Genomic DNA, 288,358 nt, shown 5'->3' on the forward strand with positions numbered 1-288,358 from the left:
CATCTTATGTGAGCATTTACTCATTTTTGGATACCCAAAATATCTCATATTTTTAATATTGCTCATAGTTTTTTTACTAATAAATCTTGTACATTTTCAACTCTTCATCTTATGTGAGCATTTACTCATTTTTGGGTATCTTCTTTTACAAATTGGATTTATCTCCTCCCTACACATGGATTGATGCTATTGGCCCATAGGAACCTTAATTGGACCATAATCTAAAAATTTCTGAAAATCTAGACCCTTAGACTAAGGTTCTTTATACTTATTTCCAATTAATTCCAATTGCACATTGGAAAATTCTTTTTGAATTTCTATTTCAAGGGAACTTATTTTAATAAGATGAGTTAATTTTCTATCCAAAAATATTCATAATCTGAATATTCTCTCTCTAGCATATTTTTCTCTCTCTAGGCTAAAACAGTTAGAACAAGGCCTTTATATTTCTGAAGAGGGATTGATTACAGGGGAAGATACTAGACATCAAAAAGGGGGTTGGGGGAGGAATCTTACATATGTGAATAATTTGGCGGGATATTGCAGCACCTACCTCAGTGGTATGAGGTGATCTAACAAAAGGACCTCTAAGAGGCAAGCCGAAAACGGGATAAAGACATATCTTCTGGTGAGGAAGAAAGCACGCTAGTAAGAAGACCCGCTCAGAAAATCCACCATGCCTTGATCTCATCACGCAGTAGTATCGGGGACCCAAACCCAAGGTTTCAATAACCATAGCCAAGCGGACATTGTTACGGAAGTGCTGTCTCGACAGGTCCGCCATTTGGTCTAAGCTACAGAAGTTCCCAAGTGAGGGAAAAGTGAGCGCTCATACAGTTCTATAAAATCCTTCTTCACAAACTCGCTTGCATCTTGAAGGTGAGAAATCATCATGGATAAAACCAATTCCTGCTGCCAAGCCATGAAGGAGATTAAGAAAGAAAGGGGATCGATGGAAGTAAGATTACTGTGAGCGACAAGTAAAAGTTATGACTTATATAAAGGAAGGAGCTAGCGTAACCTAGAAGCCAACGGTATCTTGCCACTGAAGTTTTACCGTCTTTTCATGATTTGGGTTTGGCACATATTTCTATAGAAGGCTTACATGAAATACATTATGAACTTTGAGATGAGGAGGTAAAAGAAGCTCGTAAGCTAAGTCACTTACTTTCTTTGAATTCAGATAAGGCTCACAATATCCGGGGGAAAACTTCTTATACTCCCCAAGAGATAAAGAACTTCTTTTGGGCCGTACTCGAATGAAAACCAAAACCTTAGTATCCAAAACACCGATTTTCACTTCTGAACTCATTGTTCTGAATCCTTAAAACAGCCATGACTCCTGAGAAGTATTCTAGGGAAAGCGTCTTTCTTTTTTAAACAAAATCTTTCTTTTATTTTAGAGAGGGAATAATTATAAGATCAAAAAGGGAGATTCTTACTCCTGTATACCTCGAAGGCTTGGGAGGAATCTTACATTCTACCCCACTTAAAAAAGTGCGAGATGTCCTCATCTCGCAAGGTAGAGGACAACTCTTTTTCTTAAGACCCAATTTTATTCTGGGGCTCCTTATATTCTGGTCAACCCAACAGAATACTAGGATAAATATCCCTTATATAGAACTCATCATTAAATAACAATTCATTCAGATCATATCATTCATATCTTTAACATGATAATGGTCCGTTAGACCGAAAAATTTCCTTCTGAACATTCCTCCACGGGAATTTCAGTCAAGTAAGTTCTCAATTTGTAATCCCTTAACTTGATCTACCGGTCAAGTGTTAACAGTAACAATTTGACAGCACAACCCACTAATCTCATAGTGATTTGCTGAAATCATTATCATCATTCTAGTTATGAATTCATCACAAGGACTCGTCCCATTCATCCTGATTGTGGTTTCGCTCAGGTTATTATATTTCAACTAAATTTCAGAAATCATCATTTTTCAATCAGAATCCAAATCAATTCATCAATTCTCAAACATAATTAAAAATCATATCAACCACATTCAAAATCATCATCTGGATAGCATTAACACTTATAATTTCAAGTCTTAGATTTACTCGTATATACTGTCAGTAAAGAGCTGCAGTTATATTCTCGATATATACGGGTAGTCACGGCCCTTGGAATTATAAGGTACATACCATCATGTCTAGGCCTCAAGCAAGTCAGGGATTCTATATAATTGCAGTACTTCCATCTGAAGACCCAATTACCAAATTACGAATTTCAGTTTGAATATCAAATTGTATGAATTATATCACGCAATTACAACCTTTTTGTGCTTCTTGATAAATTTTTGACCTATTTGGCTTCTCAGCTGATCTTTATTAGCCAACTTACTCTGATACCAACTGTGAGATCCCTGTTCCCACCGAGCAACAGATTCGGGGTACTAGCAGCGGAAGTAGCACTTCTCGCGTGGGACAGGGTCCCACATTCGGGGCCTCGTCCACGGATATCCGGACAAGAGACTAATCCGTCAATTTTTCCAAAACCGAACTCGGAAAAACTTCCCTTACTCGAAAAGTACGGGCGATTCCACCAGGATAACTTTTTACTCTAACGTAGTCAAGACCATTACTGATCAAGCTGATCCGATTGCACCTATAAAGATACTCGGTTAGATCAAGGAAGAAACTTGCACTTGGATCATTGGGATCAACGCTTTTTTTCCCATCAAGGAGGCACAGCCGTTGATTCCTATCCATAGAACAATTACTATTCGGGATTTACTTTATCTATTGTAATAACAAAAATTGAGTCTCGATTTATGGTGGATCCATCAGTCCAGCGATCCCATGGGTTAGCCAACCGCCCAACCACTGTAATGATGGGATCCAATTTAGAATTTGATTTTTTTGTCCCGGGTACCAGGGAAAAGAGTTCCTAGGCCCCCTAGCTAGATGTTCATGCAAAAATAAAACTAGTCACACCACTTACACACCCAATATGAAATTACCTTTTTCATAGATTCAAACAATTTTAAAACAATCCTTTAATGAAACCATAGTATCACTGATCACAATCTTCCAAATTATCCGGTTGATTCTTAATTTCCCATCATTCCTTCATCAGAGTATCTATGGCATCATTGGCAACTAGAACGCTCACCACCTATCCACTTAGGGGTCTTTTCAATAGTTCCTAGCCCATAATACTCAGCAATATAATCACTTATAAAAATCAAGATGGACTCTCGTTGAAGATCAGCAAGATCAACCAACAGATCCATATAAAGAGCCATGGACTCATCCATTGAAGACCAGCAAGGTCAATCAACCAGATCCATGCCCGATTTCAGAAAACAACTCTTACTCCTTGTTCCAATATCTTTCTGGACGCACGTGTGGGTATCCTAGGCGACCCAGAGCCCGAGCACCGTATGGTCAGCACCCTCTAGGATCCTTCGCAGGTGACCTAACGCTTCACTCATAGGCCGCTTCCTTGGTCCCTCATCCACCGTACCGGAAGCTCACCATTTTAATCGAACCGAGGCTGGTCAAGACCTCGGCCGACTTTGCTACGCGAGACGTCCTCCATTGACTCTTCTCAGCAGTTGCAACTTTATTAGTTAGGTCTTTACGACCTTAATCACAAGACGGTCAAAATGCTTCCCCAACATTCTTGACATAAAACAGCCATTTAGAAACAGCATTTACAAACAGTTTACAAATATAGTTTCTATATTAACTCTCATTTTTCCACATTAACCCAATCTACATGTACATTCACATCCATACATCCACATTTATATGCATACATTCACATCGACATGTACACATCAACATCCACATTCATACATCCACATCTACATGCTCATTCATGCATCCTCATCCATACATCCACATCTACATGCACATTCACATCCATACATCCACATCTATATGCATACATCCACATCTACATGCATACATCCATACATACACATCCACATTCACATCCATACGTCCACATTCATGCATACATCCATACATACACATCCACATTCACATCCATACGTCCACATCACGCATCCACATCTACATGCATACATCCATACATACACATCAACATTCACATCCATACATCCTCATCCACATCCACATTCACATCTATACATCCACATCCACATTTATACATCCACATCTATACATCCACATCTATACATCTACATCTACATTCCCATTCACATCCATACATCTACATCTACATGCATACATCCACCTCCACATTCACGTCCACATCTATACATCTACATCTACATGCATACATCCACATCTCCATGCATACATCCACATCCACATTCACATTCACATCCATACATCTTCATCTACATCCATACATCCACCTCCACATTCACATCCACATCTATACATCTACATCTACATCTACATTCCCATTCACATCCATACATCTACATCTACATGCATACATCCACCTCCACATTCACATCCACATCTATACATCTACATCTACATGCATACATCCACATCTCCATGCATACATCCACATCCACATTCACATTCACATCCATACATCTACATCTACAAGCATACATCCACATTCACATTCACATCCACATCTATACATCTACATCTACATGCATACATCCACATCTCCATGCATACATCCACATCCACATTCACATTCACATCCATACATCTTCATCTACATGCATACATCCACCTCCACATTCACATCCACATCTATACATCTACATCTACATTCCCATTCACATCCATACATCTACATCTACATGCATACATCCACCTCCACAATCACATCCACATCTATACATCTACATCTACATGCATACATCCACATCTCCATGCATACATCCACATCCACATTCACATTCACATCCATACATCTAAATTTACAAGCATACATCCACATTCACATTCACATCCACATCTATACATCTATATCTACATGCATACATCCACATCTCCATGCATACATCCACATCCACATTCACATTCACATCCATACATCTTCTTCTACATGCATACATCCACCTCCACATTCACATCCATACATCTTCTTCTACATGCATACATCCACCTCCACATTCACATCCACATCTATACATCTACATCTACATTCCCATTCACATCCATACATCTACATCTACATGCATACATCCACCTCCATATTCACATCCACATCTATACATCTACATCTACATGCATACATCCACATCTCCATGCATACATCCACATCCACATTCACATTCACATCCATACATCTACATCTACATGCATACATCCACCTCTACATTCACATCCACATCTATACATCTACATCTACATGCATACATCCACATCTCCATGCATACATCCACATCCACATTCACATTCACATCCATACATCTACATCTACATGCATACATCCACCTCCACATTCACATTTACATCTATACATCTACATCTACATGCATACATCCACATCTCCAAGCATACATCCACATTCACAGTCACATTCACATCCATACATCTACATCTACATGCATACATCCACATCCACATTCACATCCACATCTATACATCTACATCTACGTTCCCATTCACATCCATACATCTACATCTACATGCATACATCCACCTCCACATTCACATCCACATCTATACATCTACATCTACATGCGTACATCCACATCTCCATGATTATAATAAAATTCTTTTAATTAATCTAGGATGATAATTCCTAGAATATGGCAAGAAGTCCTCTTTTCATGCTTTGAATGAAATTAATTTATGTGTAATTTTTATAAAAAATTTACCATAGCTCTGCTGCTATGACTGATAAATCTTAATTATCTTAAAAGATAAAGCTTATCATTAAGGGAATGATTAGAATGATCCCTAATTGGATCATTAACCCATAATGGATTGAATCATCAACATTCATGAAATACATAAACTAAAAGCATAGAGAAAGCCATTAATTTGGTCTTAAGCATAGATTAATCTTGGATTAAGGAAAAGCTTTATGAAAAGCATCATTTGGATTGAGAATAGGTCATGAGTATGACCATTTCTTGAGTGAGAGAGAGATATTACATAAAAACCATTAGAATTAAGCATAAATGGAAATTTATATAATTCTTTACTAACATTCATTAATTACTTCTATAGCATTATCATTCATCAATTAACTTCAATAGCATTCATCAATTTATGTAATTCTTTACTACCATTCATCAATTAACTTCAATAGCATTCAAAAACCATTCCAATTAAGCTTCTCAAGCTTGAGAGGGGTTGAGAAGAGAGAAACATTGAGAAATTATGGAAAAGATCAAATTCACCACTTACTTTACAAATTGCTTGATTCTTTGTTCACGGTAGAGGCCCCCAACCAATCAATTGGTTTAGTATGTTGATGGAGCCACCAATGGGGATTGAAGAAAGAGGGAAGCTCCAATTTCTTACAAATCGGAGAGAATTTTTGAGAATAGTAAATATTAGCATCATTTCAGCATAGTTCTAGAATAGTAAAATTCTCCTCCTTTTTTTCAAAGGACTCATGTTCTATTTATAGGAGAGGGAGGTTCTAACCAAGGCTAACTGATTTCTAGAATTTTCCAAATTCAGTTTGGTTGAATTTGGACTAGATTTGGACCTAGTTTGGTTACTTTTTGATTCGGTTTGGTTCCCTTTTGATTTGGTTTGGTTCAAGAGAGAGGAGAGATAAAAATATCACATTATTTTTTAGTTTAAAACTCATTCAAGCATGTGAAGTATGCACCTCCTTTAAGGGACTCCCCTTCCTTACATATGTGTTAAAATGGAATCATTATACCCAAAATATCTCATTTTTTTAGTAATACTCATAGTTTCTTACTAATAAACCTTGTACATATTCAACTCTTCATCTTATGTGAGCATTTACTCATTTTTGGATACCCAATTTATCTCATTTTTTTGATATTACTCATAGTTTTTTTACTAATAAACCTTGTACATATTCAACTCTTCATCTTATGTGAGCATTTACTCATTTTTGGATACTCAATTTATCTCATTTTTTTGATATTACTCATAGTTTTTTACTAATAAACCTTGTACATATTCAACTCTTCATCTTATGTGAGCATTTACTCATTTTTGGGTATCTTCTTTTACAAATTGGATTTATCTCCTCCCTACACATGGATTGATGCTAATGGCCCATAGGAACCTTAATTGGACCATAATCCAAAAATTTCTGAAAATCTAGATCCTTAGGCTAAGGTCCTTTATACCCATTTTCAATTAATTCCAATTGCACATTGAAAAGTTCTTTTTGAATTTCTGTTTCAGGGGAACTTATTTTAATAAGATGAGATAATTTTCTATCCAAAAATATTAAAAATCTGAATATTCTCTCTCTAGAATATTTTCTCTCTATGTCAAAACAGGCAGAGACGAGATCTCTTATAATTCTGAAGAGGGAATTGATTACAGGGAAAGATGCTGGATATCTTGAGAGGATGGGGAGGAATCTTACATTCTCTCCCACTTGAAAAACGCGAGATGTCCTCATCTCGCTAACTACGGGTAATTTCACAAGATGCACGTATATGAGACTGAGAGAAAATTTAATTAAGATTAACCACCAAGAAAAGTCTCAAAGAGAGCAAGACTCAAGACAAGAACAAAGATTTCAACTTTATTCATTCTTGGAACATATACAGCAAGATAGAAGAACTTTTTACAATTCCATAAGCCCGTCCATCATATGGTCACAAAAGCAACACTCACAAGCTGCACACGTATAAGGTAACTCATCTATGGAATAATTCGGCTAGATATTGCAGCACCTACCTCAGTGGTATGAGGTGATCTAACAAAAGGACCTCTAAGAGGCAAGCCGAAAACGGGATAAAGGCATATCTGCTGGTGAGGAAGAAAGCACGCTAGTAAGAAGACCCGCTCAGAAAATCCACCATGCCTTGATCTCATCACGCAGTAGTATCGGGGACCCAAACCCAAGGCTTCAATAACCATAGCCAAGCGGACATTGTTACGGAAGTGCTGTCGCCCCCATGGTGTTACCCTAGTTATATCTCGACAGGTCCGCCATTTGGTCTGAGCTACAGAAGTTCCCAAGTGAGGGAAAAGTGAGCGCTCATACAGTTCTATAAAATCCTTCTTCACAGACTCGCTTGCATCTTGAAGGTGAGAAATCATCATGGATAAAACCAATTCCTGCTGCCAAGCCATGAAGGAGATTAAGAAAGAAAGGGGATCGATGGAAGTAAGATTACTGTAAGCGACAAGTAAAAGTTATGACTTATATAAAGGAAGGAGCTAGCGTAACCTAGAAGCCAACGGTATCTTGCCACTGAAGTTTTACCGTCTTTCCATGATTTGGGTTTGGCACATATTTCTATAGAAGGCTTACATGAAATACTTTATGAACTTTGAGATGAGGAGGTAAAAGAAGCTCGTAAGCTAAGTCACTTACTTTCTTTGAATTCAGATAAGGCTCACAATATCCGGGGGATAACTTCTTATACTCCCCAAGAGATAAAGAACTTCTTTTGGGCCGTACTCGAATGAAAACCAAAACCTTAGTATCCAAAACACCGATTTTCACTTCTGAACTCATTGTTCTGAATCCTTAAAACAGGCATGACTCCTGAGAAGTATTCTAGGGAAAGCGCCTTCCTTTTTTAAACAGAATCGTTCTTTTATTTTAGAGAGGGAATAATTATAAGATCAAAAAGGGAGATTCTTACTCCTGTATACCTCGAAGGCTGGGGAGGAATCTTACATTCTACCCCACTTAAAAAAGTGCGAGATGTCCTCATCTCGCAAGGTAGAGGACAACTCTTTTTCTTAAGATCCAGTTTTATTCTGGGGCTCCTTATATTCTGGTCAACCCAACAGAATACTAGGATAAATATCCCTTATATAGAACTCATCATTAAATAACAATTCATTCAGATCATATCATTCATATCTTTAACATGATAATGGTCCATTAGACCGAAAAATTTCCTTCTGAACATTCCTCCATGGGAATTTCAGTCAAGTAAGTTCGCAATTTGTTATCCCTTAACTTGATCTACCGGTCAAGTGTTAACAGTAACAATTTGACAGCACAACCCACTAATCTCATAGTGATTTGCTGAAATCATTATCATCATTCTAGTTATGAATATCATCACAAGGACTCGTCCCATTCATCCTGATTGTGGTTTCGCTCAGGTTATTATATTTCAACTAAATTTCAGAAATCATCATTTTTCAATCAGAATCCAAATCAATTCATCAATTCTCAAACAGAATTAAAAAACATATCAACCACATTCAAAATCATCATCTGGATAGCATTAACACTTATAATTTCAAGTCTTAGATTTACTCGTATATACTGTCAGTAAAGAGCTACAGTTATACTCTCGATATATACGGGTAGTCACGGCCCTTGGAATTATAAGGTAAATACCATCATGTCTAGGCCTCAAGCAAGTCAGGGATTCTATATTATTGCGGTACTTCCATCTGAAGACCCAATTACCAAATTACGAATTTCAGTTTGAATATCAAATTGTATGAATTATATCACGCAATTACAACCTTTTTGTGCTTCTTGATAAATTTTTGACATATTTGGCTTCTCAGCTGATGTTTATTAGCCAACTTGCTCTGATACCAACTGTGAGATCCCTATTCCCACCGAGCAACAGATTCGGGGTACTAGCAGCGGAAGTAGCACTTCTCGCGTGGGACAGGGTCCCACATTCGGGGCCTCGTCCACGGATATCCGGACAAGAGACTAATCCGTCGATTTTTCCAAAACCGAACTCGGAAAAACTTCCCTTAACCGGAAAGTACGGGCGATTCCACCAGGATAACTTTTTACTCTAACGTAGTCAAGACCATTACTGATCAAGCTGATCCGATTGCACCTATAAAGATACTCGGTCAGATCAAGGAAGAAACTTGCACTTGGATCATTGGGATCAACGCTTTTTTTCCCATCAAGGAGGCACAGCCGTTGATTCCTATCCATAGAACAATTACTATTCGGGATTTACTTTATCTATCGTAATAACAAAAATTGAGTCTCGATTTATGGTGGATCCATCAGTCCAGCGATCCCATGGGTTAGCCAACCGCCCAACCACTGTAATGATGGGATCCAATTTAGAATTTGATTTTTTTGTCCCTGGTACCAGGGAAAAGAGTTCCTAGGCCCCCTAGCCGGATGTTCATGCAAAAATAAAACTAGTCACACCACTTACACACCCAATATGAAATTATCTTTTTCATAGATTCAAACAATTTTAAAACAATCCTTTAATGAAACCATAGTATCACTGATCACAATCTTCCAAATTATCCGGTTGATTCTTAATTTCCCATCATTCCTTCATCAGAGTATCTATGGCATCATTGGCAACTAGAACGCTCACCAGCTATCCACTTAGGGGTCTTTTCAATAGTTCCTAGCCCATAATACTTAGCAATATAATCACTTACATTAGGAACTCAATGGAGTCTTCTTGGGCCCTTTAATTTACCATGAGGTTATGGAAACGTTTAACTTTTTGACAAATAGGAGCCCGCCATGTAAGCAAAAACCATTAGTTTGTAAGAGAGGTGTAAGAGTGGTCAAAGGGTGCACTTTTTTCCCCAAAAGGGAGGGGGGGCAATTTTACAATTTTCGGACCTCCATAACTTCTACATACAAGCTCCGATCTGAGCGGAGATTACAGATCCGTGATCTCCGCACCAAGAGCTTTCCATAGATATGTTACATGATATGGTTTTATCCGCTAGATTTTAAATTCCATTTTCCTTCCCAAATTCAAATTCGAATAAAGTAGCCGTTTTGAAGCTTCAAATTAGAAAACGTTTCTTCTTAAGAGAAAAGGTTTGACTTCCTTAAACTGCCAAATAAAAGGGCCCAAGAAGACTCCATTGAGTTCCTAATGATAAAAAATCAAGATGGACTCTCGTTGAAGATCAGCAAGATCAACCAACAGATCCATATAAAGAGCCATGGACTCATCCATTGAAGACCAGCAAGGTCAATCAACCAGATCCATGCCCGGTTTCAGAAAACAACTCTTACTCCTTGTTCCAATATCTTCCTCGACGCACGTGTGGGTATCCTAGGCGACCCAGAGCCCGAGCACCATATGGTCAGCACCCTCTAGGATCCTTCGTAGGTGACCTAACGCTTCACTCATAGGCCGCTTCCTTGGTCCCTCATCCACCGTACCGGAAGCTCACCATTTTAATTGAACCGAGGCTGGTCAAGACCTCGGCCGACTTTGCTACGCGAGACGTCCTCCATTGACTCTTCTCAGCAGTTGCAACTTTATCAGTTAGGTCTCCACGACCTTAATCACAAGACGGTCAAAATGCTTCCCCAGCATTCTTGACATAAAACAACCATTTACAAACAGCATTTACAAACAGTTTACAAATACAGTTTCTATATTAACTCTCATTTTTCCACATTAACCCAATCTACATGTACATTCACATCCATCCATCCACATTTGTATGCATACATTCACATCTACATGCACACATCCACATCCACATTCATACATCCACATCTACATGCTCATTCATGCATCCTCATCCATACATCCACATCTACATGCACATTCACATCCATACATCCACATCTATATGCATACATCCACATCTACATGCATACATCCATACATACACATCCACATTCACATCCATACGTCCACATTCATGCATCCACATCTACATGCATACATCCATACATACACATCCACATTCACATCCATACGTCCACATTCATGCATCCACATCTACATGCATACATCCATACATACACATCCACATTCACATCCATACATCCTCATCCACATCCACATTCACATTTATACATCCACATCCACATTTATACATCCACATCTATACATCTACATCTACATTCCCATTCACATCCATACATCTACATCTACATGCATACATCCACCTCCACATTCACATCCACATCTATACATCTACATCTACATGCATACATCCACATCTCCATGCATACATCCACATCCACATTCACATTCACATCCATACATCTTCATCTACATGCATACATCCACCTCCACATTCACATCCACATCTATACATCTACATCTACATTCCCATTCACATCCATACATCTACATCTACATGCATACATCCACCTCCACATTCACATCCACATCTATACATCTACATCTACATGCATACATCCACATCTCCACGCATACATCCACATCCACATTCACATTCACATCCATACATCTACATCTACAAGCATACATCCATATTCACATTCACATCCACATCTATACATCTACATCTACATGCATACATCCACATCTCCTTGTATACATCCACATCCACATTCACATTCACATCCATACATCTTCTTCTACATGCATACATCCACCTCCACATTCACATCCACATCTATACATCTACATCTACATTCCCATTCACATCCATACATCTACATCTACATGCATACATCCACCTCCACATTCACATCCACATCTATACATCTACATCTACATGCGTACATCCACATCTCTATGATTATAATAAAATTCTTTTAATTAATCTAGGATGATAATTCCTAGAATATGGTAGGAAGTCCTCTTTTCATGCTTTGAATGAAATTAATTTATGTGTAATTTTTATAAAAATTTTACCATAGCTCCGCTGCTATGTGACTGATAAATCTCAATTATCTTAAAAGATAAAGCTTATCATTAACCCATAATGGATTGAATCATCAACATTCATGAAATACATAAACTAAAAGCATAGAGAAAGCCATTAATTTGGTCTTAAGCATAGATTAATCTTGGATTAAAGAAAAGCTTTATGAAAAGCATCATTTGGATTGAGAATAGGTCATGAGTATGACCATTTCTTGAGTGAGAGAGAGATATTACATAAAAACCATTAGAATTAAGCATAAATGGAAATTTATATAATTCTTTACTAACATTCATTAATTACTTCTATAGCATTATCATTCATCAATTTATGTAATTCTTTACTACCATTCATCAATTAACTTCAATAGCATTCAAAAACCATTCCAATTAAGCTTTTCAAGCTCGAGAGGGGTTGAGAAGAGAGAAACATTGAGAAATTATGGAAAAGATCAAATTCACCACTTACTTTACAAATTGCTTGATTCTTTGTTCACGGTAGAGGCCCCCAACCAATCAATTGGTTTAGTATGTTGATGGAGCCACCAATGGGGATTGAAGAAAGAGGGAAGCTCCAATTTCTTACAAATTGGAGAGAATTTTTGAGAATAGTAAATATTAGCATTATTTCAGCATAGTTCTAGAATAGTAAAATTCTTCTCCTTTTTTTCAAAGGACTCATGTTCTATTTATAAGAGAGGGAGGTTCTAACCAAGGCTAACTGATTTCTAGAATTTTCCGAATTCAGTTTGGTTGAATTTGGACTAGATTTGGACCTAGTTTGGTTACTTTTTGATTTGGTTTGGTTCCCTTTTGATTTGGTTTGGTTCAAGAGAGAGGAGAGATAAAAATATCACATTATTTTTTAGTCATTATACCCAAAATATCTCATTTTTTTAGTAATACTCATAGTTTCTTACTAATAAACCTTGTACATATTCAACTCTTCATCTTATGTGAGCATTTACTCATTTTTGGATACCCAATTTATCTCATTTTTTTGATATTACTCATAGTTTTTTTACTAATAAACCTTGTACATATTCAACTCTTCATCTTATGTGAGCATTTACTCATTTTTGGATACTCAATTTATCTCATTTTTTTGATATTACTCATAGTTTTTTACTAATAAACCTTGTACATATTCAACTCTTCATCTTATGTGAGCATTTACTCATTTTTGGGTATCTTCTTTTACAAATTGGATTTATCTCCTCCCTACACATGGATTGATGCTAATGGCCCATAGGAACCTTAATTGGACCATAATCCAAAAATTTCTGAAAATCTAGATCCTTAGGCTAAGGTCCTTTATACCCATTTCCAATTAATTCCAATTGCACATTGGAAAGTTTTTTTTGAATTTCTGTTTCAGGGGAACTTATTTTAATAAGATGAGATAATTTTCTATCCAAAAATATTAAAAATTTGAATATTCTCTCTCTAGAATATTTTCTCTCTCTCTCTATGTCAAAACAGGCAGAGACGAGATCTCTTATAATTCTGAAGAGGGAATTGATTACAGGGAAAGATGTTGGATATCTTGAGAGGCTGGGGAGGAATCTTATAAACGCATCCGTTGAAGACCAGCAAGGCCAATTAACCATATCCATGCCCGTGTTCAGAAAAAAACCTCCAACTCATTTTTCTTCCTCGACACATGCGTGGTAATCCTATGAGACCCAAAGCCTGAGCACCGTATGGTCAACACCCTCTAGGTTCCTTCGTAGGTCACCTAGCGCTTCACTCATAGGCTGCTTCCTTGGTCCCTCATCTACCGTACCGGAAGCTCATCATTTTAATCAAACCAGGGTTGGTCAAGACCTCGGCCGACCTTGCCACGCGAGACGTCCTTCATTGACTCTCCTTCAACTGCTGCAACTATTTCACTTAGGTCTCCCCCACGACCTCATTCCACAAGATAGTCAAAATGCTTCCTCAGCATTGTTGACATAATCTTTAAAAAATAGTTTTCACATACAACATACAGTTCCAAACATAATTCCCATCTTTCCTCATCATTACACATTCTCTCACATCATTCCTCATTATTTCTCATCGTCCCATATCATTTCTCATCATTCCATATCATTTCTCATTATCCCACATCAATTTACATCCAATCACATCACTCCCACATCAACTCACATCCAATCACATCATTCCCACATAAACTCACATCCAATCACATCATCTCACATCAATTCACATCCAATCACATTATTCCGACATCAACTCACATCCAATCACATAATCTCACATCAATTCACATCCAATCACATCATTCCCACATCAATCCACATCTATTCACATCCATTCACATCCATCCACATCCATTCACATACATTTTTATCTAAGTGAATTATATTTATAATCATTTCCATAATTCATCTAGAAAATTTATGCATAACCTTCTTTATTTTTCAAGCAAATGAGTACTGCTCAAAACTCCACTTTTAGCATAAAATTAATTATGCATAAAATTCATTTTTAATAAAAAAAAATTTGCCATAGTTTTCCCGCATTTTCTACGAAATGAGAATGCCCAAAAGTTCACTTTAATATAAAAATTGGTTTATGCAAATCCTTCATTTTCTAATAATTAAATTTTGCTATAGTTTCCCCGCATTTACTATGAAATGAGAATGGTTAAAATTACACTAACATAAAAATTAGTTTATGCATAAGCCTAAGCTTAAACATAAACATAAGCACTTTACTTATTTAAGAAAAGTACCCAATATGACTTTCATATTATAAGAATGTTAGCCCAAGCTATTTCACTTTAGAATGAATAAATATGAATTTTCCTAACATAAAACAAGCATAAATGAACTAACCTTCATTTTAATTAGCTTAAAAAATCATAAAAAATCTTTATCTTTATCTCTAGCTTGTTAGGCCTAGGGATTTGGTTAAGAAAATAAGATTAGGACTAAGATCTATCCTTCCAAGAAGGATTAATCCAATAAAGGTGAGTATTCTTACCAAAAGAGAGATTTACAAATCAAAATATTTCTTTTAAGCTTAAAAGACTAGCATTAATCCATTTTAATAACATAATCAATACAAACATGGTTTTAAAAGAAAAACCCATAGATTAAAATGCTCCCCAAGCATTAGAGGGGTTGGGAAGAAGATTACCATTTAGAAAAAACACCATTATTTAGGCTTACCCTTGGTTTTTGGCTTGATTCTTTAGGGAAATGTGAAGCCGTCAAAGAAGAAGCTTGGCCACCAAGTAAAAGAGGGTAATCTCCAAGAGAAGAAGAGGATTCATGAAGCTCCAAAGCTTCACAATAATAGAAATATAATAAACTAAAAATTACACTAGCATATAGTTACTCCAATATGAAAATACAAAGGAATGGGGGTCTATTTATAGGTGAGGGAGGCCACCAACCAAGTCCAACTAGAATCTAGAGGCTTCCTACTACTCTAGTTTGATCCATTTTGGACACGTTTAGACTAGTTTGGCTCACTTTTTTGATTTGGTTTGAAGGAGGAGAGAGGAGAGATGAAATATCTCACTTTTTTGAATTAAAAAATGCCCTCTTTATGTGATTTCTAGGCGCCTCCTTCATGAGCCCTTCTCCCCATTCTAAAGTGCCAAAAATTTTATTTTTTTAACTAAAAAATCTTATTTTTTTTAAGTAATAAACCCTGTACTAGTCAACTCTTCATCTTATGTGAGAATTTACTCATTTTTGGGAGATTTTCTTATATTCGTTGCCTTTTTCTCATCCCAACACTTGGATTAACCTTATTGGTCCTTCTTGACACTCTTTGGACCTTAATAAGAATTTTTTTGAAATTTTACACCCCTATGTCTAAGATGTCCAATTCACATATTCAATTAATTTCTAATGCACATTGGAAAACTCTTTTTAAGATTTTGTTTTAGGGGATCTCTTCCTATTGTTTGGGAGAAAATTCTTATCCAAAAATATTTTAAAACTGTATTATCTCTCTCTAGACCAAAATAAGGTAAAACAATGTTTTCTTGCATTGTGAATTAGGGGTTGATGATAGAGACTAAAAGGGATGTTCTTACACCTTTACATCTGAAAAGCTGGAGGGAGGAATCTTACAGGGGAGTTACAAGGGAAAAACCCACATGCCCGATATATGCCTACCATTTTATTATTATATTTGAAGTATTACAATAGAAATATTGCAAGTACAATGGTCACAAAGATCCTTCATAGCCGATAGAGCAATAGAATGGTCCAAATAGATGTCCAATGAGATAATATAGCAGCATCAACATCCAATAGTTGTCCAAATAGATATCCAATAGAATGGTCCAAATAGATGTACAATGAGATAATATAGTAGCATCAGCATCCAACAGTTATCCAAATAGATGTCCAATAGAATAGTCCAAATAGATGTCCAATAGATAATATAACAGCATCAGCATCCAATAGTGGTCCAAATAAATGTCAAATAGAATAACATAGCAACATAGTTGTCCAAATAGATGTCAAATATAATGGTCCAAATAGATGTCCAGTGAGATAATATAGCAGCATCGACATCCAATAGTTGTCCAAATAGATGTCCAATAGAATAACATAGTAGTGTCCAATGGTTATCTCATCCAATAGTTGTCAAAATATATGTCCAATAGAATGGTCCAAATAGATGTCCAATGAGATAATATAGTAGCATCAACATCCAATAGTTGTCCAAATATACAACATAGTAGCCTCCCAATGGTTATCTCGTCCAATAGTTGTCCAAATAGATGTCCAATAGAATGGTCCAATTAGATGTCCAATGAGATAATATAGCAGTATCAACATCCAATAGTTGTCCAAATAGATGTCCAATAGAATAACATAGTAGCATCTAATAGAATATATATATATATGAGTTTGTCGATGATGCTTGCCAAGAGCACAATACTCACAGATGCCCATATGAGGACGAGCTTTAAGATCCATACCTCTGACGAGATCAGGACGATGAATATCAAGAAGCTTTACAAAATCCGAATGGACAAATTGATGATGCCATAACTTGCAATCAAGATCTCATGGAGCAGTAACAACATTTGCAACATCATCATTCAAAGAGAGCTCAAATAGTATGCCCATCCTTCTCAATTCGACACTTTGTATGATCAAAACCAACAAATAGACCAAGATCAAAAAGCCAAGAAACAGCAAGAAGATTCCTTTGAAGATCTAAAACATGCAAAACTCCTCGCAATATTCTGGTAGAGGAAAGGGTGCCAAGATATAGATCACCAAAACCCATGACTTGACAAGTAGTGTCATCAGCAAGATACACCAATTTCTTAATTGGAAGAGCATGATGATTATGAAGCCATTGAGATTGGTAAGTCATATTACGAGTAGCACCAGAATCAACAATAAAAAGAGAACCATTCTGAACAAGGAGTACTCTTCCAAGAGAAATATCATGATGAACACAGTTTACCTCCTGATGATTATGTTCATCACTACTTGTATGTTGAGCAGCATATGTGTGATTGCGATCTTGATCATTTTGACTTTTGAAACAATGATGAGATGGATGATCTCATCATAATAATAAAAAGAGAACCATTCTGAACAAGGAGTACTCTTCCATGAGAAATATCATGATGAACACAGTTTACCTCCTGATGATTATGTTCATCACTACTTGTATGTTGAGCAGCATATGTGCGATTGCGATCTTGATCATTTCGACTTTTGAAACAATGATGAGATGGATGATCTGTACGACCACAATATTCAGAAGGAGTACGATTTTTGGAGGAATTCAAACTTAGGTTGCTTGGTGGTAATGCCATGTTCCTCATCATATTGACGTGCCCAACAATTAGAGACAGTATGACCATTCTTATCATATGTTTATTGGGATAGGAAAGTCAAGAAGAATTGCCACCTTGATAAGAGTGACCACCATGAGAAAAACGGGAAAAGGGATGCTAGCAATACAAGCCATTTCGTCATCTGGAGCTTCTTGTGTATTCAAAATAGTGTCAAAATTCACTGTACAACGTTCATGTCGTTGCGAATATTCAACGAGAGAAATACAAGTAGTGTCAAAATCAATGCCATCCTTGTTAGACAAAATAGTGATAATATTTTCATATGAAGGATCCTTGACCGTATGAATAAGATGTGTAACCAATTGATTTCATGCAATAGGAGCACTAGCAGCCAATTGATCGACGATGTCTTTGAAGATTCGAAGATAAAGAATTTTTGTAACAGATTTTTTCTCAAAAGTAGTAAGAAGATACTGCCATATATCATGAGAAGTAGGAAGATTGAATACATCCAACATAACGGACAGACAAGATTGCCCAAAACAATGTTAGAAAGATCATCACCTTCAAGTATCAACATCATCTTGGCCTTCCATCTATGAACTCCTTAGGCTTGAAACATGGGAACAGATCATTGACCATATGGAAAACCATTAATGAGAATAGAAGATGGCATCTCGGATTGTGAGAATATGTATAGAACGAGATCACAGAATTTGCAAACCATGAAATGAGAACATAAACAAGGAGAACCCTAAAAGTTATATGAGATACGTGCACCAAAAGCAAGGTGGAAATGAACTCGTTAAATATAGAATGTGATTTACAAGTTACGCAAAGCAAGTAGCAACAATGAAAAGTAGTATCCTAAAATAGACAAAACGTGATATGCAATAAGAGAGTAACTCCAAAACAGTTGGAGTACTGTTATTTTGAGACGTGCATGAGCCCAAAAATTGACTATTTTTGGATTAAAACATGAAAAGCATGTAGCACACGAAAGATGAGCAAAAGTCTGTTGCATGAAAAATACCATAACTTTTAACTCCGAATTTCGATGAAGCTGAGCAAATACTCATAATTTACCGCACGAGTTGCACGTTACTTGTTTTCCTATTTTGAGTGTTGTTTACCTAAAATGACATAACTTTTGATAAGAATATCAGATTGACAAACCAATTGAATCTATAGAAAGCTTGCAACGTCATTTTGGTACCAATTATGTTTCTATAATACAATTCCAATTTGGATAAGATAGGGTAGTCCAAATCGACCATCCAAGGACCTGCATAAACATGTTAACCGTGATTCATTAAAATTTTACATTATATGGCCAAACGACTAATTAAAATATTAAGCATAAGGCCAAACGACATAAATTATAAGGCCAAACAGCTCATCAAAGTCTTAAGGCCAAACGATACAAAAGTGAACTTATCTTAAAGTCTACGTAAGGTTGTAAAATCTTTACATCAATCACAAATTCCTGCACCATCCATGCAAAAAAGGAAAATCTATTACCCATTATAAGATAATGTATACATACCAAAATTATCTGTTATCAGCAAAAGGCTCAAGAGATTAGTATTTCGCATTAAAATCCATAGCCTATAAACATTTTAAGGTAATGTATACATGCCAAAACTAATTCTAGAAGTGTAAAGCATGATGTGATGATCAAAAACCATAGCATGTGAACAAGCTTCAATTGTACAAAAAATGGATCAAAACCATAGCATGTGAAAAGCTGCATAGCAAGCCTATATCTAATCATAGTGCTTAAGTGTCCACATGATACACAATTGTTATCACATACAAAAACACACAATTGTTAGCTTTAAATCTTAAGAAAGTGGTAAAATGTCAAAAAGATTAAAGCTTCTTTACCCGCATGCAACATCTTCCTTACCCACATGCAGCTTAGATCAAAGTTTCTTTTTCTACATGCAACTTAGATCAAAGCTTCTTTTCCTCTCATGTAACTAAAGTCAAAACTTCTTTTCCTCTCATGTAACTAAAGTCAAAACTTCTTTACATTCTTGCAACTTATATCAAAGCTTCTTTACCTGCATGCAACTTTTTCCTCTTTCTCATAATCTTGGACATGCACTTGCACTCATGAAAAGATTAACTTTCAAATTATTTCATGCACAAAGTGACTTGATATCTTACATTTTGCATGCACTCACAATCAGACCTTATTAGAAAATAAAAACATAGAGGAAGCCATGAAAACTCAAGACATGTCATATCTCTAGCGAGTAGCAATAATATCACATAGAAGTAATAATCTCCATAAAATAGATATACTATGTCAATAAAGAATTGAATAATCTAAGATTCAATAAATGTAAGATTCCTCCCCAGCCTCTCAGGATGTCCAGTATCTTTCCCTGTAGTCAAATCCCTCTTCAGAAATATAAAAGATCTTGTTTATACTTGTTTTGGCCTAGAGAGAGAAAATCTTCTAAAGAGAGGTGATTCAGTTATTAAATATTTTTGGATGGAAAAATATCTCATCTTATTAAAATAATTTCCCCCGAAACAAAAGTTCAAAAAGATTTTTAGAAGGTGCATTCGAAATAAACTATAATCTCTTCAAAAGACCTTATCCTAGGGGTCCAGATTTTTTGAAAATTTTAAATTAAGGTTTTGAGGGGCCAATCAGATTCATCCAAATGTGTGGAGGAGATAAATGGAAGAAATAAAGAAAATCCACCCAAAAATGAGTAAATACTCACATAAGATGAAGAGTTGGCTAAGGACAAGGATATTAGTTAAAAAAAGAAGAGATATTTAGTGAAATGATGAATTTTTGACACCTCAAGATGGGGATTCCCCCTCATGAAGGAGGCGCCTATTTCACATGTGTGGTAGAGTTTTAAACTCCCAAATAATGAGATATTTTTATCTCTCCTCTCTCCTGTTTCAACTAGATCCAAAAAGTGAGCTAAACTGACCTAAAAATGGTCAAAATTGACCAAACTGATCTGGAAAATTCTAGAATCAGTTTGCTTGGTTAGAGGCTCACTTTTTCCTATAAATAGAAGCCTTCCCCCTTTGTTGAAGCTTAATAGTATTTTTGCACTGTTACTCTACTTCTCCCACGAGCCAAAAACTATGAATTTACTCATAATTCATTAGTTTTTGACCTTTCCTCTTGTAAAGATTGGTGGCCACTCTTGTTTCAAACAAGAGTAGATCCCTCAAACCATCAAGACAAAGGAAAGATCTCAAATTCTCCTTGTAAGTTGGAGATTCTTCTCTTTTCTATTTCATTTTATGGTTTTTATGATTTTTGTCTTCTCTAAAATGAATATGATGTTATGCCTCATTGAAAAAAGGTATTCCCCTCTCTTCTTTAGTAAATCCAACCATTCTTTATCCTAGATTAATGATTAATTCTCTCCCTTCCCCTCTCTCATTTTGTCTCTTCTCCTCTCTTTCCTCTCCCTTTTCCTAACCCTAGCCTAATGCATAGAGCTTTAATAGAGAGCTTTGATGGAGAGCTCTCCATCAAAGTTTTCTATTAAGCATTCTATGAATTATGCATAGGTTTAGGCTTAACATAAACTAGCTAATCCATTCACTTATGCATTAAGAGTAGGGCTTAGGAAACTCGCCTCTTTTTTTTCTTGTTCTTCTTGCTTACTAATGTGTTAATGAGGACTAATTTGTTTTATGTAATATGGTTCTTTTTTGTAAGCATATTCACGTGAGCAAGGACATAGCCTCTCATACGGTAAGCCCTCTTTCTTTATGCTTTGTGCTTCTTGTCTTTGTGTTTTTGCATCCTTGGGTGCCGGGGATTAGGGTTAGGTCAATAGGCTAGGGCTATGCATAGCCCTCTTTATGCATAGGGCTATGCATAGCCCTCTTTATGCATAGGGCTATGCATAATGGCTAGGTTATGCATAGCTCTCTTTATGCCATAAGGGCTTATGCATAGCCCTCTTTATGCATAAGAGATTATGCATATCCCTATGCATAGGGCTTATGCATAGCCCTCTTTATGCATAGGGCTTATGCATAGCCTATGCATAGTCCTCTTATGCTAGCCCGCTTATGCAATAGGACTTATGCACAGCCTTATTATGCATAAGCCCTATTATGCAATGAACTAATGTTTTGATTTTATATGATAATCTTGTAGGTCTATTTAAGTGAACGACCTCCACCAAGGGCATAGGCCACACATCCCTTTCATACGGATTCGGCTACTAGTAGAGGTAATCCCTCATTGTTTATGCTTAAATTTTTCTATTTGTGTTCTTGCACCCTTGGGTGTCAGGGATTAGGTCTAGGGTTTAGGTATGCATAGGTTGTACGCATAATACGGCCCTATGCATACGGCATACAGCCTATGCATAAGCCGTATGCATAGGCCGTATGCATAAGGCCATATGCATAGGCCATATGCTGTATGCCTACGGCCTATGCATAGGCCTTATGCATACGGCATACAGCTTATCTATACAGCTTATACAGCTGTATGTATAGGCCATAGTGTTGGAGCTATATATAGCTTGTCCAACTTAACCGTAGGTCTCACCTATATATACCTAACCTTGATGTGCTTTTCACATACTTTTGGGAGCGATCTTTGGTGTATCGTGTCTCTCCTTCTCCTTCCTTCAACATGGTATCAGAGTGCAGTCGTGCCCGTTACACGCGCGCAAAAAAAATCTACGTGCACATAAAATTTTGCACTCTTCAAAAACTTAAAATGATCATAACTTCTTCATACGATATCAAAATTCGATGATCTAAGAGTCGTTTTAGGGGTTTTAGGGCATTCTGAGACTGAATATCAAATCAGATTCGTCAAATTCTATACAATTTTTTTTGTAGCAATACAACAACTTTAATCACATAGAAGAACGCTTTATCGATGTGACCAATTGATGCATCGATTATCTCTTGTGTGTACGCTTCATGGCTTCATGTATACAAATTAGATCTTCTCTTTGAGTTCTACATGGATCTTCTCTTCAAGTTCTCGACTTTGGTTCTTCATCACATATCTCCAAGAATGTTTCTCTTTCCCTAATTATTTCTAATCATATTCAAGTTAAATTTGTTTTATATCACAGATTTGGATGCATGTTTTTCTTTCCCTTATATCCATTATCTACTCTGAGCCTATTCAATTCTTTATTGTAAGATCCCCGTCCCCACCGCGCAACGGATTCGGGGTGCTAGAAGCAAAAGTAGCACATCTTGTGTGGGGCAGGGTCCCACACTCGGGGCCTTGCCCACGGATATCCGGACAGGTGACTAATTCCTCGGTTCTTCCAAAACCGAACTCGGAAAAACTTCCCTTGCTCGGAAAGCACAGGCGATTCCTCCAAGATAAAATTTTACTCTAACGTAGTCAAGGTCATTACTGACCAAACTGATCCGACCGAACCTAAAGTCACTTGGTCAGATCAGGGAAGAAACTTGCACTTGGATCATAGAGATCAACGCTTTTTTTCTTATTGAGAGGCACTGGTCAGATCAGGGAAGAAACTTGCACTTGGATCATAGAGATCAACGCTTTTTTTCTCATTGAGAGGCACAACCGTTGATTCTTTTCCATAGAACAATTTTTGATTGGTATTTACTTTATCTAACGTACCAGAACAGAATTGAGTCTCAGGTTTAGGGATCCATCAGTGCAACCTAACCCCATCTAGTCCCATGGGTTAGCCAAGTGCCCAACCACTGTAGTGATGGGATCCAATTTAGAATTTAGTTAGGTTTTGTCCCGGGTACCAGGGAAAAGAGTTCCCAGGCCCCCTAGCTGGATATTCCAAATTTAACATTAGTCATGCCACTTACACACCCAATATGAAATTGTCTTTTTCACAGATTCAGCCATCTTTAAAATAGTCATTTAATGAAACCATAGTATCACTGATCACAATCCTCCAAAATATCCGGTTGAATCTTAATTTCCAATCATTCCTTCATCGGAGTATCTATGGCATCATTGCCAAGCAGAACGCTCACCACCTGTCCACTCAGGGGCCTTTTCAATAGTTCCTAGCTCATAGTACCCGGCAATATAATCACTTATAAAAATCAAGATGGAATCTCCGTTGAAAATCAGCAAGATCAACCAATAGATCCATATAAAAGAGCCATGGACTCATCCGTTGAAAGGTCAATCTACCAGATCCATGCCCGGTTTCAGAAAACAACTCTTATTCCTTGTTCTAATATCTTCCATGATGCACGTGTGGGTATCTTCGGCGACCCAGAGCCCGAGCACCGTATGGTCATCACCCTCTAGGATCCTTCGCAGGTCACCTAGCGCTTCACTCATAGGCCACTTCCTTGGTCCCTCATCCACCGTACCAGAAGCTCACCATTTAAATCAAACCGAGGCTGGTCAAGACCTCGGCCGACCATGCTATGCGAGACGTCTTTCGTTGACTCTCCGTTAGCTATTGCAACTTTATCAGTTAGGTCTCCACGATCGAAATGCTTCCCCAGCATTCTTGACATAAAACAGTCATTTACAAACAAGTCACAAATACAGTTTCTATAATGAACTCTCGTCTTTCCAGTTTATCCCTCATCAGTCCACATTACTTATTCCACATTCCATTCATATGTGTACTCATTCTCATCACATCATTTTCCATCTCATCACATCAGATTCATTCAGATCACATATCATTTATTCACATCCCAATTCACATGTCATCACATCTCATCCATTCACTCATATCGACGTCACATCATTTCACATACACATGCGCACTCATTATTCCACATACACATCCACATTTGTACATCCACATCCATACATCCACTTCCACATCCGCATTCATACATACATATCCATATCCACATCCATACATCCACTTCCACATTCATACATCCACATCCATACATCCATTTCCATATCCATATCCATACATCCATTTCCATATCCACATCCATACATCCACTTCCACATTCATACATCCACATCCACATCCACATCCATACATCCATTTCCATATCCATATCCATACATCCATTTTCAAATCCACATTCATACATCCATATCCACATCCACATCCCTATTCACATCCATACATCCATTTTCACATCCATATCCACATCCACATTCATACATCCACATCCCCATTCACATTCATACATCCACATCCACATCCTCATCCACATTCATACATCCACATCTCCATTCACATTCATACATCCACATCCACATCCACATCCACATTCATACATTCACATCCACATCCACATCATCCATTCATCCATCTACATCAACCCACATCATTCACACATCAAACCACATCATCCATATATCCATCCACATTAATCTACGTTATTCACACATCAAACCACATCATCCATTCACATCCGATTCACATGCCGTCATTCATTCACATCCCTTATCATTCATTCATATCACGATTCACATGCCATCACATTCCTTCACATCCTATACCATTCATTCACATCCTAATTCACAGGACATCACATCCATTCATCCATTTTCATTTATCTGATTCATATCACTTCCATCCATCCATTTACATCTATCTGATTCCTATCACATCTATTTATAGAATGTAAGAGAATTCTAATTTTTGGATATAAAGATTCTTTACGCATCTAATTAGGCATAAAGATAACTTTAGTAGGAATAACACTTTTATAAAAATCCTTTTATGCATCTATTTATGCATAAATTCAATTTTAAGGAAAATAACACTTTCCAATTAAAAATAAACCTTTTATGCATTTTACTATGCATAAATTCCATTTTAATGAGAATAACACTTTCAAAATAAAAATAAATCTTTTATGCATCTATCTATGTATAAATTTAATTTCAATGAAAATAATACTTTCAAAATAAAAATAAATCTTATATGCATCTTTCTATGCATAAAATCAAAATTGATAAGAATAACTCTTTTGGATTAAAAGTAAAATTCTTTATGCATCTATTTATGCATAAATTCAAAATTGATGAAAATAACTCTTTTGAATTAAAAATAAATTTCTTTATGCATCTTTCTATGCATAAAATCAAAATTTATAAGAATAACTCTTTTGGAATAAAAATTCAACCGGATATTATGGAGGGTTGTGATCAGTGATACTATGGCTTCATTAAATGATTGTTTTAAAGATAGCTGAATCTGTGAAGAAAGCAATTTCATATTGGGTGTGTAAGTGGTGTGACTAGCTTTAAGTTTGCATGAACATCCGACTAGGGGGCCTGGGGACTCTTTTCCCTCGTACACCCGGGACAAAACCTAACCAAATTTTTAATTGGATCCCATCACTACAGTGGTGGTTGGCGGGGCGGTTGGCTAACCCATGGGACTGATTGGACTGATTAATCCATAAAATGAGACTCAATTTCTGTTGTAGTACACTAGATGAAGTAAACCCCAGATAGTAATTGATTTATGGAAAAAGGAATCAATGGCTGTGCCTCTCGATGGGAAAAAAGCGTTGATCTCTATGATCCAAGTGCAAGTTTCTTTCTTGATCTGACCAAGTGACTTTAGGTTCGGTCGGATCAATTTGGTCAGTAATGACCTTGACCACGTTAGAGTAAAAATCTCTTGGAGGAATCTCCCGTGCTTTCCGGGCAAGAGAAGTTTTTCCAGGTTCCGTTTTTGGAAGAACTGAGGGATTAGTCTCCTGTCCGGATAGTGAGAGGACCCTGCATCGCGCAAGGAGTGCTACTTCTGCTACTAGCAATCCCGAATCCGTTGCGCGGAGGGGGTAGGGATCTTTCAGCTGGTATCAGAGCAAATTGGCTAATGAGGATCAACTGAGAAGCCAAAAATGTCAAAATTTTATGAAGTAACAGTAAAAGATTGGAATTGTGTGATGAAATTCATACAAATTGGTATTCAAACTGAAATTCATAAGTTGGTAATTGGGCTTTCAGATGGAAGTACCGCAATTGTATGGAATCTCTGACTTGCTTGAGGCCTAGACATGATGGTATTTACCTTATAATTCCAAGGACCGTGATTACCCGTATATACCGACGGTATAACTGCAGCTCTTTACTCTGGCAGTATATACGAGTAAATCTAAGACCTTGAAATTATAAGCAAAAATGCTATCCAAATGATGAATTTGAATGTGGTTGATATGATTTTAAAATTTTGGTTGAGAATTGATGAGTTGATTTGGATTTTGATTGGAAAAAGATGATTCCAGAATTTTGGTTAAAAAGCGTTAAGCTGAGCAAAAACCACAATGAGGATGAATTGGACAAATCCATGTGATAATGTTCGTAGCTGGAATGATGATAATGACTTCAGCAAATCACTATGAGATTAGTGGATTGTGCTGTCAGATTGCTACTGTTAACACTTGACCCGGTGGATCAAGTTAAGGGATGACAAATTGAGAACTTGCTTGACTGAAATTCCCGTGGAGGAATGTTCAGAAAGAAATTCTAATTCGGTCTAATGGACCATTATTGTGTTAAAGATATGAATGATATGATCTGAATGAATTCTTATTTAATGATGAGTCCTATATAAGGGATATTTATCCCAGGATTCTGTTGGGTTGACCAGAATATAAGGAACCCTAGAATAAGTTGGATCTTAAGGGAAAGTGTTGTCCTCTACTTTGCGAGATGAGGACATCTCGCGTTTTTTTAAGTGGGATAGGATGTAAGATTCCTCCCCCCCTCCCTTTTGAGTATACATGAGTAAGAATCTCTCTTTTTGATCTTATAATTATTCCCCTCTCTGAAATAAAAGAAAGATTCTGTTTTACCTTGTTTTGACCTAGAGAGAGAAAATATCTAGAGAGAGGTAGTCCAAAATTGAGATATTTTTGGATATAAAAATCCTCCTAGTGTCTAAAATGGGTTCCCTTGAAACAGAAATTCAAAAAGAACTTTCCAATGTGCAATTGGAATTAATTGGAAATAGGTATAAAGGACCTTAGCCTAAGGCTCTAGATTTTTAGAAATTTTTGGATTATGGTCCAATTAAGGTTCCTATGGGCCAATAGGATCAATCCATGTGTGGGGAGGAGATAAATCCAATTTGTAAAAGAAAGATACCCAAAAATGAGTAATGCCCACATAAGATGAAGAGTTGACTATGTACAAGGTTTATTAGTAAAAAACTATGAGTATTACTAAAAAAATGAGATATTTTGGGTATAATGATTCATTTTTGACAATGTGTAAGGAAAAGGGGTCCTTTCAAGGAGGCGCCTATTTCACATGTGAGGTGGAGTTTTAAACTCAAAAATATTGTGATATTTTTATCTCTCCTCTCTCTTGGATCAAACCAAATCACAAGGGAACCAAACTAGGTCCAAATCTTGTCCAAATTCAACCAAACTGAACCTATAAAATTCTAGAAATTAGTTGGACTTTGTTAGAGGCCTCCCTCACCTATAAATAGATCCTTAGTCTTTGTAAAAAAATATGAGAAATATACTATGCCATTATTATGCTGAAATAATGATAATTTTTACTATCCTCTAAAAATCCTCTCCAAATTGAAGAAATTGGAGCTTCCCTCTCTCCTTGGTGACTCCATCAACATACCAAACCAATTGATTGGTTGGGGGCCTCTACCGTGATCAAAGAATCAAGCAATTTGGAAGGTAAAGAGTGGATTATGATCTTTTTTCAATAATTTTTAAATGTTTCTCTCTTCTCAACCCCTCTCAAGCTTGAGAAGCTTAATTTGAATGGCTTTTGAATACTATTGAAGTTCTTTGATGTATTGTAATAAAGAAACACATAATTTTTTGTTTATACCTAATTTTAATGGTTTTTAAGCATTTCTCTCTCTTCCCCAAAGAAAGGTCATTCCTATGACCTATTATCAATCCAAATGAAGCTTCTCATGAAGCGTTTCTCTAATTCAAAAGTAATTTCTATGCTTGTCTAATTGGAGGCCAAAATAATAGCTTTTTAATGCTTTTATGCTATTTATTTCATAGAGAAATTATGAATCAATCCATAATTGGATAATGATCCAATTGGTGGTCATTCTAATCTTATTAATAAAATTAAACTTCATTCTTTCAATTAAATTGAGAATTATCAGTAATAGCAACGGAGCTATGGTAAAATTTTTGTAAAATAAACACATAAAATATTTTCATTCATAATATGAAAAGAGGACTTCCTACCATATTCTAGGAATTATCATCCTAGATTGATTGAATGATTCTCACTGAAATCATGGAGAAATTGATTTTTATGTTTATGCTTAATTAATAAACTAGAAAAAAGAGAATTTTTATAATTTATTTTTATGTTAAAAGAGTAATCCCCATGATAATGGAAATCCATGTATTCCAAAGAATTAAGAGAAAAAATTGGAATACTAATAGAATGTATATTTTATGTAAAAATTAAAGAAAGGTTTTAGTTAAATTTATCTTTTTGTATAGATAAATTTTTATGATGAAAGAGGAATTCCCGCCATATTGAAATTAAAATATTTAAATAAGAAAAGTATAATTCCTAGTGCAAAGGAATTAATGAAGATTTTTATTTAATTTTCTAGAGAAAATTTAGTTAAATTTATCTTTTTGCATAGATAAGTTTAAATGATAAAAGAGGAATTCCTATTACATTTGGAATTCCATCAATTGGATGGGAAAAGAGAAATTTCTAGTATATTGGAATTAATTCATTTAAATTTAAAGATGAATCTTTTAGATAAATTTATTTATCTATGAGAAATAATTAAATGTTAAAAGAGGAATTCCTATTACATTTGAAATTCCATCAATTTGATGGGAAAAGAGAAATTCCTAGTATATTGAAAATATGGGATAATTTATTTAAATTCAAAGATGAATTTTTAGATAAATTTATTTATCTATGAGAAATATTTAAATGTCAAAAGAGGAATTCTTATGACATTTGGAATTCCATCATTTAGATGGGCAAAGAGAAATTTCTAGCATATCGAAGTAATGTATATTTTAATTTAGATAAATTTATTTTATGAGAATTAATTGATGGAAAAAGAGGAAATCCCATGATATTGGAATGTAAATAATTAAATGCAAAAAGAGGAATTCTCATGGTGATTGGGATCCAAGAAATTTAAATGAGAAGAAGAGGAATTTCTAGTATAAATCGATTTATGATTATTTACTAAAAGTAGAAATATGTATAGAATTGATTTCTACAAATCCCATGAATTCTTTTATTTAAAAGAAGAATATTGAATATAATTCAATTGAGGAATTGAGAAGGAATACAGAAATATTTGTTAGAAAAATAATCTTTAATTAGGCCAAGCAATTGGTAAAAATTTAGAAAAAGTCCTATTGTTGTCGGTATCAATCTAGAAAAAAAAAGCTATTAAATGGTAATAGTATGTGTATGGATGTGGATGTGGATGTGGATGTGGATGTTTGAATGTGAATGTGGATATGGATATGGATGTATGGATGTAGTTGTGGATGTGGATGTATGAATGTGGATATGGATATAGATGTATGGATGTAGATGTGGATGTGGATGTATGAATGTGGATGTGGAAATGGATGTATGGATGTAGATGTGGATGTGGAGGAATGAATGGGGATATGGATATGGATGTATGGATGTAGATGTGGATGTGGATGTATGAATGAGGATATGGATATGGATGTATGGATGTAGATGTGGATGTGGATGTATGAATGTGGATGTGAAAATGGATGTATGAATGTGGATGTGGATGTGGATGTGGATGTATGGATGTGGATATGAATGTGGATGTATGGATGTGGATGTATGAATGTGAATGTGGATGTGGATGTATGAATGTGGATGTGGAAATGGATGTGTGGATGTGGATGTATGAATGTGGATGTGGATGTATGGATGTGGATGTGGATGTATGAATGTAGATGTGGATGTGGATGTATGGATGTAGATATGGAATGTGGATGTGGATATGTAAGTATGGATGTAGATGTGGATGTGGATGTGGAAATGGATGTATGGATGTGGATGTGGATGTGGATGTATGAATGTCGATGTGGATATGGATGTATGGATGTAGATGTATGAATGTGGATGTGGAAGTGAATGTATGGATGTGGATGTGGATGTGGATGTGGATATGGATGTATGGATGTAGATGTGGATGTGGATGTGGAAATGGATGTATGGATGTGGATGTGGATGTGGATGTATGAATGTGGATATGGATATGGATGTATGGATGTAGATGTGGATGTGGATGTATGAATGTAGATGTGAAAATGGATGTATGGATGTGGATGTGGATGTATGAATGTGGATGTGGATGTGGATGTTGATGTATGGATGTGGATATGGATGTGGATGTATGGATGTGGATATGGATGTGGATGTATGAATGCGGATGTGGATGTGGATGTATGGATGTGGTATGGATGTGGATGTGGATATGGATGTGGATGTACGAATGTGGATGTGTATGTGGAATAATGAATGCGAATGTGTATGTGAAAGGATGTGACATCGATATGAGTGAATGGATGAGATGTGATGACATGCGAATCAGGACGAATATGAATGATATGGGATGTGAATGAATGATATGTGATGTGAAGGAATCTGATGTGATGAGATAGAAAATGATGTGATTGGATGAGAATGGGTACAAATATGGATGTATGGATGTGGATATGGATGTGGATGTACGAATGTGGATGTGTATGTGGAATAATGAATGTGAATGTGCATGTGAAAGGATGTGACGTCGATATGAGTGAATGGATGAGATGTGATGACATGCGAATCAGGACGTGAATGAATGATATGGGATGTGAATGAATGATATGTGAGGTGAATGAATTTGATGTGATGAGATGGAAAATGATGTGATTGGATGAGAATGGGTACACATATGAATTGAATGTGGAATAAGTAATGTGGACTGATGAGGGATAATGTGAAGCTTGCATTGACTCCTCAAGGAAATATTAATTCTAATGAAGAGGTAAAAGGACTAAACTTGATATTTTCTTTTCCTATGTAAGCAGCTTTTTTACATGGGTATGTTTATATTATATATTTATGTGGTTCTAGTTTTAACTTTATGTTATTGTACATGTCATGGTCTTAAAGCCAACACTCAATCTTCAAGCATATAATCATTCTTATGAAGAGGTAAGAGCTAGAAAGATGTATCATAAGGAGAATGTATAATGGTTTTTTCTTTGAATCATGCATCAACTTTATGACCTTGCTGAATATGATTGATCCACTCGTTGAAAAAATCTTATCTTTTGTAAGAAAGACATGGATAATCGCATCTCGGAATCAATGTTGTGATCAAGGGCAAGTAGCTTTGCATCATCATCACTTAACCCAGCATAGACCCATGCTAGGACTGTCTTATAGCTCTCTACATGAGGATACTCAGCACATAACTCTTTTTTAGCAATGAGAGAGTGAGTTCCCCCCAAGACAAAGTATTTGTATTGATTGATTTTTTATCTCTCAAAACTCTCTTTGTTAACACAAGAAGACTTATCCACAAGAACAAGAAGGGGTAAAACATTTGTTGTTGGTTTCTCCTTCATCATTACTTTAAGATTACTCACATGTCCAGGCACCTATACATAGTAGGATCCTCCAAAATCTCTCCTGAATCTGCACTCAACTTGCCATTCTGATCCAATGGCACTAAGATAGGCTTACAGCCTGTCATACCATACTTGGACAACATGTCCAAGCCATACTATCTCTACAGTAATCCAATACCATGTAGTGACCTAATCACCTCAATGCCCAAGAAATATCTCATATCCCCCAGATCCTTCATCTCAAACTTCTGTCTAAGCAAGATCTTTACATCAAAGATCTCTGCATCATGGTCCCCCGTAATGATCAAGTCGTCTACATATTCATACATCCACATCCACATTCCATATCATATCCACTTCCACATCCATACATCCACATCCACATCCATACATCCACATCCACATCCACATTCATACATCCATTTCCACATCCACATTCATACATCCACATCCACATCTACATCCATACATCCATACATCCATATCCATATCCACATTCATACATCCACATCCACATCTACATCCATACATCCATATCCATATCCACATTCATTCATCCACATCCACATCTACATCCATACATCCATTTCCAGATCCACATTCATACATCCACATCCACATTTGCATCCATACATCCATATCTATATTCACATTCATACATCCACATCCACATCTATATCCATACATCCATATCCATATCCACATTCACATTCATACATCCACATCCATACACATACTATTACCATTTAATAGCTTTTTTTTTCTAGATTGATACCGACAATAGGACTTTTTCTAAATTTTTGCCAATTGCTTGGCCTAATTAAAGATTCTTTTTCTAACAAATTTTTATGTATTCCTTCTTAATTCCTCAATTGAATTATATTTAGTATTCTTCTTTTAAATAAAAGAATTCACGGGATTTGTAGAAATCAATTCTACCCATATTTCTACTTTTAGTAAATAATCATAAATCGATTTATACTAGAAATTCCTCTTCTTCTCATTTAAATTTCTTGGATCCCAATTACCATGGGAATTCCTTTTTTTGCATTTAATTATTTACATTCCAATATCATGGGATTTCCTCTTTTTCCATCAATTAATTCTCATAAAATAAATTTATCTAGATTAATATATCCATTACTTTGATATGCTAGAAATTTCTCTTTGCCCATCTAAATGATGGAATTCCAAATGTCATAAGAATTCGTCTTTTGATATTTAAATATTTCTCATAGATAAATAAATTTATCTGAAAATTTATCTTTAAATTTAAATAAATTATCCCATAATTTCAATATACTAGGAATTTCTCTTTTCCCATCCAATTGATGGAATTCCAAATGTAATAGGAATTCCTCTTTCAACATTTAATTATTTCTCATAGATAAATACATTTATCTAAAACATTCATCTTTAAATTTAAATGAATTATTCAATAATTCCAATATACTAGGAATTTCTCTTTTCCCATCCAATTGATGGAATTCCAAATGTAATAGGAATTCCTCTTTTATCATTTAAACTTATCTATGCAAAAGGATAAATTTAACTAGATTTTCTATTGAAAATTCAATAAAATCTTCATTAATTCCTTTGCACTAGGAATTATACTTTCCTTATTTTAATATTTGAATTTCAATATGACGAGAATTCCTCTTTCATCATAAAAATTTATCTATACAAAAAGATAAATTTAACTAAAATCTTTCTTTAATTTTTACATAAAATATACATTATATTAGTATTCCAATTTTTTCTCTTAATTCTTTGGAATACATGGATTTCCATTCTCATGGAGATTACTCTTTCAACATAAAAATAAATTACTATAATTCTCTTTTTCCTAATTTATTAATTAAGCATAAGCATAAAAATCAATTTCTCCATGATTTCAGTGAGAATCATTCAATTAATCTAGGATGATAATTCATAGAATATGGTAGGAAGTCCTCTTTTCATATTATGAATGAAAATGTTTTATGTGTTTATTTTACAAAAATTTTGCCATAGCTCCGCTTCTGCTATTACTGGTAATTCTCAATTTAATTGAAAGAATGAAGTTTAATTTTATTAATAAGATTAGAATGACCACTAATTGGATCATTATCCAATTATGGATTGATTCATAATTTCTCTATGAAATAAATAGCATAAAAGCATTAAAAATTTGGATTGATAATAGGTCATAGGAATGACCTTTCTTTGGGGGAGAGAGAGAAATGCTTAAAAACCATTAAAATTAAGCATAAATGAAAATTTATGTGTTTCTTTATTACAATACATCAAAGAACTTCAATAGTATTCAAAAGCCATTCAAATTAATCTTCTCAAGCTTGAGAGGGGTTGAGAAGAGAGAAACATTTAGAAATTATGGAAAAAAGATCATAATCCACTCTTTACCTTCCAAATTGCTTGATTCTTTGATCACGGTAGAGGCCCCCAACCAATCAATTGGTTTGGTATGTTGATGGAGTCACCAAGGAAGATTGAAGAGAGAGGGAAGCTCCAATTTCTGCAATTTGGAGAGGATTAGAGGATAGTAAAAATTATCATTATTTCAGCATAATACTGGCATAGTATATTTCTCATATTTTTTTACAAAGGCTAAGGATCTATTTATAGGTGAGTGAGGCCTCTAACCAAGTCCATCTAATTTCTAGAATTTTCCAGGTTCAGTTTGGTTGAATTTGGACAAGATTTGGACCTAGTTTGGTTCCCTTTTGATTTGGTTTGATCCAAGAGAGAGGAGAGATAAAAATATCACAATATTTTTGAGTTTAAAACTCCACCACACATGTGAAATAGGCGCCTCCTTGAAGGGACCCCTTTTCCTTACACGTGTCAAAAATGAATCATTATACCCAAAATATATCATTTTTTTAGTAATACTTCATAGTTTTTTTACTAATAAACCTTGTACATAGTCAACTCTTCATCTTATGTGGGCATTACTCATTTTTGGGTATCTTTCTTTTACAAATTGGATTTATCTCATCCCCACACATAGATTGATCCTATTGTCCCATAGGAACCTTAATTGGACCATAATCCAAAAATTTCTAAAAATCTAGAGCCTTAGGCTAAGGTCCTTTATACCTATTTCCAATTAAATCCAATTGCACATTGGAAAGTTATTTTTGAATTTCTGTTTCAGGGGAACCCATTTTAGACACTAGGAGGATTTTCATATCCAAAAATATCTCAATTTTGGACTACTTCTCTCTAGACATTTTCTCTCTCTAGGTCAAAACAGGGTAAAACAGAATCTTTCTTTTATTTCAGAGAGGGGAATAATTATAAGATAAAAAAGGGAGATTCTTACTCATGTATACTCAAAAGCCGGTGGGGAGGAATCTTACATCCTATCCCACTTAAAAAAATGCGAGATGTCCTCATCTCGCAAAGTAGAGGACAACTCTTTCCCTTAAGATCCAACTTATTCTGGGGTTCCTTATATTCTGGTCAATCCAACAGAATCTTGGGATAAATATCCCTTGTATAGGAATCATCATTAAATAACATTTCATTCAGATCATATCATTCATATCTTTAACATAATAATGGTCCATTAGACCAAAGAATTTCTTTTCTGAACATTCCTCCACGGGAATTTCAGTCAAGCAAGTTCTCAATTTGTCATCCCTTAGCTTGATCCACTAGGTCAAGTGTTAATAGTAGCAATCTGACAGCACAATCCACTAATCTCATAGTGATTTGCTAAAGTCATTATCATCATTCTAGTTATGAACATTATCATAGGGATTTATCCTATTCATCCTCATTGTGGTTTTTGCTCAGCTTAATGCTTTTTAACCAAAATTTAAGAATCATCTTTTTCCAATCAGAATCCAAATCAACTCATCAATTCTCAACCAGAATTTTAAAATCATATCAACCACATTCAAATTCATCATTTGGATAGCATTTTTGCTTATAATTTCAAGGTCTTAGATTTACTCGTATATATTGTTAGAGTAAAGAGATGCAGTTATACCGTCGATATATACGGGTAGTCACGGTCCTTGGAATTATAAGGTAAATACCATCATGTCTAGGTCTCAAGCAAGTCAGAGATTCCATACAATTGCGGTACTTCCATCTGAAAGCCCAATTACCAACTTATGAATTTCAGTCTGAATACCAATTTGTATGAATTTCATCACACAATTCCAATCTTTTACTGTTACTTCATAAAATTTTGACATTTTTGGCTTCTCAGTCGATCCTCATTAGCCAATTTGCTCTGATACCAGCTGAAAGATCCCTACCCCCTCCGTGCAACGGATTTGGGATTGCTAGTAGCGGAAGTAGCACTCCTTGCACGATGCAGGGTCTTCTCACTCGGGGCCTCGCCCATGGATATCCGGACAGGAGACTAATCCCTCAGTTCTTCCAAAAACCGAACCCGGAAAAACTTCTCTTGCCCGGAAAGCACGGGAGATTCCTACAGGATATTTTTACTCTAACGTGGTCAAGGTCATTACTGACCAAACTGATCCGACCGAACCTAAAGTCACTTGGTCAGATCAAGAAAGAAACTTGTACTTGGATCATAGAGATCAACGCTTTTTTCCCATCGAGAGGCACAGCCGTTGATTCTTTTTTCCATAAAACAATTACTATTTGGGGTTTACTTTATCTAGTGTACTACAACAGAAGTTGAGTCTCATTTTATGGATTAATCAGTCTAATCAATCCCATGGGTTAGCCAACCGCCCCGCCAACCACTGTAGTGATGGGATCCAATTAAGAATTTGGTTAGATTTTGTCCCGGGTGTACGAGGGAAAAGAGTCCCCAGGCCCCCTAGCCGGATGTTTATGCAAACTTAAAGCTAGTCACACCACTTACACACCCAATATGAAATTGCTTTCTTCACAGATTCAGCTATCTTTAAAACAATCATTTAATGAAGCCATAGTATCACTGATCACAATCCTCCATAATATCCGTTTGAATCTTAATTTCTAATCATTCCTTCATCGGAGTATCTATGGCATCATTGGCAACCAGAACGCTCACCACATGTCCACTCAGGGGCCTTTTCGATAGTTCCTAGCTCATAGCACCCGGCAATATATTCACTTATAAAAAAAATTCAAGATGGAATCTCCGTTGAAGATCAGCAAGATCAACCAACAGATCCATATAAAAGAGCCATGGACTCATGCGTTGAGGACCAGCAAGTCAATCAACTAGATCCATGCTCGGTTTCAGAAAACAACTCTTACTCCTTGTTCCAATATCTTCCACGACGCACGTGTGGGTATCTTCGGTGACCTAGAGCTCGAGCACCGTAGGTAAGCACCCTCTAGGATCCTTCACAGGTCACCTAGCGCTGCACTCATAGGCTGCTTCCTTGGTCCCTCATCCACTGTACTAGAAGCTCACCATTTAAATCGAACTGAGGCTGGTCAAGACCTCGGCCGACCTTGCTACGCGAGACGTCCTCCGTTTGACTCTCTGTCAGCTGTTGCAACTTTTCCCTTGGATTAATGGATCCCATCACTACAGCGGTTGGGTGGTTAGCTAACCCACGGGACTAGATGGGGCTAGGCTGGCCTGATGGATCCCTAAAATGAGACTCAATTCTGTTATGGTATGATAGATGAAGTAAATCCCGGATAGAAATTGTTCTATGGAAAAGAATCAATGGCTGTGCCTCTCAATGAGGAAAAAAGTGTTGGTCTCTATGATCCAAGTACAAGTCTTTTCCTTGATCTAAATATGGGACTTACGAGTTCGGTCAGATCAGTTCAGTTAGTTAAGGCTCTTGACTACGTTAGAGTAAAAATATCCTGGAGGAATTGCCCGTGCTTTCCGAGCGAGGGAAGTTTTTCCAGGTTTGGTTTTGGAAAAACCAAGGGATTAGTCTCTTGTTCGAATATACATGGGTGAGGCCCCGAGTGAAGGACCCTACCCTATGCAAGAAGTGCTACTTCCGCTGCTAGCACCCCAGGATTCGTTGCACGGTGGGGACAGGGATCTCTCAAAATAGATAAACCTATGTTTGAGTGACCAGATGAATTTATTGGAACTTACAAGTAGGGTACAATATTGTTGTACCTGCAGAAAAGGATAATGAAGAGGGTGTGGACTTTTACATGCTGAGGTGTTACCATGAGATGCAAGAAGCTACACACAAAATGAGAGATGCATGGGGAAATGAGTGTTCTCGGGGCTTCCACTATGTTATTTGGCATTATTTCAAGGCTAAAGATGCACAACACTACACTTTGTTGGATCAAGAGCCTGAAGCTATCATCTAATCCCATCTTGTTAGGTGCACCAAAAAAGGTGCTTAAAAGCATCATGGTCAATATATAAAGACATCAATATTAAAAAAAGATTTTGCACATATAAATCTAGATATCCTTTGCATTTTCAAAAATTTTGCACATCCTCGCCCATGAGCGTCACAATATCGATGATTTTTACATAATACTATTTTTACAAAAAATTTGGACAAAAGGGGACTCTCAAAAATTTTGGACAAAAGGGGATTCATTGACAACTAAGATCTATCGATTTTACTATAGTCAATTACAAGTTGACTGATGTGATCTCGACGGTTTTGTATCGGGTTGAAAAAGAGCCACATCTTTGGGAACGACGATTGCGCCCATCTACTTAACCAAGGCAACAAGGTTTTGGTCAAGTACTTTGGATCTTGTGCATCATCTTCGGGAGCAAACTCCTATGGACAAATGTAGGTGTTGTCTGGATTCCACGGACTCTTGTATCTACTATCATCCACCAACAGGGTGTTGTTGCTGTCGTATTGCGGCAGCTTATGCCAAAGAGACGATAAGTTCTTCAAGAACACTGGCTTCTGCCAAAAGTTTTGAGGAGCACCAGCAGGCACACACTTGAAGTGCAGCAATAACATCTCACTATCCTCCTGCGATAGCACCACTGTTGCAACACAATATGAAATTAGCCATTGACATTGCAAGACATAATTAAGAGGCTAGATTAAGTATAATCTACTAAAAAATTAGAGTCCATACCTTAAAAAAAACCATTTTCATTCCATAAAGTTGATAAGCAGTAGGTCATAATAGATGTAATATTGTGGTATGTGCAAGCTCTCCACAAAACAATATCCCCCAACTCTTTTAAGTCTTTTAGAAAACTCCCTGAATCCACTCTTGATATACACCATAACTTGTTGTCCACCCTATCTACTCTGAGTTCATTCAAATTTCGAATCTTTGAATGACATGGCTGTGTTCCCTGCACCCTTTTCATCACTAGCCCATTCGTGTCCACCACAAACAGTCTCCTCTTCTTTGGAATCCCATCAACTATATCTTTCATAACATGACCGCCCACTTCAGGACCAATTGAGAACTCTTCCATAGCACCAATTACTTCAGCACCAATTGATGAACTACACATATTGGTAGCACTAACATGCTCCTCAGGCTCTCTTGAACCTGTGCAATCCTGGTTGAACCTATATATGAACATCGACACACTACTACATAATTCACAAAATTAGGTCATTATCAAATACAAAAAAAGAGAGACATGTTTCAAATACACAATAGAGACACAAAGACACATGATTTTGAAAAAGATTAATACATTGAAGATAAATTGTCAGTACATGAGGTGGCAATGATTCCATGGTAGAGGATGCATGATTCCTAGAGGTTACAACTAGAGATGATAAGAGGTGTTAACGATTCCAGCCCACACGCCCTCACACATAGGCATGGACAATCACACACTAGGATACCTAGATGACTTGCACTCCCGGCTGCTGCAACCATAGATGACAAGTACACATCTTGTTCATCCTCATTACCACACTAAGGGGGATCCTAAATCCTTTCACTTGGGAGTTACAATATTCCCCTCTCCTAGATCTGTGACCTCGTTGACTGCATACAACAATATTCATATCTAATATAAGCTCACAAACATGATAGGGAAAGCAACAAATCAGAAGATTTCCAATGTACATAGCATGTCACCTGGTTCAGGGGTCTTCACATCTATAAATCTGCACTTTGGAAGTTACCTCATAGGTGGTTGCAACAGTATATCCAATTCTGTCCACTCCGGATTGCTACGTGTACCCCTTCATTTGGGTGTACCTGCAGAGGTATGTTCTTCTCAGCTTCAATCGGTGTCCCACTAGAAGCACTTCCATCATCCTGAAAATCCAGATTAGACTTTGCTGGATGAAACTCTCACACCATTCAAATGCATGTGAACTAATATGTTTTGCTATGTTGTTGTTTTGAAGGTTTTGAAGATTAATCTATTGTCTTGACTTTTTTCAGTCACATATTCTCATGGAAGTGTAGTGGGAGATGGCAAGACGATGGAGACGACTGGCACGAGGTAGTCTATCAACAAGCCTATGCATGTGAAGACCCTTGAACTAGGTGACATGCTCTATACATTGGTAGTCTTCTCATTTGTTGCTTTCCCTACTATCATGTTTGTTAGCTTATATTAGATATGAATATTGTTGTATGCAGTCAAGGAGGTCACAGATCTAGGAGAGGGGGATATTGTCCTTGAGGAGGTTTCTCCTAAACCAGCAAAGAAGCCATTTATCACCAGAGTTGTCCTTGAAGTCCTTAGGCATATATGTTTTGCATATAATGTGTAAGAGAAGAATAAACACATAAGCAAACATAAAAATTCAAGAATTTTGAATGTGCATCCGTACAAACAGGCATAAAAGAAATTATTCAATACCTAAAGCATTGTCGCACTCTTTACCCATAGCATCAAGACCTAACATCCTTAAAGTCCTGTCAGGAGGAACAATCTAGTCGCACTCTAGAGCTACACATTTCTTTACCTCCACACACATGTGCACAAAGCACATGAAATGATAAACGTGTTGGAAAGGAAAGGAAAACACCTTGAGTGCACATGCGTTGAAGACATGACCACACCCACAGCACTCACTAAAGCCAGAAATGCTTATACCCTCCCACCATTCCACATGCGGAGCTAACAAAAGAGGCCGAGCCAAGATACGAGAACTTCCATGAGCCTTATTCTATAGCTCCGATGCAAAGCTGAAATTCAATCTTTCTTTTTCCAGAGTTCTCTCTTTGGCTTCCAAAGTAGCTTGCCATAGAGTTCTCCATAATCAGAGAAACATGAAATTTGTATGCACATCAGTATTAGCACCATGTGATTGAATCAAGCATTTGTGCAAAGCTTTAACCACCATGCAGAAGTAGTGAAGCACAACATTGAGCTAATGTGCTATGCATTAAAGCACCATTCCCATTGAAATAAGCATTTTTGCAGTGCTTTAAAGCACCATCCAATATATCATCTTACATGTGCAGTGCTTAAAATCACCATGCAGATTAAATGAAGCATATGTGTAGTGCTTCAAAGAACCATGCAGTAGGGAAGCATATGTGCAACAGAGCTCCAAAGCACCCTAAAAATTTGTAAGATTCCTCCCTCCAGCTTTTGAGGTGGAAAGGTGTAAGAACCTCCCCAGTTCGGTCGGATCAGTTTGGTTAGTTAAGGCTCTTGACTACGTTAGAATAAAAATATCCTGGAGGAATCCCCCGTGCTTTCTGGGCGAGGGAAGTTTTTTTGGGTTCGGTTTTGGAAGAACCAAGAGATTAGTCTCTTTTCCGGATATCCGTGGGGGTGAGGCCCCGAGTGAGAGGCTCTGCCCTGTGCAAGAAGTGCTACTTCCGCTACTAGCATCCCTGAATTCGTTGCGCGGAAGGGGGCAGGGATCTTTCAAAATTGAGTCAAGCATATCATTGAGCTCATGTGATGTGCTTTGAAGCAACATGCTCATTAAAACAAGCATGTGTGCAGTGCTTCAAAGCACTATCCACCACCACCAGCACATTATCTTTCATGTGCAGTGCTTCAAAGTACCATGCACATTGTCAAGCATATGTGCAGTAGTTCTTCAAAGCACAATGCATATTGAGTCAAGCACATCATCTTGCATGTACAGTGCTTCAAAGAACCATGCAGAAATAAGCAAGCATATGTGTAGTTTTGCAAAGCATCATACAGATTGATCAAGCACATCATTTGAGCTCATGTGTTGTGCTTCAAAGCACCATGCACATAGACTCAAGCATTTATGCAAGGCTTCAAAGCACCATCCAGCAGATTGACTCAGGCATCATGCAGTGCTTCAAAGCACCATGAAGATTGAGTAAAGCACATCACTGAGATCATGTGTTGTGCTTTAAAGCACCATGCTCTATCCAGCATTGCTTCAAAGCACTATCCAGCACATCATATTGCATGTGTAGTGCTTCAAAGCACCAAATCAAACATATGTGCAATAGTGCTTCAAATCTCAATGCATATTGATCATCTTGCAAGTGCAGTCTAAAATGACATTTATATATAACTAAGGAAAGATAGCTACACAAAAAAGAAGAGATAGATATGGTACCTTAGCAGCTGCAACCTTCATTTCAAGCTCACGTATCTCATCCTCATTTGGAAACAAATGCTGGACCCTTGAGATTATATGAGAGACACCTTGCATTCCAGCAAGCAATGACTAGATCTCCTTGAAATTGCTCTTTTGGTTGAGTGAACCTTTCGCCAAGTGTAAGGCATTGTTTGCCTTACACCTCTTGTACAGTGATCCTCTCGCTTCTTCGATCTCTGACACCAAATCCGATATCTATTGGCCCATGGAGACCACCATTTCAATAAGGGGATCTTTTTCTTCCTTGGTAAGGCACACTTTTGTAGAGCAATCACCATAACTTGCACTTGGTTGTTGTAGGTAGTCGGAGCGAGGAATTGACCCCATGGTAGAGGTACCCTGCAATCTCTTCAGAACCTTGTTCTCCTTGAACTGCCACACTTGTCCATCTTGCCTTTCAACTGATTGTGCTTGTGTAACTAATTCATTGCTTCCTCTACAAAGAGAGCCCAATTGATTTGTTCTGGTGCAACCTTCGATCGCTCAAGTGCAAACCCCTTTGCAAAGTAGACACACAACTCACCATTCTTAGGAAGCTCCTGGTAGACATTCCAATGGAGGAGCATTAAATCCTCGTGGTACTCTTCCCTGACTTCATCATGCTTGATTTTCTATCCAAGGTTGGGCATTGGACATGCAAACACATTGGTCCATTCAGCTTGTGAAATCTCCCAAATCCATCATGGGTCCTTACCGACAATTGACAGACCATGGATTGCTGCAAAATCTATAGTTGTCCTACAAAATGTTCTCTGCAATGGCTCAGCAACAACGGGAAGCCTCTTCTTGTGACCAGCCTGAGATGACTTAGTAGGCCTAGGCATCTTCTAGAAGAGGTATCCCCCGCTAAGTAACCCTTGCGGTGCCTCTCTCTCTCTCGCTTAAAAAACATTGTGCATGTAGGAGAAATGGCCTGAAATGTTTAGAGGGAGCTTGGAAGGAAGCATTTAGGGCAAGAAAAGCTTACCTCTACCTGTGAAGAACAACAAAGCATGTAGAACTGAGTGTGGCACCCTACTCCAGCCATGACAGTTTTACAAAGGTTCAGAGAGGTGCCCACGTCTTCAAATGAATGCCCCATCACTTTTTCCTAAACCTGAAAGGTCTTTTTAAAATGTATCCTTTAGTCTAGAAAAATGGCCTTTGTAAAAAAAATAAATTTTATCAACCTTTTAAAAGGAAAAATAAAACCTTCAAAAGGTGCTGGATTTCCATGCTTGAAAGCCAAAATAGCAGTGCGAGGACACCTAAGGAGGATGCTGTCTTACCAGCAGATGCATGGGCTCGCGGTGCCTATGACACCCATGGGTATGTCATGGAAGATATGTATGATGGACGAAATGATTATTGTAATCTGTTATACTAGATCTCGTTGTGCTGACTAGTTGAACGAAGAGTCCAGAGTAATATTGTTTTTTGAGAAACAAGGGACTAGATGGAGTTTTTGAGTTATGACATCTGTAACCAATAACTCTGTCAATGGATTATTTTATATGTTAAAGTTTTAAAGAGGAGTGTGTGCGTATCTGTACTCGAAAGCAAAAGTTAAGAAAGGCATTCAATTATGGGTGGGTGAGTAATTGTCTGGTTCTACCGATTCCAGTGGTTGGGACAGTGTGTTGGCACCTGCTATTTTTTCGCATATCGCCCAAGGGGGTCTCCTATGCAAAAAATAGCGGATTTGGGTGGGGCATCGTTGTCATACGGTGTCGATGGTGGTGAAACTTTATGAACATTTTGATGGGGATACTAACCCTCCTCTTGCAAAGTTTCACCACCATCGGATGTCGGATGGGTGGGACGGTGTGTTGTCACACACGGCTATTTTTTTGCATAGTGCCCGAGGGGGTCTCCTATGCAAAAAATAGCAGATTTGGGTGGGGCATCACTGTCATACGGTGCGGATGGTAGTGAAACTTTGTGAGCAGGTCCATGGGGCTTCTATCCCTCCATTCACAAAGTTTTACTACCATCAAACACCAGATGGGCGAGATGGTGTGTTGCTATTCGCTATTTTTTTGCATAGTGCCCAATGAGTCCCCCCTATGCAAGAAATCACGAGTTTGGGTGGGGCATCATTGTCATACGGTGTCTGATAGTGGTGAAACTTTGCGAGAGGGTCCATGGGGATCCTACCCCTCCACTTGAAAAGTTTCACCACCATCGGGTGTCGATTGGGCGGAACGGTGTGTTGTCACCCGCTATTTTCCACAGCACCCTAGGGGTTCCCTATGCAAAAAAATAGTAGGTTTGGGTGAGGCATCATTATCATACAGTGTCCTATGGTGATGAAACTTTGGGAGAGTGTTTATGGGGCTCCTAGCCCTCTACTCGCAAAGTTTCATCATGATCAGACATCGGATGGGTGGGACAATGTGTTGCCGTCCGCTATTTTCCACATAGCACCCAAGGGGTTCCCTGTGCAAAAAATAGCGGGTTTGGGTAGGGCATCACTAACATACAGTGTCTGATGGTGGTGAGACTTTGCGAGTGGGTCCATGGGCTTTTTAACCCCCTCCACTGGTAAAGTTTCATCCACCATCGGACATGGATAGGCGGGACGGTGTTTTGCCATGGGGCTCCTACCCCTCCACTTGCAAAGTTTTACCACCACCATCAGACACCAAATGGGCGGGACGGTGTGTTGCCACCCGCTATCTTTTTTGCATAGTGCCCAAGGGCTCCCCTATGGAAGAAATAGTGAGTTTGGGTGGGGAATCATTATCATATAGTGTCCGATGGCAAAGAAACTTTGGAAGAGCATCCATGGGGCTCCTACCCCTCCACTCGCAAAGTTTCACGCGATCAAACGCCGGATAGGAAGGACGGTGTGTTGCCTCCCGCTATCTTTTGCATAGCGCCCAAGGGGTTTCAGAGGGGCATCAGTATTATACAATGTCCAATGGTGGTGAAACTTTGCGAGAGGTCCATGGAGCTACTACCCCTCCACTTACAAAGTTTCACCACCATCAGAAGCCAAATGGGCGCGATGCTGTGTTGCCACCCGCTATCTTTCACATAGTGCCCAAGGGGTCCCCTATCTTTCACATAGTGCCCAAGGGGTCCCCTATCTTTCACATAGTGCCCAAGGGGTCCCCTATGTAAAAAATAATGGGATTGGCTCGGGCATTATTATCATACGGTGTGCGAAGGTGGTGAAACTTTGCGAGCCTGTCCATGGGCTACCTATCCTTCTACCCACAAAGTCTCACCACCATCAGACGCCTGATGGGCAGAGGCCGGTGTGTTGCCACCGCTCTATGTTTTCACATAGTGCCCAAGGGGTCCCCTATGCAAAGAATAGCAAGTTGGGGTGGGGCATCATTATCATTCGATGTCTGATGGTTGTGAAACTTTGCGATGAGCAGGTCCATGTAACTTCCACTCTTCTGTTCATAGTGTTTCACCACCATCAGATGCCAGATGGGTAGGACGGTGTGTTGCCACCGCTATTTTTTGCATAGTGCCCAAGGGTTCCCTTATGCAAAAAATAGCAGGTTTCCCTTATGCATAGTGCCCAAGGGTTCCCTTATGCCAAAAATAGCAGGTTTGGGTGGGGTATGACTATTAATACAACGTTCGATGGTGGTGAAATTTTGCGAGCGGGTCCATGGGGGTTCGACCTCTTCACTCCCAAAGTTTCACTACCATCGGACGTCGGATGGTGGGCGGGATGGTGTGTTGCCACCTTCGCTAATTTTTGCATAGTGCACAAGGGCTGTCTTAAGCAAAGAATAGCAGGTTGGGGCGGGGCATCATTATTATACCGTGTTTGATGGTTGTGAAAATTCACGAGCAGGTCCATTAAACTTTCACTCTTCTACTCACAAAGTTTCACCACCATCGGACGCCGGATGGGTGGGACGGTGTGTTGCAACCTACTATTTTTCGCATAGTGCCCAAGGGGTCCCGTATACAAAAAATGGCAGGTTCGAGTGGGACATCATTATCATACGATGTCCAATGGTCTTGAAACCTTACGAGCAGGTCCATGGAGCTCCTAACCCTTTGTTTGCAAAGTTTCACCACCATCCGATGCTAGATGGGCGGGACGGTGTGTTGCCAAAAAATAGCAGGTATGGGTGGGGTATCGGTATCATGCTGTGTCTGATGATTGTGAAACTTTGCAATTGGGTCCATGGGAATTTTACCCCTTTTCTTGTAAAGTTTCACCACCATCAGATGCTCGATGGAGGAACAGTTTGTTGCCACCCGCTATTTTTTACATAGCACCCAAGGGGTCCTTTATGCAAAAAATAGCGGGTTTGGGTGGGGCATCATCATCATACGGTGTTCCATGGTGGTGAAACTTTGAGAGAGAGTCCATGGGGCCCTAACCCTTCGCTCACAATGTTTCAGAACCATTGAAAACTAGATGGGTGGGATGGTGTGTTGCCACCTGCTATTTTCTTGCATATAGTACAGGTTTCCTATGCAAAAAATAGCAGGTTTTAGTGGGGCATCATTATCATATGATGTACTCTGGTGGTAAAACCCTATGAGCGGTTAATGGGTCTACTACCATTCAACTTTCAAAAGTGCCCATGAGACGTTGGATGGGTGGGACAGTGTGTTCCCACCCGCTATTTTTTCGCATAGTACCATGGGGTTCCCTATGCAAAAATAGGAGGTTTGGGTGGGGCATCATTATCATATGGTGTCCGATGGTGGTGAAACTTTGCGAGCCATTCCATGGATCTCCTAGCTCCCCACCCATAAAGTTTGACCTCAATCAGAAACCGGATGGGTGGGACGGTGTGTTGCCACCGCTATTTATTCGCATATCGCCCAAGGGGTCCCCTAGGTAAAAGAAATAGCCGGTTTGGGTGGGGCATCGTTTTCATACGGTGTCCATGGTGGTCAAAATTTGCAAGTGGGTCCATGGGTCTGCTACCCTTGCACACACTCAAAAAGTTATACCACCATCGAACACCAGATGGATGGTACAGTGTGCTGCCATCCCGCTATTTTTTTGCATAGTGCCCTATGTAAGCAATAGCGAGTTTGGGTGGGGCATCATTGTCATACGGTTTTTGATTGTGGTGAAAATTTGGGAGTGAACTCATAGGACGCCTACCCCTCCACTCGTAAAGTTTCACCACATCGGAGGCTGGATGTGCGGGACAGTGCGTTGCCACCCACTATTTTCTCCATAGCGCCCAAGGAGTTTCCTTTGCAAAAAAAGCAGGTTTGGGTGGGGCATCATTATCATACAACGTTTTATGGTGGTGAAACTTTGTGAGAAAATCCAAGGGGCTCCTACTCCACCACTTGCAAAGTTTCACCACCATCGAACACCGGATAGGCAAGACGATGTGTTGCCACCCGTTGTCTTTCACATAATGCCCAAGGGCTCCCCTATGCAAAAAATAGGGGAATGGGGTGGGACATCATTATCATAGAGTGCCCAAAGGTGGTGAAACTTTGTGAGAATTCCATGGGACTACTACCCCTCCACTGCGCAAACTTTCACCACCATCAAAAACCGGATGGGCGGGACGGTGTGTTGCCACCCGCTATCTTTCGCATAGCGCCAAAGGGGTTCCCTATGCAAAAAATAGTGGGATTGGGTGGGGCATCATTATCATAAAGTCTCCAAAGGTGGTGAAACTTTGTGAGCCAGTCCACAAGGCTCCTACCCTTACGCTCGCAAAGTTCCACTACCATCAGATGCTGGATGGGCAGGACAGTGTGTGGCCACCCGCGCTATTTTTTTGCATAGTGCCCAAGGGGTCCCCTATGCAAAGAATAGCAAGCTGGGGTGGGACATCATAGGCCTCCTACCCCTCCGATTGCAAAGTTTCAGGACCATCGCACACCGGATGGGCAGGATAGTGTGATGCAACCCGCTATTTTTTCCATAGTGCCCAAGGGGTCCCCTATGCAAAAAATAGCGGGTTTGGGTGGGGTATCACTATCATATAGCATCCAATGGTGGTAAAAATTTGCAAGTGGGTCCATGGGGCTTCTACGCCTTTGCTCCCAAACTTTCACCACCATCGGACGCCGGATGGACGAAACAGTTTGTTGCCACCCGCTATTTTTTGCACAGTGCTGCCTGAAAGATCCCTGCCCCCTCCGCGCAACGGATTCGGGGTGCTAGCAATGGAAGTAGCACTTCTTACGCATGGTAGGGTCCCTCACTCGAGGCCTTGCCCCCACGGATATCCGTACTACAGAGGGACTAATCCCTTGGTTCTTCAAAAACCAAACCCTAAAAAACTCCCCCCTACCGGAAAGTATGGGCGATTCCTCCAGGATATTTGTACTCTAACGTAGTCAAGGTCATTACTGACCAAACTGATCCAACCAAACCTGTGAATCACTCGGTGAATTACTAGAAATTCCTCTTTTGCTAATTACTATTTATGCATAAACATAAAAAACAAATTTTCCATGATTATAATGAGAATCATTCAATTAATCTAGGATGATTAATCCTAGGATATGGTAGGCAGTCCTCTTTTCATATTATGAATGAAAATGATTTATGTGTTAATTTTTTAAAAATTTCACCATAGCTCCACTGCTATTACTGATAATTCTCAATAATTTGAAAGCATAAAGTTTAGTAATATCCCTATGATTAGAATAACCATTAATTGGATCAATATCCAATTATGGGCTTGATTCTTAATTTTTCCATAAATTAAATAGCATAAAAGCATTAAAAAGCCACTTAATTGACCTCAATTTGACAAGCATAGAAATTACTTTTAGACTAGAGAATTGCTTCATGAGAATCTTCATTTGAATATAGAATAGGTCATAGGAATGACCATTCTTTGGGGGAGAGAGAGACATGCTTTAAAAAAACATTTAATTTAAGCATAAATGAAAATTTATGTATTTTATCACGACAATTCATTAAAGAACTTCAATTGTATTATAAAGCCATTCAATTGAATGCTTCTCAAGCTTGAGACCTGGGGTTGAGAAGAGAAGAAACATTTGGAGATTAAAGAAAAAAGACCATAAACCACATTTTACCTCCTCCATTGCTTGATTCTTTGATCAAAGTAGAGGCCCCCAACCAATCAATTGGTTTGGTATGTTGATGAAGTCTCCAAGGAAGATTGAAGAGAGAGAGAGAAGCTCCAATCTCTTCAATTTGTAGAGGATACTAGAAAATATCATTATTTCAGTATAATACTGGCATGGTATAGTTTCCATATTTTTTTACAAAGGGCTAAGGATCTATTTATAGGTGAGGGAGGCCTCTAACCAAGTCCAACTTGTTTCTAGAATTTTCCAGGTTCAGTTTGGTTGAAGTTGGACAAGATTTGGACCTAGTTTGGCTCCCTTTTGATTTGGTTTGATCCAGGAGAGAGGAGAGATAAAAATATCACAATATTTTTGAGTTTAAATCTCCACCACACATGTGAAATAGGCACCTCCTTGAAAAGCCCCCTTCTCCTTACCAAGGTATCAAAATTGAATCATTATACCCAAAATATCTCATTTTTTTAGTAATATTCATAGTTTTTTACTAATAAACCTTGTCCTTAGGTGGTCAACTCTTCATCCTATGTGAGTATTTACTCATTTTTTGGGGTTTTTCTTTTAATTCTTCAATTTATCTCCTCCCTACATTTGGATTAATCCTATTGGTCCATAAGAATCTTAATTGGACCATAAAGTTTTTTTTGAATTTTTCTTTCACGGGAAACCATTTTAGACAGTAGGAGGATTTTAATATCAAAAATATCTCAATTTTGGATTACCTCTCTCTAAACATTTTCTCTCTCCAGGTCAAAACACGGTAAAAGAGAATCTTTCTTCTATTTCAAAGAGGGGAATAATTACAAGATCAGAAGGGGAGGTTCTTACACCTGCACACCTCAAAAGCTGGAGGGAGGAATCTTACATCCTACCCCACTTAAAAAATGCGAGATGTCCTCATCTCGTAGGTGGAGTATGATCTCTTTCATCTTCGGGTTGTTGCAAGATCAGGGTGTCCAGTTTTATCCAGTTTATGCTGGACTGGGACAATGCTTGGAGAGCAAATTTTTGGGGGCAAGGTACTTAAAATGAGATCAAGCAAATAATAGAAAATACGCTTGCCCTTAAACTAATCCAATATAACTTAAATTAATATAAATTAGTCTAATTAATCAAAATTAATAAAAAATATGATGAAATGATAAACAAATGATCTTTCCATACTTATAGTGATCCAATTTATTTTTCCATAGATGCACCATTACAAGTACACTAGTCCCTATAGGTTTTAGATGATTCACATCAAAAATGTAATTTTACTAATTAGATTATTAATATTTGCAGGCCTTCTGATAGTCTGGAAGAATTTTGAAAAAGTGATCATTAAAAATCCAACCATTGGATTTGTAATTTTTACTAACCAACCACATTATTCTAATGTCTCAGTATCTACCCACTCTTTTGATCTACAAGATTGAGGATTTTAAGTGATAGCTATTGTGGGTACAAAAAGTGGTGTATATTATAACACTTTAAAGACCTTGAAATATTTAAAGAAAATAGACAAATATCTTAAAATTTTCTCAAAAAATCAAGTTAAGCTCCATATTATGTGAAGATCTAAGGTACAAAGTGGGAATCTCATATGAGTTTATATGTAAAAGATATTAGGATTTTATGGAATCAGTTCAAATTTGGGACAGGGTGTATACATTAACTTTGTACCTAAGAAAATGAGGACTTTTGACTATCTAATGCTTAATCAAATTATGCAAATATATTTCCAACTTTGAATATGATGTTCCAACAAAAGAACTTGAAATGAAATTCCTTCATTTACTAGGAGAGATTAGCCACTAAAGGTAAACAAATGCCTGTTTTTTTACTATTTACAGGATGCCTGAGTGGACAAAACTGGGCACCCTGATCTTGCAACCACCCCTTCTTCTTCTTCAATCACTTCCAACGTTACTGCCTTGGAAGTGGACGGCTGATTTGGGAGCATATCTCTTTGACTTCCCCTATTCTAAGAAGGCGAAGGTCTTGCATTACTTTGGATTAAAACTATTGGCTGGTTAGAGGAGGGTCTACCTCTGGGATTTCTGTGATTTTGGCGGAAAGAAACCTGATTACTCTGGAAGGAAGGAGCTGGAGTCTGGAATCTTAATCCCTGATTTTTTCGCCCTGAAAACCTTGTTCCAAAAGGAGTTGGGCAATCCATACTGCGATGTCCAAATCCTTGTTATAGCATTTCACTCCCTTGTTCAAGGGTGGAACTTCTGAAGTTGAATTCCAAGGGATTGAGTTCCGAGAAAAGGACATTTCGTCCATTCTGGAACTTTCCATATCCTGGGCTTGACCCTTATATCTCTTAGACGGTGGAAGGTTGGAATCACCTTCTAGAGCTAAGAACCGTTTGAAAGGTGATGGTGTGCGAAACCTTGACATCAAAGGCCTTGGCAAAATCCTTCGCCATCCGCACTACTTTGGCCATGGAAACTGGCTTGGCATTCTTCACTAGGATATTCAAAGGTTCGTTTAGTCCCCGAATGAACCTGGGCATCAGCTGTTCATCCAGCGGTGGCGAGTATTTGAGGAGGAGAGCGAACACTTGGTGATATACTTAAATAGTTCTGCTCCCCTGGGTTAACGCTAAGAATTCGTTCATCTTTGTTTCCAAAAAGTCCGGAGGAAAGAATCTCTTCCTTAGGTAAATTTTGAGATCACTCCATGTCTAAGTGTTTTGATCCACACGGTTTGTCTCGCACTGGTTTCTCCATGCTAATCTGGTTATTTCTACTATCTTCAGCCTTGCAAGAGCCATTTTGCTCTTCTCATTGTACCTGGTGACATCAAAGTACTCTTCCATTGCTTTGATCCACTTCTCCATAGTCTCGCCCAAGTTTTCCCCTTCAACCTTGAAAAGGTCTAGGCTGCGATCTATGAAGAGTTTTACAAACATCCAAGTCGAGCTCTTTCTCATCGAGTTGGGGGTTATCATTCCTACCACGACGACCTCGATCCATGATCCTATCAATACGAAAATTCTTGTTAAGTTCTTTTATTTACCATTCAAATCCGACTTTAGATCCAACTGATTCTGGGGTTCTTTAGATTGGTCAGCTCTCCACAGAATCATGGGATGAAGATCCCTTATATAGAACTCATCATCAGATAATAATTCACTCAAATCATAACATTCAAATCCTTATCACAATAATGGTCCATTAGACCAAACTTTGTATCTGAACAATCCTCTACGGGAATTTTCAATTGTACAGATTTTAAATTTGACATCCCTTAACTTGATCCAATGGGTCAAGTGTTAACAGCAGTAATCTGTCATTAGCACAATTCACCAATCTCATAGTGATTTTCTGAAGTCATTAACGTCATTCCAGTTACAAACATCATCATAGAGACTCGCCCCATTCATCCTCATTGTGGTTTTGCTTAGCTTATTACATTTCAACTAAAATTCAAGAATCATCATTTTTCAATCAGAATCCAAATCAACTCATCAGTTCTCAACTAGAATTTTAAATCATATCAACCACATTCGAATTCATCATCTGGATAGCATTTTTGCTTATAATTTCAATTCTTATATTTACTCGTATATAGTGCCAGTAAAGAGCTACAGTTATATCCTCGGTATATACGGGTAGTCACGGTCCTTGGAATTATAAGGTAAATACCATCATGACTAGTCCTCAAGCAAGTCAGGGATTTCAATACAATTGCAGAACTTCATTTGAAGACCCACTTCCAATTTTATGAATCTTCATTCTGAATATCAATTTGTATGAATTTTATCATACAATTATAACTTTTTATTGTTACTTCACAAATTTTTTACATTTTTGGCTTTTCAGTTGATCCACTTTAGCTAGTTCTCTCTGATACCAGCTGAAAGATCCCTGCCCCCCTCCGCGCAATGGATTCGGGGTACTAGTAGCCGAAGTAGCACTTCTTGGGCGGGGCAGGGTGCCTCACTCGAGGCCTCCCCCCCACGGATATCCAGACAAGAGACTGATCCCTTGGTTCTTCAAAAATAGAACCCAGAAAAACATCCCCCTATCGGAAAGTATGGGCGATTCCTCTAGGATATTTGTACTCTAATGTAGTCAGGGTCATTATACTGACCAAACTGATCCGACTGAACCTGTGAGTCACTTGGTTAGATCAAGGAAGAAACTTGCACTTGGATCATAGAAACCAATGCTTTTTTCCCCATCGAGAGGCACAGCCGTTGATTCTTTTTCCATAGAACAATTACTATCTGGGATTTACTTCATCCATCATACTATAATAGAATTGAGTTTCATTTTACGGATCCATCAGTCTAGCCTAACCCCATCCAGCCCCATGGGTTAGCAAACCGCCCACCAACCACTGTAGTGATGGGATCCAATTAGGAATTTGGTTAGTTTTTTTCCTAGGTACCACGGAAAAGAGATCCCAGGCCCCCTACCCGGATATTCATGTAAATTTAATGCCACTTACACCAGTTTCACACCCAATATGAAATTGCCTTTTTCACTGATTCAGCTATCTTTAAAACAATCATTTAATGAAACCATAGTGTCACTGATCATAATCGTCCAAAATATCCGGTTGAATCCTTATTTCCAATCATTCCTTCATCAGTGTAACTATGGCATCATTGGCAACCAGAACGCTCACCACCTATCCACTGAGGGGCCTTTTCGATAGTTCCTAGCTCATAGTAACTGGCAATATATTCACATATCAAAAATGGAATCTCCGTTGAAGATCACCGAGATCAACCAATAGATCCATAGAAAAGAGCCATGGACTCATCCGTTGAGGACCAGCAAGGTCAATCAACCAGATCCATACCCGAATTCAGAAAACAACTCTTACTCCTTGTTCCAATATCTGGTGAAACTTTGCGAGCAAGTCCATGGGGCTCCTAACTCTCTGTTGCAAAGTTGCACCACCAATGACCGTTAGATGGGCAGGACGATGTGTTGCCACCCGCTATTTTTTTTGCATAGTGCTCAATGGGTTCCCTATACAAAAAATAGCGGGTTTCGGTGGGGCATAATTTTCATACGGTATACGATGGTGGTAAAACTTTGTGAGCAGTCCATGGGGCTACTACCCCTCCACTCGTAAAGTGCCCATGGGATGTCGGATCGGTGGGACAATGTGTTGCCACCCTCTATTCTTTCGCATAGTGCCATGGATGAAAAGATGCAGGGGGGAAGAGAGCTTGAGCTCTTGCAAGCACACACACACACACTCACAAAACCCTAATAGAGAACACACAAGGTGAGAGGCTGAAATCTTCTTCTTCTCTACTCAACACTCAACACACCATATACAAGAATAAGAGTATACACAATATGAAAGGTACTCAACCAATACATACACGGGTTCTCTATAGTGTGAACCCGACTAAATGAGCTGGCGCTATAACTATGCCAGTCTCTAGAATGGCTGTCACACAGCCTGTCATCCCACTGGTCGCATATCACCCAAGATCTCACCAACCATGCCAGTGGTGTAAGTATGGGGGATAGAAGATGCAGGGGGGAAGAGAGCTTGAGCTCTTGCAAGCACACACACACACTCACAAAACCCTAATAGAGAACACACAAGGTGAGAGGCTGAAATCTTCTTCTTCTCTACTCAACACTCAACACACCATATACAAGAATAAGAGTACACACAATATGAAAGGTACTCAACCAATACATACACGGGTTCTCTATAGTGTGAACCCGACTAAATGAGCTGGTGCTATAACTATGCCAGTCTCTAGAATGGCTGTCACACAGCCTGTCATCCCACTGGCCTCATATCACCCAAGATCTCACCAACCATGCCAGTGGTGTAAGTGTGGGGCCTATCCCCCAGGCGGGTCATCAGTGGCCACCGCCTCACTAGACGAGCTCGATATCTCTACACTCCCCCTCGAGCTCAACTCCATCTCATGTACGCTAAGCGAAGCCCTGAATCTGCGGAGCTTCTCTGTACCGGCTTTGGTGAAGATGTCAGCTACCTGATCCTCTGTGCTGACATAAACAAGGTCAAGGTCTCCTGCTAAGACCTTCTCTCTGACGAAGTGGTAGTGGACCTCTATGTGCTTCGTACGAGCATGAAAGACTGGGTTCCTGGCCAAATGTATACTGCTAATGTTGTCACAGAAAATGACAACTTGTCTATCCACTGATAGACCCAAATCTGCAAGTAGCTTTCTCAACCAAGCTACCTCACATGCTGCCATAGCAGCTCCTCTATACTCGGCCTCTGTACTCGATAGAGCAACCGTAGGCTGCTTCTTGCTGCTCCAAGTCACAACAGCACTCCCCAAAGAAAACATGAATCCACTGGTAGATCTTCTATCTGAGATACTACCAGCCCAATCAACATCTGTGTACCCATGTACACATATCTCTGTCCCAGTCTCATAGAATAGTCCACAATGCAAAGTAGACCTCACATACCTCAGTATGTGTCTCACTGCATCCAAATGCGGTTTCCGTGGAACCTGCATAAACTGACTCACCAACCCAACAGTATAGCTCAAATCTGGTCTGCTGGTGATCGTCATGTAGATCAAACTTCCTACTATGCGTCTGTACATAGTAGGATCCTCCAAGATCTCTCCTGAATCTGCACTCAACTTGCCATTCTGATCCAATGGCACAGAAATAGGCTTACAGCCTGTCATACCATACTTGGACAACATGTCCAAGCCATACTGTCTCTGCACAGTAATCCAATACCATGTGGTGACCTAATCACCTCAATGCCCAAGAAATATCTGAGCTCCCCCAGATCCTTCATCTAAAACTTCTGTCTAAGCAGGATCTTTACATTAAAGATCTCTGCATCATGGTCCCCCGTAATGATCAAGTCATCTACATAGATGACAACAAGCACAACTCCTCTATCACCATGTTTCACATACAGCGAGAAATCTGCATTGGCTACATGAAAGCCAATAGTGACAAGATATTCAGAAATCTTGTCAGACCATGCTCTTGGTGCTTGTTTTAAGCCATACAAGGCTTTCTTCAACTTGCAAACATGCTCAGGGTGACCCACATCCTCATATCCAGGTGGCTGCAACATATACACCTCTTCTTGCAAATCCCCATGCAAGAATTCATTCTTTACATCCATCTGATGTAAAGACCATTGCTTTGACGCAGCCACTGCTATCACAACTCTCACCGTTGCCATCTTGGCAACTGGGCTGAAAGTTTCCTCATAATCAATCCCATATGTCTGTGCATATCCTTTGGCTACCAATCTAGCCTTGTACCTGTTTATACTTCCATCACTGTTATGTTTAACTTTGTACACCCACTTGCATCCAATGGCTTTCTTGCCTTCAGGCAATTGCACTAAATCCCAAGTCTCATTTCCATATAGTGCATCCATCTCCTCATCCATAGCTTTCTCCCAACACACATTTCCAATAGCCTCATCAATGCATGTGGGCTCAACAATCTGCATAACCTTTGCCATATATGCATAGTGATGTGCCACATAACCATCATAAGTAAACATCTGCACAGGGTTCTTCACTCTCCCAGATCTTCGCAGCTTTTCATTCATGGCTTCCATAGCCTTCTTTACACCAGGTGTTCTCATAGCTGGGATCCCAAGCTCCTCATCAAGGCTCATATCTGAGCCACTAGACTCTCCATCAACATGAGAATGCCCTGCAGAAATGTCAGGCATACCAAGGGGCTCAACTACTTTCTCTTTTCCTTTACGTGATGTACTAATCACATTTGCAGGACTGGTATTATGACGCAGCCTGCCACTCCATGGTCTATCAACAGACCCACTAGATGAGGACTCTCGTGGTCCACTCAAAAACTGTGAGATTGCTGACCTGCATTCTGTGCAACCACACTTCCACTCACATTAGCCCCAACAGCTTCCTTTTCAGCAGCATACCAGCTGCTCATCTCATCAAAGACAACATCCCTGCTTACCCTCAACTCACGTGTAGCAGGGTTATAACACCTGTATCCCTTTTGCTCAAGGGAGTATCCAATAAACACACATTTTTCAGCTTTTGGATCGAGCTTAGTTCTCAGCTCATCTGGCACATGCACATATGCAATGCATCCAAAGACTTTCAGATGAGACAAATCTGGTTTTCTGCCAGTAAACGTCTCCTCTGGAGTTACATCATGTATGGCTGCAGTTGGAGTCCTGTTCATGATGTATACTGCTGTAGAAACAGCCTCAGCCCAATAGCAATGCGGCATATTCTTCTCTTCCATCAATGCTCGCGCAATCTCAGCAATGTGCCTGTTTTTTCGCTCAGCAACTCCATTTTGCTGCGGAGTGTATCTACATGTAAACTATCTCCGAATACCATTCTTCTTCAAAAATTCAGAGAACTCATTGGAGAAGTACTCTCTCCCTCCATCTGACCTTAGGCACTTTACATATTTCCCTGTTTGCTTTTCAACCAAAACTCTGAAATTCTGAAAGTGAGTGAACACCTCACTCTTCTCCTTCATGAAATATACCCACACTTTCCTTGTGTGGTCATCAATGAAAGTCACATAATACCTCCAGCCTCCCATAGATATGGTCTTCGTAGGACCCCATACATCTGAATGCACAACATCTAGTGCATTTCTGCTCACATATGTGTTACGTGGAAACACATGCTTTGTTTGCTTCCCAAATTGGCATGCTTCACATATTTTCTGCATACCTTCCACTTTAAATTTTGGCAGCCCTGTCACAATTCCTTTTGTCTGCATAGACTTCAATCTCTGCACATTTACATGTCCAATCCTTTTATGCCATATGTCTATGTCTGCAACAATTCCTAAACCATTTGCAAACATCGCAGCACTCATTTCAGGCATGTCTACATTCAACGTAAACATTCTGCCCACTCTGTTGCCTTTTGCAACCAACCTGCACTTGTCTTTGAAATCTTCAACATAACACCCATCAGGGTTAAACCGAACCTGCAAACCTTGCTCAATCATCTGGCCAACTGAAACTAGATTCTTTGTTATGTTCGGTACATGAAGTACATCTGCAAGGTACTTCACTTTGCCATCCTGCATAGACAATGGCACATCTCCAACGTGGGCAATTGGATGAGCAGTGTCATCCCCTGTTTCCACAAAACCTGGTCTTTCCGGGTTTTTCATCTCCTTGAACCACTCCCCATGACTCGTCACTCATGTGGTTCGAAGCACCTGAATCCACATACCATACATTATCTTTTTGTGCTGCATCAACATTTTCAGACATGGCATTCACGACATGCTGCATAACAAACAACCTTTCATTATCCTCATTATTTCTGCTTGAGGATGCATAGTTGTTTTGCTGCACTTTCCCATTTTGCATGTCAGCCTGCTTCTTATAACATTCTGCCTGCACATGTCCAGGCTTACTACAATAATAGCATTCACGTGCATCATTATATTGCCTTTGCCAATTTCCACGGCCTCTTTGACTCCCCCTGTCTCTGAATTTGCCTCTTCCACCTGCGTGTTGTTGTTGTTGTTGTTGATTCTGGGACTGTTGTTGTTGCTGCTGCTCTGCTGGCCATAATTCTGATTACCTGTTCGGCCACCTCCTTGACCGCGTCCACGGCCTCCTCTACCTCGTCCTCTTCCTGAACTCGTGTAGAAGGCCTCTTGCTCTGAACTGTTTTTGCTTTGTGAAGACTGTTGGTCTTCACCCAAGTTCTTCTCTTCGATAATCAGCATAGACACCAAATCTGTAAAGTTGGGAATGTTTTCCCGAGTCTGAATAGACGTCTTGAACGCCTTGTATTGTGGCCCGAGACCACGTAGACAGACTTCCACCTTGTCATCATCATCTACTGACACACCAATAGATGCAAGGGATTCCACAATACCCTTTATCTTCAGCGCATAGTCATTCACAGACATGCTCTTTTTCTCCACAGTATGAAGTTCATTCTTCAACTGTATCTTGCGTGCCTTGGTATTTGTTTCATAAAGCTTTACCAAGGTGTCCCACGCCTCCTTGGGGGACTTGGCATCCTGAATGTGCTCAATCATGGTGTCCTGTATACTAATGGATAGCCAATACATAACCTTCCTAGCTCCTTGGTTCCAGTCTTTAAACTCTTTCACATCTGCAACAGTCGGGTTTATATCCGGTATCTCCGATGCCTCTTCATGCTCACCTTCTATGTAGTCCCAATAGCCTTTTCCCATCAGGAAATTCGTCAACCTGAACCTCCAAACATGGAAGTTATTCTTATCAAGCTTCTCAGCCACAATCTGAGTTATCCCATCATTTGACATCTTGCCAAACACACAATTTTACCAGAACCTGCACTCTGGTTTTTCTGCACAAACTGCTGTATTTTCTGCACAGCGGTACTGTAGTACTCTCAAATGTCACAACCAGTGACTTCAATGTGCATACATACACCCAATGGTAACTGTAGACCTCTTTGAAGCACCCACAGTGTCTGCACAGTCAATCTGTCTTCCTGCAGTTCTTAAAACAGAGTTCTGCAGAGAATCGATGACTTACCCGCAGTGCTCGAAATCGCCTGCTTTCTGAAAAACGGAGGTCCAGACGCGCCCGAAACGCGTTTTCGGCCCGTAAATCTCTGTCCTATAGCTTTACTCCCGCGAAGAAAGCTCCTCAATCAGAGATCGTTTGCCGGTGCCTCCCGTAGAGCTCTCGACAAGGGTGTAGTCACCAACACAATAGGGAAGAGTAGTTGAAGCTCTTACCCTTGTACCGCTTCTTGTGGTTCTCTTGCTTGCAGCTCAGTCCTTAGCACGAACCAGGCTCTGATACCATGAAAAGATGCAAGGGGGAAGAGAGCTTGAGCTCTTGCAAGCACACACACACACTCACAAAACCCTAATAGAGAACACACAAGGTGAGAGGCTGAAATCTTCTTCTTCTCTACTCAACACTCAACACACCATATACAAGAATAAGAGTACACACAATATGAAAGGTACTCAACCAATACATACACGGGTTCTCTATAGTGTGAACCCGACTAAATGAGCTGGCGCTATAACTATGCCAGTCTCTAGAATGGCTGTCACACAGCCTGTCATCCCACTGGCCGCATATCACCCAAGATCTCACCAACCATGCCAGTGGTGTAAGTGTGGGGCCTATCCCCCAGGCGGGTCATCAGTGGCCACCGCCTCACTAAACGAGCTCGATATCTCAACAATGGAGTCCCCTATGAAAAAAATACGAGATTTGGGTGAGGCATCATTATCATACAGTGTCCGCTCTGCTAGTGGAACTTTGCAAATCAGTTCCATGGGGCTACTAACCCTCCTCTTACAAAGTTTCACCACCATTGGGGGTGGGAGGGTGTGTTGCCACCCGCTATTTGTTTCCGATTCCCAAGGGGTCTCCTTTGAAAAAAAATAGTGGGTTTGGTGGTCAAACTTTGCGAGCGGTTCCATGGGGCTACTACCCCTCCATTTGCAAAGTTTCACCAAACCATCAAACACTAGTAGATGGACGGGACGGTGTGTTACTATGCGTGTGTTACTATGCGCTATTTTTCTGCATAGTGCCCCAAGGGGTCCACTATGCAAGAAAAAGAGAGTTTGGGTGGGGCATCACTGTCATATGGTGTCCAATGGTGGTGAAACTTTGGGAGTGGGTCCATGGGGCTCCTACCCCTCCACTTGCAAAGTCTCACCACCATCGAATGCCAGATGGGGGGGACGGTGCCACCCGCTATTTTCCGCATTGCATCCAAGGGGTTCCCTATGAAAAAAATAGCGGGTTTGGGTGGGGCATCATTATCATACGATGTCTAATGGTGGTGAAACTTTGTGAGTAGATCCACGGAGATTGTACACCTACACTCACAAAGTTTCACCACCATCGGACATCGGATGGGTGGGACGGTAAGTTGCCACCCGCTATTTTTTTACGTAGTGCCCAACGGCTCCCCCTATGCAAAAAATAGCGGGTTTCGGCGGGGCATCATTATCATATAGTGTGCGATGGTGGTAAAACTTTGGGAGAGGTCCATGGGGAAGCTACCCCTCCACTTGAAAAGTTTAACCACCATCAGACGTCGAATGGGCGGGACGGTGTGTTGGCACCCGCAATCTTTCATATAGCACCCAAGGGGTTCCCTATGCAAAAATACTAGGTGTGGTGTTTGAATGGTGGTGAAACTTTGTTAGAATGTCCATGGAACTACTACCCCTGCGCTTGCAAAGTTTCACCACCATCGGCGGATGTTAGATGGGTGGGACAGTGCAACCGCTATTTTTTCGCATAGTGCCCGAGGGATCCCCTATGCAAAAGATATCGGGTTTGGATGGGGCATCGTTGTCATATGGTGTCCATGGTGGTGAAACTTTGCGAGTGGGTCAATGGGGCTACTACCCCTCCACTTGCAAAGTTTCACCACCATCGGACACCACATGGACGAGACGGTGTGTTGCCATCCACTATTTTTTTGGATAGTGCCCAAGGGGTCCCCTATGCAAGAAATAGTGAGTTTGGGTAGGGCATCATCCTCATACAATGTCTGAAGATAGTGAAACTTTGGGAGCAGCGGGTCCATGCGGCTCTTATCCCTCCACTCGCAAAGTTTAATCACCATCGGATGTCGGATAGGCAGGATGGTGTGTTGCAACCCGTTGTTTCAGTAGTGTCTAAGGGGTTGCCTATGTAAAAAATAACGGGTTTGGGTGGGGCATCATTATCATATGGTGTTGGATGGTGGTGAAACTTTGCAAAGATCCATGGGGCTGCTACCCCTCCACTGACAAAGTTTCTCCACCAATCGGACACCAGATGTGCTGGATGGTGTGTTGCCACCCGTTATGTTTTTGTATAGTGCAAAAGCCTCCCCTATGCAAAAAAATAGCAGGTTTCAGTGGGGCATCATTATCATACAGAGTCCAAAGGTGGTGATACTCTGTGAGCCGCTTATGCTCGCAATGTTTCACCACTATCAGACGCCAGATGGCTGGACAGTGTTGTGTGGCCACTGGCGCTATTTTACGATGGTGGGGTATGATTATCATACGGTGTCCGATGGTGGTGAAACTTTGTGGGCAATCCATGGGGCTGCTACCCTCCGCAACGTTTCACCACCCCATCAGACATCGAATGGGCGGGGCGGTGTGTTGCCACCCGCTATTTTTCGCATAGTGCCCAAGGGGTCCCCTATGCAAAAAAAAATGGGATTGGGTGGGGCATCATTATCATACAGTGTCCGAAGGTGGTGAGACTTTGTGAGCCGGTCTATGGGGATCCTACCCTTACGCTTGCAATGTTTCACCACTATGAGATGCTGGATGGGTTGGAAAATGTGTGGCCACCCACGCTATTTTGTTTGCATAGTGCCCAAGTGGTCCCCTATGCAAAGAATAGCGGTGGTTTGGGTTGAGGAATCATTATCATACGATGTCCAATGGTTGTGTAGCTTTGCAAGTGGGTCCATGCAACTTCTACTCTTGTGGTCACAAACTTTCACCACTATGGGTGGGACGATGTGTTGCCACCTGCTATTTTTTGCATAGTGCCCAAGGGGTCCCCTATGCAAAGAATGGCGGGTTCGGGTGGGGAATCATTATCATACGGCATCTGATGGTCATAAAACTTTACGAGTGGGTCCATGGGGCTCCAATATGATGTGGATGTGTATGTGAAAGAATGTGATGTGATGTAAAGAGATGGGATGTGACATGAATATATGTGGATGTGAAGTGATAGATATGAATGTACAAATAGATGTGGGTAGTCGTACGTATGAACGATTGGGTGGATGTTTATGAATGAGATATGATGTGGATAGATGTGATGTGATGTTATGTTATGTATGTGAAAGGATGGTGATGAGAGTGAATGTGATGGGAATTGGGATATGAATGGATAAGATGTGAATGAATGTGATGTGATGAGATGTGGAGATGGGTAGATGCGAGTGGATGAGATCTAATATAAGGATAGATGAGGAAAGATGTGATGAGATGAAAATGATGTGATTGGATGAGGATGGGAATACATATGAAATGGATGAGAATGGGAATACATATGAAATGGATGTGATTTAAATAATGTGGATTGATGTGGAACAATGTGGAAAGACGAGAGTTCATTATAGAAACTGTAATTATGACCTGTTTAATGACTATTTTATGTCAAGAATGCTGGGGAAGTATTTTGATCGTCTTGTGAATGAGGTCGTAGTGGACACCTAATCTGATAAAGTTGCAACAACTGACGGAGAGTCAATGGAGGACGTCTTGCGTAGCAAGGTCGGTCGAGGTCTTGACCAGCCTCGGTTTGATTCAAATGGTGAGCTTCCGGTACGGTGGATGAGGTACCAAGGAAAGTGGCCTATGACTCAAGAACTAGGTCACCTGCGAAGGATCCTAGAGGGTGCTGACCATACGGTGCTCGGGCTCTGGGTCGCCAAAGATACCCACACGTGTGTCATGGAAGATATTGGAACAAGGAGTAAGAGTTTTTTTTTGAATTCGGGCATGGATCTGGTTGATTTACCTTGCTGGTCCTCAACGGATGAGTCCATGGCTCTTTATATGGATCTATTGGTTGATATTGCTGATCTTCAACGGAGATTCCATTTTGATTTTTATAAGTGAAAATATTTCCGGTTACTATGAGCTAGGACTATCGAAAGACCCCTGAGTGGACAGGTGGAGACAGTTCTTGTTGCCAATGATGCCATAGGTACACCGATGAAGGAAAAATTAGAAATTAGGATTCAACCGGATATTTTGGAGGACTATGATCAGTGACACTATGGTTTCATTAAATGATTGTTTTAAAGACATCTGAATCTATGAAAAAGGCATATAGGTGTGTAAGTGGTGTGACTAGTTTTAGGAGGCCCATGGATCTGCTAGATATGCTGGCAAAGTTGCCAAACCATCAGACACCGTATGATAATGATGTCCCACCCGAACCTGCCATTTTTTCATCAGGAACCCGCTCCGACACTATGCGAAAAATAGCGGGTGGCAACACTTCGTCCTAGCCATACGGCGTCTGATGGTGGTGAAACTTTGTGAGCAAAGGAGTAGAAGTCCCATCATGGACTTGATCGCAAAATTTCACAATGATCGGACACCGTATGATAATGATGCCCCACCCCAACCCGCTATTCTTTGCATAGGAGACCCCTTGGGCACTATGCGAAAAAATAGTGTGGGTGGCAACACACCATCCTGCCCATCCGTGTCAGATGGATGGTGGTGAAACTTTGCAAGGGGAAGGGTAGGAGCCCCATGGACTGGCTCACAAAGTTTCACCACCTCCGCACACCATATGATAATGATGCCCCACCCAATCCCACTATTTTTTACATACGGGACTCCTTGGGCAATATGCAAAAGATTGTGGGTGGCAACACACCGTCCCGCCCATCCGGTGTCTGATGGTGGTAAAACTTTACAAGTGGAGGAGTAGCAGCCCCATGGACCGCTCGCAAAGTTTCACAAACATTGCAGATCGTATGATAATGATGCTTCACCGAAACCTGCTATTTTTTGCATAGCGGGAACCCTTGGGCACTATGCAAAAACATTGCGGGTGGCAACACACCGTACCACCCATCCATTGTCCAATGCTAGTGAAACTTTATGCGTGGAGGAGTAGGGGCTCCATGGATCCGCTTGCAAAGTTTCACCACCATCGGACATCGTATGATGATGGATGAACCACCCAAACCCGCTATTTTTTGCACAGGGAACCCCTTGGGCACTATGTGGAAAATAGCGGGTGGCAACACACTGTCCCGCCCATCCGACACTCGATGGTGGTGAAACTTTGCATGTGGAGGGGTAGGATCCCCATGCACTATTCCCATAAAGTGTCACCACCATCGGACACCATATGACAATGATTCCCCACCCAAACTCACTTTTCTTGCATAGGGGCCCCTTGTGCACTATGCAAAAGAATAGCAGATAGCAACACACCGTCCCGCCCATCTGGTTTCTGATGGTGGTAAAAATTTGGGTGGAGGGGTAGTAGCCCCATGGACCTTCTCGCAAAATTTCACCACAAGCGACACTGTATGAAAATGATGCCTCACAGCCGAACCCACTATTTTTTACATAGGGGACCCCTTGGGCATTATGCAAAAAAATAGGGGGTGGCAACACACCATCCCACCCATCCGACGTCCAGTGGTGGTGAAAATTTGCAAGAGAAGGGGTAGTAGTCCCATGGAACCACTAGAAAATTTTCACCACCATCGTACACCGTATGATAATGATGCCTCACCCAAACCTCGTATTTTGGCATAGGGGACCCCATGGCACTATGCGAAAAAATAGCGGGTGGCAACACACCATCCCACCCATCCGACATCCCATGGGCACTTTGAGAGTGGAGGGGTAGAAGCCCCATGGACCTCTCACAAATTTTTACCACCATTGTACACCGTATATGATAATAATGCCCCATTGAAACCTGCTATTTTTGCATAGGTAACCCATTGGGCACTATGGAAAAAAATAGTAGCAACACATCGTCCCGCCCATCCGGCGTCCATGGTGGTGAAACTTTGCGAGCAAAGGGTTAGAAGCCCCATGGAATTGCTTGCAAAGTTTCACCACTATCGAACACCGTATGACACTGATGCACCACCAAAACCTGCTATTTTTGCATAAGAAACCCCTTGGGCACTTTGCGAAAAATAGCGGGTGTGGCAACACACAGTTCCGCCCATCCGACGTCTGCTGGTGGAAAGGGGTAGAAGCCCCATGGATTTTCTTGTAAAGTTTCACCACCATTGGATGCCTTATTATAGTGATACCCCACCCAAACCCATTATTTTTTGCATAGGGAACCCCTTGGGCACTATGCAAAAAATAGTAGGTGGCATCACAGCGTCCCACCCATCCGGTGTCCATTGGGCGGCGGTGAAACTTTACGAGAAGAGGGTTAGTAGCCTCATGGACCCACTCGTAAAGTTTCAGGACATCAGACACCGTATGATAATGATGCCCCGCCCAAACCCGCCATTTTCTGCATAGCAGACCCCTTGGGTACTATGCGAAAAACTGCGAAAAATAGCGGGTGGCAACACACCGTCCCACCAATCCGGCGTGCGCTAGTGGTGAAACTTTGTGAGAAGAAGAGTAGAAGTTCCATGGACCTACTCGCAAAGTTTCACAGCCATAGGACACCGTATGATAATGATGCCCCACCCTAACCCGCTATTCTTTGCGTAGGGGATGATAAAAAACAGGAGCAAGAAGGAACACACACAAGAGAAGCAAACCCTAATCCATATCCATCAACCATAAAGAAAGAAAGAAGTCATAGTCACCATCTCTCTCACACACACAAAAGGGAACACAACATAGTGTTATGTCCACACTACAAAGTAAACCTAATGTAATGTCCACACCACACATGACCAGCTGGACGCGGTCATAAACACACCACACGATATCTATCTACCATACTGTCACTCTGTCAGCACCCATGTGCTATCCTCCAGCTGTATATGAGCTTGACATTTCAACACTCCCCCTCAAGCTCGACATGCCCATCTCTAGGACTCCCAATCTAGTACGGAAATACTCGAACTTATCTTTACCAAGTGCTTTGGTAAAGATATCTGCAACCTGCTCATCTGTCTGCACATATGTCAAATCAACATGCCCATCTAGCACCTTCTCTCTGATGAAATGATAGTGGACCTCAATATGTTTGGTCCTGGCATGATAAACTGGGTTGCTAGCAAGCTGAATACTACTCATGTTGTCACAATGAATGACAACTCTCATATCACTCTGTATCCTGACATCATCTAGCAACTTTTTCAACCACATAGCCTCACATGCAGCTATGACTGCTCCACGATACTCTGCCTCTGTGGTAGATAAAGCAACTGTAGGTTGCTTTTTACTGCTCCAACTCACAGCTCCACTACCAAGGCTGAAAACATAGCCACTGGTAGATCTCCTGTCATATGCACTACCGGCCCAATCTGCATCTGTATATCCATAGACATGCATGTCTTTTCCTGCCTCATAGAAAAGACCATAATGCGCGGTAGTTTTGACATATCTCAGAATCCGTCTCACAGCATCCAAGTGAGGTTTACGAGGACTCTGCATAAACTGACTCACCAAACCAACTGCATAACTGATATCTGGCCTCGTAATGGTCATGTAGATAAGGCTACCAACCATTTTCCTGTACATGGTGATATCATCAAGCTCATCACCCAAATCAGCCCTAAGCTTCATGTTTTGCTCTAATGGTGTCAACATTGGTTTGCATGCTGTCATACCATACTTTGCCAGCATGTCAAGTGCATATTGCCTTTGCACCACCAAATATACCCTGGCTTGTTCTAATCACCTCAATGCCAAGAAAGAACCTTAAATCTCCAAGGTCTTTCATATCAAACTCTTTGCATAAAGAGGCCTTAACCTCATCAATGCCTTTCCCACAATCACCTGTGATAATCAAATCATCAACATATATGACTATCATCACGATACCATCATGTGTCTTCTTCACATAAAGTGAAGAGTCTGCATTTCCAACCACAAATCCAATACTGACAAGATATCTGCTGATCTTGTCACTCCAAGCACGAGGTGCTTGCTTCAAACCATAGATTGCTTTCTTTAACCTGCAAACAAAAGTCGGATATTTTGGATGTACATATCCTTCTGGCTGTTCCATGTACACCTCTTCTTGTAGTTCACCATTCAAAAAAGCATTTTTGACATCCATTTGATGTAAAGCCCAACCTTTTTGTGCTGCTAGTGCAATGATAGACCTCACTGTAGCCATCTTAGCCACTGGGCTGAAAGTTTCATCATAATCAAGACCATAAGTTTGTGCATATCCTTTAGCGACCAGCCTTGCCTTATGTCTCTCTAGGCTGCCATCTGACTTGCACTTTACCTTATACACCCATTTGCATCCAATTGCATTCTTTCCTTGAGGTAACTCAGCCAATTCCCATGTATCATTTTTGTCCAAAGCATCCATCTCTTCATCCATGGCTTTCTGCCATACATGCTCTCCAATAGCCTCTGTATAGCATGTAGGTTCCACATGCTTTACCATAGATGTCATGTATGCATAGTGCATAGCAAAATCTCTATATGTCAATCTTTCCACTGGATATCTGACTCTCTGTGATCTCCGCAATGCATGCGGGTCACTCTGTACACCTGTAACTCGAGCATGTGGTGGCACATATCTGTCCTGCCTAGCACCAGGTGTGCGTACAACAGGTATCTCGAGCTCCTCATCCAAACTCTTTGAGCTAGAGGACTCATAGCCTGTGATTCCAATTCCTTCGACTTTCTTCTTGCCTTTATCCATAGCACTACTCCCAGTGCTCACACTCTCATGCCTCAATCGTCCTGACCATGGACGTACACTGCTACTACTCTCAGCTTCTGCTGCTGGCCCAGACATAGTAGTAGAGCTAGAACTTACTTGTGATGGCAAGTTCACAGGTACATTAGCCTCAAGTGTGTCAATGACTCCCTCATCTCTTGCTTTGTACCAACTAGCAAGCTCATCAAACACCACATCACGTGAGATGACTACTTGTCTAGTTTGAGGGTTATAACATTTGTAAGCCTTTCGATCCTGTGCATATCCAACAAATACACATTTCTCTGCCTTAGGATCCAACTTCCGTCTTCTTTCATCAGGCACATGAACATAAGCTACACATCCAAAGACTTTCAGATGTCCAATATCTGGCCTGTAACCTGTAAGCCGCATCTCTGGCGTGCTTCCATGAATGGCTGCTGTAGGTGTTTTGTTCAGGATATACACTGCAGTAACACATGCTTCTGCCCAATAGTAATCTGGCATGCTCTTTTCATTGAGCATTGCCCTTGCCACTTCACATATGACTCGATTCTTTCTCTCAGCCACACCATTCTGCTGAGGTGTATACCTGCATGTCAACTGTCTCCTTATCCCATGCTTCCGTAAGAAATGCTCAAAAGCTTTTGAGGTGTATTCACCACCTCCATCTGTTCTCAGACACCTAATCCAACAGCCATATTGTTTTTCTACAATAGCTTTGAAATCCATGAATTTTTCCAGCACTTCACTCTTCTCTCTCAAAAAATATATCCATGTCATCCTGCTGAAGTCATCTATAAATGTCACATAGTATAGACTTCCTTTGATAGATGGATTTTGTGCTGGGCCCCATACATCACTGTGCACTATCTCAAGTGGTCTATTACTCATGTTTCCTTCTCTAGGAAACCTCAACCTTGCCTGCTTTCCAAACTGACAGGCTTCACAAACATGCATATGTCCATCATATTTAAATCGAGGCAATCCACTGACAATGCCTCTTGTTTGCATGTTCTTTAATCTCTGTATATTGACATGTCCAATCCTCTTGTGCCACATGTCAATGTCCTGCACAATCCCATTGCTCTTTGAAAACATGGCTGAGCTCAATTATGGTATGCCTGCATCCAATTTGAACAACCTTCCTTCCTTCTTGCCCTTGGCAATCAATCTACAGCCATGCTTAAAATCTTCCACAAAACAGCCTTTCTCATTGAATCTGACTTGTAGTCCCTGCTCAACCATTTGTCCTACTGATGCTAAACTCTTTGTGATGGATGGTACATATAACACTTCTGACATATTCTTCACATTTCCATCATGCATCCTCAAAGTCACACTGCCAACATGTGTTATAAGATGCTGAGTATCATCTCCTGTGACCACATAACCATTTGTATCCAATGGTTGCATCTTCTCAAACCACTCACCATGACATGTCATGTGGTTTGAGGCACCTGAATCCATATACCATGACTCATCTCCAGCATTCTGAGAATCCATTGTCCCCATAACATACTTCATTGCAAAAAGATGATTCGAACTCCCATCATTGTTACTGGTAGATGCATAATTTCCATGTTGTGGTCTTCCATTCCTCACATCATTCTGCTTTTTGTAACAATCTTTTTGCAACAATAGTAACATTCAATCCCATTCAAATTTTGTTGAGGACCTTGCCATCGTCCTCTACCACGAGCACCTGTTCCAAATCTCCCCCTATGGGATTGAAATCCACGACCTCCACGTGATCCAAATGATGACTGTGAATTCTGAAAATTCTGATTTGATTGTGGTTGAGTAGACCTGTCATTCCAACCACGTCCTCCACGGCCTCGAGGGGTAAATCTCCCCCTGCCTCGAGAGCCTCTAGATGAGTAAAAAGCCTGATTTCTTGCATGTTCATCATTGCTTGACGAGGATGCACCACCTGTAACACTCATACCACCAAGGCCAAGCTTCAATTCTTCCACAATGAGCAATGACACAAGCTCATTAAAGTCTGGCATTCCTCCCAACCTTACTGAGATGGAAGTGTCAAAAGATTTGTATTCTTTGCCTAAACCACGCAATGTGAGAGCAACCAAATCATCATCATCCATTGGGGCATGGATCGATGACAAGGAATCTGCATAACCCTTGATTTCCTGTACATACTCATGTATACTCCTATTCCTTCGTGTTACACTGTGAATCTGTTGCTTTAGTTGTATCTTCCTTGCACCAGTGTCTGTCTCATACATTCGGCACAATATACCCCATGCTTCTTTCGGTGTATCTGCATCTTGGATGTGAATAAGCAAGGCATCTGTGACACATATTGAAAAATAATGCAACACCTTCGAAGACCGCTCTACCCATTGCTTGTGAGCCAGTAACTGAGCATTATTTGGTTGAGGAGGTAGGTATGGCTCCGGGTCTTCCTCCGAGACGAGGCTCCATAAACCTTTGCCTTTCAAAAAACTCTTCATTCGAAACTTCCACACTTGAAAGTTAGTGCGATCAAGCTTCTCTCCAACAATCTGTATCGGACCATCTCCCATTGTTGCAAAAAAATAGAGTAGATGTACCCTTTCGATCACACTGTATGAAGTACCTGTAATGCTCCAAATCTCTCCAAATCGCATCAAATGCTTGCAAATTGTGTGCATTAACATCCCACAATGATTCATCAACAATGTACACTCGATCAAAGTTGAAATCAAATGATACTCCTTCACAAAAAATTTTCTGGTTTTTTTTTCACGCCAGAGAACCAGTCAAAGATCTTGCTCTAAATCCTTCAAATCTTGTCCAAATGCAATGATTTAACTTGCAATGGCTTCCCAACACATTGCTCCAACATATCCTAGAAGGGTTTGATCCAATTCTTCAAGGGGAATGAGAACCACCAATTTTTGTAACCTCTGGTTTGAATTTTTCTGCATCTGTCAGGTACCACCTCTCACTAAAAATGCTCTATCTCCTTCAAATCTTCTCCAAATCCAAAAATTTTTGATTCAAAAGTTTAGCAACTCATAGGACTCTACTTGTACCAGAGGAATTAGGCCAATTTGATATAGAAAAGGATTAATGCCTTGATTAAAAATGCTCTGTTTTTGGACAGACTTTCTACAAACCTGCACACCTCTGATAAATCACTTCAATGAGCTCCAAATACATCAAATGAGCTGCAACCAATCATCACAAGGCCTTAGCAATGTCTTTGCTAAACTCTCCAAGCTTTAAATGGCACCAAATAGCTTAGAAATGAGTGAATTGCATGAAATCAAATGAAACTGTCCAGAATTCTGCAGAGGAATGCGCCGCCTGCTCTTGTGGGCTGTAGAGAGAGGGGAAATCAAAATTGACTTGATAGGCTTGTTAGAAATGACCTAATATACCTTGGGTATGAAGGGTTTAGCTCAATTTTCTCTGTAGCTCCTGCAATTGATCCTCCACGGGGGGTATGTCCACTGTTTTTGTGAAAAAACAGAAACTTTTGCATAAACTCACTTGCTCTTGATTTTGTTCAAATCTGTATGCATCAATCTGCTTCAAGATTCTGTATGTTGCTTGTGCCTACTTTGCTAATACATTTGCAAGCCCAAATACATGTGCCTTTGTGTATACATTTGCCAAGAGTATACATTCACTTCAAGCTTTCCATGAAAGCTTAGAGAAAAAAACCAGAATTTTTCCTTTGCTTTATGCCCTTCAATCTTCACTGAACCTGCTCTTTGATACCTGCAATCCGCAGAGGGGGTCTTGCTACACTCACCAATGGTCCTTAGCTCTCAGATCTGATGCCGGTGTGTGCTCCACAGCTTTCTTTTGCTCCACAGCTTCAATGGCTTCCTTCACAGCTTTTTCTTCTTCTTCCCTCTTCTCTCACTCACTCTCACAACTCAGCTAATGAGCTCTTGGCTCTGATACCATGATAAAAAACAGGAGCAAGAAGGAACACACACAAGAGAAGCAAACCCTAATCCATATCCATCAACCATAAAGAAAGAAAGAAGCCATAGTCACCATCTCTCTCACACACACAAAAGGGAACACAACATAGTGTTATGTCCACACTACAAAGTAAACCTAATGTAATGTCCACACCACACATGACCAGCTGGACGCGGTCATAAACACACCACACGATATCTATCTACCATACTGTCACTCTGTCAGCACCCATGTGCTATCCTCCAGCTGTATACGAGCTTGACATTTCAACAGGGGACCCCTTGGGCACTATGCAAAAACATAGCGTGGGTGGCAACACACCATCCCGCCCATCTGGTGTATGATGGTGGTGGAACTTTGTAAGAGGAAGGGTAGGAGCCCTATTGAATGGATCACAAAGTTTCACCACCTTCAAACACCGTATGATAATGATGCCCCACCCAATCCTGCTATTTTTTTTATATAGGGGTCCCCTTGGGCACTATGTGAAAGAGTGGCAACAAGCCACCATTCCCCCATCTGGCGTATGATGGTGGTGAAACATTGCGACTAGAGGGGTAGCAGATCCACGAACCACTCGCAAAGTTTCACCACCATCGGACATCGTAGGATAATGATGCCCCACCGGATCCCGCTATTTTTTGCATAGGGGAACCCCTTGGGCGCTATGCAGAAAAAAGTGGGTGGCAACACATCGTCCCACCCATCCGACATCTGATGGTGGTAAAACTTTGCAAGTGGAGGGGTAGGAGCTCCATGGAGCTACTCCCAAAGTTTCATAACCATCGGACACCATATGACAATGATACCCCACCAAAACTCGCTATTTCTAGCATAGGCGACCCCTTGGGCACTATGTAAAAAAAATAGCGGATAACAATACGGCGTCCCCCCCATCTGGTGTCTGAACTTTATGAGTGAAGGGGTAGCAGCCCCATGGATCCGCTCTTGCAAAGTTTCACCACCATCGGACACCACATGACATTTATGCCCCTCCCAAACTTGCCATAGGGGACCCCTTGCATACGATAATGATGCCCCACCCAAACCCGATATTTTTTCCATAGGGAACCCCTTGTGCGCTATGCGGATAATAGCGGGTGGGAACAAACCGTCCCGCCCATCCGATGGTTGGTGAAACTTCGTGCGTGGAGGGGTAGGAACCCCATGGACCCGCTCCCAAAGTTTCTCAACCATCAGACACCATATGACAATTATGCCCCACCCAAACTCGCTATTTCTTGCATGATAGGGGACCCCTTGGGCATTATGCAAAAAAATAGTGGATGGTAACACACCGTCCCATCCATTTGGTGTCCAATGGTGGTGAAACTTTTTAAGTGGAGGGGTAGCAGTCCCATGGACCTGCTCGCAATGTTTCACGACCATGGACACTGTATGACAACGATGCCCCACCCAAACCCGTTATTTTTTGCATATGGGATCCCTTTGAAACTATGCGAAAAAATAGCGGGTGTGGCAACACATCATACCACCCATCCGACGGCCGATGGTGGTGAAACTTTTTCAAGCGGAGGGTTAGTAGTCCCACATGGACCCGCTCGCAAAGTTTCACCACCATCAGACACTCTATGATAATGATGCCTCACCCAAACCTCGTTTTTTTGCATAGGGGACCTCATGGCACTATGCAAAAAATAGTGTGTGGCAACACACCATCCCACCCATCCAATGTCCCATGGGCACCTTGCGAGTGGAGGGATAGCAGCCCCATCCACGGCTCAAAAAGTTTTACCACCATCATACACCGTATGATAATGATGCCCTACTGAACCCTGCCATTTTTTGCATAGGGAACCCATTGGGCACTATGCAAAAAAATAGCGGGTGGCAACACACCGTCCCACCCATCCAGCCGATGATGGTGGTGAAACTTTGCAAGAGGAGGGTTAGGAGCCCCATGGACTTACTCACAAAGTTTCACCACCATCAAACACCGTATGATAATGATGCCCGACCTAAACCCGCATTTTTTTGCAAAGGGACCCCTTTGGCACTATGCAAAAAATAGCGGGTGGCAACACACTGTTCCACCTATCTGGCGTCTGACAGTGGTAAAACTTTGGGAGTAAAGGGGGTAGAAGCCTCATGGAATGGCTTGAAAACTTTCACCACCATCAGACGCCATATGATAGTGATACCCACCCAAACCCACTATTTTTTGCATAGGGAACCCCTTGGGCACTATGCAAAAAATAGCGAGTGGCATCACACCGTCTTTCCCATCCGGCGTCGAATGGTGGTGAAACTTTGTGAGCAGGGGGGTAGAAGCCCCTTGGACCCACTTATAAAGTTTTAAGACCATCGAATGCCGTATGATAATGATGCCCCACCCCAACCCTCCATTGTTTGCATAGGGGACCCCTTGGGCACTATGCGAAAAATAGCAGGTGGCAACACACCGTACCACCCATCTGATGTCCGATGGTGGTGAAACTTTGTGAGCAAAAGAGTAGAAATTGCATGGACCCACTCGCAAAGTTTCACAGCTATCAAACACCATATGATAATGATGCCCCACCCTAACCCGCTATTCTTTGCATAAGGGACCACTTGGGCACTATGCGAGAAACTAGCGCGGGTAGCCACACACCGCCCATCTAGTGTCTGATAGTAGTGAAACATTGCAAGCATAAGGGTAGGATCCCCATGGACCCGATCATAAAGTCTCACCACCTTTAGACACTGTATGATAATGATGCCCCACCCAATCCCGCTATTTTTTACATAGGGGGGACCCATAGGGCACTATGCAAAAGAAAGCGGGTGGCAACACACAGTCCCGCACCCATCCAACATCTGATGGTGGTGAAATGTTGCAAGTGCAAGGGTAGGAGTGCCACGGACTACTCACAAAGTTTCACCACCATCGTACACCATATGATAATGATGCCCCACTGAAACCCGCTATTTTTTACATAGGGGAGCCCTTGGACACTATGCAAACAAATAGCGGGTGGCAACGCACCGTCCCACCCATCCGGTATCAAATGGTGATGAGACTTTGTGAGTGGAGGGGTAGGAGCACCATGGATCTACTCGCAAAGTTTCACCACCATCAGACACCGTATGATAATGATTCCCCACCCAATCCCACTATTTTTTTCATAGGGAACCCCTTGGGTGCTATGCACATAATAGCGAGTGTGGCAACACACCGTCCTGCCCATCCGGCATTTGATGGTAGTAAGACTTTATGAGGGGAGGGGTAGGAGCTCCACAAACCTTCTCCCAAAGTTTCACCACCACCTGACACCGTATGACAACGATACCCCACCCAAACTTGCTATTTCTTGCATAGGGGACCCCTTGGGCACCATGCAAAAAAATAGCACATGGCAACACACTGTCCCATCCATTTGGTGCCTGATGGTGGTTAAACTTTGCAAGTGGAGGGGTATCATCCCCATGGACCCACTCGTAAATTTTTACCACCACCATGGACAGCGTATGATAACGATGCCCCACCTAAACCCACTAATTTTTGCATAGGGGACCCCTATGAAAAAAGCAAGGTCAATCAACCAGATCCATGCCCGAATAAATATATTGCTCCTTGTCGCCGAATTCAAAAAACAACTCTTACTCCTTGTTCCAATATCTTCCCCAATGCACGTGTGAGTATCTTCGGCGACCTAGAGCCCGAGCACCGTATGGTCAGCACCCTCTCTAGTGCTTCACTCTCATAGGCCGCTTCCTTGGTCCCTCATCCACCGTATTGGAAGCTCACAATTTAAATCGAACCGAGACTGGTCAAGACCCTGCTATGTGAGACGTCCTCCATTGACTCTCCGTTAGCTGTTGCAACTTTATCAGATTAGGCCTCCACGACCTCATTCACACAAGACGATCAAAATGCTTCCCCAGCATTCTTGACATAAAACAGTCATTTAAAAACTTGTCATAAATACAGTTTCTATAACGAACTCTCGTCTTTCCATATTGTTCCACATCAATCCTCATTAATTTCATTTGTATTCCCATTCTCACTCTCGTCTTTCCATATTGTTCCACATCAATCCTCATTAATTTCATTTGTATTCCCATTCTCATCACATCATTTTCCATCTCATCATCACATCTTTTCTCATTTATCCGCATCAGATCTCACCCACTTGCATCTACCCATATCCACATCTCATCACATCATATTCTTTCACATCACACATCACATCTATCTCCATTTACATCACATCACATTCATTCATATCCATCACATAACATCATATTCGTTCACATCACACATCACATCTATCTCCATTTACATCACATCACATTCATTCGTTCATATCCACCACATACATTCTCATATCCACCACATACATTCTCATAACCATCCCATCACATACATTCTATCCACATTATATCACATCACTTCTATCCACATCATTTCTCATTCATACACATCTCATCTCATTCATCCACATCCATCCAATCGTTCACATGTACAACTACTCACATCTGTCCATAGATTCATATCTATAACTTCACATCCAATTATATTCATGTCACATCACATCTCTTTACATCACATCACATTCTTTCACATACAAATCTATATCCATTCTTTCACATAGATCCACATCCATTCTTTCACATACTCATTCACGTCCATTCTTCACATACACATTCACATCCATTCTTCACATACGCATTCATATCCATTCTTCACATACACATTCACATCCATTCTTTCACATACTCATTCACATCCATTCATTCACATAAATATCCACATCCATTCTTTCACATACATCCACATCCATTCTTTCACATACATCCACATCCATTCTTCACATACAAATTCACATCCATTTTCATCACATAACATCCACTCATATCCCATATCATTCATTTACATCCTGATTCAAATGACATCACATCTCATTTATTCATTCATATCTATCTGCTGATTCACATCACATCTCATCACATCTATTCACCTCACATCTCATCACCTCTATTCACATCACATCCATCCATCCATTCATTCACATCCATCTGATTCACATCACATCTCAACACATCTATTCACCTCACATCTCATCACCTCTATTCACATCACATCCATCCATCCATTCATTCACATCACATCTCATCACATCTATTCACCTCACATCTCATCACCTCTATTTACATCACATCCATCCATCCATTCATTCACATCTATCTGATTCACATCACATCTATTGACCTCACATCTCATCACCTCTATTCACATCACATCCATCCATCCATTCATTCACATCTATCTGATTCACATCACATCTCATCACATCTATTCACCTCACATCTCATCACCTCTATTCACATCACATCCATCCATCTATTCATTCACATCTATCTGATTCACATCACACCTCATCACATTGATTCACCTCACATTCTCATCACCTCTATTCACATCACATCCATCCATCCATTCATTCACATCTATCTAATTCACATCACATTTCATCACATCTATTCACCTCACATTCTCATCACCTCTATTCACATCACATCCATCTATCCATTCATTCACATCTAGCTAATTCACATCACATCTATTAACCTCACATTCTCATCACCTCTATTCACATCACATCCATCCATCCATTCATTCACATCTACCTGATTCACATCACATCTATTCACCTCACATTCTCATCACCTCTATTCACATCACATCCATCCATCCATTCATTCACATCTATTCATAGAATTTAAACATAGAATTTAAGAGAATTCTAATTTTGATATAAAATGCCTAATATCAATTTTAATCAGAATAACATACTTGAAATAAAAATAAATCCTTTATGCATCTTTCTATGCCTAAAATCAAATTTAATGAGAATAACACTTTCGAAATAAAAATAAATCATTTATGCATCTTTCTATGCATAAAATCAATTTTAATGAGAATAATACTTTTGAAATAAAAATAAATCCTTTATGCATCATTCTATGCATAAAATTAATTTCAATGAGAATAACACTTTTAAAATAAAAAAATCCTTTATGCATCTTTCTATGCAAGAAATCAATTTTAATGACAATAGTGTGAGAATTTACTCATTTTTGGGTGATTTTCTTTTATTCTTTAATTTATCTCCTCCCTACATTTGGATTAATCTTATTGGTCTGTAGGAACCTGAATTGGAGCATAATGCAAAAATTTCTGTAAATCTAGACCCTTAGGCTAAGGTCCTTTTTACCTATTTTCAATTAATTCCAATTGCACATTGAAAAGTTCTTTTTGAATTTTTGTTTTAGGGGAAACCATTTTAGACACTAGGAGGATTTTTATATTAAAAAATATCTTAATTTTGAATTACCTCCCTCTAGTTCTCTTTCTAGGCACACCTCAAAAGCTGGAGGGAGGAATCTTACATCCTACCCCACTTAAAAAATGTGAGATATCCTCATCTCGCAACTAGAGAACAACTCTTTTCCTTAAGATCCAATTGATTCTGGGGTTCCCTGGTGAACCCAATAGAATCTTGGCATAAATATCCCTTATATAGAACTCATCACATCAGATAACAATTCACTCAAATCATAACATTCAAATCCTTATTGCAATAATGGTCCATTAGACCAAAATTTCCATCTTTACAATCCTCTATGGGAATTTCAATTATATAGATTTTTAATTTGTCATCCCTTAACTTGATCCACTGGGTCGAGTATTAACACTAGCAATCTGTCAGCACAATCCACTAATCTCATAGTGATTTGCTGAAGTCATTATCGTTCTTCTAGTTACGAACATCATCACTGGGACTCGTCCCATTCAACCTCATTGTGGATTTGCTCAGCTTATCACTTTTCAACTAAATTTCAAGAATCATGATTTTTCAATCACAATCCAAATCAACTCATCAGTTCTCAACCAGAATCTAAAAATCATATCAACCACATTCGAATTCATCATCTGGATAGCCTTTTTGCTTATAACGGGGGTGGTCACGGTCCTTGGAATTATAAGATAAATACCATCATGTCTAGGCCTCAAGTAAGTCACGGATTCCATGCAATTGCGGTACTTCCATCTAAATACCTAATTACTAATTTATGAATTTCAATCTGAATATCAATTTGTATGAACTTCATCACACAATTACAACCTTTTACTACTACTTCATAAATTTTTGACATTTTTGGCTTCTCGGTTGATCCACATTAGCCAATTTTGCTGTGATACCAGCTGAAAGATCCGTGTCCCCAATGCGCAACGAATTCTCGGGTGCTAGCAGCTAGAGTATCATCTCTTACGCATGGGGCAGGGTCCCTCACTAATCAACTAAATAAACAAGAAAATAAAGAAAACCATAGATTTAAAGTAAAAAAGTAAGAAAAATTTAGCTTACATGGAGTTCTAAGCTTTCCTTTGGCTTGAGGGATTGAGGGTTCCACTCTTGTTTGAAGCAAGAGTGGCCACCAATTGCTTTGGAGAGGATTAAGCCAAAAACAATTGAATTATCAAGAGAATTCAATGTAAATGGCTATGGGTGGTAGGAGTAGAGTTACAATGCATAAACACCATTAACCTTTTACAAAGGGGGAGGCTTCTAGTTTTAGGAAAAAGTGAGCCTCTAACCAAGCAAACTGATTCTAGAATTTTCCAGATCAATTTGGGCAATTTTCGACCATTTTTGGGTCATTTTAGCTTACTTTTTGGATCTAGGTGAAACAGGAGAGAGGAGAGATGAAAATATCTCATTATTTTTGAGTTTAAAACTCCCACACACGTGAAATAGGCACCTTCTTCATGGGGGGAGATCCCCACACTGAGGTGTCAAAAATGCATCATTTCCTCTACATATCTCTTCTTTTTTAACTAATAAACCTTGTCCTTAGTCAACTCTTCATCTTATGTGAGAATTTACTCATTTTTGGGGGATTTTCTTTTATTCTTTAATTTAACTCCTCCCTACATTTGGATTAATCTTATTGGTCCATAGGAACCTTAATTGGAGCATAATGCGAATTTTTTTGAAAATCTAGACCCTTCTTAGGCTAAGGTCCTTTTTACCTATTTTCAATTAATTCCAATTGCACATTGGAAAGTTATTTTTGAATTTTTGTTTTAGGGGAAACCATTTTAGACACTAGGAGGATTTTTATATCCAAAATTATCTCAATTTTGAATTACCTCCCTCTAGACATTTTCTCTCTACAGGCCAAAACAGGGTAAAACAAGATCTTTCTTTATTTTCAGAGAGGGGAATAATTATAAGATCATAAGGGGGGTTCTTATACCTGCACACCTCAAAAGCTGGAGGGAGGAATCTTACATCCTACCCCACTTAAAAAACGCGAGATGTCCTCATCTCTCACAACTAGAGAACAACTCTTTCCCTTAAGATCCCAATGATTCTGGGATTCTTATAGTCTGGTGAACCCAACAGAATCCTAGGAAAAAGATCCCTTATATAGAACTCATCATCAGATAACAATTCACTCAGATCATAACATTCAATTCCTTATCACAATAATGGTTTATTAGACCAAAATTTCCATCTGAACAGTCCTCCATGGAAATCTCAATTATACAGATTTTTAATTTGTCATCCCTTAGCTTGATCCACTGGGTCAAGTGTTAATAGTAGCAATGTGTCAGCACAATCCACTAATCTCATAGTAATTTGCTGAAGTCATTATCATCCTTTCAGTTACGAACATCATCACAAGGACTCGTTCCATTCATCCTCATTGTGGATTTGCTCAGCTTATCTCATTACAACTAAATTTCAGGAATCATCATTTTTCAATCAAAATCCAAATCAACTCATCAGTTCTCAACCAAAATTAAAAAATCATATCAACCACATTCAAAGTCATCATCTGGATAGCATTTTTGCTTATAATTTCAAGTCTTAGATTTACTCGTATATACTATGAGTAAAGAGCTGCAGTTATACCCTCGGTATATATGGGTAGTCACGATCCTTGGAATTATAAGGTAAATACCATCATGTCTAGGCCTTAAGCAAGTCATGGATTCCATGCAATTGCAATTTTTGACATTTTTGGCTTCTCGGTTGATCCACATCAGCCAATTTGCTCTGATACCAGTTGAAAGATCTAGGACAATAACACTTTTGAAAAAAGAATAAATCCTTTATGCATATTTCTATGCATAGAATCATTTTTAATGACAAAAACACTTTTGAAATAAAAAAAATCCTTTATGCATCTTTCTATGCATAGAATCAATTTTAATGAGAATAACACTTTTGAAATAAAAATAAATCCTTTATGCATCTTTCTTTGCCTAAAATCAATTTTAATGAGAATAACACTTTTGAATTAAAAATAAATCCTTTAAGCATCTTTCTATGCATGAAATCAATTTTAATGAGAATGACACTTTTGAAAAAAATATAGATGCTTTATGAAGCTTTTGATGCCTAGAATCAATTTTAATGAGAATAACACTATTGAAATAAAAAAAACCCTTTATGCATCTTTCTATGCCTAAAATCAATTTTAATGAAAATAACACTTTTGAAATAAAAATAAATCCTTTATGCATCTTTCTATGCATAGAAATTAAATTCAATGAAAATAACACTTTGATAATAAAGTTTCCATTATGCTCCTTTCTATGCATAGAAATTAATTTTAATAATTAATATCACTGATATCCATGCATATTCATAGGTGAATATGTACATGGAGTAACTTAGAATATTTCTTTTAGAATGCACAAACGGTGAGAATTACTCTTTTGGAATAACATAAAAATAAACTTTCTTTTCCACAAAATTCTAGAAAATTTTGCTATAACTTCCTTTGTATGTCTGACCATTTATCATTTTTATCATTCTATTTTCAACTTAAATTAACCCCAAGTAGATGTAAAGGACTCTAATCTACACAATTTGTAATTTTCAAGAGAGTAAACAATAAGAAAAGTTTAATTAATCTTTTTGTTAATCAATCTAGGATAAAGAAGGACTGAATTGTAAAAAAGAGAAGGGGATGGCCTTTCCATCAAGGCATAGCATTAGAATTTACTTTAATCAAGTAAATAAACAAGAAAATAAAGAAAACCATAGATTTAAAGTTAAAAAAAAAGAAAAATATAGCTTACATGGAGTTATAAGCTTTCCTTTGGCTTGAGGGATTGAGGGTTGTACTCTTGTTTGAAGCAAGAGTGGCCACCAATTGCTTTGGCTTGAGGGATTGAGGGATTGAGGGATTGAGGGTTGTACTCTTGTTTGAAGCAAGAGTGGCCATCAATTGCTTTGGAGAGGATTAAGCCAAAAACAATTGAATTCAATGTAAATGGCTCTGGGTAGGAGTAGAGTTACAGTGCATAAACACCATTAACCTTTTACAAAGGGGGAGGCTTCTATTTATATAAAAAAGTGAGCCTCTAACCAAGCAGACTGATTTTAGAATTTTCCATATGAATTTGGGTAAATTTTGACCATTTTTGGGTCATTTTAGCTTACTTTTTGGATCTAGTTGAAAACAGGAGAGAGGAGAGATGAAAATATCTCATTATTTTTTAGTTTAAAACTCCTCCACACATGTGAAATAGGCACCTCCTTCATGGGGGGAGATCCCCACACTGAGGTGTCAAAAATGCATCATTTCCTTTAAATATCTTCTCTTTTTTAACTAATAAATCTTGTCCTTAGTCGACTCTTCATCTTATGTGAGAATTTACTCATTTTTGGGTGATTTTCTTTTATTCTTTAATTTATCTCCTCCCTACATTTGGATTAATCTTATTGGTCTGTAGGAACCTGAATTGGAGCATAATGCAAAAATTTCTGTAAATCTAGACCCTTAGGCTAAGGTCCTTTTTACCTATTTTCAATTAATTCCAATTGCACATTGAAAAGTTCTTTTTGAATTTTTGTTTTAGGGAAAACCATTTTAGACACTAGGAGGATTTTTATATTAAAAAATATCTTAATTTTGAATTACCTCCCTCTAGTTCTCTTTCTAGGCACACCTCAAAAGCTGGAGGGAGGAATCTTACATCCTACCCCACTTAAAAAATGTGAGATATCCTCATCTCGCAACTAGAGAACAACTCTTTTCCTTAAGATCCAATTGATTCTGGGGTTCCCTGGTGAACCCAATAGAATCTTGGCATAAATATCCCTTATATAGAACTCATCACATCAGATAACAATTCACTCAAATCATAACATTCAAATCCTTATTGCAATAATGGTCCATTAGACCAAAATTTCCATCTTTATAATCCTCCATGGGAATTTCAATTATATAGATTTTTAATTTGTCATCCCTTAACTTGATCCACTGGGTCGAGTATTAACACTAGCAATCTGTCAGCACAATCCACTAATCTCATAGTGATTTGCTGAAGTCATTATCGTTCTTCTAGTTACGAACATCATCACTGGGACTCGTCCCATTCAACCTCATTGTGGATTTGCTCAGCTTATCACTTTTCAACTAAATTTCAAGAATCATGATTTTTCAATCACAATCCAAATCAGCTCATCAGTTCTCAACCAGAATCTAAAAATCATATCAACCACATTCGAATTCATCATCTGGATAGCCTTTTTGCTTATAACGGGGGTGGTCACGGTCCTTGGAATTATAAGATAAATACCATCATGTCTAGGCCTCAAGTAAGTCACGGATTCCATGCAATTGCGGTACTTCCATCTAAATACCTAATTACTAATTTATGAATTTCAATCTGAATATCAATTTGTATGAACTTCATCACACAATTACAACCTTTTACTACTACTTCATAAATTTTTGACATTCTTGGCTTCTCGGTTGATCCACATTAGCCAATTTGCTGTGATACCAGCTGAAAGATCCGTGTCCCCAATGCGCAACGAATTCTGGGGTGCTAGCAGCTAGAGTATCACCTCTTACGCACGGGGCAGGGTCCCTCACTAATCAACTAAATAAACAAGAAAATAAAGAAAACCATAGATTTAAAGTAAAAAAGTAAGAAAAATTTAGCTTACATGGAGTTCTAAGCTTTCCTTTGGCTTGAGGGATTGAGGGTTCCACTCTTGTTTGAAGCAAGAGTGGCCACCAATTGCTTTGGAGAGGATTAAGCCAAAAACAATTGAATTATCAAGAGAATTCAATGTAAATGGCTATGGGTGGTAGGAGTAGAGTTACAATGCATAAACACCATTAACCTTTTACAAAGGGGGAGGCTTCTAGTTTTAGGAAAAAGTGAGCCTCTAACCAAGCAAACTGATTCTAGAATTTTCCAGATCAATTTGGGCAATTTTCGACCATTTTTGGGTCATTTTAGCTTACTTTTTGGATCTAGGTGAAACAGGAGAGAGGAGAGATGAAAATATCTCATTATTTTTGAGTTTAAAACTCCCACACACGTGAAATAGGCACCTTCTTCATGGGGGGAGATCCCCACACTGAGGTGTCAAAAATGCATCATTTCCTCTAAATATCTCTTCTTTTTTAACTAATAAACCTTGTCCTTAGTCAACTCTTCATCTTATGTGAGAATTTACTCATTTTTGGGGGATTTTCTTTTATTCTTTAATTTAACTCCTCCCTACATTTGGATTAATCTTATTGGTCCATAGGAACCTTAATTGGAGCATAATGCGATTTTTTTTGAAAATCTAGACCCTTCTTAGGCTAAGGTCCTTTTTACCTATTTTCAATTAATTCCAATTGCACATTGGAAAGTTATTTTTGAATTTTTGTTTTAGGGGAAACCATTTTAGACACTAGGAGGATTTTTATATCCAAAATTATCTCAATTTTGAATTACCTCCCTCTAGACATTTTCTCTCTACAGGCCAAAACAGGGTAAAACAAGATCTTTCTTTATTTTCAGAGAGGGGAATAATTATAAGATCATAAGGGGGGTTCTTATACCTGCACACCTCAAAAGCTGGAGGGAGGAATCTTACTTCCTACCCCACTTAAAAAACGCGAGATGTCCACATCTCTCACAACTAGAGAACAACTCTTTCCCTTAAGATCCCAATGATTCTGGGATTCTTATAGTCTGGTGAACCCAACAGAATCCTAGGAAAAAGATCCCTTATATAGAACTCATCATCAGATAACAATTCACTCAGATCATAACATTCAATTCCTTATCACAATAATGGTTTATTAGACCAAAATTTCCATCTGAACAGTCCTCCATGGAAATCTCAATTATACAGATTTTTAATTTGTCATCCCTTAGCTTGATCCACTGGGTCAAGTGTTAATAGTAGCAATGTGTCAGCACAATCCACTAATCTCATAGTAATTTGCTGAAGTCATTATCATCCTTTCAGTTACGAACATCATCACAAGGACTCGTTCCATTCATCCTCATTGTGGATTTGCTCAGCTTATCTCATTACAACTAAATTTCAGGAATCATCATTTTTCAATCAAAATCCAAATCAACTCATCAGTTCTCAACCAAAATTAAAAAATCATATCAACCACATTCAAAGTCATCATCTGGATAGCATTTTTGCTTATAATTTCAAGTCTTAGATTTACTCGTATATACTACGAGTAAAGAGCTGCAGTTATACCCTCGGTATATATGGGTAGTCATGATCCTTGGAATTATAAGGTAAATACCATCATGTCTAGGCCTTAAGCAAGTCATGGATTCCATGCAATTGCAATTTTTGACATTTTTGGCTTCTCGGTTGAGCACTTCTTACGCGGGGCACGGTCCCTCACTCGGGTCCTCTCCCACGGATATCCAGATAAGAGACTAATCCATCAGTTCTTCCAAAATTGAACAAAAAAAAAACTTCCCTTGCCCGAAAAGCACGGGCAATTCCTCCTAGATAATTTTTCTCTAATGTAGTCAAAAGCCTTAACTAACCGAGCTGAATTGATCTGTCCGAACCCGTAAGTCCCATAGTCAGATGAGGGAAAAGAATGCACTTGGATCATAGAGACCAACGCTTTTTTCCTCATGAGAGGCACAGCCGTTGATTCTTTTCCATATAACAATTTTTATCCGGGATTTACTTCATCTATCGTACCATAACAGAATTGAGTCTCAATTTAGGGATCCATCACTCTAGCCTAATCCATCCAGTTCCATGCGTTAGCCAACTTCCCAACCACTGAAGTGATGGGATTCAATTAGGAATTTGGTTAGGTTTTGTCCCGAGGAAAAGAGTTCCCAGGCCCCCTAGCCGGATATTAATGCAAACTTAAAACTAGTCACACCACTTACACACCTAATAGGAAATTAAATTGCCTTTTTCACATAATCAAATGTCTTTAAAACAATCATTTAATGAAACCATAGTGTCACTGATCATAGTTCTCTAAAATATCCGGTTGAGTCCTAATTTTTAATTTTTCCTTCATCGGTGTACCTATGGTATCATTAGCAACAAGAACGTGCACCACCTGTCCACTCAGGGACCTTTTCGTTCCTAGCTCATAGTAGTAACTGGCAATATTTTCACTTATAAAAATCAAAATGGAATCTCCGCTGAAGATCAGCAAGATCAACCAACAACAGATCCATATAAAGAGCCATGGAATCATCCATTGAGGTCCAGCAAGGTCAATTAACCAAATCCATGCTCGAATTCAAAAAACAACTCTTACTCCTTGTTCCAATATCTTCCACAACGCACGTGTGGGTAGAGCACCGTATGGTCAACACCCTCTAGGATCCTTCGCTCCCAGGTGACCTAGCGCTTGACTCATAGGCCGCTTCCTTGGTCCCTCATCCACCGCTTTCTTGGTCCCTCATCCACCATACCAGAAGCTTACCATTTGAATCGGCTGGTCAAGACCTTGCTACGCGAGACGTCCTCTCGACCGACCTTGCTACGCGAGACGTCCTCCATTGACTCTCCGTCAGCTGTTGCGACTTTATCAGATTAGGTCTCCATGACCTCATTCACAAGACGGTCAAAATACTTCCCCAGCATTCTTGACATAAAACAGTCATTTAAAAACAAGTCATAAATACAGTTTCTATAATGAACTCTCGTCTTTCCACATTGTTCCACATCAATCCACATTATTTAAATCACATCCATTTCATATGTATTCCCATTCTCATCCAATCACATCATTTTCATCTCATTACATCTTTCCTTATCAGATCTCATCCACTTGCATCTACCCATCTCCACATCACATTCTTGCACATCTCATTCATTCACATCCCAATTCCCGTCACATTCACTCTCATCACCATCCTATCACATACATAACATAACATCACATCACATCTATCCACATCATATCTCATTCATACACATCCATCCAACCGTTCATATGTATGACTACCCACATCTATTCATACATTCATATCTATCACTTCACATCCACATATATTCATCTGTCACATCCCATCTCTTTACATCACATCACATTCTTTCACATACACATTCACATCATATTCTTTCACATACACATCCACATTCATTCTTTCACATACACATTCGCATCCATTCTTCACATCCATTCCTCACATACATAACCACATCCATTCTTTCACATACACATTCGCATCTATTCTTCACATATACATTCACATCCATTCTTCACTTATACATTCACATCCATTCTTCATTTATATAACCACATCCATTTTCATCACATATCATCCACTCATATCCCATATCATTCATTTACATCCTGATTCACATGACATCACATCTCATCCATTCATTCATTCACATCCATCTGGTTCACATCACATCTCATCACCTCTATTCACATCACATCCATCCATCCATTCATTTACACCCATCTGATTCACATCACATCTCATCACATCTATTCACCTCACATCTCATCACCTCTATTCACATCACATCCATCCATCCATTCATTCTCGCACCCATCTGATTCTCATCACATCTCATCACATCTATTCACCTCACATCTCATCACCTCTATTCACATCACATCCATCCATCCATTCATTCACACCCATCTGATTCACATCACATCGATTCATAGAATTTAAACATAGAATTTAGGAGAATTCGAATTTTGATATAAAGATTCTTTACGCATCTATTTAGCATAAAAATCAACTTCAGTGTGAATAACACTTTTATAAAAAACCTTTTATGCATCTATTTATGCATAAAAATCAACTTTAATGAGAATAACACTTTTGAAATAAAAATAAATCCTTTATGTATCTTTTTATGCATAAAATTAATTTTACTAAGAATAACACTTTTGAAATCACAATAAATCCTTTATGCATCTTTCTATGCATAAAATCAATTTTAATGAGAATAACACTTTTGAAATAAAAATAAATCCTTTACTACATCTTTCTATGCATAAAATCAATTTTAATGAGAATAACACTTTTGAAATAAAAATAAATCCTTTATGCATATTTCTATGCATAAAATCAATTTTAATGACAGTAACTCTTTTGAAATAAAAATATATCCTTTATGCATCTTTCTATGCATAAAATCAATTTAATGAGAATAACACTTTTAAAATAAAAATAAATCCTTTATGCATCTTTCTATGCAAAAAATCAATTTTAATATGAATAACACTTTCAAAATAAAATAAATCCTTTATGCATCTTTCTATGCCTAAAATCAATTTTAATGAGAATAACACTTTTGAAATAAAAAAAATTCATTTATGCATCTTTCTATGCCTAAAATCAATTTTAATGAGAATAACACTTTTGAAATAAAAATAAATCCTTTATGCATCTTTCTATGCCTAAAATCAATTTTAATGAGAATAGCACTTTTGAAATAAAAATAAATTCTTTATGCATTTTTCTATGCCTAAAATCAATTTTAATGAGAATAACACTTTTGAAATAAAAATAAATCTTTTATGCATCTTTCTATGCCTAAAATCAATTTTAATGAGAATAACACTTTTGAAATAAAAATAAATCCTTTATGCATCTTTCTATGCATAAAATTAATTTTAATGAGAATAACACTTTTGAAATAAAAATAAATCTGTTATGCATCTTTCGATGCATTATATAAATTTTAATGAAAATAACACTTTTGAATTAAAAATAAATCCTTTTTGCATCTTTTTATGCATAGAAATTAAATTAAATGAAAACAAAACTTTTATAATAAAATTTTTATTATGCACCTTTCTATGCATAGAAATTAATTTTTAATAATTAATATTAGTGATATCCATGCATATTCATAGGTAAATATGTACATGGAGTAACTTAGAATATTTCTTTTAGAATGCACAAACGGTGGGAATTACTCTTTTGGAATAGCATAAAAATAAACTTTCTTTTCCACAAAATTCTAGAAAATTTTGCCATAACCTCCTTTGTATGGTTGACCATTTCTCATTTTTATCATTCTATTTTCAACTTAAATTAACCCCAAGTAGATGTAAAGAACTCTAATCTACACAATTTTTAATTTTCAAGAGAGTAAACAATAAGAAAAGTTTAATTAATCTTTTTGTTAATCATTCTAGGATAAAGAAGGGCTGAATTGTAAAAAAGGGAAGGGGATGGCCTTTTCATCAAGGCATAGCATTAGAATTTACTCTAATCAACTAAATAAACAAGAAAATAAAGAAAACCATAGATTTAAAGTTAGAAAGTAAGAAAAATTTAGCTTACATGCATGGAGTTCTAAGCTTTCCTTTGGCTTGAGGTATTGAGGGTTCTATTCTTGTTTGAAGTAAGAGTGGCCACCAACTGCTTTGGAGAGGATTATGCAAAAAACATTTGAATTATCAAGAGAATTCAATGTAAATGGCTATGGGTAGGAGTAGAGTTACAGTGCATAAACACCATTAATCTTTTACAAAGGGGGAGGCTTCTATTTATAGGAAAAAGTGAGCCTCTAACCAAGCAAACTAATTCTAGAAGTTTTCGAATCAATTCGGGTAATTTTTGACCATTTTTGGGTCATTTTAACTTACTTTTTGGATCTAGTTGAAACAGGAGAGAGGAGAGATGAAAATATCTCATTATTTTTGAGTTTAAAACTCCTCCACACATGTGAAATAGGCGCCTCCTTCATAGGGGGAGATCCCCACACTACTGAGGTGTCAAAAATGCATCATTTCCTCTAAATATCTCTTCTTTTTTAACTAATAAACCTTGTCCTTAGTCAACTCTTCATCTTATTTGAGAATTTACTCATTTTTAAGGGATTTTCTTTTATTCTTTAATTTATCTCCTCCCTACATTTGGATTAATCTTATTGGTCCATAGGAACCTTAATTGGAGCATAATGCTAAAAATTCTTAAAATCTCGACCCTTAGGCTAAGGTCCTTTTTACCTATTTTCAATTAATTCCAATTGCACATTGGAAAGTTATTTTTGAATTTTTGTTTTAGGGGAAACCATTTTAGACACTATGAGGATTTTTATATCCAAAAATATCTTAATTTTGAATTACCTCCCTCTAGACATTTTCTCTCTCTAAGCTAAAATAGGGTAAAATAAGATCTTTCTTTATTTTCAAAGAGGGGAATAATTATAAGATCAGAAGCGGGGTTCTTATACTTGCACACCTCAAAAGCTGGAGGGAGGAATCTTACATCCTACCCCACTTAAAGAATGCGAGATGTCCTCATCTCGCAACTAGAGAACAACTCTTTCCCTTAAGATCCAACTGATTTTGAAGTTCCCTATAGTCTTGTGAACCCAACAGAATCCTAGGATAAAGATCCCTTATATAGAACTCATCATCAGATAACAATTCACTCAGATCATAACATTCAATTCCTTATAGCAATAATGGTTTATTAGACCAAAATTTCCATCTGAACAGTCCTCCATGAAATCTCAATTATACAGATTTTTAATTTGTCATCCCTTAGCTTGATCCACTGGGTCAAGTGTTAACAATAGCAATCTGTCAGCACAATCCACTAATCTCATAGTGATTTGCTGAAGTCATTATCGTTGTTCGAGTTACGAACATCATCACAGGGACTCGTCCCATTCATCCTCATTGTGGATTTGCTTAGCCTTTCACTTTTCAACTAAATTTCAAGAATCATCATTTTTCAATCAAAATCCAAATCAACTCATCAGTTCTCAACCAGAATTTAAAAATCATATCAACCACATTCGAATTGATCATCTTGATAGCATTTTTGCTTATAATTTCAAGTCTTAGATTTACTCGTATATACTGCGAGTAAAGAGCTGCAGTTATACCCTCGGTATATACGGGTAGTCACTGTCCTTGGAATTATAAGGTAAATACCATCATGTCTAGGCCTCAAGCAAGTCAGGGATTACATGCAATTGCATCTCAAGACCCAATTACTAATTCATGAATTTCAATCTGAATATCAATTTGTATAAACTTCATCACACAGTTACAACCTTACTGCTACTTCATAAATTTTTGACATTTTTGGCTTCTCGATTGATCCACATTAGCCAATATGCTCTGATACCAGCTGAAAGATCCGTGTCCCCACCACGCAACGAATTCAAGAGTGCTAGCAGCTGAAGTAGCACTTCTTACACGGGGCAGGGTCCCTCACTCGGGGCCTCGCCCATGGATATCCAGACAAGAGACTAATCCATCGGTTCTTCCAAAATTGAACCGAGAAAAACTTTCCTTGCTCGGAAAGCACGGGCGATTCCTCCAGGATAATGTTTCTCTAACGTAGTCAAAAGCCTTAACTAACTGAAGTGATCTGACCGAACCCGTAAGTCCCATAGTCAGATGAGGGAAAAGATTGCACTTGGATCATAGAGACCAATGCTTTTTTCCTCATTGAGAGGCACAACTGTTAATTCTTTTCCATAGAATAATTTTTATCCAAGATTTACTTCATCTATCGTACTATAACAGAATTGAGTCTCAATTTAGGGATCCATCAGTCCAGCCTAACTCCATCTAGTCCCATGTGTTAGCCAGCTGCCCAACCACCACTGTAGTGAAGGGATCCAATTAGGAATTTGGTTAGGTTTTGTCCCAGGTACTAGGAAAAAGAGTTCCCAGTCTCCCTAGCCAGATATTCATGCAAACTTCAAACTAGTCACACCACTTACACACCTAATATGAAATTGACTTTTTCACAGAATCAAATGTCTTTAAAACAATCATTTAATGAAACCATAGTGTCACTGATCATAGTCCTCCAAAATATCCGGTTGAATCCTAATTGTGAGAGCAGGTCCATGGGACTTCTACCCCTCCACTCGCAAAGTTTTACACCATCTGACGTCGGATGGGTGGGATGGTGTGTTGTCACCCGCTGTTTTTTGCATAGTGCCCAAGGGATCCCCTATGCAAAAAATGGCAAATTCAGATGGGACATCATTACCATACAGGGTCGGATGGTGATAAAACTTTGCAAGCGGGTCCATGGGTCTCCTACTACTTTTCTCACAAACATAGCATGAAGCCACATGAGAAAATGGATATATCCCACATTGATGTACAATAGAGAGGGTGTACCTCCTCATATAAAATGGGGCCATTTCAAGAAATGAAATCATATCACTTGCACACATCTAAAGTCTCTTTATGAGTACAAGTCTTAATCTTGTAATCTAATTGTGCATGAGTCTATTGCACTTACTCATCAACATGAGTACTCTTCGATGACATCCACCTTAGATTCTAATCATAATAGATTAATATAGAATTAGCACTAATCACATTTCTCATACACATAATGTCCATGATTCTCAACATGGTATCAGAGCCTTCCCTATCTCCACATCACTAATCTTAACTCACATTAGGATTAGTACTAATCACATTGATCATACACATGATGTCCATGATTCTCAACAGTATAAGAGCCTTTTCTATCCCCACATCACTAATCTTAACTCACATTAGATCAATTACTTCATTAATGCTCTAATTACTCACAATCTTATCTTCTTCATCCTCTTGTGGCTCAAATTTCACAAGCTTGGCATTTCCAATTCTCTCCATCACTTTAAAAACCTCTTTAGCCACACCTTACTCTCACCTAGGCACCCAATTTCACCAAGGGAATTAGACTAATTCGCGTTGTGCATCCAATTTTAGTGAAATTCTATAGATTGGGGTTAATCGCTCCATTTGCCATCTTTTCTTTGAGTTAGGTCAATCCCTTCTAGGGCTGGGTTAGCAATACTGCAAGGACCCCATAGCTTGAATTTCAACTCATTTCATTGACTACATGAAGCACAATCAGAGAAAGCCCAATTGCATATTCAAGCATAGATCTACATTTTTAGGCTCAATTTGAGCTGGATAATTTGTTCATGCAAGTTCCCCTCGTCCAAGGAAAGAAACTAAAGCAAAAATCCTCATCAAATTTAGCTTCCTCAAGCTTAATTGAAGTCTCTAGTAATCATCTATGTTAATCATTATGATTACGAGCTAATTAGTGTCATTAGTGCCATTAGGGGGCATTTGAGCATAAAAAGGGCCTTGTAAGGATTCCTAATTTTAAGGAATTAAGACTAATTTTATTGAGGGTTAAGGAGACAAATCTCATAATGACACCTACCTTTGGGCCTAAAAGTAGGGGATCTCTCTAGATCTTGAACTAGGATTCTCTCTAGGATTCTCTTTCTAGCTATTAAAACCCCCTATTAAGATCACTGATACCCACGCTTTCATTCTTATTTACTCCATTTTAATAGTCATATTTGAAATTCCCCCCACATTTCGTTTCTTTCAATCATTACTATTATTAATCACATTTCTTACCAACCTCTGCAGTAAGATTCTCTCTCTCTCTCTCTCTCTCTCTCTCTCTCTCTCTCTCTCTCTCTTTCTCTCCCTTTTTTCCAAGCTCTCTTCTCCTATTGCGAATACAATAGGACAGCCCTGAGTCTCTATCTCCCTCTCTCTTTATCTCTCTCCCTCTTCACAATAGAATAGCCCTATTGTGAATACAATAGGAAAGCCTTGAGTCACTTCAAATTAGTCTCTTCCATTTTGGTTATGACAGAAATTCCTGATTCAACAAGAGTGCAGAAGGTGGTCTTGCATATTCGCATATTGAATGAATATGCACCAATTAAGAAAGAGTATCTGAATGCACATGAAAAGCATGCAAGAAGACAATAGGATTAGTACAATGTGGATCTTTGGATTGATGATATTTATATCCTAATGATCCTTCTTTGCATTGTCCTCCACCCTTTACTGATCTCCCTTCATTTATTCAGTTTGTTGGAGAGGGTGAGAATGGGCTGCTGGGATATTGTAGAAGGTTAAGCATGAGCGATGCATGGAGAGTCCAATTCCTCCACTCAGCCTTGAGTCACTTCAAATTAGTCTCTTCCATTTTGGTTATGACAGAAATTCCTGATTCAACAAGAGTGCAGAAGGTGGTCTTGCATATTCGCATATTGAATGAATATGCACCAATTAAGAAAGAGCATCTGAATGCACATGAAAAGCATGCAAGAAGACAATAGGATTAGTACAATGTGGATCTTTGGATTGATGATATTTATATCCTAATGATCCTTCTTTGCATTGTCCTCCACCCTTTACTGATCTCCCTTCATTTATTCAGTTTGTTGGAGAGGGTGAGAATGGGCTGCTGGGATATTGTAGAAGGTTAATCATGAGCGATGCATGGAGAGTCCAATTCCTCCACTCACAAACACAAAGCTTACAAAGCACTTTGAGTAGTACACAACATTCACTACAAGATGCACAAAATAACATTGTAGAGCTAGAGAAAAGAGACAAAGAGAAAGAGGCTTGTGTTATGAAGCTACAAGATACAATCTCTCACATGAAGAGCACCCCTGTGGGAGCAAGAGAGCAAAAGAGGACAATCAATAACATTCAAAAACTCGTAGTTGGTGGTGGTGCTCGCAACAAGCAAAGAATCCATTTCAGCAAGGTTTGTTTTTTTATTTTTTGATTAAGGAATTTTTGATTGTTGTGGTTGTTATAAACAATAGATTGAGTTTTTTGATTGTTGTGGTTGTTATAAACAATAGATTGAGTTTTTTTTCGTAATCTTTATTGGTTTGTGATAGGAAATTTTTGAAAGAATCATGTGGTGATAACAGTCCTCAAGATTTTGGAGAAATATTACGTAGTTGTGTGAGGAGGCGTGACATTCTTTTCATTATTCGAGACCCATGCCACAAGAAGATACGACAGGTACTCGTCGCAAATGAGATAATGGATGACATTACCAATATTCTAAGCATTGAGGAGGTTCAGAATGCATGTAATGAGGTGGCCATTAGCACAAAAGGATATCAAGCCCTCCATCAAATAATAAAAGATACACTCTGCAAAACAAGGCATCACAAGGAGTATTTTTCCTATCCCCAAAAAGATAAGATTAGCAAAGAGGACATGCAATGATGATGTGCAACACAAAATTGGAGAGTACTATTGCATCAATGATACATTAACACTAGTTTGGTACCAAAACAGGACACTTGAGTGTCCTTTTTTGGGGGTTGCGAAAAAAAATCAAACTCCTAATGTAGGCTTTTAAAACCAAAATGCTTCATTGGGCATGTAGAACATAACTCTATGCTTATGTAAAAAATGCTAAACTTATAAAATGCCTTTTTATTTGGAAGTACATAAGCAACAAAGTAGCATATGTCTTGAAAATGAACATTTTTCAGGATTTTTCCAAATATGCAAGCATCATTCTCTTAAAAAAAAAAATCCAATGATATCAATAGCATTTTTCCCAAGATATTTTGATAGCATACATCAGTCCAAGGAGGTAGAAGTTCACCAAAAAAATCATTTTCCTTTCCTAGAATTTTTTCCAAAAAAGTTGTATAAAATCAGCAAAAGTAACGCGTATTATCAAAACTCAATCACGCCACTAAAAAAAATTGTAGCCCTATCAATGAGAATGTTGATTATTGGTTTTCATGCTTGAGATGAGATAAATAAGCCATAATTTGATGTGTATGACACTAACTTAGCCTCCACTTAAGTAGGTTCTTATCGCCTAGTTCTAAAAAAACTGTAAAAAATAAAAATACAAAATTTGATCATCTTTTTTCAAAAACTAATCATAACTATACTTGCACAAGTAGTCTACACCTATAGTTACAACAAATAATGCACTTACACAGCTTTCCCCTTTGATGAAAATCAAAATTAGGGTCATAATTAGACATTTTACGTATTAAAAACAGGTTGCGCAAAAGGCCATGTATGAGAAGAGGCCCAAAAAGTGGCTCTAAAGTTTTGGAAAATTCAAAACAAAGTAGTATTTACCCTATATAACATGGGTGCACCTCAAGTTTTACATTATTAGCTTGCATATGGAAGGAGAAAAATTCATGCTCCACCTGTATAAAAAACATCATTTCAATATTAGCGAGTCAAAAATTTATCCAATAATTATCGTTTGATGATTCCAAGATTTAGTTTACATCATGGGCTTTCCATCAAGCCAAGTTTCATGATCAAACTATGTCCCTTCTAAAATTTATGTACAAATTAATACTATTTTGAAAACAGCAAAAATCATGCGTTTTATCAGCATGTGTCTAAGAAAATTAAAATATTGCCTTGCAAAATCTAAGAAAAGTGTAATTTAAAAAATCTCAATTTTTTTTTGGGTCTTGAGGAACATCTGTGGATGTTAAGCATTTCAAAACTCTTAATAGATTGCCCACAAAAATTCAAGAAAAATGCTAACTTTCAGGACACTTTAGTGTCCTCGGGACACTTTAGTGTCCAATTACAGAACTAGTGTTAACCATTGGAGCTTGGGGAAAACAAGAAGCACAAATGGTAAGATTATGTATCCCTACAATGAGTTTAACAACATATTTGTTGATCTACAACGTCTTCAGAGAGCTATGATCTTATATTCTATGGATTTCCTAAACAATGTAACTTTTTACATTCGCGAACTAAACAAAATCTTTTAAGTACTAAAACTTATCTACTTTTGTTTGTCATGCAAGGTGACAAGGTAAGTTTTGTGTTGAAAATGGATGAGTGTCCCACCCAAACCCACTATTTTTTGCATAGGGGACACCTTGGGCACTGCGAAAAAATAGCAGGTAGCAACACACCGTAGTGAGACTTTGCGAGTGGAGGGGTAGGATTCCCTTGGACCTTCTCACAAAGTTTCACCACTATCAAACACCATATGATAATGATGCCCCACCCAAACCATTTTTTTTTTTTGCATAGGAGACCTCTTGGGCACTCTACAAAAAAATAGCGGGTGTCAACACACCATCCTACCCATTTGGCATTCGATGAAGGTGGAACTTTGTGAGTGGAGGGTTAAAAGACCCATGGACCCACTGACAAATTTTCATCACCATCGGACACCATATGATAATGATCTGACATCCGATGGTGGTGAAACTTTGCAATCGGTAGGGTAGCATCCCTCGAGGCATCCCCATGGACTCGCTTATAGAGTTTCACCACCATGGGGTACCGTATGCTAATGATACCCCACCCAAACACACTATTTTTTGCATAGAGGATCCCTTGGGCACTATAGGAAAAAATAGTGGGTGGCAACACACCCTCCCGCCCATCCAAAATCTGATGGTGGTGAAATTTTCTTAATGGAGGGGTAGGAACCCTATAGATCCGCTTACAAAGTTTCACCACCATTGGATACTGTATGATAAGGATGCCCCACCCAAACCTGCTATTTTTTGCCTCGGGGGGTTCACTATACGTAAACCCTCTGTATCATGTGTTCAAGGCCTATTTTAGAAATCCCTTATCTGTGAATTTTGCATGAATAAAACATACCCTTTCTCTATTCAATTGTTATGTCTCACCCTAACCCTCCTTGAAACACATCCAAAAAGAGATTACCTGGTGAACCATAACTATCGTGAGGATCTTTCCAATGGCTGAGCTCGTAACCCTTAAGGTCTCCAAGCTCTACAACTCCTTGAGAAGCAATTCCAGCATGTCTCCTGTGAGCGTTGTCACACCGCTGCGTTGCACTACGGGTCCTCGTCCCTCCTCTCACCTCACTTCACTCACACACACTCACTAGCATGCAATAGGGAGAGAGATTAGCAAGAGTATTAGCAAGAGAAAGACTCAATTACACAATGGGAGAGTATGTTGTATTATGAGATAAATTCACTTATATACATGGCCATAAGTGTTCACACTCACTCACTTTGGCCGACCGGGCACTTTAGACTCATAAGAGGCCTAATTCTATTACAATGACTACTCTCATAATATATCCATGAAGTACATCACTTAGGACTTCACCCTAGCTTGCTACCACATGCTCTTGAAGTGGGAATTGCCATAAATACTCTGTCACACCATTACGGGCGCCCGTCCAAGTTGTAGCTTTGGACACTATTTCTTCATATCTTGAATGTATGACCCTTTGGTGTATCTATCGTGACTCCTTGATGTAAGATAATGGTGGTAGCTCTTGTTAATCCTAGAATTGGACTAACATTCTCCCCTTCCTGATGACGATCACGTCCGTGTGATCGTGGTGAAGACCTTTGTGTGGGGAGAATGAACAAGCTTTGTCGATGGCTTTGATGTTGAATGATGTTCAATTCTTTGTTCTTCCGGAGGAAAGAAGAAAATCTACTTAATGAATGAAGAGGTTAGTGGTTTATTGAAAATTCCTAACGGGGTGGTGGGTGGGGTTTTTTTCAAATGATTGCATTTTTATATTTGTGTTTTTGGCAATTATCGACAATGTTACATGTGATTTTTGTTAGTGGGGACACTAAGAGATGTTAATAATGGGAGAGAAGAGACAGGAATCCAGAGGAACGTAGACTTATTCATTAGAATGAGATGGTGATTCTCAGCTCCTCATTTGATTCATTGAAATGACATTCATCATTTGAAGTAATTGGCTTTTGATGATTTCCCTTTGTGTGGCAAGATTCTTGTTAAATGTTGTTGTGTAGGATCTGATCTTGTCTTCTTCTACCTATGTTCTTTTTATGTTTTTATGTATATTTAAGTGCTCTTAGAAGTAGATTTTCATAAAGTACAAGAATTGAGCCATATAAGCTCTTATTGAACAGTCTGTGTGTTGAAGTAGCCACTTGTTGGTGAGGATTAAAAGAATTACATTGGCTTGTGAGGTCAATATAAAGATCTTCACTACTAATAAGGATTGAAGATTATTAATTTGGGAAGATGGTGGCATCGTTTGGAGAGGTTTGTAATTTGAAGGAAAATTCCAGGCGATGGCTTGTACCATTGACCAGGATTTCGCCCACCATGGCCCCCCCATCCAGAGATATACCTGGAAGTTGTCGATGGTGAGGCTTTGGTGCAAATGTTCTCCGGTGCATGAGTATGGATATGTACTCATGGAGCAACTGCTACATTAATTTAGCCAAAAGAATAGTAAGCAATAAGCTTAACAAATATATAGTGGCTATTGTGTGATATGGCTTAATCCATGATGAGACTTAAATTATGAAAGTGCAGGTTCTTAAGCCGTGAGATGAAACTCCTTGAATTGTAATTACGTGCAGATGGAATTCCTTGAGTTTGACAGGCAACAGCTTCTTATGCTTAAATTTTTTACCTCCAGAGGGGTGACAAGAGCATTGTTATTCTGTTCTTGATGTGCTCCTAAGTCTCCATTTTGATTCTTGAATTTGTTGCTAAAATGATGTTGTGGCAATAGGGAAGACTAGTGATTGTTTGCTTGAACAGACAACCCCTTGTGTTGGTGCACGAGAGTAGTTGAGGTATTTGCTTGCTGTTGTTTGGGCCTCCATTATTATCGAAATATAGGTGAAGTTGTTGGGGTTGAAGTCAATGGTGAGGTTTTCTTCACATTGTTTGATTGTGTTGATGCTGGATGCACGAGAGTAGTTGAGGGATTTGCTTGCTGTTGTTTGGGTCTCCATTATTGTCGAATAATAGGTGAAATTGTTGGGGTTGAAGTCGGTGGTGAAAATTTTCTAAAAAATTAGGAAAAAATTCCTAAAAATTGTAAAAAAATTAGGGAATTCATTCTACCAAAAATATCCACAAAAAAATATGTGGTATTTTGGTAAACATTTCCATTAATGCTTATTTTAATCCAAAACAAATAGAGAAAAATAGCATTAAACTCACGAAATTTCCCCGCAACATCGATTCGTCCATTGAATAGAAGAAACATGCGTTCCAACCACCATATTGATGATCCACATGCAAATCATCAACACAAATTAACAAAATAACATTTTTATTTAGTAAATATTAAAATTTACTTCAAAAAATGCTAAGAATTGTAATAAGAAAGAAAAAATAACAACAATTAACTAGAGATTACTCTAATACCACTGTTAAAACCCTAATATCTCTCTAGATAATTGTTATGCATAAATATGCATAAATCAGGCATAAACTCATCCACCCGACCACCCCCGAGCCTAAGGGATGCACACATGAATTATAATGAAGTACATCATACCTTTACCTTGATGTCCCATACCATCAAGAGGTATGACTCCAATCCAGAAGCATGTAGCTATAGTGTAAAATGGTAGATGAGTAGATATAATCCTCTATATAAGAGAACATCATATCATAACCTAGCCTCAAGATAACATAGCCTTAGCCTCCCTTGAGTGTGCCCCATGCCCCTATTATATAGGAGGGCGCTCAAGTCACTCTTGACTCTCCATCTCCCATGTGTGACCCTTGGATGCCTGACCCTATCCTTAACCCTTAAGGTTAGTCCTAACCCATGCTCCACTAGAGCTTGTTCCCATGCTCCCATGCTCACAAGCCTAATGTGGGTTAGCCTCCTTGTATATGCACACATAATGTGCATATAACAGAGAGTATGTTGTATTATGAGAGAAATTCACTTATATACATGGCCATAAGTGTTCACACTCACTTAAACTGTGGCCGACCGGGCAATTTAGGCTCATAAGAGACCTAATGCTATTACAATGACTACTCTCATAATATATCCATGAAGTTCATCACTTAGGACTTCATCCTAACTTGCTACCACATGCTCTTGAAGTGGGAATTGCCATAAATACTCTGTCACACCATTACCAGAGCCCGTCCAAGTTGTACCTTTGGACACTATTACTTTATATTTTGAATGTATGACCCTTTGCTGTATCTATCATGACTTCTTGATGTAAGATAATGGCGGTAGCTCTTGTTAATCCTAGAATTGGATTAACATCAACCTGTGAATACCCCCTTTAAATGCTACCCTTCTGTATGTAAAAAATATGTAAAAAGGGGGTTTTAAAAATCCCTTTTGTTGGATCCATGTGCTACACTTACATATTTATGAGTGACCCCCCTGCGTTTTTTGCATAGGGGACCCCTTGGACACTATGCGAAAAATAGCAGGTGGCAACACACCATCCCAAGTAGCCATCCAGTGTTCGATGATGTTTAAACTTTGAGAGTGAAAAATTAGTAGAGCCACATGGACCCACTCGCAAAGTTTCACCACCATCAAACGTCGTATGATAATGATGCCTCACCCAAACCCACTATTTTTCACATAGGAATAGCAGGTGGCAACACACTGTCCCGCCCATCCGGCATCTGATGGTGGTGAGCCTTTGCGGGCCGAGGGGTAGGAGCCCCAATGGACCTCCTCGCAAAGTTTCACCACCATCAAACACCGTATGATAATGATGTCCCACCCAAACCCACTACTTTTTGCATAGGTGCATGGACCCACTCACAAAGTTTCACCACCATCAAACGTCGTATGATAATGATGCCCCACCCAAACCCACTATTTTTCACATATATGAGGTCTGTATGCAAAAAAATAGCGGGTGGCAACACACTGTCCTGCCCATCCGGCGTCTCATGGTGGTGAGCCTTTGCGAGCCGAGGGGTAGGAGCCCCAATGGACCTCCTCGACGCAAAGTTTCACCACCATCGGACACCGTATGATAATGATGTCCCACCCAAACCCACTACTTCTTGCATAGGGGACCCCTTGGGCACTATACAAAAAATAGCGAGTGGCAACACACTGTTCCACCCATCCAGCATCTGATGATGGTGAAACTTTGCAAGTGGAGGGTGGCAGCCCCATGGACTCACTCCAAAGTTTCACCACCATCGGATGCCGTATGATAATGATGCTCCACCCAAACCCTCTATTTTTTGCATAGGGGACCCTTTGGGCACTATGCAAAAAATAGCGGGTGGCAACACACCAACACGCCCATCCAGCATCCAATGGTGGTGTAACTTTGCAAGAAGAGGTGTAAGAGACCCATGGACCCGCTCGCAAAGTTTCACCACCATCGGAGACCACTGAGTTGCAAAGTTTCACCCCCAAACTATTCATATGATACAAAATATATGGGCACAACTTTAAAGCCAACTCATAATATATATGGGTAGAAGATAAAATTTGAGAGAAAGGTACAAAATGAAGGGTAGTAGATACAAAAAATAAGAGGGAGGAGGCTATAATATCAATCCGTAGACTCTCTAGCTATGAGGGTCTCCAGGATACTCACATGATCGTGCTGGGCTAAGGTCCACCATGGGGGGCCTGTCTTCTTGCTATTAACTCGTTGAAGTGTGCATTTCACAGCAAGAACTAGATGAGAGTATGTGATCGCCTCTTTGCTCTACTCATACTGCACAAACTCAATGCCACCCTTGCGCATCTTACCCTACACATAGTAGTGACCTACCAATATCATGCTGTGGGCATCAAATGAGAATCCATAATTATCAGTCACATCACACTTAAGGGTGCACTTGGGCCTAGTGCACCTTAAAATGTAGTAGTCCACCTTCTCCTCATTTCCTTGGGCAATGACTATAAAACATCACCCACTATCAAAATACCTATCAAAAAATCATGATCTGTCCCCTTAGGTAGTGTGAGAGGATCAAAAGTGGTGGGGTAATGCTCCTCACTCTTGCCTCAACACTTGCTGCAACCAAGGATTACTCTTGCATCTAGCATAGTGAGTAGTCACCATCGATGCATGGCCCGCAAAAGCATGAATGATGCCATGTGAAGATGGTGGGATTATCATAGGATGTGCTCCTAATGGAGTGTAGCCTAAGTGTGCCATCAACTGTCGCACAATGTGAAGAAGCACCATCAAGGACACAACTATCAACACACCACAAGAATCTCCTGACATTCCTGTCATCTCGTTGAGGGAAGGAAGAGGCAACACTAGTGGTCAAATGCGCATTGTACCAAGCCACTACATCCTGTGCATCACGATAGTGCTTATTGTCATGGTGGAGCTGGTGACGTATGATGGCATGTTTGACACATGCACCCGCACCACCTTTCCATGCCCTATCTTGAAGAAGCTCCAGATTCACCTAGTAGCATGTCATGCAATGCCAATAATATAACCAATAACACTAACAAGCACTCTTGAACTATGCCCCACATCCATCAGATTATATCCACCACCCTATCCATGTGACTCCATGCTCTCTCAAAAAGTCATGATGATGATGGAAGCAATGCTGCACAAATTGGGCACTGAGAGTGATCATTTCACTAATGTAAAAGTGATACTCTCTAATGATGACTCGCTTCTCTAGGGTGCTCACTATGCCATGTACTACCCCCTCTGCATGCTGATAACTAATATGCACCATGATGGCCACCTAGTTAAGCACACAAGAATGGGAATTGTTAGATTCATAGAGAACATTAATATTAAATATCTTGAAGACCTTAAATTGAGAATGAGGAAATGTCTCATGCAATACCTTCTCACAAAAGTATTACTTTGCCTGGATCTCCTGCTCTGGTGCAAATGTGTAATTCTCTGGGAAGTCAACCATAGAGACAACTACACCAATAGGAAACTATTGTAGGCGGGCACAAAACTGATGGTCTTGCCACTTGGCACCATGAGCATGATGTATGTAGTCATAGACTAAATCTGTAAATGTGCTCATGAACTTGCCACGTGTCAAATGGTGCTCCAATAGTTGTGCTCATGAGCTCGCCACGTGTCAAATGGTGCCCCAATAGTTGTAATCTCCATGACTTTCCATATGTGACATACTCATATTGTCGCCATGTCACCACCTTAGCCACCAAGGAATCCTCCTCACACAAGTGAAGCATGACTAAGTTGTTGCACGAGGTACAAGTCCCCATGACACAAGCCATATGATGGTAGACGACATCCTTCGCCCATGGCATAATAGCGAGTGAATAAAGTCCCTCGGGCTATAAGGCACCACCCCCCAATGGCCAGACAAGCCACAAAAGACATCATACAAAAGCTAAAATCTAACATGGTACCTACAAAAGCATGCCTTGATTAGTGCACAAACCAAGGCTTGCAAGCCTCAAATGAACGCTTTGGCTGATGGTGATCTCAGGGTGTGTAGACTTGAACTCAAAGTATAATTCTGTGTGTGTCATCTCAAGAAAGCAATCCCCATGCACTATGTACTCCCCACCCTATGTTGTAATGCCTTCTTGTACTCTAGTGATGCACGATAATGATCCTCCCAAATCCTCTCTATCATCGTCCTCATCCTAGGGTCTAATAAATGACTGCATCTAGGTGCATGGCCCCACTACTAGCCCATAGACCACCCTTCATCCTGTTGTCTAAGCTCTGTCTCCTTAAACAAACCCTGCTGAAGTGCTCGATGACGAATCTAAAGTATGCAAGAAGTGGTGCGATGCATACCTGTGGCAAGACATTGCTGGAAACAAACGCTGTAAGGGCACATCTTATAACCAATCCATTTGGATGCATCTTATGCTTGACTATGTGGTAGGATTTCCTCAAGCTGAGTAGCACACTAGCACCGGCCCTCCTTGGATGTGGGCTACAAATCACAAAAGTGGCGGTACATTACTGTGCCATGCACGAGTGCCATAGCATCGCATCTAGCACATTAGACTGTGATGCCATATCGAGGTCAACAAAGTACTTGTCGAAGATAGCATTGGCATGGTTTCGTGCACCAGATCTAGAAAGTGCCGACATGGTAGCAGGAAGGGCATGCGCACCACATTGAGGAGAGGCATCAAGGTCATGAGTTGCACTAGATGGAGGAGTGCCGAGCTCATAGGTGTCACCCAAGAGAGGTGAGGCAAACTCGTGTGCCGCGCCCGAGGCTGGAGAGGCACCGGCGGGTAGAGGAGTGGCAAGCTCATGGGAGGCATCTGACAAAGGAGTGGCAAGCTCGGATGGTGCACCCAAAGATGGAGAGGCAGGCGATGATGGAGAAGTGGCTAGCTCATGGTGGGCAACACCCAAGAGAGAAGTGCCAAACTCGGAGGGCATGCCAAAAGGTGGAGAGGCACCGAAGATAGGAGTGTCCACCTCATGGGTGATGCCTGAGGGTGGAGTGACAATCGCATGGGCAAAGGAGGCATCTGACAAAGGAGTGGCAAAGGGCTCAAAATAGTGTGGAGAAAGAATTGTGGAAAGATGAGGAGGAGAAAGAGGTGGAGTGGAGTCATGGGGAAGAGCTTAAGAATGGGTGGGGGGAGGAGATGATGCCTCATCAATCGAACCCACCGCGCATTGCAATGCTCGAGCCCTTGCTTTGCACTCACGATGTCTTCTTCTCCTATCTTCCATGCAAACCCTTGCTTGCTCCTCATGAACAAGGTCCCCAAAATTCTATATGTGGATGTGATGGTAGGTAGAATATGCCTTAAATCATCCATGGTATCAAAGTCTTCCACGCATTGAAGCACGACACTATATTGATCAGTATGGAGTGGATGACATATGGATTGGAAAATCACTATATAAGTAAGAAAGGAATATGAATCTAGCACACTCTTATATGTGATTTTGTAGGTGGAACAAAGAATGCCAATTTGATCAGCTTAAGTTCTCACGACAAAAGACCGTAGAGTGTTTTTTCTCTGTAGCATCAACACTTTTTGAACCAAATTATTCACTTGCTAGAGTTGTGTGGACAATGTGTTGTGTTCTTACAATAGTTATTGATGACTTCTTTGATGTGAAAGGCTCTTTAATAGAGCTTACCATCTTTTTAGATGCAGTAAAAAGGTATATTTTTGTCTTAAAACAATATACAGCTAGTACATGAAATATATATCCTTGATGAACAACTCTTTTCTATAGATGGAATCATAAAACTTTGTTTTGCTTACAGTTGGGATCCTAAACTAGCCAAAAACTAGCCAAAAACTGCTCCTAAGAAATGCAGATATTATTCATGGGTCTATACAACACAGTGATTTAATAATAGAAATTATAAAATTATAAAGTTCACATAAATAACCATTGAAACATCTAAAAAAATCATAAGAGTTTATATGCTTTATCATAGAAATGTTACATGGGATTTGCATTTTTTAAGAAATATATACTTGAGAGATACACTGCATGTGACAAATGTTGATTCATAAACCATTCTTGTCTTTATGCTGCAGAGAGAAAATAGTTAAGGAAAGTGGTCAGGTGTGACCGTTTATTTAAAAGAAAATCCCAAGGCCATAGAGGAGGATGCAATAAATTATTTGAAGTCCTCAAAAAAACATGCCACGTTATTATTAGTTAAAGAGTACTTAAAAGATACAAATCTTCCAAGACAATGCAAACAAGTCCACCTGAATATGGCTAAGATATTGAACTTTTTTTATGCCAAAACAGATGGATTATCATCAATCAACTGAGATGGCTCAATATGGCAAAATAGATGGATTATCATCAATCACTGAGATGGCTCAATATGGCAAAATAGATGGATTATAATCAATCATTGAGATGGCTGAATATGTCAAAACTACACTTTACACAACAATATCTTGATATATAGGCACATATAGCTCTCTGTAAAATTATATCTATCGTACCTTCTACGCTTGTAACTAGTCCATTGAGGTCTAGTTATAAATGAGGAGCTCTACAAAGGGAAGAGAATATTATTTGAACTCTCCATCATCATTTTTTTAAAATAGTTTTACCACAGTATAATAGAGTACCATGAGGAAGCATCTAGATGTTTTAGACACACTTTCTCTATACTCGAAAATAGTGCACAAGAGTAATCTTATCTAGTTTTCTATTTTTCAAAATGTAATTATAAAGACGTTTAAGGTATAATGTATATTAGAAAATCTTGAAAAAATAACTTTAAGAGCATATGTGAGAACTATCATTATAAAGATGTTTAAGGTATAATGTATATGAGAAACTCTTCAAAAATTATAAAGATGTATATGAGAAACTTTTAAGGTTTTGTATTTTGTGATTATAAAGCTATTAAAGGTATAATATACATGAGGAACTCTTCAAAATTCACTTTAAGAGAACATATGAAAAGTAAGAGAAATTTTCACTATAAGAGAATATATGAGAAAACTATACGAAATTCTCACTACAAGAAAATGTATGAATACTATGTTTTTTTGCATGTCTCATTGGAGATAGGAAAAGTTTTGGGATGAATCATGGGTACTTAAATAATTCTTGAAGATTATTTATTAAATAAACATATAAAGTGATACAAATGTAAGCCCATTTAGCCAAAACTTTGGGATGAATCATGGATTCTTATATAACTCTTCAAGGTAGTTTATTAAGTAAACATATAAAAGTAATTTTTATGTAACCATCAAAATTTATGGGGGATCACAACCCTTTTTTTTCATTTTAAAAAACATTAAGAAGGGGAAATAAATTATTGCATGTAACTAAACTCACAAAAAAGTTAAATTTTGTTGAATTTTGGTGTTTGTCTAAAAAAGAGAAACTATAACAACTATGTACATATTTTGGTGTTTTACTATAAAAGAGAAACTACAAAAACTATATACATATTTGTTAATTGATTGTGGTGGTGTCATATTTATTAAGAAGATTGTTGTCCTCATATTAAAATCTATGTACATATTTTGGTGTTTTACTATAAAAGAGAAACTATAAAATCTATGCACACATTTGTTAATTGATTGTTGTGGTGTCATATTAATTAAGAAGATTAAATGGATAGCTAAATTATGCCAACAGCTGAATTTATAAATCACTTGAAAGAAGTACACAGACTTAAAATTGTACACAAACTACTTTTTGGACAAACTTGAAAGTGTTAGATCTCTTAAAGTGTTTATCTTTATTTTTGGAACCTTTACTCTCTCTCTCTCTCTCCCTCTCTCTCTCTCTCTCTCTCTTCACACACACACACACACACTATTTGATATACCTTGCTAAGTTTCTCACTTATATACAACTTTTAGGTAGTATGGTTGGCACTAGAAGGGGTTGGGACCATACATACTAGAATTGTTTGACGCGATTATGTGCAACATAATGCACGTCAGTATATCTGTCTGAAAATAAAAGGACACTCGAAAGTTGTATGCAGTGGTATTGACACTAGAAAGTTTTATGTAGTGGTATGGACATTAGTGGTGTATGGACACTAGAAATTTGTATGCAGTAGAAAGTTTTTGATGGGATTATGTGCAATATAATGCACGTTAGTATATCTGTCTAAAAATAAAAGGACACTAGAAAGTTGTATGCAGTGGTATGGACATTATTGATATAGTAGGGCAATTGACGTTGTCAGGCATTTTTCTCAAAGATGTTTTGGGCCTGTGTATATATGTGTGCATGGCGTGTGTGAAGATTTTGGTTTGGAATGCGTTGGGCAGGTGTTCAACGTGGACGGTTTGGTTTTGGGCTTGTTGCAGGCCTGCTGTCCGGAATGTAGTCGGCTGGAGATGATATCAGTTGCTCGGTCGCCTTGAAGTGTGTGCGCGTCCAAGAAATAAAGTGGGCATTGGAAAGTTGCATCTCGAAGGTGTGTGGAAAGCATGGGCAATCAAAGATGATGTGGCCAATGTAGCTTGAGCAATGGTGTGAAAAGGAATATAATTGCGGACATCTTGTAGGCCTTAAAAGAAATAAAAATAATAATATTGGTGTGGCCACTAGTGAGGAGACCACATGGCTGTTTATGTCGCTGCCAGCGAAGGGCCTCTAGAAGTTGGCCGGCACGTGAAGCAAAGAGCTGGCGAGCAAGGGTGATGCGCAGCTGAAAACGAAAAGGAGAGGCGACCGTTTTGTTTTGGGGCTCTCGGGCGTAGCCGCAGATACACGGAGAAGGGGAGGTCGCCCTGGAGAGAAGCTGCAGCAGCGGGACAGGCTAGCGGCATGGACGAGAACGTCCCTGGTTTAGAGGTGTTGGCGGTGGTTGGAGCCCCCTGTGGCAACCATGTGGTTGTGGGTTCGTGTGAGGCTGGCGCTAAAGCTAGCGGACTGGCGGACTGGCGTCAAGGTGAGGCTGGCGCTAAAGCTAGCGGACTGGCATCAAGGTGATGGGCTGGCGGCGTTGTGACGACTGTAAGGGTGGCTAGTGGTGGAAGAGGAGCTGCCTTGGACTGGTTTGGGTGGCCGAAGGAAGCAGTGGCCAGCACAGAGGGAGTTGGGCTACTAGCAAGCATAGAGGAACTGGAGAGCTGCAGGCACAGGGGCTCGAGTTGGTGAAAGGCCACCGTTGGATGCGAAGAAGAAAAGGTGGTCGTGTGGTCAGCGCAGAGCTGCTAGAGGCCGCCTTTGAGGTGTTGGCACAACAGAGGAAGAGCTAGAAGTGCAGTTGTTGCAGGTGCAGCTGGATGGAAGCAAAGGGGATAGGTTTGCAAAGCGTGGGTTGGTGTGGGCCGCATAGGTGAAGCCGACAGTGGACAGCATGAGTAGGTGCCGCGTGAAGCAGAGAAAAAGATAGGTGTTGCTACTTTGTGGGGCCGATAGCATTGCACAGGAAGGGTTTGAAGTGGCTGGTAGAGGATCAGCACAAAGACAAAGTGACAGAGAGAGAGAGATGATGGTGTAGCTGCTGGTGACACATACAGAAGTGATGGGCTACAGAGAGTTGAGGGTTAGCTGGTGGGGCGCCTTCTGAAGAGTGAGTGGCCGGGTTCTTTCTGGTGTGATTGGCACAGCACGCAGACGAGAGGTTCGTGATGATTGGGGATGTGGTGTATCCTCGGTAGTGACAGGCCTGAATGTTTGTAAGTTTGTGTGAGTAAGGCTTCTGTGTCGGGAGAAGCTTGTATGATGTTTTGACTGGGAATATAAGTGCTGGGTGTTTGCTTGGTCTATGGTGCCCCTGTTTTATGCTGTCTTTCTGGCGTGGGTGTGGTGTGGTGAATTGTGGAAAGTGTTCCAGCCGGTGGCTGGTGGTGCCCCCGTTCGTGTTAGTGTTTCCAAGTTTGGGAGGTGAAGGGCTATAGAGGTACTGGTCTTTCTTTCTTTTTTTCACCTCACATTCTTCTGGTGCCTCCACTCAGGATAGCTCTAGCGTTGCTCTTTGCCTAGAAGGGCGTATGTTCCACTGAGGAGAGCTCACGGATTGTTACAGGTTTTCAGGATGTGGTCTTATCCTGAATTTCATGGCAGGAAGGGTGAAGATGTGTGTGACTTTTTGGAGCAAATGGAGTTTGCATGCATTAGCAATCATGTGACAGATGAAGAGCAGGTTCTGAGGTTGATAAAGATTTTCTCGAAAGGAGATGCCCGAAGCTGGCTTAAGGATTTTGAAGCACAGGATGCGGCATGTGAGCCACATGGTGTTTTGACTTTAGATAGGTTGAAAGAAGGCCTTTTGGAGCATTTTCAGCAAGCGGAGGATTCTAGTGTGCTTTGGCAGCAGTTGAGCATCTTGAAGCAGGTCCATGGGCAATCACTGGATGATTTTGTGAAGGTATTTACATGTTTGTGGGGTAAGTGGTGTATGACATTAAAGAAAGAAGTTCCTCCCATGTTTTTGAAGAAGAGCTTGTTTATTGAGATGGTCTGTCACCCCATTTGAAGGTCAGGGTTGAGTTAAAGAATCCCAAGTCATTTGATGATGCAGTTAGGGTTGCTAAGGAAAAGGAAGGCAAGATTTTGAAGCAGATGGAGATGGGTATTTATCCGTATGAAGGTGTTGTGTCTGCAAGGGATATGCATGTAAATTTGGTTGAGGTGGATAAGAGTCCTATGCAAAGTTTGATTAGACAGGAGCCTCAAAGGCCGATACAGGTGCAAAGGGGGATGTTTTATATGCCTTCTGATTTTTTTCCAAAGTCTTTAAAGCAGGTGAAGGTGGATGAGAAGATTGATGATGCGATTGAAGCTAAGGATGTGCAGGTTGAAAAGCAAGATAAGGAGTTGCCAGCAGTGGATTCTTCTTTGGATTTGGACGTCATAGCAGCTATACGTGACAGTGATCTGGATGACATGCATGCACATGGAAGTAAAGAGGATGATGCCTTGGGATTGGCTGATGATAAGAAGGAAGAGGAGCTGGATACAGGATGCTTTGAGGAAGATTCTTTGCCAGATTCTATAAGGGAGGAGGATGGGGTAGAGACTTCTGATGAAGTGAAGATGACTTGTGATGCGGATGTGGAAAGTATGGAGGAAGATCCTATTATTATGGATTTTCTTGGACAGCTTGATGATGGTATGGTACCTGCAACAATGAATGATATGGATGTTTTTCCATTTGATGCATTAGGTGCAGGGGAGTCTTTGGACGATGATACCAGGGGGGTTGGCAACACTCAAGAAGGTATGCATGTAGATTTGGCTGTTGAAGAGCATTGTGATGTGAGTATTGTGCTTGAGGATGATATGTGGGAAGTTGCTAGCCTTGATGAACAGGAGCCAGAGATGGACATGGATGCAGATATGGTTGAGAGTGTAGCAAAGGCTTCTTTGCAGGTTGCTGACATGCTAAAAGCAAGGTCCATGGATGACAAGGATTACTGAGTCGTATGGTTGTGAAGAGATGCCTGAAGTACAAGAGCTGGAAGTGCTTGTAGACACTGCTGTTGGAAAGGATGTGGATTTTTGTGTGCAGAAAGGTCAAAATACTAGAACCTGGCCTTCACAGGTGTTGATGAATGGGATGCTAAATGTTGCAATGCCACAGGTTTTGAAGACGAGGAGGTTTTTTGTGGGTGAAGTGGACGTAAATGATTTGATGGCTCATATGGTTGATGTTTGGTATGAAGTGATACAACCATTGTGTTTCATGGATGTTGGGGAATGGGATGGTGAGTTGGAGCTGTTTCCTTTTGATCCTAGTGGATAGCTATTGGATTTGTCTTTTGTTGCTGAGCATAAATGCTCTAGCAGATGGGGGGGTTGGCAAGGTATGTCAGGCGTTTTCCTGAAAGATGTTTTGGGCCAGTGTATATATGTGTGCATGGCATGTGTGAAGAGTTTGGTTTGGAATGCGTTGGCAGGTGTTCAACGTGGACAGTTTGGTTTTGGGCTTATTGCAGGCCTGTCCGGAATGTAGTCGGCTGGAGATGATATCAGCTGCTCGGTCACCTTGAAGTGTGTGCGCGTCCAAGAAATAAAGTGGGCATTGGAAAGTTGCATCTCGAAGGTGTGTGGAAAGTATGGGCAATTAAAGATGATGTGGCCAATGTAGCTTGAGCAATGGTGTGAAAAGGAATATGATTGCGGCCATCTTGTAGGCCTTAAAAGAAATAATAATAATAATATTGGCGTGGCCACTAGTGAGGAGACCACATGGCTGTTTATGTCGCCGCTAGCAAAGGGCCTCTGGAAGTTGGCCGGCACGTGAAGCAAAGAGCTGGCGAGCAAGGGTGATGCGCAGCTGAAAACAAAAAGGAGAGGCGGCGGTTTTGTTTTGGGGCTCTCGTGCGTAGCCTCAGATACACGGAGAAGGGGAGGTCGCCCTGGAGAGAAGCTGTAGAGCAGCCGGACAGGCTGGTGGCGTGGAGTCCCTGGTTTAGAGGTGTTGGCGGTGGTTGGAGCCACCTGTGGCAACAACCACGTGGTCGTGGGTTCGTGTGGTCCCTGGTTTAGAGGTGTTGGCGGTGGTTGGAGCCCCCTGTGGCAACCACGTGGTCGTGGGTTCGTGTGAGGCTGGCGCTAAAGCCAGCGGATTGGCGTCAAGGTGATGGGCTGGCGGCGTTGTGACGACTGTAAGGGTGGCTAGTGGTGGCCAACTACAGAAGAGTAGCCGCCTTGGACTGGTTTGGGTGGCCGAAGGAAGCAGTGGCGAGCACAGAGGGAGTTGGGCTGCTGGCAAACATAGAGGAACTGGAGAGCTGCAGGCACAGGGGCTCGAGTTGGTGAAAGGCCACCGTTGGATGCGAAGGAGTAAAGGTGGTCGTGTGGTTGGCGCAGAGCTGCTGGAGGCCGCCTTTGAGGTGTTGGCACAATAGAGGAAGAGCTGGATGTGCAGTTGCAGGTGCAGCTGGATGGAAGCAAAGGGGACAAGTTTGCAAAGCGTGGGCTGGTGTGGGCCGCGTAGGTGAAGCCGACAATGGACAGCGTGAGCAGGTATTGAGTGAAGCAGAGAAAAAGATAGGTGTTGCTGCTTGGTGGTGGGGCCAGTAGCATTGCAAAGGAAGGGTTTGAAGTGGTTGGCACAGGATCAGCACAGAGACAGAGTGACAGAGAGAGAGAGATGATGGTGTAGCTGCTGCTGTGCTGGCGACACATACAGAAGTGATGGGCTACAGAGAGTTGAGGGTTAGCTGGTGGGGCGCCTTCTGAAGAGTGAGTGGTCGGGTTCTTTCTGGTGTGATTGGCACAGCACGCAGGCAAGAGGTTCATGGTGATTGGGGATGTGGTGTATCCTCGGTAGTGACAGGCCTGAATGTTTGTAAGTTTGTGTGAGTAAGGCTTCTGTGTCGGGAGAAGCTTGTATGATGTTCTGACTGGGAATATAAGTGTTGGGTGTTTGCTTGGTCTATGGTGCCCCTGTTTTGTGTTGTCTTTCTGGCATGGGTGGTGTGGTGAATTGTGGAAAGTGTTCCAGCCGGTGGCTGGTGGTGCCCCCGTTCGTGTTAGTGTTTCCAAGTTTGGGAGGTGAAGGGCTATAGAGGCAGTGGTCTTTCTTTCTTTTTTTCACCTCACAACGTCACACTAAAGATCACATCGGAGCACCACAATTGTGCTTTAGAGCTATGTTATCATGCCTTTGTAGGCAAAATTATAGCCACTCATGATATACATAGCTTAATTGAAACTTTATCTACAATTAAGTATTTGTGATATACATAGCTTAATTGAAATTTTATCTTTAGTCATTCGTGATCAATTTTCCACGTCTTTCTAATTTGTGATCAATTTTCCATGTCTTTCCAAACATATTTAATCAAACAAATTTTCCATGTCTTTCCAAACATATTTAATCAAACATATTTAAACAATTTTCCACATCTTTCTAAATGTGTTTAATTGGGCCCGTGCACCCACAATCATTGTGTATCTCTGAAAAGATATTGGTATAGCCAGTAACGTTCTTGGCTGATTAAAACTTGTGCTCTCTAGATCATTGGAGATGCATGATTGATCTTGACGATTGTAAAATAATGAATACTAGGATTGTGGTATAACATACCACGATTGTGGTAAAAAAATACCTCAATCATATTACGATCATGGTATTTAAATTTCTCAACCATTGATGATCAATGCACATCCAATGATCCAGAAGTTTTCCAAATGAAAATTTCTAAAAACATTTTCCAAATTATATATACCAAGATCGTGGTGATGATGGTTTAATCAAATTATATGATTACCACGATCACAAATTTTCTAAAGCATTATTGTGGTATTTTAAACCATGATTGTGTTCTTTATAAAGCATTATCATGGTTTTTGAAGCATGATCATGGTATTTTGAACCAAAATCGTGGTGTTTGTAAATCACTATCATGGTTTTTGAAGCTTAATGGCAGTGTCTCGTTTTGTGACACATCACCGTATGCAAACTAATCCTATATTCATAGTTTAACACCATATTAGATAAAATGGAAAAAATCCCATTTCCAGACTGGCCCCTTTTTGAGTTTTTTTTACGATTTTTCTTCTTTCCCAATAAGAAATTGAAAATAAGGCCACTCAATCTGTAGAATAGTGTATTAAAAAATGTTCAAATCAACAATGTTTCTATAGAACTTCTCTTAGACTAGTAAGGGGAGCATTACAAACAAGATTTGGTTTAAAACAAACACTTGAAAAATTAAAGGTGAGATAAGTATATTAATAATAGGATAATAAAAATGTCCCAACTAGGGCCACTCTACATCTACCATGCATGCTAGCTTATTGAATTACCCTAGGTCCATTCTACTATGCACACTCTTTCTTAATGATACATAAAGGATATGGAATGGCCCTAGGGCCACCCTACCATGCACATTGTTTTTATTGTAAAGTGCAAGGAGTTGGACAATGGCCATAGGGCCATTCTACCATGGGCACTATGCTCTAGTGAAGCACAAGGTGTGTCCAAGTGCCATGGGGCCTGTGACGGTCCTGAATCTAACCATATCTTAATCGTACAACTTAATCTAAGAAAACATTGAACTCACTTAATCCTACTATTTCTACATAGCAATGCAATCAAATCAACCTTCTAAAATAATAAACAAGCATGCATGCCATATCCAAGGTTCTTATCACATAAGCAAAGAATCATGTAATCTCAAACAAACATTCACATGATATAAATCTCTATCAATTACAACACAGTATCTCAATCAATCACATGATATAAATCTCTATCAATTACAGCTCATAGTATGTCAACAATCAATCATAATGTATGTGTCTATCTTAAGATTCTATCATCATCACCATGTTCGACAACATGGTTAGTCATCATAAAGACAAAAATCCAGCCAATCTAGGGCTTTCTCTGATGCTCGTTCACCCAACCTCCGTAGCACTGGACATCGCGGCTATCCAAGGTATGCCTCTTTTCGAATCTCATCCTCTCTGGGTTCTACCACATGGCTCTGAGAGGGCATAAGTATCGATCTCTATCCGGCGTTCCCTGTCTAAGTATGGCCGACCCGAATCTCAAAATCTCATGTCAAGTCTCATCATACACATGCATATCAATTAGTCATACGCGTGCATATCAGTAAAGTACGTCTCAGTGATGGTTCTCTAAAAATGAGTTCTAAGGTCTCTTTGAGAGCATTCGAAACAGCCAAAGTTGTGTTTTCAGCATAAACCTGCCAAAAATAGCTAAGTGCCCCACTTTGCACTCGAATAACTTAAAAATAAAAGGAATTTGGCTTTCTATAGTCTCATACACTCTTGTAGAGTTTCTTGTCATCTAAAAATTTTATCTTGATGTAAATCTCTAATTCTAAACACATGGAAAGATTAATGCTTCGCAAAACAACCCCTAATGAAGGTTATACCGAAAATCTAGTCACAAACTGGTCAAATATTCTATCTTCTAATTCTATAACTCCAAAAGTGTTTATTCTATGAGTCGAACTAAGGAAATCAACAATAGATCTTGGTGGGAAATCCCCCCCTTCTCCTCTTCTTGCAGTGTTTTCCCATCGTTGCCATAGTTAAGCATGCCGTACATCAACTCAGATTCTCCCATATACACGCTTATCGATTTATTTATTTAATCTCAAAAGAATTTAAAGTGATCCAAGGGTGCAAAAACACAAATAGAAGAAGCATAAACAAAGAGGGATTACCTCTACTAGCCGAATCCATATGAAAAGGATGTGTGGCCTCCTATGCCTTTGGTGGAGGTCGTTTACTTAAATACACCTATAAAAGATTATCATATAAAATCAAAACATTAGTTCATTGTGCATAATAGGGCTTATGCATAATAAGGCTATGCATAAGTCCTATTGCATAAGTGGGCTATGCATAAGCCCTATGCATAAAGAGGGATATGCATAAGCCCTATGCATAGGGATATGTATAAGCTCTTATGCATAAAGAGGGCTATGCATAAGCCCTTATGCATAAACTGGGCTATGCATAAACAGGGCTATGCATAAGCCTTTATGCATAAAGAGGGCTATGCATAAGCCCTTTTGCATAAAGAGGGCTATGCATAATCTAGCCATTATGCATAGCCCTATGCATAAAGAGGGCTATGCATAGCCCTAGTCTATTGGCCTAACCCTAATTCCCGGCACCCAAGGATGCAAAAACACAAAGACAAGAAGCATAAAGCATAAAGAAAGAGGGCTTACCGTATGAGAGGCTATGCCCAAAACCTTGCTCACGTGAATACGCTTACAAAAAAGAACCATAATAAATAAAACACATTAGTCCTCATTAACACATTAGTAAGCAAGAATAACAAGAAAAAAAAGAGATGAGTTCCCTAAACCCTACTCTTAATGCATAAGTGAATGGAATAGCTAGTTTATGTGATAAGCCTAAACCAATGCATAATGCATAGAATGCTTAATAGAAAACTTTGATGGAGAGCTCTCCATCAAAGCTCTCTATTAAAGCTCTATGCATTAGGCTATGGTTAGGAAAAGGGAGAGGAAAGAGAGGAGAAGGAACAAAAGGAGAGAGGGGAAGGGAGAGAAGCTTACCTAAACCCTATTTCCAAGCTTTCCATGAAAACTTGAAAGAACACATAAAAGCATGAAAGAGGGAAGAAAGCAACAAGAGAGCTTACCTTGGAGAGGGAGCCTTTATTGATTGAAGAGGCTTGAGGGATGAGTAGAGATGGGAGGAAAACTCGCGCTAGCATAGCTGTGCATGTGCAGGAATAGGAAAGTAGGTAGGTATTGACACCCATCCATGTAGCGATTTAGGCGGGAGTGACAGTTTTGCAGGTCACTACTAAGTAACAAAATTTTGTTGCTAGCTTCACTGCTGAACAACAAAATTTTGCTGGTAAGCAACGAAATTTCACTCTGCTGGGTAGCGTATTTTTACTAATGTGCAGCGAAAAAACACTGCTATAATCGCTATCTAGCGGCGAAAATCTGGGTAAATTTCTATTTGTAGTACTGGATGTTGTTGTGTGTTTTGTATGAACACCCTAAATCAGTTTTGGCTAGGTTAAAGATGTTTGACAGTGATGATCAAGGGTCAAAAGTTGGATCCGAGGCATGGTTGAGAAAGAAAATTCGATGTGTGTGTGATCAACGCAAGGGCTAGTATATACGACAACATCGTATAACAATTGAGCATGTTCGAACATCTGGTGTTCATGAGGCAATGGCACGACCAAGTGTGAATGATGACATAGAGGAGAACCATAGGAGAGTTCTAGGTAACATGCCACACCATTCGGTGATATCAGGTAGAGTGTAAAAGGTGGCAAGGCTTCATATGGACAGCATGGCTGAGACATCATCTTCCAGTGAATGAGGTGCCTCCATCATTGCCACATGAGGAGGAAGAGAATCTCATCATGGACGATATGGTGAATGACTTCTTTGAACGGGAGGTCATAGATGATAGTGAGAAAGCTCCAATGTCTTAAGAGGAGGAAACCTTGCATAGAGAGGGAAGCACACCTTTGTATGAGGGATGTTCGTACTTCACACTACAAGTAAACTTGGAGCTATTGAACTTGCAAACAACTTATGGATGGAGTGATGTAAGGGTCACAAGTCTTCTTCGGTAAGACCGCCTTATTCTATTGAAAATATGTCATGTTCTATATACTCTCCTTTGCTAGTATTTTGACATATGATTTCTTATTCTATGTTGTAGGCTTCTCAAGAAGATTCATTCCCCTCAAAATCTATTACACCGAACTCATGAGATGTGTGTCGTAAAATGCTCTCTATGTTAGGTATGGATTACACAGAAATACATGCATGTCCCAATGATTGCATGCTATTTAGAGGGGCTAATAAAGATGCAACACAATGTCTACAATGTGGGGAGAGTCGCTATAGGTATGATTTCCAAGGTGATAAAGTTCCCCGAAAGGTTTTGAGACACTTCCTTATCATTCCTTGCATCCAACACATGTTTAAATATAAGGGGATTGTAGAACTCAACGTGGCATGCTACTTATCGCGTGACCAATGGCATCTTGAGGATCGTAGCTGATTCATCGGCATGGAAACATGTGGAGCATCAACCACTTGTGAAGAGAGGTAGAGATTAGTTTGAGGCATGGAGAAGCACTCCCAATCCACCACCAAATAGGATGTCTAGACACTCAATCTTCTTCTGACTTCCATATTGGTGTGACATGAAGATCAATCATCTCTTAGATCCCATGCATATCTTCAAGAATGTGGCAACAAATATTTGGGACCATTTAATTATAAAAGAGATACAAAGGGTGCAAGGGATGACTTACAAAACATTGGATGCCTTCAAAGTGCATGGCCAATTGAAAGTGAGAGTGGTAAAATAGTCCTACCAAAGGCACCATGGGTATTAACCAAGAGGGAGCACAATAAGGTGAAAAGTGTGATTACCTCTTTTCATACACCAACGGGAGTAATGCATTCATTGAAGGGTACCTTCACAAAGACCAAAAAGAAAGGAGAGGAACAATATTATGGCCTCAAGACACATGATTGGCAAAAGATATTACAGGTATATAAATATTTGCTTTTTTATTTTCTTTTTATGGTACATAATTTTTATGCTCATATACTAACTTCTTTTTTTTTCTATGTATAGTTTATTCTTCCAATTACTATAGTTGGTTGTGGAGACAAGAAGGTGAGATCTAGGCTATTTACAAAATGGGAAGCTTGGTGAGGTATGAATCTTCTCTTAAATTCACTAAGTTTTATTGCTTATTTAGAATTCTTATACGCTCACAAGTTATGTATTGGTAAATAGTACACGTAATTTCTATGTATGTAGGTACATATCCTTAAAGGAGATAGATCCTACATCCATTGAGATGGCTCATCTCAATGCTATTAAGGTAGTGTGTATGATTGAGAAAAACTTCCCTAGAATATTTCTCACTAGCCAATTGCATCTTATGGTGCATTTGGTTGATAAAGTGGCGTTGTGTGGCATTGTTCATGTTCGATGGATGTTTTTTCTTGAAAGGTTCATGAAAACCTTGCAGGAATTTTTGAGACAAAGAGAAAGGCCAGAAGCAAGCATGGCAAAGGGATGGTTGATGAATGCAAGAGTCTCTTGTGTATATCTCAAAACATGTATCTCGCATAGATCCTTCCATGCCATGATTATGGAGCAATGAGGAGGATGACCAACTAATCACTAATATGCCTCAAGGAAAAGGATTGCAACAAAGACTAGATGAAGCATTATGCCACAAGGTATTTGAATACATTCTACATTCTAAATAGTCCCATCATGGAGAAGTGGATTGGGAGATACAAGGATGCAATCAATAGATCAAAGGATGAGAAAAGAGCTTTTAGAAGAGCAAATAGATGCTTGCCATTCTCGCCTAGCTTGGAGCCTCTACCAAATTTGATCAATATAGAATGGCTTCGCATGGCAATATCAATGGCATCGCAAAATGGAGAGATGATCTCACAAGAGAAGAGCATAAGTATGCAAGAGGATGTGACCCTCAAGTAAGCACATTCTTCATCTCTATCTCACGTATATACCTTGTTTAATGCACTATATATACTAAATGTCATGCTTTTGTTTAATGTTAGTACAAACTATATAATGCAATATGGTCAAATTGAAGGCACTTTCGCATGGAGTGTGTGGATTCTAAGAGAAACACATTTGATTGTGGTGTGATGGTAACTTTTGATCAAGAAAATTGAGCCAGTAGACATGATACCAATGTCATAGAGGACAATCTTGAGTATTGTGGAACTATTCAGGATATTCTTGGGGTTGGATTTAGAGCATTTAGTATATTCATCTTTCGAGCATTTAGTATATTCATCTTTGATGTCAAATGGTTCAAGTTGATATATAGAGGTGCTCAAGCAACCATGAAGAAACATCCAAATGGGTTCTTCCAAATTGATTCCACCAAGTTTTGGGAATGATGAGAAAGATATCTTTGGACTACCTCAACACTGTCAAATAGGTTAGTAACCCAACCAATCCCAAATTAAATTTTGATGTAGTAATAAAAGTGTAACCCCTTTGCTTTGTGATATTAGGTTGTGTTTCACTCTGATCTAATTGATCCAAAATGGTGGTATGTTATACAAGTTTTCCCTCTTTCAAAACATATCTTTCAAGATCAAGATGTGGAGGCCGAATCTCTGGATGAGGTGCAAGTATTACCTCAAATCGGCTCATTGGAAGAAGACCATGAAGAAAACATTTTGGATGGGGCCGATGAAGAGCATGAGGAACATCAATCGGAACAAGATGATGAGTCACCTATCAATCATAACAATGCTTCATTGGATCATGATAGTGATATTAATATAGAACCCCATCTTTTCATTGAGCTTCCATTAGATATAGACATTGATTTGAAGCAACACATATGGATTTATTATTAGATGGGATAGATTCATGATCTTGACGTTGTTTCACTTCTCAAAAGTTTTCAACTATCTTTTTTTTTTGCTCAAAACATGGCTCTAAGGATTTTCAACTATCTTTTTTTTTTTGCTCAAAACATGGCTCTAAGGATTTTAATGATTTTTTAAAACTATATATTATTTTATGTGTGTATGTGACATATATTTTTAGAATTCAGCATCCAACAACTCTTTGGAATTTCCTGCAACAAAAATAGCAACATAATCTTGATACTATCCTCTCTCTTCAAAGCACACCGAAATCATAGTATAGCAGTGAACTTTCGCTGCGGCACTTCTCAGTAGGCAAAATTTCACTCTGGAACAACAAAATTTCACTATAGAGCAATGAAATTTTGCTGCTAGAAGCGCTGCTGAGCAGCAAAATTTTATTGTACAGCAGTGAACGTGATCCCTGACATCCTAACAAAAAAAAGCGCTAAGAAAACGTTGATGTGCCCTCGACGTGTTGTAATGGAACGCCGTAGGATAATGATGCCCCACACCTGAATCCACCATTTTTTGCATAGGGAACCCCTTGGGCACTATACAAAAAATAGCGGGTGGTCCAACCCATCCGGCGTCCGATGGTATGAAACTTTGCGAGCGGACGGGTAAAAGTCCCATGGAACTGCTCACAAAGCCCATCCAACGTTCTATGGTGGCGAAACTTTGCAAGCGCAAGGATAGGAGCCCCATGGACCGGCTCGCAATGTTTTACCACCTTTGGACACCGTATGATAATAATTCCCAACCCAATCTCGCTATTTTTTGCAAAGGGGTCCCCTGGGCCCTATGCGAAAGATAGCGGGTGGCAACACACTATCCCACCCATCTAGCATCTTATGGTGGCAACACACTATCCCACCCATCTAGCATGATGGTGGTGAAACTTTGCGAGTGGACCGGTACAACGTTTCACCACCATCCCTAACACCGTATGATAATGATGCCCCATCGAAACTGGCTATTTTTTGCATAGGGGAGCCCTTTGGCACTATGCAAAAAAATAGCGGGTGGTAACAAACCGTCCTGCCCATCCAGTTTCCGATGGTGGTGAAACTTTGCAAGCAAAGGGGTAGGATCCCCATGGACCTGTTCGTAAAGTTTTACCAGCCTCGAAGACCATATGATAATGATGCCCCACCCAAACCTGCTAATTTTTTAATAGGAAACCCCTTGGGCACTATGCAAAAAATACTGAGTGGCAACACACCATCCCACCCATCCGATGTTCGATGGTGGTTAAACTTTGCGAGTGGAGAGGTAGGAGCCCCATGGACCCGCTCCCAAAGTTTCACTAGCATCGGACACCATATGGCGATGATGCCCCATCCAAACTTGCTATTTCTTGTATAGGGGGCCCCTTGGGCACTGTGCAAAAAAATAGCGGGTGGCAACACACCGTCCTGCCCATTGGTGTTTGATGGTGGTGAAACTTTACAAGTGGAGGGGTAGTAGCCCCATGGACCTGCTTGCAAAGCTTCACCACCACCATCCACACCGTATGACAACGATGCCCCACCCAAACCCGCTTTTTTTGCATAAGGGACCCCTTGGGGACCCCTTGGGTGCTATGCAAAAAAATAGCAGATGGCAACATAGCGTCCCACCCATCTAACATTCGATGGTGGTGAAACTTTGCAAGAGGATAGGTAGTAGCCCCATGGATGATCTCACAAATTTTCACTACCATCGGACACTGTACATGATAATGATGCCCCACCCAAACTTGGTATTTTTGCATAGGGGACCCCATGGCACTGTGCAAAAAAATAGCGGGTGGCAACACATCGTCCCACCCATACGATGTCCTATGGTTGTGAAACCCTACGAGTGAAGGAGTAGGAGCCCCATGGACCTACTCACAAACATTTTACCACCATCGAACATCGAATGATGATGACTCCCCACCGAAACCCACTATTTTTTGCATGCAAGACCCCTTGGGCGCTATGCAAAAAATAGCGGGGTGGCAACACACCGTCCCACTCATTTGGCATCTAATGGTGATGAAACTTTATTAAAAGCTATGCAGCAGCCCCATGGACCCGCTGGCAAAGTTTCACCACCATCGGACATCGTATGATGATGACTCCCCACCCAACCCACTATTGTTTGGATAGAGGACCCATTGGACAATATGCGAAAAAAATAGTGGGTGGCAACACACCATCCCGCCCATCCGGCGTCTAATGGTGAAGAGGTTCCCCACCATCAAATACCATATGACAATGATTCCCCACCCTGTGAGGTCCCCGCCTGCCTGCTCCGGGCTATGGACCCACTTGCAAAGTTTCACCACCATCGAATACCATATGATAATGATTCCCCACCCTGTGAGAGGAGCCCTATGGACCCACTTGCAAAGTTTCACCACAATCGAATACCATATGATAATGATTCCCCACCGTGTGAGGAGCCTTATGGACCCACTTGCAAAGTTTCACCACCATCGAATACCATATGATAATGATTCCCCACCCTGTGAGGTCCCCGCCCGCCTGCTCTGGGCTCCTGCCAATCGGGCGACGAAAGCGGCGTCGGCCTCCCGCGCGGGGTGGGGGTCCTGCACACTCGGGGCCTCGCCCGCGGATGTTCAGGATGAGAGGCTAGCCTGGGGGCAGCGGTCCCTCCGAGACCGCGGGCCCGGAAGACTCCCCTCGCCCGAAAGGCACAGACGATTCCGCCACGAAGGTGAAAAATCTTTTAACTAGGAGATTACTCTAACGAGTCAAGTCTTGACTAAATTAAACTGATCTGACCAAGCTTGAAGTCACATGGTCAGATCAAGAAGAGACTTGCACTTGTTCCATGGAATCACCGCTTTTTTCTTCATTTTCGAGGCACAACCCCGATGATCCCTTCCCACGGAACAAGGTCTTCGTATCTAGTTGTTTCTCAGGAATCCTTCGATCCAGCCTAACCCCATCCAGCCCATGGGTCAGCCAACCACCCGACCACTGAATTGGTGGGATTCCTTTATATAAAGATTTGATTGGGTTTTTGCTCGGGTACCGAGGAAAAAAGTTCCCAGGCCCCCTAGCCGGCGATTCATACAAAAATCAAATAGGCACACCACATACACACCCAATATGAAATTGCCTTTTATAACAGATTCGACTGGCTTTAAGACAATCTTTGAATAAAATCATAATATTTTCGATCATCATTTTCCAAAATTCCAAGTCCATTGTATTACAAAAATGCATTATCTCAACTCTCTGTTAAAGACCAGCTGGCCAACCAACGAGATCCAGTATCAATTTTTTTTTCCCAAAAACCTTTCCTTTTTGTCCATCAGATATGTTCCTCGACGTATGCCACCTGGGTGTCCTAGCAATTGCGAGCCTGTGCATCGCCTGGTTAGAACCCTCTAGTATCCTCCTTAGGTGTCCTAGCACCACTTCACTCAGGGACCGCTTCGTCAGCCCTCGCCCATCGTACCGGAAGCGCACCATTTTAACCGTACTGAGGCTGGTCAAGACCTCGGCAAGCTTTGCCCGCTGGGCAACGTCCCTTGACAACTCGGCAGGCTTTGGCCGCGGGGCAATGTCCCTTGACGACTCCCTGCCAGCAGCTGTTCCAACGAACCTCCTTTAGAAAAACATAAGCCAAATACTTCCTCCAGCATTCTGGCATAAAACAGCCCTCTGGCATAAAAATAGAGTTTCCAATGCAAGTGAGATTCCAGTTTGAGAGATTGGTTCCAAAGACCCTTTTTCCAATAATTCCCAATTTCAATAATGAGGATCCTTGATCTCTCATGAGGGTAATCTACCCGTCCATTTATCCATTTATCCAACTAGATTCTTGGTGAGATTGGTCAGGGAAAAACTAGATTAGTTCCGGTAGTCTATTCTTTGGATTTAGTAACTGGAATTGGTCCCGAAGTTTTTGTCTGATTCAGATCGAGAGAAGGACAATTAGGTTTACTGTCCGACCTCACGTAGTCTAACTAAATTCATTCAATTTAGTTATACCAGGATTACTTTCAACTAAACATCTAGTTTTTGGGTAAATATCCATTTAGTGATTTTACCAGTTTAATTATCCAAGATTTTCTTTTTTCCACATGAATTCTCAACCTTAATTCATTAGGTAGAATTATGATGGAAATTCATCTTTTGACATTAGAATTTAATTCAAATCCATCTTTTCTCAATTATCATGGAAATTCATCTTTTAACTAAAATATCAATACCTATTTTTTAGAATAAACTTGAAATCCTTCTTTTTCTCATTTCAATGAGTGCAATCCAATTATCATGGGAATTCCTCTTTTCCTTAATTTAAATCTATTAAAATTCTTCCTAAAAATTACATAAGAATAACCATTAATTCCTTTAAGCTAAAAATTTCACTTTTCTCATCTAAACATTTGAATTCCAATATAGTAGGAATTCCTCTTTTATCGATTAAACTTATCTATGCAAAAAGATAAATTTAATTAATTTTTTCTCTTAATATTTAAATAAAAATCTCCATTAATTATTTTGCACTAGGAATTACACTTTCTTCATTTAATTAGTTGGATTCCAATATGGTGGGAATTCCTCTTTTATCATAAAAATTTATCTATACAAAAACATAAATTTAACTATATTTTCTCTTAAAAATTAAATAAAAATCTTCATTAACTCCTTTGCACTAGGAATTATACTTTCTTGATTTAAATATTTGAATTTCAATATGGTGAAAATTACTCTTTCATCATAAAAGTTTATCTATACAAAAAGTTAAATTGAACTAAAATCTTTCATAAATTATACATTATTTTAGCATTCCAATTTTATTCTCTAAAACATTGGAATACATGGATTTCCAATTTCTTGGGATAACATAAAAATAAAGTATCAAAATTTTCTCTTTTTTCTAATTTACTAATTATGCATAATCATAAAAATACATTTCTTCATGATTACAATGAGAATCATTCAATTAATCTAGGAGGATAATTCCTAGAATATGGTAGGAAGTCCTCTTTTCATATTATGAATGAAAATGTTTTATGTGTTTATTTTACAGAAATTTTACCATAGCTCCGCTACTGTTACTGATAATTCTCAATTGAATTGAGAGAATGAAGTTTAATATTATTAGTATGATTAGATTGACCACTAATTGGATCATTATCCAATTATGGATTGATTCATAATTTCTCTATGAAATAAATATCATAAAAGCATTAAAAAGCCATTATTTTGGCCTCCAATTAAACAAGCATAAAAATTGGTTTTGGATTAGAGAAATGCTTCATGAGAAGCTTCATTTTGATTGAGAATAGGTCATAGGAATGACCTTTCTTCGCGGGGAGAGAGAGAAATGCTTAAAAACCATTAAAATTAAGCATAAATGAATATTTATGTGTTTCTTTATTACAATACATTAAAACATTTCAATAATATTCAAAAGTCATTCAAAATAAAGCTTCTCAATCTTGAGAGGGGTTGAGAAGAAAGAAACATTTAGAAATTATAGAAAAAAGACCATAATCCACTCTTTACCTCCTAAATTGCTTGATTCTTTAGTCATTGTAGAGACCCCCAACCAATCAATTGGTTTGGTATGTCGTAGGAGTCACCAAGGAAGATTGAAGAGAGAGAGAAGCTCCAATCTCTTCAATTTTTTAGTGGTTTTAGAGGATAATATAAATTAAGCTTAGTTTAGAGTAATACCGACATAGTTTAATTCACAGATATAATAATACAAAGGAATGAGGATTTATTTATAGGAGCAGGAGGCCACTAACTCAGTCCAACTGAGTTAGTGGCCTCCCTATCCTATAACTCAGTCCAAGTGAGTTCTAGGATTTTCCAGCTTCAGTTTGGTTGGATTTGGACAAGTTTTGGACCACTTTGGCTCCCTTTTTGATTTGGTTTGATTTAGGAGAGAGGAGAGACAAAAATATCCATTTTTTTTAAGTTTTAAACTCATCTAAGCATGTGAAATAGGTGCCTCCTTAAAAGTCTCCCTTTTCTTTACACGTGTCAAAAATGCATGATTACTCCAAAATATCTCATTTTTTTATTAATACACCATAATTTTTAACTAATAAACCTAGTACTTGGTCAACTCTTATTTACTCATTTTTGGGTATTTTATTTTGTTCTTTGGATTTATCATGTCCCAACACTTGGTTTAATCTTATTGGTCCATAGGAACCTTAATTGGACCATAATAAAAAAAATTAAAAAATATAGACCCTTAGGCTAAGGTCTTCTAAATCAATTTTAATTAATTCCAATTGCACCTTGGAAAATCTATTTTGATTTTCTGTTTCAGGGAAACATTTTTTTGATATTTGAAGAATTTACTTATCCAAAAATATCCCAATTTTGATTTACCACTCTCTAGACTTTTTTTATCTCACTAGGCAAAACAAGAAAAAATGATATTTTCTTGTATTCAGAAACATAGAATGATTACAAGGGATTGAAGTAGAGGTTTATTTGTGAGGGTAATCCTTCGCTAACTCTTCTTCTTTTTCCCAAGTGGCATCTTCTAGAGGGAAGAACTTCCACTTTACTAAGAATTCTCTGAGGACTCTACTCCTGAGAATCTTCTCCCGAACGTCAAGGATTTCTGCAAGTTGGAGTACCATCTGGCTTTGAGACGGAGAGATCAATTTCTCATCATCGAGCACATGATTCGGACTAGATACATACTTCTTAAGCAAACTAACATAGAATACATCATGTACTTTGAGATGGGGAGGCAAAAGAAGTTTGTAGGCTAGATCGCCCACTTTCTTTATGACAGCATACGGCCCACAGTATCTGGGAGAGAGCTTCTTATACTTCCCTAAGGATAAGGAACTTCTTTTTGGTCATACTCGAATGAAGACCATATCTGATTCTTCAAACTCTCTCTCAGATCTCTTTTTATCTGCATACTGCTTTTGCCTGTCTTGGGCTGCCTTTATATCTTTACGGATTGATTGCATCTGCTGGTCCATGTCATCAAGCATTTGTTTGGACATTTTGACTCTGATCAATGGGTCAAACCAAGTCAACGGTGTAAGGCAATCTTGTCCATACAAAGCTTTGAAAGGACTCATCCCAATGCTCCGATGATAAGAAGCATTGTAAGCAAATTCAAGGTCCATATGCAAATGACTTTAACCACTTCTTGGGCTCCCTACGGCATGACCAAAGGATATCTTCAATTACTTGATTCACCCTTTCCGTCTGGCCATCTGTTTCAGGGTGGTAGGCTGTGCTGAGATCCAAGAAAGTTCCTACTACTTCAAAGAATGCAGTCCAAAATTTTGATGTGAATTTGGGATCTCGGTCACTTACTATCCTCCTGGGTAAACCATGCAATCTGAAGATCTCCTTAAGGAAAACTCTGGCAACATCCACTACAGAGTATATTTCTTTCACTGGAATCAGATGGGCAACTTTGGTTAGCCTGTCAACTACCACAAAAATGGAGTTGTAACTTGATTGCGCTGAAGGTAATCCAGTGACAAGGTCCATACTGATGCATTCCCACTTCATTTATGGAATGTCTAGAGGCTGCAGTTTCCGTGGCATCTTGACTCTTTATGGAATGTCTAGAGGCTGCAGTTTCCCTGGCATCTTGACTCTCTCTGCCTTGACTCTTTGGCACATTAAGCATTTCCTTACATGATCAAGTACATCCTTTTTGAGTCCTGGCTAGAAGAAGCTTTTCTTCACATACATATAGGTTTTTATAAACCTTGGATGTCTAGCTATCAGGCTATCATGGGCTTCTCTCAGAATTCTTCCCTTTATTCCCGCATCATTAGGGATACATAGCCGATTATTATAATACATGCATCCTTCATCCAGTTTGTAGCCAAGAACTCGACTCATTTCCTGAGGAGTCTTGCTTTCCTCCATCAGAAGGGTAGCAATAGGGGCAAAGAATTTTTCCTGCATGATTTTCTCCTTTGCTTCATTAATCAATGGATTTGACACCACTGTAATTGCAAGCAAGGAGGCTTTTCTACTGAGCACATCTGCAACCACATTTTCTTTCCCCGGCTGATACTTTACTTCAAAATCAAATTCCTACAGGGTCTGCATCCATCTCCTTTGACGCATGTTGAGATCCCTTTGGGTGAAGATCCACTTCAGACTTTGATGATCTGTCATCAAGGTGAATCTTTGTCCCAAAAGATAATGTCTCCACAACTTCAGAGCATACACTATTGAGAGTAATTCCAAGTCATGGACGGCATAATTCCTCTCATGTGTTTTGAGTTTTCTGGATTCATAGGCCACTGTATGACCTTCGTGCATTAGAGTACCACCTAAGGCAAATCCACTGGCATCAGTAAAACTACCTCAAAGGGTTTGGTAAAATCTGGCAATTTAAGGATAGGGTTGGTTACTAAGGCTGTCTTTAGCTTGTCAAAGGCACTCTGACACATTGCAGTCCACTGAAAAAGTGTACTTCTCTTGAGAAGGTTAGTTAAAGGGGATGCTATCTGAGCATACCTAGGTATAAAGATCCTATACCATCGGGTTAACCCTAGGAATCCTCTGACTTCCTTTACTGACTTGGGTTCTGGCCATTCAACTACCGCTTGGATATTTGCGGGGTTAGGAGAAATCCCATCCTTTGACACTTTGAGTCCCAAGTATTCCACCTGGTCAACAAAGAAGGAACACTTGCTCTTCTTTGCAAAGAGTTGGTGTTTCCTTAGGATTTCTAGGACTTTGCGCACATGATCTTCATGGTCTGCAGCATTCTTCGAGTATACTAAGATATCATCAAAGAAGACAATAACAAAATCATCCAAGTATTCTCTAAGAATATCTTGCATAAGATGATTGAATGTTGTCGGGGCATTAGTTAATCCAAATGGCATGACTATGAACTCATAATGCCCATAGCGAGTATTGAATGCTGTCTTTGGGATGTCTTGCTCCTTGATTCTAATCTGGTAGTACCTGGATTTGAAATCTATCTTTGTAAACATTTGGGTACCACTTAACCGATCCAGAAGTTCATCAATCTTGGGAATAGGATACTTATTCTTAATTGTTAATTGATTCAGTGCTCTGTAGTCCTCACTACAGAGTCTTAACGTTCCATCTTTCTTCTTTTGAAAGAGAATGGGCGCACCCCAAGGTGAGACACTGGGTTTAACGAATCCCTACTCTAACAGTTGTCTTAACTGCTCCTTAAGTTCTATGGCTTCAAGGACTGGCATTTTGTATGCATGCTAGGCTACTAGCTGAGCTCTGGATCTACTTCACAAGACAGAGGCATCTCAGTCAGCTCTTCAGGAAATACATCTGCATACTCACTTAACCACTCTGGTTCTTTAGCCTTGCATTATATGTCTACCGGATTCATTTTAACAACATACACAGCTTGCCTTTTTTTGAGCCCTTTTAATAATTTGGAAGCCTTGACTAATTGTAGCACTGGGGATCCGGAGATTCCAATTCCTTGAACTTTATTCCTATGAAGGTCTAGGAAAGAGATGGTTCCTTTGTGACAATGAATGTCAGCCTGATTCTTTTGGAGCCAATCCATTCCAAGGATTCTGTCATATATTTACACGGGTAGGACTATGAACTGGCACTCTGTTACGTTCTCATCTAAGCTAAACTGAATAAGGTTAGTCTCAAGGTGAGTGAAAAGAGCCTTCCCACTGGCTAATTCCACTTGCATGGTGTGAGGTGAAAAAAAGAAGAAAGAACCTGCCTCTATAGCCCTTCCACCTCGCAAACTTGGAATAACAACACGAACGGCACCACCAGCCACCGGCTGGAACACTCTCTCACACTTCACCACCCAACCCACTCCAGACAGACAGCATAAAACAGGGGCACCGTACTCAAAGCAAACACTCAGCAATATATTCCAGTCAACACTTCATACAAGCTTCTCCCGACACAGAAGCCTTACTCACACAACCATAAACAAAACACTCAGGCCTGTCAGCCTGCCGAGGATACACCACATCCCCAATCACCACATAATCCACTCGCCTGCGTGCTGTATCAACCACAGCAAAATGAACCCGGCCACTCTCGCTCCAGAAGGTGCCCACACCAGCTAGCCCTCGAGTCCTCTGCAGCCCATCACTTCTGCATGTGTCATCAGCAGCAGCTACCCAACATCTCTCTCTCACTCTCTGTCATTGTGCTGATCCTCTGCCAGCCTTATAACAAACCCAGGCAGCTTATCTGCCTCGCTACCGGCCCACTACCAAGCAGCAACACTGTCCCCTCTGTGCTTCACTCGGCACCCTACTCTGTCCATAACCCTGTCTCCTAGGCGGCCCACACCAGCCAGCCTGTCACCTGCAGCTTATCTGCATCCCTCTTATCCTCGCTAGCAGCTCCCTTTGATGCCAGCACCCGTCGGTGCTTCCACTAGCTTGCCCACGCTTAGAACACCATTGCCACCACTCCTCGCCCCTGATATCTGCACACTCCCAGCAGCATCACCTTTGAGGCGGCTCCACACTTCACACGCCCACTAGGCTCTCTCCTGCGTTGTCTTCTCTGCACCCCTTCAGCCTGACTGTGCCTTGCGCCAACCACAGCCCGTCACCTCAAAGCTCCACGCTTCAGCCCAAACGGCTGTTCTCTTACCACGCCGGCCCACCACCAGCCTCACAGCGTTCTACGCTCACCTGCACACGGGAGGGCCCCATGTATACACGACGGCCACCAGCAGCTGCACCAACTGTCTCTTGCCTTTTCTCTTCGCACCAGTCTCACCGGCTTTTCGATGCCCGCCAGCTAACCCACAAGCCGTGCTCTCCACGCTCAGACACGGTTGCGCCTGCTAGCTTCCACGTCTGCAACTCCAGTCGCCAGCCAGTAGCTGCGCACCATGCTCACCTCGTTCCTTGGCTTGGCTTGCAGAGCTGCGCCTCTGAGCCCCCCTTCAAAACAAGGCGGTCAATCCACACTTCATCTGCAGGCGCCGACTCGCCACCTTTCCCCATGCTTCTAGACTATGCGTTGGCAGCGTAGTAAAGCTCCACGCCCACTCTAATAGCTGGCCAGGTTTATCCTTATATTTTATTTATTATTTTTTTTTTGAAAAAATAGCCACCATGCTATTCCTTTCACACCAATGTTCCTATGACTTTGGCCCATTACCTTTTATTGCCCATCATGCCTTCCACACTTTCAAATGCCACTTGTGCCCATTGTATTTCTTGGACACGTACACAAACAAGCGACCGAGTGCTGATATCAACTCAAGCTGACCACGTTCCGGACCGGCCTCAAAACAAAACCATCCACAAAATCACTCTGCCAATGCATTCACAGGCAAAACCTTCACACACGTCACGCATCCATATGTACACTGACCAAAAAGACCACTCAGAAAAAAGCCTGACACATGGGTTTCCCTAATTTTTGATTTAGGACTAATTTACGCAGACATCCTGGGGAAAAAGAAGAATGAGTACTGCCTGAATCAATCAAAAGCTTGAATTTCTTACCCTGGTACTCTGCTGGATTCTGGAGGATTGAGAATTGACGGTTATTCCCGTGATTCTCAATTACTGCATAGATCTGTCCTTTCTCTTCCTCCACTTCCTCAGCTATGGTGACTGCTTTGGCTGCTGCGGTCTGAGGTGGAACTCTCTCTCTTTGGTTATTCCAACTCTGGGAGGGAGTTTGGAGACTGCTTTGCATGGAGGCTGTACGCTGAGCTGGCACTCTTTTGGGGCTACCCTGATTTTGGCGCTAGGGACCCTGATTGGACTGATATGAAGGAATCTGTCTTGAAAATCTGGAACCCTCGCTTCCTTGGCCCATAGAAGGAGATGGGAAATTCTTGAGCTGGTGCCCAAGTCCCTGACATCCGAAGCATCTGTTCTCGCTTTGAAGGTCTTCCCTTTGCATTCTAGAGAGAGCCGGAGTTCCTGAGAATGTACTTCGGGGGAAAGGTCTTCCTTCATTTCTAAAGCTTCCTGTCTCCACATTCTAGTTAGGACCTTGGTCTCTTTGGTCCGGTGGAAAGTCAGAAGAACTTCCCAGTGTTTGAAATCTCTTGAAGGATGAAGGAGCTGGCTTTGGCAAGACTTTTACGATGAAGGCTTTGGGAAAGTCCTACGCCATTCTGATAGCTTCTGCCATGGACACTGGCTTGGCATTTTTGACCAGTGTATCCAAGGGTTCGTTCATTCCCCAAATGAATCTGGCCATGAGTTGCTCTTCATCTAGAGGTGGTGAATATTTGAGTAGAAGAGCAAAGGCCTGGTGATATTCCGCGATGGTTTTTCTCCCCTGCTTTAGCTCTAAGAATTCGTTCTTTTTGGTTTCCAAAAATCCAGGGGACAAAATCTCTTTCTCAAATAGGTTTTAAGGTCAGTCCAGGATGACTGAGTATTTATGTCCAGACGGTTGGTGTCACAGTGGTTCCTCCATGCCACCCTGGCTGTTTCCACTATTTTCAGCATGGCAAGAGCCATTTTGCTCCCCTCATTGTAGCCTGTGATGTCAAAATATTCTTCCATAGCTTCCACCCATTTCTCCATAGCCTCGCCCAGGTTCTCCCCTTCTCCTTTGAAGGGTCATGTGGTTGAGTCCTACGAAGAGCCTTGCGAACATCAGGGTCAAGCTCATCATCTTCAGAGAGAGGGTCTGGCTGATGACCACGGTTTCCTCATCTCATGATTCTACCAAAAATTATATATTATTAAATTTTTATTTTGATATCATCCAAACAAGATCCTAAGACTTAAGAGGTTCGGAAAACAATTTCTTAAATAAGACAATGATCTTATTGGAGATCTATGAGATATGTCTGATATAACAGATTTTTCTTTAACAGTTCGTCCATAAACAATCACTTATACAATAGGGAATTTTTCTCTAGAAAACATTTCTTTATTTATATAAAAGTTGCAATATCTACATAAAGCAACTCGGCTCCAGAATTCAAAATCTCCTAGGGAGACGCATAAGACGACGGTACTAGGCCATAGCCATGCCCTGATACAAATGTTCACTTACTGAAAAGGGAGCTATTATCTTCTCCTTAGGAATAAAGCAACTAAGGAGTCTGTAGAGACTTGGCATGAAAGTCTGAAATTTTGAGGCGTCGAATGATATAGAATGACACCACGCACCATTTTTCAGCTTTAACAGAATCATTTGCCAATGAGAGGTTCTGCCTCAACATTGCACGCCGGTCACAAGAGGCATGAACATACTGCCCTGCAAACCACTTATGCTGTCGTCTCTCCATTGGGTCAGGAAAATATAAATCCTTGAAATGGCGTGTGAGTCTTGCTCGGCTTGTTCGAGTTGAAGCGAAAGAGATGAGATGCTCGAAGGCAAATGCACTCATATCTTGAGACTAGGTGAGGTCGAGAATACCAGATAAATAGGGAACTTCCATCTATAAAAATAATTTCTTTGATTAAAATTTCTTCTTTGAAGAAGCTTACGGAATGAAAATACATTATGAAAAATTCTTTTTCTGAGTTTTTATTATCAATTTCTAATAAGAAGTTTATCCTTATTAGCTTTCAACAATGCTCTGATACTAGCTGTGAGGTCCCTGCCCGTCTGCTCCAAGATCCTACCCCGACAGGCGGAAGCGACGTTGGCCTCCTGCATGGGGCTGCACACTAAGGGCCTCGCCCGCGGGCCCGGAAGACTCCCCTCGCCCGGAAGGCACGAGCAATTCCGCCAAGAAGGTGAAAAATCTTTTAACTAGGAGATTACTCTAACGAGTCAAGTCTTGACTAAATTAAACTGATCTAACCAAGCCTGAAGTCACATGGTTAGATCAAGAAGAGACTTGCACTTGGTCCATGGATTCACCGCTTTTTTCCTCATTTTCGAGGCACAGCCGATGATCCCTTCCCATAGAACAAGGTCTTCTTAGGATTTAAACTGATTAACGTAACTAATCGTTTCTAGTTGTTTCTCAAGAATCCCCATCCGGCCCATGGGTTAGCCAACCACCCGACCACTGAATTGGTGGGATTCCTTTATAAAGATTTGATTGGGTTTTTGCCCGGGTACCGAGGAAAAGAGTTCCCACGCCCCCAAGCCGATGATTCATACAAAAATCAAATAGGCACACCACATACACACCCAATATGAAATTGCCATTTATAACAGATTTGACTGGCAATCTTTGAATAAAATCATAATATTTCCGATCATCATTTTCCAAAATTCCAAGTCCATTGTATTACAAAAATGAATCATCTAAACTCCCTGTTTGTTGGAGACCAGCTGGCCAACCAAACGAGATCGAGTATCAAATTTTTGCTCCCAAAAACCTTTCCTTTTTGTCCATCAGATATCTTCCGCGACGTACAATGCCTAGGTGTCCTAGCAACCGCGAGCCCATGCATCACCTGGTTAGAACCCTCTAGGATCCTCCTTAGGTGTCCTAGCACTTCACTCAGGGACCGCTTCGTCAGCCCTCCCCTATCGTACCGGAAGCGTACCGGAAGTGGTCAAGACCTCAGTAGGCTTTGTCGCGGGGCGACGTCCCTTGACGACTCCCCACCGGCTGTTCCAATGAACCTCCTTTAGAAAAACATAAGCCAAATACTTCCTCCAGTATTCTAGTATAAAATAGCCCTTTGAATGAAGAACAGAGTTTCCAATGCAAGTGAGATTCTAGTTTGAGATTGGTTTCAAAGACCCTTTTTCCAATAATTCCCAGTTTCAATAATGAGGATCCTTGATCTCTCATGAGGGTAATCTACCCGTCCATTTATCCATTTATCCAACTAGATTCTTGGTGAGAATTGTCAGGGAAAAATTAGATTAGTTTTAGTAGTCTATTCTTTGGATTTAGTAACTGGAATTGGTCCCGAAGTTTTGTCTGATTCAGATCGAGAGAAGGACAATTAGGTTTACTGTCCGACCTCACGTAGTCTAACTACATTCATTCAATTTAGTTATACCAGGATTACTTTCAACTAAACATCTAGTTTTTGTGTAAATATCCATTTAGTGATTTTACCAATTCAATTCTCCAAGATTTTCTTTTTCCCACATGAATTCTCAACCTTAATTCATTAGGTAGAATTATGATGGAAATTCATCTTTTGACGTTAGAATTTAATTCAAATCCATCTTTTCTCAATTATCATGGAAATTCATCTTTAACCTAAAATATCAATACCTATTTTTTAGAATAAACTTGAAATCCTTCTTTTTCTCATTTCAATGAGTGCAATCCAATTAGCATGGGAATTCCTCTTTTTCCTAATTTAAATCTATTAAAATTCTTCCTAAAAATTACATAAGAATAACCATTAATTCCTTTAAGCTAAAAATTTCACTTTTCTCATCTAAACATTTGAATTCCAATATAATAGGAATTCCTCTTTTATCGATTAAACTTATCTATGCAAAAAGATAAATTTAATTAATTTTTTCTCTTAATATTTAAATAAAAATCTCCATTAATTATTTTGCACTAGGAATTACACTTTCTTCATTTAATTAGTTGGATTCCAATATGGTGGGAATTCCTCTTTCATCATAAAAATTTATCTATACAAAATGATAAATTTAACTATCTTTTCTCTTAAAAATTAAATAAAAATCTTCATTAATTCCTTTTCACTAGGAATTATAATTTCCTTATTTAAATATTTGAATTTAAATATGGTGGGAATTCCTCTTTCATCATAAAAGTTTATCTATACAAAAGGATAAATTTAATTAAAATCTTTCATAAATTATACATTATTTTAGCATTCCAATTTTATTCTCTAAATCATTGGATTACATGGATTTCCAATGTCTTGGGAATTACTCTTTTAACATAAAAATAAAATATCAAAATTTCCTCTTTTTTCTAATTTACTAATTATGCATAATCATAAAATAAATTTCTTCATGATTACAATGAGAATCATTCAATCTAGGATGATAATTCCTAGAATATGGTAGGAAGTCCTCTTTTCATATTATGAATGAAAATGTTTTATGTGTTTATTTTACAGAAATTTTACCATAGCTGCGCTACTATTACTGATAATTCTCAATTGAATTGAGAGAATGAAGTTTAATATTATTAGTATGATTAGATTGACCACTAATTGGATCATTATCCAATTATGGATTGATTCATAATTTCTCTATGAAATAAATATCATAAAAGCATTAAAAAGCCATTATTTTGGCCTCCAATTAAACAAGCATAAAAATTACTTTTGGATTAGAGAAATGCTTTATGAGAAGCTTCATTTGGATTGAGAATAGGTCATAGGAATGACCTTTCTTTGGGGGGGGAGAGAGAAATGCATAAAAACCAATTAAAATTAAGCATAATTGGAAATTTATGTGTTTCTTTATTACAATACATTAAAACATTTCAATAATATTCAAAAGTCATTCAAATTAAAGCTTCTCAAGATTAAGAGGGGTTGAAAAGAAAGAAACATTTAGAAATTAGAAACATTTAGAAATTATAGAAAAAAGACCATAATCCACTCTTTACCTCCTAAATTGCTTGATTCTTTATTCACTGTAGAGGCCCCCAACCAATCAATTGGTTTGGTATGTCGTAGAAGTCACCAAGGAAGATTGAAGAGAGAGAGAAGCTCCAATCTCTTCAATTCTGTAGAGGTTTTTAGAGGATAATAGAAATTACGCTTAGTTTAGAGTAATACCGGCATAGTTTAATTCAAAGATATTAATACAAAGGAATGAGGGTTTATTTATAGGAGAGGGAGGCCACTAACTGAGTCCAACTGAGTTCTAGAATTTTTCACCTTCAGTTTGGCTGCTCAACGAATTTTCATGTCTCTAGAGAAGAGCATAATTAGATCCTGGGAGGCTTTTCAAAGGAGAGAGCAAAGATCCGCAGCGAAACATAAGACCATAATGATAATGGTATCAGATGAAGATCGAAAGAACGCAGCAAAAGAGAGAATTTGTGTTTACTTGGTTAAGCAATTGTCATCTTTTGGGAAGAAGATGGGCTTTGAAGTTATGGATGAGGTCTTACAGGATGCACGTTGTCGTGCCATGGCACGTCTATGGTGTGAAACCATGCATGTGACGCCATCAAATACAAATCCAGATGCATGGGGTTAAGTGCCATGATGAGTCATTATATGATGCCTAAGTACATATGTTCATATTGTAAATGAGGTTCAATGAGATGAGCTGAGGCTGAGCTAGGTCTCGAAGCCTCCGACAGTGTGGTGTGAATTGTGGAGTTTTTTTTTATGCTTATGGAGAATTTTGGAGATAGCAGACACCTTGTGCCTTGATAGGACTGGATTATGCTTGTGGGTTTGACTGCTTTATTGATTCCATGAGATGGTGAATTGCTCATAAGCTGTGCCTATCATGGTTGAGTTGATATTAACACTGAGACAGAAAACTTTTATGGTACATAATGGTCGTGGGCATGATCATATGCTTCAGATGGCAAGGTCATATGTGTAATAAGGATGCCAAATGATGCTTTCTTTGATGTGGTGTGGGAAACCTTAGTAAGGTTATGGTGTGAAGAAGGTTGAATTTTTTTTAATGGTTATCACTTGAAAATTATATGCGTGGAATGGTAGGCGCAGTGAGAAAATTCAAAATGGGAAAAACGTATTTTTAGCTGCAAAAGGTGGTGTGGGGCGCCGATTTCCTCGCGGGAAAGAGGAGAAAAACCAGAGAATTGCAAGCGGCGCTTATCAGAGAAGGATCTGCAGAAAAAAACCAGGGACAGAAGCATGTTCGACCAGAGAGCTTGATTTCATGCTATCAGCTGTCAATGGCATGTAGGGGCTTGAATTAAAGAGCAAAGTTATTACTTCCCATTGATATGCTTTCTTCAAAATCACAATTTCAGCTATGCGCCAGCTGTGCGCCGTCTGCAGCGAAGCATGGAATATAATTTTACAAAAGAAAATCGTATGAAATCCGCTCCCCCCGCCTTCAGATAAGTGAAAATTTGATAAAATTTCATTTTACTATCCTACCTACCACGTTTGAAAATTCGTGGTGTCAATAAACCTTTAAAGGTTTTGTAAATATAAAGTGGCTTGATATGAAGAGATGTGAGGATATTGCATCAAGAGACATGGAATCAAAGTATCAGAAATACAGCAAGGACTCTAGTAAAAATTGATTTTGTTTCTAACTTAGTGGATCTAGAATGCACGCCATGGATTTTTTTTAAAAAATCATGTGAATATGTTATAGTTATGCCATATATCATCTTGTGTTTGTGAGTTGTTGGAATTTTAAGCCAGATTTTCAGGTGATAAAGAACATTATGAGATGTTGGGAATGGTGACAGTGGATGTATGGAATGAAAAGGGTCACATGTATGTTGGAAATACTTAAAGGTTATGTTATGCCTACATGTGATTAGCTGGAAGGTTTTGGAAAAAGAAGCCAGTGAATCTATGCTTGGAAAGGGACAAGCATTTGGTACACGAATTCAAGGATGTATTGAGATGAATTGACACATGTATATGTCATAAAAAAATGGACTTTTCCTATGCTTCTTGGGAAATTTTGTATGTGAGTTTCCTTGTTAGGTTTGGTACCTACTCTCACAGCTAGAAGTCTCGGACTTTCCTGGCTATACCGCACACGTCACGACAGCTTTTTGGTGAACCCGACGTGAAACTGCTGGGGTGAGAGTGTGGTGAAATATACAGGGAAGCTATGGCTGAGACTTCTGAGGGTCAGGGGGTTCATTTTGACCCTGGGGTTATGCAGATGTTTCAGATGTTTACCATGTACATGCAACAGCAACAAGCTGCTGAGAGAGGACAAATTTCCACGACCAAAGCATTACAATCAATTGTGAAAAAGGTGGATCAATTTGATGGGAAGGACATCACGAAGTACCTGCGCAATTATATAAAGGAGATAGAGCTAAACAGGGTGACTGAGGAGGATATGGTTCGAAGTTTCGAGCTGGTATGTGTTCCTGAAATAAGAGAGCGCATAAGAGGATTGCAGACAGCACATGGTGGCAGAAATTAGGAGGAGTTCAAGCTTGCTTTAAAGGATGAATATTTCATGGAGGATTCTGAGCGAGTGACCAAACGAACTTTCTTGGAATGGGTCACAAAACCTAAAATGGGAATTTCTGCCACAGAATTGCTAAGAGAGTTTGAGAAGCGCTATGCCCAGCTGTCAAGGATAGAGCGTACAACTTTGGATAGAGAAAAGACAGAGCTCTTCTTACAAGCAGCTGGGAAAGATCTCCAAGAGAAATTGGAAATCCTCCTTGAGGATAAGGATACAGAGCAGGGATTAAAGAGTGATTGGAATGATGTTGAGGATGCAGTTACCATGTTAGCAAAGCGGCAGCGGAGGAGGGATAAAATGGTGATGGGTTCTGCAACCCCCATAACTGCTGTTACCCCTGAGAATCTACCCAAACCAGCTGCTACAATTCCAAAGGTAGATGGGCCGATGGATGAGCTTATCAAGGGTATGCGTGACCTAAAATTGAAGATGTCCAGGATTGAAGAAAAAGGTCTACCATTGGGGCAGGCTTCTATGCAAAGGCCTCAAAGCAAAGAAGGGTTTACATATAGATGCATATGGTGTGATGACCCAGAACATGCAAAGAAGGATTGTGCTAGCTATAAAGAAGCTCTTAAAAATCAACTTGTGTTTTTCAAAGATGGGAAAATCCATCTTACGGAGACTGATCTTCCATTGAGTACAAACTTTGGGAAAGGAGGGATGAAAAAGCTGGTAGAGGATATGGCTGCTAGTCATGCCATTTCTATGGTTGAGGCAGCAACCTATGGATTAAAGGTTGGTCAATTAAAGCAGGGATTTGAGAATGATGAGGATTATGAGAATGAGGATTTTTGGCCATCAACAATGGAATTAATTGCGTCAAAGAAAGTGTCAAAGCAAGCTTTGCATGAGGCAGGTGATTGTATACGTCTTGAGACTGGCTGGGAGGAGCCTGTGGATTCTTTATCTATTCATGCCTATATTGCCAAATGCCAAAATAATGAGGCACAGGTAGAGGAGAAGCGTAAAAGGGAAAATGAGGAAGGAGGGCCATCAAAAAGAGTTACACGTGGAAGTGAAAAGAAGGATCCTGGGCCATCACATATGCCTCCACAGCATAGCAGACCTCCACAGGATGTTTCAATGGAAGAAGTGCCAGCAAAAATGAGGGAGAAGGGTAAAGGGAAAAGTCCACTCTACAAGCTTCAATCTGATATTGAAGCTGCAACAGATCTCAAAAAGGTGCTTGAAGAGAGGATTCTAAACAGCAGAGTGGAATTTACACTTGGGGATTGCAAAGAAAGAATTTCATGATGAGATAATTGATATTATACGAAGAAAAAGGCAGTCCATAATTGAATCTATTCCATCACAAGGGGAGGCAAGCACTTCCAAGACTCATGGAGTACAGGTACAGAAAAAGGAAGAGAGAGAAAATGTGGTGGAATGTAATCACTCTGCTGACGGGGCACGACAAGTGCGCTTTGTGGAAGAGGATGATGAAAAAGAAGTTCTTACAAAAAGTCATTACTCCAGGAGTCATTGGGCAAGAGCAACCACTGAAACCCTTATCAAGATAGGTGATTTGGAAGAGCCATATGTCGCTCTAATTGATCATGGGTCTGAAATAAATCTTATGGCTAAAAATCTCTACAACAAATGTAAATGGCCAATGGATGTGGATCATGGGTGGATGATTAAAGCAGCTAATAACTCATCTGGAGAACTTTATGCAGCATGTCCAAATGTAAGGGTAACTATAGGGGATGTGAAAGATGATCAGAACTTCTTTGTTCAGGAGATGTCATCGTATCCCCTTATCCTTGGGCAACCCTACATTACAGCTGTGAGGATGGAAACAAAGGTTTTGGATGATGGCTCGGCATATGCAAGAATAAGGAGTAAAGATGGCAAAAAAGCTGTTCAGTTTTTGACAGTTTGCCTTAACAATGAAAGGAATCGTGAGTCTCTTCGAGCACAGTCACTCCCAAAGATAAATAGAGAATTTATGAATTACAGGGAAATGAGGGATTTTGGCCAGGTGCCATTGTAAAGCGGGATTCCAATAGTACAAGGGAAAGTGAGTTCTCGCAGGACTCAATCAATGTAAATAGCTTTTCAGCAAATTTTCAGGGATTCTCCAGCTATGGGTCACTGGTTTTTGTAAAAAGCAAGGATTTGAAGCGTGGCATGCGAAAACATATACAAAATGAATAAAAAAGTTTTGAGCAGTGTGGTCTTTTGGGGAAGAATGAGTTTATTTTAGGGGTGCTTGATGAGGTATCATTTGTAGATACTATGGATGTGCTTTTTGATATGGGAAGAGCATGCTTACAGGGTGGAAATGAAATGATAGAGGTGTCATCTGTGGAGATGTATGATATAATCCAGGAATTTGAGGGGGTGGAATGTAAAAACATGAATTGCGAGATGGATGCTCATGTTGATACAAAGTACAAAACGGTTGCAAAGAAGGTGAAACCAGTTGCCTTGCCCTTGCCACCAGGAAGCAAGGAGAAGATAGATGAAGCTTCTATGCAACCAAATCTTAGAGATCCGAAGAAAATTGGGCATAAATTTACTCAAGAAACTCTAAAAGAGCTGAAGATTGGTGAGAAGGATTTTCTGTTGCCAGTTGAAAGGGAATGCTTTGAGGAGATGCTTGTAAAACATGGGAAAGCCTTTGCTTTTCAGCCGCATGAGATAGGCTGTGTTGATCCAAGTGTAACAGCACCAATGGTGATCTTTACTGTTCCACATGTGCCCTGGAACCTGCGGCCAATTCCAGTACCAAAGGCTCTCTTGCCAAAGCTGATGGAATTACTAAAAGAAAAGATTAGGATGGGAATCTTGGAGCCATCATGTGCCCCATATTCCAACAGATGGTTTACTGTGCCAAAGAAAAATGGGACATTGCGCTTTATTCAAGACATGCAACCTGTAAACAAAGTCACAATTAGGAATGTGGGAGCAGGTCCGATTGTGGATGAGTTTGCAGAAGCATTTGCAGGGAAAGCTATATACTCCATGGGTGATCTATATTCGGGATATGATCAGTTCCAGCTGGATATACAAAGCAGGGACTTGACCACAATGAGAACTCCTTTGGGATTAGTAAGGATGTGTACCTTACCACAGGGAGCCACCAACTCAGTGGCACATATGATGAATGGAATGAATAAAGTCTTACGAGACTTCATACCACAAAAAACTATGCCATTTTTGGATGATGTGCCAATAAAGGGCTGTGATGAGAAAGACAAAGATGAGGATTTGGATTCAAAAGGATGCCGCAAGTTTGTGGCGAATCATATAAAGGATTGTGATATGATTCTATCCAGGCTTGAAGAAGTGAATCTTACTTTATCTGGGCTGAAATCAGTGTTTGGAGTTGGTGAAGTGCTAATAGTGGGACATCTTTGTAGTACTAGTGGACGCCGACCTTGTCCAGCCAAGATAGATGCAATACAAAGAATGAAAGAGACATGCATTAATGTCACAGAGCTGAGGAGATTTCTTGGAGCATGTGTCTTTTATGTTATTTGGATCCCACATTATGCACATGTAGCAGATCCTCTTTATCAACTTTTGAGGAAAAATCAAAAATTTCTGTGGAGTGCAGTACATATTAAAGCTATGCGGAAGCTGAAATGTTTGCTCCAATCATCACCCACTCTGAGAAAGGCAGATTATGAGTGTGGCAGGCCTGTGATTGTTACAGTTGATACTAGTCCTACTGGGATAGGATGGGCAGTAGGGCAAGATGATGAGGATGATCACAGGTATGTAATCAGATTTGGAGCAAAGGTATTAAGCTTTCGACAACGAAAGTATCCACAGATCAAGAGAGAGTTATGGGGAATAGTCACTGCTCTAAAATGTGAAAAAGAATATCTTATTGGGGCATCTGTACTTGTGGAAACTGATTGCTTGCCACTTCTTGGGATGATAGCAAGTTGTACCACTCCAGATATTGCTATGCTTAGGTGGATTGCTTATATCAAGTCACTAAATCCTGAGTTTGAGCATATTGCGGGAAAAGATAATCCAGTTGCAGATATGCTATCAAGAGCCAGGTATGAAGATGAGAAAGAGATGATTAGTGACATTGATGATATGGGTACAAAGTTCTATACTACAGCATATGCAAAAGGGGACCATATTTGCCTATCAAATGCACTTGAGTCTTTTATTGAGGAAATATATGAAGGAGATTGGTTTCTTATTGGTCAATATTTGAGTACTTTGACAAGGCAAGAAAATTGGTCTGACTCAGAATTTAAGAGGATCCGCAGAAAAGCATATGGTTATTTCCTAAAGGATGGTTACCTCTGGAAGCAAGCAGAGGAATGCTATGCCACAGAGAGTCATATGTGATAAAGAGACTCAAGGAAAGCTTGTGAAAGAATTCCATGAGAGTCTCTGGGCTGGACATAGAAGTGTGTGGGCCACCTTTACCAAAATAAAGGAAAAATATTGGTGGAAAGGAATGTACAAGGATATTTCCCAATATGTGGAAACATGCATGGTATGTCAAATGTACTCAAATGTGCGACATCGTGATGGATTGCAACCAACCTACCCACCTGCCATGCACTATAAATGGGTAGTGGATCTAGTTACAATGCCTTTAGGAATTTGGCAGATGCGGTATATAGCACTTGCAAGAGAAGATTTGACAAATCAGGTAGAGGGGCGTGCTCTTAGAACAAAGAGTACGGAAACAGTATGCAAATTTCTCTTGGAAGATGTGATCTGCCGGTAAGGTTGTGTTGGGAAAATAACATCTGATAGGGGTGAGCTAGATGTTGAAGAAGCAAGGGAATTCTTCTCTAGAATTGGTATCAAACTGTCCCTAACATGTGCTTACAATCCTAAGGGCAATGGGAAAAGTGAGCGAGGACATCCTCCAATCATTAAAGCTTTGGCTAAGGCATGCAGAGAAAGAATGCGAGAGTGGCCAAAGCTGCTACCATATGCCTTGTGGGCTGACCGTACAACTCATAGCTCAGTGACAGGATACATGCCTGCAGAATTAATGTATGGTCAAAAGCCAGTGATGCCAGTTGAAGAAGTAGTTCTAACTTGGAATGTATTGCCCTGGGTGGAAGGATTGAGCAGAGATGACCTCCTTGCATTGCGAATAAGACAGTTGGAGAGGAGGCTTGAAGATGTAGAGCTTGCTAAAGCTCGCTTGAAAGATGCAAGGTTGAAAAATAAAGAAAGATTTGATAGTAGACACAGACTCCGGCCAAAACCTATTGAAGAAGGTGATTGGGTTCTAATGTATGATAGTAGCCTTGACAACCCCAATTCACTGTTCAAAGAAAATTTGTAAAAAGATGGTTTGGCCCTTACATTGTCAAGCATGTACATGGAAATGCCACGTATACTCTGTGTGAGCTTGATGGAACAGAAATAAAGAATCTTGTGGCAGGCAAAAGAATCAAGATATTTAAAAGAAGGCATGATAGGGATCCTTTTGATTCACAAGAGACTCAGGATGAGAGGCTTGACAGTGGTAGTATGGATATGGTTGAAGAGGAAGAGGATAATCTTCCTGGTAATGCAGAAGATGAAGAGGACATCCAGTTATATGTGGACCTTGATGATGATTTGGCACATACCAGAGGATGTGCAGGTTTAGAGGGGGTGGATGTCGTGCCATGGCACGTCTATGGTGTGAAACCATGCATGTGACGCCATCAAATACAAATCCAGATGCATGGGGTTAAGTGCCATGATGAGTCATTATATGATGCCTGAGTACATATGTTCATATTGTAAATGAGGTTCAATGAGATGAGCTGAGACTGAGCTAGGTCTCGAAGCCTCTGACAGTGTGGTGTGAATTGTGGAGTTTTTTTTTATGCTTATGGAGAATTTTGGAGATAGCAGACACCTTGTGCCTTGATAGGACTGGATTATGCTTGTGGGTTTGACTGCTTTATTGATTCCATGAGATGGTGAATTGCTCATAAGCTGTGCCTATCATGGTTGAGTTGATATTAACACTGAGACAGAAAACTTTTATGGTACATAATGGTCGTGGTCATGATCATATGCTTCAGATGGCAAGGTCATATGTGTAATAAGGATGCCAAATGATGCTTTCTTTGATGTGGTGTGGGAAACCTTAGTAAGGTTATGGTGTGAAGAAGGTTGAATTTTTTTTAATGGTTATCACTTGAAAATTATATGCGTGGAATGGTAGGCGCAGTGAGAAAATTCAAAATGGGAAAAACGTATTTTTAGCTGCAAAAGGTGGTGTGGGGCGCCGATTTCCTCGCGGGAAAGAGGAGAAAAACCAGAGAATTGCAAGCGGCGCTTATCAGAGAAGGATCTGCAGAAAAAAAACCAGGGACAGAAGCATGTTCGACCAGAAAGCTTGATTTCATGCTATCAGCGACTGTCAATGGCATGTAGGGGATTGAATTAAAGAGCAAAGTTATTACTTCCCATTGATATGCTTTCTTCAAAATCACAATTTCAGCTATGCGCCAGCTGTGCGCCGTCTGCAGCGAAGCATGGAATATAATTTTACAAAAGAAAATCGTATGAAATCCGCTTCCCCCGCCTTCAGATAAGTGAAAATTTGATAAAATTTCATTTTACTATCCTACCTACCACGTTTGAAAATTCGTGGTGTCAATAAACCTTTAAAGGTTTTGTAAATATAAAGTGGCTTGATATGAAGAGATGTGAGGATATTGCATCAAGAGACATGGAATCAAAGTATCAGAAATATAGCAAGGACTCTAGTAAAAATTGATTTTGTTTCTAACTTAGTGGATCTAGAATGCAGGCCATGGATTTTTTTTTAAAAATCATGTGAATATGTTATAGTTATGCCATATATCATCTTGTGTTTGTGAGTTGTTGGAATTTTAAGCCAGATTTTCAGGTGATAAAGAACATTATGAGATGTTGGGAATGGTGACAGTGGATGTATGGAATGAAAAGGGTCACATGTATGTTGGAAATACTTAAAGGTTATGTTATGCCTACATGTGATTAGCTGGAAGGTTTTGGAAAAAGAAGCCAGTGAATCTATGCTTGGAAAGGGACAAGCATTTGGTACACGAATTCAAGGATGTATTGAGATGAATTGACACATGTATATGTCATTAAAAAATGGACTTGTCCTATGCTTCTTGGGAAATTTTGTATGTGAGTTTCCTTGTTAGGTTTGGTACCTACTCTCACAGCTAGAAGTCTCGGACTTTCCTGGCTATACCGCACACGTCACGACAACGTATTGCAAAATACGTTGAGGGATGGCATGCCAACTCAGATATGGTTCGTGCATTCAAAGAGTCTATGTACTTGATTAAGGCTCCAAAATCAAGTGATGAACTTTTCGTAAAGAGAGGTGCGTTAATTTGTTTGACAAGTGCAATAAATTGTTATGAAGATATTACCATTACATGCGTTGCTGCAAAGCTACTAGATATACATCCTAGAAATTTATTTGAAGCCCAAAAGAGGCTTTGTTCTAATGAAGGTGAAAGTTCATTTTACGACTAGATATGTGTAAGCGCCAATGCCCTTTAAGCAAGTTTGATGAGGTCAAAGATTTAGTTCATGCCTTTTGGACCGAGAACACCCGTGTTTCTCCAAACAAGAAGGATATCTGTCGTCAACGGATCGGAAGATGCACCTATGAAAAACATCCAATCCACTTTCTTGATGAGACACAAGTAAGTTGCCTATGCAAACTATATAGATGCAAAAAAGTTTGTTTTTTAGTATCGATTTTTTCTTATGTGAATATTTTCAGCATTTGCATGAGTTATACTTCTCTAGACCTGAAAATGCAACATGCCTTTGTTCTTATGTTGCTCTTGAAAGCATAGAAGTATGATTATGTAAAGCACTACACATTCAATTTGAATGGTGATGTTGAACCACTACATAGGTGCTTTGAAGCATTGTGCATGAGCTTGACTCAATCTACATGGTGCTTTGCAGTACTTCATATATGCTTGATTCAATGTGTGGTGCTTTGAAGCTTTGCACATGCAAGATGATGTACTAGACTCAATATGCATGGTGCTTTGAATCACTACACAAATGCATGGTGCTTTGAAGTACTGCAAATGAGCTCAATGTTGTGCTTGACTTAATCTACAGGTTCTTTAAAGCACTACACATATGCTTGATTCTTTTTACATGGTGCTTTTACTCACTACACATGTTCTCATGAAAGAAGTTGAATATTTTAAAAGCTCAATGATAAGCTTGACTCAATCTGGATGGTGCATTGTTGAAGCACTGCAAAAATGCTTTATTCAATGTGCATGGTGCTTTGAAGCATAACATAGAAGCTGAATGTTATTCTTGACTCAATCTACAGGGTGCTTTGCATCATTGCACATATGGTTGATTCATTCTGAATGATGCTATTGAAGCACTGCAGATATGCTTTAAAGGATTACACATATGCTTCATTCATTCTGAATGGTGCTTTGAAGCACTCCACATGTGCTTGATTCATTCTGAATCGTGCTTTGAAGCTTTGCATATGTGGTTGATTCATTTTGAATGTGCATACATATTTCATGCTTTTTTTATTATGATGCATTTCATAACTGTAATAAATTTTCTACTTCTTATGTTTGCAAACAGATTTGTTTTTGAGATTCAAAGCTACAAACCCACAGTTGGTTATTGGTCAGCATAGTTTTCAAGCCAATCTTTGTGCATAAGCTAAAAGATAGAAACACTTGTTGTTGCATCAAGCATATGCAGATGATATATCTCAAGGAGGCAGCCAATCACATTCGGACATCCTCATATGGACACTATGGACCATCGTGTGGATGCAATTGCAGGATTTGCTTTAAAGTTGACATGGTTGGGAAGTGTGCTGCCAATGAGCATGTCTTTAGTGGGATCACATAGATTTGGGAATCTTCTGTGTGTCCCAAACCCTCTCATTCTGCATTTCACAAGCTAGGATGCCTAATGGGTGAGTGCAAATTGTGTGGACCAAAAAGGAAGCTGGATATTTGTCTAACTCAGTAAGAAAGTTCCATGAAAGTATGCAATGCAAAAATCTTTGAGGACATTATTGTGGGTGCTGACAATGAGGGTAAAGAAAAAGTAAGAAAGGTCCTCTCTTGTTGTGCTGATGTATGGAAGATGCAGAAAGTTCACACCACTAAACAGTTCATTGCACACAATTTTGTGTACAGGTGGCAGGCTAGCACTAACATGCTCCTCATGCTGCTCTTGAACCTCTGCAATCTTGGTTGAACCTACATATGAACATCAACACACTACTATGTAATTCACAAAATTAGGTCATTATCAAATACAAAAAAAGAGAGACATGTTTCAAATACACAATAGAGACATAAAGACACATGATTTTGAAAAAGATTAATACATTAAAGATAAATTGTCAGTACATGAGGTGGCAATGATTCCATGGTAGAGGATGCACGATTCTTAGAGGTTACAACTAGAGATGATAAGAGGTGTCAATGATGCCAGTGCACACGCCCCCCCACACAGGCCTGGTCAATCACATACTAGGATACAGATTTCCTAGATGACTTGCATCTCCCGGCTGCAACCATAGATGACAAGTACACATCTTCTTCATCCTCATTTTACCAACAATAAGTGCTTCTTTGGGGGGATCCTAATTCCTTTCACTTGGGAAGACTGCCAATGTACATAGCATGTCACCTAGTTTAGGGGTCTTCACATGCCTTGTTTTGATAGACTGCCTCACGTCAGTCATCTCCATCGTCTTGCCATCTCCCACTACACTTCCATGAGAATATGTGACTGGAAAAAGTCAAGACAACAGATTAATCTTCAAATCCTTCAAAACAACAACATAGTAAAACATATTAGTTCACATACATTTAAATGGTGTGAGAGCTTCATTCAATTTATCACCAGAGTTGTCCTTGAAGTCCTCAGGCATATATGTTTCGCATATAATTTGCAAGAGAAGAATAAACACATAAGCAAACATAAAAATTCAAAAATTCTAAATGTGCATCCGTACAAACAAGCATAAAAGAAATTATTCAATACCTAATGCATTGGCACACTCTTTACCCATAGCATCAAGACCTAACATCCTTAAGGTCCTGTCGGGAACAATCTCGTCGCACTCTAGAGCTACACATTTCTTTACCTCCACACACATGTGTTGGCACGGCAAGGAAAACACCTCGAGTGCACATGCGTTGAAGGCATGACCACACCCACAGTACTCACTAAAGCCAAAAATGCTTATACTCTCCCACCATTCCACATGCGGAGCTGAAAAAAGAGGCCGAGCCAGGATACAAGCACTTCCATTAGCCTTATTCTGTAGCTCCGACACAAACTTGAAATTCAATCTTGCTTTTTCTAGAGTTCTCTCTTTGGCTTCCAAAGTAGCCTGCCCCATAGAGTTCACCATAATCAAAGAAACATGAAATCTATATGCACATCAGTATTACCACCATGTGATTGAATCAAGCATACGCGCAAAGCTTCAAACCACCATGCAGAAGTAGTGAAGCACAATATTGAGCTAATGTGCTATGCATTAAAGCACCATGCCCATTGAAACAAGCATTTGTGCAGTGCTTCAAAGCACCATCCAATATATCATCTTACATGTGCAGTGCTTAAAAGCACCATGCAGATTAAATGAAGCATATGTGTAGTCCTTCAAAGAACCATGCAATAGGGAACCATATGTGCAGCAGTCAAGGATTTCACTGACGTAAACGAAAACATGTGAACATGTTAATAACATATGTTAATAACACAAAAAATCTTGTGATCACATGTTATATTCACAAAGCTTTCACAAGGGCCTAAAAAAATTATCTTTGTCGGGCATAAAAAATCTTCTTAGGTGGCCACTCACCTGCTATTATGTGAAGATGGTAAGATGAGAACATGTGAATAGCTTATTCCCATGTGTAGCCAAGCTTTTAAGGGGTTCCCAAATGGCAAGTGACCTATTATTTTGTGAACGATAACATGAGAACATGTGAATAACTTGTTCACATGTGTTATTATCACAAAAAATCTTGTGATCACGTGAATATTAAATCCCTAGCAACAGTGCTCCAAAGCACCCTACAAATTTGTAAGATTCCTCCCTCTAACTTTTGAGGTGTAAAGGTGCAAGAACCTCCCCTTCTATTCTTGAAATTATTCCCCTCTTTGAAATAGAAGAAAGATCTTGTTTTACCCTGTTTTGGCCTAGAGAGAGAAAATATCTAGAGAGAGATAATCCAAAATAAAGATATCTTTGGATATAAAAATCCTCCTAGTGTCTAAAATGGATTCCCCTGAAATAGAAATTCAAAATGAACTTTCCAAGGTGCATTAGGAATTAATTGAAAATATGTATAAGGGACCTTAGCCTAAGGGTCTACATTTTCAGAAATTTTTGGATTATGGTCCAATTAAGGTTCCAATGGGCCAATTGGATTAATCCAAGTGTTGGGATGAAATAAATCCAAAAGAATAAAAGAAAATACCCAAAAATGAATAAATGATCACATAAGATGAAGAGTTGACTGAGTACAAGGTTTATTAGTTAAAAATTATGAGATATTACTATAAAAATGAGTTATTTTAGAATAATGATGCATTTTTGACACCTTGGTAAGGAGAGGGGGACTCTTGAGGTAGGCGCCTATTTCACATGTGTGGAAGGGTTTGTAATTCAAAACAATTGTGATATTTTTGTCTCTCCTCTCTCTTGGATCAAACCAAATAAAAAAGAGAGCCAAACTGGTCCAAATCTTGTCCAAATTGAGTCAAGCTGAACCTGGAAAATTCTAGAACCCAATTGGACTTGGTCACTGGCCTCCCTCACCTATAAATAGACCCTTAGTCTTCTGTAAAAAAATATGTGAGCTATACCATGCGAGTATTACATTAAAATAATCATATTTTCTATTATCCCTTAAAAATGAGAGCTTGGACCTTCTCTCTCTCTTCAACAACTCTTGGAGCTTTCTTCTCAACTTGCTAAACCAATTGATTGGTTGGGGGGTTCACTTCTAGAAAAATAAGCAAGCTAAACCTCGAGGTAAGAAAATATTTTATGGTTTTTGTTAATATTCTCAAATGATTTCTCTTCTCAACCACTCTCAAGCTTGAGAAGTTTCTAATTGGTTGTTTTAAATTCAAATCAAGCTTTCCCTAATAATTTTAATGATGAGTAATCAAGAAAAAGTTAATCCTTATGCTTAATTAGAATGCTTCTTATGTATATCTCTCTCTCCGAAAAGAATAGTCATTCCTATGGCTAATTCTTTAGCAAAAGAATGCTTCTCATTGATAAATTCTTATTTCAAAACCAAACTCTAAGCTTGTTAGGCTAGAGGATACGAAAATGGTATTTTTATGCTTTTATGTTAACAAAATAATGGTAAATTCTTTTAGATTATTATAAGTAGTTAAAAAACTACTTTAATTGATTCTAAATGTGGAAGGGTAGAGCATGTCTTAAATCATTCATGGTATCAAAGTATTCCACGAATTGAAGCATGGAAGTATATTGATCGGTATGGAGTGTATAACATATGGATTGGAAAATCACTATACAAGTAAGGTCATTGTTAGAAAATGGTTTGTTGGATTTATTAAATAGAACACTTAAAATTCCAATGCATTCAACTGCTCCTAAACCTTCTTAAACCTAGCTAAAGCATACTACAACTTGTGCCCATTTCATCAAAAGGAGCTTACAAAGTCCTCAGGTGAATACTTTTGGTAAATAAACATCTATCCTTTAATACATTATTCTCATCAACCTTGCATGCATAATGAGTGCATACTAAGAATGGAAGATGACTCTAGCACACTCTTATATGTTCTTTTATATGTGGAACAAGGAATACAAATTTGATCAGCTTAAGTTCTCACGACAAAAGACCGTAGAGTGTTTTTTCTCTATAGCATCTACACTTTTTGAACCAAATTATTCACTTGCTAGAGTTGTATGGACAATGTGTTGTGTTCTTACAATAGTTATTGATGACTTCTTTGATGTGAAAGGCTCTTTAATAGAGCTTACCAGCTTTTTAGATGCAGTTAAAAGGTATATATTTGTCTTCAGGCATACAACAAGTACGTGAAATATATATCCGTGATGAACAACTCTTTTCTATAGATGGAATCAAAAAACTTTGTTTTTCTTATAGTTGGGATCCTAAACTAGCTAAAAACTTCTCCCAAGAAATGAAGATATTATTCATGGGTCTATACAACATATTGAACAATGTTAGCCAAGAGGCTTTTGTAGCTCAAGGACGTGATATTACCTCTCACTTAAGGCACTCTGTAAGTCAAATTTTAATTCTTTAACTTTCTTAACAGTTTTTCGTTTACATATACTTATGTTATCATTGTGGGTAAGATGGCTCACCTCTTTACTCATTGAAGCAAAATGGAAGTTTTCCAATCGCTCTCCATCACTTGAAGAATACATGGAAAATGCAACAACATCAATAGGAATAGAGCCAATAGTGGAGCCCACTATATTATTCATGGGTGAAATGCTATCAGAAGAGGATGTCATGCATGAGGATTATTTTGTCATTATGGATTTACCAAACAAAGTGGAATGACTTAGTAATGAAATTCAAGGTTTTAAAGTAAGTAATCTTAATAATAAAAATTACAAAATTATAAAGTTCCACATAAATAACAATTGAAACATCTAAAAAATCATAAGAGTTTATATATTTTATCATAGAAATGCTGCATGGGATTTGCAGTATTTTAGAAATATGTACTTGAGAGATACACGTGTGACAAATGTTGATTCATAACCATTCTTGCCTTTATGATGTAGAGAGAAAATAGTCAAGGAACGTGGTCAGGTGTGACCGTTTATTTAAAAGAAAATCCCAAGGCCACAAAGGAGGATGCAATAAATTATTTGAAGTCCTCAAAACAACATGCCATGTTATTATTAGTCAAAGAGTACTTAAGAGATACAAATCTTCCAAGGCAATGCAAATAAGTCCACTTGAATATGGCTAAGATCTTGAACTTTTTTTATGCCAAAACAAATGGAATATCATAAATCACTGAGATGGCTCGATTTGGCAAAACAGGTGGATTATCATCAATCACTGAGATGGTTGAATATGTCAAAACTACACTTTACATAAAAATATCTTGATATATATGCATGTATAGCTCTTTCTAAAACTATATGTATCATACCTTCTAAACCTGTAATAACTAGTCCATTGAGGTCGTTATAATATGAACTCTACAAAGGGAAGAAAATATTATTTGAACTCTCCATCATCAATTTTCTGAAATAGTTTTACCAAAGTATCATAGAGTACCATGAGGAAGCATCTAGATGTTTTAAATACACTTTCTCTATACTCAAAATAGTGCATAAGAGTAATCTTATCTAGTTTTGTATTTTCTAAAAAGTAATTATAAAGACATTTAAGGTATAATGTATATCATAAACTCTTAAAAAATCACTTTAAGAGAATATGTGAGAACTATAATTATAAAGATGTTTAAGGTATAATGTATATGAGAAACTCTTCAAAAATTATAAAGATGTCTATGAGAAACTTTAAGGTTTTGTATTTTGTGATTATAAGGCTGTTTAAGGTATAATGTACATGAGGAACTCTTCAAAAAATCACTTTAAGAGAATATATGAAAAGTACGAGAAATTCTCACTATAAGAGAATATATTAGAAAACTATGAGAAATTCTCACGACAAGAAAATGTATGAATACTATGTTTTTTGCATGTCTTATTGGAGTAGGCAAAGTTTTGGGATGAATCATGGGTACTTAAATAAATCTTGGAGATGATTTATTAAATACACATATAAAGTGATACAAATGTAAGCTGGTTTAGCCAAAACTTTGGGATGAATCATGGACTGTGATATAACTCTTTAAGGTAGCTTATTAAGTAAACATATAAAAGTAATTTTTATGTAAGCATCAAAATTTATGGGGGATCACAACCCTTTTTTTGCATTGAAAATAACATCAAGAAGGGGAAATAAATTATTGCTTGTAACTAAACTCACAAAAAAAGTTAAATTTTGTTGAATTTTGGTGTTTGACTACAAAAGAGAAACTATAACAACTATTTACATATTTTGGTGTTTTACTATAAAAGAGAAACTACAAAACCTATGTACATATTTGTTAATTGATTGTTGTGGTGTCATATTTATTAAGAAGATTGTTGTTGCCATATTAAAAACTATGTACATATTTTGGTGTTTTACTATAAAAGAGAAACTATAAAATCTATGCACACATTTGTTAATTGATTGTTGTGGTGTCATATTAATTAAGAAGATTAAATGGACAGCTAAATTACGCCAATAAATGAATTTATAAACCACTTGCAAGAAGTACACAAACTTAAAATCGTACACAAACCACTTGCAAGTAGACAAACTTGAAAGTGTTAGATCTCTTAAGGGTCAAAGTAGAAGGTGTTATGCTATTTTGGCTTTCAAGCATGGAAATCTAGCACCTTTTGAAGGTTTTATTTTTCCTTTTAAAAGGTTGATAAAATTCATTTTTTTTACAAAGGACATTTTTCTAGTCTAAAGGATACATTTCAAAAAGACCTTTCAGGTTTACGAAAAAGTGATGGGGCATTCATTTGAAGACGTGGGCACCTCTGAACCTTTGTAACTATCATAACTAGAGTAGGGTGCCACTCAGTTCTGCATGCTTTGTTGTTCACAGGTAGAGCTAAGCTTTTCTTGCCCTACATGCTTCCTTCCAAACTCCCTCTAAACATTTCAGGCCATTTCTCCTACATGCACCCTGTTTTTTAAGCTAGAGAGAGAGAGAGAGAGAGAGGCACCGCAAGGTTACTTAGCAGGGGATACCTCTTTTAGAAGATGCCTAAGCCTACTAAGTCATCTAAGGAGGCTGGTCACAAGAAGAGGCTTCCCATTACTGAGCCATTGTAGAGCACATTTTGCAAGACAACTATAGATTTTGCAGTAATCCATGGTCTGTCAATTGTCGGTAAGGACCCATGATAGATTCGGGAGATTTCACAAGCTGATTGGACCAATGTGTTTGCATGTCCAATGCTGCGCCCTGGACACAAAATCAAGCATGATGAAGTGAGGGAAGAGTACCACGAGGATTTAATGCTCCTCGATTGGAATGTCTACCCCAGGAGCTTCCTAAGAATGGTGAGTTGCATGTCTACTTTACAAAGGGGTTTGCACTTGAGTGGTGGAAGGTTGCACACCAGAACAAATCAATTGGGCTTACTTTGTAGAGGAAGCAATGAATTGGTTACAGAAGCACAATCAGTTGGAAGGCAAGATGGACAGGTGGTAGTTCAAGGAGAACAGGGTTCTCAAGAGATTGCAGGGTACTTCTACCATGGGGTCAATTCCTCGCTCCGACTACCTGCAACAACCAAGTGCAAGTTATCATGGTTTCTCTACAAAAGTGTGCCTTACAAAGGAATAAGAAGACCCCCTTAATGAAATGGTGGTCTCCATGGGCTAGAAGATATTAGATTTGGTGTCAGAGATCGAAGAAGCGAGAGGATCACTGCAAGAGGTGTAAGGCAAACAATGCCTTACACTTTGCAAAAGGTTCACTCAACCAAAAGAGCAATTTTGAGGAGATCTAGTCATTGCTTGTTGGAATGCAAGGTGTCTCTCATATAATCTCAAGGGTCCATCATTTGTTTCCAAATGAGGATGAGAACGTGAGCTTGAAAACGAAGGTTGTAGTTGCTAAGGTACCATATCTATCTCTTCTTTTTGGTGTAGCTATCTTTCCTTAGTTGTATTTAAACGTCATGTTAGACTGCACTTGCAAGATGATCAATATACATTGAGCTTTGAAGCATTGCTGCACATATGTTTGATTTCGTGCTTTGAAGCACTACACATGCAATATAAAATGTGCTGGATAGTGCTTTGAAGCAATGCTGGATAGAGCATGGTGATTTAAAGCACAACACATGATCTCAGTGATGTGCTTTAATCAATCTTCATGGTGCTTTGAAGCACTGCTTGCCTCAGAAAATCTACTGGGTGGTGCTTTGAAGCCTTGCACAAATGCTTGATTCTATGTACATGGTGCTCTGAAGCACAACACATGAGCTCAATGATGTGCTTGATCAATCTGCATGATGCTTTGCAACACTACACATATTCTTGCTTCTTTCTGCATGGTTCTTTGAAGCACTGTACATGCAAGATGATGTGCTTGACTCAATATGCATTGTGCTTTGAAGCACTACATCACATATGCTTGACAATGTGCATGGTTTTTTGAAGCACTACACATGCAAGATAATGTGCTGGATAGTGCTTTGAAGCACTGTACACATGCTTGTTTTAATGAGCATGTTGCTTTAAAGCACATCACATAAGCTCAATGATATGCTTGACTCAATTTTGAAAGATCCCTACCCCCTCCGTGCAACGAATTCGGGGATGCTAGCAGCGGAAGTAGCACTTCTTACACAGGGCAAAGCCTCTCACTCAGGGCCTCGCCCACGGATATCCGGACAAGAGACTATTCCCTCAGTTTTTTCGAACCCGAAAAAACTTCCCTCACCCAGAAAGCACGGGCGATTCCTCCAGGATATTTTTATTCTAACGTAGTAAAGAGCCTTAACTAACCAAACTGATCCGACACCGAACCCGTAAGTCACATGGTCAGATCAAGGAAGAGACTTGCACTTGGATCATAGAGACCAATGCTTTTTTCCTCATCGGAGAGGCACATTCGTTGATTCTTTTCCATAGAATAAATACTATCCAGGATTTACTTCATCTATCGTAACATAATAGAATTGAGTCTTATTTTAGGGATCCATCAGTCCAGCCTAACCCCATCGAGTCCCATGGGTTAGCCAACTGCTCAACAACTGTAGTGATAGGATCCATTTAGGAATTTGGTTATGTTTTGCCCCGGGTACCAGGGAAAAGAGTTCCCAAGCCCCCTAGCCGGTGCTTCAAACAAACTTCAAGATAGTCACACCACTTACACACCCAATATGAAATTTCATGTTTCACAGATTCACCTATCTTTAAAACAATCTTTTAATGAAACCATAGTATCACTCATCATAATCCTCCAAAATATCCAGGTTGAATTCTAATTTTCAATCATTCCTTCATCGGTGTATCTATGGCATCATTTGCAACTAGAACGCTCACCATCTGTTCACTCAGGGGCCTTTTTAATAGTTCCAAATAGTACCTAGAAATATATTCACTTATGAAAATCCAGATGGACTCTCCGTTGAAGATCAACAAGATCAACCAACAGATCCATATAAAAGAGCCATGGACTCATCCATTGAGGACCAGCAAGGACAATCAACTAGATCCATGCCCGAGTTCAGAAAACAACTCTAACTCCTTGTTCCTTTTTCTTCCTTGACGCACGCGTGGGTATCTTCAGTGACCCAAAGCCCAAGCACCGTATGGTCAGCACCCTCTAGGCTCCTTCACAGTTCACCTAGCGCTTCACTCATAGGCCGCTTCCTTGGTCCCTCATCCACCGTACCGGAAGCTCACCATTTAAATCGAACCGAGGCTAGTCAAGACCTCGGTCGACCTTACTACGCAAGCCGTCCTCCATTGACTCTCCGTCAGCTATTACAACTTTATTAATTAGGTCTCCATGACCTCATTCACAAGATGGTCAAAATGCTTTCCTAGCATTCTTGACATAAAATAGGTCATAAACATAGTTTCTAACGAGCTCTCATCTTTCCACATTGTTCCACATCATTTCTTATTATTCCACATTCTTCTACATCAATTCACATTGCTTAATCCACATCTAGTCATATGTATTCCCATCGTCTTCATCCATTCTCATCCAATCACATCATATTACATCTCATCACATCTATCCACGTCTATCCTCATCACATCTATCCATTCACATCTACCCATATCCACATCACATCATTTCTTATTATTCCACATTCTTCTACATCAATTCACATTGTTTAATCCACATCCAGTCAGATGTATTCCCATCGTCTTCATCCATTCTCATCCAATCACATCATATTACATCTCATCACATCTATCCACGTCTATCCTCATCACATCTCATCCATTCACATCTACCCATATCCACATCACATCATATCAGATCCATTCACATCACATCTCATCCATTCACATCTACCAAGATCCATAGCACATCACATCACATTCATCCACCTTACATCTCATCCATCCATTCACATTACATCACATTCATTTATATTCATTCACATCCACAACTCATCACATCACATCCATCCACATCACATCTCATCCATTCACGTATCATACTCACATCCAGTTACATCTCATCATATCATATTCACATTGCATCACATCCATTTAAATATCATTGCATCACATTCACATCTCATCGCATTTATTCACATCTCATCACACCTATTCACATCCATCATCACACGCATTCACATCCATCACATTCAGTGCATCCACATCACATCACAAACACTCCATCCAAATTACATCACGTCCACATCTATCCACATCACATCTCATTCATTCCATCCACATCTATCCATATCTCATCACATTCACATCCACATCTATTTACATCACATCACATCTCATCCACATCTCTTCATTCATTCACATGCACATCTATCACACCACATCTCATTCTCATCCATTTACATCACATCACATCCTTTCACATATCATCACATCTCATTCTCATCTCATCACATTCACATCCACATCCATTTACATCACATCACATCCCATCCACATCTCTTCACATCCACATCCACATCCATTTACATTACATCACATCCCATCCACATGCCATCCACATATCATCACATCCACTCACATCGCATTCACATCTTATCACATCCACTCACATCTTATCACATGGCATTCACATCTTATCACATCGCATTCACATCTATTCACATTTAGTAACATTTTCTACTTTTGATATCGATGGGACTTTTTTAAATTTTTGCCAATTGCTTGGCCTAGCTTGGCCTAGTTTTAAAGGTACTTTTTCTCGATGAATATTTTAATATTCTTTCTCAAATTTCTCAAGTGAAATATATTCAATATTCTTCTTTTAAGTAAAAGATTCATGGGATTTACAAAAATCAATTCTACCCATATTTCCCAATAAAATTAATAATGCTCAAAATTTTACTTTTGATAAATACTCATAATTTGAATTATGCCAAAAATTCCTCTTTTACCATTTAATTACTTGGATCTCAATTATCATGGGAATTCCTCTTTTTGCATAAAACAATTTTATCAAAATCCCTCTTTTACCATTTAATTATTTGGATCTCAATTATCATGGGAATTCCTCTTTTTGCATAAAACAAATTTAGCAAAAATTCCTCTTTTACCATTTAATTACTTGGATCTCAATTATCATGGGAATTCCTCTTTTTGCATAAAAATAAATCTATCAAAATTTACTATTTTCTCATAACCAATTAATTATGCATAATTACAAAAAAAAATATTTCTAATGAATATGATGAAAATCATTCTTTTTTAATAGGATGTCTATTCCTAGAATATGGTAGGAAGTCCTCTTTTAGCATTATGCATATAAAAATAAGATATATATTATTTTCTAAAATTTTTGCCATAGCTTCGCTGCTATTACTGATAATTTTTAATTTTTCTAAAAAAGAATAAGACATTGTAATACAATTATGATAGAAGATATATTCTTAAACTTAAATCTAAATTACGAAATTATATCATAAATCTAACCATAATCATAAACTTAATTTTGATTATTCTACTAGATTAAGCTATTTCTATTATTCCTCTTTTCACCATAAAATTCCACATATAGAACTTTAGGGTTTCTCAATTGGAATAAAAAATAATAACCTTGCTTGTGTTTTAAGTCATAATATGCCCTTGAGTTATTATACTTTTTACTCAAGAAATTCTTATCCCATTACACAATACCCCAAAAAGGTGGATACTCAATTATTTAAAATCTTTGTTGAAAGTTTCTTGAAAGACCCTTGCCAAATCATGAGGGGTAGAATTAGATATTTTCAAGATCATATGTGACTATGTGCCCTTAAGGATTTCCATATAAGACAAACATCTCCAATAGATATCTAAGACGTGGAAGGAAAGAAAACATGCATATAATCTAAGAAATTCTTCAAGATGTTGAAGTGGCTCTAAAAATATGGATTCTTATTTATTTTTAATACTAACAGATCTTAAGACGTGGGTAGAGTGGATGAAATTTGAGACTTCAATGAATATATGTGTCTACAAGTTTACATTAGTGAGAGTTTTAAAGAAAAAATGAGGGGTGAAGGAGTAGAATGCAGTGGGGATGATGAGGTTACATATGAAAAAGTGATAACATGAGTTGATGGTGAAGGGCTTTTGAAAGTGTTAGCATCCCACATGGGTTGAAGGATTTAGAATAAGTAAGTGATAAGGTTAACTGATAGGAGTGGTTGATGGTATAGGACATGTGGAAGTGTTGGTAGCCAACCTAGGTTTAAGGGTTTAGTACCCTTTAACCCACACCTTACCCTTGAAAAGAAAGTCAAAATAATAAGAAAGGCAATATGTGTGTTGGAGGGCTTACCCATGTTAGCTGAAGGTTTTACGTATGAAAATAAGGTTTAAAAGGAACATAGTCTTCAAAAAAAGGGCATGATTAAGGAGAAACTACTAGGGGCCTATATAAAAAAACTTTGTGGTGATCCTACTTCATGTAGCCCAACAACTATGAATAAATATTTGGGTGATACTTCAAAAATGTAACGCATGTGGTTATCAATTCAATGATGCCTTTTAAACACCCATTCCACTTGTTAAGCACCATTTGAATAGATAAAGAGTCATTTAAGCAAGAGTTCTTATGTACCTCACCTTTGAGGCACTTAGAAACGATCCATTTACCTTGGATCTCATTCTTCTTTTGTTTATTGAGAAGGAAGGATTTGGTGAAGGTATTGATTTCATGTAGAATGGATTCTCCTGGTAGGATGGTGTGGGAGGCTTGATAGAGGTTGTACATCCCTGTTAGAGCTTGGCTTGTTTGCCCCTCGAAAAGCAAAAGAATTCATCACCTTTCTTGAAATGGCAGAAGACCTTTACATGAGACATGCACAAATTACATAAAATATTTTATGTTCTCACATGTTTTGCTATATTGTGTGTGTGGGTGTCTTGGGGGGGAGGGGGGGAGTGCTGGTCTCTTTGCTTGTTTGAATAATTTTTTAAAAATTCTTCAATATTGCTTGATTATAAATAAAAATAAAGAAAATTCAATATTGTTTTAGTTGATCACCCCCCCTCTTCTATCTCTTACTCTTGTATTACTTTTAATAATATTAAGCTACTCTCTATTTCCACTAAAATAAAAATAAAATAAAGGAAATTCAAAGTGCAAGAAAAAAAAAGGGGGGGGGGAAGTACTTAAAGAATTCTAGTAGTTGTTGAGCTGGATACAATGATTTGGCTTCATAAATTGGTCAACAAGATAATACAAATTATATATTGTGTTGAATAATTCTTAGAAATAAATCTATCATGGTATTGGTGATCTAGTCATGATTAACTCTATAATTGTGATAAATGATAGTTTTCTTCAATCATATTATTAATTCTGTCTCATGATGATAATAATACTTTAATAGTACCTAGAGAGACATCATAGCCATGCAAGTGGAGCAGGCAAAATCCCATTGTGATGTCGTCTACATAATAGACATTTGAGTCGATAGCCGATGCCATCCCATTGTCTGTCGAGTACCTATTATTTCATGATGAAAACTAGAAAAATAATTACGAAACATCAATTTTTTCATGTTTAAATCTTTTTTAGAATTAGTTTTGAGTGGGACTTGGGTTGTGTGAGATTCCTCCTTGGCTTGAATAATGAATAAGCTTTACTTCAATCCCCTGTAATCATTCCCTTTTTCTGAATACAAGAAAATATTATTTTTCCTTATTTTTGTCTAGAGAGAAGAAAAATTCTAGAGAGAGGTAGTTCAATATTAAGATATTTTTGGATAAAAAATTCTTCAAATATCAAAAATATATTTCCCTAAAATAGAAGTTCAAAATAAATTCTCCAAAGTGCATTAGGAATCAATTAAAAATGATTTAAGGACCTTAGCCTAAGGGTCAAGATTTTCTGAAAATTTTTGGATTATGGTCCAATTAAGGTTTCTATGGGCCAATAAGATTAATCCAAATGTTGGGATGAGATATATCCAATGAATAAAAGAAAACACCCAAAAATGAGTAAATGCTCACATAAGATGAAGAGTTGACTGAGTACAAGGTTTATTAGTTAAAAATTATGAGTTATTACTAAAAAAATGAGATATTTTGGAGAAATGATGAATTTTTGACACCTTGGTAAAAAGGGGGATACCTTTGAGGTAGACGGCTCCTTCACATGTGTGGGGGGGGTTAATTCAAAAATATTAAGATATTTTTATCTCTCCTCTCTCCTGGATCAAACTGGATCAAAATGGGAGCTAAACTGGTCCAAATCTTGTCCAAATTCAACCAAACTGAAGCTGGAAAATTCTAGAACTTAGTTGGACTCAGTTAGTGGCCTCCCTCACCTATAATTATACCCTCATTCTTTTGTATTCTCATCTGTGAACTAGACCATGCTAGTATTACATTAAAATAAGCATATTTTCTATCATCCCTTAAAAATCCTCTACTTTTGGAGAGATTGGAGCTTCTCTCTCTCTTTAACAATCTTGGGAGCTTTCCTCTCAACACACTAAACCAATTGATTGGTTGGGGGCTTCCTTCTGAGAGAAAGAAGCAAGCAAAATCAAGAGGTAAGATGCAGTTTCATGGTTTTCTTTAATATTCTCAATGATTTCACTTCTCAACCCCTCTCAAGCTTGAGAAGTTTCAAATGAATTGTTTTTCAATGCAAAATAAGCTCTCTATAGGAATCCTAATGATTAATCACAAAAAGTTTATATTTATGCTCAATTAGGATGTTTTTTTAATGTATATCTCTCTCTCCCCAAAAGAATGGTCATTTCTATGACTAATTCTTATTCAAATGGATGATTCTCATTGATAAGTTCTCAATTCAAAAATCAAGCTCTATGCTAGTTAAGCTAGAGGTTAGAAAATGGCTTTTTATGCTTTTATGCTAATAAAATTATAGTAAACTTATGATTTAATTCCATAAATTGAATTTAGGTCACAATGATAGTTAATCTATCATAATTGTATTATAAAGTTTTATTCTTTCCAAAAATATAGAAAATTATCAGTAATAGCAGCAGAGCTATGGTAAAATTTTTCGAAATTAATACATAACTCATTTTTATGCATAATGTGAAAAGAGGACTTCCTACCATATTCTAGGATTAGTCATCCTATGCTAAAAGAATAATTTTCATTACATTCATGGAAAACTAATTTTTAGTATTTATGCATAAATAATTAATTATAAAAATGAGGAATTTTTGGTATTTCTATTTTTATGCAAAAAGAGGAATTCCCATGATAATGGAGATCCATGTAATTAAATAGAAAAAGAAAAATTTGATATTTTAAAATAATGAATATTTTTAGAAGAATTTTAGATAAATTTATTTTTTATGCATGAGAAAATTTAAATGATAAAAGAGGAATTCCCATGACATTTGGAACTCAATCATTTAAATGGTAAAAGTGGAATTCTTGGCATAATTGAATTAATGGATATTTTTATTTAAATTCTATAGAAGAATTTTAGATAAATTTATGCAAGAGGAAATTTATTTTATGATAAAAGAGGAATTCCCATGACATTTGGAATTCAATCATTTAAATGGTAAAAGTGGAATTCTTGGTTTATTTGAATTAACAGATATTTTTATAATTTAAAAAGGAATTTTAGATAAATTTATTTTATGATAAAAGAGGAATTCCCATGATAATTGGAATCCAATCATTAAATGAGAAAAAGAGAACTTTAAGCTTATTCAAAAAAATGGATATTGGTATTTAGTTAAAAGAAGAATTTTTATGGTATTTAAGTAGAGAAAAAAATTGAATTAATTTTTGGTGACAAAAGAGGAATTCTCACCACCAAAATTCCACCTAGATAATTAGGGTTGATAAATTAAGTGGTAGAAAGAATATCGTTAGATATTTTACGTGGTTAAATCATTAAATTGGTATTTACCCAAAATTAATTAAATGGAAGAAGAGTATTTTCATTAAAATCTGATATTCTCATATAAAACCATTTCTTATTCTAATATGGTTAAGAAGGAATGAAATTCACAAAGTTGAAATAACCATTTGGTATGTGTTTAATCTAAGAAGAGGCTCGTTGCAACAGCTGGCGGCCGGGGAGTCCTCCAGGGACGTCGCTTCACGGGGCAAAGCCTGCCGAGGTCTTGACCAGCCTCGGTACGGTTAAAATGGTGCGCTTCCGGTATAATGGGTGAGGACCCACAAAGTGGTCCCTGAGTGAAGTGCTAGGACACCTAAGTAGGATCCTAGAGGGTTCTGACTAGGTGATGCATTGGCTCGCAGTTGCTAGGACACCCATGTGTGCATCGAGGAATATTCTGATGGACTAAAAAGAATGACTTTTGTGAATCAAATTTTGATATTGGATCTTGTTGGTTGGCCAGCTGGTCTTCAACAACGGAGAGTCTAGATGATATATTTTGTAATACAATACACTCAGAATTTTGAGGATGATGATCAGTAATATTATGATTTTCATTGAAGGATTGTTTTAAAGACAGCCGATTCTGTTATAATGGCAATTTCATATTGGGTGTGAACATGGTATGCCTACCTTAATTTTTGCAATGAAACGCCGGCTAGGGGGCCTGGGAACTCTTTTCCTCTTGGTACCCGGGCAAAACATAACCAAATCCTTATAAAGGAATCCCACCAATACACTGGTCGGGCAGTTGGCTAGTTGGCTAACCCATGGGCCGGTTGGGGTTAGGATGAATCGGGGGATTCCTACAATACCATTAAGTTACAATTAGTTACGATTAGTTAGATTAAGTCCTGAGAAGACCCTTGTTCTGTGGGAGGGAATCAGCGCAGTTGTGCCTCATTAAAGGAGGAAAAAAGTGGTGATTCTATGGACCAAGTGCAAGTCTCTTCCTTGATCTAACCATGTGACTTCAGGTTCCGTCAGATCAGTTTGAATAGTTAAGACTTTGACCCGTTAGGTTAATTCTCCTGTTCGAAGATTTTCCTTGGAGGAATCGCCTGTGCCTTCTAGCAGGTGAGGGAAGTTTTTCCAAGTTCGGTCTCGGAGGAACCGCTAGACTAGTCTCTTGTCCAGACATCAGTGGGGCGAGGCCCCGAGTGTGGATCCCTGCCCTGTGCGAGAGGCTGACGCTACTTCCACCGCTAGCGCCCTCGGAGGGGGCACCACGGAGGGGGCTCGGGTCTCACAAGTTGGAATCTCTTGAGCAAATCTTACTCACTTATACACATGGTCCAAACACTTTTTAATCTCGCTCTTGAAGTATCTTGATATCTCAAGCCTCTCCAACCGGTCTACCATCCACATGTTCTCAAACAAGTCCATTGGATACACATTTGGTACTGCATATATATTATTGTTATAATTATCAACAATCAACAGTGAACTTTTATTACTAACTAAGAATCCACATCTTGAATATAGTATAGAATAATCTTCTTGGCTTATATTTTGGACAATCTATGCTGCTTTATTTAAATTTTAGTGGTCTGTATCAGCTCCTTGCTTTATCTCATATATTAGTACATTTTCTCAAAATTACACATTACAAAAAACACAAAATCAATAGAAATTATTTGATTTCAGACGTTAATAATAATCTAGCAAGAAATACATTTATAGCAAGTTGAATAGATCTCATTTACTACATTAGTTGTTGTAAGATCATGGTGGCAAAGGTCAATCTTGTGAAATCAACTAGGAAACTAAGTTACACTGTGAATAAAATCAATGTAATTAATGCCTACCACTAGCACAGGCTATGTGTGAGCGTGCAAGCATATTATATGTGTAGGTACATACGAGTGCGTATATGCATGTACTATTTGTGTAAGTAACTATATGTGTGTATGTGTATGCATATATGTACGTCTCCTGTAATGTGTGTGTATGTATACATTTAATATATATGCCTACATCTATATTATATACACGTAAATACATACATACATACATACATACATGTATATATATATAGATATATAGAGATATATAGATATATACATACATACATACATACATACATACATACATATATATATATATACATACATATAAATATATATATATATATATATATGTATATATACTTATATATACATATATATATATATATATTATATGCATAAATCAATATAGGTATGTGTACCTATATATTATATGTATGTGTTGAATTTATATGTACATATGTATTATAAACATAAATGAGTATAGGTTAAAATATGCATATGAATGCATGTATTTGTGTGTGTGTGTGTGTGGGTACTACACATATCAAACATGCATGTGCGCATGCACACACACACACACAATATATATATATACACACACACACACACACACACACACACACACCTATATATGTATATGTATGTGTTTTTACCTGCATTATCAAATTTTTCCAATACCAAATTCAAATAATCGAGGCATTTCTTGTCACTCTTGTACTTGAGAGCACATGCAGTAAGGATGGTGACAATAGAAAAGATTCGTTTTTTGTTTGGAACTTCAAACGCCTTTTCCAATCCACAAAGTTTTGAAGTCCCTCTAAAGAGTATAGAAGGGTGGTAGGGTGACTATGGAGTAGCCCCATTGGAATACTACATTGAACAACAAAAAAAAGAATGATGTCAAGCAGAATATAGTAGTATCAAAGCACAAATTTTGATGTCATGAGTAAAGGAAAATATAGTATTATTAAAGCACAAAGGTTAATTTGTGTACTACTAACTTGTTTATTTGAAGCCAACTTACCTTTATATAACAATTGTAAATAGGCACCTTTATCTCTTTATAGAATAGTCATAAGATATCAAGATCTTGTGTTTCTTTTGAATAGTAAAAATGTTCTCTCTTGACAGCAATTTTATATCTCAATAGCAGATAAGAATTGGATAGGGAGAAATATTCCTACTGGAGAACCTTTTCCCCACTATTAGTTTATGTGCAAAAAGGAACTCCATATATGTAAGGATTTATACAAAAAGTATAGATACCATAGGAAAACAAAATCATTTGTTAGTTAGCCTACCACGAAGAATCTATGGGAGGTATATCACCATAAGCATGGCCTTGATACTTTCTAACCTACTTTTTCATGCATTTAAAACATGGAGATTGATATCTTCACTAAACTTGTAGTGTTCCATTGGGGTTTAAACATCCTTTCCCTACAAAAAGTAAATTTTTCCATAACTTCCTTTTTTAAAAAGATTTAAATCTATATACTCTCTATTCCTTTTATCACAAGACAACTATGAGATCCCTTTCCTCTTGGTGCCTTTTATCACAAGAGTAATCTTTGTGCCTTTTATCACAAGACTACTTTAGGATCTCTTTGGTCTTTGTTCCTTTTATCACAAGAACAATAAAAATGTTTATTATCTTGATACTATCAGAGTATGAAAGGAAACGTTGTATTTTTAATTCTCACCTTAATAAAAGAAATCTACTAATGTTAGAAATTGACTTTATTTTGTGTACTTTTTTTGACATCTTTTTTCTCCCTACCATCGTGAAGCAATTATGTAGACTTCATGCCAATTCTCATGCCTCATGTTTTGCTGAGGTGTGTAGGGCACAATACATTGGTTTTTTATCCCATTATCAGCCATGTATGCATGAAACTCTTTAGACATATACTCCCCCCCTCGATCAGGTACATAGGGTACCAATCTTTTATATGCGGAAGCATTTTGAACCATAGCAACAAAGTGTCTAAAGAACATAAAAACCTCTTATTTCTATTTCAATGGATATACCCAGGTATACTTGGAATAATCATCAATGAATGTGACAAAATAGAGGTAACCCCCAATAGATACATCACTGTATATAAGTTGCAATTTTTGGATAGCTCTAACAAAACCATCTTTGGGAAATGATGACCGCCGTTGCAATTTTACAAGAATACATCCCTCACAAACATGTTCGATAGGGGCTTCAAGATGTGGCAACTAAAACACCATGTCATGTTTATGCAAACGCAGGGAACTGCCAAAGTTCAAGTGACCAAAGTGTGCCTGCCATAGCTTAGCATCACCCATTGCCTTTGTGGAAAAAATTGCACATGTAGCATGCCTTTGTCTTTCACATGCATCTATTCTGTAAAGGCGAGGAAGTCAAAAAGGCGAGGGAAGAAAGCCAAGCAAGGTCAAAAGCGACTGGGAAAAACCAAGAGGCCTATAATAAATTTCCACTATTGTGGCGAAATCTACCTATCATAGCAAAAGTATAGTTCCAATATATTTCTATCTCACATGGACAATTTGGATAACAAATTGGGAGCCATATTACAAGGTAGAACCATATGTGGACGTGACAACCACATGTTATCATTTCTCGACATCATGATTAGTTCATTTACATTCTTAAGATCCTTTCCCAACACACAATATAATACCCTTTGTTGCACTCATCGACAAACATTGTAATATTGACAATGCCATGTATCTAAAAATAGCTAACACATACCACATGAGGTTAGGCCTCTAAGAATTCATCATCCACATAGAATGACATCATGTTTACAAAGCGACAAAAGGTAACACAGCTCACAACAAAACATAACATCAACATCAAGCCTGTGAGCATTCATCGTCCGCATAGAAGCAAGGAACAAGTTTCTTTTTTCTTTCAGCACCATCAAATCTCTTGCTTTGAGCCATCTCGTGCCATGTCCTCAGCATAGCATGGCAGTATACTACAAAAAACATAGCATGGCAATATACTACAAAAAACATAATAACAAGAAGAAGTAAACCTTGAGTCAATCCCATCAATATAATAGCATCACTCCAACGAAGCTATAACTATTTCAACAAAACTAACCTTAACAAAATAGCACAATATCTATAAGTGCCTAAAAAAGAAAGTGATTAGATCCATGCCAAAACCAAATCTATCCATGGTAGCAAAAAGTAAGAAATGAAAACATGGCACTATATGTTCAAAAGAGTAGTGCTAAGTGTGGATCCTCACAAATCATCAAATGGATTATCTATGAGACGGACACCTTGTAGGCATCACCCACATCCTCCTATGCATGAAACTCTAAGCACGCCTTCTTAGCACTAGCAATCTGTACCAAAGGTTGTACCACCCCTTTGATTATGTCATCATCCTCATCAAAAGAGAAGCACGGTTGTGTAGAGGCCTAATAAGCACCCATCATGGGACTTGTGCCACACCCCATCTCCAACACAAGAACACTTTGGGGAAATAGAAGGTTTAGAATGAAAGAAACAACACGTGGGGATCACTCCAGAGAACCACGCCAAGTATTGGTCGATGATGGCATGACCATCGTACATGCCTACGGGAAGTAGTGTGTTCAACAATCACTACCTTGCTGAAGCTGCAACCTCCTAAATAAAGACATGCTCTCCCCTATATACACTAGAGGCCGACAACCTACTCACCATGAAAACACCAACAAGGATGATCTTATCTGCATATGAAAGAGATCTATAAATCATGTGACACAATGATTAAATGTACTTTACTAGAGCAATGCAAATAATCTTACCGCTGGTTGGATGCCGGCTTGGAAATCATATCCATGTGGCAATTTGTCATGGATGAAGATACGACGCCTAACCTCAAGTCCCTAGACATGCAAGTAGTGCTCCAACCAAGTTTACTGCTTGTCCTAAGTGGCAGAACAAATAGTTTAGGAGCCTCCACCAAGTCAAGAGAGACTAGGAAAGGGACGACAAGCTTGTGCGGTAGAGATCGAAGTTGAGCAAACAGTTCCATGAGAGAATCAATCGAGAGAAAATAATGGTAGCTAAAGCGGTGAGGGAAAATATGGCTATTGAGAGGGAATGCCATGTATTTTTCCTTAAGACAGAAGGATCTACATCAAAAGAGCTGACATATTCAGTCACCATATATCTGAATATCCACAGTGCTCATGTGAGGATTTCACGCAAAGGGAGGCTGGGAAGAAACTGTATATGCCATGCAAACACATGTACTATGTGTTCATCAAGGTGTTGGGACTTCATGAGGTGTTGCATCAATTCATCCACCAACAAGCAGATTTGTCCAAACTAGAATTGTCTACTGCATTGTTTGATAGAAATGCCTAGAATGGATGTGGATAGTGACCTACCATTTTATGCATATTTTTGTGACTTTTTGTTGCTAGTATGTTTTAGTATTCACATGGGAGTCAGGCATGATATTGGAAGTTTCCATCTTTTTGAGTGGACCTTCCTTTATGTCTTTATATAACCTAAGTGTAGGAAAATCCTTGACTATTTTGGGTTTTTTGTATTGAATAATGCCGATGGTGTTCAACCGTGTGTTTTTCTACACTTGTATCATTTGCGTACGGGAGGAAGAAACCTTGCAGGAGCTGGAACTTCCAACATATCTTACTGAAAAGATCCCTAGGATTTTCATTGGATTGGAAATTTCAAATAAAATCACCACAGCTCAAGCACAGCTTTATTCAACATGAGAACACAATCTCATGACCCTTGAGCTATGGGATTTGTTAGGTCAACCAACACTCACCGCACATCTTGAAAGGATTAACTTTACACAAGACTTGAACATGCCATGTTTGGGGTACTTTGAATATACACTATATATTGAAATTAACCCCCTTACTTGAATGTTTGTTGTGGTTGAGTATGTGCTGGAAGTAGATTTAATCTTGGGGCATAAATGGATTGTTGTTGCCCAAGCACCACTGTGCTTTGCTAGCGATAGAGTCATCATGATGGTCAACAACAAAAAGTTGACAATACCATACTACAAGGAAGAGGATCCAACTTTAATGGATATCTATGATACTGAACGCAAAAGGATACAAGCCTCTTCCACAAAATTCCCTCTACACAATGACCTACCATCTGTGCCAACAACGAGTGACTCTGACAAAGCATCTACTCCTTCAACCTCATCCTCACCTACGAAGTGCGATGCTAAGACCTCGCAATCAACATCTATTCCTGAAGAAATTCCCATAGCCAAACCATCTATCTCTAACAGGGAACTCAAAGGAAAGACCCCGGTGTAAGATCCCTGTCCCCACCGCGCAACAATTTTAAGGGTGCTAGTAGCGGAAGTAACACTTCTTGCGCGAGGCAAGGTCCCACACTCGGGGCCTCACCCACGGATATCCGGACAAGAGACTAATCCATCGGTTTTTCCAAAACCGAACTCGAAAAAACTTCTTTTGCCCGGAAAGCACGGGCGATTCCACCAGGATAACTTTTCTCTAACGTAGTCAAAAGCCTTAACTAACTGAGCTCATCTGACCGAACCCTTAGTCACCATAGTCAGATCAGGGAAAAAGACTGTACTTGGATCATAGAGACCAATGCTTTTTTCCTCATTGAGAGGCACAGCCGTTGATCCTTTTCCATAGAACAATTTTTGTCCGAGAATTACTTCATCTATCGAACTAAACAGAAATTGAGTCTCGATTTACGGATCCATCAGTCCAGACTAACCCCATCCACTCCCATGGGTTAGCCAACTGCCCAACCACTGTAGTGATGGGATCCAATTTAGGATTTGGTTAGGTTTTTTCTCGGGTACCAGGGGAAAAGAGTTCCCAGGCCCCCTAGCCGGATTTTCAAGCAAATTTAACTCCAGTCACACCACTTACACACCCAATATGAAATTGCCTTATTCCTAGATTCAAATGTATTTAATTGAGTCATTTAATGAAATCATATTGTTACTGATCATAATCCTCCAAGTATCTGATTGAATCTGAATTTCCAATCATTCCTTCATCGGAGTAACTATGGCATCATTGGCAACCAGAACGCTCACCACCTGTTCACTCAGGGGCCTTTTCTATAGTTCCTAGCTCATAGTACCTAGCAAGGTCAATCAACCAGATCCATACTCGGTTTTAGAAAACAACTCTTACTCCTTTTTCAATATCTTCCACGACGCACGTGTAGGTATCTTCGGTGACCCAGAGCCCGAGCACCGTATGGTGAGCACCCTCTAGGATCCTTCACAGTTCACCTAGCGCTTCACTCATAGGCCGCTTCCTTGGTCCCTCATCCACCGTACCGGAAGCTCACCATTTAAATTGGACCGAGGCTGGTCAAGACCTCGGCCGATCTTCCTACGCGAGACGTCCTCCGTTGACTCTCCGTCAGCTGTTACAACTTTATCAGCTAGGTCTCCACGACCTTATTCACAAGACGGTCAAAATGCTTCCCCAGCATTCTTGACATAAAACAATCATTTACGAACAGTTCACAAATACAGTTTCTATAATGAACTCTCGTCTTTCCACATTATCCCTCATCAGTCCACATTACTTATTCCACATTCTATTCATATGTGTACCCATTCTCATCCAATCACATCATTTTCCATCTCATCACATCAGATTCATTCACATCACATAACATTCATTCACATCCCATTTCATTCATTCACGTCCTGATTCGCATGTCATCACATCTCATCCATTCACTCATATCGACATCACATCCTTTCACATACACAATCGCATTCATTATTCCACATACACATCCACATTCGTACATCCACATCCATACATCCACATCCACATCCGTGTTCATACATCCACATCCATATCCACATCCATACATCCACATCCACATCCACATCCATACATCCACATCCACATCCACATCCACATCCATACATCCATTTCCACATCCACATTCATACATCCATATCCACATCCACATTCATACATCCACATCCACATCCACATTCTTACATCCACATCCACATCCATACATCCATTTTCACATCCACATTCATACATCCACATCCACATCCACATTCATACATCCACATCCACATCCACATCCACATCCATACATCCACATTCACATCTACGTCCATACATCCACATCCACATCCACATCCACATCTACATCCATACATCCATTTTCACATCTACGTCCATACATCCACATTCACATCTACGTCCATACATCCACATCCACATCCACGTCCACGTCCATACATCCACATCCACATTCACATCTACGTCCATACATCCACATCCACATCTACATTCATACATCCACGTCCATATCTACATCCATATATCCACATCCACATCTACATCCATATATCCACGTCCACATCTACATCCATACATCCATTTTCACATCCACACCACATTCATACATCCACATCCACATCCACATCTACATTCATACATCCACATCCATATCTACATCCGCATCTACATCCATACATCCACATTCACATCTACATCCATACATCCATTTTCAAATCCACATTCATACATCCACATGCACATCCACATCCATACATGCATTTCCACATCCACATCCACATCCACATCTACATCCATACATCCATATCCACATCCACATCCACATTCTTACATCCACATCCACATCCATACATCCATTTCCACATCCACATTCATACATCCACATCCACATCCACATCCACATTCATACATCCACATCCACATCCACATTCACATCTACATCCATACATCCACATCCACATCCACATCTACATCCATTCTTCGTTCATTTTCATCTATCTGATTCATTTCACATCCTCATATCTATTTATAAAATACAAGAGAATTCTTATTTTTGATATAAAATTTCTTTACGCATCTATTTATACATAAATTCCATTTTAAGGAGAATAACACTTTCAAAATAAAAATCAATCTTTTATGCATCTTCCTATGCATAAATTCATTTTAAATGAGAATGACACTTTTGAATTAAAATTCAATCTTGTATGCATCTTCTCATGCATAAAATCAAAATTGATGAAAATAACTCTTTTGAATTAAAAATAGATTTCTTTATGCATCTTTCTATGCAGAAAATCAAAATTGATGAGAAGAACACTTTTGGGTTAAAATAAAATCTTTATGCATCTTTCCATGCATAAATCCAATTTAGTAGAAATTACACTTTTAGAATTAAAGAATTTCTCTTATGCATCTAATTTATGCATAAAACCAAAATTGATGAAAATAACTCTTTTGAAATAAAAATAAAATTCTTTATGCATCTATTTATGCATAAAATCAAAATTGATGAGAATAACACTTTTGGATTAAAATAAATTCTTTATGCATCTTTCCATGCATAAATCCAATTTAGTAGGAATTACACTTTTAGAAAAAAAGAATTTCTCTTATGCATCTAATTTATACATAAAATCCATTTATGATTAAAATCACACTTTTAATATAAAAAAATATCTTTTATGCATATGTTTATGCATACAAATCATTTATGATGAAAAACACTCTTTGAATATAAAAGAATTTCTTTTATGTATCTATTTATGCATAAAAGTCATTTATGATGAAAATCACACTTTTAATATAAAAAATATCTTTTATGCATACAAATCATTTATCATGAAAATCACTCTTTTAATATAAAAGAATTTCTTCTATGCATCTATTTATGCATAAAAATCATTTATGATGAAAATCACACTTTTAATATAAAGAAATATCTTTTATGCATATGTTTATGCATACAAATCATTTATGATGAAAATCACTCTTTTAATATAAAAGAATCTTATTTATGCATAAAATCATTTATGATGAAAATCATAATTTTAATATAAAAAAATATATTTTATGCATATATTTAGGCATAAAAATCATTTATGACAAAAATCACTCTTTTAACAACACAGTCCACATCCACATCCACATCCAAATCCATACATCCATTTCCACATCCACATTCATACATCCACATCCACATCTACATCCATACATCAAAATCCACATCCACATCCATATATCCACATCCATATCTACATCCATACATCCATTTCCACAGCCACATTCATACATCCACATCCACATCCACATTCACATCTACATCCATACATCCACATCCACATCCACATCCATACATTCATTTTCACATCCACATCCACATTCATACATCCACATCCACATCCACATCCACATCCACATCTACATTCATACATCCACATCCATATCTACATTCATTCATCCACATCCACATCTACATCCACATTCACATCTACATCCATACATCCATTTTCACATCCATATCCACATCTACATCCATACATCCACATCCATATCTACATCCATACATCCACATTCACATCTACATCCATACATCCACATCCACATCTGCATCCATACATCCATTTTCACATCCACATTCATACATCCACATCCACATCCACATCCATACATCCATTTTCACATCCACATTCATACATCCACATCCACATCTACATCCATACATCCATATCCACATCTACATTCATACATCCACATCCACATCCGAATTCTTACATCCACATCCACATCCATATCTACATCCATACATCCATTTCCACATCCACATTCATACATCCACATCCACATCCACATTCTTACATCCACATCCACATCCATACATCCATTTCCACATCCACATTCATACATCCACATCCACATCCACATCCACATTCATACATCCACATCCACATCCATACATCCACATTCACATCTACGTCCATACATCCACATCCACATCCACATCCACATCTACATCCATACATCCATTTTCACATCTACGTCCATACATCCACATTCACATCTACGTCCATACATCCACATCCACATCCACGTCCATGTCCATACATCCACATCCACATCCACATCCACATCCACATCCACATCCACATCCATACATCCACATCCACATTCACATCTACGTCCATACATCCACATCCACATCTACATTCATACATCCACGTCCATATCTACATCCATATATCCACGTCCACATCTACATCCATATATCCACGTCCACATCTACATCCATACATCCATTTTTACATCCACATCCACATTCATACATCCACATCCACATCCACATCTACATTCATACATCCACATCCATATCTACATCCGCATCTACATCCATACATCCACATTCACATCTACATCCATACATCCATTTTCAAATCCACATTCATACATCCACATGCACATCCACATCCATACATGCATTTTCACATCCACATCCACATCCACATCTACATCCATACATCCATATCCACATCCACATCCACATTCTTACATCCACATCCACATCCATACATCCATTTCCACATCCACATTCATACATCCACATCCACATCCACATCCACATTCATACATCCACATCCACATCCACATTCACATCTACATCCATACATCCACATCCACATCCACATCTACATCCATTCTTCGTTCATTTTCATCTATCTGATTCATTTCACATCCTCATATCTATTTATAAAATACAAGAGAATTCTTATTTTTGATATAAAATTTCTTTACGCATCTATTTATACATAAATTCCATTTTAAGGAGAATAACACTTTCAAAATAAAAATCAATCTTTTATGCATCTTCCTATGCATAAATTCATTTTAAATGAGAATGACACTTTTGAATTAAAATTCAATCTTGTATGCATCTTCTCATGCATAAAATCAAAATTGATGAAAATAACTCTTTTGAATTAAAAATAGATTTCTTTATGCATCTTTCTATGCAGAAAATCAAAATTGATGAGAAGAACACTTTTGGGTTAAAATAAAATCTTTATGCATCTTTCCATGCATAAATCCAATTTAGTAGAAATTACACTTTTAGAATTAAAGAATTTCTCTTATGCATCTAATTTATGCATAAAACCAAAATTGATGAAAATAACTCTTTTGAAATAAAAATAAAATTCTTTATGCATCTATTTATGCATAAAATCAAAATTGATGAGAATAACACTTTTGGATTAAAATAAATTCTTTATGCATCTTTCCATGCATAAATCCAATTTAGTAGGAATTACACTTTTAGAAAAAAAGAATTTCTCTTATGCATCTAATTTATACATAAAATCCATTTATGATTAAAATCACACTTTTAATATAAAAAAATATCTTTTATGCATATGTTTATGCATACAAATCATTTATGATGAAAAACACTCTTTGAATATAAAAGAATTTCTTTTATGCATCTATTTATGCATAAAAGTCATTTATGATGAAAATCACACTTTTAATATAAAAAATATCTTTTATGCATACAAATCATTTATCATGAAAATCACTCTTTTAATATAAAAGAATTTCTTCTATGCATCTATTTATGCATAAAAATCATTTATGATGAAAATCACACTTTTAATATAAAGAAATATCTTTTATGCATATGTTTATGCATACAAATCATTTATGATGAAAATCACTCTTTTAATATAAAAGAATCTTATTTATGCATAAAATCATTTATGATGAAAATCATAATTTTAATATAAAAAAATATATTTTATGCATATATTTAGGCATAAAAATCATTTATGACAAAAATCACTCTTTTAACAACACAGTCCACATCCACATCCACATCCAAATCCATACATCCATTTCCACATCCACATTCATACATCCACATCCACATCTACATCCATACATCAAAATCCACATCCACATCCATATATCCACATCCATATCTACATCCATACATCCATTTCCACAGCCACATTCATACATCCACATCCACATCCACATTCACATCTACATCCATACATCCACATCCACATCCACATCCATACATTCATTTTCACATCCACATCCACATTCATACATCCACATCCACATCCACATCCACATCCACATCCACATCTACATTCATACATCCACATCCATATCTACATTCATTCATCCACATCCACATCTACATCCACATTCACATCTACATCCATACATCCATTTTCACATCCACATCCACATCTACATTCATACATCCACATCCATATCTACATCCATACATCCACATCCACATCTACATCCATACATCCACATTCACATCTACATCCATACATCCACATCCACATCTGCATCCATTTTCACATCCACATTCATACATCCACATCCACATCCACATCCATACATCCATTTTCACATCCACATTCATACATCCACATCCACATCTACATCCATACATCCATATCCACATCTACATTCATACATCCACATCCACATCCGAATTCTTACATCCACATCCACATCCATATCTACATCCATACATCCATTTCCACATCCACATTCATACATCCACATCCATATCCACATCCACATCCACATTCACATCTACATTCATATATCCACATCCACATCTACATCCATTCTTCGTTCATTTTCATCTATATGATTCATTTCACATCCTCATATCTATTTATAGAATACAAGAGAATTCTTATTTTTGATATAAGATTTCTTTACGCATCTATTTATGCATAAATTCCATTTTAAGGAGAATAACACTTTCGAAATAAAAATCAATCTTTTATGCATCTTCCTATGCATAAATTCATTTTAAATGAGAATGACACTTTTGAATTAAAATTCAATCTTTTATGCATCTTCTCATGCATAAAATCAAAATTGATGAAAATAACTCTTTTGAACTAAAAATAGATTTCTTTATGCATCTTTCTATGCATAAAATCAAAATTGACGAGAACAACACTTTTGGGTTAAAATAAAATCTTTATGCATCTTTCCATGCATAAATCCAATTTAGTAGGAATTACACTTTCAGAATAAAAGAATTTCTCTTATGCATCTAATTTATGCATAAAATCAAAATTGATGAAAAAAACTCTTTTAAAATAAAAATATAATTCTTTATGCATCTATCTATGCATAAAATCAAAATTGATGAGAATAACACTTTTGGATTAAAATAAATTCTTTATGCATCTTTCCATGCATAAATCCAATTTAGTAGAAATTACACTTTTAGAATAAAAGAATTTTTCTTTTGCATCTAATTTATGCATAAAATCCAGTTATGATAAAAATCACACTTTTAATATAAAAAAATATATTTTATGCATATGTTTATTCATACAAATCATTTATGATGAAAATCACTCTTTTAATATAAAAGAGTTTCTTTTATGCATCTATTTATGCATAAAAATCATTTATGATGAAAATCACACTTTTAATATAAAAAAAATCTTTTATGCATACAAATCATTTATGATGAAAATCACTCTTTTAATATAAAAGAATTTCTTTTATGCATAAAATCATTTATGATAAAAATCACATTTTTAATATAAAAAAATATCTTTTATGCATATGTTTATGCATAAAATCATTTATGATGAAAATCACTCTTTTAATATAAAAGAATTTCTTTTATGCATCTAATTTATGCATAAAATCATTTATGATAAAAATCACTCTTTTGAATTTAAAAATAAAGTTCTTTATGCATCTTTCTATGCATAAAATAAAAATTGATGAAAATAACACTTTTTGGATTAATTTAAATTCTTTATGCATCTATCCATGCATAAATCCAATTTAGTAAGAATTACACTTTTAGAATAAAAAGTAAAACTTATTTTTACACAATTTTAGAAAATTTTGCCATAACCTCCTTTGTATGGCTGACCATTTTTTAATTTCTAACTTTCTAAAATCAACTTGAATTTTACCAGGAGTATTTAATTCATTCTAATGTAAGCAATTTCTACTTATTTAAGAGAAACATTATAAAAAACTTGATTTTATCCATTAATCATTCATCTAGGATAAAGAATGGTTGGATTTACTAAAGAAGAGAGGGGAATGCCTTTTTTAAATGAGGCATAACATCATTTTCATTTTAGAGAAGACAAAAATCATAAAAACCATTAAAATTAAGCATAAATGGGAATTTATGTATTTCCTTACTACATCAATTAACTTCAATAGCATTTAAAAGCCATTCCAATTAAGCTTCTCAAGCTTGAGAGGCGTTGAGAAGAGAGAAACATTGAGAAATTATGGAAAAAGATCAAAATTCTCACTTTACCTTACAAACTGCTTGATTCTTTGATCACGGTAGAGGCCCCCAACCAATCAATTGGTTTGGTGTGTTGATGGAGCCACCAATGGAGATTGAAGAAGGAGGGAAGCTCCAATTTCTTCAATTTGGAGAGAATTTTAGAAAATAGTAAAAATTATTATTATTTCAGCATAATTCTGGCATAGTTTAATTCTCCTATTTTTTTTACAAAGGACTGAGGTTCTATTTATAAGAGAGGAAGGCTCTAACCAAGACCAACTGATTTTTAGAATTTTCCAGATTCAGTTTGGTTGAATTTGGACTAGATTTGGACCTAGTTTGGTTCCTTTTTTATTCGGTTTGGTTCCTTTTTGATTCGGTTTGATCCAAGAGAGAGGAGAGATAAAAGTATCACATTATTTTTTAGTTTAAAACTCATTCAAGCATGTGAAGTAGGCACCTCCTTGAAGGGACTCCCCTTCCTTACACATGTGTCAAAATGGAATCATTATACCCAAAATATCTCATTTTTTTAGTAATACGCATAGATTTTTACTAATAAACCTTGTACATAGTCAACTCTTCATCTTATGTGACCATTTACTCATTTTTGGGTATTTTTCTTTTATTCTTCCATTTATCTTCTCCACACATTTGGATGAATCTGATTGGCCCCTCAAAACCTTAATTTAAAATTTTTTGAAAATATGGACCCCTAGGATAAGGCCTCTTGAATAGATTATACTTGATTTCTAATGCACCTTCTCAAAATCTTTTTGAACTTCTGTTTCAGGGGAACTTATATTCATAAGATGAGAAATTTTTCTATCCAAAAATATTCAAAATTAGAATAATCTCTCTCTAGAATATTTTCTCTCTCTAGGTCAAAACAGGTAAAAACAAGATCTTTGATATTTGTGAAGAGGGATTTTACTATAGGGGAAGATACTGGACATCCTGAGAGCATTCTACCCCACTTAAAAAATGCGAGATGTCCTCATCTCGCAAAACTAGAGGAGAATTCTTTTTCTTAAGATCCAACTGATTACGGGTTCCTTATATTTTGGTGAACCCAAACAGAATCTTGGGATAAAGATCCCTTATATAAAACTCATTATTAAATAACAATTCACTCAGATCATAACATTCAATTCCTTATCACAATAATGGTCCATTAGACCAAATTTTCTATCTGAACAGTCCTTCATGAAAATTTTTCATTTATGCAGATTTTTAATTTGACCTTGCTTTAACTTGATCCACTGGGTCAAGTGTTAACAGCAACAATCTACCAGCACAATCCACTAATCTCATAGTGATTTACTGGAGTCATTAACATCATTCTAATAACTACGAACATTATCACAGGGACTCGTCCCATTCATCCTCATTGAGGTTTTGCTTAGTTATTACAATTCAGCCACCATGTAAGGAAGGGGAGTCCCTTCAATGAGGCGCCTACTTCACATGCTTTAATGAGTTCTAAACTCAAAAATAATGTGATATTTTTATCTCTTCTCTCTCTTGGATCAAAACCGAATCAAAAAGGAACCAAACCGAATAAAAAAAGAACCAAACTAGGTCTAAATCTAGTCCAAATTTAACCAAACTGAATCTAGAAAATTCTAGAAATCAGTTGGTCTTGGTTAGAGCCTCCCTCTCCTATAAATAGAACCTGAGTCCTTTGTAAAAAAATAGGAGAACTATACTATGCCAGAATTATGCTAAATAATGATAATTTTTACTAGTCTCTAAAATTCTCTTCAAATTGAAGAAATTAGAGCTTCCCTCCATCTTCAATCTCCATTTGTGGCTCCATCAACACACCAAACCAATTGATTGGTTGGGAGCCTCTACCGTGATCAAATAATCAAGCAATTTGTAAGGTAAAGTTATAATTTTGATCTTTTTCCATAATTTCTCAATGTTTCTCTCTTCTCAACCCCTCTCAAGCTTGATAAGCTTAATTGGAATGGATTTTTAATGCTATTGAAGTTAATTGATAAATGGTAGTAAGGAAATACATAAATTTGCATTTATGCTTAATTTTAATGGTTTTTATGATTTTTGTCTTCTCTAAAATGAAAATGATGTTATGCCTCATTTAAAAAAGGCATTCCCCTCTCTTCTTTAGTAAATCCAACCATTCTTTATCCTAGATGAATGATTAATGGATAAAATCAAGTTTTTCATAATGTTTCTCTTAAATAAGTAGAAATTGCTTACATTAGAATGAATTAAATACTCTTGGTGAAATTCTAGTTGATTTTAGAAAGTTAAAAATTGAAAAATGGTCATCCATACAAAGGAGGTTATGGTAAAATTTTCTAAAATTGTGTAAAAATAAGTTTTACTTTTTATTCTAAAAGTGTAATTCTTACTAAATTAGATTTATGCATGGATAGATGCATAAAGAATTTAAATTAATCCAAAAAGTGTTATTTTCATCAATTTTTATTTTATGCATAGAAAGATGCATAAAGAATTTTATTTTTAAATTCAAAAGAGTGATTTTTATCATAAATGATTTTATGCATAAAAGAAATTCTTTTATATTAAAAGAGTGATTTTCATCATAAATGATTTTATGCATAAACATATGCATAAAAGATATTTTTTTATATTAAAAATGTGATTTTTATCATAAATGATTTTATGCATAAAACAAATTCTTTTATATTAAAAGAGTGATTTTCATCATAAATGATTTGTATGCATAAACATATGCATAAAAGATTTTTTTATATATTAAAAGTGTGATTTTCATCATAAATGATTTTTATGCATAAATAGATGCATAAAAGAAACTCTTTTATATTAAAAGAGTGATTTTCATCATAAATGATTTGTATGAATAAACATATGCATAAAATATATTTTTTTATATTAAAAGTGTGATTTTTATCATAACTGGATTTTATGCATAAATTAGATGCAAAAGAGAAATTCTTTTATTCTAAAAGTGTAATTTCTACTAAATTGGATTTATGCATGGAAAGATGCATAAAGAATTTATTTTAATCCAAAAGTGTTATTCTCATCAATTTTGATTTTATGCATAAATAGATGCATAAAGAATTATATTTTTATTTCAAAAGAGTTATTTTCATCAATTTTGATTTTATGCATAAATTAGATGCATAAGAGAAATTCTTTTATTCTAAAAGTGTAATTCCTACTAAATTGGATTTATGCATGGAAAGATGCATAAAGATTTTATTTTAACCCAAAAGTGTTATTCTCGTCAATTTTGATTTTATGCATAGAAAGATGCATAAAGAAATCTATTTTTAGTTCAGAAGAGTTATTTTCATCAATTTTGATTTTATGCATGAGAAGATGCATAAAAGATTGAATTTTAATTCAAAAGTGTCATTCTCATTTAAAATGAATTTATGCATAGGAAGATGCATAAAAGATTGATTTTTATTTCGAAAGTGTTATTCTCCTTAAAATGGAATTTATGCATAAATAGATGCGTAAAGAAATCTTATATCAAAAATAAGAATTCTCTTGTATTCTATAAATAGATATGAGGATGTGAAATGAATCAGATAGATGAAAATGAACGAAGAATGGATGTAGATGTGGATGTGGATATATGAATGTAGATGTGAATGTGGATGTGGATGTGGATATGGATGTGGATGTATGAATGTGGATGTGGAAATGGATGTATGGATGTAGATATGGATGTGGATGTGGATGTAAGAATTTGGATGTCGATGTGGATGTATGAATGTAGATGTGGATATGGATGTATGGATGTAGATGTGGATGTGGATGTATGAATGTGGATGTGAAAATGGATGTATGGATGTGGATGTGGATGTGGATGTATGAATGTGGATGTGAAAATGGATGTATGGATGCAGATGTGGATGTGGATGTATGGATGTAGATGTGAATGTGGATGTATGGATGTAGATGTGGATGTGGATGTATGGATGTAGATATGGATGTGGATGTATGAATGTAGATGTGGATGTGGATGTGAAAATGGATGTATGGATGTAGATGTGAATGTGGATGTATGGATGTAGATGTGGATGTGGATGAATGAATGTAGATATGGATGTGGATGTATGAATGTAGATGTGGATGTGGATGTGGATGTGGATGTATGAATGTGGATGTGGATGTGAAAATGAATGTATGGATGTGGATGTGGATGAGGATGTGGATGTGGATGTATAGATGTAGATGTGAATGTGGATGTGGATGTGGATGTATGAATGTGGATGTGGATGTGGATGTATGAATGTGGCTGTGGAAATGGATGTATGGATGTAGATATGGATGTGGATGTATGGATGTGGATGTGGATTTTGATGTATGGATGTAGATGTGGATGTGGATGTATGAATGTGGATGTGGAAATGGATGTATGGATTTGGATGTGGATGTGGATGTGGATGTATGAATGTGGATGTGGATGTGGATGTATGGATGTGGATATGGATGTCGATGTATGAATACGGATGTGGATGTGGATGTATGGATGTGGATGTGTATGTGGAATAATGAATGCGATTGTGTGTGTGAAAGGATGTGACGTCAATATGAGTGAATGGATGAGATGTGATGACATGCAAATCAGGACGTGAATGAATGAAATGGGATGTGAATGAATGTTATGTGATGTGAATGAATCTGATGTGATGAGATGGAAAATGATGGAATCATTATACCCAAAATATCTCATTTTTTTAGTCATACTCATAGTTTTTTACTAATAAACCTTGTATATAGTCAACTCTTCATCTTATGTGAGCATTTACTCATTTTTTGGGTATTTTTCTTTTATTCTTCCATTTATCTTCTCCACACATTTGGATGAATCTGATTGGCCCCTCAAAACCTTAATTTAAAATTTCTCAAAAATCTGGACCCCTAGGATAAGGCCTCTTGAACAGATTATACTTGATTTCTAATGCACCTTCTGGAAATCTTTTTGAACTTCTGTTTCAGGGGAACTTATATTAATAAGATGAGAAATTTTTCTATCCAAAAATATTCAAAATCAGAATAACCTCTCTCTAGAATATTTTCTCTCTATAGGTCAAAACAGGTAGAAACAAGATCTTTGATATTTCTGAAGAGGGATTTGACTATAGGGGAAGATACTGGACATCCTGAGAGGCTGGAGAGGAATCTTACACCCGGAGCCTATGCATCTTCATCCACAAACTTCACCAAAGGAGACAACCACATGCTCAAAGGCCTTGTCATTGACAGCCACTCCACAAGAGACTCTAACCTCATCATAATCAACAATGACCATGAGTCTCAGACCTGCAGCCTCAGCACCAGTCAAAGTCAAGGAGGGCCCCAAACCTTCCACATCAACCTTAAAGAAAGCTCCACCAAGACTCCCACAATCATGATATCTTTGATAGCCACTCCACAAGAGACTCTAACCTCATCATAATCAACAATGACCATGAGTCTCAAGCCTGTAGCCTCAACACCAGCCAAAGTCAAGGACGACCCCAAACCTTCCACATCAACCTTAAAGGAAACTCCACCAAGACTCCCACAGTCATGATATCTTAATAGTATTAAAATGTGGGTGGAAAAGCAGCTACTTATAGCTCAAGGCTACTATGAAGGTGCCAATCTAATTTGGGTACCTCGACAGTCAAAACCTCTTCCTCAACATAGCACGCAAAAGCCAAGGAAGAAGAAGAGTACTCCACAACACAGTCCACAAAAGCCTATGCGAGTTCCTCAAAGAACTCCACCAATGCAACAAGTGTGGGTACCAAAAACATTTCTGTAAGCACAAGGATACTACCAAAGAAATACCAAAGCTTGGGTCCCCAAGTGCATCACAAAGTCCCCTAAGCTTCCACAAAGAAGAAAGCCTCAACACCAAGCACATCAGCCACCAAATTACAGTGTTCGTCAAAGATGGGTGCCTGTGCATGTACTTCAACAACAAGGATACTATGATGGTAATTCCATCATATGGTTGCCAAAATTGACCAATGTCAAGAAAACCTCACCAATGACTTCAACCCCAACAACTTCACCTATAGTTCAACAAGAATGGAGGCCCAAGAAACAGCAAGAAAATCACTCAACCACTCTCGTGCATTTAGCACCAACACAAGAGCTTGTCTGTTCAAGCAAACAATCAGCAATCTTCCCTACTGCCTCGACATCATTTCAGCAACAAATTCAAGAATCAATACGAAGACTTAGGAGCACATCAATAACAAAATAACAATTCTCTTTTCACCCCTCTGGAAGTGAGAAATGAGCACACAAGAAGCTGTTCTTGCAAATCATGACCTAGATGACCCATAAAATCTAAATTAAAAAAAAAAACCTCGAGGTCAAAACCTACAATTTAACGGAATTCCATCTCATGGAATTACAATTCATGGAATTCCGTCTCACGGCCTAAGAACCTGCACTTCCACAGTTTAAGCCCCATCACATGGATTAAGCCATATCACGCAATAGCCAATATATATTTATTAAGCTTATTGCTTACTATTCTTTTGGCTAAATTAATGTAGCAGCTACTCCATGAGTACGTATCCATACTCATGCACTGCAGAACATTTTCACCAAAGTCTCACCATACAACTTCTAGGTACATCTCTGGATGGGAGGGCCATGATGGGCGAAAGCCTAGTCAATGGTACAACCCATCACGTGGAATTTTTGTTCAAATTACAAACCTCTCTAAATAATGCCTCTAAACGACGCCACCATCTTCACGAGTCAATGATCTTCAATCCTTAGTGAAGATACCTATATCAGCCTCGCAAGTCGATGTAATTCTTTCAGCCCTCACCAACAAGTTGCAACACACAGAGCAGTTCAATAAGAGTCTAAATGACTCAATTCTTGTACTTCATGTAAATCTGCTTCATAAGAGCACTTAAATATGCATAAAAACATAAAAATCACATAGGCAGAAGAAGATGGGATCAAGTCCTACTCAACAACATTTGACAAGAATCCTGCCACACAAAGGGACATCATCACAAGCTAATTACTTTAAATGATGAATGTCACTTCAATGAATCAAATGAGGAATTGAGAATCACCATCTCATTCTGATGATTAAGTATACGTTCCTCCAGATCCTTCTTTCTCTTCTCTCCCATTATTAACATCTCTTAGTGTCCCCACTGACAAAAATCACATGTAACCTTGCCGATGATTGCCAAAAACAAATTGAGCCCAAAAAAAGGGGCTCACATAAATATAAAAATGCAATCATTCGTCGTAAAAAATCCCACCCCCCACCCCGTTAGGAATTCCCAGTACACCACTAACCTATTCATTTATTAACTAGATTTTCTTATTCCTTCCGGAGGAACAAAGACCATTGAACTTCACTCAACATCAATGCCATCGACAAATCTTGTTCATTCTCCCCACACAAAGGTCTTTAACGCGATCACGAGGACGTGATCGCCATCAGAAACGGGGGAATGTTAATCCAATTCTAGGATTAACGTATTCCAATGGGGCTACTCCATAGTCGCCCAGCCACCCTTCTATACTCTTTAGATGGACTTCAAAACTTGGTGGATTGGAAAAGGCTTTTGAAGTTCCAAACAAAAAATGGATCTTTTCTATTATCACCATTCTCTACTGTGTGTGCTCTCAAGTACATGGGTGATTATTTGAATTTGGTATTGGAAAAATTTGATAATGCAGGTAAAAAAACATACGTATATATAATGTATATACATATACATACATAGGTGTATATATATATATATATTGTGTGTGTGTGTGTGTGTGTGTGTGTGTGTGTGTGTGTTCATGCGCACATGCATGTTTGATATGTGTAGTACCCCCCCTCCCCCCCCCACACACACACACACGCACATACATGCATGCATGTGCACATTCTAACCTATATTCATTTATGTATATAATACATATAAATTAGACACATACATATTATATATAGGTACACATACCTATATTGATTTATGCATATAATATATATATATATATGTATGTATGTATGTGTGTGTGTGTGTGTATGTATATATGTGTATATAATATAGATACAAACAGATATATTAAATGTATAAAACATTATAGCAGATGCACATATATACATACACATACACACATATAGTTACTTACACAAATAGTACATGCATGTATGCACTCGCATGTACCTACACATATAGTATGCTTGCATGCTCACACGTAACCTATGCTAGTGGTAGGCATTAATTACATTGATTTTGTTCACAGAGTGTAACTTAGTTTCCTAACTGATTTTACAAGATTGACCTTTGCCATGATCTTATAACTAATGTAGCAAATTAGATCTATTCAGCTTGCTATAAATGTATTTCTTACTAGATTATTATTGACACCTGAAATCAACTAATTTCTATTGATTTTGTGTTTTTTGTAATGTGTAATTTTGAGAAAATGTACTAATATATGAGATAAAGCAAGGAGCTAGTACAATTTAAATAAAGCAGCAGAGATTGTCCAAAATATAAGCCAAGAAGATTATTCTATACTATATTCAAGATGTGGATTGCATGATTATATTATTAGTTAGTAATAAAATTTCACTGTCGATTAATAATTATAACAATAATATATATGCAGTACCAAATGTGTATCCGGTGGACTTGTTTGAGCACATGTGGATGGTAGACCGGTTGGAGAGGCTTGGCATATCAAGATACTTCAAGAGCGAGATTAAGAAGTGCTTGGACTATGTGTATAAGTGAGTAAGATATGCTCTAGCAAAGAGATTCCAACTCAAGTCCCACTCAAAACTAATTCTAAAAAAGATTTAAACATGAAAAAATGGTGTTTCGTAATTATTTTTCTAGTTTTCATCATGAAATAATAGGTACTGGACAGACAATGGGATGGCATGGGCTAGCGACTCAAATGTCTATGATGTAGATGACACCGCAATGGGATTTCACTTGCTCTGCTTGCATGGCTATGATGTCTCTCCAGGTACTATTAAAGTATTATTATCATCATCAGACAGACTTAATAATATTATCGAAGCAAATTATCATTTATCACAATTATAGAGTTAATCTTGACTAGATCACCAATACTAGGATAGATTTATTTCTAAGAGTTATTCAACACAACATATAATTTGTAACATCTTGTTGACCAATTTATGAAGCCAAATCATTGTATCCAGCTCAACAACTACTAGAATGCTTCAAGTCCTTCACCCCCCCCAACACCCACACACATAATATAGCAAAACATGTGAGAACATAACATCTTTTATGTAATTTCTGCATGTCTCATGTAGAGGTCTTCTGCCATTTCAAGAAAGGTGATGAGTTCTTTTGCTTCGAGGGGAAAACAAGCCAAGCCCTAACTGGGATGTACAACCTCTATCGAGCCTCCCACACTATGCTACCTAGAGAATCTATTCTACATGAAATCAATACCTTCACCAAATCCTTCCTTCTCAATAAACAAAAGAAGAATGAGATCCAAGATAAATGGATCATTTCTAAGGGCCTCAAAGGCGAGGTACACAAGAACTCTTACTTAAACAACTCTTTATCTATTTAAATGGTGTTTATCAAGCGGAATGGGTGTTTCAAAGGCATCATTGAAGTCCTAACCACATGCGTTATATTCTTGAAGTGTCACCCAAATATTTATTCATAGTTGTTGGGCTACATGAAGTAGGATCAATGCAAAGTTTTTTTTATAGGCCCCTATTGATTCCTCCTTAATCATGCCTTTATTTTGAAGACTATGTTCCTTTTAACCCTTATTTTCATAGGTAAAACCTTCAGCCAACATGGGTAAGCCCTCCAACAGACATATTGCCTTTATTTTGAAGACTATATTATTATTTTAACCTTATTTTCAAGGGTAAACCCCCGTGTGGGTACTGAACCCTTAAACCTAGGTTGGCTACCAACACTTCCACATGTCCTATACCATCAACCACTCCTATGAGTTAACCTTATCACTTCCTTACTCTAAATCCTTTAACCCACATGGGATGATAACACTTTCAAAAGTCCTTACCATCAACTCATGTTATCACTTTTTCATAATATGTAACCTCATCATCCCTATTGCATTCTTATCCTTCACCCCTCATTGTTTCTTTAAAACTCTCCCCAATGTAAGATTTTAGACACATATATTCATTTAAGTCTCAAATTTCATCCACTCTATCCACCTCTTAAGATCCTTTAGTGTATAAAATAAATAAGAGTCCACATTTTTAGAGACACTTTAACATCTTGAAGAATTTTGTAAATTATATGCATGTTTTGTTTCCTTCCACATCTTAGATATCTATTGGATATGTTTGTCTTACATGGCAATCCTTAAGTGCACAGAGTCACATATGATGTTGCAAATATCTAATTCTACCCCTCAGGATGCGACAAGGTTATAGTTACATGAAAATTTCAAAATATCTTTTAAAGATTTGAGTATCCACCTCGTTGAGGTACTGTGTAATGGATAAGAATCTCTTGAGTAAAAATTATAATAACTCATGGGCATAACTCATGGGCATATTATGCCTTAAAACACAAGAAAGGTTATTGTTTTTTATTCCAATTGAGAAACCCCAAAATTCTATATGTGGATTTGATGGTAGGTAGAATATGCCTTAAATCATCCATGGTATCAAAGTCTTCCACGCATTGAAGCACGACACTATATTGATCAGTATGGAGTGGATGACATATGGATTGGAAAATCACTATACAAGTAAGATCATTGTTGGAAAATGATTTGTTGGATTTATTAAATAGAACACTTAAAATTACAATGCATTCAACTGATTTTTGAAAGTTATGTGACATGCACAGGATGCTTTATGTTAATAATGAAACCTTCTTAAATCTAGCTAAAGCAAACTATAACTTGTGCCAATCGTTTCATCAAAAGGAGCTTACAAAAGTCTTGAGGTGACTGCTTTTTGTAAATAAAATCCTATCCTTTTATACATTATTCTCATCAGCCTTGCATGCATAATGAGTGCATACTCGAAAAGGAATATGACTCTAGCACACTCTTATATGTGATTTTGTAGGTGGAACAAGGAATGCCAATTTGATCAGCTTAAGTTCTCACGACAAAAGACCGTAGATTGTTTTTTCTCTGTAGCATCCACACTTTTTGATGAACCAAATTATTCACTTGCAAGAGTTGTGTGGACAATGTGTTGTGTTCTTACAATAGTTATTGATGACTTCTTCAATGTGAAAGGCTCTTTAATAGAGCTTACCATATTTTTAGATGCAGTAAAAAGGTATATTTTTGTCTTAAAACAATATACAACTAGTACATGAAATATATATCCTTGATGAACAACTCTTTTCTATAGATGGAATCATAAAACTTTGTTTTGCTTACAGTTGGGATCCTAAACTAGCCAAAAACTTCTCCCAAGAAATGAAGATATTATTCATGGGTCTATACAACACAGTGAACAATGTCAGCCAAGAGGCTTTTGTAGCTCAAGGATGCGATATTACATCTCACTTAAGGCACTCTGTAAGTCAAATTTTAATTCTTTAACTTTCTTTAAAAAATTTCCTTTACATATACTTATGTTATCATTGTATGCAATGTTATAGTGGGTAAGATGGCTCACCTCTTTACTGGTTGAAGCAAAATGGAAGTTTTCTAATCGCTCTCCATCACTTGAAGAATACATGGAAAATGCAACAACATCAATAGGAATAGAGCTAGTAGTGGAGCCCACTATATTATTCATGGGTGAAATGCTATCAGAAGAGGATGTCATGCATGAGGATTATTTTTTCATTATGGATTTACTAAACAAAGTGGGACGGCTTAGTAATGACATTCAAGGTTTGAAGGTAAGTAATCTTAATAATAGAAATTATAAAATTATAAAGTTCACATAAATAACCATTGAAACATCTAAAAAAATCATAAGAGTTTATATGCTTTATCATAGAAATGTTACATGGGATTTGCATTTTTAAGAAATATATACTTGAGAGATACACTGCATGTGACAAGTGTTGATTCATAACCATTCTTGTCTTTATGCAGAGAGAAAATAGTCAAGGAAAGTGGTCCAATGTGACCGTTTATTTAAAAGAAAATCACAAGGCCATAGAGGAGGATTCAATAAATTATTTGAAGTCCTCAAAACAACATGCCATGTTATTATTAGTCAAAGAGTACTTAAGAGATACAAATATTCCAAGACAATGCAAACAAGTCCACCTGAATATGGCTAAGGTATTGAACTTTTTTAATGCCAAAACAGATGGATTATCATCAATCACTGAGATGGCTCAATATGGCAAAACAGATGGATTATCATCAATCATTGAGATGGCTGAATATGTCAAAACTACACTTTACACAACAATATCTTGATATATAGGCACATATAGCTCTTTGTAAAATTATATCTATCGTACCTTCTAAACTTGTAACTAGTCCATTGAGGTCTAGTTATAAATGAGCTCCACAAAGGGAAGAGAATATTGTTTGAACTCTCCATCATCAATTTTTTAAAATAGTTTTACCACAGTATAATAGAGTACCATGAGGAAGCATCTAGATGTTTTAGATACACTTTCTTTATACTCAAAAATAGTGCACAAGAGTAATCTTATCTCGTTTTTTTATTTTTCAAAATGTAATTATAAAGACGTTTATGGTATAATGTATATTAGAAAATCTTGAAAAAATAACTTTAAGAGAATATGTGAGAACTATAATTATAAAGACGTTTAAGGTATAATGTATATGAGAAACTCTTCAAAAATTATAAAGATGTATATGAGAAACTTTTAAGGTTTTGTATTTTGTGATTATAAAGCTATTAAAGGTATAATATACATGAGGAACTCTTCAAAATTCACTTTAAGAGAACATTTGAAAAGTAAGAGAAATTTTCACTATAAGAGAATATATGAGAAAACTATACGAAATTCTCACTACAAGAAAATGTGTGAATACTATGTTTTTTTGCGTGTCTCATTGGAGATAGGAAAAGTTTTGGGATGAATCATGGGTACTTAAATAAATCTTGAAGATGATTTTTAAATAAACATATAAAGTGATACAAATGTAAGCCGATTTAGCCAAAACTTTGGGATGAATCATGGATTCTTATATAACTCTTCAAGGTAGTTTATTAAGTAAACATATAAAAGTAATTTTTATGTAACCATCAAAATTTATGGGGGATAACAACGCTTTTTTTCATTTTAAAAAACATCAAGAAGGGGAAATAAATTATTGCATGTAACTAAACTCACAAAAAAAGTTAAATTTTGTTGAATTTTGGTGTTTGACTAAAAAAGAGAAACTATAACAACTATGTAAATATTTTGGTGTTTTACTATAAAAGAGAAACTACAAAAACTATATGCATATTTGTTAATTGATTGTGGTGGTGTTATATTTATTAAGAAGATTGTTGTCCTCATATTAAAATCTATGTACATATTTTGGTGTTTTTCTATAAAAGAGAAACTTTAAAACCTATGCACACATTTGTTAATTGATTGTTGTGGTGTCATATTAATTAAGAAGATTAAATGGATAGCTAAATTATGCCAACAATTGAATTTATAAAGAAGTACACAAACTTAAAATTGTACACAAACTACTTTTTGCAAGTAGACAAACTTGAAAGTGTTAGATCTCTTAAAGTGTTTATCTTTATTTTTGGAACCTTTACTCTCTCTCTCTCTCTCTCTCTCTCTCTCATGGAGTTGTTATTCAACACGGGTGTGTGGGTAAATAAACAAAATGGGCTAACCTTTCTATCACACAATGTGTGGTAGATTGGTTAGCTCATGGAGTTGTTATTCAACACGTCTTGTGTTCGAATCTCACTCCTGTCGGATAGATCATATTTGGTCTCTTGGGATTGTTCCTACGACGTTAAAAGAGCTTCTTCTTCTTCTTCTTCTTCTTCTTCTTCTCTCTCTCTCTCTCTCTCTCTCTCTCTCTCTCTCTCTCTTCACACACACACACACACACAATTTGATATACCTTGCTAAGTTTCTCTCTTATTTACAACTTTTAGGTAGTATGGTTGGCACTAGAAGGGGTTGGGACCATACATACTAGAATTGTTTGATGGGATTATGTGCAACATAATGCATATGTCAGTATATTTGTCTGAAAATAAAAGGACACTAGAAAGTTGTATGCAGTGGTATTGACACTAGAAAGTTGTATGCAGTGGTATTGACACTAGAAAGTTTTATGCAGTGGTATGGACACTAGAAATTTGTATGCAGTAGAAAGTTTTTGATGGGACTACATGCAACATAATGCACGTTAGTATATCTGTCTGAAAATAAAAGGACACTAGAAAGTTGTTTGCAGTGGTATGGACATTATTAATATAGTAGAGCAATTGACGTCACACTAAAGATCACATCGGAGCACCACAATTGTGCTTTAGTGCTATGTTATCATGCCTTTGTAGGTAAAATTGTGGCCACTCATGATATACATAGCTTAATTGAAACTTTATCTACAATTAAGCATTTGCGATATGCATAGCTTAATTGAAATTTTATCTTTAGTCATTCGTGATCAATTTTCCACGTCTTTCTAATTTGTGATCAATTTACCATGTCTTTCCAAACATATTTAATCAAAGATATTTAAACAATTTTCCACATCTTTCTAAATGTGTTTAATTGAGCCTGTGCACCCACAATCATTGTATATCTTTGAAAAGATATTGGTATAATCAGTAATGTTCTTGGCCAATTAAAACTTGTGCTCTCTGGATCATTGGATGCATGATTGATCTTGACGATTGTAAAACAATGAATACTAGGATTGTGGTATAACATACCATGATTGTCATAAAAAAATACCTCAATCGTATTACGATCATGGTATTTAAATTTCTCAACCATTGATGATCAATGCACATCCAATGATCTAGAAGTTTTCCAAATGAAAAATTTTAAAAACATTTTCCAAATTATATATACCAAGATCGTGGGGTGATGGTTTAATCGAATTATATGAATACCACGATCACAAATTTTCTAAAGCATTATTGTGGTATTTTAAACCATGATTGTGTTCTTTATAAAGCATTATCATGGTTTTTGAAGCATGATCATGGTATTTTGAACCAAAATCATGGTGTTTGTAAATCACTATCATGGTTTTTGAAGCACAATGGCGGTGTCTCATTTTGTGACACATCACCGTATGCAAACTAATCCTATATTCATAGTTTAACACCATATTAGATAAAATGGAAAAAATCCCATTCCCAGATTGGCCCTTTTTTGAGTTTTTTTTACGGTTTTTCTTCTTTCCCAATAAGAAATTAAAAATAAGGCCACTCAATCTGTAGAATCGTGTATTAAGAAATGTTCAAATCAACAATGTTTCTATAGAACTTGTCTCTTAGACTAGTAAGGGGAGCATTACAAACAAGATTTGGTTTAAAACAAACACTTGAAAAATCAAAGGTGAGATAAGTATATTAATAATAGGATGTTAAAAATGTCCCAACTAGGGCCACTCTAGATCTACGATGCATGCCAGCTTATTGAATGACCCTAGGTCCATTCTACCATGCACACTCTTTCTTAATGATACATAAAGGATATGGAATGGCCCTAGGGCCACTCTACCATGCACATTGTTTTTCTTGTAAAGTGCAAGGGGTTGGAGAATGGCAATAGGGCCATTCTACCATGGGCACTATGCTCTAGTGAAGCACAAGGTGTGTCCAAGTGCCATGGGGTCTGATGGTCCTGAATCTAACCATATCTTAATCGTACAACTTAATCTAAGAAAACATTAAACTCACTTAATCCTACTATTTCTGCATAGCAATGCAATCAAATCAACCTTCTCAAATAACAAACAAGCATGCATGCCATATCCAAGGTTCTTATCACATAAGCAAAGAAGCATGTAATCTCAAACAAACATTCGCTTGATATAAATCTCTATCAATTACATCATAGTATCTCAATGAATCACAATGTATGTGTCTATCTTAAGATTCTATCATCATCACCATGCTCGACAACATGGTTAGTCATAAAGACAGAAATCCAGCCAATCTAGGGCTTTCTCCGCCGATGCCCATCCACCCAACCTCCGCAGCACTGGACATCACGGCTATCCAGGGTATGCCTCTTTTTGAATCTCGTCCTCTCTGGGTACTACCACATGGCTCCCAGAGGGCATAAATATCGTTCTCTATCCGGCATTCCCTGTCTAAGGACGGCCGACCCGAATCTCAAAATCTCATGTCAAGTCTCATCATACACATGCATATCAATTAGTCATACGCGTCCATATCAATCATTCATCTCAAAACAAAGCAATCATAACTCATATATATCATCTCACACTCATCTCTAGTCCATAATCTTTCAAGGCATGCATATTCAAATCAATCACAATCAATTTCAAGTATAAAACATGCTTTTAATTTAAACAATCTTTAACTTCTCTTTATCTTTTAAGTCACATGGGAATCCTTGTTTTTAACATAATCAATTATCATGTTCTAAACGAGCGAGGTCATCTCTAGTCACTCTATAACTAAGTCTTAACTATGCTTATGCTAAGTCCATCCGGTCTATATAGATAAGATAGTCGATCTTGATAGCAATTTCTAAGGCAAAGCCTAATAACTAGTCTCTTTTGGAGAGTAATATCTTCCACTCTATTTGGAATTAGAGAAAAGTCAAAACTACAGAGTTTTAGGACTTTTAATGCACTATAAAGTACGTCTCAGTGATGGTTCTCTAAAAATGAGTTCTAAGGTCTCTTTGAGAGCATTCGAAACAGCCAAAGTTGTGTTTTCAGATAAAATTGGCAAAAACAGCTAAGTGCCCCACTTTGCACTCGAATAACTTAAAATAAAAGGGATTTGGCTTTCTATAGTCTCATACACTCTTGTAGAGTTTCTTGTCCTCTAAAACTTTTATCTTCATGTAAATCTCTTATTCTAAAAATATGGAAAGATTAATGCTTTGCAAAACAACCCCTAATGAAGGTTATACCTAAAATCTAGTCACAAACTGGTCAAATATTCTATCTTCTAATTCTATAACTCCAAAAGTGTTTATTCTATGAGTCGAACTAAGGCAATCAACAATAGTTCTTCGCAGGAAATCCCCCCTCTCTCCTCTTCTTGAGGTGTTTTCCCATCGTTGCCATGGTTAAGCATGCCGTACATCAACTCAGATTCTCCCATATATATGCTTATCGATTTATTTATTTAATCTCAAAAGAATTTAAAGCAAAGTAATAGAAGGAGTGTTTGTGTACTTCCCCAATATATTTGTTGATGTCTTGATTAATTGGGAATCCATGTCTACTCTCCAAAAGTTATGGAAGAGCTATTTGTAGATTTGGCAAGCCTCTCAGAACTGCTGTTAGGGCTGCAATCTGCAAACAGGTATAACTTCGCGCACAGTTATCAGATATTAGTCGTGTGGATACTTAAAATTACCAAAACGCATGCAATCTACAACCTTACGCGGGTGAAATCGCCAAAATCAGCTGCATGTGAAATTCGACTCCAAACATAGGTCACGTTTTACTTTTTTTTAATCAAATTTTGATTTGCATGTCCATCTACACACTTAAAGGCTTCTTTTGAGTATACTAACTAATAACACTGTTGTGGACAAAATAGGTAATATTTCTTGAAAACGAGAAACATTTGGCATCTTTCAAAGATTTCATCAAAAAAGTTCAGCTTTTTACCTCTTTTTAAAAAGTGGTCTACGCATGCGTACAACAGTGCCAAAAAATGATAATATCTTGGGCACTTTACATGTTTCTTACAAAAATTGACATGAAAAAAAGACTTCATTTTGCTTACTTTTTGAGATTATAATTAAAAATCTAACAAATAAGTTTTCAAAAAACATGCCAAAATAGAGACAATGTTTATTATTTCCATCTTTAATCCATTAAAAAAATGATACAATTGTAAAAGAAACCATTTTCTAAACATATAGCTTATGGCATAAGTATGGTTTCTCATAATCATTGCTACACCATCACTAGTCGATGTGCCTTTCCCTGAGAAGGTAGATGAGGCATCCTCTTCTTCACTATCCACAAATACAATTTTTTTCTTCTATGTGTACACTTGAAGCTTAGACTCCTTGGGTCATCTGCCATGTTAGCATGATTGAGGATGTGCTACAGAGTGCAACTATAAAAAACTATTTGTATAATTATATTACAAATGTGTTATCTTGATCCAATTAGTTTCTTAATTATAAAACCCTATTTTAGCTCTCCATGAGAGTAGTATTAATATCCATTTTGAAGCTCTTGAGTATCATAATTTCTTAATTGATAATATATACTTTTTTAAAAAGAGTTCATTACGTACATATGAATTTTAAAAAGAGTTCGTTACGTACATATGAATTTTAAAGTATCATGAATAAGCTATTTAAAAGCTGTCTGATTTTGAAAAATAATTCCTTACTCATTTTTAAAGAAGATGTGTGCTTGATGTGACAAAAAAGGGTTAAATGGTAATTTTAGTTATTAAATGAGTTTAAAAAGTATGAAAAATGTCTCTCTAAGAAACAAAAGTTTATACTTTCCAAAATACTTTTTTGTAAAATACCAAGTAGGGACTTAGGTTCAAATCCTTACTACACATAGTAAGGATGTTTTAGCTATAACATTTGCGGCCAACTTAATGCTGAGTAACAACTTCTCAACTAAGAGTTGATGTTTTCCATCAACTTAATACAAAACATTAACTTTTACGAAAATTTGATATTTTGTATCAAGTTGATGTAAAACATTAACTTTATATTCAAAACATTCTTTCTATGCAAAAGATCAACTTTTTTTACAATACTTGATGTTTTGTATCAACATTATACAAAACATCAACTTCCCACAAAACTTGATGTTTTGCATCAACTCGATGTTTTGTATCGAGTTCATGCAAAACATCAACTTTTCCACACAACTCGATGTTGTGCATCAAAATTGATGCAAAACATCAACTTTTTCACACAACTCAATGTTTTGCATCAAAGTTGATGCAAAACATCAACTCTACCACAAAACTTGATGTTTCGCATCAAGTTTCAGCTGCTCCGCGCGAAGAAAGTTTGAGGATCGGAGATCGATTTTCACAAAAGGCTTGTTTTAGTGATTCCGTCCATGTTAGCATGCTGAGACAACCTATTCCACAAATTTTGAGTATCAACACAACTATGTTTCGATACGATTTGCAGACGTCACAAAGGGACTTGCTACATTAGAAGGTGCTTTGTGACATTTGCAAATTGCATCGAAACATAGTTATATTCATACTCAAAATTTATGGAATTGGTTGTTTGAGCATGCTAGCGCGGATGGAATCGCTAAAAAAGTTTGTCTGTGAAAATCAACCTCTCATCCTCCAACTTTTTTATCCGGAGCATCTGAAACTTGATGCAAAACATCAAGTTTTGTGGTAGAGATGATGTTTTGCTTCAACTTTGATGCAAAACATCGAGTTGTGTGGAAAATTTGATGTTTTGCAGCATCAACTTTGATGCAAAACATTGAGTTGTGTGTGGAAAAGTTGATGTTTTGCATCGAGTTGATGCAAAATATCAACTTTTCCCCACAACTAGATGTTTTTGCATCGAGTTGATGCAAAACATTAAGTTTTATGAAAAAGTTGATGTTTTATATCGATTTTATGCAAAACATCAACTTTTCCATAAACTTGATGTTTTACATAGAATTAAAGAAAAAACATACCTAGGATAAGGTGATATAGGTAGAACATAGGTTTACAGCTAAAGACGTGAAGAACACATATGGTCGCAACCTTTGACTACAAATTTGAGAGGAGGTCATTAAAAAAAATGCTTGTCTATGTAACCATGTAACCTTTGTATCATAAATAATATCTCTACATAGTAGATGCCAAAAAATCATGATAAGAGAAGAGGTAGATGAGATAATCCATGATGACCTGTAATCCATTGGTTTTAATCCAAATGTACAAGGCTCCATTGATTTGGAATACCACAAGTCGATTGATTCGCCAATCTAGATTTTTGTTCTACAGTTCAATTTTTAAGCTGAAGAACTATAAGCAAATACACGTGGTGCGACCATCTATGTAGAGGAGGAGGGTGCATGTGAGCCTGGACTCTGCCATGCCTATGTGCAGTAGTATGCTCTCCAGCATAGGGGACCTTGAATCTATCGTCATCATCATGAAATCTCTAAGCTCTTCTCTACCACCATTCCAGAAGCCCTAAGCTCCTCTTTTTTCTCTTTGTACACAAAGACAATGTTACAAGTGAAGATTGCATCTCTCAACATCCTTTGCATGTCCTCTAAATAATTATAACAAGAGTTCATTCTACACTATCCTTAGACATACCATCTTTCAACATCCTTCAAATGCACTATAAGTAATTATATAACTAGAACTCATTCCTACACTACTCTTAGATATACTATCACCTATGTTCATGATAACGGCTATCTGGATCAAACATCAACATATGCATACTATGAATTTTTGCCACCACCACATATGTGCATGATATAGGCTACAATTTCTTCCCACCATCCTTATCCATATTGCATTAAAAAAATTTCCTTCATGAAAACAAATGCCTATGTGGGTCGAAATTTATACCCATAGGCTATATGATGTCTGCTTGCTGTAAGATTGTCCTACTGAAAAAATATCTCTTTTAACATGCTTAGGTTTACTCAGAGCCTCCATAGTTACCATCTTCTACATATATATATGAATACAAGTCTACCTTTGCACACCTATAAGTTGACCTCTTTAAAATCTTAGCATTGGTTGTATATCATGTCCACTATCTGCTTATAAATAATAGAGCAAATAATTATATCATGCAAACTGTCAAGGTAAGTATATACTAAAGGCTTTACTATTTGGGTCTAGAAATAGACTCAAGGATGTTTGTAGATTTTTTCATAAATTATGGAGCTTATATTGTTATGTATTCTAACATTTTTTGAGTACTTATCAAATAATGTGCATATTTATGTATAGTGGTAGAATTTATCCCAAAAATTCCATTTAAAAAATTATCTTATATTCATGAAATTTATAAAATAATTTTTTATTTGAAAAAGATTGATATTTCTTTAAGTTATATAGACTCCTATGTAATTTTGTAAGTCAAGTTTATTTTTATGTCACAAACAACATCAGTTTTTAAATCTATGAAGGTCACAAGTGTTTTCAATCTTGAAAAAAATAGCAAAATTCATGTATTTTTTAAATTTATACATGGAATTCTAGATGTGTTTTCAAACAACTATGTTTTTAAGCCATTTTTGAGACTTCACACATTTTGGGAGGGAATCTTTTTAGGTAACCCTCCTCAGTTACCTATTTTGCTCGCAATAGTGTTTAATTGAGAACTCAATCTTGAATTTTCAATTAATTTTAACACTTAGAATCTTTACTGCTGAAAAACCACTAAAAACCTGCTGGAATTCATTACTGAAATTTGTAGCATCCAAAACTTAGGATTATCTTTAGTCATAACTTGGTTAATCTCTTGAAGGTATCCCCGTTAAGAAATCATCATCCTCGACGATAAAAGCATCTTATCCTCAATGATTAGACCTTGAGAAAGAGTTTTTCTTACTCAGCTATTATACTTGATATAGTACTTGAGAAGTTGTATGCTTTTGACTTTCAAGGAAACTATAAATATCCATATATCTTCGTCTTGAGATTTCTTCAAGTAGCCTTGGTTGGAAAGAACGACTTGACAACTTGCTTGTCTAAGATCTTAACTTGATATAATAAGCTCTTAACTTGATTTTTCATTTGTTAGCTATCGCTTGGATAAAATCAACATACTTGGTAATCACTGTATCTATTAGAATCTCATTACTATATAGCAGTATTTTCTCTCAGTATTGTGCTCTCTTCCATTTATATCTTCGATAGATCTTATCTCGGATAAATGATTTTATATGTTCAGCTAGTTATATGTTCAGCTAGTTATGTATTTTAAACTCTAGCATAAGAGCTTACTAGTCTTAATTCTATAAAATATAACCCCAAATAAGAAACTAGATAGATCTTGAGACATTACACAAAGTATCTTGATCTTGTAAATTAGTCACTGGTCATGTCATAAAGAAGCCTTCTTGGAATCACAACTTAATAAACAATAATAAATTTGATGAAAGACATTATCGTCGTATTGTCTTAAACTTCAATGTAATCAAACAATTTGCAAACTCTTATTTTCACTTTGCTTGTAGCTTTAGACTTAGTTAAATTTCTTCAACAAGAGAGCGATCCTGTATCTTTCTTCAATTACGGAGCTTAGAAAGCGAAACACTTTCAAACTTTATGAACAAATGTGGCTACATAATGTTTCTACTGATGGACTTCCAATCTCCACAATAGATATAGATATCTTTCTTCAATTAAGGAGCTTAGAAAGCGAAACACTTTCAAACTTTACGAACAAATGTGGCTACATAATGTTTCTACTGATGGACTTCCAATCTCCACAATAGATATAGATTTTCTAACCTACACTTTACGAACAAATGTGGCTACATAATGTTTCTACTGATGGACTTCCAATCTCCACAATAGATATAGATTTTCTAACCTACACTTACTAACTTCACAATGATAACTTACTATTAATAAGCAAATAGTATACTACGTGAAATACATTTCTTGCTCTGCTACAAAGCATACATCATTCTAGATTCTACATCACATCTTTGACCTTGTATAAGTAATAATCTTTACTATCATCTCCAATCATGCAAGCCTGCTTTTCTCATGACACAATATCTTGTCCTTTCTAGGCACTAACCAATCTATCCCTAATATGGCATCATATATTCCCAAAGCCAACACATGGAAAATCAGCTTTTGACTTGAGGTTGCCTATGAACGAAAAGCATATTCTTGACATACTCATTACATGTCTATTGCTTTCTCTAAGCAAGCTCTACCATAAGATTCTTTTGGTTAAATTTAGTTATTCTTAACTATTTTACCACGTGGGGTGATTGAAAACTATGCGTGCTTCTTGAGTTAATCAACACTTAAAATACATTATTCACAATCTTGATAGGAATATTAATAATTGAATCTTGGTTTTGGACCTTACCTGTATAAACAACGGCATTAATATGTGCATATTCTTCAATCTCCCTCGACCACAGTTGTAGAACTTTTCCTCTTGCTCCATGAGCGTTGTCATTACTTGAAAATCCACGTACATTCTCTTGCACATTTTGCCTTGTTTTCTAATCTCTTGTATTTAATCTCTCACGCACCTCACTTGATGCTGGCTTGTTTTTGCACTCATTAGTTTTATGACTCCTTTCTAAACAACGAAAACATAGTCCTTCATGCCACACCTTTTCTATCATCTCTGGAAACAAATATGTGACCAATCTGAGTTCTCTTATTCTGCATAAAATATGCATTCTCATCATCAATGGATTTGTGAGCCATCTTGTGACTATACAACAAAATTGCAAAAGCTTTTTTAAAGAAAATAAACTTATGTTTGTATCACATGAAAAAATAATAATAATATCAATTACCCAAGACCTGCAACATCCACATATAAGTGCGGACTACCCAACCTATGCTCTGATACCAACTGTGATGGTCCTGAATCTAACCATATCTTAATCCTACAACTTAATCTAAGAAAACATTAAACTCACTTAATCCTACTATTTCTGCATAGCAATGTAATCAAATCAACCTTCTCAAAATAACAAACAATATCCAAGGTTCTTATCACATAAGCAAAGAATCATGTAATCTCAAACAAACATTCACATGATATTAATCTCTATCAATTACAGCATAGCATCTCAATCAATCATAATGTATGTGTCTATCTTAAGATTCTATCATCATCATGATGCTCGACAACATGGTTAATCATAAAGACCAAAATCCAACCAATCTAGGGCTTTCTCTGATGCCCGTCCACCCAACCTCCACACTGAACATCGCAGTTATCCCGGGTATGCCTTTTTTTTGAATCTCGTCCTCTTTGGGTCCCAGAGGGCATAAATTTTGTTCTCTGTCCGGCGTTCCCTGTGTCTAAGGACGACCGGCCCGAATCTCAAAATCTCATGTCAAGTCTCATCATACACATGCATATCAATCAGTCATACGCGTGCATATCAATCATTCATCTCAAAACAAAGCAATCATAACTCATACATATCATCTCACACTCATATCTAGTCCATAATCTTTCAAGGCATGCATATTCAAATTAATCACAATCCATTTTAAGTATAAAACAAGCTTTTAATTTAAACAATCTTTAACTTCTGTTTATCTTTTAAGCCACATGGGAATCCTTGTTTTTAACATAATCAATTATCATGTTCTAACGAGCAAGGTCATCTCTAGTCTCACTATAGCTAAGTCTTAAACTATGCTTATGCGTTAGTCCATCTGGTCTATATAGATAAGATAGTCAATCTTGATAGCAATTTCTAAGGCAAAGCCTAATAACTGGTCTCTTTGGGAGAGTAATATCTTCCAATCTATTTAGAATTAGAGAAAAGTTAAAACTACAAAGTTTTAGGACTTTTAATGCTCTATAAAGCACGTCTCAGTGATGGTTCTATAAAAATGAGTTCTAAGGTCTCTTTGAGAGCATTCGAAACAGCCAAAGTTGTGTTTTCAGCATAAAACTACCAAAAACAACTAAGTGCCCCACTTTGCACTCGAATAACTTAAAAATAAAAGGTATTTGGCTATCTATAGTCTCGTACACTCTTATAGAGTTTCTTGTCCTCTAAAACTCTTATCTTTATGTAAATTTTTGATTCTAAACACATGGAAAGATAAATGCTTCGTAAAACAGTCCATAATGAAGGTTATACCTAAAGTCTAGTCACAAACTAGTCAAATATTCTATCTTCTAATTCTTTAACTCCAAAAGTGTTTATTCTATGAGTCAAACTAAGGCAATCAACAATAGCTCTTGGTGGAACCCCCCCCCTCTCCTCTTCTAGCGGTGTTTCCCCATCGTTTTGCCATGGTTAAGCATGCCGTACATCAACTTAGATTCTCCCATATACACGCTTATCGATTTATTTATTTAATCTCAAAATAATTTAAAGAAAAATAATAGAAGGAGTGTTTGTGTACTTCCCCGATATATTTGTTGATATCTTGATTGATTGGGAATCCATGTCTACTCTCCAAAAGTTGTGGAAGAGATGCTTATAGATTTGGTAAGCCTCTGAGATCCTGTCAGGGCTGCAATCTGTAACAAGTATAGCTTCGCGTACTGTTATTAGATATTAGTCATGTGGATACTTAAAATTACCAAAATGCATGCGATCTACAACCCAACGTGGGTGAAATTGCCAGAATCAGCTATATGTGAAAGTCAACTCCAAACATAGGTCACGTTTTACTTTTTTTAATCAAATTTTGATTTGCATGTCCATATACACATTTAAAGGCTTCTTTTGAGTATACTAACTAATTGAAAACTTAATCTTGAATTTTTACTTAATTTTAACACTTATAATCTTTATTGCTGAAAAACCACTAAAAACCTTGCTGGAATTCATTACTCAAATCTGTAGCATCCAAAACTTAAGATTATCTTTAATCATAACTTGGTTAATCTCGGAGATATGTTACATGGCCATTCTCTAATGCAAGTAAAAAAGACACGTAGAACATGTTAGAATGTGTCAAAAGTTGTACATGGCCTCAAATGAGTACACAATTAAAGAGAATCATGACAGACGTATAGTCCTTATGTATATAACCAAATCTCCATCAACCACCTTTCAAGTAAACATCCATTACATACTTTGTCTCTCAATCATGAACGGTGCTTAAAATGGTGTTACATGACTTGATATAAAAAGCTACATGGTTTTGTTGTATTGGCCCAGGTCTTGACCAGCCTCGGTTCGATTTAAATGGTGAGCTTCCGGTACGGTGGATGAGGGATGAAGGAAGCGGCCTATGAGTGAAGCGCTAGGTGACCTACGAAGGATCCTAGAGGGTGCTCGCCATACGGTGCTGGGGCTGTGGGTCACGGAAGATACCCACACGTGCGTTGGGAAAGATATTTGGATCAAGGAGTAAGAGTTGTTTTCTTAATTCGGGCATGGATCTGGTTGATTGACCTTGCTGGTCCTCAACGGATGAGTCCATGGCTCTTTTATATGGATCTGCTGGGGTTGATCTTGCTAGGGTACGTCTTTTCTCTGAGCGTCTTGGTCTGAGCACATTTTTTTGAGCATGGCCTATATTGTGATTTTGTAGACAATTTTATCATAACATCACACACCATTTAGTCATAAAACTACCCCAAGAAGATACTATATATATTTCCACCCCACAAAGATGCCGCTAACATCACACACCCTTTAGTCATAAAACTACCCTACAAAGATGCTATATACATTTAATTACATTTCTTTCTAATAGTATTTAGGGCTTATAAGATCCCTTTATTCACAAAACTACTTTTCATGTCTACTTCATTTCAACACCCTCCACCTACATCATCCATCATTCATACTATCATGATAGATACTGATGCTGAAATGATTGGTGAAGAATTTAGGGTGCAAATTTGCATGCATCTATGCCGAAACATTTATTAGTTGCATCAAGGAGATACTTCAAGATTCAATTCACCATGATGATCATTTGTACACAACTCATAGTTTTGACATGCAAACCTTAATTAAGATATGACATGATTGTCACATCTCTAGCATATAGAAAAAGTTTTATGAAACCAACATGCTCAAAATTGAATATGCGATATTGAGATTAATATTCATGGTGGGTACTCACATGATGTACTAATAGTTCTTCAATATGATTACTACATCTCTAGCAAATGAAATAGGTGCAAGACACCACAAAAGTTATGCATGCTCAATACTAGGGCATCACAAGCAAAATGAATTGCTTGAAGCGAAAAACTCATGTCAAATCACTAGACTCAATCTTCTTTACTGATGTCATCCACATAGATATTGCGACGATGCCTTCTCTCTTTGATGGGGGCATTGAATGCAATGTCATTACACATCATCTCAACCATAGCACCTGCATAAGATGGCAAAAAGCTAAAATAGATCAATCAATATCAATGCCTCATTGATAATAATATTCTCCAACAAATAGGTTCCAACAAATAGGTCTAAAAAGATAAAACACGAGAGTAACATACTTACTAGTCGTCTGGAAGATTAACAACCATTTCCACATCTTCGGAATCATTTAGAGTCCCATAGTTGCTTAACACATTTCCCTTTCCTTTCTATCCATCCAAAAATGGTTGCAATTTAGAATTGCAAATGTCAGGATCATTCTCAATAGATAAGCATGCTCTCCCAGAATGCACGCATGCTTTTTGCATAGAACCAGTGCCAGCACCTAAGCCCACCACATGTCCAGAAATTGGACACAAGAACTCCAAGAAGTACAACATCATGCATGGAGCCTTCTCCAAAGCACCTCTCCATGGAATACTCTCTCCATGTTTTATAGTCTGCTCACTTGTTGGTAAATAATGATGAAACAAACTACTTCCAAAAGCAATGCCCAATTTGGTACCAACCACGGAAGCATTTCCAGGATAACAAACACAAGACATACCAGCCCGATGAAGAAGGCATAAAACCACAACATCCACCTAAAGATAAGAAAAGAATTAAACATATACTTAGTACAAGCCATTTCATTATACGAGAGCATAAATTCTTTCAACAGGTCATTGTATGACAATTGTCTCACCTTATGATCAATACCACCAACTTTGATTGTGCAATATGCATCCAAGCATTGCATGTACATTCAGCATGCAAACTCCAATCTACTGATCCTAGCATAACGCTCAACCAAATGAAGAACATGAGGAGCACATATAACTAGGATGTAGCCAGAATCTGAAACAACTGTGGCCGCTACTAGCAAGGAGTAGCGTACATGGTCCTCTGTTAATAAATTCCAAGATGGAGATGTGGAATCCTCTACTCCAAGAGCTTCTAGCTGTGTAGGCAGATCAATAATGATAAAATCTGCAGCCCAAGCAACACTCTTACCATTTCTTGTTTTTCTTTCACCTCCAAGACCCACAAAGTATTCCTTCATGTCTATATAGGCTTGTGTGAAGTTTGAGACAGACAATTGCTTCCCAAACTCGACATAATCATAGCACCAAACCTTGCAATGTGAAGCATCACACGTGTCACTCTGATTCAAAGTTAGAGAGGTCAATGGAATGTACAAAAAGCGGACAGACCTATCTTTCCACTTACATCCTTTCAAAATGGGTGTAGACTGCGTACATGCACATCTGTACCCACACCACATATGTAAAGACACAAAGTGATAACAACATATGTTACACAAACAAATAACAGCTTCAAAAAAGATCAAGAGAACTTACCATTATTAGTACCAGGATTTTTTGGTGGCCTACCACCCTTCTTTAGTTCCATACTTGAATCTTTGTCCTTTTTAGTCATCTTCTCAAGTGTTATTTGAACCTCAATGACTGCATCATCCTCATGGACTGAATTTGAGCTTGATGAACCCATCTCTCCCTTTTTATGCTGTGTGTACAGCTCTACCTCCTCCTCAATGCAACATCCTTTTTTCATATCGAGCCACCAGGCAGTTCTTTCTCTCCCACTCAGAGAGCACTTGCTTCCCTTATTTTTCTATCATGTTTGGAGAGTACATACAAAATTTTAAGTCCTGAATTTTTGTCCATACTCGACATATGGGCAACAATTTTTCAATCTTACCAACAGCTTTTAAGGATTGCAAGAATCTGCATATAATAAGAGTTAGTACAAAAGCGAAATACTTAAGGATGGATTTTTAATTGAAAAGGAAAAAACATGTATTGCTTACCTAAATACCAATCGTCGAGATGCCCTCGTCATCTCCATTTGTCCTGTTGTTGTAGCTGTAGCAACAGTCATTGAATACTTTAAATCTTCATAAAGTTCAAGTCTGTTCATTGCTTGTATTTCCCCAAAATACTCCCTCAACGTAGGATCTTGAGGAAGCACAAAGCTAGCTTGTTGACTAGCAACCAAGACCTGAGAGAGTAACCTCTCAGATTCACAAAGCAACTGATCCTGTCATGCCTCTTTCGCCATCCACTTTATGAATTCTCTATCAGCTTTTGGCATCCCATAACTTGTTCTCAAATTTGAATCTGACCCTAAGATTCTGAGGGTTGCTAGTTGTGTCTCCTTTGAGACTTTTGCAATGGAGATGTTATACAACTTTTCCAATGTGACAATGGATGATTTATCATCAAATGGGAGGCTCCACAAGATATTAAACCAATCTTCACCATTTGTTGGTTTGACAATAGACAGAATCTACATATAAAAAATACATGCAATCGTCACACTTAACTATATTTTTTAATCATACAATACATGCATATCCCATACCTTGATCATTTTGTAAACAAACATCATATGACCAATCTCAAAAAACACTTGAACACTTTAAAAAGTCAACTTTATCTTAAGAATCATTAAATTAACCATACCTTGATCATTTTTTGACCATACTTGAGATTCACATCCTTTTGAATACTTTTAAGTGCTTTCTCCGTATCAGCAACACTCAAATTTGGCTGAAGTTCCTTTAGCTTTGCCTCATAATCTTGCTTGTATAGTGGATAAAATATATTCCAAAGAGATGAATGAGTACAATGAATTAGTTAGTTCTAATTTAAAAGACATCCATGACAAATGGTATGAAACTTACTGCAAATACCATTCTCCCTAGCATCAGAGATGTCAAAGGATACCAAGTACTTGATCCTTTATTGCATTCATTTGCCCTATGCTTTTCAAGTGTCTTTTTTTCTTCCTCAGAAAAAAGTGATAAGTACTCATTCTCATCACACGAACACATTGTCTTCGTGTTGTACAAATAATCCTTGAGATTTGTTTTAATAATTGCTGTTTCATTAAGGCTGAAAAATAAAAAATACATAGCTTCAAACATATTAAGAATTGTTCACAAAACCCTTATAAAAGCTCGAAAAAAGGTAACACATATAAGCAAGAACTTGCACTTACAGATTGAACCTTTGAAGAGCAGCTATTAGCTTCATTTCTGTTTCTTTCTCTAGAGTAATAAAACTTGCTAAAACTCGAATACGCCATGCCTTTGATGTCTTGAATTTCTCCTCAATTAGAGACATCCACGCAACAGTACGGTGATTCCCCTCCCACACAAAAAACATCTTTCGAGACAAAAATGACCAATCAGCAGCATCAACAATCTGTGCCTTAATTTTTGCATTTACATCCCTCCAACTAGAATCCCATGATTGTTCAATTTCATCTGTCCCCTCTTGTGAAACACCATCCGAAAGTGTTGTAGATAAAATAAACATTCCTTTCTGTTGAATATATTTTTCTGCCTCTAGAGCTTACTTTAGGGTATCCATATCAGTTCGTAGGCCTCTCACTCTTGTGTTTACAACACAACGACATAATGGGATCAAGGGAGCAATCTTTCCAGGATTGATTGCAAGAGATTCAATAACATCCTTCCCTTGGCCAATATCAAGTGCAGCAGGAAACTCTTGCTCAAACTCCTCATCCAGTTGTTTATCCTCTTTCTTTCTCTTCTTAGAAGATTCCTCCACAATTATAGTAGTGTCTTCAAAGTCTTCCATCTCCTTATCCTCTTCAACTTCAATTTCAACATCTTTTTGAATCTCTAAATTTGGTGTAGATTCCACTTGCAAACTTCTCTTGCTACTTGTCCTTCCACCTCTCTTGCCTCCTCGTTCTCCTCTTCCACCTCTCCCCCTCCTCTCAGAAGTTCTTAATTTTACCATCCTGCCAATGTGACAAAGATGCATTTAAAAAAAGAAGTCATCGCATGGCATAGAATAGACTTACAAGGTCAATTAAGTACCAGCATTACTTCAATAGCATACAAAGAAACCCCAAGAGGCTTCAAAATAGAAAATACCTGAAGCTTGATCTCGTGATGCTGCTAATTGAAGTTGCACTTGACGAGATGATGGGGCTTGAGGAGACTAGCTGGACAACAAAAGCATACAAGAAAAAGTTATTAAGCATACAAGAACAAGTTATTAACCTTAAAAGCGTACAATATCTCGAATATACTGTGTTGTGTCTCCTAAGGCCTCCTCATCTCTTTGCCTTATTTTCATAATAGTGCATGTGTCTCAAAGGGAAGCGAAAAATCTCCAAGTACTATGCGTACATATGTCAATATCATGTGGTGTATAGAAAAACAACGTGATGTGCCCTTAAACCACACAGTGTATTTTGTTTATACAGCTTGGTATATATGTTCACTATGCAATAATAATCTAGTCAACCAATTTGCAATGACTGACTAGAAAAGACATGTTTTTTTGCATTTTAAACATCTTTAATTCAAAAAATACGTACTAAAAACCTCCCTAATATCATAAGGGAGATATTGGGGGAAAGCACAAAGAATCTTGATCATAAAACTCCTACTGAGTCTCTTCTACTACTCAAAATAGGCAACCAACAATCATAGAAGCCTTGAGAGGTATCGAACTTCAAAATATCCAAGTTGATGCTTCAAACATAGTATGCTGCTCTAGGTTATCATTTAATATTCTTCATTATCCTTCATGGCATAGATCCTTGCAATCATGGTGAAAACTCTATAATTCCATCCTATTATGCCATGTGCACCACATTGTTGGAGGTCGCGTATAAAGATATGCAAAACAAATTGAAAGAATCCATAATTAATGATCTAGCTTCGATAGCCAAGTTCCGACGTGTGCATACCTTTCACTGCTTGTGGTGGTGCGGACTTCAGACTTGCGTGGCCATGACACCCGTTTGTGATTTCACGTAACCCCAAGTGCTACGTGTTTCAGGTCGAGACGCCGTAGATGCAACGACCCCTTCTGTTAGCACCTCTCGACATCGTGCCAAGCACATGGGGAGGAGTTCATGATGCACCGAACGGCCAGGGGAATGCCTGATCGGGAGGGAGGGAGGGAGAAAGGCAGAGCGAGGGCGAGGGAGGCAGAGCGGGAGCGAGGGAGGGAGGGAGCGCGAGCGAGGGAGGGAGAGTGGGAGGCAGAGCGGGGGAGGGAGAGCGGGAGCGAGGGAGGGAGAGCGGGGGAGGCAGAGCGGGAGGGAGAGCGGGAGGCAGAGCGGGAGCGAGCGAGGGCGAGGGCGAGGGAGGCAAAGCGGGAGCGAGGGAGGGAGGGAGCAGGAGGTAGAGCGGGAGCGAGGGAGGGAGAGCGGGGGAGGCAGAGCGAGGGAGAGTAGGAGGCAGAGCGAGAGGCAGCGAGGGCGAGGGAGGCAGAGCGGGAGGGAGGGAGCAGGAGGTAGAGCGGGAACGAGGGAGGCAGAGCGGGAGGGAGAGCAGGAGGGAGAGCGGGGGAGGCAAAGCGGGAGGCAGAGTGAGAGGGAGAGCGAGGGAGAGCAGGAGGGAGAGCGGGAGGTAGAGCGAGATAGCGAGAGAGAGCGGGAGGCCAAAATTTGAAGATTGAAAATGAAAGGCCAAAATACCCCTTTCGTCGACGAAAGGGGTATTTTGGTTTCTTAAGAAAATGAATTGCTCAAATTTTCTTAAGAAAATGAAAGGCCAAAATACCCCTTTCATCGACGAAAGGGGTATTTTGGCCTTTCATTTTCTTAAGAAAATTTAAAGGCCCCTTTTTCCTCATGAAAATGAAAGGCCAAAATACCCCTTTCGTCGACGAAAGGGGTATTTTGGCTTTTCATTTTCATGAGCCCTTAAGAAAATTTAAAGGCCAATAGACCCCTTTCGTTGACGAAAGGGGTCTATTGGCCATTTATTTTCATGAGAGCCTAGACTAGAGAGAGACATGAGGGTGTGGGAAAGGGGGGTGGCGTGCGGGTGGGTCGCGAGTCACGAGGCAAGGGCGGCGCGCCGCGGAGCTCGAGAGGCGGCGATGGCCGATCCAATCCATAATTCATCCAAGGGCTCTCATGAAAATGAATGGCCAATAGACCCCTTTCGTCGATGAAAGGGGTCTATTGGCTTTAATTTTAGACACCTTTTGTTGTCGTTTTTATTATTTTAAATCATTACAATCAATGCGTTTATTTTATTCACCATGACGGGACGACATACGGGCTATAGAAATGCTATCAAACTATGATGTTAATAGGAACCATGACTTATAATGATTATCATACAAATTCGATTGCTAATGAGAATGCAGCAATGATGAGTGATCATTTTATTAAACATCATTACTGTGTGAGTGATCATTTAATTAAACATCATTACTGTGTGAGGTTGATAATTTTTCATTTTATTAAACATCATTACTGTGTGAGTGATCATTTTATTAAACATCATTACTGTGTGAGGTTGATAATTTTTCATAATTGTGAGGTTGATAATTTTACTGTGTGAGGTTGACATACAATTAAATATCTTTTTGATTAATATTCAATTAATGATAGAGGCCAATAGACCCCTTTTGGAGAGAATAATTAAATATAGAGGCCAATAGACCCCTTTCGTCAAATGAAAGGGGTCTATTAACCTCTATATTTAATTAATGGTTCATGAAAGATAGAGGCCCATAGACCCCTTTTGTCGACGAAAGGTGTCTATTGGCCTCTACCTTTCATTAATAATTGATGAAAGATAGAGTCCAATAGACCCCTTTAATCGATGAAACAGTCTTTCGGCATATTTTTAACATCATAATTTATATTCAAAAGGTTAGAGATGTGCTGACCAACCATTTCTTGTTCGCCACAATTATAATTTATATCTATCTATCAACTTTAAAATACTTATATCAAATTGTCGGAATGAATATGTAGCAATAATGAAATGTCATTGGCGAGAATGGCTTGCAATAACTCCCATACATGTCAAAGAAAGGTTGGGGATTAAAAGGTCTAAGAGTCCATGGTATTATAGTATTGTTGTTAACAAATGATGGCTAAAATTTACATCATGGTTCAGTACCATTGTCACACTTGTGCCGACTTTCACAAGACCTATCTTACAAAGTTGTGAGTATAAACAATGGGCAGTGTGTGCAAAGCATTTTTGAGCATTTTTTCTTGCGGGCAGACTCTTGTTTCAAATGAGTTCTTGAAATGAACACTCTGCTCTTGATCTCACCCTTTGGACTTCATCTCATTGAGTTGCACAGCTCAACCATTCCGTTCTTATGGAATCTGTCACAATTCAGAATGAGGATAGATCTTTGCATATGTTTGTTCGCACTTCCATAGGTAGAGGAGTGTTGTGAGAGATGGTGCTTGCTCCATTTTCAATTCACACTTGGGTCCATATCTGTCCATCAGCACTTTGGTGATAATGGGTCTGATTTGACAATGGAGCTGCAATACGAAGTTCATGACGATGGATACAAAATGTTTCACCTTGATGCGTAGTTTGGTGATATTTTCACCGTGAAGGGAGAAAGATTCAAGATTGAGGACAATGAACTTCAGAAGACTCTAGTGCACGAAAACAAAAAAGATTTCTACTCTGTTTGCAACAAAAATGATGAGGCAAGGAAACATGATTCAGCTAGCAACATTGAGAATGACAAACAACATAGTGTCATAAAGATTATTATGCAACTACCTATAAAGAACAGATTGCGTGAGGCCTATGAGAAGGTTGGAATGCATGTCACTGTGGATGAGTTGCCTTCTACTTATGATGGTGATGTTTTCTTTGAGCTACCAGCTACTTCAATGAAACATCGCACAAAAGGTACGGAGTCAAAATTTGATGGTCATGTTTGGAGTGATCCTATTACAACAAATATAGTATTTCCTGGTGTGGTTCGTAGAAAGGAATGTGGAGATCACCTTCGCTGTATAAATGCAACTTGTGGTTATAAAAAAAAGAATTGGGATAGAGTATGAGACACAATGGGATGGGAGATTGATTAGTGTGGCCCCAGCAAATGTGTCAATTGAATCATATGGCTCCTTATCATCATGTATACATTGTGGTCCTCCACCAATTTTCTTGGAGAGATGTTACTGTGAAATGTTACTCTGCATGCCAGAATGTAGAGATGGTGTGAATCTTACTCGTGCAGTCATACACCATGGCCATCATAATGATCCCGTTGGAGATGGTTTGACTAGAAGAACAAAGGATGCCATTAAAACCAAAGTTTCTGAAATGGTGAGGGCTGGTGGTGCTGTATGCCCTAAAGGGATACAAAATATAATTGTCCAAGACATTATTCTGGAAACTTTATTGTCTAAAAATGTGCAAGATGGGATTAAGATATCGGATGTTGAGCTACAAGACTTGCTAAAACAATGTGAACCTTTGTTTGACAAAAGAAGGTAATTACCATAACATTTGTTATTGCATTGGTTTATTAAATTATGTTATCACAATGAATATTGATCAACTTTATGTCTGTGTATAGATTATCAAGATGGATTGAGGAGGGTCGACGTGACTCTCGACCTGTGTCAGATGGGCTAGATGGAATTTTATACTTGAAAAGACATTGTAGATATAATTATTTCCAAAGTGTAGTGTTTCCTGGACAATTGAAACATAGTTCATTCAGTAGGTGTCATGTATTTAGAATGTCTACCCAAGGTTCTGGTTCAGGGGTTGATTTGGTAAATAAAATGAGACCTGCAGGAGAACTGGGTCATTGTTGGGTGTTGTTTGACTTTGTGAAGCGAATGAAAGATTGGACTACCATGGCTTGCCATGTGTATAATCCTTTTATCCAAGAGTTGCAAACAATTGCAACTTGTGACTTCAAGGTGGAAGATACTGACGCACAAATTCTATTTTGGGATACTCTCAACAAAGTAATGGTTTCAGAAGGGTTTGACAATGCTGAATTCAAAGGGTTCATGGGGGGCAGATGAGGCCCAAGCCAACTGGAGAGCTATACGTACCACTTTCAATGGTGGCCCTGACAATATAATGGAAGGGAAAGAGCGTTCTTGCCTTTTCCATTGGGAGCAAAGTCTTCATTCCCATGCAAAGGCATGTACAAAAGTTGGCAGCCAAGAGGAATTTAAAATCCGATGTAGACGCTGGAAGGATGCCTCTATAGAGAAAGCTACAGAAGTCGAAATGAGAAGCCTAAGGGCATGGTGGAATGCAGGCCATGCAAGTGATTCAGACTTGCCACGGCTTGAAACTTGGTTTGCATGGTGGCATGCTAGGATTTCCCATTGGGGCCACTACATTATAGAGGTTGGTTTTGTATTTCTCTTGAATTTTTTTTATCATGTTAATAATGTAATTTTGCCATTACAATATCTCTGCAATGCTTGGTTTACAGAGTATGTTAGATAACGAGAAGTACTTGATACCTCAAACAAATCTAGCAGAGTCTATTCATGGTAGTTGGAGGGCTGGATTGAACCATGTCAAATATGTTGGTCTCTACAATGCCTCTATTAGTGACCTCTCAAATGCAATTTTACAAAGAGCTAGATACACATCTTTTTTGAAGGGCAGTGGGCCGAGTCTGGAGACCTTAAAAAAAAAGATCTTCAAAATCTCGGATTGACATTAGTGCCAAAACAGTTGTTGATCTAACAAGTGATGTTGCAAAGGAAATGGGTGTTGCATCTGAAGTATGTTTTAATGATGGAGATGACAAGACTGTGCGAAGGAAAAGGCCAAAGTCAATGCCTTCAAATATATGTGAGGATGATAGTCACCGCCCTGAGTACAGTTATGCAAATAAGAAAAGATACTCCAAGTCTTCAAAATCTAGTACTAAATTTGCAACAAAGAGTTTTGAGGATGATGATTCCAAGAGTGTACAAGAATATGAAGTGCATGATGCAAATTGGGCATTACGAAGAGTTCCTGTAACAAGCCAAGTCCGTTTGCCAGGCTTGGCTTGGACAAGGAGGAAAATGTAACAAGCTTGTCAATATAAAGGATCGTGAAAATCGACGTGGAGTTGTTGCACCATCATTCTTTGGGAGGATTCAAACACCAATTGGAGTGCGCTCCCAAATGATTTGGTTTTGTGGAAATGATGTAACCCACATGTGGAAGCCATCAACTAGCATTACAGGTATTCTAGGACCATCACCAGGAAGGTGGAAGGTTCAATCAGGAACATCCTTGACAAGTGTAGAGATTGCCAGGTTGACAAGCTCGGGGTTTGTCATATTAGGAGTGTCAACTCCGATGGTGGGTGCAAGTTGTGCTTCACCAATTCAAGCCCATGATGAAACAATAGTATTGCATGAAGATCGACCTCGGCGTCGAGATGGCAAAGAAATCAGATGGCAAAACAAAATCTCCAAAGAAATGGAAGATAGAATTCAGAGGTCATTGGTCATGAAATGCATTGATTAAGGACACAACAATCGTGAAGGCCATGGAGCATGCTGAGTTCATTGTTTCAACAGAAGGATCAATGCAAAAAGGTATTGAATACAAGATTGACATTTCTCCATTTCCTTCTTGCAATTGTGAAGACTTCATTGGACGATTCCGCAAATTGGATGCCTATATTCCATGCAAACATATTTATTACATCTTCCTTTCATACCTTGGATTGGATAACAGAAATAATATGTTTGTTCACCAAGCCACCTTGAGTAAAAAAGAGATATTCCAGGCATTGTCCTGCATGCCTTGAGGTTTAGTTTTTGGAGACTGTACTTTCATGATGGTCAACAGAAAATGGAAGGGCTATTATAATAATCATTTTTCCATGAGGATTTTGAACCACAAAAATGGTATTTTTTAAAGACTGAACCTTCATGATGTTGAATACAAAATGAAAAGATATCTATAATAATTCTTTTTTCCATGAAGATTTTGAACCACAAGAACAATGTTTTTGGAGCCTTTTGCATTTCTCCTTGTGTAAATTTTTGGTTTGTTTCTCTACTTGTTGCTAATTGTGGCAAGACGCTTTGTAGGAAACTTATTTGAAATAACATGAACTCAACACATCTAGTAGCAAAATAGCAAACTATGAGTGTAAAATATTGACTTAAAATTTGGCTATATTTGTTACATTTCCTTTTGTACCTTGGATTGGACATAAGAAATCCTTTTTTCCATGAGTAATTTCAACCACAAGGATAGTGTGCTAATTATTCTCCACTTGATAATTGTGGTAGGACATTTTGAAGGATGATTTTACATCACAAAAGTTTGAACATGTCTTCTATGTGATAAATCATGTCTTCATTTTCATTTGCATAGGTAGAAAACTTATTTGAAATAATATGAGCATGTATTGGAATATACAACAAATAGCAAAATAGAAAATATTGTGAGTGTATTTGACTTAAAATTGGGCTATATTATTTACATATTACTTATATGGATAGAAAAGATAATATTTTTGGTCACCAAGCTAACTTGAGTACAAAAGAGATCTTCACATCATTATCTTGCATGCCTCAAGGCCTGGTTTTTGCAGATTGCACACCTTCATGATGTTGAACAAAATTTGAAAGGACTATTATAATAATACTTTTTGCGATGGAGATTTTGAGCCACCAAAATAGTGTTTTGGAGTATTTTTCATTACTCCTTATGGAAACTTTGGGCTATTTCTATACTTGATACTTGATAATTGTGATAATTGTGATGGGACGCCTTGTAGGATGATTTTACAATCACAAAACTAGTTGTTGTGGTTTATTAGTTTACAAGGATAACCACTTCTTTTATTGAGAAATATGGACCCTTCATTTACAAAACGGTTTCATAATCATGGCCTCATTTCATGAACTTCAAGAGTTAGAAAACTTGTTTAGTTAGAAATGAGGATATCCATTTCTTTTCTTAAGCAATATGACCCCTTTATTCACAAAAGGTGGATTGTTTTCATAAACTTTGACACAAAAAACTACATTCTGATCCAATTTGCTCAAATGCTCAGATGGTTTTGCTCAAAAATTAGAAATCCCCATCTTGCTGATTTTCAACGGAGATTCCATTTTGAATTTTATAAGTGAAAATATTACCGGTTACTATGAGTTAGGAACTATCGAAAAGGCCCTTGAGTGGACAGGTGGTGTGAGCGTTCGGGTTGTTGCCAATGATGCCATAGGTACACTGATGAAGGAAAAATTGGAAATTAGGATTCAACCAGATATTTTGGAGGATTATGATCAGTGATACTATAGTTTCATTAAAAGATTGTTTTAAAGACAGCTGAGTCTGTGAAAAAGGCAATTTCATATTGGGTGTGTAAGTGGTGTGACTAGTTTTAAGTTTGCATGAATATCCAACTAGGGGGCTTGGGAACACTTTTCCCTGGTACTGGGGACAAAAACTACTCAAATTTTTAAATGGATATCATCACCACAGTGGTTTGGCGGTTGGCTAACCCACGGGACTAGATGGGGTTAGTCTGGATTGATGGATCCCTAAAAAAAGACTCATTTCTGTTATGGTACGACAGATGAAGTAAATCCCGGATAAAAATTGTTCTATGGAAAAGAATCAATGGTTGTGCCTCTCAATGAAAAGCATTGGTCTCTACTATGATCCAAGTGCAAGTCTTTTCCTTGATGTGACTATGGGACTTACGGGTTCGGTCAGATCAGTTCAGTTAGTTAAGGTTCTTGACTAGGTTAGAGTAAAAATATCGGAGGAATCGCCCGTGCTTTTCGGGCGAGGGAAGTTTTTCCGGGTTCGGTTTTGGAATAACCTAGGGATTAGTCTCTTGTCCGGATATAAATGGGCGAGGCCCTGAGTGAGGGACCTTGCCCCGCGCAAGAAGTGTTACTTCCACTGCTAGCATGCAAGAATTCGTTGCGCTGAGGGGACAGGGATCTTTCAGTCGGTATTAGAGCAAATTGGCTAAAGTGGATCAACCGAGAAGCCAAAAATGTCAAAAATTTATGAAGTAATATTAGAAAGTTGGAAATGTGATGAAATTCATACAAATTGATATTGAGACTGAAATTCATAATTTAGTAATTGGGTCTTCAGATGGAAGTACCGCAATTGCATGGAATCCCTGACTTGCTTGAGGCCTAGACATGATGGTATTTAAATTATAATTCCAGGGACCGTGACTACTCGTATCTACCGAGGATATAACTACAGCTCTTTACTAGCAGTATATACGAGTAAATCTTAGACCTTGAAATTATAAGCAAAAATGCTATCCAGATGATGAATTCGAATGTGGTTGATATGATTTTAAAACTCTGGTTAAGAACTAATGAGTTGATTTGGATTCTGATTAAAAAATGACGATTCTTAAATTTTGGTTGAAAAGCGATAAGATGAGCAAAACCACAATGAGGATGAATGGGACGAGTCCATCCTCTCTTACAGATGTTGGCTGTAAGGTTTTAAACAAGGCTGCATAAAATTCTGGGAATGTCAATTCCGTGATCGATCTTTCTTTTGCCATTACTTCACTTGGTTTAGATGAGGAACATCTCGTAGCATGATCATCTTCTAGCATGTTGTGATCTAAACGTATTGCTTCTTTACAACATTGATCAAATGTTTCTAGATTGGATACAATGATCAAGTTGTGTAAAAGCTGTTATTCTTCAAGCCCATTATGAAACATCTCCTCAATTGAACATCATTTAATTTTTCCCATGACTCACAACGTGAGTCCAAGAGTTTTATCCGAAGGATAAAATCTCTAATGGATTCATTTGGTTGATGCTCAATTGAATAGAGTTCTGTTAATGTACTCCACCGATCACCTTGTCTGGAAAAGCCATGTATAAAAGGCTGATTTCAAGGTTTTGAAGTTGGTCTTGATCGCCGGCCATTAATGCGATGAACCATTGACTAGCTTTTCCTTCTAAGCATAGGTTCAACGCATGTACCTTAAGGCTTCACATCTCTGTTCAAACACTTGAATGAGTTGCACAGGGTCTGTTGTTCCGTCATATTTGCCCATAATTTTGGAAATTTGTATGGCCGTATTTTTGTATGAATCATTGAGGCCGTATATGAATGCTTTTGTTGGAAGAGACTCAGTGAGTCCTTGGGCCACCCCCCTTCCTAGACTAGTCAGTATGTCCAAGGTGTGGACATCCAAGAAAGGGTTGGTACTTATAGGCTTTGTGGGAATGTTAGGCAAGGGACCAAAGCCCGGTGGGATCGAAGTCACAGAGGGTGTAAAACCCAATGACACGCTTGTTATAAGCATGGCCAATGGTATTGGGAGGTGAATTTGTGGCATAGATCTCAATGGCTCAAAGATGTCAGCAATTGGGTTAAATGCTTATGAAATTCTTGGCAATCCCTCTATCGTGGTCATGTTTGAGTGACTAGATGCTCCTTAATGAGCAATCACAGTTTGTTTGTTTGTTTTTTTGTTTTTTGTTTTTGCCCATTACAGCCTCAAGAGGCTTGGCGCACTCTTTGTTAGATCAAACGGGTGTCCGTTCGTCCAAAATAGCTTAGGCGCTATACACGTGGAACGACCTCTGAGAGATATTTTTTCGGAAAAGCATATGCTAGGAACTTCCCAAATGAAGGAGGAGGTTCTAAAACCTATTCTCCATCATTGTCTCAAGATGGAAAAAAATTCTGAGAATTTTTTCCATGTTTCGCAGCATGTTTTTTAGGGTGTTCCAAAAGGATTATGTTGTTAAGACACTCAAAACATAGCCTGAATATGGCTCGTTGTCGTTTTTGCGCTATTTTTTTATGATTTTTCGTGGGTTTTGGGCTATTTTTTACCTCGATTTCTGGGTCAAATTTTGAGGCTATTACTGGTCGGAGACCAAAATGATCGATTTTGACTTCGGACGACCAAGTCTAAATTCACAGAGCTTGATGTCAGCTTTTCGATGAGCCCTAAAGCGCTTTAATCGGGTATATGGTTTAGGAGATACGGGCCTCCAAACAAGGGTGTTTTCCTTTTTTTGGGCCACGTGGAACTTTGGTGTTTCACGCCATGAAACACGTGGAAAATTAAATTTCATTTTTTTCCCACGTAAACTAGTGTTTCACGCCGTGAACCGGACTTCACGTGGAAAATTAAATTTTCTTTTTTTTGGGTGTCTAGTGGGAAATACGAATTTCCCTTTTTGGAGGGGAATATTTTTTGAATTTAAAATGAAAGAGATATGGGCATTTTCCCAAAAAAGTGGGAATCAAAAAAGTCATGACACTCCTTACACCCTTCATAAATGACTCCCAAAATGGACAAATTGATAACTCATGAGCATCTACTCATTGAATGTTCATTAGCCTTAATGAGTTATGTAAAAATTTGATTTTAAGTATTAATCCAAGATTAATCTTTTCACTAATCTTTTTCTCTTTTACACTAATCAAGGACTCTAATTAACCATTAATCCCTAATTAATTCACACAATTGAGCACATCATTGGATAGAGCAAGGGAATGCTAATCTTTTTGCATCAACAATTGTGTAAATTAATCTAAAATAGGAGATTAATTAGGCTCTTAATTATAGTCTCCTCTTTTAAGGTAAAATTAAGCAAAGAGTCAAATTTCTCCAATTGATCAAAAAATTGATGTGATTAGGTGTTTTGATGCATCATCTAGATGCTCTCAAAACACTCAAAAACCCCAATTTTGATATGATCCATTTAGACACCAATTAACACATTTTCTAAATTTTTAGCTCTCTTGAACAAGATTAATCACCCTTAATGATAAAAACTAATCCATCAAGAGAAATTAGTCAAATTCAAGGGTTTTTTTTTATGGTTTTAAGATTTTTAGCTCTCTTGAACAAGATTAATCACCCTTAATGACAAAAACTAATCCATTAAGAGAAATTAATCAACAAATTCAAGGGTTTTTTTTAATGGTTTTAAGATTTTTTTGAAAGATTAAGCTACTTTTAATGCTTGCAAACACTGATCCAAACAATTTCAACAAAAAACACACAATAAAACTCAAATCAATGATCTTAGATCTATGCTTAAACTAAAGAGAGCTAACATTCACTAAGAACTGTATGAGGATCCACATTCAGCAATACTGTTTTAAACATACAGTGACATGTTTTCATTTCTTGCTTTTCTGCTACCATGATTAGATTTTGTTTTGGCATGGGTCTATTCAGTTTCTTTTTTAGGCACTTATAGACATTGTGCTATTGTGTTAAGGTTAGGTTTGTTGAAATAGTTATAGCTTTGTTAGAGTGATGCTATTATATTGATGGGATTGACTCAAGGTTTCCTTCTTCTTGTTATCATGGTTTTTGTAGCATACTGCCATGCTATGTTGAGGAGATGTCACAAGAGATTGCTCAAAGCAAGCTATTTGATGGTGCTGCAAGAAAAAAGAAACTTGTGCCTTGCTTCTACATGGACGATGAATGTTCACAGGCCTGATGTTGATGTTATGTTTTGTTGTGAGCTATGTTACCTTTTGACACTTTGTAAACATGATGTCCTTTTATGTGGATGATGAATTCTCAGAGGCTTGACGTCATATGGTGTTTGTTGTGAGATGTATTAGGTATTTGTTAGATACATGGCGTTTTCAATGTTACAATGTTTGCCAATGAGTGCAACAAAGGGTAGTGTATTGTGTGTTGGGAAAAGAGCTTGGGAATGTAAATGAACTAATCATGATATCGACCAATGATAACACGTGGTTGTCACATCCACATATGATTCTACCTTGGAATATTCCTCCCAATTTGTTATCCAAATCATCTATGTGAGATAGAAATATATTGGAACTATACTTTCGCTATGACAACAGATAGATTTCGCAATAATAGTGGAAATTCATTGTAGCTCGCTTGGTTTTTCCCATTTGCTTTTTGACCTCACTTGGTTTTTCCCATTTTCTTTTTGACCTCACTTGGTTTTCTTCACTCGCCCTTTTGACTTCCTTACCTTTACAGGCTAGATGCATATGAAAGACAAAGGCATGCTATATGTATAGTTTTTACTACAAAGGCAATGGGTGATGCTGCTAAGCTATGGCATGCACGCTTTGGTCACTTGAACTTTGGCAATTTTCTACGTTTACATAAACATGACATGGTGTCTAAGCTGCCACATCTTGAAGCCCCTATCAAACATGTTTGTGAGGGATGTATTCTTGGAAAAATGTAGCAATGGACATCATTTCCCAAAGATGGTTTAATTAGAGCTATCCAAACTTGCAGCTTATACACACTGATGTATGTGGTCTTGTCTATCGGGGGTTACCTCTATTTTGTCACATTCATTGATGTTTATTCCAAGAATACCTTGGTATATCCATTGAAACAAAAATCAGAGGTTTTTATGTGCTTTAGATACTTTGCTTCTATGGTTCAAAATGCTTTTACATGTAATATTGGTACCCTGCGTACTTGATCAAGGGGGGAGTATATGTCTAAGGAGTTTCATGCATACATGGCTGATAATGGGATAAAACACCAATGTATTGTGCCCTACACACCTTAGCAAAATGGTGTAGCTAAACGTAAAAACAAGTCTCTCATGGACGGGTACTACTTGTTCATCAAGAAGCTATTATAGGTTTGTTACAAAACAATGGTCAGTCTAGCAATCTAGGCAGTGGCCAAATGGGCTTGTCGGCGGGGCCGCCACCAACACCTGGCGATCATGGTGGATGTTACGCATCCCACAACTGCGGTTGATTTTTTTTTCTTGATTTGCAACTTGGTTTGTAACCTCCCGTCCAAATTCCTTACAGCCTATTTCAGCGGCCTTCTTCTAGTAACCTCTCCGTGTGGTGGCGATGCCCCCCCTGAGAGTTGAACTTGATAGGGAGATTGTGGGCATACCGCTTTTCATAAGCTCTTGTCCTACTGCTAGCTTACCTAGGCGTGCCCAATGCTAGTCCTTTCATTAGCTTTTTGGAACTACACTTTGATGGGCCTTACGTTCACATGCCTTGCCCTTGCCCTATGCATTACTGCCATTCCTGTAGTAGTTGTGGGGTTCTGTCTGCTCTTGGGTGACGAGGTCTTCTTCAAAAACTATCTGTTCTGGTTCCTTGGGCCTTCTCTTCCCAACCCAACCCCATTTCCACCCATAAGGTGGTGTTCTTGTAGGTTCAGACTTTGGCGTCTCCCTTTTCATGTATGTCTACTGGTTGACTCCATTGGCACGAGGGGATTTAGTAGGGTCACTCTTTGAATGAGTTGTCACCTGGATCTTCGATTCATAAGATACCGCTGTGTCCACGTATCGCTCTAGATTTGGGGGAGGGGAGTCTTCCTTGTCTTGATGCACGTGCTTGAGAGTTGCCCTGCCCATGCCTGTCAATCTTCAGCCCTTCCAACTGGTTCATGAATTCTACAATCTCCTCTTAGTTGAAAGGCCTCACGGCGCCTGCCTACTAGGATATCTGCATCAAAGTATGCATGAAATTTATGGTAGTGCCCTTCTAGACACCCAAGTTTTGTTGTCCAAGCTCCTCTTGGACCCTTTTTTGTAGCACTTTCTTAGCTCCCCTTTCCCTTTCTGCCCAACCCTAGAAATCTTCAATCATCTTGTCCTTGGCCTTGGTTTTCCTCTAGATGTAGTCTCTTGGTAGCATCCATGTGCTGTTGCCTCTTCCTTGTCCCTCCTGCATGCGTCCTTCTCATGGCCCAGTTGTTCCTATCTTTTTCGGAGGTTAGCATCATGTGTTGTCGTTAGGTGACGTTCAACTCATTGACGATCATTTTTCCTCCTTTTGCTCTTATATTCCTAGCACGGGTTGTAGCTTATACCTCCTTCTTGAGGGTCTTTATGGTCAAGCCATCCTACCTCTAGTGTTCTTTAAACTCCTCCATGAGGGTTTCCAATTCTTCATTCTACACTTCAAGTGCAACCTTGTGATTCTCCTGCTCCTCTAGCTTCTTTGTTTGCAGCCCACACATGCTCCTTTAGCTCATTGTTGGCGGATGAGTTCCATTGATGACCCCTTGTATATTACAAGTTCCCACCCCTTCTTATTTGTTGGCACGACTACCTTCTTCCCATCTCCTTTCAGGATTGTGAATTTGTGCTTCAAGATCTTCACCTCATTTTTTAGCTGCTGAATCTCCTTCTCTAGCTGCGTTTCTTTGCTGGCACTTCCCCCATTGCCCTTGGCCTCCTTGCCTTCTCAGCTTGGTGCTGCTACTTCTAAGGATCTGGTTAGTTTCAGGCATGTTAGCTGGGCCGAGTTTGTTCGGAGACTCCTTTGGATTTTTGTCTTATGAGTGGTAAGGGATCATCTGCAGGATGGTGTCGAGGCTTGCATTACTACTGACAACTTCTCTAAATAATCCCCCCCACACCTCCTTTAGATCTTTAATGCCTTGCACTTCCCACTGCTCCATCTTTTCAACTTCAAGATCGTACACCTCTGAAAATTCATCAGTGTCGAACAAACAACCTAGTTTCCGCCTTGACTAGATCAACTCTATCCCTATGTGCCCTGGCCTGCACCTCTTTGATGAGTATGATATGCTCTTCTCTTATTAAGGCCACCTGGCCTTTTGTTACGGCTTGGATCTCCCTGGCCCTATCTGCATGAACTACTGCTCCCTCCTTGCCATGGCCTCCTTCATCCTCCCCATTTCCTCCCTAAACTCCTTGTTGGCCTTCTGGAGTTGCATCTCTCCTAGGTGGTATGCCTCCATTCTCCTCCTGTGCAGCAGCTCTTCCTATAAGGGGTTTTGTTGACTTTTCACCATCTCGATCATGGTGTCCTTTTTCTTTACTATAGCCTACAGTTTTGTCATCTCTCTCAAGCCATCCTCATGCATATCTACAAATATTTGAGAGCTCCTTGCACCCAATCTATGTCTATGTTTTCCAGAAAGCTCACAACACTGGTAGCAGGGACATCAGGCTACACTTGTTCCGGCTACTACTGCATGCTTGTGTTTGTTGGTTCTTCTTTTTGGCTACTACCTGAGCCGGTGTGTCAGGATAGAATTGCCAATGCTGGCCAAGTCCTCCTTGAGTTGTTTGCCACTTTTGTTTTAGCCACCCCGCTACTACCATCCTTGGTCGTCTTTCCTTTTTTGTTGGACTTCTTTTCTCCAAACTTCGAGATTATCTTCTTTCCTGGCAGCGTGCTCTTTTTCATGTCTGGAAACTTGTCCCTAGGGCTTCTCAACTTCTTCCTCTTTGGGATTTGTCTCTTCTTTTTGTTCTACCACTTCTTTTTGGACCTCCTCCTTCTTTCTAGCTCCTAATTGTGCATTGAACAGAGCAATCAAGTAAGGGGCCAATCTTTTTTATGGTGTTAGGGTGGTTGATCTTGCCGATCTGATCCTTTAGATAATTGTATAAAACTTCATCCCATGCCACTTTGGTTCCTTCCTCTGCCACTTTCACAATTTTGTAAGCTTTTCTCGACATACAGTATGGCTTGTGGGTGAGATTTATCATCTCCACCATAAAGCGCATTTGCTTCTATTGGTCCTCATCTACAGTGCCTATCATCTTAAATTCCTTAGCCTTCCTCTCCAGCGGGGCAAACTCATTGATTAGGTCATCATCCTTGGCGGGGATAGCTTGACAGTAGCCTCCCCTTCAGCCCACAATTGAAATACTTGAGCCACATAGACGGGGTTGAATGTCCTTTTCTGACTTGATGCGAGCGTTATGGTGTTGGATTTGTGCAACTACTCCAACTTCTCCACTGCCTTGAAGTTGTGTTGGAGCTCCTCCCAAGGCAGCTCTGCAAACTCCTTCAACCCCATCTTCTCCGTCCATTGGGCATGCTTTTCTGTTTCCTTGTAATAGGGTGGATGAGAGGAAGTCAAATTCCACCATTTTCTCGGTGTCCGTTGCACTAGGGTTAAGAGACAGTAGGCAAGGGTGGAAGTAGAGCTTAGAGAGTGTGTAGCTTAGAGAACAGGGAAGCAAGAACTTTTCGCACGGTGATTTTTGAATTAGGCTTCCCCGACGGGGAGAGAGAGCCGACTGTTGTCATGGTGCACACCTTCCTTCGGTACGATCAGAACTGCTCGATGTCTCCATGATTTTTCCAAAGCGCTTTCACAATCTAGGCATGAGTTCCTACGGTGCATTTTGCAAGGTCATTAATGGCTGGGCTGGGAACAGGTGATGGTGACATGATAAGTGTCCCTTTCCATTTATGCACCCTTTTTCAGGGTGGTAACCTCGTGGGAGCATGTGTACTCCTACTCCATGCTCATGTGTACATGTGTACTCTATGGCTATGTGTGTAGGAGCATGTGTGTTCCCCCATGTTAGCAAGGTGTGATGCTAACACTTGTTGGCGATCACGGTGGGACGACGAGAAGCTTCGATCTTCTTGTTGCCCAGATTCGATGTCAAATGCCTAATCCTGAAGCATTTTTTTATCGAAAGAGAGATTAGTAGCATGCATGATTCTTTCTTGATTTTCTTGATTATAGATTACCCATAATGTTTATCTTTTCTCTCAAAACCCCATGCTAGACCACATGATGCCTGCTAGATTTACTTCTCTAATGAGGGATTCAGGAGATCTTTTGTTGTAGCTTGTGGAGTTGCCAAAGAAAGATTGAAAGGTGGAAGAGGAGAATAAGACAGTGGAAGTAGAGCTTAGAGAGTGTGTAGCTTAGAGAACACGGTAGCAAGAACTTTTTGCATGGTGATTTTCGAATTAGGCTTCCCCGACAGGGAGAGAGAGCCGACTGTTGTCATGGTGCACTCCTTCCTTGGGTACAATCAGAACTGCTCGATGTCTCCATGATTTTTCCAAAGCGCTTTCAGAATCTAGCCATGAGTTCCTACAGTGCATTTTGTGAGGTCATTAATGGATGGGCTGGGAATAGGTGATGGTGACATAATAAGTGTCCCTTTCCATTTATGCACCCTTTTTCAGGGTGGTAACCTCGTGGGAGCATTGTTGCGTGACGAGTGGTGATCAATGCAAGGATGCAACACAAAGATGCAAGCAGGAAAACAAGTGACATTCTTATTTAGGGCTCTTGTAAAGAGTTCCAAGTTGTAGATGAGTGTGGGAGTGGGCTTAAGAATAATCCCCATGGGAAGTTTTGGGAGTTTTAGGAGTTTTAGTATAAAAAGTGGCTCATTTGAGAGCTTAGGGACACATTGGGCTAAACTCATGTTTGAGCTCTCTTGAGACTAGCTCTCCCTCTTGTTCATAGAGGTGCAAGCTCTTCTCTCTCCCCATCTACACAATTGAGAGCTTAGGGACACATTGGGCTAAACTCATGTTTGAGCTCTCTTGAGACTAGCTCTCCCTCTTGTTCATAGAGGTGCAAGCTCTTCTCTCTCCCCATCTACACAATTGTATGAGCAATGCTCTTTTTTAATTCAATGCAATGAGATGATGTTTATCTCTCTTCTCATGTCTATTCTCTAGTGTGCATGTTTCTTTGTTGATGCTTGTGGATTCTCTATTAGGCTTTGTGTGGTAGTGGATTCAAGCTTAAGCTTCTCCATAGCTTGTAGCTTATCCATGTGCAAGGCATTGCTTGAGTAGTGATTGAGAATGCATGTTTATTTCAAGTTCCATTAAGCTTCAAGGTTTGTATGCATGCTAGGGAAGTAAGAGCTTGAGAATGAAGTATGCTTTGAGCTTGTGTATGCATTAGCTTAGATTTCTTCTTGTATTGGATGCATGAATGAGTGGGATAATGAGTGAATGAGTTATGGCAAGATTGAGCTTGTGTGTGTAAAGTCTATGTCAAGGTAGTGGTGTTCTTAGCATTCTCTCCATTTGTGGATAAGCTTTTGTGCACCGGTACGGGTTGAATCCCTAGCTCCGAAAGGGATGCAAATCCCATTGGATTGAGCTACACACGGATCATACTACTCATGCTACAAGTGAGAGAGTTTCCGTCTCTCCATTGGCGCCGCTGTCGGGGAGAAGACTCAAAACCGGTTGAGAAGCTTGCATTACTACCACTATTTCTTTTTGTTTTTAGGTTTAGGGTTAGCATGAGTGTGGAATCTCGGAGCTAGTGATTAGAAGAGAAAAAAATAGATTAGTACTTACTTGTGCGATTGAGATCTACTCCCGCTAATGTTTTCTCATTCATGTATATGCTTTCCATGGTTGTTTTCATTGTTGTGTTCATGTTTTGTTCATATATTAGAAACAAAATTTGAATAATACATTAAGCTCATTGCATTATGTGTGAGCTTATTTATTAGTAGCCAACGTAGGAAGCGGGGTGAGCAGGCGACTACTACAGTGTTGCTGACGGGAGAAAAAGAAGCCGACTGGCCGGCTGCAGAAGCTGTGAAGGGCTGGCCGAGCGAGCGAAGAGCCAGGCAGGTGGTGAGAAGAGGCCTGTGTCGCCGTCATCACAGCAGCACCGGCGAAGCTGAAGTGGTCGTCGCTGAAGGCCGAAAGCAAAGGCTGGCCGAAGGCTAGCCGCAAGGAGGTGGAGGTTGGGCCTACAGAGCTGGGAGGGATGAAGCGCGAAGGGCTGTGTCAGTCAGCAGCACCGACGAGTTGACTGGCGGCGAGGAGGTGAAGGCGGCTGTAGAGAAGGCTGAAGAGCGAGTGGAGGACTACGCAGACAAGCCAGAGTCAGAAGCCGAGGCGAAGTAGGGGCCGTGAGAAGGTGAAGGGCGGCGGTCCAACTGAAAGAAAGGGAGGTTGTCCAAAGGTGGTGATTGCGCTGTGAAGGGGCCGGCGAAGGCTGAAGAGAGAGCGGGGAGAAGAAGGTGAAGAAGGCGGCGAGAGGCCGGCGAAGACGGTGAAGTGGCCGGCAAAGAAAGCAAAGAAGGCACGGTGTGAAGGAGAGCTGGACGGTGACTGCAGAGCAGACGAAGCCTGCAGAGGCCCGTGCGAAGGTGAAGGCGGTGAGCAGAGAGAGTAAGGTGGCATCAGCGAAGGCGAAGCCAAGGGCGGCTGTAGCTGAAGCGCAGAGGATAAGGTAATCGCACCGCGAGGAGGCGAACACATCAGCAAAGGCAAGCGAAGTAGAACGGAGGCCACACAATCGCACAATTCGAAGGATAAGGCGCCGAAGATAAGGTTAGTATTTTTTTAATTTTTTTTAAATTTCCTTGTTCTTTGCATTTTTTTGAAAAAAAAGAAAAAGAAAAAGAAAAAAGGAATAAAATAAATAAAAATATTTTTTTTTTAAAAAAAGAGAAAAGAAAAGAAAAGAAAAGAAAAGAAAAAATCTGTAATTTATGTGTTTTATTTTGAGTCCATATTTTTTGCATAATTTGCATTTTTTTTAATTTTTTGTAATTTTTTTTGCATAATTAGTGTAACTTGCATTTTTTTTAAAATTTTTGTAATTTTGTGCATAATTAGTATTTTTGTGTAATTAGTAAAAAATAAATAAAAAATAAAAATAAAAATAAAAAAATAAAAAATAAAATAGGTATTCATGTTTGTTGCATTTAGTGGTTAGGTAGGGTTTAAATATATATATATATATATACATACATAAATATATATATATATATATATTTTTTTAAAAAAAAACTTAAAATTTGACCTTATGCACTTGCGGTCGGGACGTCATATAGACACTGCCATAGGGCCTAGGGCACCTTCTAGAGTACCTACGCAGGAAAGTGGGACCCAATCGGTAGGAAATTTGGCAGATATTGCTGAAACCTTTTCTGAATCCCAATCTAATACCCTTTCCAGAACAACTAGCTCATTGTCCATGGACAATCTAGGGCCGTCAAATAGTCATCCCTTAGCCCCAAATAGGACACCCACAAGATCTTTTAATCCATTTGAAGCCGACACCATGGGGTTACCACTCAATGTGAGACTTCAATATGTCAACACGAATGCTCAAGGAGCTGAGATCTTTAGGGATCCACAACAACGGTATCTTGTTAAGATCGCAGACTTTTTCTCAGATCTTGATAGAGCACCTCTACTCAATGACCAGGGTAACATGTACATGGGTGGAGATGGTGTTTGCTACGAAGTCACCTATCATCCAGAGAATGTAGACAAATTAGGGGAGCTCTCTAAAAGCAAGTTCTTAGACTTATCAAAGCTTTCCAGAGCAAGGGAGTCTAGAGATGATTGGCTCATTGAGCCGGACATGCTTGGACCATCCAATGCCCAGTCCTCAAAGCCATCCATAGATGATTTACTTCTTGTAGATTTAAATTTGGAAAGGGATAGGAAAGGCAAGAGCAAAATGGATCAGGGGGCTGAGAACCAATGGGAGTTTGTACGACAAACTCCAGTGACAAAGGTCTTACAGGATGACCCACTTCAAGAGGTCTACAAGGACTCTTTAGAAGGATATTATGCCACAACTAGATTGCCAGAGCTAGATCTTCCTCTAGCACTTGTGGTGGTAGTCGAGAAGCTTGCAGAATACAAGAACCGAATCGTTGATAAATGGGCCAATGAATACTGAACCTTAGATTGGAAGGAGATTCGGGAGCTCACGTCGAAAGGACAACCATTATTCATGGAAGTGTTCTCAACAAATACAGCTAAACCAGGAGAGACAGCCTTTCTTGGAGAAACTGCTTCTCCTCCCCTAGGAGAGTTCATTAGAGAGGGACCCTCAACATCAAAGTGGACCACTGCAAGTAGCCCAACTCTAGCACCAAGATATTATCCTACATAGGGGAGCCAACTCGGCCTCCCATAAATGCACCTCCTGAAATGCGGATAACAAGATCTTTGGAGGGGGTTGGTGAGGCAGGTAATAGGGGACCCACACCAATTTGGGATGCATGTGGACCATCTTACCAAAGAGAGGAACAATTCCCACTGAGAGTGAGAGGCCGTAGGCCCTATGATGAGTATTCAAGACAAGTAAGGCCATTAACTCTTCAGAAACTGGTAAAGAAGTACGAAGGGTCGGGAGATCCATGTGACCATGTAGCAGCATTTAGGCAAGCAGTTCGAGCTGAGCAAGTGACTGACAAGAATACGCAAATTGAAGGATTTGGGCTCACTCTTGAGGGAAAGGCCCTTGCTTGGTTTCAAGCACTAGAGGCTTCAGACAAATCTTCTTTACGAGTTCTGGAAGAGAGATTCATCGCTGCATTTTCCTTGATGGGGATTCAACATGACACGGTAGCAAACATCTACTCTTTCAAGCAAGGCGAGACTGAGAGTGTTAGAGATTGTGTAAATAGGATGAAGCAGTACATTAATCGTTGCCCTGAAGATGAGAAGCCCACCCAGAGTCGATTAATTTCTCTCTTCTTAAAAGGACTAAAGAATTCAACACTGCATACACATCTCTATGCAAAGAAGCATACAAATTTCAATGAGTGTTGCCATGATGCTATGGATTTCACAGATAACTTCAAATTCCAAGATGGTTCTGGCCCTGAGGTGCAACCTAGGGATCAGTGGGGTGATGAACAAAGTTCAGGGTCTAGTGTGCTAGTAAATCCAGACCAGATAGCTAACCCAGTACTAAGGAGATTGGGACAAACCTATCGCCCACCCATGCAGCCACAACAACAGCAGCACAGCAAATGAGGAGTGTACTACCTACAGGTCCTCATCTTTGTGGAGCATGTGGCGGTAACCATAAAACTGAAGAATGTAATACCTTTTCTCCTCTAGTCACAAACCAACCCACAAAGAAGTGGTGCCAGGCCTATGCTTGGAACTTTACCCACACCACACACGAATGTACTCGCATTGCAAGAATGAGACACGAGCGTGAGCAGCAAAGGGATAGAGTGGCTCCACAGATGCATCAACAGTATACTAATTTTGAACGTAAGCCACCAATGGCACAAGAGCAAGCATGACCTGTTCTTGGAGCTCAACCTCCTGCTCCTGGGACTGCTCCTGTGAGGGTTGTTGACTACGACAATTCAAATATGTGTAGAGACTTGGTAAACCCAGGCTATGTGGAGGAAGAATATGCATCATATTCATCCAAGGAAAATCTCTTTGAAAGTCCCGCATATCCAAGCCAAGCACTGGGAGGCTCAACCAGGGGAACAAAATTCTTTGATGTTGCTAGGTGGCTACCAACCTAGGACTCCAGGCCCCTCAGGTCAATGGCAGCAAAGGAAAGTAGAAGCCAAACTAATGGGCCCCTGTTATGAGTGCGGAGAACCCCATTGGGCTCGTGATTGTCCACATCTTTCAAGGCAAGCAGCTCGATCCAATACAACAGTACCACAGTTTCCACCAATTGAAAGATATTGTCTAGGGTGTTGTGTAGAACACTTCCCAAAGGATTGTTTGCTGAAACCACATGAGGAAGGCACCTCTCAACCAAAGGTCTCACTCAACTTTGTAGGGGTAGTTCCATCGCCACCTTCATCAGAGAATGAGAATGTCGTGCCACTTAGAGTCATGACTAGATCACAGACACGAAATGCCAAAATACAAACTGATGAGACACCTCGAACTAGGGATGCAAAGGCAAATCTAGTGGACAAGACCCTACATTCCAATAGAAAAAGGACCACTAGGAGGAAAAAGAACCGCAACAAGCAAACTAAGAGTGCATCCACTAGTTCTCAAGAAGTCTATAAACAAAACATGAGGGATCAAGCTTTTACATCCCAAGAAGTGCATGAGGAGCATCAACCTCAACCTCGGCCTAGTGCTAAACAAGATGAGGCTAGTACGACTCAGGATAGTTCTGGGGGTTCTATTTTTGTGGATAAAGTGAACGAGACTCTAGATGCCATCATTGATGCTCACAGAAGTCGCATTGCAGCTTTATCTGAGCTACCCAAGAAGCTTCAAGAATACCCAAACCCTCGTGAGGAGAAGATCAATCTAGCTGTACATCAGCAACTCATTAGGGAAGCTCAATCAATACTTGAGGGACCACCTCCCCCTATCCCTTGGGGCCCAACCTCTCTTAAGCCAACATTAGAAACCATACCAGAAGTGTCATCAAGTTGGAAAATGAAAAGTGAGCTCATCTCACAATCTCATAGCGAGAAGTCTACACCAAGTGCCACCCCATTGAAAGAAGGTATTCTGCCACCACCTAGCCTTGCCTTCCCATGCAATGACGAAGTTATTGATGCTAACGAGGACATGGCGAATGAGATGTGGGCAGCAGTTCATGAGAAAGTTAATGAGAATATGTCCTCTATTATTTCACCTCCATTCTCTGAGGTGGATTTTACTAGGAGCACAGAAAACAACTTTAGACGCCCAAGCATCGAGGAGGAAGTTCAAACAATTGTTTCTCCTAGAAGTAAGCATACAATGAAAACCTTACCATCATATTTGGGAGAATATGAGAACTATTCTCAAACCTTGAGGATACCCTCCATGCATAGAAGGTTGACAAAGGAGATGGATATGGGTATCGTGCAAGCTATTTTGTCAGCACCAGTGGCTTGTACCTTACCTTTGCTTGATTTGATAAAGCTTCGACTTGAGTTGTGGAATGATATTGCCACATGTTTGTCAGAGTAGGTATTGCTACAAAAGGGTTACCATCATTGTACTATACACCCTGAGACAAAGCATGTTATGCCAGTTCCTATCAACAAAGTAGGAAAATTTTGTGAGGACGATCAGGGAAATGCTACCCTCCCATTAAAAGTGTGAAAAGTAGCTTCAACTGCAATACTTGATAGTGGTGCAGGAGTGGGCATCGTGACAAGGTCCATTTGGGAAAAGTGGGGCAAACCAGCTATTAGGAGTACCAGGATGCGCTTGCAGCTAGCAGATGGAAGCTTAAAACATCCCCTTGGGCTGCTTGAGAACATATTGGTCACCACATGTGGGATTGAATATGAGCACACCTTTGCAGTAGTGGATTTTGGAAAACATCCAAACTATGAAGTGATATTGGGTAGACCATTTATGCGACAATTTCAAATGATTCAAGATTGGGGATACAATTATTTGTACCTCCGACATGATTTTGTCATCACAAGGGTCAACCTAAAGAATCACTCATATCGTGATGTAAAAAGGTCTCCAATAGATGAGTTTGATTCTGCTTCATCTGAGGGCTCAAGAGTTACATTGTCACATGGGCGAGAAGATCTGTGGATGTGTGGAGCCTCATGTAGGGATTTCAACACTGAGAGACTTAAGGGTAATCAAAGTGTATCAGATGAGGCATACATTCCACAACCCTTCCTTGAGCACTTAATTGATCCACTAGAATGGAGTCATGTCCTTGCAACATTATCGACATGTGCTTACCTAAGCAAATTCAATTTTGTGACTCAGATGGATATGACATTATTCCTATACGAATGGTACAACCACGTGACCTTCTAGATGTTTTGTACTATGGGGATGCATCCACAACAGCACTGCATGTAGAGGAAGTCTCAGTGGAGGATTTAACACTCGAATCTGCTAATGATGCTGATAAGGAAGATGGATGGGACTCTGCTTTTGATAATGATGTGATAATCCCTGAGGAAGAGTTAGGAAAGGCACGCCTGCTCTTGAGAGGAAGGGAGGTTCAAGTAGAGATCCCTCGAAGCCGACCCAAACGTAAATGCTGTGAGAGCCATAAGAGAATCCGTAAACAAGATGAGAGGGAACGACGTGAGAGACTACAAAAAGAAAAGGAGGAGTTTAAGAATGAACACTCTCGACCACCATCTCACTTCTCAGGAAAGAATGGATATCTATACTATGTCCAAGCACAAGATAGTATCAAAGACCAAGTAAAATGATCAGATGGATTCCAACCAGGAGAAAAGCTAAAAACTGTTAGCAAAAATCGTAAAAAAATGAAGAAACAAAAACCAAAACTCAAGTCTAAAACCGATTCAAAAGAGAATGTCGAAAGTGCAAAGATAACGGTTGAACAAAAAAATCTAATGCAAGATTGCCAAGGAGAGCTCAAAACCGCATGGTCTTCAATGAGTGACGACTCAAGTGGACAAGAACAAGGTCTCAATGTTCCCCCCAACTTCACACAGTACACTCTTCTTCAACAGCCCATGCGACAAAAGCCAAGCATGCCAACAAGGGTTTCATATGATGGTCCAGAAGATGCAAAAAAAATTTGATATCGCTAAGCTAGGAGACGAGCCTCGCTATGTGTGGATTGCCACAGACTTGTCCTTAGATGAGGAGAAGTTATTAATTCAAACAATAAAGGAGTATCGCGATGTTTTTGCTTGGAGTTATAAAGACCTCAAAGGAGTTGATCCAAGCATATGTCAGCATACAATTCCATTGCGAGAGGATGCAAAGCCTTCCAAGCAACATCCTTATACTTACAATGAGAATTTTGCACGAAAGATAAAAGAAGAAATAGACAAGCTCTTAGAGACAGAATTTATCTATGAGATTATATTGTAGTGGTGCCCAAGAAAAATGGAAAACTTCGAGTATGTGTAAACCTCAAGAAGGTAAATGCAGCTACTGTACGTGATCATTACCCACTTCCAATCACTGATCATGTTCTGGAACGAGTTGCAGGGAAAAAGGCATATAGTTTCTTGGATGGATTCTCCGGTTACAATCAAGTGTCAATTGATCCAAAGGATCAACACAAGACAGCCTTTGCTACTGAAAATGGCATCTTTGCCTATGCCATTTGGTCTAACAAATGCACCAACAACCTTTCAGCTGTTAATGAGTCATGTATTCAAGGAGTACCTTAGGCAATTTCTTGAGATCTTCATGGATGATTTATGTGTTCACTCACAAGAGCGTGATGATCATATAGAACACCTCAGACTTGTGTTTCAAAAGTGTCAAGTTTATCGTATATGCTTGAATCCTGACAAGTGCAAATTCATGGTAGGACAAGGGAAAATTTTGGGCCATGTTGTTTCTCGCAATGGGATTTCAACAGATATGGATAAAATTGATGTCATTATCTCATTACCTCAGCCTATCAACCCTAAAGGGGTACAAATATTCATGGGACATTGTGGCTATTATCGTCGATTCATCTACATGTACGCTATCCTAGCCAGACCATTATATGCTCTTCTTGTAAAGTTTAATTGGACTGATGAGTGTGAGGAATCCTTTGAAAAGTTGAAGCAAGCGTTAGTGACTGCACCCATCTTACGGGCACCAAATTGGGACCAAATCTTTCATGTCCATATTGATGCTTCAAACTTTGCAATTAGATGTATTTTGGCTCAATCGGGAGAACATAATAAGGATTTCTCAATCTCATATGCTAGTGACAGTTGAACAATGCTAAGAAGAATTATACCACAACAGAAAGAGAAGGTTTGTCCATGATATATGCAGTGAAAAAGTTTCGCCATTACCTTTTGGCAAACAAATTCATATTTTTTGTGGACCATCAAGCATTGCTATATTTGGTGGATAAGCCTTGTGCAACTGGAAGGATTGTGAGGTGGTTTGTCATCCTTCTTGAGTTTGATTTTGAAGTGGCAGTCCGAAAAGGAACAACTCATCTTAGGGCAGATCATTTTTCTCTCGAATCACCTCTGGTGAAGCTCCTGTGGGTGTGGATGATGATATGTTAGATTCAACACTTTTCCTTGTAGAGACAGCTCCTAAATGGTCTGAATCCATCTTAGAAATTTTGACAAGTGGGCAGATACAACTAGCGGGTCCTAATGTGGACCTATGGCGACCATTCAAGTTAATCTCAGGGAGATTATATCGTCAGGGTAATGATGGAGTGTTGCGGCTTATACCTAACCCTGACCAATATGAGGAGATCTTGGAATGGGCACATGCGGGTATCGGTGGAATCCATGCGTTAGCTACTACTTGTGTGCGACGTATATCTCAGGATGGGCAATGGTGGCCTACCATGCATGCGGATGCTGAAAAATTTGTTCGTAACTGTGCTTCATGTCAAATTCAACAGCCAATTCATAATGTCACATTATTCCAAATTTCAACTACACCAAGTTGGAGTAAGTATATTGTGGACTATCTTCAGCATGGTCATACTGATCAAAAAATTCCTAAATATCGAAAGCATGCTATTAAAGTTGAAGTGGCAAACTATATGCTGATAGAGGGCCAACTCTACAAGAGGGGCAAGGATGGCAACTTACGCATGTGTGTATGTGAAGCTGACTACTTGAAAATCTTGACTCATGCACATGCAGGTGTTGGGGGTGGACACTTTTCAGGCAATACCACAGCTAAGTTGATTAGGTGGTCTGGGCTTTGGTGGCCAACCTTACAAATGGATGCCGAAGAATATGTAAAACGTTGTGACGATTGTCAAAGGACCAAATCTCCCATCACAAAGGACAATATGTCATTGCGGCCTATGTTAGAAGCACACGTGCTTTTGCAAAATGGGGTATTGATTTTGTCGGTCCCATTAAACCTCCAGCTCGTCACACGCATGCCGAATATATTATAGTCGCAACTGACTATTTGACCAAATGGGTAGAGGCAAAGGCTACAGTTAAAAATGATGCTAGAACCACAGCCAAGTTCTTGTATGAGTACGTGTTTACACGCTATGGCTTACCTATTGAAATCGTTAGTGATCAAGGTGTGCACTTTGTGAATGAGGTCATAGAGTTTTTGCTTCAAGAATTTATGGTAATTCATGTAAGGTTCCCCCCTTCCAAAAATAGGGGAAACACTTGAGATAGTCCACTAAGTCTTATCTTGGAGAAAATTTCCTATTCATCGACACCTTGACCATGCAGAGATTCAAGGATACGATTCATAGGTAAGACCTAGTTCTATCCCGCAGGGGAAGCGTGATCTTCTAAACATCAAATCACCCATAGGGCAATTGATCGTAAATTGGGCAACTACTAGACTTGATTTCTAGAGGCAACGCTTTTTTCCTCATCTTATGTAAGGCACAGCCGCTGGCCTAGTCTTCTAGAATAGAGTTGCCCTGGAACCTGTTTATCTAGTATAGGGCTTTCACTTAATCTGTTGGAAAGCTACCCGACTAATCGGGTCCACCCGTCCGTAGGATGGTGCCGTCGGGGCATTCCATCCTCCCACTTTCCACCCTACTCACGCGTCAATTTGTTTTCTAATTAATCCTACCACACTGTTTGACATATATAAATATGTTCCTTAATTAAGGCCCTTTTCACAAGGTTTGTTAAAACAGCCTTTTTACACAATACAATCATGCCAAAGATAAGATTTATAAAAATAAAGTTTAAACATGAATCAATTTCATACAAGCCAAACCGGCTCTCTTATTCTTTTCCCTTATACCGTCGATGATCTAGAATTCGGCCTTCCAGCCTCTACATGCTGGGCAAAACCCTACGGGACCATACACCTCATCGTCGTTCGCTGCCGAGGACAAATCTAAGCTTATTTTTTGAGATATTAGATAAGAATTAAGGGATATATGCATCTCAAACTCTAGGATTACCTTGAGGCTACTTGCTGCCTTCTCACAGTTTTCTCTGTGTAGAGACCCTGACAGAAACAGCAAATTGTTTCGGCCATAACTCTCTGATAAAAACTCATAAATAGTCATGTAACCACTCAAAAGAACGGGAAGGCATCCGGTCTACAAGCAAGCGTGGGCAGAATAGGCAAAAACATCCGTATATAGCCACAAACGCGCCATCTTTGGAAACACGTTGTTTTTCCACATTTTTAGTATGCATGGACTCTAAATGTGTAAAAGTACTCTAAATATGACCTCTTATCACCTAAATTCGAAATTCTATTTTTGGGGATACTTATCTCTTAATAAAACTATTCTTATGTTCTTATTTCTTTTAAGATTTTTGGAGCTAATATTTTTATTTTAACACTTTCCTAATGTTTCTAACCTTATTGTCTCACTCTTCTCTAAGTACACTCTCTTTCCTTATTGAAATCTATATTACAAGAGACACAAACATACATGGCTTGGGAGGGACGTTACAATCTCCCCCACTTAAAAGATTCGAGATGTCCTCATCTCGCGAGCTAGGGTAGTATCTAAGTAAATCCTCCTGTCTCTTTCAAAGTGGTGTGTCCACTAGATAAAAATCTTCTTTTATCTAAATATTATTCTTAAAGAGTCCTTTATTTCATGTGCTTGGCTCGTTTTGTTGTGCCTCTAAAAGTTCTATATTATTCTAAAGTTAATTGGTCTTATTATCCTAAGTTCATGCATCCATATACCTCTCAAATGCTATGAACCTTTGAATTCCTTATTTTATACCCCCATGTAATACGGTACTTAACAAATTGTCACTTTCAAGGAAACAATCACCAGTCTTCCCTACTGCCACAACATCATTTCAACAAATTCAAGAATCAACACGGAGACTTAGGAGAGCACATCAAGAACAGAATAACAATGCTCTTATCACCCCTTTGGAAGTAAGAAATTTAAGCATAAGAAGTTGTTGCCTACAAATCATGACCTTGATGGCCCTTTTTTAAAAAAAATAGAGGGTCAAAATTTGCAAACTCACAGAATTCCATCTCACATAATTACAATTCAAGGAGTTCCATATCACGGCTTAAGAACCTACACTTTCACGATTTAAGCCTCATCATGGATTAAGCCATGTCACACAATAGCCACTATATATTTGTTAAGCTTATTGCTTATTACTATTCTTTTGGCTAAATTAATGTAGCAGGTGCTCCATGAGTACATATCCATACTCATGCACTGGAGCACCAAAACCTCACCACCATCGACAACTTCCAAGTACATCTCTGGATGGGGTGGCCATGGTGGGCAGAAGCCTAGTCAATGGTACAAGCCATCACCTGGAATTTTCCTTCAAATTACAAACCTCTCCAAACAACGCCACCATCTTCACAAATCAATAATCTTCAATCCTTAGTGAAGATCTTTATATTAGCCTCGCAAGCCAATGTAATTCCTTCAATCCTCACCACAAGTGTCTACTTCAAACAGAGCAGTTCAATAAGAGTCTATATGACTCAATTCTTGTACTTTATGAAAAACTACTTCTAAGAGCACTTAAATATATATAAAAACATAAAAAGCACATGGGCAGAAGAAGACAGGATCAGGTCCTACTCAACAACATTTAACAAGAATCCTGCCACACAAAGGGACATCATCACAAGTCAATTACTTCAAATGATGAATGTCGCTTCAATGAATCAAATGAGGAACTGAGAATCACCATCTCGTTCTGATGATTAAGTCTACGTTCCTCCGACAATGCTCATGGGAGACATGGTGGAATTGCTACTCAAGGAGTTGTAGAGCTTGGAGACCTCAAGGGTTATGAGCTCAGCCATTGGAAAGATCCTCGACAGTTGCGGTTCATCAGGTAATCTCTTTTTGGATGTGTTTCAAGGAGGGCTAGGGTGAGCCATAACAATTAAATAGAAAAAGGGTATGTTTTATTCATGAAAAATTCACAGATAAGGGATTTCTAAAATATGCCTTGAACGCACATGATACAGAGGGTTAATGTATAGTGAACCCCCTCAAGGCAAAAAATAGCAGGTTTGGGTGGGGCATCCTTATCATACAGTATCCAATGGTGGTGAAACTTTGTGAGCGGGTCTATGGGGTTCCTAACCCTCCACTCAAAAAAATTCACCACCATCGGACTTTGGATAGGCGGGATAGTGTCTTGCCACCCACATTTTTTTCGTATAGTGCCCAAGGGGTCCCATATGCAAAAAATAATGTGTTTGGGTGGGGCATCATTTGCATACGGTACCCCATGGTGGTGAAACTCTATGAGTAAGTCCATGGGGCTTCTACCCTACTGATTGCAAAGTTTCACCACCATCGGATGTTAGATGGGTGGGATAGTGTGTTGCCACCCATTATTTTTTTGCATAGTTGCCCAAGGGGTCCCCTATGCAAACAATAGCGGGTTTGGGTGGGGCATCATTATCATATGGTGTCCAATGGTGATGAAACTTTGTCAGTGGGTCCATGGGTCTTCTAACCCTCCACTCACAAAGTTCCACCACCATCAGATGCCAGATGGGTAGGATGGTGTGTTGCACGCGCTATTTTTTTGCATAGTGCCCAAGAGGTCTCCTATGCAAAAAAAAGATGGTTTGGGTGGGGCATCATTTTCATATGGTGTTTGATGGTGGTGAAACTTTGTGAGAAGGTCCATAGAAATCCTACCCCTCCACTCGCAAAGTCTCACTACCATCGGTCCACCAGATGGGCAGGACGGTGTGTTGCTACCTGCTATTTTTTCGCATAGTGCCCAAGGGGTCCCCTATGCAAAAAATAGTGGATTTGGGTGGGACACTCATCCACTTTCAACACAAAACTTACCTTGTCACCTTGCATGACAAACAAAAGTAGATAAGTTTTAGTACTTGATTTTGTTTAGTTCGTGAATGTAAAAAATTACTTACATTGTTTAGGCAATCCATAGAATATAAGATCATAGCTCTCTGAAGACGTTGTAGATCAACAAATATGTTGTTGAACTCGTTGTAGGGATACATAATCTTACCATTTGTGCTTCTCATTTTTCCCCAAGCTCCAATGGTTAATGTATCATTGATGCAATAGTACTCTCCAATTTTGCGTTGCACATCATCATTGCATGTTCTCTTTGCTAATCTTATCTTTCTAGGGACATGAAAAATATTCCTTGTGATGCCTTGTTTGCAGAGTGTATCTTTTAGCATTTGATGGAGGGCTTCATATCCTTTTGTGCTAATGACCACCTCATTGCATGCATTCTGAACCTCCTCAATGCTTAGAATATTGGTAATGCCATCCATCATCTCATTTATGAGTACCTATCATATCTTCTTGTGGCATGGGTCTCAAATAATGGAAAGAATGTCACGTCTCCTCACACAACTACGTAATATTTCTCCAAAAAACACCATATTGGGGAATATGGGAATTTCCCACAAGTTTGGGACACGTGGTCAAAAGTTTGGATTAACCATAACTTGAACACCACTAATCCAAAATGAGCGCTTTATAGCTCTTTAGATTCCATTTTTCAAGCGCTTTCCAACGATAGGTCATATGATAGGGTTTTGAGAAACTTACAAACATGTTATCCATGTCCCCCTTTTTTAAGTATTCAGAAACGAGAATTGGGAAATTCCCAAATTCACTAATATGGTGTTAAAATCTTGAGGACCATTATCACCACATGCTTCTTTCAAAAATTTGCTATCACAAACCAATAAATATTACCAAAAAAAAACTTAATCTATTGTTTATAACAACCACAACAACCAAAAATTCCTTAATCAAAAAATAAAAAAACAAACCTTGCTGGAATGGATTCTTCGCTTGTTGTTGCGAGCACCACCACACTAACTACGAGTTTTTGAATGTTATTGATTGTCCTCTTTCGCTCTCTTGCTCCCACGGGGGTGCTCTTCATGTGAGAGATTGTATCTTGTAGCTTCATAACACGCGAGCCTCTTTCTTTGTCTCTTTTCTCTAACTCTACAATATTATTTTGTGCATCTTGTAGTGCATGTTGTGTACTACTCAAAGTGCTTTGTAAGCTTTGTGTTTGTGAGTGGAGAAATTGGACTTTCCATGCATCACTCATGCTTAACCTTCTACAATATCCAAGAAGCCCATTCTCACCCTCTCCAACAAACTGAATAAAAGAAGGGAGATCAATGAAGGGTGGAGGACAATGCAAAGAAGGATCCTTAGGATATAAATATCCATCAATCCAAAGATCCACATTAGTCTGACCCTATTGTCTTCTTGCATGTGCATTCAGATGCTCTTTCTTGATTGGTGCATATTCATTCAATATGCGAATAAGCAAGTCCACCTTCCGCACTCTTGTTGAATCGAGAATTTCTGTCATAACCAAAATGGAAGAGACTAATCTGAAGTGACTCCAGGCTATCCTATTGTGAGAAGAGGGAGAGCGATAAAGAAAGAGAGGGAGATAGACTCAGGGCTATCCTATTGTATTCACAATAGGAGAAGAGAGCTTGTAAAAAAGCGAGAGAGAGAGAGAGAGAGAGAGAGAGAGAGAGAGAGAGAGAGAATCTTATTGCAGAGGTTGGTAAGAAATGTGATTAATAATAGTAATGATTGAAAGAAATAGAATGTGGGGGGAATTTCGAATATGACTATTAAAATGGAGTAAATAAGAATGAAAGCGTGGGTATCAGTGATCTTAGTAGGGGGTTTTAATAGCTAGAAAGAGAATCCTAGAGAGAATCCTAGTTCAAGATTTAGAGAGATCCCCTACTTTAAGGCCCAAAGGTAGGTGTCATTATGAGCTTTGTCTCCTTAACCCTCAATAAAATTAGTCTTAATTCCTTAAAATTAGGAATCCTTATAGGGCCCTTTTTATGCTCAAATGCCCCCTAATGGCACTAATGACACTAATTAGCTCTTAATCACAACAATGATTAACATAGATGATTATTAGAGGCTTCAATTGAGCTTGAGGAAGCTAAATTTGATGAGGATTTTTGCTTTAGTTTCTTTCCTTGGTGGATGAGGGGCACTTACATGAACAAAATATCCAGCTCAAATTGAGCCCAAAAATGTAGATCTATGCTTGAATGTGCAACTGGGTTTTCTCTGATTGTGCTTCATGTAGTCAATGAAATGAGTTGAAATTCAAGCCATGGGGTCCTTGCAGTATTGCTAACCCAGCCCTAGAAGGGATTGACCTAACTCAAAGAAAAGACGACGAATGGAGCGATTAACCCCAATCTATAGAATTTCACTAAAATTGGATGCACAGCACGAATTAGTCTAATTCCCTTGGTGAGATTGGGTGCCTAGGTGAGAGTAAGGTGTGGCTAAAGAGGTTTTTAAAGTGATGGAGAGAATTGGAAATGCCTAGCTTGTGAAATTTGAGCAACAAGAGGATGAAGAAGATAAGATTGTGATTAGTGAGTAATTAGAGCATTAATGAAGTAATTAACCTAATGTGAGTTAAGATTAGTGATGTGGGGATAGGAAAGGCTCTAATATCATGTTGAGAATCATGGACATCATGTGTATGAGCAATGTGATTAGTGCTAATCCTAATGTGAGTTAAGATTAGTGATGTGGAGATAGGGAAGGCTCTGATACCACGTTGAGAATCATGGACATTATGTGTATGAGAAATGTGATTAGTGCTAATTCTACACTAATCTATTATGATAGAGTGAATTAATCTAAGGTGGATGTCATCTAAGTGTACTCATGTTGATGAGTAAGTGCAATAAACTCATGCACAATTAGATTACAAGATTAAGACTTGTACTCATAAAGAGACTTTAGATGTGTGTAAGTGATATGATTTTGTTTCTTGAAATGGAACCCTTTTATATGAGGAGGTACACCCTCGAGATTCTACATCAATGTAGGATATATCCCTTTGCTCATGTGGCTTCATGCTATGCTTTGTACTTTCTTGGCTACTCAACTCACTCCTTGCCTCTTCCTTGTGCTCTTTGGCACCACATTTCTCAACAGAATCCATTCTACATGAAATCAATATCTTCACCAAATCCTTCCTTCTCATAAACAAAAGAATAATGAGATCCAAGTCAAATGGATCATTTCTAAGGGTCTCAAAGGAAAGGTACACAAGAACTCTTACTTAAATGAGTATTTATATTCGATTCAAATGGTGTTTAACAAGTGGAATGGGTGTTTAAAAGGCATCATTGGAGTCCTAATCACATGGGTTACATTCTTGAAGGGTCACCCAAATATTTATTCATAGTTGTTGGGCTACATGAAGGATCACCACCACAAAGAATTTTTTTTATAGGCCCCTAGTGTTTTCTCCTTAATCATGCCTTTATTTTGAAGACTATGTTCCTTTTAACCCTTATTTTCATAGGTTAAAGCTTCAAACAACCCACATCGAGAAGCCCTCCAACACACATGCTGCCTTTCTTTTGAAGACTATATTATTATTTTTACCTTCTTTTCAAGGGTAAACCCAGGTGTGGGTTGAAGGGTGAACCCTTCAACCTAAGTTGGCTACCAAAAATTCCACATGTCCTATTCCTATCACTTATCAAGGGTAAACCCAACTTAGGTTGAAGGGTGAACCCTTCAACCTAAGTTGGCTACCAAAAATTCCACATGTCCTATTCCTATCACTTAACCTTATCACTTCCTTATTCTAAATCCTTCAACCCACATGGGATGCTAACACTTTCAAAAGTCCTTCACCATCAACTCATGTTATCACTTTTTCATATGTAACCTCATCATCCCCACACTGCATTCTAATCCTTCACCCCTCATTATTTCTTTAAAACTCTCACCAATGTAATCTTGTAGACACATATATTTATTGAAGTCTCAAATTTCATCCACTCTACCCACCTCTTAAGATTAGTTAGTATATAAAATAAATAAGAATCCACATTTTTAGAGCCACTTCAACATCTTAAAGAAATTCTTAGATTATATGCATGTTTTCTTTTCTTCCACGTCTTAGATATCTATCAGAGATGTTTGTCTTACATGGCAATCCTTAAGTGCATATATGATCCTGGAAATATCTAATTCTACCCCTCATGATTTGGTAAGAGCTTTTAAATAATTGAGTATCCACCTTGTTGGGGTACTGTGTAATGGGATAAAAATTTCTTGAGTAAAAATTATAATTACTCAAGGGCATATTATGACTTAAAACACAAGCAAGGTTATTATTTTTTATTCCAATTGAGAAACCCTTAAGTTTTCTATGTGGGATTTGATGGTAGGTAGAGCATGCCTTAAATCATTCACGGCATCAAAGTATTCCATGAATTGAAGCACGGAAGTATATTGATCAGTATGGAGTGGATGGCATATGGATTAGAGAATCACTATATACAAGAAGTAAGTTCATTGTTGAAAAATGTTTTGTTGGAATTATTAAATAGAACACTTAAAATTTCAATGCATTCAACTGATTCTTGAAAGTTATGTGACATGTAGAGGATGTTTTATGTTAATAATGATCCCTTCTAAAACCTAGCTAAAGAAGACTACAACTGCCAATCATTTCATCAAAAGGAGATTACAAAAGTCCTCAAGTGACTACTTTTGGTAAATAAACCTCTATCCTTTAATACATTATTCTCATCAACATTGCATGCATAATGAGTACATACTCGAAAAGGAAGATGACTCTAGCACACTCTTATATGTGCTTTTGTAGGGTGGAACAATGCCAATTTGATCAGCTTAAGTTCTCACGACAAAAGACTGTATAGAAGCTACATTTTTGAGCCAAATTATTCACTTTGCTAGAGTTTTATGGACAATGTGTTGTGTTCTTACAATAGTTATTGATGACTTCTTTGATGTGAAAGGCTCTTTAATAGAGCTTAAAAGCTTTTTACATGAAGTAAAAAGATATATATTTGTCTTCAAACATACAACTAGAATGTGAAATATATATCCTTGATGAGCAACTCTTATCTATAGATGGAATTAAAAAACTTTATTTTGCTTATAGTTGGGATCCTAAACTAGCCAAAAACTTCTCCCAAGAAATGAAGATATTATTTGTGGGTCTATACAACATAGTGAACAATGTCAACCAAGAGGCTTTTGTAGCTCAAGGACATGATATTTCCTCTCACTTAAGTCACTTTGTAAGTCATGTTTTAATTGTTTAACTTTCTTAACACTTTTTTTTACAAATACTTATGTTATCATTATATGCAATGTTATAGTGGGTAAGATGGCTCACCTCGTACTAGTTGAAGCAAAAATGGAAGTTTTCCAATCGCTCTGCATCACTTGAAGAATACATGGAAAATGCCACAACATCAATAGGAATAGAGTCAGTAGTGGAGCCCACTATATTATTCATGGGTGAAATGCTATCAGAAGAGGATGTCATGCATTATGATTATTTTGTCGTTATGGATTTACTAAACAAAGTGGGATGGCTTAGTAATGACATTCAAGGTTTGAAGGTAAGTAATCTTAATAATAATAAAATTTTATAAAATTATAAAGTTCACATAAATAACCATTGAAACATCTGAAAAAAAATCATAAGAGTTTATATATTTTATCATAGAAATGTTGCATGGGATTTGCATTTTTTAGAAATATATACTTGAGAGGTACACAAGTGACAAATGTTGATTCATAACCATTCTTGTCTTTATGCAGAGAGAAAATAGTCAAGGAAAGTGGTCAAGTAGTATGACCATTTATTTGAAAGAAAATCCCAAGGCCATAGAAGAGGATGAAATATAGGGTAGTAGCATGATAAGCTAGCTTCTTCATGGCAGTTTAGCAAGAATGGGGACATTTTTTAGCCTCCTAAATCCGTGGACCCAGGGTATCTCGAGTGAGTTCAAAATGACCAATCAACTCTGTCGGCCACATATCTTGGTCAAGATATATGTCTGCCATGTAGGTTCGTGAAAAGGTTCCATGCAATATCTCAGGCAAGATACATGGCACCATGACTGGGTATTCTAGTCAGCATCTCAATGTATCTTAAGCAAGATAGGTGGAGTTGCTAACTAGATTGCCCGGTCATGGTGCCATGCCAACTCAGTATGTATATTTATATCTCAAGCGAGATATGAAAATCGATAAAAAGTTTCTTAGGCGAGATAATTATATATTTATCATATCTCAAATGAGATATGAAAATATAAATAATATATTTATCGTATCTCAAGTGAGATACAAAAATTGAATTAATTATATATTTATCATATCTTGGGGGAGATACAAAAATATAAATAATTATATACTTATCATATCTCAGATGAGATACAAAAATCAAATTAATTATTTATTTATCATATCTGGAGTGAGATATGTAAATTGAATTAATTATATATTTATCATATCTAGGGCGAGATACAAAAATATAAATAATTATATATTTATCATATCTCGGGTGAGATACGTAAACCAAATTAATTATATATTTATCGTATTTCACCCAAGATACCTAAACCCTAAAATTCCCAAAATTTTCCCTTTCTTTCATTTTCTGTCATCCTTTCCTCGTATTTTTTTGTGCTGCTGTCAATTGGTCTTTTTCCATTCTCGCCATCACCAAATATCTCGATCGATCTATTACCAGGAGCTGTTGCTACCGATCTCGCTTGAGCTGTTGCTGCTACTACTTTTGCTGTCGTTGTCGAACCTACCCTTTGCCCAAGTAAGTGTAAATCCCTTTCTCTCAAAGATGAAGATCTATTTTTTTGGGGGGATCAATAATAAGTATATGTATTAACTAAAATCTTAATACCATTTACATCCAAATCTACATAATATGTTTTATATTAAATTTTTGGATCCATTAAGTATTCTTTTAGGGCTTTTACATGTTGTATCCATGTAATGTAGGCTTTTAGGGTAGCCTTATAAAATATTCTCTTTTTTAGAAGTATGCTATATACATCTAGTGCAGTTTTTTATGACTTAAGCATATTTTATATGTGCAAAATAATGCAACCAAGTTTTATCTTTAGTTCGTTCAATGATGTCTAATTTTTTAGCATTTTGACACTCATGTAAGTTGTGTATCTTCAATTGATATATGTTCTTGTCATTTGTTCCTTCTTTAGATTTTTTTGTTTGATGTTTTTACGTTTTTGTGTTTAATAAGTTTCAGAAGATAAGACATTATTTATAATACACTTGATATCCACCTCGAAAAATATAAATCTCCTTTTGTTTTATGATGTACAAATAATCGGACATGTTTCCTTCAATCTCTCGGGTGTATACCATATACCTCTCGGGGCACAACCATTTTTTAAACAACCATATAGGTTGAGACAATCTAAGGGATGAAGAGATTAGATATATTCAAGAGTACTTATGGATAGGGGATTGAAGCCTAGCAAGTCGCCTAGGGAGAACTACTTCTCCTAGAGGACAAGAAGGATATACAAAAGGGTGTGTTGAGTTATAAGGAGTTAACATATTTAATGTAAAGATTAAATATCCTTTGTTGTGAGGAAGAATGAATTTATTGATTGGCTTTGTTGAGTGTGATACTTCATAAAGATAGATATGATGATAGGTTACCATAAGATTAGGTTATTTGAGGGTGATGTCTTTAAGATTGGTCTTAGAACTAGCTATGGGGGAATTACGGGTACATGGTTTCTACCATTAAGACTTGCCAATGCACTAGCTTTTTTCCAATGGCTATCCTGATATAAATGTTACAAAAGTCTGAGTAGTATCTTGTTGATCCCATCTCTCTTGAGTTTAGCTGCATCACAAAACTATTGAGAATGTGAGAGATAGAGATAGAGAGAGAGAGAGAGAGAGAGAGAGAGAGAGAGAGAGAGAGAGAGAATGAGAGAGTGAGAGAATGAGAGAGAGAGACAGAGATAGAGAGAGAAATAGCAGGTGGCAACATATTGTCCCGCCCATCAGGCATTTGATGGTGGTGGTGAAACTTTGCGAGCGGAGGGGTAGGAGCCCCATGGAATCACTCACAAAGTATTACCACTATCAAACACCGTATGATAATGATGCCCCACCCAAACTTGCTATTTTTTGCATAGGGGACCCCTTGGGAACTATGTAAAAAATAGCAGGCAGAAACACAACATTCTGCCCATCCGGTGTCCCCGATGGTGGTGAAACTTTATGAGCAAAGGGATAGAAACCTAATGGACTAGCTTGCAAAGTTTCACCACCATCCGATGCCATATGATAATGATGCCCCACTCAAACCCGCTATTTTTCGCATAGAGGACCCCTTTGTGCATTATCCAAAAAATAGCGGGTGGCAACACACTGTCTCGCCCATCCGACATCCGTTGGTGGTGAAACTTTGCGAGCGGAGTAGTAGGAGACCCATGTACCCGCTCGCAAAGTTTCATCACCATCCGACCCTGTATGGTAATGATGCCCCATCTGAATTTGCCATTTTTTGCATAGGGGATCCCTTGGACACTATGCGAAAAATAGCGGGTGACAACACACCATCCCACCCATCCGGCGTCCGATGGTGTGAAACTTTGCGAGGGGAGGGGTAGAAGTCCCATGGACTTTCTCGTAAAGTTTCACCACCATCACACATTGTATGATAATGATGCCCCACCCAACCCACTATTCTTTGCATAGGGCACCCCTTGGGTAGTATGCGACAAAATAGCGAAGGTGGCAACACACCGTCCCGCCCATTTGACGTCGTTTGATGGTGTTTAAACTCTGCAAGCAGAAGAGTAGGAGCCTGATGGACCCACTCGAAAAGTTTCACCACCATCAAACATCGTATGATAATGATGCCCCACCCAAACTTGATTTTTTTTGCATAGGGAACCCCTTGGGTGCTATGCAAAAAATAGGGTGTGGCAACACACCATTCCACCCATCCGGCGTTTGATGGTGATGAAAATTTTCAATCAGAGGTGTAGAATCCCCATGCACCCACTTGTAAAGTTTCACAACCATCAAACGCCATATGATAGTGATACCCCACCCAAACCCACTATTTTTGCATAGGGGACCCCTTGAGCACTATGCAAAAAATAGCGCATGGCAACACACCATCCTACCCATCCGGCATCCGATGGTGGTGACACTTTGGCAACGGAGGGGTAGGAGCCCCATGGATCCTCTCTCTCAGAAATTTTAACGGCCATCGGATTCCGTATGGTAATAATGTCCTACCTGAACCCGCCATTTTTTGCATAAGGGACCCCTTGGGCACTATACAAAAAAAAGCGGGTGGAAACACATCGTCCCACCCATCTGGCATCTGATGGTGGGGTGAAACTTTGTCATCAAAGGAGTAGAAGTCCCATGGACCCGCTCGTAAAGTTTCACAACCATCGGACACCATATGACGATGATGCCCCACCCGAATACGTCATTTTTTGCATAGGGGACCCTTTGGGGACTATGCAAAAAATAGCAAGTGACAACACACTGTCCCACCCATCTTACGTTAGATGGTGTGAAACTTTGTGAGGAGCGGAGGGGTAGAATTACCATGGATGGACATCGTATGATAATGATGCCCCACTGAACCCGCTATTATTTGCATAGGGCACCCCTTGGAAACTATGTAAAAAATAGCAGGTGGCAACATACGGTTTCGCCCATTCGACGTTCGATGGTGGTGAAACTTTGTGAGCAGAGGTGTAGAAGCCCCATGCAACCACTTGAAAAGTTTGACCAACATCGGACTCTGTATGATAGTGATACCCCACCCAAACCCGCTATTTTTGCATAAGGGACCCCTTGGGCACTATGCAAAAAATAGTGGGTGGCAACACACCGGAAGCGGTAAAGCTGTTTACGCCTCTATAGAGTGTCACACTTTCACACACGCATACAGACACACCCAGAACACCAGACCCAAGAGCATAAACAAGACTATATTTCAGAACAGATCTTCATCTCTACAGAGTTGGATATCCAAGATATCCTCAGAACCATCTTTATCTAGCACCCACTCACAATCAGCCCACTCCAGCTCCTGGTCGCTCCTTGTCCCTTCGCTCTTTTGCTTCTCTGCAACAACCGACCCCTTCGTTCTCTGCACTGCACCTCAGCTGAAGACCACTCTCTCTTACGCCACCAGCACACTGCCAGTTCTCAAAGCAAAAACCCAGTCACCCTTCTATCATTGTCACCAACCCAACAACCAGCCCAAGCCACAGCACCAAGGCGGCTCCTTCCAGCCGGAACCATCAGTCACCATAGCAGCCTCCAACTTTCTCTTTCTCTGTCGCCAGCAGCAGCTGCCTTCGCCGGCACCAAGGCACTTTGCCTCCACTCTCTTTGCTACCAGCTTCTCCCGGCTACAAGAAAAACCAAGCCATACGTTTCTGTCATCGCCAGCCACCAGCCGGCTACTTCTACTGCAACTACTGCTGTGTACCAGACGACAAACGCCCCCACTGCTGCCACCCCTTCAGGCTTCCTCGCATAGTCGGCCTCCTTCTTGTCTTTTTCCCCCAGGCGGCTCTCCAACCAGTCGATGCTCCTTCTGAGGTCTTCGACACCAGCATCCCCTAGCCAATCAGCAACAGCACCAAGTGGCTCCCCCAGCTCGTCGCTAGTCACCAGTCTGTCAACATCTCTCTGTTGCCGCGCCAGCAGCCTCTGCCAGTTCACAAGCAACCCTTCCCCAAAACTAAGGCAACACCTGTATCCACAGCCAGTCCACCACACACGTTCTCAATCTTTCCCTCCATAGGCGGCAACCCAGTCCCTGCTGCCTGCACAGGCGGTGGGATCCCCCCACGACCACTACTCCACGGGCCTCTCCCTTCTCGACTCCTCCCTGTAGAGCCGCCCATGTCTCTCTCTCAGCAACGATGACCTCCCCTGAAGGTAATCGTCTCTTGCGCTTTTAGCAACTGCGCCTTGGACGTCTTCTGGAAGAACCCGCCAGCTTCTAAATCAGCATCTTTTTCTTTTCGAATCCCCTTGTGCCACCTCTCTCCTACCACGTACGTCACCATTACCTTCCATTTATGCTCCTTTCAGATCTAGCTTATGCACACATTTAATGGGCATCCCAACAATTAATCGCCCCCATGGTTCCATGCATACCTTCAACTACAACCTGGTGCCCATTTATGTTTGGGATGCGCACACATACAGAGCGGCTGAATGGCTGATACCATCTTTAGCAGAAGCAGACCACTTTCGGACAAGCCTGTGCTTCCAAGATCTCATCATTTTCCCTGCACATACACTTCCATCAAAGCCCCTAGCTTGATTGCCGCCGCATCCATGACGCCCACCCTGAGTCAATGGGTGCTCCCATTACTTTACCACAACACGAACATCACTCATGTACACATGTACAAGTTGAGTTTGAGGTTCTCACAAAACTTCACACATATTTAGCAACCCCCTTTTTCTGCTGAGACATTTATGTCCAGCAGGCTGCACAAACAGAGACCATTTATCCCCCTGGATCAAACAGAAATCTTGGTGCATCTACCTTCCAATCCTTCAAGCATTTTCCTCTGTCAAATAACCATTTATATATCCTTTCATGGTCTTCCACTTTCAGCAACCCCCTGGGTTCTTTATATATGGCATCCTCAATATATTCTACTGCATTTCCTCCTCCATACCAGTTCACATAGCCTTGTGATGGAAACAACCATTCCTCACCTCTACTCCCCTCTGACACATCTGATTCCCACTCATAATCATATACCGAAATAACAAACATCTGATCATCAACTTCCATCTCATGATCATCCAATTTGCAGCCTACATCATTGGTTTCCAACTCTCCCTCTAGACAAACTGCCAGACTAAGACTATAGCCAAACCACTCATCCATATGTTGAGCATCAACATGAGGTGTATCCACCATAAACCCATTTTCCTTCAGCCCATCAACATCAAACACAGCAACTTCATGCACTATAGACTCATCATTGTCACTTCCCTGTAGTTTTTCTAGCTTCAAGACCATTGGTGATCCTTCAAGATTCTCCACATCTTGCACAGGCATCCCTACCAAGTCTAAGCTCCCTAAACTCCCAGGCAAAGCGTCTTGGTCCCCCTGACCAACAACAATAGCCTCACATGCATTCTCATTACTCACAACCGACTCATTCTCATTACTCACAACCGACTCATTCTCTTGGGCATGACAAGGAACATACACCTTATGATCAGCAATCGCACATGCAGAATCCATCACATCATCATCCAAAATAGCATCTAACTCATCATCAGTCACACCATGACTCCTTTCCTATGCAAGTATTTGTTATCTTCTCCAAGGAAGCCAATTCCAATAGATCATCTACTGCATTATCAAGAATACAGTTCAGCTCACCATCCACACTCTCACAGGCTGCAATATCCAACTCATCACCCGGATCATCTACTTGTACTTCATCCATAGTATCTTCATTAGTAATATTTTGATCATCACATTCTATCTTTTACTGGCTGAAGTACAGGCATATGCAAGTCATTACTCATTTCTGAACCAAAAAGACCATCCAAGTTATATCCATACTCAAACACATCAGGTCCTTCAACATTAGCATCACTTTCACAATCCACAGCATCATCAATACTTCCATCCTTCTCCTCCTCATCTTCTGAAAGCTCTTCAGGGTTGATTCCAGAAACCTTATCCTTCTCCATTTCCAACAGATTAATCTGTCCCATATCTTGCTCTACAAATGTGACCTTACAGACTTCATGTACATTAGGCTGGATTGCATCCTTCATCTGCATACTAGAGTCAATCACCCTATCATTCATTCCTGTAGACAATTGATACACACAACCATTAGCTTTGGCTGGTTTCTCACATTGCGGACTAATATGACCCTACTCACCACAATTCCAGTATTGCCCATCACTCGGATACCCTCTCCCTCTTCCACTATTTGCTGAATTTCCTTCAGAACCAGATGATGCATCAGTCTTCCTTCCCATATCACCTATGCCTCTTCCTCTTCCTTCAGACTCTATCCAATTCACGCTTAAAGATTTCATGAGCTCCACTGCTTCATGAACCTCCCTCTTCAAAGAATCCTCCTGTTTTCACGATGCATACTCTCAATCTCTGGCATCTTCACAAACCTCTTCGGCTCTTCCTGTATTCCCAACTGCCTCAAATGCTTCACCTTCCACTCCTTCTCACGAGCAACTCTGACAGCTTCCTCAAAGCTATCCAGGTTCTGCAGCTCCACCTTCAGACAGAGGGTTGGCTCCAAACCAGCCACAAACCGCTCTCTCTTTATAATCTGCGGGGGTACTTCAAGAATCAAAGCCTCACACCATAGACTCCACAGTCTACCAAACTCTATCAGATACTGATCCACATCCTGACTTCCCTTCTGCTAAATGTTACACAACTCCTTCCACACTTCATTTGGACTCTTCACATGGACAAACTGTGTCAAAAATGCAGCTCTGACTACACGGTACTCAGGATCCCATTGATGAACATTCCTGTGTGTAGTCACAAACATCCATAGCCATGCTTTTGCATCACCCTACAAGCAATAAGTCAAAATCTGAGAAAGGATCTCCGGGGTTGCCCTGTCTTTCATCAAATCTGTAAACTCCATCTTCTCCAGAAACCTAATTGCACTCTCCTGTGGCAATCCCCAATACTTCGAAAAATCCTGAGCCATTTTCCAAAACCTTCTTCACATAAACCCTTGGCTTCTTTCACAAACCGAGGGAAATTTCTTCCTCTGTGGAGGCACCAAAAAGTGATGACACGGAAGCGGTAAAGCTGTTTACGCCTTCATAGAGTGTCACACTTCCACACACACATACAAGCACACCCACAACACCAGACCCAAGAGCATAAACAAGACTATATTTTAGAACAGATCTTCATCTCTACAGAGTTGGATATCAAAGATATCCTCAGAACCATCTTTATCTAGCACCCACTCACAATCAGCCCACTCCAGCTCCTGGTTGCTCCTTGTCCCTTCGCTCTTTTGCTTCTCTGCAGCCGACCCCTTCGTTCTCTACACTGCACCTCAGCTGAAGACCACTCTCTCTTACGCCACCAACACACTGCCAGTTCTCAAAGCAAAAACCCAGTCACCCTTCTATCATTGTCACCAACCCAACAACCAACCCAAGCCATAGCACCAAGGCGGCTCCTTCCAGCCGGAACCATCAGTCACCACAGCAGCCTCCAACTTTCTCTTTCTCTATCGCCAGCAGCTGCCTTTGGCGGTGCCACGGCACTTTGCCTCCACTCTCTTTGCTACCAGCTTCTCCCGGCTACAAGCAAAACCAAGCCATACGATTCTGTCATCACCAGCCACCAGCCGACTACTTCTACTGCAGCTACTGCTGCGTGCCAGACGACACACGCCCCCATTGCTGCCACCCCTTCAGGCTTCCTCGCATAGTCGGCCTCCTTCTTTTCTTTTTTCCCCAGGCGAAGTGTGGATTGTGCTTAATTTCTTAAGCCTAAGACAAATTCTATCATGGGTTAGTTGATCGGTTTGTTTTGGTGGATTTTTATTGGATGTTTTCCAAGTTTTATATGGACTCATCAGGTTCTGCCTAGATCACTTATGTCTAGGGTTTTCTTATTGAGTGCTACACACATGTGTTTCACTTTCTTACTTTGGAGTTTTATTTGAACAACACAATGTTCATATACTCTGGATTGATGAGTTGGCCACCAATTTTAATGCTTCTTTTGGCATGATTAAATGTCCATTAGATGGTATGCATTGTTTTTTATGATCAACTATGGTTTTTATGGATTTAAGGAGCTTCTATGCTTTTATCCATGGTTTTATAAGGATCTTTTGATCTTTTGAATAATTACATGTGCTTTGAAGGTAGCATTTGCCTTCGTTTTTTGCACATAATTTTGGAGTATATTTCTTATACTCTTGTATATATTCCAACTCGGATACCTAGTTACTTATATATCTAGGTGAGTTATTTTTCTACCCTAACTTTATTGTGTTTTGGGTACTTATCATTAGAAAGGCGCCAATAATTCAATTTCTTTTCTAATGATGTACTCTCAGAAGGAGTTATTCCTTGATGTAGTCTCAAGTATATAGAGACAGGTTTAGTATGTGAAAGTCTGGATAAGGCCATCTTATTCCTTTTATACAGGATTTTATTCATATTTCCTAGACAGCATACTAGGGAGTTTCAAATTGTTAAGGTATGTATGGGTGGTATCATGGTGGAATGGGACGCTAGGGATCCCTCACATATATTATCTTATGGGATAATTTGGGCTCAAGATTGTTGCTTTGCTTACATCACTTAGCATGTTGACCTCAACATTCAAAGACAATCTTATTTTCTAAATTCACTAGAAGTTATAGTGTGGACATTTTTTAGATAAACTTCTTTTATCTATAGCCTGCATGTTTTGATGAGGAAAATCTCGTCGGCATTTTCACTTGTTGAAATCTCTTTCTTTAGAGTTCAAACAAGTTTATCTTGTTGTGTTCGGATAAGGAAATTTGGATTCTTCCTTTGCTGGCATTTCTTTCTCTAGTTCCGTACTTTAGGTGATTTATATAGTCAACCTGATTGTTTACGGATGGACATATGTGACTCATCGAGACGTTGATGACTCTATGTTTATATGGGTAACTCGAGACGTCGATTATTCCATATGCAGATGTGGGTATGTCGGGGCGCCGATGAATCCCTGGTTTCTGCTGTTATGATGCCATGCTTTCTTACTTTATTTCGAAAGGTTTACAACGAGGAAGTTACTTTGAATGTGAATTGCTCTGATCATCCGCAGTAGTCTGATGGTGGGCAAACAGAGTGTATGAATCAGATTGTAGAGTATATGCTTCGTGCATGTCTCTAGAAAATCATCATATTGGGAAATATCTTCCAATGATGGAATTTGCCTATAACAGTTCTAAATTTACGGCTATTATTTTTTAGTCCGTGCATACTTATGTATGGGTATCAACCCAGGGCACCTATTGATGTCAATCTCTTAAGGACATCAAGCTGGATGCATCAAGGGATTTCTTGCAAGATATGCAGGAAATGCTGACCGAAGCTCGGGATTCTATCAGGAGTACTCATGATAGGGCACGGTTTTATGCTGATAGGGGATGCTCATCTCGGTCTTTTGAACCAAGAGCGTTGGTTTATTTTAATGTTCCTAAAGATTCTCAGACTTTGTCAATGGAAAAATGCTCGAATTTATCTCCTAGATATTGTGGTCCATTTCGAGTTATATATCGGATTGGCACGGTTACGTATGAACTAAAACTACCTCCAATTGTTAGAGTTCATCCAATCTTTCATATCGATAGATTGAAAGGGAAACTGAGAGGTGAGGATGACACAGTTACTCCTCAAGGACTCGTTGAAGTCGAAGATTTATCCTATGTTCCACATGAACCTGATATGGTACATGAATTCAAGGAAAGGAAACTTTGTAGTTGACTTATCCTTGAGGTTAAAATTAGGTGGAAAGATAGGGAAATTGAGGATTCGACTTGGGAGTCGGTTGAGATTGTTCAGCGCAGTTCTCCTTCTTTTCATTGCAAGAGTGCAATGTTTTGAGAGAGGAGAAGTATGTTATATGTACATTATGTGTGCTATGTTATATACACATTATGTGTGCATATACTAGGAGGCTAACCCACATTAGGCTTGTGAGCATGGGAGCATGGGAACAAGCTCTAGTGGAGCATGGGTTAGGACTAACCTTCGGTTTAAGGTTAGGGTCAGGCATCCAAGGGTCACACATGAGGAATGGAAAGTCAAGAGTCACTTGAGGGCCCTCCTATATAATAGGGGCATGGGGCACACTCAGGGGGGCTTGGAGGCTAGGAAGCTTGAGGCTTATGCTATGGTCTCTTGTGTAGAGGTCCATATCTACTCATCTACCATTTCACACTTTAGCTCCATGCTATTGGATTAGAGTTATACCTCTTGATGGTATCGGACATCAAGGTAGAGGTATGATGTATTTCATTTATTATTCATGTGTGCATCCCTTGGGCTCGGGGGTGGTTGGGTGGTTGAGTTTATGCCTGGTTTATGCATGTTTATGCATAACAATTATCTAGAGAGATCTTAGGGTTTTAACATTCCATGCATACCTTCAACTACAACGTGGTGCCCATTTATGTTTGGGACGCGCACACATACAGAGCGGCCGAATGGTTGATACCATCTCCAGCAAGCAGTAGACCACTTTTGGACAATCCTGTGCTTCCAAGATCTTATCATTTTCCTGCGCATACACTTCCATCAAAGCCCCTAGCTTGATTGCCGCATCCACGATGCCCACCCTGAGTCAATGGGTGCTCCCATGACTTTACCACAACATGAACATCACTCATGTACACATGTACAAGTTGAGTTTGAGGTTCTCACAAAACTTCACACACCGTCCCGTGCCCATCCGGTGTTCGTCATCATGAAACTTTGAGAGCGGAGGAGTAGGAGCCCCATGGATTTTCTCACAAAATTTCAGGACCATCGGACGTCGTATGATAATGATGCCCTACCCGAACCAGCCATTTTTTGCATAGGGGACCCCTGCACTATGCAAAAAATTATGGGTGGCAACACACCGTTCCACCCATCCGGCATCCGCCGATGGTGGTGAAACTTTGTCCAGCAGAGGAATAGAAGTCCCATGGACCTGCTCGCAAAGTTTCACAACCATCGGACACCATATGATTATGATGTCCCACCCGAATCTGTCATTTTTTGAATAGGGGACCCCTTGGGAGCTATGCAAAAAATAGCAGGGTTAACAACACACCGTCGCACCCATCCGGCATGCGATGGCGTGAAACTTTGTAAAGTGGAGAGGTAGAAATCCCATGGACCCGCTTGCAAAGTTTCACCACCATCGGACATCGTATGATAATGATGCCCCACCCAACCCGTTATTTTTTGCGTACGGCATCCCTTGGGCACTATGCGAAAAAATAGCGCAGGTGGCAACACACCGTCCTGCCCATCTGGCGTTATCTAATGGTGTTGAAACTCTTCGAGCGGAAGAGTAGGAGCCCGATGGAGTCGATCAAAACGTTTTACCACCGTCGGACACCGTATGATCATAATGCCCCACTCAATCCTGCTATATTTTGCATAGGTGACCCCTTGGGCACTATGCAAAAGATAGCAGGTGGCAACACACCATCCCACCCAGTGGTGGTGAAACTTTGTGAGTGGAGGGGTAGTAGCCCCATCGACTACTAACAAAGTTTTACCATTATCGAACACTGTATGATAATGATGCCCCACTGAAACCCACTTTTTTTTACATAGGGACTTGGGCACTATAAAAAAAAAATAGCGGGTGGAAACACACCGTCATGCCTACCTGGTGTCCGATGGTGGTGAAACTTTATGAGCAAAGGGTTAGGAGACCCATGGACTCGCTCACAAAGTTTCGCCACCATCGAACATCGTATGATAGTGATGCCTCACCCAAACCCGCTATTTTTTGCATGGGGGCGCTATGCAAAAAATAGCAGGTGGCAACGTACTGCTCCACCCATTCGCATACGATGGTGGTGAAACTTTGCGAGTGGAGGTTTAGAATCCCCATGCAACCTCTTACAGAGTTTCACCACCATCGGACTCTGTATGATAGCGATACCCCACCCAAACCCGCTATTTTTGTTAAGGGACCCCTTGGGCACTATACAAAAAATAGTGGCCCATCCGGCATCCGATGGTCATGAAACTTTGGGAGCAAAGGAGTAGGAGCCCCATGGATCTTCTTGCAAAGTTTGAGGACCATCGGACGCCGTATGATAATTATGCCTCACCCAAACCCGCCATTTTTTGCATAGGGGACCCCCGTGGGCACTATGCGAAAAATAGCGAGAGGCGACACACCATCCCATCCATCCGACGTCCGATGGTGGTGAACCTTTGTCAGCAGAGGAGTAGAAGTCCCATGGACCCTATCACAAAGTTTCACAACTATCAAACACCATATGATGATGCTGCCCCACACAAATCTGTCACTTTTTGCATAGGGGACACCTTGGTGGGGACTATGCGGAAAATAGCGAGTGACAACACAACGTCCTACCCATCTGGCGATGTGTTGAAACTTTGTGAGAGGAGAGATAGAAGTCGCATGGACTTACTCGCAAAGTTTCACCACCATCGGACATCGTATGAAAATGATGCCCCACACAGCCTGCTATTCTTTGCATAGGGCAACCCTTGGGCACCATGCAAAAAAATAGCATAGGTAGCAACACACCGTCTCACCCATCTGGCGTCATCTAATGGTGTTGAAACTTTTCGAGCAAAGGAGTAGGAGCCTGATGGACTCGCTTGAAAATTTTCACCACCATCGGACACTGTATAATAATAATGCCCCACCCAATCCCGCTATATTTTGCATAGGGGACCCCTTGGGCACTATGCGAAAGATAGCGCGGGTGGCAACACATCGTCCCACCCTTTCAACAGCCAATGGTAGTAAAACTTTGCGAGTGGAGGGGTATCAACCCCATCGAACACTCACAAAATTTTACCATCATTGGACACCTTATGATAATGATGCCCCACCAAAACCCACTTTTTTATGCACAAGGAACCCCTTGGACACTATGCAAACCAATAGTGGGTGGCAACACAGTGTCTTGCCCATCCAATGTCTGATGGTGGTGAAACTTTGCAAGCAGAGGTTTAGGAGCCCCATGGACTCGCTTGCAAAGTTTCACCACCATCGAACATCGTATGATAGTGATGCCCCACCCAAATCTGCTATTTCTTGCATAGGGGATGCCTTGGGCGCTATGCAAAAAATAGCAGGTGGCAACATACGGTTTCGCCCATTCATAATGTCCGATCAAAACCTGCTATTTTTTGCATAGGGAACCCATTGGGCACTATGGAAAGAAAAAGAGGGTGGCAACACATCGTCCCGCCCATCTGGCATCCATGGTGGTGAAACTTTGTGAGCGGAGGGTTAGAAGCCCCATGGACTTACTTGCAAACTTTCACCACTATCGAACACCGTATGACACTGATGCACCACCAAAACCCGCTATTTTTTACATAAGAAACCCCTTGGGCACTTTGCAAAAAATAGCGGGTGGTGAAACTTTGGAAGCAAAGGGGTAGAAGCCCCATGGAATTGCTCATAAAGTTTCACCACCATTGGATGCCGTATGATAGTGATACACCCCCCAAACCCATTATTTTTTGCATAGGGGACCCCTTGGGCAATATGCAAAAAATAGCGGGTGGCATCACACCGTCCCACCCATCCGGCATCCATTGGCAGTGAAACTTTGCAAGCAGAGGGGTAGTAGCCCCATGGAACCACTCATAAAGTTGTAGGACCATTTGACACCATATGATAATGATGCCCCACCCGAACCCGCCATTTTCTGCATAGGAGACCCCTTAGGTACTATGTGAAAAATAGCGGGTGGCAACACACCGTCCCACCAATCTGGCGTTCGCCGCCGCTGATGGTGGTGAAACTTTGTGAGAAGAAGAGTAGAAGTTCCATGGACCTCCTTGCAAAGTTTCACAACCATAGGACACCGTATGATAATGATGCCCCACCCCAACCCGCTATTCTTTGCATAGGAGGGACCCCTTGGGCACTATGCAAAGACATAGCGTGGGTGGCAACACACCATCCCACCCATCTGGTGTATGATGGTGATGAAGCTTTGTAAGAGGAAGGGTAGGAGCCCTATGGAATGGCTCACAAAGTTTCACCACCTTCAAACACCGTATGATAATGATGCCCCACCCAATCCCGCAAATTTTTTTGTATAGGGGTCCCCTTGGGCACTATGTGAAAGATTGCGGGTGGCAACAAACCATTCCCCCATCCGGCGTATGATGGTGGTGAAACATTTTGACTAGAGGGGTAGCAGATCCACGGACCACTTGCAAAGTTTCACCACCATCGGACACCGTATGATAATGATGCCCCACCAGATCCCGCTATTTTTTGCATAGGGGAACCCCTTGGGCGCTATGCAGAAAAAAGTGGGTGTCATAGGAATGACCATTCTTTGGGGGAGAGAGAGATATGCTTAAAAAAACATTCTAATTAAGCATAAATGTAAACTTTATGTGATTAAAATTTATTAGAGAGCTTCATTTACATTGAAGAACCATTCAATTGAATACTTCTCAAGCTTGAGAGGGGTTAAGAAGTGAAAAACATTAGAAGATTAAGAAAAATCATAGTCACACCTTACCTCTTGTTTTGCTTGATTCTTTAGTCTTAGGAGAGGCCCCCAACCAATCAATTGGTTAGTATGTTGAGGAAAGCTCCAAAGAAAGTTGAGGGGAGAGAGAAGCTCCAATCTCTCCAAATTATAGAGGATTTTTAGAGGATAATAGAAAATATGCTTATTTTTTAGAGTAATACTCGCATGGTCTAGTTCACAGATGAGAATACAAAAGAATGAGGGTCTATTTATAGGTGAGGGAGGCCACTAACATAGTCGCAACACACCGTCCTGCCCATCCGACATCCGATGGTGGTGAAACTTTGCAAGTGGAGGGGTAGGAGCCCCATGGAGCTACTCCCAAAGTTTTACAACCATCGATCACCGTATGACAATGGTGCCCCACCCAAACTCGCTATTTCTAGCATAGGCAACCCCTTGGGCACTATGTAAAAAAATAGCGGATAGCAATGCACTGTCCCGCCCATCTGGTGTCCGATGGTGGTGAAACTTTGCGAGTGGAGGGGTAGCAGCCCCATGGATCCCCTCTTGCAAAGTTTCACCACCATCGAACACCGTATGAAAATTATGCCCCACCCAAACTCACTATTTCTTGCATAGGGGACCCCTTGCATACGATAATGATGCCCCACCCAAACCTGCTATTTTTTCCATAGGGAACCCCTTGGGCACTATGCGGATAATAGCGGGTGGGAACAAACCATCTCGCCCATCCGGCATCCGATGGTGGTGGAACTTTGTGCATGGAGGGGTAGGAGCCCCATGGACCCGCTCCCAAAGTTTCTCAACCATCAAACACCATATGAAAATTATGCCCTTCCCAAACTCACTATTTCTTGCATAGGAGACCCCTTGGGCACTATGCAAAAAAATAGTGGATGGCAACACACCATCCCATCCATCTGGTGTTCAATGGTGGTGAAACTTTTCGAGTGGAGGGGTAGCAGTCCCATGGACGCACTCGCAACGTTTCACGACCATGGACACTATATGACAACGATGCACCACCCAAAACCGCTATTTTTTGCATAGGGGATCCCTTGGGAACTATGCAAAAAAATAGCGGGTGGCAACACATCATCCCACCCATCTGACGTCCGATGGTGGTGAAACTTTTTCAAGCGGAGGGTTAGTAGTCCCATGGACCCGCTCGCAAAGTTTCACCACCATCAGACACCATATGATAATGATGCCTCACCCAAACCTCGTTTTTTTTTTGCAGAGGGGACCTCATGGCACTATGCGAAAAAATAGTGTGTGGCAACACACCGTCCCACCCATCCAACGTCCCATGGGCACCTCGCAAGTGGAGGGATAGCAGCCCCATCCATGGCTTAGAAATTTTTACCACCATCATACACCATATGATAATGATTCCCTACCGAAACCCGCTATGTTTTGCATAGGGAACCCATTGGGCACTATGCAAACAAATAGCGGGTGGCAACACACCGTCCCACTCATCCAGCATTCGATGGTGGTGAAACTTTGCAAGAGGAGGGTTAGGAGCCCCATGGACTTACTCACAAAGTCTCACCACCATCAAAAACCATATGACAATGATGCCCGACCTAAACCCGCATTTATTTGCATAAGGAACCCCTTTGCCAATATGCAAAAAATAGCGGGTGGCAACACACTGTTCCATCTATCTGGCATCCGACGGTGGTAAAACATTGGGAGAAAAGGGGGTAGAAGCCTCATGGAACGGCTCGCAAAGTTGCACCACCATCAGACGCCATATGATAGTGATACCCCACCCAAACCCACTATTTTTTGCATAGGGGAGCCCTTTCCAAAAAATAGTGGGTGGCATCACACCGTCTTTCCCATCCGGCATCGGATGGTGGTGAAACTTTGTGAGCTGGGGGGTAGAAGCCCCTTGGACCCACTCATAAAGTCTTAAGACCATCGAATGCCGTATGATAATGATGCCTCACCCCACCGATGGTGGTGAAACTTTGTGAGCAAAAGAGTAGAAGTTTCATGGACCCGCTCGCAAAGTTTCACAGCTATCAAACATCGTATGATAATGATGCCCCACCCCAACCCGCTATTCTTTGCATAGGGGACCACTTGGGCACTATGCAAAAAACTAGCGTGGGTAGCCACACACCGTCCCACCCATCCAGTGTTTGATAGTAGTGAAACATTGAGAGCATAAGGCTAAGATCCCCATGGACCAGATCGTAAAGTCTCACCACCTTAAGACATTGTATGATAATGATGCCCCACCCAATCCCGCTATTTTTTGCATAGGGTTGACCCATAGGGCACTATGCAAAAGAAAGCGGGAGGCAACACACCGTCCCGCCCATCCAATGTCTAATGGTGGTGAAACATTGCGAGTGGAGGGGTAGGAGTGCCACGGATTGCTCGCAAAGTTTCACCACCATCGTACACCATATGATAATGATGCCCCACTGAAACCCGCTATTTTTTACATAGGGGAGCCCTTGGACACTATGCAAACAAATAGCGGGTGGCAACGCACCATCCCACCCATCCGGTATCCAAAGGTGGTGAGACTTTGTGAGTGGAGGGGTAGGAGTACCATGGATTTGCTTAAAAATTTTCACCACCATCGGACACCATATGATAATGATTCCCCACCCAATCCCACTATTTTTTTCATAGGGAACCCCTTGGGCGCTATGCGGATAATAGCGAGTGGCAACACACCGTCCTACACCCATCCGGCATCTAATGGTGGTGAGACTTTATGAGGGGAGGGGTAGGAGCCCCATGGACCTTCTCCGAAAGTTTCACCACCATTGGGAACCCTATGACAATGATACCCCACCCAAACTTGCTACTTCTTGCATAGGAGGGGACCCCTTGGGCACTATGCAAAAAAATAGCGGATGGCAACACACCATTCCATCCATCTGGTGTCTAATGGCGGTGAAACTTTGCAAGTAGAGAGGTAGCATCCCCATGGACCCACTCATAAAGTTTCACCACCATGGACATCGTATGATAATGATGCCCCACCCAAACCCACTATTTTTTGCATAGGGGACCCCTTGGGAACTATGCGAAAAAATAGCAGGTGGCAACACATCGTCCCACCCATCCAACATCTCGTGGTGGTGAAATTTTTCAAGGGGATGGGTATGGCCCCATGGAATTACTCGCAAAGTTTCACCACCATCGAAGAACATATAATAATGATGCCCGACCCAAACCTGGTATTTTCGCATAGGGCACCCCATGGCACTATGCGAAAAAATAACGGGTGGCAACACACCGTCCCACCCATCTAGTGTCCCATGGCAAATTTTCAAGTCAAGAGGTATCAGCTCCATAGACCGCTAACAAATTTTTACCACCATTGTAGACCGTATGATAATGATTCCCCACCGAAACCTTCTATTTCTTGCATAGGGAACCCGTTGGGCACTATGCAAAAAAATAGCGGGTGGGAACACACCGTCCCGCCTATCCAGTGTCCGATGGTGGGTAAAACTTTGTGAGAAAAAGAGTATACATTCCACGGACATTTTTGTAAATTTTCACAACCATCGGACACCGTATGATAATGATTCCCCACCCCAACCCGCTATTCTTTGCATAGGGGACCCGTTGGGCACTATGTGAAAAAATAGCACGGGTGGCAACACACCGTCCTACTCATTTGGCATCTGATGGTGGTGAAACTTTGCGAGTAGAAGGGTGGGAGCCCCATGGAATAGCTCACACAGTTTCACCACCTTAGAACACCATACGATAATGATGCCTCATCCAATCTTGCTATTTTTTGCATAGGGGACCCCTTGGGCACTATGCGAAAGATAGTCGGTGGCATCACATCATCCCACCCATCCGCCGATGTCCCATGTGCAATTTGCAAGTGGCGAGGTAGCAGCACCATAGAGTGCTCACAAATTTTTACCACCATAGTACACTGTATGGTAATGATTCCCCACCGAAACCTGCTATTTCTTGCATAGGGAACCCCTTGGGCACTATGCAAAAAAATAGCGGGTGGGAACACACCGTCCTGCCTATCCAGTGTCGGATAGTGGTGGTGAAACTTTGTGAGTAGAAAAGTATAATTTCCATGAACCTTTTTGCAAAGTTTCACAACCATCAAACAACGTATGATAATGATGCCCCACCCCAACCCGCTATTCTTTGCATAGGGGACCTATTGGGCACTATGTGAAAAAATAGTGCAGGTGGCAACACACCGTCCCGCCCATCCGCCATCTGATGGTGGTGAAACTTTGCAAGCAGAAGGGTAGGATCCCCATGGAGAAGCTTGCAAAGTTTCACCACCTTCGGACACCGTACGATAATGATGCCTCACCCAATCCCACTATTTTTTACATAGGGAACCCCTTGGAAAGATAGCGGGTGACAACACACCGTCCCTCCCATCCGGCATCTGATGGTGGTGAAACTTTTCAAGTGGAGGGGTAGCAGCCTCGTGAACCACTGGAAACATTTCACCACCATCTAACACCATATGATAATGATGCCCCACCGAAACCCACTATTTTTTGCATAGGAGACCCCTTGGGCACTATGCGAAAGATAGTGGGTGGCATCACACCATCCCACCCATCCGATGTCCCATGTGCAATTTGCAAGTGGTGAGGTAGTAGCACCATAGACTGCTCACAAATTTCTACCACCATCGTACACCGTATGATAATGATTCCCCACCGAAACTCGCTATTTCTTACGTAGGAAACCCCTTGGGTACTATGCAAAAAAATAGCAGGTGGGAACACACCATCTTGCCTATCTAGTGTCCGATGGTGGTGAAACTTTGTGAGTAGAAGAGTATAATTTCCCTGAACCTTTTTGCAAAGTTTCACAACCATCAAACAACGTATGATAATGATGCCCCACCCCAACCCGCTATTCTTTGCATAGGGGACCTATTGGGTACTATGTGAAAAAATAGTGCAGGTGGCAACACACCGTCCCGCCCATCTGGCAGCATCTGATGGTGGTGAAACTTTGCAAGTGGAAGGGTAGGAGCCCCATGGAGAAGCTTGCAAAGTTTCACTACCTTCAGACACCGTACGATAATGATACCTCACCCAATCCCGCTATTTTTTACATAGGGAACCCCTTAGGCACTATGAGAAAGATAGCGGGGTGGCAACAGACCGCCTCTCCTATCCGGCATCTAATGGTGGTGAAACTTTGCAAGCGGAGGGGTATCAGCCCCATGAACCACTCGAAAAGTTTCACCACCATCTAACACCGTATGATAATGATGCCCCACCGAAACCTGCTATTTTTTGCATAGGGGAGCCCTTGGGCACTACAAAAAAATAGCGGGTGGCAGTTGACACACCGTCCTCCTTTCTGTAAGATTCCTCCCTCCAGCTTTTGAGGTGTGCAGGTGTAAGAACCTCCCCTTATGATCTTGTAATTATTCCCCTCTTTGAAATAAAAGAAAGATTCTGTTTTACCCTGTTTTGACCCGGAGAGAGAAAATGTCTAGAGAGAGGTAATCCAAAATTTAGATATTTTTGGATATAGAAATCCTCCTAGTGTCTAAAATGGTTTCCCCTGAAACAGAAATTCAAAAAGAAGTTTTCAATGTGCAATTGGAATTAATTGAAAATAGGTAAAAAGGACCTTAGCCTAAGGGTCCAGATTTTCAGAAATTTTTGGATTATGGTCCAATTAACGTTCCAATGGACCAATAAGATTAATCCAAATGTAGGGAGGAGATAAATTGAAGAATTAAAAGAAAAACCCCCAAAAAATGAGTAAATACTCACGTAAGATGAAGAGTTGACTAAGGATAAGGCTTATAGTAAAAAAACTATGAATATTACTAAAAAAAAATGAGATATTTTGGGTTTAATGATTCAATTTTGACACCTTGGTAAGGAGAAGGGGGCTCTTCAAGGAGGCGCCTATTTCACAAGTGTGGTGGAGTTTTAAACTTAAAAATATTGTGATATTTTTATCTCTCCTCTCTCTTGGATCAAACCAAATCAAAAGGGAGCCAAACTAGGTCCAAATTCAGCCAAACTGAACCTGGAAAATTCTAGAAACTAGTTGGACTTGGTTAGAGGCCTCCCTCACCTATAAATAGATCCTTAGCCATTTGTAAAAAAGTATGAAAACTATACCATGCCAGTATTATACTGAAATAATGATATTTTCTATTATCCTCTAAAAATCCTCTACAAATTGAAGAGATTGGAGCTTCTCTCTCTCTTCAATCTTCCTTGGAGTCTTCATCAACATACCAAGCAATTGACTAGCTTTGATCAAAGAATCAAGCAATCTAGGAGGAAAAATGTGGTTTATGGTCTTTTTTCTTTAATCTTCAAATGTTTCTCTCTTCTCAACCCCTCTCAAGCTTCAGAAGCATTTAATTGAATGGATTTTGAATACAATTGGAGTTCTTTAATGAATTGTAATGATAAAACACATAAATTTCCATTTATGCTTAAATTATAATGTTTTTTCAGCATTTATCTCTCTCCCCCAAAGAATGGTCATTCGTATGACCTATTCTATATTCAAATGAAGCTTCTCATGAAGCAATTCTCTAATCTAAAAGTAATTTCTATGCTTGTCAAATTGAGGCCAACTAAGTGGCTTTTTTAATGCTTTTATACTATTTAATTTATGGAAAAATTAAGAATCAAGTCCATAATTGGATATTGATCCGATTAATGGTTATTCTAATCATAGGGATATTACTAAACTTTATGCTTTCAAATTATTTGAGAATTATCAGTAATAATAGAGGAGCTATGGTAATATTTTTGATGAAAAATTAACACATCAATCATTTTTCATTCATATTATGAAAAGAGGACTTCCTACCATATTTTAGGATTAATCATCCTAGATTAATAAAGAGGAATACCCATGACATTGGAATGCAATTAATTAAATGCAAAAAGAGGAATTCCCATGGTATTTGAGATCCAAGAAATTAAATGGGAAGAAGAGAAAATTTTAGTATAATTCAATTTATGATTATTTATCAAAAGTGAAAATATGGGTAGAATTGATTTCTGTAGATCCCATGAATTCTTCTATTCCAAAAGAGGAATATTGAATTTAATTCATTTGAGAAATTGAGAATGAATATGAAACTAGTCGTCAAGAAAAAGAACCTTTAATTAGGCCAAGCAATTGGCTGAAAAAGTCTCATTATCGGGATCAACCTAGAAAAAGCTATTAAATGGGAATAGCATGTGAATGGATGAGATAAGATGAAAATAGGATTGAATAAGATGTGTATGAGATGTGATAAAATGTGAATGGATGTGATAAGATGTGTACCGAGAATGTAATAGGATGTGATAAGATGTGATGTAATGAGAATAGATGTGGATGTGTATGTGGAAGAATGGATGTGGATGTGTATGTGGAAGAACGGATGTGGATGTGTATGTGGGAGAATGGATATGGATGTGTATGTGGGAGAATGGATGTGGATGTGTATGTGGAAGTATGAATGTGGATGTGTATGTGGAAGAATGGATGTGGATGTGTATGTGGAAGAATGGATATGGATGTGTATGTGGAAGTATGAATGTGGAAGAATGGATTTGGATGTGTATGTGGAAGAATGGATATGGATGTGTTTGTGAAAGAATGGATGTGTATGTGTGAAAGGATGTGATGTCGATGTGAGTGAATGGATGAGATGTAATGTGATGTGAATTCAGATGTGAGTGAATGAGATGTGATGTCACCTTGCTGGTCCTCCAACTGATGAGTCCATAGCTCTCTTATATGGATCTGTTGGTTGATCTTGCTGATCTTCAACGAGGATTCCATCTTGATTTTTATAAGTGATTATCTACCGGGTACTATGAGCTAGAAAAGGCCCCTGAGTGAACAAGAGGTGAGCATCTAGTTGCCAATGATGCCATAGTTACTCCAATGAAGGAATGGTTGGAAATTAAGATTCAACCGGATACTTGGAGGATTATGATCAGTAACAGTATGATTTCATTAAATGACTGAATTAAATACATTTGAATCTAGGAATAAGGCAATTTCATATTGGGTGTGTAAGCGGTGTGACTAGAGTTAAATTTGCTTGAAAATTCGGCTAGGGGGCTTAGGAACTCTTTTCCCTGGTACCCGAGACAAAACCTAGCCAAATCTTAAATTGGATCCCATCACTTTAGTGGTTGGGTGGTTGGCTAACCCATGGGAGTCGATGGGGTTATGCTGGACTGATGGATCCGTAAATCGAGACTCAATTTCTGTTTAGTTCAATAGATGAAGTAAATCCCGGATAAAAATTGTTCTATGGAAAAGGATCAACGGCTGTGTCTCTCAATGAGGAAAAAAGCCTTGGTCTCTATGATCCAAGTATAGTCTTTTTCCCTGATCTGACTATGGTGACTACGGGTTCGGTCAGATGAGCTCAGTTAGTTAAGGCTTTTGACTACGTTACAGAAAAGTTATCTTGGTGGAATCGCCTGTGCTTTCTGGGCAAAAGAAGTTTTTCTTGGTTTGGTTTTGGAAAAACCGATGGATTAGTCTCTTGTCCGGATATCCGTGGGCGAGGCCCCGAGTGTGAGACCCTGCCCCGTGCAAGAAGTGCTACTTCTGCTGCTAGCACCCCTGATATTGTTGCGAGGTGGGAACAGGGATCTTACAGTTGGTATCAGAGCTAATTGGGTAATGATGATCAACCAAGAATTTAAATATGTCAAAAATTTATCAAGAAGCAGTAGAAGGTTGTAATTGTGTGATAAAAATCATACGATTTGATGTTCAACCTGAAATTTGTAAACTGGTAATTGGGTCTCCAAATGAAAGTACCGCAATTGTATAGAATCCCTGACTTGCTTGAGGCCTAGACATGATGGTATTTACCTTATAGTTCCAAGGACCATGACTACCCGTATATACCGAGAGTATAACTGCAGCTCTTTACTGGCAGTATATACGAGTAAATCTAAGACTTGAAATTATAAGCATTAATACTATCCAGATGATGGATTCGAATGTGGTTGATATGATTTTAAATTTTGATTGAGAAATGATGAGTTGATTTGGATTCTGATAGAAAAATGAAGATTTCTGAATTTTGATGGGCTGAATTGTAATAACTAAGCAAAACCTCAATGAGGATGAATGGGACGAGTCCCTGTGATAATGTTCGTAGTTAGAATGACGTTAATGACTCCAACAAATCACTATGAGATTAGTGGATTATGCTGGCAGATTGCTGCTATTAACACTTGACCCAGTGGATCAAGTTAAAGCAAGGTCAAATTAAAAATCTGTATAAATGAAAAATTTCCATGAAGGACTGTTCAGATAGAAAATATGGTCTAATGGACCATTATTGTGATAAGGAATTGAATGTTATGATCTGAGTGAATTTTTATTTAATAGTGAGTTTTATATAAGGGATCTTTATCCCAGGATTCTGTTTGGGTTCACCAAAATATAAGAAACCCATAATCAGTTGGATCTTAAGAAAAAGAATTCTCCTCTAGTTTTGCGAGATGAGGACATCTCGCGTTTTTTAAGTGGGGTATAATGTAAGATTCCTCCCCATCCTCTCAGGATGTCCAGTATCTTTCCCTATAGTCAAATCCCTCTTCAAAAATATCAAAGATCTTGTTTCTACCTGTTTTGACCTAGAGAGAGAAAATGTTCTAGAGAGAGGTTATTCAGATTTTGAATATTTTTGGATAGAAAAATTTCTCATCTTATTAATATAAGTTCCCCTGAAACAGAAGCTCAAAAAGATTTCCAAAAGGTGCATTAGAAATCAAGTATAATCTGTTCAAGAAGCCTTATCCTAGGGGTCCAGATTTTCGAAAAATTTTAAATTAAGGTTTTGAGGGGCCAATCAGATTCATCCAAATGTGTGGAGAAGATTAATGGAAGAATAAAAGAAAAATACCCAAAAATGAGTAAATGCTCACATAAGATGAAGAGTTGACTATGTACAAGGTTTATTACTAAAAAACTATGAGTATTACTAAAAAAATGAGATATTTTGGGTATAATGATTCCATTTTGACACATGTGTAAGGAAGGGGAGTCCTTCAAGGAGGCGCCTACTTCACATGCTTGAATGAGTTTTAAACTCATAAATAATGTGATATTTTTATCTCTCCTCTCTCTTGGATCAAACCGAATCAAAAAGGAACCAAACCGAATAAAAAAGGAACCAAACTAGGTCCAAATCTAGTCAAAATTCAACCATACTAAATCTGGAAAATTCCAAAAATCAGTTGGTCTTTGTTAGAGCCTCCCTCTGCTATAAATAGAACCTGAGTCCTTTGTAAAAAAATAGGAGAATTATATTATGCCAGAATTATGCTGAAATAATGATAATTTTTACTTTTCTCTGAAATTCTCGCCAAATTGAAGAAATTGGAGCTTCCCTCCTTCTTCAATCTCCATTGGTGGCTCCATCAACACACCAAACCAATTTATTGGTTGGGGGTCTCTACCGTGATCAAAGAATCAAGCAATTTGTAAGGTAAAGTGAGAATTTTGATCTTTTTCCATAATTTCTCAATGTTTCTCTCTTCTCAACCCCTCTCAAGCTTGAGAAGCTTAATTGGAATAGCTTTTTAATGCTATTGAAGTTAATTGATGAATGGTAGTAAGGAAATACATAAATTTTCATTTATGCTTAATTTTAATGATTTTTATGATTTTTGTCTTCTCTAAAATGAAAATGATGTTATGCCTCATTTAAAAAAGGCATTCCCCTCTCTTCTTTAGTAAATCCAACCATTCTTTATCCTAGATGAATGATTAATGGATAAAATCAATTTCTTCATGATGTTTCTCTTAAATAAGTAGAAATTGCTTACATTAGAATAAATTAAATACTCTTGGTGAAATTCTAGTTGATTTTAGAAAGTTAAAAATTGAAAAATGGTCAGCCATACAAAGGAGGTTATGGCAAAATTTTCTAAAATTGTGTAAAAACAAGTTTTACTTTTTATTCTAAAAGTGTAATTCCTACTAAATTGGATTTATGCATAGATAGATGCATAGAGAATTTAAATTAATCCAAAAAGTGTTATTTTCATCAGTTTCTATTTTATGCATAGAAAGATGCATAAAGAATTTTATTTTAAAATCCAAAAGAGTGATTTTATGCATAAATTATATGCATAAAGGAAATTCTTTTATATTAAAAGTGTGATTTTCATCATAAATGATTTGTATGCATAAACATATGCATAAAAGATAATTTTTTATATTAAAAGTGTGATTTTCATCATAAATGATTTTATGCATAAATTACACGCATAAAAGAAATTCTTTTATATTAAAAGAGTGATTTTCATCATAAATGATTTGTATGCATAAACATATGCATAAAAGATATTTTTTAATGTTAAAAGTGTGATTTTCATCATAAATGATTTTATGCATAAATTAGATGCATAAAAGAAATTCTTTTATATTAAAAGAGTGATTTTCATCATAAATGATTTGTATGCATAAACATATGCAAGAATGTTATGATCTGAGTGAATTGTTATTTAATAATGAGTTTTATATAAGGGATCTTTATCCCAGGATTCTGTTTGGGTTCCACCAAAATATAAGAAACCCATAATCAGTTGGATCTTAAGAAAAAGAATTCTCCTCTAGTTTTGCGAGATGAGGACATCTCGCGTTTTTTAAGTGGGGTAGAATGTAAGATTCCTCCCCAGCCTCTCAGGATGCCTAGTATCTTCCCTTATAGTCAAATCCCTCTTCGAAAATATCAAAGATCTTGTTTCTACCTGTTTTGATCTAGAGAGAGAAAATATTCTAGAGAGAGATTATTCAGATTTTGAATATTTTTGGATAGAAAAATTTCTCATCTTATTAATATAAGCTCCCCTGAAACAGAAGTTCAAAAAGATTTCCAGAAGGTGCATTAGAAATCAAGTATAATCTGTTCAAGAGGCCTTATCCTAAGGGTCCAGATTTTCAAAAAATTTTAAATTAAGGTTTTGAGGGGCCAATCAGATTCATCCAAATGTGTGGAGAAGATAAATGGAAGAATAAAATAAAAATACCCAAAAATGATTAAATGCTCACATAAGATGAAGAGTTGACTATGTACAAGGTTTATTAGTAAAAAAACTATGAGTATTACTAAAAAAATGAGATATTTTGGGTATAATGATTCCATTTTGACACAGGAAGGGGAGTCCCTTCAAGGAGGCGCCTACTTCACATTATTGAATGAGTTTTAAACTCAAAAATAATGTGATATTTTTATCTCTCCTCTCTCTTAGATCAAACCGAATCAAAAAGGAACCAAACTGAATAAAAAAGGAACCAAACTAGGTCCAAATCTAGTCTAAATTCAACCAAACTGAATCTAAAAAATTCTAGAAATCAGTTGGTCTTGGTTAGAGACTCCCTCTCCTATAAATAGAACCTAAGTCCTTTGTAAAAAATAGGAGAATTATACTATGCCAGACTTATGCTGAAATAATGATAATTTTTACTATTCTCTGAAATTCTCTCCAAATCAAAGAAATTGGAGCTTCCCTCCTTCTTCAATCTCCATTAGTGGCTCCATCAACACACCAAACCAATTGATTGGTTGGGGGCCTCTACCGTGATCAAAGAATCAAGCAATTTGTAAGGTAAAGTGAGAATTTTGATCTTTTTTCATAATTTCTCAATGTTTCTCTCTTCTCAACCCCTCTCAAGCTTGAGAAGCTTAACTAGAATGGATTTTTAATGCTATTGAAGTTAATTGATGAATGGTAGTAAGGAAATACATAAATTCCCATTTATGCTTAATTTTAATGGTTTTTATGATTTTTGTCTTCTCTAAAATGAAAATGATGTTATGCCTCATTTAAAAAAGGCATTCCCCTCTCTTCTTTAGTAAATCCAACCATTCTTTATCCTAGATGAATGATTAATGGATAAAATCAAGTTTTTCATAATGTTTCTCTTAAATAAGTAGAAATTTCTTACATTAGAATAAATTAAATACTCTTGGTGAAATTCTAGTTGATTTTAGAGAGTTAAAAATTGAAAAATGGTCAGCCATACAAAGGAGGTTATGGCGAAATTCTCTAAAATTGTGTAAAAATAAGTTCTACTTTTTATTCTAAAAGTGTAATTCCTACTAAATTGGATTTATGCATGGTGGATAGATGCATAAAGAATTTAAATTAATCCAAAAAGTGTTATTTTCATCAATTTTTATTTTATGCATAGAAAGATGCATAAAGAATTTTATTTTTAAACTCAAAAGAGTGATTTTATGCAAAAAAATAGATGCATAAAAGAAATTCTTTTATATTAAAAGAGTGATTTTCATCATAAATGATTTGTATGCATAAAAGATATTTTTTTATATTAAAAGTATGATTTTTATCATAAATGATTTTATGCATAAATTAGATGCATAAAAGAAATTCTTTTATATTAAAAGAGTGATTTTCATCATAAATGATTTGTATGCATAAACATATACATAAAAGATATTTTTTTATATTAAAAGTGTGATTTTCATCATAAATGATTTTATGTAGAAATTAGATGCATAAAAAAATCTTTTATATTAAAAGAGTGATTTTCATCATAAATGATTTGTATGCGTAAACATATGCATAAAAGATATTTTTTATATTAAAAGAATGATTTTTATCATAAATGATTTTTTTGCATAAATAGATGCATAAAAGAAACTCTTTTATATTAAAAGAGTGATTTTCATCATAAATGATTTGTATGCATAAACATATGCATAAAAGATATTTTTTTATATTAAAAGTGTGATTTTCATCATAAATGGATTTTATGCATAAATTAGATGCATAAGAGAAATTCTTTTGTTCTAAAAGTGTAATTTCTACTAAATTGGATTTATGCAGCATAAAGAATTTATTTTAATCCAAAAGTGTTATTCTCATCAATTTTGATTTTATGCCTAAATAGACGCATAAAGAATTGTATTTTTATTTCAAAAGAGTTATTTTCATCAATTTTGATTTTATGCATAAATTAGATGCATAAGAGAAATTCTTTTATTCTAAAAGTGTAATTCCTACTTAATTCGATTCATGCATGGAAAGATGCATAAAGAATTTATTTTAACCCAAAAGTGTTATTCTCATCAATTTTGATTTTATGCATAGAAAGATGCATAAAGAAATTTATTTTTAGTTCAAAAGAGTTATTTTCATCAATTTTGATTTTATGCATGAGAAGATGCATAAAAGATTGAATTTTAATTCAAAAGTGTCATTCTCATTTAAAATGAGTTTATGCATAGGAAGATGCATAAAAGATTGATTTTTATTTCGAAAGTGTTATTCTCCTTAAAATGGAATTTATGCATAAATAGATGCGTAAAGAAATCTTATATCAAAAATAAGAATTCTCTTGTATTCTATAATTAGATATGGGGATGTGAAATGAATCAGATAGATGAAAATGAACGAAGAATGGATGTGGATGTATGAATGTAGATGTGGATGTGGATGTGGATGTGGATGTATGAATGTGGATGTGGATGTATAAATGTGGATGTGGAAATGGATGTATGGATGTAGATATGGATGTGGATGTGGATGTAAGAATGTGGATGTGGATGTGGCTGTATGAATATAGATGTGGATATGGATGTATGGATGTAGTTGTGGATGTGGATGTATGAATGTGGATGTGAAAATGGATGTATGGATGTGGATGTGGATGTGGATGTGGATGTGGATGTATAAATGTGGATGTGAAAATGGATGTATGGATGTAGATGTGGATGTGGATGTATGGATGTATGGATGTATAAATGTGGATGTGAAAATGGATGTATGGATGTGGATGTGGATGTGGATGTGGATGTGGATGTGGATGTGAAAATGGATGTATGGATGTAGATGTGGATGTGGATGTATGGATGTAGATGTGAATGTGAATGTGGATGTATGGATGTAGAAGTGGATATGGATGTATGGATGTAGATATGGATGTGGATGTATGAATGTAGATGTGGATGCGGATGTGGATGTATGAATGTGGATGTGGATGTGAAAATGGATATATGGATGTATGGATGTATGGATGTATGGATGTAGATGTAGATGTGAATGTGGATGTATGGATGTAGATGTGGATGTGGATGTATGAATGTAGATATGGATGTGGATGTATGAATGTGGATGTGGATGTGAAAATGGATGTACGGATGTAGATGTGGATGTGGATGTGGATGTGGATGTATGGATGTAGATGTGAATGTGGATGTATGGATGTGGATGTGGATATGGATGTATGAATGTAGATGTGGAAATGGATGTATGGATGTAGATATGGATGTGGATGTATGGATGTGGATGTGGATGTAAGAATGTGGATGTGGATGTGGATGTATGAATGTGGATGTGGATATGGATGTATGGATGTAGATGTGGATGTGGATGTGAAAATGGATGTATGGATGTGGATGTGGATGTGGATGTATGAATAAGGATGTGGATGTGGATGTATGGATGTGGATATGGATGTGGATGTATGAATACGGATGTGGATGTGGATGTATGATGTGGATGTATGAATGTGGATGTGTATGTGGAATAATGAATGCGATTGTGTATGTGAAAGGATGTGACGTCGATATGAGTGAATGGATGAGATTTGATGACATGCGAATCAGGACGTGAATGAATGAAATGGGATGTGAATGAATGTTATGTGATGTGAATGAATCTGATGTGATGAGATGGAAAATGATGTGATTGGATGAGAATGGGTACACATATGAATAGAATGTGGAATAAGTAATGTGGACTGATGAGGGATAATGTGGAAAGACGAGAGTTCATTATAGAAACTGTATTTGTGAACTGTTTCTAAATGACTGTTTTATGTCAAGAATGTTGGGGAAGCATTTTGACCGTCTTGTGAATAAGGCCGTGGAGACCTAACTGATAAAGTTGCAACAGCTCAACGGAGGATGTCTCACATAGCAAGGTCGGCCGAGGTCTTGACCAGCCTCGATCCGATTTAAATGGTGAGCTTCCGGTACGGTGGATAAGGGAACAAGGAAGCGGCCTATGAGTGAAGCGCTAGGTGACCTGCGAAGGATCCTGACCATACGGTGCTCGGGCTCTAGGTCGCCGAAGATACCCACACGTGCATCGTGGAAGATATTGGAACAAGGAGTAAGAGTTGTTTTCTGAAACCGAGTATGGATCTGGTTGATTGACCTTGCTGGTCCTCAACTGATGAGCCCATAGCTCTCTTATATGGATCTGTTGGTTGATCTTGCTGATCTTCAACGAGGATTCCATCTTGATTTTTATACGTGATTATCTGCCCGGTACTATGAGCTAGGAACTATAGAAAAGGTCCCTGAGTGAACAGGTGGTGAGCGTTCTGGTTGCCAATGATGCCATAATTACTCCGATGACTAAATGATTAGAAATTAGGATTCAACCGGATACTTGGAGGATTATGATCACTATAACAATATGATTTCATTAAATGACTGAATTAAATACATTTGAATCTAGGAATAAGGCAATTTCATATTGGGTGTGTAAGTGGTGTGACTGGAGTTAAATTTGCTTGAAAATCCGGCTAGGGGGCCTATGAACTCTTTTCCCTGGTACTCGGGACAAAACCTAACCAAATCCTAAATTGGATCCCATCACTACAGTGGTTGGGCAGTTGGCTAACCCATGGGAGTGGATGGGGTTATGCTGGACTGATGGATCCGTAAATCGAGACTCAATTTCTGTTTAGTTCGATAGATGAAGTAAATCCCGGACAAAAATTGTTCTATGGAAAAGGATCAACGGCTGTGCCTCTCAATGAGGAAAAAAGCATTGGTCTCTATGATCCAAGTACAAACACCATATTAGATAATTTGGGAAAAATCCCATTCCCATTTGAAAAATGGGAGCACCCTCATGTGACATATCATCGGAAAGATCTTGAAGAGTAGAATCTAAATTTATGATCTCCGACAAATTTGGAGTTAGAATGTTTAAGATATGTCCAAAACTATATGGAGTAATTGATTCCCAAAATGTTATATTTTTTCCAAATTACGTAATATTGACTTTACAGTCTATTTTCCTGATCTGACTATTGTGACTATGGGTTTGGTCAGATGAGCTCAGTTAGTTAAGGCTTTGGTCTATGTTAGAGAAAAGTTATCCTGGTGGAATCGCCCGTGCTTTCCAGGCAAAAGAAGTTTTCCCGGGTTCGGTTTTGGAAAAACCGATGGATTAGTCTCTTGTTCGGATATCCGTGGCCCCGAGTGTGGGACCCTGCTAGCACCCCTGATATTGTTACGCAGTGGTGGTTACAATTGGTATCAGAGCTAATTGGGTAATGAGGATCAACCGAGAAGCCAAATATGTCAAAAATTTATCAAAAGGTAATTGTGTGATAAAATTCATACGATTTGATGTTCAACCTGAAATTCGTAAACTGGTAATTGGGTCTTTAGATGGAAGTACCGCAATTGTATAGAATCCCTGACTTGCTTGAGGCCTAGACATGATGGTATTTACCTTATAGTTCCAAGGACCATGACTACCCGTATATATCGAGAGTATAACTGCAGCTCTTTATATACGAGTAAATCTAAGACTTGAAATTATAAGCATTAATACTATCCAGATGATGAATTCGAATGTGGTTGATATAATTTTAATTCTGATTGAGAAATGATGAGTTGATTTGGATTCTGATAGAAAAATGAAGATTTTTGAATTTTGATGGGTGGCTGAATTGTAATAACTAAGCAAAAACTCAATGAGGATGAATGGGACGAGTCCCTGTGATAATGTTTGAGTTAGAATGACGTTAATGACTCCAGCAAATCACTATGAGATTAGTGGATTGTGCTGGCAGATTGCTGCTGTTAACACTTGACCCAGTGGATCAAGTTAAAGCAAGGTCAAATTAAAAATCTGCATAAATGAAAAATTTCCATGAAGGACTGTTCAGATAGAAAATTTGGTCTAATGGACCATTATTGTGATAAGGAATTGAATGTTATGATCTGAGTGAATTGTTATTTAATAATGAGTTTTATATGAGGGATCTTTATCCCAGGATTCTGTTTGGGTTCAGTAAAATAAAGGAACCCATAATCAGTTGGATCTTAAGAAAAAGAATTCTCCTCTAGTTTTGCGAGATGAGGACATCTCGCGTTTTTTAAGTGGGGTAGAATGTAAGATTCCTCCCCAGCCTCTCAGGATGTCCAGTATCTTCCCCTATAGTGAAATCCCTCTTCGAAAATATCAAAGATCTTGTTTCTACCTGTTTTGACCAAGAGAGAGAAAATATTCTAGAGAGAGGTTATTCAGATTTTGAATATTTTTGGATAGAAATTTTTTTCATCTTATTAATATAAGTTCCCCTGAAATAGAAGTTCAAAAAGATTTCCAGGTGCATTAGAAATCAAGTATAATCTGTTCAAGAGGCCTTATCCTAGGGGTCCAGATTTTCGAAAAATTTTAAATTAAGGTTTTGAGGGGCCAATCAGATTCATCCAAATGTGTGGAGAAGATAAATGGAAGAATAAAAGAAAAATACCCAAAAATGAGTAAATGCTCACATAAGATGAAGAGTTGACTATGTACAAGGTTTATTAGTAAAAAACTATAAGTATTACTAAAAAAATGAGATATTTTGGGTATAATGATTCCATTTTGACACGTGTAAGGAAGGGGAGTCCCTTCAAGGAGCTGCCTACTTCACATGCTTGAATGAGTTTTAAACTCAAAAATAATGTGATATTTTTATCTCTCCTCTCTCTTGGATCAAACCGAATCAAAAAGAAACCATACCGAATAAAAAAGGAACCAAATTAGGTCCAAATCTAGTCCAAATTCAACCAAACTGAATCTGAAAAATTCTAGAAATCATTTGGTCTTGGTTAGAGCCTCCCTCTCCTATAAATAGAACCTGAGTCCTTTGTAAAAAAATAGGAGAATTATACTATGCCATAATTATACTGAAATAATGATAATTTTTACTATTCTCTAAAATTCTCTCCAAATTGAAGAAATTGGAGCTTCCCTTCTTCTTCAATCTCCATTGGTGGCTCCATCAACACACCAAACCAATTGATTGGTTGGGGGCCTCTACCATGATCAAAGAATCAAGCAATTTGTAAGGTAAAGTGAGAATTTTGATCTTTTTCCATAATTTCTCAATGTTTATCTCTTTTCAACCCCTCTCAAGATTGAGAAGCTTAATTGAAATGGCTTTTTAATGCTATTGAAGTTAATTGATGAATGGTAGTAAGGAAATACATAAATTCCCATTTATGCTTAACTTTAATGGTTTTTATGGTTTTTGTCCTCTCTAAAATGAAAATGATGTTATGCCTCATTTAAAAAAGGCATTCCCCTCTCTTCTTTAGTAAATCCAACCATTCTTTATCCTAGATGAATGATTAATGGATAAAATCAAGTTCTTCATAATGTTTCTCTTAAATAAGTAGAAATTGCTTACATTAGAATAAATTAAATACTCTTGGTAAAATTCAAGTTGATTTTAGAAAGTTAAAAATTGAAAAATGGTCAGCCATACAAAGGAGGTTATGGCAAAATTTTCTAAAATTGTGTAAAAATAAGTTCTACTTTTTATTCTAAAAGTGTAATTCCTACTAAACTGGATTTATGCATGGTGGATAGATGCATAAAGAATTTAAATTAATCCAAAAAGTGTTATTTTCATCAATTTTTATTTTATGCATAGAAAGATGCATAAAGGATTTTTTTTTAATTTAAAAAAGTGATTTTATGCATAAATTAGATGCATAAAAGAAATTCTTTTATACTAAAAGAGTGATTTTCATCATAAATGATTTGTATGCATAAACATATGCATAAAAGATATTTTTTATATTAAAAGTGTAATTTTTATCATAAATATTCTAATACATAAATTAAATACATAAAAGAAATTCTTTTATATTAAAAGAGTGATTTTCATCATAAATGATTTGTATGCAAAAACAAATGCATAAAAGATATTTTTTATATTAAAAGTGTGATTTTCATCATAAATGGTTTTATGCATAAATTAGATGCATAAAAGAAATTCTTTTATATTAAAAGAGTGATATTTATCATAAATGATTTGTATGCATAAAAGATTTTTTTATATATTAAAAGTGTGATTTTCATCATAAATGATTTTTACGCATAAATAGATGCATAAAAGAAATTCTTTTATAATAAAAGAGTGATTTCATTATAAATGATTTGTATGCATAAACATATGGATAAAAGATATTTTTTTATATTAAAAGTGTGATTTTCATTATAAATGATTTTTATGCATAAAAGAAATTCTTTTATATTGAAAGAGTGTTTTTCATCATAAATGATTTGTATGCATAAACATATGCATAAAAGATATTTTTTATATTAAAAGTGTGATTTTCATCATAAATGGATTTTATGCATACATTAGATGCATAAGAGAAATTCTTTTATTTTAAAAGTGTAATTTCTACTAAATTGGATTTATGCATGGAAAGATGCATAAAGAATTTTTTTTAATCCAAAAGTGTTATTCTCATCAATTTTGATGTTATGCATAAATAGATGCATAAAGAATTGTATTTTTATTTCAAAAGAGTTATTTTTATCAATTTTGATTTTATGCATAAATTAGATGCATAAGAGAAATTCTTTTATTCTAAAAGTGTAATTCCTACTTAATTCGATTCATGCATGGAAAGATGCATAAATAATTTATTTTAATCCAAAAGTGTTATTCTCATCAATTTTGATTTTATGCATAGAAAAATGCATAAAGAAATCTATTTTTAGTTCAAAAGAGTTATTTTCATCAATTTTGATTTTATGCATGAGAAGATGCATAAAAGATTGAATTTTAATTCAAAAGTGTCATTCTCATTTAAAATGAATTTATGCATAGGAAGATGCATAAAAGATTGATTTTTATTTCGAAAGTGTTATTCTCCTTAAAATGGAATTTATGCATAAATAGATGCGTAAAGAAATCTTATATCAAAAATAAGAATTCTCTTGTATTCTATAAATAGATATGAGGATGTGAAATGAATCAGATAGATGAAAATGAACGAAGAATGGATGTATGAATGTAGATGTGAATGTGGATGAATGGATGAATGGATGTGGATGTGGATGTGGATGAATGGATGTGGATGTGGATGTGGATTGTTCAGATAGAAAATTTGGTCTAATGGACCATTATTGTGATAAGGAATTGAATGTTATGATCTGAGTGAATTGTTATTTAATAATGAGTTTTATTTAAGGGATCTTTATCCCAGGATTCAGTTTGGGTTCACCAAAATATAAGGAACCCATAATCAGCTG

General features: G+C 38.6%; 1 protein-coding gene across 1 annotated transcript; it reads left to right on the forward strand.

Moving 5' to 3' along the window:
- Positions 1-189,336: 189,336 nt before the first annotated feature.
- On the forward strand, positions 189,337-195,275 carry LOC147626327 (ent-kaurene synthase CPS/KS, chloroplastic-like). The gene is made up of 12 exons (XM_086816791.1): positions 189,337-189,431; positions 189,708-189,721; positions 190,256-190,462; positions 191,387-191,507; positions 191,637-191,749; positions 192,066-192,292; positions 193,389-193,501; positions 193,603-193,701; positions 193,827-194,045; positions 194,152-194,290; positions 194,374-194,619; positions 194,819-195,275. The coding sequence occupies exons 1-12, from the start codon at positions 189,337-189,339 to the stop codon at positions 195,149-195,151; spliced, it is 1,926 nt and encodes a 641-aa protein (XP_086672917.1). The 3' UTR covers positions 195,152-195,275.
- The last annotated feature ends 93,083 nt before the right edge of the window (positions 195,276-288,358 follow it).

The sequence above is a fragment of the Cibotium barometz genome, chromosome 22 (assembly GCF_041138505.1).
Source record: "Cibotium barometz isolate CiBa-2024 chromosome 22, ASM4113850v1, whole genome shotgun sequence".
NCBI classification, from domain to species: domain Eukaryota; kingdom Viridiplantae; phylum Streptophyta; class Polypodiopsida; order Cyatheales; family Cibotiaceae; genus Cibotium; species Cibotium barometz.

What these genes read in the sequence shown, in the direction of transcription:
- LOC147626327 (XM_086816791.1), top strand. Translation starts at nt 189,337, where the DNA reads ATGCACTGCAGAACATTTTCACCAAAGTCTCACCATACAACTTCTAGG. An exon ending in TGGCTATGATGTCTCTCCAG is followed by an intron (nt 191,750 to 192,065) that starts GTACTATTAAAG and finishes TGTCTCATGTAG; the next exon opens with AGGTCTTCTGCCATTTCAAG. An exon ending in GAGCTTACAAAAGTCTTGAG is followed by an intron (nt 193,702 to 193,826) that starts GTGACTGCTTTT and finishes GTGATTTTGTAG; the next exon opens with GTGGAACAAGGAATGCCAAT.